Source organism: Diabrotica undecimpunctata, chromosome 4, assembly GCF_040954645.1.
Source record: "Diabrotica undecimpunctata isolate CICGRU chromosome 4, icDiaUnde3, whole genome shotgun sequence".
Taxonomy (NCBI): domain Eukaryota; kingdom Metazoa; phylum Arthropoda; class Insecta; order Coleoptera; family Chrysomelidae; genus Diabrotica; species Diabrotica undecimpunctata.
This window is the reverse complement of record NC_092806.1, coordinates 76761837-76971983: the sequence shown is the minus strand read 5'-3', so window position 1 is coordinate 76971983 and position 210147 is coordinate 76761837. Positions and strand designations below refer to the sequence as shown.

The following is a 210147-nucleotide window of genomic DNA, read 5'->3' as shown; positions in this document are numbered from 1 at the left end:
TAAGATTTTTATGCGAATAATTTATAACCGAATTCAAAATAAGTCTGAAGAATACCTGAGTCGTTCTCAATATGGCTTTAGATAGGATACAGGCACTAGAGAAGCAATTATGGGATTGACACTGATGGCAGAAAGCTATATTGAGGTTCAAAAACGGCTATATGTGTGCTTTGTCGATTATAGAAAGGCATTTGACCGCATAAAACACGGAAAATTGATCGAGGTGCTAAAAGAAGTAAGGTTGGACGAACACGACATAGCTATCATAAGATAAACATACTGGAACCACACAGGATGCGTTCAAACAGAGAACGGAAACACCAAGTACATCAACATAGAACGAGGAGTGCGTCAAGAGTGCATTTTATCCTCCCTATTATTTAATGTATATGCCGAACATTTAATTAGAGCTTCTCTTGAAGATCGCCCCGAAGGTGCCAGAGCCAATGGAATCATCATTACCAATATAAGATACGCCGATGACACCGTAGTATTAGCAGAAACAGAAGACCAACTAAAAATATTGATAAACATATTATCAGAAGAAAGTCACAGGCTGGGCTTGGATATTAACTTTTCCAAAACCAAAATTCTGGTATTCCACAAAAACCCCCATGAACAAGTTACACCTAACATACAAATAAATGGTATCACTCTTAAGAGTTCCCAAAGCTTCATATACCTGGGCAGAGAAGTAAATAGTCAACTAGATTAATCAAAAGAAATTAGAGGACGCATTGAAATAGCAAGATTTGATTTCATGAATATGCGTAAAATGCTCTGTAACCCCAAGCTATCAGTCTCAATAAGATTGAGAACACTAAAGTGTTATGTGTGGTCTTTATTACTATATGAGTGTGAGACCTGAACATTAAAACAGTATGACGTCAACAAATTAAATTCATTTGAAATGTGGATGTACCGCCGAATGCTAAGAATAAGCTGGACCAGCAGAACTACGAATGAAGAAGTACTGAGAGCAATGAACACATTCCCTCATCTGGTCAATACTATCAAAATTAGAAAAGCGTCATATCTAGGACACATAATGCGCCATAGGGAATTTGAGCAGCTCCAAGTAATATTAAAAGGCAAGATTGAAGGTAAAAGGGGCACAGGATGAAAGAAAAAATCTTGGCTACGAAACATCAGAGATTGGACCTACACAAAAGGAAATGAATTAATTCATCAAGCCCAGAATAGAGATAAATTTGCCATATTGATCGCCAACCTCAACGGAGAATTAAAAGGATATATATATTATATATATATATATATATATATATATATATATATATATATATATATACATATATATATATATATATATATATATATATATATATATATATATATATATATATATATATATATATATATATATATATATATATATATAAGTTCACCTTGTGTACGTAGACTTACAAAAAGCATATGACAGTGTACCCCTCAGTAAACTATGGTTAACCCTACAGCAAACCAACATTAAGCATGGTCTTATCAAAGCAGTCCAAAGTCTGTATAATGGAACGACTGCAAAAATTAAAACTGGATTAAGGATATCTGAGGGATTTAAGGTCACGAAAGGACTAAAGCAGGGTTGCTGTATTTCGCCTACCCTTTTCAAAATTTATCTGGAACTTTATATCCATTAATAAAACATGAAAAACACTTAATGACATTTTAATCATACTATTTTTGTTTTTTCTGTCTGTTCTCTTAGGATAAGTTAAAACACACCACTAAAACATGTTACAAACGGAGTTTTACTATCATTAACTAAATTTTAACATGTATTTTGTTCATTATTTTATATGGTATATTTTATATGTGTGTTATTAATGTTGAGTGTCATAGCTTTATATAAATAATCTCAACGACTATGTCTTGAAGAAGGAATAAAACAATTCCGAAAGCTAGACCAAAAGTCAAAAGAGTGTTTCTGTAACATCCCGGCCAAACTTTCTGACTGCAGACCTAATAAACTGTGTTGTTTGTTTATATCGACAGTCAATAATATCCAGTATTTCTTGTATATATATATATATATATATATATATATATATATATATATATATATATATATATATATATATATATATATATATATATATATATATATATATATATATATATATATATATATATATATATATATTTATATATATATATATATATTATATATATATATATATATATATATATATATATATATATATATATATATATATATATATATATATATATATATGTATATATATATATACCTATGTGTGCGAAGACAAGTGATATAGATGATCTGCCGTTAACAGTCTCGGAGGCATTACAACGTCCTGATGGAGCAAAGTGGAGAGAAGCCATGAGGGATAAAATCCAATATTTTCCTGACAACAATGCATGTGATGTGATAGATGTACCGGAAAATGGTAGTGTAATTGATAAAAAGTGGGTGTTTAAGTTAAAGTGTAATAGCGAAAATAAAGTTACATATCGCGCAAGATTAGTGGCTAGGGGTTTTAATCAACGAGAATATTATAGACTATACAGAAACTTTTGCTCCAGTGATAAGGCATTCTTTAAGGTTGCTTTTTTCACTTTTTGTAAAATTAGGTTTGGATATTACTCATTTAGATATTAAAACAGTATTTCTAAATTTTAATTTAAAAGAGAAAATATACATGCAATCACAAAAGAGTTTTGATTTGACAGATAACAAATGTGTAAAATCAAATAAGGCTATTTATTGGCTTAAACAGTCTTATAGGGCCTATAATGATGAAGTAAATAATGTTTTGGAAAATATTAATTATAAGAAATCAAAACATGAACCATGTATCTATATAAAAAGAGAAAATAATAAAATTACAGTTGTAGCAATATATGTCGATGTTTTTTTGTGTTCTCAAAAGATGTGTGACGTCCTCTCGTGGGAGTCACTATCCGGGTAGCTTTTAGACAGTCAGAGACAGAGTTCAAAATAAAAATAAAACTTTATTGTCTTCCTTAAATTAAATTGACAAAAATCTTACGTACATATTTACAATTTGGTTTAGTCTTCTCAGTACCTGGCCTATTTATTTAAATTAAGTTTGACCTTGTCATATAGAACTAGTCTTATCGGCAAGTGAGTGTGTATTTGAAATTTTACGGTAACGTTGTATCGATTTAATAACAGCGGACGATAGGTACAAAGAAAGGAAAGGAACTCAACACGTCCCTTAAGTGATTCGGGTTAATAGGACACTCCTCGACAGTCTCAACACGACTGCTTCAGAGTACGGGTAGTGAAGAGCTCAACACGCTCTTCGGGTAACGACGGTATGGGGGACGGAAACAACTTGTGAACTCAACACGTCCACAAGCCGGGGTAGGGAAGAAGAGAACCTTCAGTCAACACCTGTCGATTCTGTCTCTATGAGGAAATGTTGCGGTTTATATAGCGGAGCTGTGTAATTAGTTTTGCCTTTTCTACTGTCGATACACTCCTACTTCATGGGTTGGTTCGCGCGCACGCTGGTTTAACGGTGATGGCTTGGACTCATCGTTACACCCCCTCGTCCTGGGAAAAAAAATTTTGGAACAAAATTTTTTTATTTTTATTCCTTGCCAGGTACTTGGTTACCCTAAAAAAAAATTACAATACATCGAAATAAAAAATGTCCGCCCTAAAAAAAAAATATCGTCTTCTTAAAAAAAAAATCGTCTTCCTCTCTCTTAAAAAAAAACGTCTTCCTTCGTGGGGCTTCAATTATTGGTTTTTATCCTCAGCACCTGGTTTGGGAGTCTCAGTCTGTATTTTTTTCCTTTATGCTGCGGCGGAATTAGTGAGAGCAGCGGGATTGACACTGGAATTGACTGAACTTTCTGAATTTTTGTGATGCCCATGGTTGGTTCATCGAAAAGGTTTTTAAATTTGGAAATAGCCTTTATCAGGGGCTCGCAGCCTTTGCCCGGGGTGTTAGGTTTTGGTGTGTTCTCCAATGGTGATATTAATTCTGGAACGGTGTATGGTGGCGGCGTAACTGTGCCGTCCATTTCTATGTCACTGTAATATATTTCTAACGTGTCTGACATTATGTTTGAAGGTTACTGGTAAACTGTATTAAAATATACTGTCACTACTTGGTGTTGACTGTAAGTGCTTGGACTGATTAAGGAGTAGGGAAATCGGTAAATGCGGGTTTTAGGTCTTTGATATGAGCTGTTATTGTACGCTTTTTATCGTCGTATTTTAATTTGAATATTACATTAGAACACACTTTTGTTATAGTATATGGGCCTGAAAATTTCGGTGCTAATTTGGCGTTAAAATTTTTGGCAGCATTTGAGAGTTGGTATTCCCTTTTCATGACTTTGTCGTTTATTGTGGGTTTCCACTCTCTTCGTCGTAAGTTGTAGTAATGGCTTTGAGTTGTAAAAGCTTTTGCCAGGTTTGTACGTACTAGTTCGAATGTTTCTCGTAGTTTATGCCATTTTATGTTTTGATCGGTGTGTTGTGTGTCGTTTGGGGTTTTTACGACTTTACTTGGAATTTCTAGTTCGTGTCTAAAGTTCAGGAAGGCTGGGGAGAAACCCGTTGAATCGTGTTTAGCTGTATTATATGCGAATAGTAGTTCTGGAAGGCTCGTGTCCCATTTCTTATGGTTATTATCGCAGAACTGAGCTATCATTGTTTTGATTACTCTGTTTGTTCTTTCTACTGGATTATTCTGGGGTGAATATGGCGGAATGTTTCTTTTAGAAATCTGGAATTCGTCTAGCAACTTTCGTACTTCCCTGTTATCGTATGTTCTTGCGTTGTCTGATATTAGCTCTTTGGGTGATCCGAATCTCATAATGATTTTATCTTTTAAGTTCTGACAGACTGATTTTGCCGTTGCTGTTCTGATCGGTATGGCTTCGACCCATTTTGAAAAGGTGTCCTGGAATGTCATTATATATTTGTTTCCTTTGCTGGATGTTGGAAGGGGTCCTATGATGTCGGTTGAAACGGTGTGCCATGGATGTGGCGGAATTTGTGTAGATTGCATGCGGCCTGGAGTTAAGCTTTGTTGCGGCTTAAATTGCTGACAGTTCTTGCAGTTCCTGACGAACTTTGCGGCGTCTTTAAACATCCGTGGCCAGTAGTATTTTCTAGCTAGGCGGGTTATTGTTTTGGCTATTCCTGGATGTCCTGCGGTCGGTTGCTCGTGGTTTTCTGCCAGGAGTTGTCTCTTGTGGTTTGGGATGCATAGTTTCCAGGGGTTGGATACCTCTGTCTCTTTTAAATCGTATTTGTCCCAGAAGTGTCGATAGAGATGTCCATCTTTGATAGAGTAGTCTGGAAATAGTTGCGGATTTGTCTGGATTTTATTTAAAGCTTTATTGTACCATTCGTCGGGTTCTACATCTTCTACGTTTATTATGCAAACCAGATCTACTGGTTCTCTAGAGAGCGCGTCGGCCAGGACGTTCTGGGAGCCCTTTCTGTAAATGACATCGAAGTCAAATTGTTGCGGCAGCATTGCCCATCTAGCTATTCTACCTGTAGGGTTTTCCATTGTTTGTAAGTATCGTAGACTTTGATGATCTGTGATAATTGAAAATGGGTATCCTTCGATGTAGGGTTTCATCTTTTCTATACCGAAGATGATCGCTAGTAGTTCTTTTTCTGTAACGCTGTAATTTTTTTCGGCATTTGTTAGGGTTCGACTTGCGTAAGCGATGACTTGTTCCTGTCCTTCGTCGTTTGTTTGTACTAAAGCTACTCCTAAACCGTGGTTCGAAGCGTCAGATTGTAAAAAAATCTTTTCTGGAAGTCCGGGCAGATCAGTATTGGAGCTTATGTCAGTAGTAATTTTATTTTGTTAAATGCTTCCTCTTGGTCTCTGTCCCAAGTCCAATGTTGTTTTTTCTTTAGTAGCTTTGTTAAAGGGGCTGTAGTTCGTGAAAAATCTTTTATAAATCTCCTATACCATGAGATGATGCCCAAAAATCGGCGTAGTTGTTTAACGGTTTTTGGCGCGGGATATTCGACTATAGCTTTTGTTTTGTTGTCGTCCACTTTTATTCCCGTTTTGTTTACTACATGGCCTAAATAATTTATCTCTTCTTTGCAGAATTTACATTTGTCTATATTAATTCGTAGTTTGGCCTGCTGTAGTCTGTGAAGTACTTCTTTTAAGTTTTCCATATGTTCTTCGAACGTTTTCCCCAGTATTATTATGTCGTCTAAATAGGCGAATGCATGTGGTTCCATTTCTGGGCCGATTATTGTATCTAGTAATCGTTGAAAAGTAGCGGAGGCGGCGTGTAATCCGAATGGAAGTACTTTGAACTGGAATAGTCCTTTTCCTGGTGCTATGAAAGCGGTCAAGGGTTTGCTTGCTTCGGAAAGTGGTACTTGCCAATATCCATTTTTTAGATCTAACGTGGTAAAATATTTTGCAGAGTTTAACTTTTCTAGGATATGATTGATGTACGGTAATGGGTAGGCATCTTTTTCTGAGATGTCGTTGATTTTCCTAAAATCGATGCAAAATCTGTATCCGTTGTTATCCTTCTTTTTTACTAGGACGATGGGGGAACTGTACGGGCTATTAGATTTTTCTATCACGTTCTCTTCTAGCATCTTATCTATCTCATCGTTTGTGATCTTCTGCATTGCCGGGTTTCGGGGCCTGTATCTTTGTTTGATCGGTGTATTATGTTTGAGTTTTATTGTATGTTCGGTTAGATGTGTTGTTCCTTTAATTTGTTTAAATTTCTCCAATTCTGTTAGTAACAATTCCTGTAATTGTTTTTTTTCGGTATTGTTTAGTGTAGTACTGATGTCGAGCTGCTCTCGTTTCGGACTGTTCGTGAATTCCGGTATGTATGACGGAATATCTTCGGTCTGGTCGTCGGCCGCGGTATCGGTCGGTAGTTCGGTATATCTTCGGTCTGGTTGTCGACCGCGGTATCGGTCGGTAGTCGGTATATTTTCGGTCTGGTCTTCGACCGCGGTATCGGCCGGTAGTCGGTAGGTCGTTTTGTTATATATTTTGCTTCTCTGTTGGAGCGGATATCTTGCGGTTGGTGTTTCGTTGACCCTGGGATCGGTCGGTATTCGGTTATTGTTTGCATTGTACGATCTGGATCCGTGTTCTGTACTGGTTGGGTATTGTTCTCTCCTTCTTACGCGATTTCTATTTAAGATGTTTGATAAATCAAGGCCCCATCTTGTTATTTCATGCATTCCCAGTACTACTTCTGAAGCTAGGTTTGGTAAAAAATGTAGCTTGGCTTTTCTCCAAACGTTGTCTATGGAACATTTTGCTGTAAAACAGATTTCTATGTTGCTGGTTTTTCCATCTGCCAGCGTGATCTTTAAAGCTTTTCTGTCGCTTTTTGTTCCACATTGTTCCAATATTTTTTTACCTTTTTGTCCTATAAACGAATTTTGGGCTGTCTATTGCCCTGTGTCTATTAGTGCTCTTAACTTTTTACCGTTGCTGAACGTTATCGTTGTGTGGGGTCGTTGATCTGTATAGTGTGCGTAGCTGGAGGTTGTTAGGGAGGACTCTAAATGCTGACTGGGTTGCCTCCTTCTTGTCCAGTCCTGTTGGAGTTTTCCGCTGGGGCTTCTACATTGGCAGTTATTGGAAGTTGTTCCTTGGGTTCCGCAATGGCTGCAGAAGAGTACAGCGATAGCTCTGCAGTTTCTTCTATTGTGGCCTCTGCGGCCGCATCTCCAACAACAAGTCTGTCTGTCGAAATTCTGTATTTTGTTATTATGACTATTTGCCTGTATCCAGTCACATCTTGTATTGTTTCTGTTATATATTTCTTTTTGGACCATATCATATTCTTCCGCTAATCTGATTATGTCCTGTGTTGACGATACGTCTTGCCTCTTTATATACAACTTGTATTTCGGGTTCATATTGGTGTATATCCTGTTTAGTTCTTCTTGGTGATTGAATTCACCATGTCTTCTGATCATTGTTTGAATATCAATGATGTAGTCTCTTACACCTTCGTTGTTTCGTTGGAGTCGGTTCCGGATTTGAGCTTCCAGAGATTGCGTGAGAACGGAGGAAACGAAGAAATTGCGGAAATCTTGTTCGAAGTCTTTTAATTCGTTCCAATATTTATTATTGTTTCTGTACCATAGTAATGCTTTCCCGTTTAATGTTCCTGGTAGAGCTTGTAAAACGTGGGTGTCTTGTAGGCCGTAAGCTGTCTGGAGTTCTTTCAACCGTTCTATGAATTCTACTGGGTCTCTTGAACCGTCAAAGTGTGACCCCCATTTGAGTACTATTTCCATCTTTCTTTGTCTGTCTTCCATCTGGTTTTCTTCTATTTCCTCTGCCTTGATGATCGCAACTAATCTCGCTCTTAGCTCGCTGAAATTCCCTTCCGTCGGCTGTTCTCTGTTTGTTAATTCGGCTATAAGTTCGTCTTTGTTTAATAGGTACACCCAACTAATCTTCGACGTTTCCGGAGCGTCTGTCATTTTTGAACTGTGAATCACCCTGTCTTTGATTAAAATTTGAAATGTAGTACTGTCTCATGAAAATAAAATTCGGAATTCGGTCGGTATTATTGTTTAAAACGTATTTTTCTGCTCGGGCGCCATTTGTGACGTCCTCTCGTGGGAGTCACTATCCGGGTAGCTTTTAGACAGTCAGAGACAGAGTTCAAAATAAAAATAAAACTTTATTGTCTTCCTTAAATTAAATTAACAAAAATCTTACGTACATATTTACAATTTGGTTTGATCTTCTCAGTACCTGGCCTATTTATTCAAATTAAGTTTGACCTTGTCATATAGAACTAGTCTTATCGGCAAGTGAGTGTGTATTTGAAATTTTACGGTAACGTTGTATCGATTTAATAACAGCGGACGATAGGTACAAAGAAAGGAAAGGAACTCAACACGTCCCTTAAGTGATTCGGGTTAATAGGACACTCCTCTACAGTCTCAACACGACTGCTTCAGAGTACGGGTAGTGAAGAGCTCAACACGCTCTTCGGGTAACGACGGTATGGGGGACGGAAACAACTTGTGAACTCAACACGTCCACAAGCCGGGGTAGGGAAGAAGAGAACCTTCAGTCAACACCTGTCGATTCTGTCTCTATGAGGAAATGTTGCGGTTTATATAGCGGAGCTGTGTAATTAGTTTTGCCCTTTCTACTGTCGATACACTCCTACTTCATGGGTTGGTTCGCGCGCACGCTGGTTTAACGGTGATGGCTTGGACTCATCGTTACAGATGAAAGTGAAACAAGTAGACAGAAAAATTAGCTGAAATGTAAATTTTTTATTAAAAATTTGGGTAGAATTAAGGAGTGTTTAGGTATCTAGCTGGAAAGCAGAATATATGGCCTTGTCAGAGACTTTTCTCTTAGAGGTTTGCTGTTGACTGGACATGTGCAGTATACTTTTCACTTTCCTCACTCAAAGGAATTTGTAGACGAAGAAAGCTTTGGATAGATCAATTAAAGGAATATATTTGGGATTTTTGAGTTTGCTGAAAATATTATTTATCTGGGAAATAGGATAGGCATTCCGATTAGTAGTGATACTATTCTGTTTTTGACCGTCAAAAAAAAAACTCTAAAAAATCCACCCTTCTTCTTCGTTAGCAACAAAGAACTACAGTAGGATAAAGTAGAAGGTCCAATAATATACAGGTCCAACTAAAGATCTATTTCTTTCTCACAATCTACTTGAATGGGGTACTGATATTGTCTAAATGGTGTTAAATCTCCCACTTCAATAGTGCGAGAAAAGAAAAGTATGAGATTTAGAGATCGTACTCTGTAATTACTATTGTTCTGAGATAGATAAACTATCAAAGTTATGAATAGAACTTAAAATAGATATACTAAAAAAAAATATAGAAACAAAAGAGTCAGGATAATTTATTGTCCTATTAAAATTGTTTAAGAATTCCATATCAAGAATTATGGAATTCTAAAGTGAAGGAATTATATAGAATATAATCTGTTCACTTATATCATCGACTGTAACTTTAGTTTTCAATTTTTTTGTAATAAAGCTAAACAAGATTGTCCTAAAATTTTAGTAGGAAGATAAGATTGATTATTATTGCATTTCTTAAGGAATAAGCATAATAATAGCAATAAGCAGTCATGCAATAAGGAATTTAAATCAAAACAATTATTATCTGATCGCTAAGATTGTCGAACAGATAATAAAATTGGACTATTATCTATATTAATAAAATCAGAAGATAAAGATATAGAAACAAAATCGTCCTTTTGATTTTTAGTAGAACCTGGTATATTTAATGGAACCTATTCACTGTTATTGTTACGTTTATTATTAAATTGTGGAGAAAAATCTATGAACGGTAATCAGTGTTTAATTGAATCAGGCAAATATAACATCGCACGTCTGGAAGTTATTTTTTTACTGATTTTGTGCGGTGAGTTATTTTTTTTATAGAAACGCCCTTCCCTTTTTAACTGGAAGACGTTTTTGGGATTTTGGAAGTTCTTAAACCTCTTTTCCTAACACTTACGGCAATTAGATTTTAACGTATTTTAACAACTGTGACAAAAAATACGAATCCGAAGGATTCTGCATTCAAAGAATCTATGGATAGACTTATGAGAGTTTATAGATAGACTTATGAGAGACTAACCACTGATAAATTAACTAAAGAAACATTATGTTTAGTGCTTTTATGCTGCAAAGAACGACTTACAGAAGAGTTATGGATATTAGAGAAGTCAGAGAACGTTTGCATTTTTCTGTAAGATTATCAATACTATTAATGTCCACTGCGGGAACAAGAAATGTACATAAACTGTCTTTCTACGCAAGAAAAAATGGGTGACATCTCAATGAAGTCAGCCAAGAATATGTCAACAATACAGCGTTGAACTATCATTTGACATCACGGATGTCAAGCCCAAGAAACCATCCAATGACTCAGTAGAAAATATTAAATACCAGGAATTAGCCAACAAACTGGGTCTTCTCCAAACCGACCATCTCACTTATTATTAATACTTTCCTGACATAATGATTGAAAACAACAACCGTAAGTTGTTCGAGACTGCATCGAGACCGCATTTTGCTCACAGACTAACCAGTAGCCCCTAAAAGACCGGATTTAATACTAGTTAATTAATATACTAGGCAAACAACACTGATAGATTTGACGGTACATAACAATATTATTCTGCGTGTTAAATACAACGAAGAGATTACCAAGTATAGAGATCTAGAAATACAAACAAGGAGACAATGGAGAATGGAAAGTACCTAGACTGGTGTTATTCCGAAAACCTCTGAGAAGACGTAAAACAGCTGGGTCTAAGCAAACATCTGTTTAAAATCATGCATACGATAATACCGCTCACTAGAAGCTATTTAGTTCCCCATTTCTCAGGACGCCAGACACAGAGTATATCTAGGGTGCACCGAGGTATACGCTAATTTGCTACTGTTGCCAGAAGTGACCAATCACGACGCAGATTGTCACTCTGGCCGGCCAATCACAGTTTTATTACCTGCGCTGTCATTGGCCTTCTGGCAAAAGATCGCTGCTAAATTGCAAATTCAAAGTGTATCAAAAGGCAATACATCAGGATCTAGTCGACTTACACTACTAGCCCCGCTAGATCTTGTTGACCGAGTGCCATTTGCAAATTCAACGTTTAATATTATTACCCAAGAGTGAACCCTTGAGAGAAGACTTCGTTTTTGAAGAAGGCTATTCGACTACGAAGCATCCACAAGAAGGTGTAGGAACCGGAGTAGCGACTGTTATTCATCACGTGGACATTTTGAAATGTGGGTTATTTATTAAAATTATTTATCTAGAACAGACAAAACTGTGACATGGTAGAATAAGATAGATATCACACTAGTGCTTTCTGTTGTAGATAAACAATTTAAATAAATAACACACATTTTAAAATATACCTCTTCAACAAATATAAATACCTTTTAAATAATATAACATCACATTTAGTTTTCAACAAACAATTTACATAATACCTACATTCCTAGCCTAGTTGTTATTATCTTTCCCCTCAAGAACTATCCCTTTACTCGTTAAATAGTTGCAGTATAACCGATAATCACCTGCCACCAGTTTACCATATCGGATCTTTAAACTATGTTTTCTTCAAAATTTAACAATAATCCTTGTAACGGTATGTACATAATATTTATTTAATTTTGATTTTACTAAATCATTTTTCACTTAATTTTTTATTTAATCAATTTAAATTTATATTTAACAATCGCATACATAACATATTAGTATCTATAATTGTTATATATTCTGTACCACACAGCACCCTAATACGGGTTATTATATTTTCACATTTAGTTTACGATGTATCGTTGACCCAAAGATGCATAGCAAATTGTAGTATGCGCAATCGATCATTGGTGGTAGAATAAATTGATTGAGAGTAAATCTTATTCTTATTTTTCTTTACCTATTTGGAATCTAAGTAATTTATTTATATTTTTAAAATTTAAATTTTCTAAGTGAAAGTTTTGAACGCAGCTTTTATTTTTAGGTCTGCTGTTTTAAACTAAGGACCATAAGGCAGTTTAGAACAGTGCAAAGGCTTATTTAAATCTTATTTCCACACGAACGATACCTTTGATTTATTAGAAAACATTTCCCTCAATCTGTGCAAGAAGATTGCCGGCACAAAGATCTGGTCTTTTGTAGATCTATCTTGAATCCAATCATTTGTTATTCACATGTACATTTGGATGACTGTATAAAGTGTTAAAACTATTTTGCACACATTCAACTTGTTATTCAACTAAGTTACTGAAATTGATATTAAAAAAGTCACAACTGTTTAAGGAAACAATTTAATTTCTATTTGAAAAAGTTTTGTACAAATCAATGTTAATAACAAAAACCAGGGCCATTAGGTGGCTGAGCTGCAATGCCTCGTCTGTTCATTCTACATGTATGTTCCTCCAGTCGCCTTCTTACTTCGTCTTCATCGTATTTGTCTTCCCATTGTGACCAAAGTTTTTCAGCAACGGCTGAAGTTCTTGGCCATACTCTTGAAATTACATTGTATTGGTTTACGACCTCCCCCCACATGCAAGCTTCACCTAAAAACATTTAAATATTTCTAAAGTAGTTACCTGTTAACTAAGCCAAATATTTGTACAAATAGTAATTTAAAATAAAGAGTTTAGAGTAAACTTAAAGAAGAAACACCCAAAAGAAACAATTCTGTATTTTTTCTTAGTCAAACAAATATGCTATCCATAGAAAACAGTCACATAAAAATACAAGGTCACTCGCGTCTGGTCCGGTCTGGCCTTAGCCCATCAAGAGATTTATAACAGGCAAATAATACTAGTTAATACCACATACCAAACGTCTGGCATTATTTTGTTATGGACAAAACTTTTGTTATGGCTCCTAAAAGAAAAGCATTTACTTTAGAAGAAAAAATTAACATCCCTAAAGATGTTGAGAACGGTAAGAAGAAAGCAGAAGTTTGTCGTGAACGAGGAATTTCAAGTTTCACTTTATCTACCATGCTCAAAAATAAACACAAGATTTTGAAGCAGGTTCGTCTTTTCCGGTAAATCGAAAAAACTACGTGCCGCAACTAATAAAGAACTCGATAATGCAATGGTCAAATGATTTACCGTAAATAGAGCTGCGAATGTTCCAGTAAGTGGACCACTGCTTGAAGAAAAAGCAACATAGTTTTCGCAGGCGCTAGGTGGTGATGAGAATTTTAAAGCATCGAGTGGGTGGACGAGCCGTTTTAAGGCCAGGTACGAAATTACATGTGGAATAATTTGCGGTGAAGCGAAGTGTGTTTCCAAAGAAGTTACCGACAACTGGTTAAAGTCATGGACTACAATAAGACAAAATTACAGTGACGATTATGTTTTCAATGTCGACGAGCTGGGACTTTTTTTTTTAAACTTACTCCAGATAAGACCCCCTCAAATTCAAAAATGAACGTTGTATAGGTTGCCAGTTATCAAAAGAAAGGGTAACTGTACTCGCGTGTGCCAACATATCCGGTTCCGAAAAAAGGAAGTTAGTTGTCATTGGGAAATCTCAAAAGCCACGATGTTTCAGAGGTATGAATCGGCTTCCTGTTTCATATAAATTGAATAAAAAATCATGGATGACAGTAGAGATTTTTAGTGGAGAACTTTTAAAGTGAAACAGGGAGTTGGGACATCGAAAGATTCTTTTAATTGTTGACAATTGTACAGCCCATCTGAAAGTTAAGGGTTTAAAAAACATTCATTCATCATTTGTTTTACCCCAAATTGCACATCTGTTCTGCAACCGATGAATCAGGGCATCATAAGGTCCCTGAAAAGGATTTATTAAATTATTAAATAAAAAATTAATTTAACGAATTCCGGATTAGTTAATTATTAAATAGTTTTTTAAACTATTTAAATATAAAAAAATTAAATATTTATATAATTTTATTTTTGTTAAATACAAAATTAATTTAATGAATTCCGGATTTGTTGTTTAAAATTTTTTTCTAGTGGCTAGTATTCAACAAATTTTATTACTTTTTATTTGAAAAAAAGTTTTATTTGAAAGCCTGAATCCTTGTATATACGTAAAGAAATTCAATATTTAAAACTTTTTTTTGTAGGCTCTGCCTAATTTTGAAAATTTATAACATTTTTTCAAAAATTTAGATTGAAAAAATATTTTTCAAAAACTACTTTTGATTGATTGTACCGAAATTTTGTGTAGGGTTTTTTGTATTAAAAAGATTTTCTGCGCAAATGTTGAAGGTTCTATTAATAAATATATAACGAATAGGGTTTACAAATAAATTTCGACAAAACGAAATATTTATGCATTGGGGGACAATTGGTATTAGAAGAAAATGATGAACAAGAAAGAAACAAGAGCTTGCACGGAATATAACTATTGCTAAAGTAAAAACCTCACAGTATACTGAATATAAAGGCCCAATCACAATTATTAAAAGTATTACGGTCTACGACAGTAAAGTGTAGCCTTTAAAATCAAAGATGGAAAAAATTACATGAAACATAAAAAACAAACAGTTGGTGGTATGGACATATACAGAGCATGGATAGAGATATAATCCTAAAGCAAGTACTGAGATGGAAACAAGGAAGACCAAAAAAAGTGGAAAACTTAAAAAACTAAAAAAAAAGAAGACCAGGAAGAACCAGTTTGACTTATCGAGGTGGAAGCTGAAAATCGGTGGACGTTGCAGAAACTTGTAAACCGATACCTATATAATGATAATTTTGCTGACTCGTCAATATTATATCCATTCAACAATTAATATTTTAAAGTTATTTATTTGTCATATTTTAGTCATTAGAGTTTAACTTAATTTCACACTATAATATATAATACAGAAAATGAAAAATTGATTGAAAGTGGCTGCTCTGAAACATATTGACTGATTTTATTAATACCAGACCGATACACCCAGGAACATTTACAAGTTATATTTGCTTACCTCCCTTTACTAAAGACCGCAATATAGGATCGTCTGTAAAAGAGTGAGGATCACAATCATAAAATTTTAACCAATCTCCTCCACTTTTGATATTGTCTAGATACCAACATGAAGAAAGGATACCGTGCCTGTTGGAAGTTGTAACCTGAAATAAAATATCTAGCATTTATTTATTTCACTACGTTACCCATATGATATACAGGTTTGTACCAAGTCAAGAACATCACAATTATTTAAAAGTAAGTAAAAACATATAGAACGTATTTGAACATAAAAACAATAATAAAGTTCACAGATATTTCACAAAATTGTTCATAATACGTAGGTAAGTATTTTAACAGCTACCTATGTTAAAAGATATGAGATTGATGAGTATTTTTAATTCATTTCAATAAAACTTTAAATAGTCAATGTATTTCTCCACTGAATAAAAACAGTATGAACAATTATTACTGATGAAGTTGAACAAATAAAACTTAATACTATGCACTGGTTAAATCAGCTGAAATAAACATGTTTCTTTTATAGATTTTGGAACACTGTCAAAACGGTTTGTAACACTAAGAATATCTTTTAGATTTCCTTTTTAAGTTGTGTTTTCTTTTAGAAGAGTCATGCTGACATTATCACGTGTTTGATGAAAAGGAGAGTATTGCAATCATGGCATACTGGGGGGTTTTCTGATGCTATAAGGTATCCATGTGTTAGATGTGCATGCCTTATTCGTAGTCGGTGAATAACTGATTTTTATTTCCTGTTCATAGAAGATATAATATTAAGGTGAGAAAGTTGGGTTGAACGTGATGCAGCTTAGGACCTCTTTAGTTGGACTTAGTTGGATTTCTTTAAAGGCTGTCAAAAGAACATGCTGTTTTAGCGGCCTGGTCTTCGTTTTCATTTCCCAATATACCAACATAGGATGAAGTCCAGATCATTCTGACTATTATATTAGCAGAATATAGTTGATTACAGAATTATGTATGACCTGGACTAGTGAATTTTCGGAGAATATGCATCTTATGAAATGCATCGAGGAAAGAGAATCAATACAAATGGTTATTGTTTTGCTTTCATTTGAAGTAGGGTAGATTGAAGTCTTTAATGCCTGAAATATTCCATATTATTCTACGGTGTAAATACTAGAACTTCTAGGTAGTCTAACAAAGCTTACTGTCATCGTCATTGTGAACACAGCGCAGCGACAACACTCTTCATTCTTGGACGCACCGGTGTATAAAATTTCATCAAATTATGTTGAGTTGAGGATGTTTTGAAAGGATTATCTGAGAATTGAGTGCTGTTTTTGTTTTATTGAATCTGCATATATCAGTATTGATTATTGGAAGATTGTACATCCATGAAGCTATTTTGGGGGTATAAATAGTAGTAGTATTTGAAAGGTTGATGAAATCTAATAAAAGAGATGATACTTATGGTAATATGAGTGTGTGATTGGATGCATTTGCTAGGGGATTTATTAGATTTATTATGCTCTATGTCATTTATTATATTTACTACTGGGTTGCTTGGGTTTGCTGATATTCTTACAAAGTATGAAAGTAGGAGTTGCCACCTTCTTACATGAAGTGGTGACTCTGAAGATTTAACACTTTCAGCAGAGCTTGATTTAAAAACACCGAGACATAGTCGTAGGCATGTATTTTATATCGTGTTTAAAGACTTTACTAAGGAGCTACTAGATGCCATATAAATAATACTGCCCTAGTCTAGTTAGAGCGGATTAACGCTCTATATATTTTAAGGAAAGATTCTTCGTAAGCTCTTCAAGAGTAGTAGTCAAGAGATTTAAGTAAATTAATTCTTTGGGCACAGTTCCTGACACATTCCTTTAAGTTCCTGAATATGCTTTCTGCAGATAAGCTTTTTATCAAAGGTGACACCAAGAAGTGTCAAATAGTTAACTATTTGTAAACGAAATCTGTCTAGAGTAAAGTATTTTATTTCGTTAGTGACATCATACAAGTTTAAAGGTATAACTTTTGCTTTTTTTTTGGTGTTAGATATTTTTCACTAACTTTTTTATATTTATTCACTATAACAATTTTGATCATTTTCAAATTTGTTTTAAACGTAAAAATCTTTGTTTGCAGTAAAAAAGGAGCTGCCTAATTTTTTATTTTCCAAATTTCGAGAAGGCATTTTAACTTGATACCGCCCTGAATCCGAAATCCGCGTAGTCGTTTGGAAAAGTGTCTCTGCAATTTTTTGTTTATCAATATGAGACTGCGTGAATGTAAGTTCTTCGAATTCCCAAAATTTTTCTAACATTGTGTAGATTTTTGCATTGTTTTCTTCTTCTTTATCTTGTATATAATGCGTATTTTCTATTCATTAGCGTAGGGAGATTAGCCCCTAGTTCGATTATTTAAGTTGAAAATACAAATTCGCGCCAATTAATAAATCAATATTATTAGGTTCCCAGAAGTAGGGATCCGCTAAATCGCCTTTTATCTCTAGTGGAATTTGAAAATACTGCGGATTTAACGGAATTTGTGGCAAATTTCTAGTGAGTTTGTCTATTATTGAACAAGAAACATTAAATATTTTGAAAGGGTGTACTTGGGAATGTATGTTTATATCAATAATTTCACTACTTTTTGTTACAATGTTATTTCTTAGACCAAAAATATTTAATTTTTGAAATCTTGTGTCGTACTGTAATTTTTGGGCCAAATTTTTTGTGACAAAACTTTGCATACCGCCTGAGTCCAACAAAGCCTTAATTATTAAAGGTTGATTGTCTCGCGTGTAAAGTTTATGATGTAGAACTGGTTGGTTCCATCTGAAGATTAATAGGGAAATTTTCATTTGGAGTAATATTATTAGCCACAATATTATGTTTAGTGCTATTAGGATTAGAATTATGACTATGTGAGTTTTCGCTTTGTTGTAAGAACTACGTGGAAAATTAGAAGGAGTGTGGGTTCGGCCTTGCGATTGATATTGCTGCTGACCATTATTGCCTAAATGGAGTAAAGAATTATAATTTTTTGTGCATACTTGACACCTGGACAAAGATTTACAGGAAGATACGATATGCAAACTACTTAAACAATTAAAACATAACGATTTGGCTTTAACAAATTTATGTCTTTCCTGTAGAACTAAATTTAAAAATTGTTGACATTTATATATCTGATGCGTGCCCTCTTTGCAAAAAATACATGATTTACTATAAGAGAGCGTTTCACGTTAAGAAAATAACATTGTGGAGATAGGGCCATGTATTTCTTATGGACGATAGAAACGCGACGATGCCACGATGAACACAAGCAGGAGTCAGGGCTGTATAATTTGTATTTTAGTTTCCACAGACATGAATTAAATTAATGTTTTTTAACGTAATTGGCCAAAAGTGCCCATTCGAAACAAGAGATGAAAAGTAGGGAAAATGATTTTAATTAAATAAATAGTATTTACAAAAGATAATTTTATTTTATCTTATTTTAATTATAGTAACGACAGTTTATTTGTTTTTCGGTAAGAATACCATATACCATGAATCATAGAAATCAGTAGAAAATATTGCTTAGTTAAATCATGCACTTTGTCGGCTATTAAAGATTTTAAAGCAATAAACGAACCGATTGGAACGCATATATCTAATTACTAATTGCAACTTAAAATAATACTGTGTGCGTATGTCAGCGATTTTATGTCGTTCCCTGAGACTAAATAATGATAATAAGGCTTTGTGGTTCTTCAGTTGTTATTCTGACTTTACAGTTAAATGTTACACTTTGTCGGCTATTAAATATTTAAAAGCAAATAAACGGACCGCTTGGAACGCATATATCTAATTACTAATTGCAACTTAAAATAATACGGTGTGCGTATGTCAGCGATTTTATGTCATTCTCTGAGACTAAATAATAATAATAAGGCTTTGTGGTTCTTCAGTTGTTATTCTGACTTTACAGATAAATGTTAATTGAAAATGGAAATTCAAAAATTAAGCCAAGGGAATATCTTGGACATCCGTGCAAAACATATTGTTTTAAATGTATTTAATTATCATCTAAACTTAAGAAGTGGTGAAAGTGTTAGAAGTTTAACCCATAAAGTAAGTGCTATGACAGGAGTAAGTTTTAGTACTATTTTTAAAATCCGCAAAGAAGCTGCGGAATGAGGACTAATGCCCATAAAAAAAAACAAGAAAACGTACCAAAAGTAGAGTGAACAACAGAAAGTTCACTTACGATGCAGTAGTTCATACGCGACTACGTGCCATCGTGCATAGTTTTTTCTTTAAAAATTTACCGCCGACATTGAACAAAGTTTTTGCACTGGTTAAAAAAGACAAAGATTTAGCAAACATGTCACGCACAACAATGTGGAGAATACTCCATGAAATGAACTTTGTTTTTTGCAAACGAGGAGTAAAGTCAAGCATGATTGAAGGGCCCGATATTCTAAAATGGAGGCATCAGTATTTTCGTGAAATAAAAAAATTTCGTTCTCAAGGATACACCGTCGTTTATTTGGACGAAACTTGGGTGAATGTTGGACATAGTGTTTCCAAAGAATGGAAGGACCTCTCAGTGACTTCAACCAGGGATGCGTTTGTTAAGGGGTTGTCAACAGGCCTAAAACAGCCGACACAACGAGGCCCCCGATTTGTTATAGTGCATGCAGGTAGCGAATTGGGCTTTGTAGAAGATGCTGCTTTTTGGTTTTTAGTTAAAAAAAAAACTCAGCGGACTATCATGATGAGATGGATGGTCCTATATTTGAACAATGGTTTAAGGAAAAGCTGCTTCCTAATCTTCCAGAGAAAAGTGTTGTGGTGATGGACAACGCTTCGTACCATTCGAGGAGAGAAGAAGCGATTCCGACACAAGCCTTCAATAAAGATCAAATTAAGACGTGGTTGCTGGAGAAAGATGTCTTTTTTGAAGAAGATTATTTAAAATCAGAGCTCATGGAAGTCGTAAACACATACAAAGAAAAATACATAAAATATAAAATCGACGAGATGTGCAAAGAGAAAAATGTTGCCATTCTGAGACTACCTCCATACCATTGTGAGTTAAATCCAATTGAAATGGTATGGAGTCAAGTCAAAAGACATATTGCCTCACACAACACAGAGTTTAAGGCCGCCGCTATGGAACAATTAATAAGAAATGCATTTGGTGTAGTTACAGTGGAAAACTGGAAAAACTATTGTAAACTGGCTATTAAGGAAGAGCAAAAATTTTGGGTTATTGATGGGTTGATGGACGAGATTGATCCTGTGGTAATAAATGTGACGGTTGACAGTGACAGTAATGAAAGTGATAGCGATGATAGAGAAAATGAGGATGATGTTAATATGCAGTGAGTGAATTATGTGATAGTGTGCAAATCGACGGACACAAAGTGCCAAATCCGAAAAGTCTTATAGTGAAGTGACTAGTGATAAGTGTAGTAGTGTCTGGGGACTCAGGAGACTGAAACCTCGGAAGCCCTAAAGAAGACATCAGAGAGGATGTCGAAAGCTCGGCCCAATGGATATCGACGCGGTTCAACCCGGAAGACTGGTGAGTTTAATATTAATTTTTATCATAGTATTAATCTTAGCTCTAGGTTTAATATATATATATATATATATATATATATATATATATATATATATATATATATATATATATATATATAATTTCGGTATCGCGTCGATTGAAATAAATCAGTGCTTTGTTTATTTTCATTGGAGAACCATCTCTAAATGAAGCCAAACGTTCGTTTAAATTTTTTTTAATCTTCGTATCTATGAATATGAACATCATTTTTTGCAGAGTTTGTGTTTTTTGTTTTTTTTTTTGTTAAGTTAGTTTTAAATAATGAGTAAAGTTTACAGTAGATATATAATAACATCGATAATATACTACATATTAGTTGTAAGTTATGAACTATTAACATCTGTATTTCTTATAAACTCTATGTCATCTGTTTATATTTTAGAGAACTGATGAAGCTTTAGATATATAAAGCGAAACGTTTTCGATAAACTTATGAAGTAGTTGACTTCTTTTTTTATTTGCCAACCTGAATGACCGATTAAACCTCTGAATTCACTAGTTGAATACTTTATTTTAGATTAATTTAATTTAATTAGTAATAATATAATATATATAAATAATAGTAATTTAATTTTTTTACTCTTTCGCTGTAATCTTTCGTTTCATTAGTAATGATTCACCCTGTATACAAGGAAAACATTTTATGTATGCAATTGTTGTTATTACTTACATGAAAATAAAATTAAAGCTGCACTTGTTTTTTTAGTTATATCTTATTTAAAGCGTTAATCAATATGTAATGTTAAACAATAGTAAAATATAACTATTTTTATTAGACCTATAATAAATGCATACCCATATCTGTCTATTAAAGAAACAGGTATTGATAATGCATTATTTTGTATTCAACTATACATATCCTTTTATTAGTGAAATTAATTAACTACAAGTACACAGTGCTGAATACGGCTCTGATTACAATGAATCATAATCGACAATCTAATAAACCGCATGCCTAAGAGTTTTGGCAACACTGATCTCCATAAGCCTAATGTTATTTTCTTAACGTGGAACGCTAATAAAAATTTGTAACATGACGAGATTCCGGAACATTTGTGTGTAATGATACTTTAGATGCGTCCCTTTCAAAATTACTATTATTATTACTTCCAGGTTTAGCGTTAGATTCAAATATGTTTAAATTATTTAATACATTATATCGTTTTTGCAAAAATTCAAAAAACCCATTAGTAGATGGCAGTTCGTTTGGATTGCGTTCGTTTTCAAAAGCGCGTCTAGTCTGATAATCTAGTTTCTTTTTTAAGATTAATACTAACAATGTGTCTAAATTGATTTCAGCCGTTAAGGCTGTTTTATCGGTGCATCAAAACCTAGGGACAGTGTTTTCTCTGTTATTTACTGACAAAATGTCTCGAAATTTGGACACGTTATTCGAAATTATGTTGCCTTTAAACTGATGGTTTTACTTTTTTTATTTTTTTGAAACTTCTGTTGAAAAATTGGAATATACTGTTTAACGTTCTATTATAACCAAACTTTTTACGCCCATCACTCGAAAGAGTTTTTTTTTCTGTAATCGTTGATTTTTGTTTCACCTTTCTGTGTCCAGTAATAATCGAGAAAAGCGTGTTCCAAATTTAAAGAAAATTGCTAAAAAATACTGAAATCTAATAGTGAAACGTGTTACTCATCATTGGGCTTAGTTTCATCGTTATCGCCTTCGTGACGTCAAATCTCATGAACGTACGGTCAGTTAGTTCGTGTTAAAACTAATTTGAATGGAGAATAATGTATTTGTTGTCATTAAACTACCCGTCGGCCGGCGGCACTGAGTAAAGATGGTCTCGCGTAAGCAGTGTGGAAAAGTAAGTGATACGCCCATTTCAAATCGCAGTTGGCTTGAACTGCTAAAACAGCCTTAAGTTTAAATTTTTAACCAAATCTAATGTTTTTTTACATGTGATATGAATCATCCTTAGTTCATGAGAATTATATTTATTCATAGTTTTTTGATCGAATAATGTACAATACCAAGAATTTAAAAGCTTATTTTTGTCTTTGTAATTATTTTTTAAATAAAAACGTTTTTGTGATGTGGGTATTAGTTAAAATAGTTAGGTAATGACTGTGAATATTGATTTACACGATTTTATTAAAAGGAAAACCATGTGTTACAATTTAACCTACATCTTACAACAACAAAACATATATATGTCTCTTGTCACCGTTCACTCTCGGTGGACACTGTTATGGTAACTTCGGTGGTATTCAGCCATGGAGCGGTGTGGCTGTTACATCCTCCCCCTTTGCACCACCCTGGCGACTCGCGGGTGGGGCAACAGAGTCTAAGCAGGAATAGAGCTCTACAGGACAGCAATGACAACGTTTTGGTCGGGGTTGTCTACGTCTGGCAATAGGGTCAGGTTCAGGTTCAGCTTCAATTTGAGCAAGGTCATCTCCAACAGGGGGGCCCATTTCGCTATCGTCTAACCCAAGGATCAAAGACTCTGGGCAGGAGACCAGTGGAGCAGGAGGGTCGGCTTCTGAGGATTTCACTGGACGACCTCTTCTACGGAGAGGTTGAACTGGAGCAGGGCACGGATCTTCTGGATCGGCATGGAAAGGCGTCAAGGCTGAGACATGATATTTTCCAGCAGGGACATCCGGAGTGTCGATGTGTGAAACTTCATAGGTTGTAGGGGACAGCATTTTGGTCACCTTGTAGGGTCCGTCACGACGCGGCGCGAACTTCGAAGTTATGGACTTAGACGCGTCACTTAGTGTATGCGAATCGACTAGCACAATATCACCTACTTCGAACGAAACCGAGCGGCGGTGGCAGTCTTTATACTTCTTACGTCTATCTTGGGATTGTTCATGTGTCTCGCGGGCTTCACTAAGAGCTTTACTCAAAGTTATTAGATAGGGCGTGATTTGTGGCACGAAGTTGTCCTTGGCTATGATGCTTCGAAAATCACGATTTGCATCATCAGGAGTTCGTAACTCGCGACCGAACGTGAGGTACGCGGGAGTGAAACCGGTTGAGTCGCACTTCACAGTGTTCATCGCGAACCGTATAGCGGGTAACTTTTCAGACCAAGACGAATGGTCATTATTTGTTAGAATAGCTAACTGAGTTTTAATGTCTCTATTTTTTCGTTCGACGGGGTTAGCTTCCGGGTGGTATACAGGTATAAGGTTCTGTTGGTACCCAAAACAATGCGCCACTTGCTGCATTACCGCACTCACGAACTGAGTACCGTTGTCACTGACGACTCGACGAGGGATTCCGTATCGTAAGATTATGTTGTCTATGAAACACTTGGCGCAGGCAGCGGCAGTAGCAGATTCTAACGGGAATAATTCTACCCAACGACTAGCAGTGTCTTCCACTACCAGAATCCATGTATAACCTTGAGGAGAGAGGGGCAAAGGCCCAAATAAATCAATAGATAGCACTTCAAACCTCTGGGACTGAACAGGGGTTTGTAGGAGACCAGCGGGTTTGAGGTTAGAGACTTTATAGCGTTGGCACTCAAGACATTTACTTACATGGTCAGAGATAATTTTCTTCATTCCAGGCCAATAGTAGCGTTTTATTATTCTTTGATATGTCTTCTCCACTCCATAATGACCAGCAGTAGCGGAATCATGGTACTCATGCAGTATGTGAGGAATACGTGTACTAGCCGCTACCAATTGGGGCTCTTCTTCATCTACTTCAGGAGTATAACGGTATAATATCCCATTGTTCATGATATATCCTCTTTCTGCCCACCTCTTGAAATCTACGCTTGTGTCAGAAGAGGGATCTTCTAAACATCTAATAATCTTGGCAACATCTGGATCATTAAGCTGCTCTTCTCGAACATCAGTAACACTAAGAGTTGGAAAATCTACTCTTACTAGATGAACTTCAGCTATGATGGGAACTTCTGTCATGGGAGGCCTTGATAGAGTATCTGCGATTACATTTTTTCTTCCTGTGATATATTCTATTTTTAGGTCATATGGCATGAGCTCTAAAGCCCATCGAGCTAACCGTCCAGTAGGGGACTTTAAGGTCATTAGCCATTTTAAGGCTTGGTGATCACTTTGCACTATTGTAGTAGCGCCTTCTAAGTATCCTCGAAATTTCTTCACTGCCCAAACCACAGCGAGAGCTTCTCGTTCTGTAGTGCTATAGTTTTGTTCAGCAGGAGTCAGAAGTCTCGAAGCATACTCTACAGGTCGTTCGTTCTCTTTCTCCCCCTGGAGAAGACATGCCCCCAAAGCATAATTGCTAGCATCTGTACGAAGTATATAAGGTAAATTGCAGTCAGCTTGTCGTAGGATTGGGGCGGAACACAATAATTGTTTCAGACATTCAAAGGCCTCTTGTTGTTCTGCTCCCCAGGTCCATTTCACATTTTTCTTGGTTAAATTCGACAAAGGTTTAGCAACATGGGAGAAATTTTCGATGAATCTACGGAACCATGAGCATGTTTGCAGGAATTTTAGCAGTTGAGTAACATTTAGGGGTGGTGTCATGTTTAATATGGCAGATACTTTATTTTCACTTGGCCGGATACCCAAAGGTGAAAGGATGTGTCCGAGATATAGGACTTCCTCACAGGCGAATGAACATTTTGCTCTATTTAGACATAATTTAAATAGGCGCATCCGGTTGAATACTTGTTTCAAATCGTCTATGTGATCAGAGAAGGATGGGGATAATATTATCAGATCATCTAAATAAGCTAGGATATTCAGATTTTGAAGACCAGCACGAAATTTATCAATCATCCTTTGGAAACTAGCGGGACTGTTACACATACCAAAGGGCATGCGTGTGTAACGAAAGGTGCCAAATGGACACACGAAGGCTGTTTTGTCACGATCAGCTGTTCGTACAGAGATTTGATGATAACCATATTTTAAGTCGAGGGTAGTCATAAATCGGGTTTCCTTTGCTGCATGCAAAATATCTTCAATACGTGGCAGAGGGTACTTATCTGCACGTGTTATTGCGTTTAAGCGTCGATAGTCTACTGTTAATCTGATACCTCCATCTCTCTTAGGCACAAGTACCACGGGTGAAGCATATGGGGACTCACACTCTTCGATTATGCCTTGAGCCAAAAGTTTATCTAACTCTTGACGCAGTAATTGCCTTTTGGGCTCTGACATACGGTAAGGTGGAACAGATATTGGTACATCATCAACCAATACAATGGAGTGTTCAGCATATGGAGTAGGGTCTATATTATATACGAATAAATCAGAATTTTCCTTAACAATGTTGTTAAGATTGGATCTTTCTTCTAAGGATAGAGAAATTCCTTCATCTACTCGTAGTTCTAAATGAGCAAGAGTAACGCTATTGACCTGGCAAGGAGAGCTGACCTGAGCTGGATCTGGAGCAAATGAGTAGGGGATATTAGGGACATCACCATAAAACCATGAGTCATTAGGAATGTCTAGAATGATGTTAGCTTTTCTTAAGAAGTCTGCCCCCAGTAAGGTACGACTATTTGTGTGTGTGGGCACAGAAATTAAGGAAATGCTATGAGAGCGGTTTTGTAAGATAACAACTAAATCAAAGACCAAAACAGTGGTAGAAGTAGTCCTACCATCCGCTAGGGTCATGTCTACACTTTTTGTGGAAAAGGGTACCTCATCCTTCAAGAGGATATCTCTTAGCTGAGAGCCAGCAATACTGCACTGTGCTCCCGAATCAAGATAACAATGACCTACATGACCTTCAATAGTGACCTGAACAATGGGTTTAGTTGATAGGTTTGTAGCAAACTGTTGGTCGACATTAACTGTTTCAGCAAGCATAAATTCAGATACTGCTGAGGATTTACTGGATGATTTGCATTTTGGACAATTACTCTTAATGAATCCAGGAGTCTTACATCCATAACACGAAATCTGATTCGAAGTAGGAAAGGTTGGTTTAGGGCTAGTATGAGAAGTTACTAGAGGAGGATTAGGTTTGGGCTCAACCGAAGATTTTCGAGAATCTGCTTCCCTGGTTCTGACTGCGGCCAATTTTCGACATTCATCCTTCACGTGACCTGGATTTTTGCAAAAGCTACACCGTACCCGTTTTGATTCGTTTTCGTTTTTAATGTTTATTTCCGGATTTTCATACGATTCTTCAGTTTGCCTCGATTCTTTTAAGAGTTCGCTAAATGTATTGATCTTATCACGTGCTACTTTTTCACGTATTCTCCTAGGCAACAAACCGTATACCATATCTAATTGAGTGGCTTCGGTTAATGTATCTGCCGGTAACTGAGCTATTATCGCGCGCGCTTTGCATACAAAAATGTCACACGGAGTTTTAGCATCTTGTTCCGTCGAAAACAGTTCCCGATACACTCTGTAGGCTGGTTTTTGAGGTCCAAAAGTTGATCGTAATAAATTAATGGCGCTGGCCCACGTGTTTACCGTATTTTTAACACCTTGAAACCACGTGGCGGCGAAACCGTCTAGCAGCATAGGTATACCCTTTAATGCGTTCGCGTCAGATACGTGGGTGCACTCTTTATAGATCTCGACCGCATCTATAAAAGCTTTTACATCAGCCCCCTTTGATCCATCGAAGCGAGAAGCGCATTTTGCTAAACTACCTGAGTCCGAAATATGCCTTGCTATTGTATTTAATAAGGCTTGAAACTGTTCGCTTGTTAAATTTACCGAAGACATTTCTGCTGATGTTGATTCGCTTGAACTAAAAACCGTCGTCGACCTAAGCGAATAACTGTGTTTATCGTTTGTTGCCGTGATTGCAAGTTTAACACAAAAATAGTAATAAAAATTAAAGGCTTACAGTTTCTGTTGCTTATTTCTTGTAAATACCCTTGAATGGAAGCTTGATATTCCCACAGGATGTTTCTGAATGGCCTAGTGGAAGATTGATATTCCCACAGGATGTTTTGAATGGTCTGTAGTGGAAGATTGATATTCCCACACGATGTTTTTGGGTGGTCTGTGCGGAGTTTCCACAGCAGTCACATACACAGTAGATTTATTGTTGTGAAGCACTAAACTAAGTGAAAATGTCCACTAATCACCTTACAATGGCGGGAGCAAAAACACTTTTTCCTGTTCACAATGAAACTTTACGATTTTCACAGTACGAACTACACTTTAAACTATTTTGCAAGTTGGGTGCCAGTTGTGATGTGGGTATTAGTTAAAATAGTTAGGTAATGACTGTGAATATTGATTTACACGATTTTATTAAAAGGAAAACCATGTGTTACAATTTAACCTACATCTTACAACAACAAAACATATATATGTCTCTTGTCACCGTTCACTCTCGGTGGACACTGTTATGGTAACTTCGGTGGTATTCAGCCATGGAGCGGTGTGGCTGTTACATTTTTAAATAATAAAATTTTTCGATAGCAAATTATAATTTGGCGTTATTTAACACAAGTGCTGTAAACAAATCAAAGAATGAATGCCATTCGTGAGCGTCGCCAGAAAAAGGTTTAATATTAAAATCTGGGGGTTTTACATTAGACAAATGATTTTGAGAAGTGTTTGAAACTCGTGAATCATCAGTGTGATCCAATAAATTTAATAATTTAGCCAAAACAATCTTAAAACTGCCGATAGTTTCCATTGCTGATGATACAAGTTCTCTTTGTGATGATTCAGTAGCATTAGTCGTTGTACCAACAACACTTAACTCCTTCGCTTGATCTAATAAATCTTGTAATTTTTTACAAGTTCCAAATAAACGATCATATTTTAATTGTATTAGCTGTTTATTATTTAAATCATCTGAATTAGTATTCAAAAAGCTTTCAATATGGGTCAGTTAGATTAATAATGGGTATTTGTGAAACATACTAGTGAAACTAACCTAACATTGACTAATACGTGAGAGTTAAAAACTCTAACCAAGACGCAACCAGCTAAGCTGGGATACAATGTGATACTGACAAATATGCGAGAGTTGTTAACTCTAACCAAGACGCGACCAGCTAAGCTGGCATACAATTTGATACTGACTATGTGACTACTTTCAATTTATCATTACCTCAGCTATCAGAAATCAGGGGAAATTTCTTCGAAATTTCTATTAGGTAGCTAATATTTGTTATTTTCATTTGTTTTAGCGTCCCTATATTTTCCTATGACTTTGTCATTTATTTTTTGCCTGTCTAAGTAATAAAATCTCCCAACAGCACAATTTCTTTGTGGCCATTTATATTTTCAATATATTCTGATGTTTCGTAGAATATTTGTTTCTCTGTTTTTGATGCACTATCTGATGGTGAATATATTCCAATGATCTCGAGATCGTACCCTTTCTACTTAATAGATACTGTTAAAAATTCTCTCATTGATTTGCTTCCAGATTTTCAGGTTTCCTTCCAAGTCTTTCTTAAAGTAAAAAGTAAAAAAACAACTCGTTTAAAATGAGTTGGTTCGCACAGATAGTGCTGTAGAGTTCTTCGATACCCAATTGTATATTTATTATAAATGTTTATTTAATATAACTATGAGTAATTGTTATACTTACATTCAGCAATGTTACGTTCCAGAAATCTTTCCATACTTGAATAACTGTGTTCTTAGGGAGTTCAACGCCATTTGTAAATACTTCTTCCCATACAATAGATTGATATTGTAAACTGTCTATCATATCAATGACTTTTTTAATGTAAAAACTTTCCAAATCTTCAAAATTTGTTATACCTTTTTCTTTCATGAAGTCAACAATTTTGGAAGTATTTCCCCTAAAAATATAAAATTATCTGTACGTATTCTTTGTTATGCTAGAAAACCGATTTATTCTCACGAGAAATAATAGTATTAATGGCTTTCAAACTGGACATAGACAGATAGTATTTTAAACTGGCAAGAGTGCAACTGTATGTCTAGGAGTAGCCTTGTCTATTTTTCTACTCAGTTTGTAATATTCTTAAGTAAATATGTTATTATCTGTATACGAAAAAGAGTTTATTATCAACAAAACTTATTATTCTCATAAGAACATTGGTCACCATAAGAAAAATTTGGTGGTATTGGGTCCTAACTCTAAAAGTTACTTAGACGATAGGTCCTTAAGAGGTGTACCTGAGAACAGAACAGACTATTCCAATTTATGCCAATATTAAAATTAATGAATATTTTTCATTAGGAAAATAGTAAAGACAGTAGGAATTAATTTAAGAGCAGTTCGAAATGTCTTAAAAAACTAATGAATTAATTCCTCAGCAGATAATATCGACTAACAAAGCAATTTGGTGGTTATCTTATTTTACCGTTTTAGTCCTAAATATAAATTTATTGTATATAGATTATATTCCTATTTTGTGCGTAATAAAATACGACACTAAATACATAATATGAGAATCTTAAGATACTATTTTACACGACTGTGCTTTATTCTTCAAATGTTTTTTGTGTCATAATTGTATTGGAAATGGTAAAATCACCTTGAGTTATGTTAATTTCAAATAGATTCAGAAAAAAATTAAGAGACGATTGAAATAATTTTAAGTCTTGAAATCTATTTGGGAATTCAGTCAATATTTCTTCTAGCTTTTTTATATACTCGTTGAGGTTTGCTTGTTTAATATGGGAACTAATTTTTTTAATTACAGGAAAATGCCAAAATATTTTATTTTTAATGTCCTTTTGAAAAAGTTGTAATCAAGTCTGAAAACTTAACACACACTGTGGAGGTCAGATATTATTTTATCTTTTCCCTGCAATTGTAAATTCAGTGTTTGTAAATGTTCCAAATTCGGAAAGCAAAAAGGAATTCATGGAGAGGATTTTGCGATTGGGTTACATATATCCCGGCTTGCTATCAAATGCATAAAATATTCTCAAAGGATGGTGCTATCATTATATAAGTAGGTTTCCTAAATAAAGCTAATGGAGAATTTATGGAGACCGAAGAGAAAAGTCTAAGTGAACTCACAAACATGCACTTTTCGGCCTCAACTATTCTGAATAATGCAGGTAGGCAAATCAACATAGACCAAAGGCCGACTAGGCCAAGTTCCATAGATTGGGAAATAGCCACAGCAATCACAACACCAAGATAATTAGATGAGCTTTAAATCAATTTCAGTTTTCTGAAACAGATGGCAAATATCAGATACTTTTACATATAAGATAAGAGGTGGTTCAGCTTGGTGGGTGGTACCGGATATATGGCAAAAGGATAAAGTTATATACTTGCCTAAGGTAGGTAAAGTCTCAGATCCAACCCAAAGCCATATAGACCAATAGCGTCTTTTCTATTAAAAACGCTGGTAAGGCTTTCTGATAGGTACATAAGAGACGAAGTGCTAAAATAAAATTCCTCTAAGTAATCGTCATTATGCATACTAACCTGGAAAGTATCCTAACCTTATCTGAAAGTATATGAGGACAAATATATAGCAATGGCCGCTTTTTTAGATATTAAAGGGGCATCTAATAATGCTACCATCAACTCTTTGGTTAAAGAATGAGTAGACGAGGCACACCTACGATAATATGCAGATAAGGGTTTCCTTGAAGAATAGAATAGTAATACCGACTCTGGGTAAAGCAACTATCAAAACAAGAACAGGTGGAGGCTGTCCACAAGAAGGAATTCTGTTACCTCTACTTTGGGTAACCTTGGTAGGTGATCTTCTCAAAAATCTATCCACAAAAGACTTTTATTGTGTAGGATACGCTGACGATATTGCAATCGTTGCCAGGGGCAAATTTGCCTAGGTTGTATCTAGCAATCCTAAATATGAGTTGATAACCGGTGCAAACAAGAGAGATTGGTAATCAAAAGAAAGTATTACAAGGCCTAAAACCACCTGGAAGGTTTGCTGGGAGGAATAGAAATTAAATTTGCTAAAGAAACAAAACACCTAGCGGTATATTTTGATCATAGGCTTACATGGAATACTCACACACTGAAAACCACATGTTAAACTGAAACCACAGCTACTTTGTCATTTAGTAGATGTAAAAGAATATGCGGTACGAATTGGGGACTCAACCACAAAATGATACTATCTATGGTTATACACTATAACTATGGTTATTATTATTATTAATGATAACTTATGATACAAAGCTAAGATAGATCTGTGATGCACAGATTAATACATAGTCAGCAACACATGAACCAGACACATAGTGCTGTGCATAGAAAGCTAATCGAGGAGTTCAAAGCAGATATTATTATGGGTCAACCCATCGATCCAACAGATACGAGGTATAGCTTTGACAATAAATTCAAAATTAATATACCAGGCAGAGAAGACTATAAGAAAGGTGTACCCATACAAGTGAAGCTACCTGGTACACTAACGGCTTCGGAGGGTGTCGGAGCCGATATATTAGGGACAAAGCAAGGGATACATTTCCAGGTAAGTCTATCAAAGGATGTTACAATTTTACAGGTGGAAATAATGGCAATCCATTACTACATGGAAGTAATAGAAAGGCAGAAAAGAACTCATCGTTCAATTGTCATCTTCACAGATAGCCAAGCAGCGCTTATGACACTTAGTTCTGTAGAGATTAATACTAAGCTAGTATGAGATTGTGTGAGTGCCCAAAATAAGCGTAGGCACTGTTTCTAAAATCAAAGTATAATTTTTATTTTTGCATAGAATTTTTTATTAAAAAACCCGCAAAAACATAAGGCAAGACCCATGATACAATAAATGTTGGGCATGTGCTAAATAATAACTACAGCCACAGTTGGATAGGATATGGTACTATGGAATGGCCCCTAATATATCCACTACTTACTCCACTGGACCATTTTTTTAGGGTACATCAAGAATATAGTATACAACGATAAACCCACAAGACAGAATAATTTGTATACACAATGGCTTTACAATCATTAGATCTGAAATGAAAAATATTGGATAGTTCTTTATTAATCGCATATAACTGGGTACATAATGGGAAACATATTATTAGCTAAATATTATTTTGGACCACGATGAGCTATAAAATTCAAGTAATTATTACTATAAGTTACTATTTTTACTATAATGTTATAGCATACGTTTTATTTAATCTTTGACATTTTGATTTATGTTTATAAAATTAGATTATAATTTTTGTTTGTTAGATATCAGTAGGCATACAAAATTTATTAATAAAAAATCTACGAGAACCTCTATAGTTCAAGAAATCTATAGTTCTTCTCAAAATATTTACAAAACAAAACATGATGGGTATATACAACCAGGTATCAGAAAAAAGTCTGTAATATTCTCTACAAAATTAAATACCAATATACAGGGTGTTCCGTTTAAAAAATGAGAAAATTTTATATTTAAATATAGTGATTACACTGTATATTGTATAGCTAGATGTAAAATATAATAAATTATATAAAAATTACAGCACACTAGAAAAACTTTGACATATCATTAACATTTTTATTATCTTGGAAACCTAATCCACAGCTCTTTAAATATTACCATTTTTCTTAATAAAAGTATAAATATTTCGGAAAGTATCAACTTAAGACTTTAAGACTTATAAAACCTTATACAAATACTTCATATTAAAAATAAATCAAAAATGCTTTAATATACAGGATGTTCGATTAAAAAAAACACGCAACTTTGGTTCATTCCGTTGTTACGACTGTGTAATCGAGAATAATTTTAAATTATAGGCCTATTAAATACACATAATTTTTGTTTTAAACATTGTTGGTAGATACTCCTTAGTTTAGCCATAGCAAAAGAAAACCAGAGGTTTGGCGCACCCTGTATATATTTATATATATAAAACTTGATAATAGTACGTACCAACATTCAAATCCTACTTCGTCACCACCAATATGAATATATCTGTCAGCAAAAGTTTCATGAATTTCTGTAAATAGATCGTAAAGAAATTCATAAGTCGTATCCGTAGTCGGATCGATGGGCCCATAGTTTCCTGTAAGTTCTCCTCCACACGCAGTTAATATTTCGGGATGAGCTACGCCCCAAGATCTTGTATGTCCTACAATAATAAACTACTATATATTTTTCCTTGAATCTAACACTAAACACTTCTGGGCTTTCAAAGTTATTACTATTTAACATTTTATTTTTGTTATTGCGTGTGCCTACGGGCTTTGGTGGCAGTAGCCATATCAACGGGTTATTGTATGTATGGTGGAAACAGCTCGGGTACGATCCCGGCACATACACAAGAAATTTTTCAAATTTTTAATTTAACTGAACTGCCATCGTGCTTCGAAGAACACGTAAAGCCGTCGGTAGGGTAATATAAGTAATTGTTAATACTATACATTAAACACATAATATTTTTAATAATTTCAGTTTCTCATCAATTCTTAGCAGGCTTATATCACCGATAGTCAATTAGTAACTATACTCACAAGCCAAACGTCTTAGGCAACTAGACTGAATTCTCTGCAATAAACATCAAACCGAAGATTGTTAAATAGGCTATAAACCACATTGCTCTATGTAAATCTCCAGGTGAGGATGCAATACTTCCAGCTATACTACAAAAAGGATTGGACATCTTATTACCCATCCTAACAAAGATCTTTAGGACTGGCATAGCACTGGGTTATATAACAATAATTTGGATAATTTTAAGGGTAGTGTACATACACAAAATAGGGCGATAAGATAACATCTTACCTAAATCATACAGGCCGATCAATCTTACATCATTTCTATTGAAGACAGTAGAAAAAAATCTTGATAGACATATTTAGGAGTGCTATTGAGCGATCCTCCTCTCAATGGGAACCAACATGCAAATTAAGAAGGAAAATCAAAAAACAGCACTGGACGAAGTACTTAGTTCAGAAAATCAGTCACACCATTTATAATGAAGAGATTGCATAAAGCAATGCTGGACAATAAGCGTATTCTGACAGAACTATATAACTGCAAGAAGAGGAGATTTTAGCTAAAAAAGCTAAGTTGCTTTTCCCCTCTTGTTGTCACTTCTGGTAAATTACTTGATCTCGCTCCTTAACGTATACGGGCTAGAAGTACAAGCCCAAGCAGATGATCTAGTAATTATGTTAAGAGGAAAATATGATAATGGCATTTATTAAATATTAAATATCCTTCCTAGGTATTGCGACACGTCTAGTGGTCAAAGAGGCGAATGTCAGACATCTAGGAACAATTCTAGGTAAGCCACATTAATTATTTTGATAGAGTAAGTGACAACGAAATACGATAATTTTTATTAATCGGACATTTGAACATTGAAAAATATGTTTTTTCTTTTCTTATAAAAGTATCAGATAGCTTGTAGTATTTTAGTTTTAGAATTTTGTTTGTGCTATTGCATTTCTTTCTCTTTTAATAAATCATAGTACCTTTGAAAAGCTTTTGAACTCTTAGTGTTTAAGATATTTCTAAATTACAGTATAAAGTGTTTATATTTGTATTTAGCAACCATAAGTTTGTTCACGCTCTTTTAGGACGTTCTTCATGTTTGTCATATTAACTTATTTTACATATGAATGTAAATAGCTTTGGATCCAAGTCACATGTCGAAAGTCATAATGAAATATTTCTAAATCATAAACAGTATTTGAACGAAACCGTAATGTAAAATGTAATGTGCCTCCATTAAGTTGTCGTTTCTATTTCTTACTTAGTACTTGATATTCTCAACCTTACATTAACGTCATATCGCACGCCTAGAACAACACTGCACTAATCCAAATAGCTCATTTTTCAGAATTGACAAAAAACGGGTATGTCATGTTATATCAGAGTAATTGGAAAGGTTCCAAACATTTCATGAGAAGAATGCATTGCGTATATATTATACTATAGTTAGGTAGGTAAAAATAAATAAATAAAAAAAATTAAAACTTTTTTGAGTTAATTCACTATTACGGAATGACTTCACTAAATAAAAAATAATTATTTCGAGTTGCGTGCCTATTACTGATTGATTTTAAAATAATGCACTGTTGTTTTACTGTTGGTTGATAAGGATTTAATTTACAATAACGACGTATTCGTTTATTTCTTACATATTTACAGTAAAATAAAACACCAAAACATACTAAAATAACAACATATTTTTTCCATAGGGTTACATTAAATAAACAAAAAATGTAAGACCAAACAATAAAATAAGAAACACACAAGTCATTTTTTTCAGTTTTAACCAACATAAAAACTATTATCTATTATCTATTGCAAAATATATAATTAGGTATTATTATTATTTACCAGTAATTATTAATTAAGTAAATTTAATCAGTCTTATTAAAGTCTTCTTAGAATCATTTATGTATCAACATCACAAATTTGATTAAACTACTGGTATATTCACTAGCTAAAAGTAAACAATATTTTTTTAAACTACTGGTATATTCACTATCTAAAAGTAAACAATATTGTTTTTATAAAAATAACTATAAAAATGAAAAAAGCTTCTTAGAGGTACAACTAACGCCATAGGAACTTGAGTCTCGGTTTTTAGCTGGTATAAACTATTCTATTGCAGTCTTATAAAAGGAGTTAACATAAGTAGCGATTATTATATTTTTTTTCAATTAGCTCTTTAATATCTTTTTTTTTTATTTTCGCCTAAAGACGACTTTTGAGGATATGCTGTAAACAACATTGGAGAAAAATCTTGGTCTTTGAACCGCCTTTAACGATTTCGTACACAGACTTTATTAAAGTCGGTATATTCATCCGATGTTTTGTAGAAGAAAGCTAGAGGGTGTTGCTTTTCAACGCGTATGTTTAACGTCATGCCATTTGACTTGATTATTACCCTCATCTGTATTGAAATTATTGCTCCAAGATTCTTGAAGAACTTTAAGCTCGTAAAAATCTTCGAATGTTAACTCTTTTACCAGATAAGGCATTCCTGTTTTTTTGGCAGTGCGAATTAATGTAGCATATTGCTGTGGGCAATAAATAGGGTCAGACCCTAAATATCTTTTTATCTGTTTTTCTATGACAATGTGAATATTATCCCCTTCATTTTGTGAGTGTCCACGGATCAAAAATTTATGGGTTATAGATTTAACTCTCAGATTATGGACTGCATAAGCATAGACAGATAATAAGTTTTTATTTTTTTGTTGCATAGAGCAATTATCACTGTTAAATACAATATCTACGTCAGTATTAAAAACACTCTTTTCAAGTACCATTTGAATGTAAATAAGAACGCAACTACCTACCTCAGTGGCACCACGCTTGGCTTCGGTCTCATCCCAAAAATAACATACAAAATTCTTTACGTTTAAATCACTTACTGTAAAGTTAAGACAGTTAATCCTAGATTTATAAATGAAAAGACAAACTTGGCCTTTGGGAACCTGCATGACTGCCTACAGGTCGTATACAGCTACGATGAGGTCATTTCTGTTTTTGTCAGCTTCTTTTTCTAATCTGGACAATTCTTTTTCTTTGAGATGGCTATTATAACTGTCCCACAGTTTTGCCGTACCCTCATCATTGTCATTTCTATAGCTTTCGCATAGGTCGCACTAATCTTTCTTGGGGATGTGAAAGAAAATATTAAACTCCTCATTGCAATTTCTACTCAAAGTTGAAGCTGAAGTAAGGGTTAAACTATTTTCCTCTCGTATGGTTTTGTAATCTTGATACAAATCTACCAAACAATTATCACTTGAGATGTATTCCCTAGTTGTTTGGACTCTTAAATAGTGGGGCTCTATTATAGGAATCGAATTTATAAAATTAATCAGACTATTTTTAATTTCAGTGACAATTTTGCGCTGATTACCATGCTTTCCACGTGCATCAGGTTCCATAAAACCATCACGTGTTTTCTTTGAAAGGGCTGTTTTAATATATCTATCACAAATGCACAGCGTTGTTTTAAAAAACTCTTTACATACTCTAACTTTAACGTTATTTATTTTAAAATAGTAAGCTGAATTCAAAGCCCTTAATTTTTGAGAAGTTATGTATCTATAATTTGGTTTAATGTCTTCTGTATGTCTAACTATGTATTCTCTTTGCCTCTCTAAATTGCCTAGCGCCAAATCTGTTTGAAAATACTCTGTCTTAACGTTTCGTCTATTTTCGTTTTGCAATTTAACTTACACTTGTCGCCGCAAAGTGGACGTATTTGACGCTCAGCGATCATTTTTGTAGGATTTGTTAACGAAACATACGCATTACCTGTATTCCGCAATGTTTTGGCAATCTTGGACATCCAGCCAAAAGGAATTTTTATTTCTCTTCATAATTTGGGTTCGCTAATTGGTGGAGCAGTCTCACTAGCAGATGTTGAAGGTATGGCTGCGTGAGTAAAATGGAAATTATCTTAACTGTTTGCTGAAGAAGGACCTGGTCTAGCAGATGTATTATCGGATGAACTACTTAAGCTACTTGAACTCGACGAAGATGAGCTGGAGTCTGACGACGAACTCGAAGAAGAAGGTGATCTTCTAGGGATTACAAGGAGTCGAGAAATATGCTTGGGCACAACAAAAGTGGGATCTGCATCCGAATCATCTATAAACTCTTCTTCATCGCTAGTTTGTGGTAAATAAGAATAGCCTACCTCTTTGTCTGATGATCCATGAGAGAATACGGCTTCTGTTGTTGTCTTGTCGGTTGACGCTTCAACGTAAAAGTTCCCGGTATCCCCTTGAACGCTGTTTTGTTGAACAGAAGGTTTACTATCTTTTATTTTTGCTTCTCTGGCCTTTTCCAGCAGTAGAAGACCACGGCCTCTCATCATCTGCAAAATAACAATTATTAATTTAATTTATTGAACAATAGTGCATTATCTCAAAAAATAATAATTTATCTGAATGTTAATAGAAATTAATACTAATTCAGACAATATTTCCCTTATTTTACAGAATAAGTAACTATACAGTGTATAAAGATATAATTTATTATAATTTTTGATTGTAATTAGGATGTTATTAAAATTTACCATTAATAGTGCATTATTTCAATTATGTTTACTTTTCGAGAACAATACTGAATTATTTTAAAATAATACAAAAAAAATCTTACCTTTGCCAACAATAGAGCACTATTTCAAAATAGTATCAAACAAGCGTTTTAACACAGTCACCAATACAGAATTATTACTAAATAATTCAACAAACTGTTTGTTTTTTATTCAACAACACTATATTAACTGAAAAAAATTCACTGTTGCATAATCGCTGTACGTCCGGTCTCTAGGTCTAACAAGCTGCAACTCGCAATAATTGTCTATACGTGGTATCAGCCTATTCGTGCCGTCACCAAGAATAGAGACTTAGTGTGCCACCTGTTGGATATGTTATTAGATATAAATACACCGGTATTTGTGGTATATGCGGCATTTTTTTAACTTGGCTATTATAATTCAGTGTTGTTCTCTGTGTGCGATATATCTGTACTAATAAAACTGTCCCATAGTGTCTAACCATAATTTTTCTAAGAGTTTTTGTTTTTAACATTATTTTTGTCCTCTTTTTGCCCGGTTTTATGTCTGCTGTATGTGTCATTATTGGTCTGATGACTGTAAATTCTGCCTTCCTTTTTTTTCCCGATATTTTTTTTCTCCATATTGTTTTATTCAGGCAACCTGAGGCTCCGTTTGCTCTATTAATTTGATCTTTTACTTCTGTTTAGAGCTTTCGGCAGCTAAATAGTGCGAAGCTTAGATATTTAAGCTCCACCACTTGTTCTATTATCTGACCTTTCAGATCCAATTCACATCTTAGGAAATTTGCTGGTATAACCATGCTTTTTTGTCTTTTTTGGGGAAATTAACACGTTAAATTAAATTGATGCAACATACGTTATAAATCATCTTTAGTTCGAGAGAATATAATTACGTTGTCTTCATAGCAGATTATTTAAAGTTGTTTTTCTCCAATTTGATATCATTTTTTTGTTCTTACTTTTTTAATAATTCATCCACAATCAGGTGGAACAATAAAGGACATGAAATCTCCCTCTCTTATCCTATTGCCAGCTTTAAGTGAGCCACCCCGTGTGGAGGCGGACCGTTCTAGTAGAATACATTCACAGTTTCTCCTGCTCATCGTAAAAGGCGACTAATTGGAGCAGCTGTCCGCTGATCTTTAACCCAGTTCTTAACTTGTCCCTGTGTGATAGTAAATACTTCCAACTATCATACGACACTTACCCCTACCCATCATACATGTCCTGATAGCCAACTCTATACCAGAGGAGAAAACCTTCACGAAAATAAAAACCAGTAGAGGTGAAACATAGACTTCACTGAAAACAAACGGATATGCATAGGACAGGCGGCTATACATCATCCTAATATACCGCCACCCTAGCCTCAAGGTGTAACACCATCGTGCCAAAGGGATGCATGGCTCATGGGTAACATAGTGGGCTACAGGCGATGTCCAAGGGAGATGGCGAACCCGAGGGGAAAATATCGTTGGCGGTGTAAGGGCGCACTGCTTCATTGAAGCGATCAGCTCGAACCAACTCATAGGAAATGAAGAAATGAATAAAACAACACGGACTGAAACTCGCGGCAGAGAAAACCATTTATCCTTCTGGAGGGTCAAAGAAACAGACAAAGTATGAAACTACAATGTGCGGGGCATGTCTAACACCCAAGAAACACATAAAGTAAGTAAAGTAAGTGGAAGTAATGTTGCACCAGAATGCAAAGTTAGGGAGCACATGCTGGAGGTGTGCGACTGCGTTGGAGAGGGTAATGCCTAATATTAAGGGACTCAAATCTGAAAGGAGAAGGGAGTTACACGGTGTTGCAGTCGAGCGTCCTCTACGCGCCAACCAGTCTGGAGTGGGTGGTTTTGATGATTCATACGTTTTGATAAGAGGCGAAAAGTGAGGTAGATTGTATGAGTTAGACTGTGTGAGTCAGACTGTCGTAAGAAGGAAACGCCTGACTGAGAGTGATGCCATACTAGGAGCGATGAGAGTCTCTTATCCATTTATAATGCTGTGAATGACGAAAATGAAAACGAAAACATGTTAATGCCAAAGTCAACTAACTCTATGGACATTCAAGTCTGTGGCCGACGTAAAAATAGATAAAATAAAATAGTTGAGACATCTAGGGCATGTCAGACGACGTGCATAAGAGGATAACGACGCCCAACTCAGGACATAGATGATTGGAAGGACTTGTCTCGGGCTCTAAGGAGCTGTAGTGCCATTGGATCATGAAACTGATGAATATGAGATTTTAGACAACGATAGAAAAAGAGATAGCCTAAGAAAAATATAATATTTGTTTTTAGTTTTAAAAACCTAATTTATATAAATATTTTCTTACCTGGAGTATCAAATTCTGGAATGACTCTAATACCTTTTAATCTAGCATGTTCTATTATTGTCTGTATATCTGCATATGAATATACTTGATAAGGGGTATATGCTCCTTTTTCACTGAAAAAAAAAAGATAGTATTAAATTAAAAACTTATAGACTTAGGTAGATTAAATTAAGTTACCTCCAATTTGAACAGTAGAAAGAATGGTTTCTGAATTTAAACGTGACCATACATGTTTTGGACATCTACGTGAAGGATGTTCAAAAAGTGTATCTTAAATACGTAGAAAATCTCAGATTAACCGAGAGAAATTAATTAAAAAAATTATTATATATATATATATATATATATATATATAGGATATATAATATATAAAATATATAATATAATATATATATATATATATATATATATATATATATATATATATATATATATATATATATATATATATATATATATATGCTGTGGCTTGGTTCTTATACGACTAATATTATGTTCAATTTATGGTAATATGGTAATATGGTATAGTGGCAATTAAACATAATTCACAAAAAAATTTTGATTTTTAAGTTTATACATATATAAAATTTGTTATTGCCAACTTTATATGAATTAAGTTCAAAGGAAGTATGAAAAGTTTGATTTTTACTCCAAATAATTATATTATTCTAAATTATACCTATTAACTTACATTCAACTAACCGCTAATTGGTGCACAATATTTTTTTTTAATTTATTTTTGCTAATCCATTGCGGTTTGTCTTTTGTTGGCATCTGATATACAGACCACACTTTGGTCAATCAGCTAAATAGAGTTAATAATTATATTTCTGATTCTTTGTTATCTAAATTCTATAAGGTTCCTATTAAATTATTTAAATATAGAAATGAATCTCAAAGCAAATTTGCAGGTAAAGCCATAAGTTAAACATATATTTTCACTTTGATGTACTTGCCTTAATGGGAAATGGTCAAAGAATTTGTCCATATTTGTAAGCAAGGAATAATATAGTACACAGTGATGAGGCCTTCTAACTACAGCTCTTTCTTTTATTTTTAAGAATTTTAATGTATATGAAAGTGGTCACTTTTGAAATTACAGGTTAGTGACATTATTCATATTGAGTTTCACGTGGAATGAAACCAGGTTGTGTTCTCTTTTTTGTTTTTTTAGAGACATTTTTATCTCTTCTCTGCTTATCTATTTTAATTAAATAGTTACTGTTTGCATAGTTTTTTTATTTCTATATCATACTAAAATTGTTTTACAGTTTTTTAGCTATTGTAACGAGCTTTTAGAAAGCTTTAAGAGCTTTTAGGAAGCTTTTAGAGCTTTTCGGGACCTAACTTTATCAATTCAAGGTTAATTTTAAATTTTTTCCCTTTGTATAAAACTACCTTGTCATTTATAAGTAATTATAATTAATTGTGTACCATATTGATTTTGCTACTTTGTTTTAACAATACAATGTTTTGTTTTTAATTGTATGAATTTATTTAAAACTGAACATATCTTGCATGGTGCCCATTATTAGTCTTATTCCTAAAATTCACTGAGAATAACTAATCCTTGGTCAGACTAATTTAAGCCCTATGCCTTCCTATCCACTATCAGAGAAGACTCTAATTTCTATATAGTCTGATTTTACAATATTTATTATAAATCAAGGCTTTAGAATATAGTTTGTTACAACACGTGAAAGATATACAGAGGAACAGATATATGAGCGTAGAGAGAAATATCCGGATATATAAAGTGTGTAAGACCAGTACTAACTACGCAGTGGACACAAACGTCGCTAATAAAAAGATTGATAAGAACTACAGAAATGATAGTATTAAAAACGAAATGGGCAAAAACACATAAACACAAATCAAAAAGATCACTAGGAAGACTCCCAAAGAGGTGGTATGACAGGTGGACATAAATATCACAAGAGCTAAAATGGTATAATAAATAGGACCATGTCCTGGAAGAAGAAGAAGATAAGATTACTGGATCAAGGGTGTTAAAGCTAGTTTATGTCAAGTATTGATTAATCTAGTTATTTTAAATTGGTTGGTTGTCAAAATTTCTTTGAAGAGTACAGTCTACATTGTTGACTCCGAGAAAATATTGTGAAATTACCAACCAAATAATAGTTTTCCGAAGCTTGAAGTTTCTTACTTAAAGTATAGAGAGTATAAACAAAAAAGGAAGTTAAATAAGAGCCAAATTTAAAGAAAAATTTATAAATATTTTTGATTTGATAGGTTAGGTGACTGCATGCTTTTGTTTTAAACTTTCAAGCATCCTTTGATTCAAATTAAATTCATAAAGCCCCCAGATATCTGAAAGATGTGGAGAAAGATATTAAAGAGTTAAATAAAATAAATATGATAAAGGTTCCAAATAGATACGACATATATGGGGCCATTCGAAATATATATGGAAGCCAGGAAGGATCAGTTAAATGTTGGAAATTATAATTATTTAGCAATTGCAAGAGAAATGTTTGATTTACAACTAAACGATATCTTTAAGACTTACAAGAAGAGGATAAATAGATTTAGTGTGGTATTTAAAAATAGAAATGCAGCAAATATGTTTTTTCAAAATAATTTGCTAAAAGAAAAAGGTTATGATGTATTTATACCCAACAAAAATGTTACATGCAAGGGAATAATCCAATTTATTTACAAAAAATTTAGTGATGATGTCTTGCTAAAATGCTCAGAACCAAATACTTAAAACTGTAAAATTATAAATGTGAAGAGATTTAAAATAAAAGTAAGTGCATAGGCCTCTGCCTTATATTATGCCAGTGATTCAGTGCTACAAATGCTTGAATTATGGGCATACAAAAAATTTATGTAAAACAAAAAATAACAAATGTATTAATTGTGCGGAAATTCACGATTTTAATCCAAGATGCATAATGAAATGTGTACATTGTCATAGTGACAATCACAATAGTACAAGTAGACAATGTCCAGAGTATACCAAACAAAAAAAATAAGGGAGATGATGTCTCTAGAAAATATATCTTTCTTTGAGGCAATAGAGAAGATACCTAAGGTTAAAAATAATAATAAATTCAATGTGCACCCTTTGGATTTTCCCAGCTTGCCAGCTAAGGAAAATTCAGATACAGACATACCCCTAAAGTCACGCAGAACAGCGTATGTAGCCAATCAAGTAAAGACAAATACATATAGTGCTGCAGTCAAAGCAAAGAAAAGACCAGCCCCAGACCAGAGCGCAAAGAAAAGAAATTCAGAACATAATGAATTTTTATTAAATCCTAATGGAAGGGATGACTCTCAGTCTCTCCAGGTTATAATGAATATGGCTACTAAATTAAACAAAACAGATAGAGAACATGTTCTTAATTTTATCACAAAATTAAAAACAGAAAATGTTGATTCATCAGGATGACTCAAGTTAATCAATATAACAAAGCACAAGGATGTTTCACACTCATGCAGTGAAACATCAGAAGTCTTAAAGCAAACTATGATAATTTAAATATATTTATTAATGATATCGAACCAGATATAGTTCTATTAAATGAAACCTGGACAGATAATAGTTTTATCTTTAAAATAAAAAATTATTATTAATATAGAGGTGATAGATATGATGGATATGGTGGCATCATGATTTTAGTTAAGAATTGCTTTGATCCTAATAGTATAGGAATATCCGACTGTAGTAGTGGAGAAATCTTAAAATAATAGGTACAAGACTGACAAAATTTAAATTAAATGTCATTAATATTTATAATCCATCTGGTAAAAAGATCACAAAACCATTATGAAATAATATAGTTCAAAATATTGGTACACCCGTTATAATTATGGGGGATCTAAATACTCATGATCCATTATGGAGCTGTGCTATTAGTGATCATAATGGAAAGATAATAAAGGAATCCTTAGAGGAAGATCAATAAGTAATAATAAATGATGGAACCCCTACTAGAATGGTATTGCCTGGTCAGAATCCATCAGCAGTAGATCTAACCATTGTCAGTCAAAATATTGCAACCAAGTGTCATTGGTGGGTATATTCTGACACTGGACGTAGTGATCATTTTCCAACAGTATGCGAATACAATCAAATTCAGATATCTACAAGTCCACCGCCATGTAGAAAACGTAATTTTAAAAAAGCAAAATGGTCTAGATATGCAGATACTATTGAAAAGAAAATTCATGTTCTACATGATGTAAGATATGATGAATGTTATGAAATAATCAACTCAAGCACACAAGAAAATATTTCATATCATATGTACAAGCCGAACGGTAAGAGTGTACCCTGGTGGGACGATGAATGTAAGCAATTGATATTAAAAAGAAAAAAATCAATTAAGAATTACATTGAAAATCAGACGTTGGAAAACTACATAAATTGTAATAAAGTAAAGGCTTTTGTGAAAAGGCAACTTTACATTAAGAAAAGGATGAGTTTTAGAGTATTTTGTGGGACCCTTAATCGAGATACACCAATTAGGAAAATCTGGAATACAGTTAAGAAATTTAAAACATTTTTTGGCAATAGAAATACAATTTCTCCCAATAAAGAAATTTGTATAAATATTCTAAACAGCTTAACCTCTGTAAATTTCCTTTTGAATGGAAACAAACATTAATATTACCTTTTTTGAAACCTACTAAATGCTCAGATAATACAGAGAGCTATAGACCAATTACCCTAACTTCATGTGTAGGTAAGGTACTGGAAAATATAATTAAGAATAGAATAGAATGGTTTGTAGAACACAACAGCATTTTATCGCAGTATCAAATAGGGTTCCGCAAGGAACTTGGTTGCAATCATGCACATATACTACTATCACATATAGTACTTAATGCATTTACTGATAAGAAGGTGGTATTAACTGTTTTTCTTGATCTAAAAGCTGCATATGATAATGTAGATATATATCTGCTATATAAAAAATGACCGAATTAAATATTCCTAGAGCATATAATAATTTAATATTTGAATTTTTGAATAATAGAATAATCTATGTGAGAGATAAGAAGAATGAAATATTTGGACCCAAATATTTCATTCATTACATTACAAATATTTATTACAGATAAAGGTTTGGCTCAAGAGTCACCTCTGAGCCCACTTTTATTTAATGTGTACACTAAATCATTACATGATATTATACCAAGCGAATTCAAGTTAATACAATACGCTGATGACCTAGCTCTTGTAATAACTGGTAAAAACATAAATAATCTTATTAGAATTGCTAATAATTGCCTTAGAGACATTATTATTTGGCTAGCTGAAAATAAGCTTCCTTTATCAATAGACAAAACATCAGCAATGATATTTAGTAATATGAGAAGCACAATAAATGACATACCTTTAACAATAGATGGACCGACCATTCCTATCAAAAACTCTATTAAATTTTTATTTAATTCTAAACTGGACAGAAAACATTAAAAATATTGAAACGAAAGCTCAAAAAGGAATGAATATAATGAGAGCATTACGTGGCACATGTTGAGGAGCAGAGCCTATTTCACTTCTGTTAATTTATAAAGGTATTATAAGATCACACCTTGATTACTCATGTACAGTACTAAAACCCTGCAGTAAAGCCAACCTCGTAACATTAGACAAAATCCAATTTAAAGCTTTGAGGATTATCACAGGTTGTATGAGATCTACTCCTATTAATGCCTTATTAGCTGAGAGTGGAGAAACATCATTAGAAATCAGACGAAAAATCCTGTCTGCTAAATTTTATCTTAAAATCTCAGCTGATATAGAAAACCCATTGAATGAAATATTGTCTGAGCTAGAGTTCAAAATCAATAATCAGATAGGAATGTGGGAATTAAAAGAGACACCATATCTTCTTTACATTAAAAGTAAATTTGATCAAGATCTTAAACAATTATTTAAAGATAGTATTAAGTCCTGTTACCAGATTGAGCTAAAATATCAAATAAAAAGAATAAAAACAATATTCCAAAACAAAACAAAAACAAAAAAGGAGAAACATATCGTAATCAACAATTTCTTAATGAATTCTCAACCATCTATGAAGAATTCACTTGGATATTTACAGATGGGTCATTTGAACCCAACTCAAGGACAGTAGGGTTTGGAGTTCACATTCCATCAATAAATTATAACTATGCATCTAGACTACATGAGCACATACAAATATGCACTGCTGAAATTCTTGCCATTAATAAGGCAGTAGGAGTTTGCTTAGAAAAAAATATTAAAAAAGCAATAATATTCTCTGATGCAAAAAGTGCAATCCAAAAATTACTAAGTACCTGTTGGGGAACAAATAACCACATTGTAAATTCAACTAAAAGATTAATATTCATAATATCATTAATGACATATAGAATTATTTTAGAATATCCACTATAAATTGTCCAAAATAGTTAAAGGGAATATGGTTATTTCCAGAATGTCTGTGAGGAGAATTCTCTTCTATAATTGAAATGAAAATATATACATGAGCTGGCCACGTACCTAAGAGGTAGAGGCCATAAAACGAAAGAAGAAGAAGAAGTTATTATACTAGAAGTACTACATGTGGTATACATTCATACAATGTATACCACATGTAGTACTTATAAAAACTATGATTCCATAATAAGACCAATTGAATCAAACAAACATAAAGCTCAACATTTATAGATGCACTAGAAGTGTCAAAACCTAAAATTATTTATTCAATATATATATATATATATATATATATATATATATATATATATATATATATATATATATTATACCAACCTTAGTTCTGGAAATTTTTTACTACTGTAAGGAAAGCTGTGATCGTCTACTATATGCCAATGAAACACATTCATTTTGTTGTATGACATTGCGGTAATTGTAAGCAAAATACTTTCCAGTGGGAGGAAGTGCCGTGATGTATCTAAAAGAAGTCCACGATGAGAGAATCTAGGAATGTCTTCCACAAAAGTTCTGTTAATTCTCAGCTAAAAAATAAATTTAATTATTTAATTATCTTTCTCAAAATAGACATTTTTCAAATCTCATGTCTAAACACAAAAAAAGCATTTTTCACTAGAGCGTTCCAGTTTTTACAATTAATTTTTTATTGCTTACTACCGTTTATGCCACACTAGAAATAATTTGCATTAATAAAATTATCTACTCGTTAAAGTATTCCTAACAAATAGCCAGGTTATTGACAAAATCCAGAGAAATATGCAGATATACCAGTATGATTTTAAAATGTGATTACTTTTTGCATTTAAATCACAGTGACAGCAGTATAAGGAACCTATTTACGCGAGGGAAAAAAATGTAAAATGACGTTATAAATAAGAAATTTGCTTCCCAATTTTTTTAAACATCGTCATGGATTTTTTTAAGTTATAAGAATTATTAATTTTAATTTCGACACCCCCATCAAACAAGATTGTCATTTATTTTTAGCGATTTTACAGGAAAGGTAAAAAAACGAAAACATGTATTTTTAAAATTTTTTAGCGAAAGGACTAGACACATTTATGTCAATGCGATATAATATTGAGAACATAATGAACGATTATTGCATTTTGTAATTTTAATAACTACTAAAAATCTTGTGTTTAATTGAAATACCACCTTGAGATTTACAGTGACTCTTCGTAGGAAAAGGTTGTAACTCTCTGTTAATTATCTTTCCCGTTTTTTATTTTTAAGTTATTGATAATGTAAATGGGAGAAAATAAGTTTTTATGGTATTATGTAATAATAAATTTTACAATAACAATAATATTCTACCAATACGAACAAAACATATTGGTAGAAAATATCTCAATTTTTTATTCGGAATCTAATTCTTGAATATTTTTCGTTTCATCCAATTTTAATTGTTTATAGTAACCGTGATATATTTCGTTTATGGCACTTGGCTGTTCAAATCCTTAAATTTTTGTCTCTTAATAGTGCGAGATATTCAGAATAGGCAAGAGGTATATTTATATGTATATCTTGAATGAAACTGAACAATGGCAATCCGCAAGGATCAGTGCTGGCCCCCATAATCTTAAGCCGTTGTATAGCAGACATATGTCCAAAACCACATCAAAGAATTTCGGATATGCAAGGCCGCTTGGTACGAACTATCAATAACTGGAGACTACTGACCGAATGTTAAAAAACGACCTTGGTAAACTCTAAAGGATAATTTCGCCACTGGAGATTGTAGCCCAAAGTCGCCAAGAAGGAAGTATCGTGCTTTCAACAACAGACTGGGCAACTATTAACAATTTAAAATCCTTTTTGAAGACACGCTCAAAACCGACGGTGTGACACTCGATAGAACGCTAAGCTTTAAAGAACATCTTAGAAAACTTAGAACCCAAAATAATATTCTGCAAAAGTCATGCAGCACCAAATGGGGTCCCCAGTGACTGCACTTAGATTGGCAGCATTGCGTCTCACAAAAAAGCTCTTTAATAGTCAGTTTTGCTTAATAGTTAACTTATGAAGTTTTGAAATTTGTGAAAAAAATGGGGATGCGGCTCCCAATTCTACTCAAAGAAATATAAGACAGGGTTTAATGATTTTGAGTGACATTTGAAAATATACAAATTGACTGTTTGTATTAATATTTAATTCGTTTTTTTTTATTCAAACTTGTTTTTAACTACAACAGAATTTCCAACAGAAGTAAAATTAAGGAACTTCGGAACAATTTTGTAATTCATAGAGGTTTTACATAAATATTTATAAATTAATTTATTATTAAAGATATATTTTATTAAAAATAATTACTATTTAATTAAATACTTAAACGAAATAACTTACCGACAATCCCTTATCGCCTATATATACCATTTGCGAAAATGATTCTAGACCTCTGAGAATTCCCCAAATTGAGGATGAGTTAATCAGCTTTTCATGTTCAGACACCCTAATTGTATCTAAAAGACAATACATTTTAAAAAAATACACAAAAAGGTTGAGTTTATTGGAAAATACATTCGTATAGGTCGACATAATTACATTTATTATGAGAATACATAGGCAGTTAAAGAAAGTTTAAATAGGCAGTGTAAGTCCACTTCAAACTTATGCAAAAATTGTGGCAACAATCACGAAGACAATTCCCGATGTAGTCTCAATATTGTCTTCACTGTAATACAAATGATCATAGGTCTCTAATGAAACAATGCCCAGCTTGTCAACACCAATTTAATATAAAAAAATGGCGATTGAGAATACTACATGTAAAGAAGCTGAATATAGCAAAAAATCCATCTTATGCCAAAATCACGACACGTCATAATAAATTATCTGTGACGACCGGTCAGGGCAAAATTTCTGGCTTTCCTGGTATTGTGTCGATCAATTCGTTTTGTATTAATTTGTTTTGATTTTTCAAAGTAATACTGTAATAAGTTATCGCTGCCATAAATAGTTAAATGGTTTTTTGATATATTTGTTGTAAGTTTTTTCTTTTATAAAATTAAACTGTAAACAAATTCAGATAAATCAACATAAAAAATGTGCATGGGAGCAACTTTAAGTACTGATAAATCTGATATTGTAAATTATATTTTGCAAAATGGGTTTTCATCTATTCCATACCAAGAACAAATTGATATTAAAAATAAGGGGCGTCCCTTACCTAAAATGACCCGGCTTATAAATATTAATGTGAGGGGTAAGGGAAGTAATAGATTATTTTCGAATAATTGGTACAATAAGTACTCATGGGTTACCAAGAGTGATATAAAAAACAAACTTTTCTGTTGGCCAAAAAAAAAAAAACATCATGGATCAACTTTGTAAATACTATCAATAACAATACACCGCTCAATAAAATATGGACATTTGTTAATAGCATGGCTAATAAAAACTATCATTCAAAAATACAACCAATTCCAGCGAGTGATTCTGCATAAAAAAATAATTATAGTTTAGTATAAAACATATTATGTCCAAAATAGCTTCCTTTTTCGAGATATAATTTCGAGATAAAATAGTACGAAACTGAGATATTTCTAATTGGAAATCTTTTTAAATTCTTCGTTTAATTTGTGGGAAAAATGTTTCTTGTTGTTTTTTTTATATATGGTGCCGTTTTTATATAAAAAAATAAAATAAAACGTCATAATGCATATTTTCTTGTCTTTATAGCGAAGCAATGAAGCAGTAAAAAGCCCAACACCAACCAAGTTTTTGCAGTTGGATGGATTTTAATGAAACTTATTGCATTCGATTCCTAAGAGTGTCAAGAAATTTTGTAAAAAAAAAATGATAATGTGGAAATGAAAATTACGATGGTGTCCGATGCATCTGTTGTACCTATGTCTCGTTTCAGGGAGTTTTGTGAAAATTCGATATAAAATTACTGCAACCCTGCAGTACCTGGTGGACAGGATCGGCCTTGCCTCCTAGAGTTTTGCGGAAATTCGATACACAATCAATTTCCAATGCACTCAAAGGACTTACTTCATATACAAACTTCATATGCAAACTTCATATGCAAACTCAAGGGACGTGGCTCATCTTGGGGAGCACTCGGATACCATCGCCGACATGATATTAGTGTTCAGCGAACCCAAAATCCTAGTGTAACAAGTTTACACTGATTTTGCATCTAATTTACCCAAAACTTCAGAAACCGAAATCGTCTTAGGTACCATATACCTCGCACACCATTGTCGATATGGAATTAGTGTTCAGCAAGCCCAAAACGCTGAGTAGCGGGTTTCCACTAATTTTGTATCGAATTTTTGCAAAACTATTCAGCGAATCCAAAAACCACCGAGAAACGAGTTTATACTGATTTTGTACCGAATTTCTACAAAACTTCAGTAGACAAGGCCCGTCCTGTGCAGCAGGTACCTGGAACACCATCGCCGATATGATATTAGTGTTCAACGACCCCAAAATCCCCGACTGACGAATTTACACTGATTTTGTATCTAACTTGTACAAAACTCCAGGAGCCGAGGTCGTCTTGTGTTCCAAGTGCCTCGCACACTATCGCCGACATAATATTATTGTTCAGCGACCTCAAACCCCTAAGTAACGAGTTTTCACTGATTTTGTATTGAATTTTCACAAAACTCAAGGAGAGGAGGCCCGGCCGTCCTAGACACCAAGTGCATTGTGCACCATTACCAATATGATAGTGTTCAGTGAACCCAAAAACCACCGATTAACAAGTTTGTACTGATTTTGTATTGAATTTCCATAAAACTTTAGTAGATGAGGCTCGTCCTGGGCACCAGGCGCCTTACACACTGTCGCCGACATATTAGAGTAACGAATTTGTACTGATTTTCTCTAAGATTTTCACAAAACGAGGCCCGTTCTGTGCACCAGGTGCCTCGCATACTATCGCCGACATGATATTAGTGTTAAGCAACACAAAATCACTGAGTAACGAGTTTGCACTAATTTGTATCGAATTTGCACACTTATAGATCATTGTTGTTATGATATTTGTGTTCGGTGACCCCAAAAACTCATAATTAGTAGTATTGAATTGATTTTCGTCAATTGTTTTCGAATTACATATTTATCATTTTTTATCACTTCAAAATGCATTTTGGCAAATACATTTTCCTTGTTTAATATTAAAATTTTTATGTCCATATCATCATTTTTATTCACTAAATTTTCTGACGCTCTTACGAATTAAATGCAACAAGTTTCATTGAGATCCATTCAACTGCAAAAATTTGGTGGATTTATTGCTTTATTGCCTCGCCTATTAATTCATTCTTAATAAGTATCTAATACAATAACATTAAACGAGAACAATAACAGAAAGGACCACTAATAAAATTTTAAATAGGCCCAAAGTTACAAAAAATGTTCAAAATGACTTTCCTAAAACGTGGTACAAAATTCAACTCTTAGAATCATGAAATGTGCTTCTTGGAGCTGATATTTATTTTAATTTAGTAAGTCTAACGTTATCATTATGGGACCTAGTTCCCCCTCGCTGGTTAAAAATTATCTATGCTATTTGATTTTAGGTTCGATACGTAGAAGTCGCTTAAACTTTTCCTCAAACCAAAATACTGTTTCTCATTCTTTTTTACAACTTCTGATGTTTAATTCCAAAGGGAAGATGAGTTGACCTTTGACTGACTTTGATGATTTTCTGGGAATTAGAAATTATTCCATTATCAAAAAATCATTGTTTTAGTGAAGAATTTGCAGAACAAATATTCCAAAATACCACTCGTATTTTACCATCGGACCGTTACCAGGTCAATAAGCCATTTCTTGCAAAAAAACCCACAAAATTGGGTCAGTCTTTTTGCTGACACACCAATGTTTTTCTCTTGAAGGAAAAATTTAATTCTGTCCATATTTTATTTCAGAACTATATTATTTTTTATCTGTAGTATCTCAATTTTTCTTCTACGAAATTTATTTGAATATAAATGACCCCCCAGGTAAAATACTAGGACTAAAATGGAATTCTCTGTTTAACCACTTACACATTCGTACCGCTAATATTCAAGAATCTGTTGTTTTAACTAAACGCAGTATCTTCTCTTTCATTTCTGCTGTGTTTGACCCTCTGGGTGTGATCAATCTAATATAGGGAAAAATTATGAAAACACTATAGCAATCCTGAATATGCTGGAACACGCCCTTTTTCGACACTCCTACCTTAGAAAGTTGGAAAAAATTTCTTTCGTTTTTATCTGAAATTTCCAATATGTCCATATCTAAATATCTCATTTCATTAAAAACGTGTTTTTACTATTCGTGATAATAGTAGGAATACTATTACACTTTCTTTCACCAAAATTACCTCGAAGTTAATTTCTAACAGATTTTGACATTGGGGTAGTCTCTGGGAGGCAGCTGTAAACAGTGCTAAATCTCATTTAACCAAATTGTTCGGTAATACTTGTCTTCATTTTAAAGAACTATCTACTTTCTTAGTGCAAATTAAAACCATTTTAAATTTTCCTCCCTTGTATCCTCTTTCTAATGATTCCAATGATTCTGATTGGAACTTTTCTTACTTCTTACCCAGAAAGGGATCTCTTTACTACCCCTACTAATCGACTTTCTGATTGAAAAGTGTGTTCCAAACACGACGACGTTAATAGTGTCGAGTGAGCCTTGGACATTTTAAATCATTAAAGGCAGTTGGTGATAATTTAAAAAGGAAGGTGGTGTATGATTATCAATAAAATTTCCAGGAGTTTTCCGTGTAGATGGATTGTTGGATAAGCGCGGTTTGTTTTATTTAGAAGATTTGGGATTTGTGAATGGATTTTGAAATAAAAGTGCTGTATCTGTAGAAAAAGAAATGATTCACCAAAACTGCATTTTATGGAGGTACTTGCGTTAGCGGAAGAATTATCAGAGTTTTTACTTAAATTCTGTGGCTTCATTACATTTGAAAGTACTTGAGGAAACTCATAAGTAGTGACAGAAGTCGAGCTTGAAGTTTTATTTGTAAGATTGGCTGAAATAGTTGTTTTATAAAAATGTGGTAATGTACCAACTTTATAAGAGTTTTCTGCAATTTTATCTAATGGAAGAGCAGTTAATAGGTTGTAGGATATTGCTTTCAAAGTTTCTGCAAACAGTGTTGTCGCCGAATGAGGTTAATTGAAAGTTTGAAAGTTTGGATATAACTAGAAATGTCAGTAGTTTCTTGGTTATAGAGATTTATAGGCGAGCTTACAGTTGGAGCATTACTGGGATTCATCGGACACTGGCTAGCGATATGGCCCGAAGCTTTGCATCTGTCCAGTTGCTGATAACAAAGGCATGCACACCTCAATACACCTCGTATCGATACGAAATTTTAAGGTTATTTAAATTATAAATAGAAAATAATTTGATTTGTGGCCAAATAATTATATATAGATGACTTGCAATTTATCAGCTAATTATTACAGTATAACTTAACTAAACACTATTCTTAAATACCACCGTAAATTGCAAATTCTTTAGGACCGAAAAGAAAAACATTGTTTACTACTGCATCGCCAGGGACGGCCTTCTTTATCGGTTTTGAAATCTAGATATACACAACATATCGTGGATACAGGATTTGATAAATTTTCAATACCTCTCAGAATTATGGGTTGATCTTCGTAACATAAGACATAACATAAGTCAGCTTGGATAGAATGAGCATTTCTCGACAACGCCAGTTGATTGTGAGTGCTTTGGTTGTGTAAAGAAAGTGTTTGGACTTCGTTATTCATTACAGATGTATTAGGTGCTTTAGAATTATTAGGAATATTATTATATCTCTGGGAATTGTTATACTGAGGCTTTTTGCATTTTCCTTGGATGTGACCTTTTTTTACAAAATTTGCACAATTTATAAAAAGAGGACAGATTAGAAGATTTTTATTAAAATTTTGAATGAAGTGTTCTTTTTGAATTAAATTTTTATTTTGTCGGCAATTATACGAAAGGTAACCAGGTTTGAGGCATATATTGCATGTTTTTGCGAAAGAAATTGATACTTTTTTACAAATCTCTGCTTGCAATTTAATTTTTAGCTCCTCAGCTAGAGCAAGAAAGGTACAATTGCACTATTACATTAAATACATATTTAGTGTAATTCATGCCACACATTTAGAACTAACGACGTTACTGATTTGTCGTACTTCTACTAAAATTGCACTATTACATTAAATACATATCTTTTGACGGGAAAAAAAAATCTTTGGATAATAGTCAGATGAACGCAGTAGATACCAAATTTTTATCTATAACGCCCTAGTACTATGCTCAGTTTTTACACAAAACTAAAGGGCTATATTAAATTCTTGAAGTCAGTAATAATTATCAGAACAAGCTGAATTTTACTGAAAATGTTAGTTTTGGGACCAAAAAAGATGCCAAAAAGTTTATTACTCCTACCGTCCGGCTACCCTCTATAACTTCTCCTCGTAGGAAGGAAAACAGAAAAAATTGATTTACCAATAATCTGTACGCCCTAGACAAAATGGTTTAAATAAAAAATGTAGCTAAGATAATATTGGGGAAAAATGTTTTTAGCACTTTTCGTGTAAAATAAACTGTTCTCTCTCGATGATAAAGTATTCTATTGATAAAAATTAAAATGTGTTTTATCGATACTAGTAATAGATTTAGGATAGGATTTTGTACGAAACAATGACTAATGAAAAAATGAGCGAAAATTGTAAGATTGGCGAATGGATTTAGTGTCCGCAGTCATATAAACAAAAACAAACAACAACAACAACAAAGGTGAAAAGTGCAACGTACGAGCTTTTTGTTTTTTTTTTGTTAAATAAATAATTGTTGCGCGATTTTTGTCATTTTTTACGATTATTATGAAATTATTTATTACTTATTAAAATTTATTACTTTCATTAAATGCTCCAGTAAAATTTTCATTGCTAGAGCCTAATCTTTAAAACGTATATTATGAAATTTCGATTTTGAGTTTTAGCAACAAATATGAGGCATTTGAAAAATGCCTAATAAACGCTGAATTATTTAAACGTTCACGTTCCAAACTATAGCAGGTCACGGGAAAGGCTTCCACGAAGACGGCATTAGATAGAATTTGTTGCTGAAGTTGTGTAGTATTAAAAAACGTTCTTATGCAATTGAAAATAAGAAGTTTTAAACATTCTAGATTGTTTGTAATTCAATATTAATGATTTAAACATTCTTAGAATGTTTGTGGGGTGTGTGGGGTGTAGAGTTGTGTTATAGAGGTAGCACCTTTTATCGGAACGACCACATCGAGCGTCATAGACGGGAGATGGTTTTTGATAACTGGTCCTCATAAGACAGCTAACTCTCATTTATGGCTCCACGTGCCACACCCCGGGCAACTGAATTGGTCTGCAGGCTAAACTAAGTGAGGGTAGCCAGATATGGCGAAAATTTTACCGAGCGATTGCCGGTATAAGCAATCCCACACTTACTGACCAACGACTTCGGGCGGATGAGTTGGTAAGTGGTAGGGCACCCTTTTGTCCTGGAGTTGAGAAATCGGCTTCGAAGGCGGAGGAACTATCAAGTAGTCAACGGCATAAGGATACGGAAGGGAACGGAAAACCACTGTATTAAAGGTCTCAAATGACATTCCTAGAAAATCATAACGGCGTTTGCAGAAACCCAAAGACACCTTACTGATCATGGCAGTCGGAAACCAAGATCCGGCCAGAGAGGTACACTTGAAGAATATGAGGCCTCTCAGGTCGTTATCAAGCGAAACCCTCATAATCAGAAGGAAACCAAGAAAAGCATTGGTTTAGAGAAAATAGAAAAAGGACGAACCCTAAGACTGGCCACGTGGAACGTGAAGAGTTTATATCAACCAGGTAAGCTGGACAACCTAATAGCTGAAATGGATCGCCTTAAGATAAATATATTCGGTATCAGCGATGTTCAATGGCCCGATTCAGGAAAACTAGCCACAAACAACGGCATGATGTATTACGTTGGTAACAATGATCCAAGACATCGATATGGAGTTGCCATTCTTGTAGACAAAGCGACAAATAAATCAGTAGTTGGTTTGACTTCCTACTCAGAGAGATTGATGATGATTCAATTGCAGACATTCTCTAAAAAGATAAACATTGTACAAATATATGCACCAACTGCCGACAAAGATGAGACCGAGATAGAGAGGTTCTACACGCAATTGAACGAAATCATAAGATCCACAAAAAAAGATGATATCGTCGGTATACTACGAAAACCAGGTAAATGACAAATTTTAAAATATTGAGTTAAGTATACCAAAATTCTCAGCTTTTTCTGCTCTACATACAGGTAAAACCCAATAAATGATACGACTTACCATTCAGCAGATAATTTGTGTAATAAAAAAATAAGTTACACCTAATTAACTTTTCATTTTCAAACAAAACAATATATCGCTACTTACTTCCATAAAATTAAAGTTCTGTTGCATGTAAAACAAAGTAAGCCCACATATATTATTATGCCGGACAACAATATATTTCTACTACTGCAAACCATATTCAGTAAAAAGGTGATAAGTGTCTTTAATACATTTTACGTGTATGATTTATTAAAATTTCTCTTTCATATCGACTAGTGAAAACCTTTAAGTACACTTACCTCATTTTACCTGAAAACGGGTTGAGTTAAAATTTAGAAATGGTTACTAAGCTAAACCCATAAATGATCTTTATAACACATACACAGATAGAATAACTGAAGACAGCAGTTCAATTCTTGATGATTCTGAAAACAATATAGTCTCAATGATGGAATCCATTTTTGATAGTGACTTTTCAGATGTAGACCCCACATATCAGCCAAGTGAAGAGGGATCGCTCTCTCTAGGAAGTCTATATGATTTACACACGTTGATAGCCTAAATGATAAGAAAAAAGATACTGAAATAGGTGCACCCACGAACAATTTAGTATCAACTGAAATAGCTAGTTGGATATTAAATCTACTTTTTGACAAAGTATGGAAAGACGTACGTCCACTAAAACGTTGGAGAAAAGCTAACCCCAAAGATTGGGTAATAAATGTTGCAAAAAGGAGGCGTGCTGAGGGTTTGACTTATAAGATAAAAAAAAGACCTTAGACCAGCAATGCCAAAACCAGTTAATTGTTCAGAGTGCTTTTACAAATGTGCCAGTTATTTCAGCGAAGATTACAGACAAGGACTATGTCGTGTTTATTGACAGTTAGAATATATAGGCCAGAAACATTTTCTTATTGCACGTATTAAAACGGAGCCACCAAAGAGAGTCGTTGCAGTTCGTTGAAGTTTAAAAAACCACGTGCATTTTCCAAAAAGTGTTACTTTTCTTTGAATGGTCAAGACATACAGGTATGTGAGAAATTTCATTGTAAGACACTTTGTATATCAGCGTCGGTAATACAAGATGTACGAAAAACTGATATTTTAGGCTGTTATGCAGATACGGATAAAAGAGGCAAGCATACACCGCCAAATAAAACCCGAAAAATCGTGAAGGCTCATATTGTCTTTTCCAACCATGGGTACACATTATATTCGTTATATTAAGTTCAAAGCGTAGATATTTGGACAAAAATTTAAGTATAAGAAAAATGTACTAACTTTTTATAAATCACTATGAGCAAAAGAAACTGGAAGGTGTTAGTGAAATTACATATCGAAGAATATTTTCTAACGACTATAATTTAAGCTTTTTTGTTACTAAAAAAGATCAATGTTTATTTTGTTATTTTGTAATAAATATGATAGGGCTAATCCAACTGACAAATCGGATTTAGAAGACAGTTACAGAGAACATCAGAAAAGAAAAGAAGATGAACAACGGGATTTTGTTTCAGTTACTTTCGATCTACAGGCCGTACTACAGATTCCAAGTGGATTGACTGAAAACTATATTATTCTCGAAAATTATGTGTCTACAATTTGTGTGTATATGAAGCCGCATTACCAAATGCAGCTTACTGTTTTGACTGGTCAGAAATTAACGGTAGACAAGGAAGTTCTGAAATAGAAAGCATTATACTCAACTACTTATCAAAATGTGTTCCAGCATATGTAAGTGAAATAAGTTTATTTTCTGATACCTGCAGAGGACAGAATCCGTTTAAATATTATTGAACACACATTTTTAGAGTCTGGACATTCCTATACGGAAGTTGACTATATGCAGAGTAGTGACGAAACCGCTAAAAAACACAGATCTATCTATGGGATACCAGATTACTTGTCTGTTTTTCAAAATGCAAGAGGAAATAAAAATATCAAGGTTGATGATAAAAAAGTATGTATACAACCATACAAATGTAAAGAATTTAAATACTACGACTTTTATGATTTAAAAAATTTGTCACACACTTTAATTAAAAACCGGACAAAAGACCAAAACGGCGAAAAAATAATGTGGTTGAAGATAAAAAGAATGAGATTCGTCAAAGGAGAGACAAACAGAATCTATTTTAATTATGACATGTAAACAAGCTTCAATTATTTCCTTACTGATACTGCACGGCAGTCAACAAGAAAAAAGCACGCCAAGTTATCAACTAATTCAAGCAATCTTGAAGAACTTAAGCGACTTTATGATGCACATTTGCCAATTAGCATAGCAAAAAAGAGAGATTTGGTACAGCTATGTGATAAGGAAGTGATACCGGAGGAATATCACGGGTGATATCACCTGCTTGCAGTGACGAATCGGACGAGGAAGCCTCATAATAATAATATTGTTATTATTATATTCGAAATAAATTTGATTTTTTCTATAAAACTGCCTGTCACTCATATAAACAATAACTATAACTACACACAGCTGTTAATAAAATTTTCAGGGAAAACCAGTTAGTCATAAATATCGACTAATACCTTAAAACATTGCTATTACCTAGTAAAAGCCTCATATCTCGATCACAAAAGTGGACAATATTATACTTGGTTTATTATATTTGTGTTAAATATGTTATTTGAAGAGTAATTGATTTATTTAGATTTACAGGTAAAACCAGGTAAGTGATAGAATTTCCAACTTAAATTTAGGATTACTCAGATAGGTGTCTCAACTTTTTCAAACTAATGATAGAATATCATTTCAGATATATGTATCTTTCACTAGAATATCTAATATCAAAAACAAGCTGACTGCTTACTTCACAATATAAAACTAAACTTTAAAAACGTTTTTTCTCGATTTCGGTATTCCGACATTTACCTGGTTTTCGCAGTATACCGACGATATATTGTTGGTGATGGGAGATTTCAACGCCAAGGTTGGAAAAGGAAAAGTGGACGGATGTGTGGGGGAATTTGGCTTGGGAGAAAGAAATGAAAGAGGGGACAGACTTGTCGAATTCTGCCAAAGCGAGGAGATGGTAATAATGAATACAAATTTTAAATTACCTAAAAGAAGACTTTATACTTGGAAATCACCTGCGGATTCAGAAGACAACATTGTTCGAAATCAGATAGATTACATTTTAATAAAATCTAGATATAAAAACGCTATAAAGCCTCTGAGAACATACCCCGGAGCTGACATAAATTCAGACCATAATCCATTAGTAGGCGTAATGCAGATAAAATTGAAGATATAAAAGATATTTGTTCCTGTTTCATCGACTTCGAGAAGGCATTCGACAGGGTCCGACATGAAAAACTAATAGAAGTATTGAGAAACAAAGATATAGACAGACGAGACTTACGAACCATTATCAATATGTATTGGAATCAAAAGGCCAATATAAAGATAGAAGAACAAAAGTCCGAAAATATAGATATAAAGAGAGGAGTAAGACAGGGCTGTGTTCTGTCACCATTACTGTTTAACTTGTACAGTGAAGCCATATTCCAGGAAGCGATAGCAGATCTGGGTGATGGAATCTCTGTAAACGGAAGAATAGTAAATAACATAAGATTCGCTGGTGACACCGTTATAATGGCAGACACCCTGGAATCGCAACAAGAATTGGTAAATAGAATTAACGATTATTGCATTAGATACGGACTAAAAGTAAATACGAGAAAAACTAAATTTATGATTGTCTCAAAAACGCAACATGGAAATGAAAGATTAATGATAGAGCAAACCCAAATAGAAAAAGTAGAGACATATAAATATCTGGGAACCTGGGTTGATGAGAAAAATGACCAAAGCAGAGAAATCAAAGTCCGAATTGAAACTGCAAGGTGGGCATTTGTGAAAATGAAGACAATGCTTACCAACAGAGACCTTCAGTTGCATCTCAGATTGAGGGCTCTAAGATGTTACATATTTTCTATCTTACTATACGGAATGGAAGCTTGGATATTGAAGAAACAACACATAAGAAAAATAGAAGCGTTCGAAATGTGGTGTTACAGAAGAATATTAAAAATTCAGTGGGTTCAAAGGATTACCAATGCTGAGGTACTACGACGTCTAAATAAGTAGTTAGAAATTATGAACAGCATAAAAAGAAGAAAACTAGAATATTTGGGTTACATAACCAGAGGAGAAAAATATGAGCTGCTGAGAATTATTATGCAAGGAAGGATCCAAGGAAGAAGAAGCATAGGAAGAAGACGCATCTCCTGGCTGAAGAACCTTAGAGAATGGTTTAACTGTAGTTCACTACAACTTTTCAGAGCAGCAGCCAACAAAGTGACCATAGCCGTTATGATATCCAACCTCCGAGAGGAGATGGAACTTTAAGAAGAAGAAGAATGTTTGTAATAAACGTTCAGCGTTTTTTATGAATATTTGAAATTAGGCTCCAAAAATGAAAATTTCGTAGAGACCGATCAATGAAGTAATAAATTTTTTCTTCAAACGTCAAATAATGATGACATTACTTATCTAACTTGATTCTGTCAAAGTTTGATGTCTCCGCCGGCAGCAGTTTTTTTTTCCCATTTCTTTACGGCGGAGGGAAAAATGTTGTCATGGCAACAATATGAAACATGTCACAAAGCAATAATACAAATGTCATTAACAACAATTAAACATCATTTTTTTTATAGTAATAATAAAAGTACAATTAGTTAATGAGGCATTTTCAAAATTGAAACCGTGCAAAAATGTTCCCGACTCTTGATACGCATTGGTAATTGTTGATGATACTGATGGTCGAGAACAACTTTCAGCAATCATTTTCGATGTTGGCGAATCATGAGGGTTTAAAATTTTTTGAGCATTATCGTTCTTATCGGACTTGAAGGGCCCCAAACGTGCTACTGCATGATTAGCCGCGGACTCAATTTTGTTTAGGTTTTCCATTTTCGCACTAAATTTGCGCTTGCGGTTGCAACAACAATAAGCTGTCTTTAATAATTGCAAACAACTGTCAAACAACTGTAACCAGGGAGACGCAAATCCCACCGACGACTTAATTATTTTAATTTCTAACATCTAGACGACTTTGATGGTTGTCACAGTTAATTTCGAGTAAAAATAGCGTATTAATTGTACTATTTATAGTTGAAAATTGCTACGTTTGAAGAAAAAATAGTATACTTTATTCGGCAAAGAAGCGACTTTTCTTGACTTGCCCTCTATTACGCGCCTCACTTCGTTCGGCGCGTAATATCGGGCGCGTCAAGAAAAGTCATGCTTATCCGCCTCATAAAGTAATATAACTATTATTGACCTCATGAGAATAGTAGGAAATGGCAAAAATCACGCAACGTTTTTTATTTAACACCTTAAAAAAACTGTCTTCATTTGCGACACAATGCAAAAATTGCATATAAAAGCTGTGCTCTTTACCTTTAAAACACATTTTGATTTTTGTCGATATATGACACTCTGATCAGAAGATACTGAGCTTTTATCGTCAAGTTGATACAAATTTTATTCAAAATTGATTTTTGACATTCAAAATCGCCTATTGCTTCAAGCGTGTTTCTGAGAGAACGGTATAGGTACAGCGTTTAGATTCTTGGTAAATCGGTTTTATTATCAGTGGCGCACCCAGGGGTTTGTGGGTTAAACCCCCCCCCCAGGACCCTATTCCGACACTGTTACTCACAAATTTTAAGGACTCAAAATGGAGTTAACATCATAAAAAAATTCGGTGACCAACCAAACCCCCCCCAGAGGCAAATTGTAGGTGCGCTACTGTTTATTATTATTATATATATTTATTGGGAAGCAAGGGGGTAGAGGTAGTAAACTTTTGTAAATATTTTGGGGTCTCAAAATTGACATTCTTAGCAAAATTCAGGTTGCTCATAATATGATCTTTAAAGGTTTAGTCACATTTTTTTCTATCTCTGACGTGTAGAGTACATATTATCACGAAAATCATACTAGTATAATATAAAAAAGAAAAATATTGATGCTATTTTTCTTAAAGCATAATTGGATGCTTAATTAGATTACATCTTTCCTTGCGATGTTACTACATCTACATCTCCTTGCGATGGAACTACATCTTGTTAGAGAGGAGTACTGGTGAATGTATATTAACAATCTTATAATATGTTTCGTTTAAACGCTACTTATATACATGGAATGGTGGATTGATGACATTATGAATGTTTACGTATCACATTAAAAAACACAACAGAACTGAAATACGAGTACATAATGACTAAACGAATAATATTAATCGACTATGTTTGATCTGAATCGGTCTATGACTGAATGAATGATAATAATCGATAAAATAATAATCGAGTTCTGGTCTGTTTACGATTATATAACATCGAGTTGTGAGGCTTTAATTCTCATTATTTAGCTTACAACAATAATCAGTATTGCTGATCGAGCAAGGTTGAATTTTTTGTGCAACTCAGATATTTTGAAATTAACACACTCTGTTATTAATTACGTGTGCTCCAGTTTTTCAATTCAAAACAATTTTAATTAGAACAATAATATTTATGATAATATTATTTATGAATTTTATTATCTCAATATCTCACTACACTAATGAACTGCAATATAGTGGCTAATTTATATTGATAATATATTTTTTTTTAAATAAATAATTAATGACTAAAAATTTACACTTACAAGCTTCCATCATGTTCTCTGATGGATATTCATTTCCATCACATGGCGTATCAAGTCGTACCTCAAGTTTATCAAAAACTCCCAAATATGCTGAATCTTGCAACCACGTTTTCTCTAGTTTATTCTTATGTACCTTTATTTTATTGCTATCTGACACTCCCCCTTTTGTAATAAGGTATTCATAATTTACGATGGCATCTTTAATCAGTGAACATGTGTATCTTGTTGTCTATAAAACAAAAAAGTGGTACAGAAGGCGTTACAGTAGACTAGCGCAAAAGTTTCATATTATGTTTTCGGTATAAATTATACAGATTATATATATATATATATATATATATATATATATATATATATATATATATATATATATATATATATATATATATATATATATATATATATATAAAAAAAGAAGTATTTGTGACTCGTTTGGAAAAAATATATAAATGTTTTTATGGTAATTGGTAATTGGTAAATGGTAATTGGAAATTATTATTGAAAAAACTAAAATCAAATGAATCTTTAATGTAAAAATTGTTGTTTAAATTATAAGCATTAGTTAAGATGTCAGTGAGGAGCTGTGCTATTGCTAAATTAATATAAACATTAAAGGTTATTAACAATATAAAAATAGCAACAAAGAACATCAAAACTATTTCATCTTTATATTCCAAAACTAAATATCCTATAGACAAATTTGAAAAAACGAATGTAGTATACAGCATTAGTTGTACTCAGTGTGAAGCTGACTATGTTGGTGAGACCGGAAGAAATATTTCAAATCGCATTATTTCTCACAAAAGTGATTGCAGAATTAAAAAACCATCTTGTGCTTTGGCAGAGCATGTAATCGATAAAGACCATATTATGGATTTTGATAACATTAAAATGTTATGTAGTGAAAGTAATAAATTCAAAACGGACTTTTTTGGAAATGGTTTGTATTAGCAAAAGTGATAATAATTTAAACAAAAGATTAGAAATTCAAAATCTAAGCAAAATTTATAATTATATTATTTCTTTATAATTTATATATGAAACTTGAAAAATATCACATTTTTATTTAATTTTCCATATATCTGTTACATTTTTTCAGACATCTATCAATGGTGAATAAATCTTCTTCTTTTTTGTTACTAAACAAAAAAGAATTTTTAAACAAAATTTTATTTTTGGCAATATAATTGTCAAAAGTAAAAATTTTAAGTTGGCATTTATGACATTGAGGCTGATTTGTAATTGGTTGCTACTTTAAACTATTTATAAATCCAATTATTTTTGTTAAGAAAAGTTTTCAAAATTATTAAAATTTCAGGGAAGAATTTATTAGATAAGGGCATTTTAGTATTAATTCTTTTTGAAATGTATTTGCAGCAATTTAATTAACCAAACTAATTTTATTTGGTGAGTTAACAAAAAATTTTTTTCTTTCTAGCTTAACTTTTGTCTTTTTTGATATTTTGTCTTTTTTAGCAGCTCTTGATAATAATTGTAAACACAATTGAAAGCTCGAGATAATAAATAGTTAACCAATAGCCCTTTTAATGACTCCAATCCATCCAAAACATTTATATATACATATATATATATATATATATATATATATATATATATATATATATTTAATAAATTATTGTATTTGCTCCTAACGTCACCTGCTAACGTATTAAAGAAGCATACGTTATTTACTTCTGACAGACCTGTGAAATTCAGATGAAATATTAAATCAATAATAAAATAAAAATAAATATCATTTGATAGTAAATTTAATTATTATATAAACTAAATAAGATGTTTAAAGATAATAACTGCATTTATAAAAAATTATTTTATAACGACTAGTGTCATAAAAATTTAAACAGATGATTCAATATTGTTGTTAATTGGATGCCACTTATGACTTTTAAATTTTAACAATAGATATGAATCGAATCTTTTATTGACATATATTCTTTTAATTTTCATATTTTTCATTTAATGTCTGTATTTTGTTAGTTATTTTTATGCAGTTTTTAATTTAAACCTACTTAGAATGAATATATAATGACTAGAAATGAACTGATCGAGAGTAATAAATGGATACAGCTACCCGTGACGCCTTCTCATGATGCTAGTTCCGTGATCACCATTTCAGTTTCGTGATCAGTTTTCTCGTCAGCATTTTTCTACAGAGAAAAAAGTAAGACAACTCCAGTATAAAAGATTCGCTTCAAAAATGTGCTGTTAAAAAAATTTAATAATAAATTATAAGGGCCCGTCGGGTGCTCCGAATTTACTTTAAAATGTTCGATGAGCCAAGGGAAAAATTTTGTATTATATAAAGTAGAGTACCACATCCTGTTTAGATCCAGACGCACTTCTGTACGAGTAAACTTCATCTGATATTCTCAAATTTCGATATCCGCCCTAAATATGCATGCATAGTAGTGTCATAATATTCTATTAAGAATATAAGTTTTTCAATTAACTTTCTCTTAGTTAGTTGAATTTAGTTCTCTTGTGTAAAGGTGTATTCTACCACGGCCAATTTTTCGCAGTGACCAAGATGACAATTCCACTTATGTTTTATAATTATCAGTTGCATCACACCTCATTATGAGCCAGAGCCTTCTTCGGAACAATTCTCCATTCACCCCTGACTCTAGCAACTCTGTTTCATGCTCTAACTTTGCATAGCCAACTAGCCAACTTCTAGGTTGGCTTGATATCTAAATCTCGATCTTCTTCTGGCTCGTTGTCTGATCGACACTCTTTATTCAAAAACTTTTTTGATTGTTGTATCTTCCTCACCCAATTACTTACATGTCCTATCCATCTAAGGTGTGCTACCTTAATGAATTTTACAATTTCAGGTTTCCCAAAACTTCTATACAACTTAAATGCAACTCTTTTGCCACGCCCCTTGCTCTTTTATTCCTCCATATATTCTTCTTAGGATTTTGCGTTTAAAACATTTAAGTAGTTCCCTATGTGTAGTGACAGCATTTCTGCTCCATATATTAGCATTAATCTACGTATGTTTAGTAAAACAAATATATATACTACATTTTGTTGTTCCAATGACACTGAACCACAATTTAATAAAATAAGGAAATGCGATAAATTTATAAGATGAACAATGATTCTATTGGATCTTTGGCAAATCATAGGCTTTCTTGAATTGTTTCCGTTGGTTGAAAGAGCGCTAACGTACGTTGAGCAGATACTCGAGAGAGATTATTAGTGTATCAGATTATCAGTAGAATAATACGAGGTTATATCTACCCCCTCTATCATACCGCCTTTGAAAAACTCTGTCGCAATTACAGAGAAAACATCAGGAATAAACATCATGCTCTTTGCTTTTATCCCTATGCGGGATTGGCTTCCATTATTATATTTCTTTATAACATTCTATCTTGGGTCATATAATATCAATCTCCTATATTTTCAGGTCTTCTTTAATCTTCTTTTTCTACTTCCCCCAGGAACCTGTAGATCAGCAATTCCTTATATTGGGTAATTAACTTCTCGGCGTTAAATATAGCCAAAACCATCTTCATCTATGCTCTCTCATTTTGACATAAATCGGTGCCACCCTCAGACGTCCCCTAATAGAGTCATTCTTAATTTTACCCTTCTTTATCACTTCACTCATCCACTTAAGCATTATTATTTTTGCCACATGCATTGGTTGTTACTTGTTTTTGTTAACTTCCAAATATTCACTTCCATACATCATAGCTGGTAATTTGGCTGTTTTATAGAATTTGCTTGTTGGATTTATTGGAATTTCTCTATCACACAATATATTACTTGCTTCCTTCTATTTCATCTATTCGACCTTAATTCTACTGCATGCATCTTCATCTATTTCTTTAAGATACATAAAAATATTACTTTTCACAATCCTTGTACCATCCAAAGGAATGATTTTATTTGTACTAACACCATCTCTGCTAAACTATTTACCGCTTTATTACAGACTACTATGAGAAACAATAACTGGAAAAATATTGGACTCGACATAAATGGGAAGCTTTTGAATACCTTTATGTTTGTAAACGACATAGTCCTTATTCCAGACTGGGTAGATCATTCCTACCAACTTCTTTAAGACCTTCAGAGCTCTTTTAAATGAATGACCTTAATATTAACTTTTCCAAAACACAATAAATGGCCAACCTTGTAGTGGCCAAAAAAATTTCAAGTATTGGAACACAAATTGAACAAGTGTATAACAGTAGCTAAATATCCCAACCAACTCAATCTTGAAGCTTTTGGGAGGGATATGTAGAAAGAATGAAAAAAGAAAAATCCCAAAAATGTTAATAAATACGGATATGGGTGACAAAAAAAGAGTACGTCGACCCAGAAAGAGATGGTTAGATGAAGCAGAAAAGTACCTTAAAGAGAAAGGTGTAAGAAATTAGAGAGGAAAAACTAGCAGACTCAAAACGGTTAATAATGATGATGATAATTTCTATTTTTAAATAAAGATTCCAAATACTCCGTTTTTGTCCTATTAAATTTTAAAATTTTTCCCCAAGAGTGTAGGGTAAGGACCTTACCTACATTTTAGTTCTGACACCCAGGCTAATGAACATTTCCAAAAATGTTAATGGCTTAAAAATTACAACTAGGAATGTGACGACAACGGTATCTAGGTTATACACAAAAACAAAGGATCCCTTCACAATACAGGAGTCTTCAAACGTTGTTTATTCTATACCTGTACCAATTGTAACAACGTATAGATCGGAGAATCATCTTGCAGTTTAAACAGTAGGGTGATGTCACATCGTAGTGACATAAAAACCAATAAAATAAATACATGTGTACTTACAGAACATGCATTACCTTTGAAACATGAGTTTAAGTTCGAAGGTTACTGTATTTTGTCAAAACAAAAAAACCATTCAAAACGTGTTTTCTTGGAAATATGTTTCATAAAATCTAGTACGTTTTGCATAAATAAAAAGTCTGACATAGATAAACTAAGCAACATTTATTGTTATTTACTGGAAAAACATCAAAAATAAAATAAATATGTACTTATACATATACACTTCACAATACTGCCCTACTAAAAAAGAACCCTATATCTCCAAAATTTGAAAAATTGGGATATTTGCCCCATAAGAATAAATATGATTTATATAACATATTCACATAGAGAAAAACCCGTATTTTGCATTTATAAATATTTTATGAAAGAAAATATTTTCCCCGTCAACGCCAAAAATGACTATTATGCTTAGTATAAACCTGGCATTTAACACTTCGTAGTAAAAATCTGGTATATGCTCAGCAGATACGGGTTTTTAACGTAGGATAAAACGATATGCGAGGTTTTTTCTAAGGAATAGAGCAACACCGCTAATAGTTTCCACCACCAAGTGGAACTATCATTACAGAAAAAGAACAAAGCTTATGATTATCATGATTTCGTCGAGGCCGTTAAAACGTGTAATTTGAATCGTGTGGTGGTGAAAGAAATGGAGGTTTCCGATTTTCTTATCAGGAAAGACTTATCATCACAGTCAAAATTAAAGAAAACAGAGTCACGTATTTACCTTATCACAAAATGTTAAAGTAATTGTGAAGAGAGAGGGAGTAAGATTTTCCGCGTTAAGATTAACGATAGCGAGGAGTTGATAGAGATGGACATTTTGCAGGCCAGAGTGTTAAAACCTGGGAATAAGGACCCCACACCTGTGACGGAACCTTCTGGGATTGCTAAGAAGAGAAAAGAACAAATATTAAAGAACGTAGGTCAAATTAGACCGGCGAACCGCCATCAATTTTGGGAACAATTGCCAACTTCCGATTAATAATAATTTTCATTTTGTATTTTTAAATAAACGTTTTTTGTAAATACTTATGTTCTATTCAACAAATGTTCATGAAAAATATTATTAACATATTTAAATGTTTTGCCTTTTGAGGCAGTTATATAAATTTTAAATAATTACATAGGTAGTTAAAACCAAGCTTAAGACAAATTTGGATAATACGTGGTTTTAGCTAAGTAAACTTGACATAATTCTTTGCTTTGTTAGCCCGTATGTCTCATAACTAATGTCCATATGGTAATTTTGCAATTTTTTTTTGAAAAAAGTTAACTACGAGGCTTCTCACTCTACCCTAAATTATTTTGTGTTATTATTGTACCAAAAGCACAAGGGATTAAACAAAAATCTTTAATCGCGTTTTTCTCAAAACTCGCTATCGTGGAGATACGGGGTTCTTTCTTAATAGGGCAGAATACACCTGTGTGCATAACATGTTGCATACCAATAAGACAGGTTTAAAAATTAAAAATTACCCAGTATGGGCCTCTTGGTTTTTGAAAAGAAATAGAATATTAAGAACACCTAATTACATTTTAGTCTCATTTTTTTTTCTTTCTGTTCTCTATGTATTTTTTTTATGTTTGTGTTATTAATGTTGAGGGTCAAAGCTTATTATAAATAATCTCAATGACTAGTAAGTTGCACTGACGAATTGTGATATTTTGTAAATATTTACATATTCTTTTTATCTATATTACAGCGTCTTGAAAAAGGAATAAAACAATTTCGAAAGCTAGACAAAAAGTCAAAAGAGCCTTTCTTTAACATCTTGGCCAAGCTTCTGACTGCAGCCGTAATATACTGGTTGTTTGTTTATATCGATAGTCACAAATATCCAGTATTTCTTATATATATATATATATATATATATATATATATATATATATATATATATATATATATATAATAAAAAAATCTTTCTATCATATGATGATGTAAGGTTTAATTTACTTCTTAACAAATTTTTCCATTCTTTGCGGTTTCGTGTCAATATCCTTGCGCCTGTCCATGTAACTCCTCTTCTCTCCAATATTTTCCCGATTACTTCGTCCGATGTCTGTCTTGGTCAGCCTCTTTTTTTGTTTTTTAATAGTTTCAATTCACACACTCTTCTCATTGGTACGGTATCTTTCATCTAGTGTAAATGACCTCACCAAATCAGCTGCACTTTCATTAGTTTATTAAATAAATTGGTTAGTTAACTTTTGCCTCTCCTAATGCTGCCCATCCTCGCCAGGAATATCGTGTGGTCCAACTGCTTTTCCTTTCTTTATTTTTGAAGTTCCTGAACCACTTCTTTGTTTGTTATTTTATAGTTTGAAGATCTGTGTCCGACCTATTTTCTTGCCACTTTTTATATAATTTTTTCTACCCTTTTATTTTTTGAACTTCGTTTGACCACCACCTGGTCTCTTTATTTCCAAACTTCTTTTCTGATGTTTTTCAAGTACCTATATCAATAGAGTATTTTTAATTATACTGGCCACAGTTTCGTTCGGACTTTGGTATAGTACGGACCGGTTTGTGTCTCATATTCAATCCAGTTTATTTAGTTTTTAATCAGGTTTACGTTAATTGTAAGTTATTAGTTTAGCAATTGTACTGTACGTATTAATATTTCCTATATTTTTTTGATAAATACTATCTGGGACATCCCAGGGTAAGAATTGTGTTTGTGGTAAAGACCCACCACTACAGGATCCCGGGGACAAATACACGTTAAATAATTTTCACGTTGAAAATATTGTTTTTTTTCTGAGATTAATGATTGTAATAATCCTCTAAATGTGTTGAATTCTGATGATTCTATTATTAATATTTCCAACATTAAATCTATTGTTATTGATGGCAATAAAAACGTTCCGTCTGGTCATCAACAATATAAACAAATAAGTCAGGTTTTAAATACTTTCAATCGATTTAGCGATACTGATAAGAGACCGTATTTCATTTTTGTTCAACATACTGACTTAAATTTGGGCCGACTTCATCCTATGAAAATAGGAGAAAAATTAAAAAATTTCAAATTGGTTTACTGTGACTCAGAAGAGCAATAGTCCAGTCGAGTAAGACAAAAAAAGATCTAACCTTTCATATCGAGTCCCAAATTTTATTATTCTTACCTTTAGTTTTAAATCCAACCTCTACATGCCTCTACGTTAGCCGCCTTCTTGAATTTGAAAATAAAAAAGAAGAACCATTTTTGCTTAATATCTCTCAACTTTAGAAGAGAGAATTATATTTTATAGAATTTTAATCCCTTTAATTTTTTTACTTTAATTAAAAAAAAATGAAAGAGATCAAATGTGTAAAATATAACAATCATTATATTAAATATAATTCTCTTCATTTTTGCTTATGTACATTCATGTCGTAAAATTATTAATAAACGAGATAATTCGATAGTTGTTCTTCCCCCCTCCCCTTCTACTATTTTTTTCATTAATTCAGAAACGATTGACCGCACAAAAAAATTGTAGAAAATCGCATTTGCAACAATTTTAGTCCCTACCATTTTTGTCAAAATATGGAAAATTGAGGAGATTTTGGGCAAAACGATTCTCCTTTAAAATCAAGAGGGTGGCTGACTCAACGGAGATATTCAGTCGCGATTTCAAATTTACACTACTTATGACCCCCCCCCCTCCCTAAAGGTTAGAATAATAAAATTTGAGGCAGCGTGCCATGCAAGGTCAAATGCTATCACGACTGGACTACAATATTTCTAAATTGTTTGCAAGTAAATACGAAAATAAAAAAAAAATTTACCTTTATTTCAAAAGTTTCAGGATCAAGTAAAAAGAAACTTTCATTTTTTATCTGGTAAGAGGGCTTCGGCCATATTTCTCCTTTAGTTGGAGGATATCTAGGACCAGGTTTTTCTATATAACACTGCACAAAAGTCACATATATCAAAGTTAACAAAAATATAATTAACTTTTCCATTATTAGAAATGTATCTTATGCTTCGGGTAAAACTTAACATATGCTGAAAGATTTGATCAAAAGATTTTATAAGTGTACAACTGATGTAGCTGTCACTTTATTCATAGTTATTGCTTTGTTTGATAAGCCGTTATTAATTATTCTGAGTGTATACTGATAACGTAAAATTAGTTAAACTGAACAAGTTTGTTTTTTTGATATTAAATTTAATAGATATTGAGTATTTTAAAAATATTTTTATTTGGCTAGTTACATCTTTGTTAGTTATCTCAAATAAATAATTGATGGTTAATAACAAAAATTTTACAGTGTATGCAAAAAATAATCATAAATACGTTAATATTACGATTACGAGAATAGGTTTATAAGAAGTATTCATTTAATTTTTTTTTAAATACATCAACTTATTGTTACAGATATGTAATTTGAAATAAAGTCAAGCCCAATATTTTGACTATTAATTTATTAACTAAAAGTAAAATTAATAAATCGGGAAGATAAATTATAAACTATTATTACTTATAGCAAACGCCAATTATGGGAAGTTCGCGGGGAGTTAAATTTTAACACATTTTATTTGCATTTTATAATAAAATGGTGAAAATGCAACAGTCTTGGACTCAAGTATATCTGAATAACAAATATTACTTACTAACACTTAACAGTAGGTAACTAGTATTTCCCAGATACGCCACTGAAAGAATTTTTAACTTCATAGGTGGGAGGAATACGGTATCTAGGGGCAAAAATATGTTATTCCCGGAAACAGCTCTAACCTTGTCATAGATAGCCTTTGCTTTAAATAGTTCCTACAAATCTGTCTGTGTTAGTTGTTAGATAAACTGAGTAGCTCTATGACCGATGCCATCGGTCCCAAGCTTGGAAAAAAGAGGAGATTATAGGAGTAATACCTCTATAACAAACCAGAGTTAAGCTGGCCAGGCTAATGGCCTTCTGTAAAAGTCCCTTGTCTAGGGTTATAGATGAAGCACTTGAATCAATAATAAGAGAGACTATGAGAAATTGCATAAACAAGGTAGATGAAAAAAGAAAAATTCCTTATTGGAGGCTACGAGGGCAAGAGGTAGAGGAGAAGTAACCGAAGCTAGCAGAATGGATATATTATACAATTTGCGAAAGAATAAATTGAACGGGAAGATCCGAGCTGAAAAGAAAAGGCATTGGAGAGAACTGTGTGACAAGTTGGATGAGGACGTTTAGAGTCAGGGGTACAAAATCGTAATGAACCAGGTTCAAACTGTACCCTCTGTATGAGATGCAACTGGACAGGAAGCTGGAGGTTACCCAAGAGCTGTTTCCACCCAGACACTGGCATAAAGTGCAGTGGGACTCCGAAGCTAATTGAGCTGTACCTTTTACCGTAGACGAACTCAACGAAGCGTTGAGTGCCCTAAAGACACGAAAGGCTCCGGGATTCGATGGAATCGTGAGGTTTCAGAAAGAACAGGAGCACGGTGGATACGCTAATGGAAGTCTTCCGGGAGTTACGCGGGGTGGGGGTTAACCAGAGATGGGCAATCCTACTTTTGTTTGACATACGGAATGCTTTTAACACATTAAAATGGAAAGAGGTAATGAAGGCTCTACGAGAGAGAAGGTGCCTGATTGACTGATATCATTGGTTGCGGGCACCGGCGTTTGAATTACTTTCTGACGCAGATACTTACAGGACATGGTTGTTTCAGGACATACCTTAACAAATTTGGAAAGATAGAAAATGACAAACATCTGTATTGTGAAATATCAGACACTGTCTAACAACGTATATTGGAATGCGATAGATGGATAGATGAGAGGAGCTTTCTTGAGAGAGAGCTAGGAAGTAGGGTGCAATCAGTCACGGGACTTTTGGAGGAGATACTTAGGTAGTCAGAGCAATGGAGAGCAGTTCAGAGACATATGATGAGGAGAACAGTAGAGAAAAAGGAACAAGAAGAACGGCGACCCGAAGTGAGGCAGGGTGCCCAGGAGCAAGCAAGAAGATCAGACAGAATTAGAAGGGGTGAGATTGAACATGAACAGGGAGGAACAGAGAGAGAGAGAAGAATTCAGTCATAGTGAAAAAATGCTAGAATGCGTGAAAATTGTGCGTGAATGAGAGATCGGGTGAATAACGTGCTGATGTTGCGTCCCAATCAGGGCGATCTTGCCAGTAATTCTGCAAAGAATATTTCGCGCAGCAGTTTCCAAAACTATTATTGCCATTTGGATCGTCAACCTTCGAAAGAAAACGGCGCCATGAAAAGAAGAATGCTTCCGGTAAATTTGAAAATCTTGTTCAGGACGCCAAACACTTAAAATTGTCACTTATTGGTGTAAGCGAATTATGATGACCTGTTTCAGGAACATGCAGATACAAAGATGGTATACTGTATTTTAGTGGGAATAAAAACGGCGACCCACAGCTTAGAAATGGAGTAGTATTCGAAAAATATGTCATCAACTTTGTCCCAATAAATGAAAGAATAATGATTTTACAGCTTCGCATCACTATATTTAATATTAACGTAACACATTAGATATATGCTCCTACTACAGAAAGAAAATATGACAATAAAGTGGAAATTATGTATGATAAGCTTAGTGTAACATTAAAAAGTTTAACATACGAAGAAATCAAATATTTAATGGGCGATTTTAATGCCAAAATTGGTAAAGGACGTAAATCAGATCTTGTAGCGGAGAATATGGCCTGTGAGACAGCAATAAACTAGGAGATGGATTCTGCTTTTTACCCAGAACATAATATGGTAGTAACAATCACATACTATAAGCAGGTGGTATACTCGAAGAGCCTCTGGAGATAGTCTTGGTCTGATTTGGTTATTTCTTTAAAATAAGCTTATTTAACCTATAATTATAAAAGAGACTTGTGGGAACACATATGTTCCATAAAACAAATTTTTAGGCAACCTGTATCAACATGTATTTCCATTATGGAATCTTTAATACTTTGTTAATCAGAGTCAGTTCCTGAACCTGAAAAGGTTAATGAAATTATAAATGATCTTCTGTCTCACTATCTTAAGGCTCTCACATAGACACAGTTGCTAATCTTGCAACTCTTAAAATACTGAAAGAGATTTGAGTCTGCTCTTTCTATTTCTTCTCGCAGTAAATTTAGTTTTTCTGTAGAGTCTCTTTCTTCATCTATCACATGTTCGAATTGTAACATGAAAAGTCATAAATTTCAAATTTGTTCTAAACCCAAGAGGTAGATTTTTTCATAGTTACGGTATGAATAATATCACTATCTATTTATTTAAATGTTCAAAAATCTTAACTACTACTTCTTCAACTGCTTCATTAATATCTGAAACTGATATATGTACTTTCCCTTGGTACAACCTAAACCCTTACCTTCTTCTAGTACTTCTTTTGCTTCTAGTTGTTCCTTGAACTTAAAAGTACATTTAAATTCTGGTCTATTACTAGATATTCATACAAATGACAATAGACATATATTTCTATTTGTTTGAGTAATTATACAATTTCTGCACATCTTGACAGTGGCAGTAATGTTAGCATTATTGCCTTCTCTTTTTTTTATTTTTGCATAAAAAGCTTAATTTAACTCTTATTTATGATGGTTCAGTTCAAGTAACTACATCTAATGGAAACATTCACAATACTTAAGAATATGTTTGGTTACCTGTTACCTTATTAACTAAAACTTAATCATTTAAAGTTTTAGAAGTTCCTTCTACTTGACATTAAATGATATTAGGATTTTATTAATTTGTTTTAAATTTCTTTAAACTTCTCCAACTTTTTATTTAAGGCTACATATTTATCTGCTGGTGTAGTAAATACCACTATTAATTCCGAATATCATTCTTAAATTCAGCAATCTCAACTCAATTTAATCATTAAATTGTTTAAAGGATACGTCCTACACATCCATTGGTAGAACATACCAATATACACATCATATAGATACTGCTAATGCTAAACCTACATATTAAGCAGAGACAGTACCCACTATCTCATGCTATATAGAAAGTCTTAAATGTTGGAGTTGATGACATGCTTAAACTTAAGGTATAGACCTTAACTACCAGTACTTGTGGTCTTCTCCTTTATGGCTTGTGCCAAAGAAAGATGGTTCACATCAAGTTTGCTTTGATGGTAGGAAACTTATTTCTTTTACAGTTCCTAATAGTTATCCTATGTCTTTAAATAATAGATTATTTCTAAAGTAAGAGGTTCTAAGTTCATATTTTCCATTAATCTTAAAAAGGCTTTTTATCAGATTCCTTTAAATAATGAATCTAAATTGAAAACTGCCTTTTCTGTGCAAAATAGAGGTCTATTTTATAGCAATGATTTATCTTTCGGTCTTAATAATAGCGCTTAAGCTATGTATAAAGTCATGGACTCAGTTATAGATCCTTTTTTAGAACCTAATGTTTTTTTATTGTCTTATTGATATTATTGTTGTTACTTCAGATTTTAATACACATATCAAAACTCTAAAAATGTTATTCAAACGCTTCAAAAACGCAAATATCACTAGTAACTTTAATAAATGAAAGTTTTACAGATTTTTAATTCAATTCCTTGGATTTCTAGCGAATAATTAAGGATTAAGAACTGATGCTGATAAGGTTCAGTTTATTTTGGAATATCATGTACCAACAAATACAACCCAGATCCGTAGGTAGATAGGCTTAATTGGTTACCACCGAATATTCCTAAACAATTTTGTTACTATTTGCAGTCTCATTTCTGACTTATTGATAGGCATAAAGAAAGGTCAACCTAATATTTGGACTCCTAAAGCTGATGAAGCTTTTTATAAAATTAAACAGGTTTTTACAAAAGCTCCTTTTCAAGCAAGTTCTGATTTTTCCAAGAATTTCAATCTTCCTTGTGATGTAAGTGACTCTGCTGTCGGTGGTGTCTTTATTAAGAAATATTAGCAATTTTGCTTTCTATTGGAAAATTTGCATACTATATTGAGGGTAGTGATGATGTAAGTGTTATTATAGATCACTCCTTATTACAGTGGTTATAATAACATGAAGAATCCTTCTCTTAGAATTGCCAGGTGGATATTGAAACTGTCTTGTCACAAATTTACTCTTGTCCATCGTAGTGGTTCTTTAAATGTAGTAGCTGACTCTCTTTCACAATTCTCTCTTCAATTTATTTAATTTAAAAATAGATGCTTGGTATAAAAATATGATAATATGGAGCAACGGTAACAGATAATCCTAATTTATATTCTGCTTTTAAAGTTCAAGATTTTAAACCTTATCGGCTTTCTAAACATATTTTCTCTAGGTCTAAATTCTCGAATTCTACTCCAAAATGAAAATTTTTTGTTCCTTCTCCATATTGGAAGAACATTTTGCAAAAGGATTTCAGAATTTTATTACTGGCCTTAACTTAGATCTTTTGTTGGGAACTATGTTCATAAATGTGAAGTTTGTGGTTCTTGTAATCCTAGTAACTTATCTCCAGCTTGTCTTATTAGACAATATCGTGGTATACATTTTTCTTTTTAGTTTCTATCTGCTGATTTACTGGATCCATATCATAGGTCTAAAAATAAAAATCGTTTTCTTTTGGTTGTTGTTGACTGGTTTACAAAGTTTGTTTTGTTTGTTTGTGCATCCTTTGGCTAATGCTACTTTAAAAGCTATTCTCAAATTTGTTAAAAAATTAAGTTTTCTTTGGTGTACCACAGATCTTTGCAGTTGATAATGGAAAACAACATGTTACAAAAAATTTCAAAACTTTTATGGAGAAATACAAGGTAGAAAAAATTTGGTACAAAGTTAAATACTTCCCACAGATTAATCCTAATAAACGAAAGAAAAAGACGATTGTTGCTACAATCAGATCTTTTATTCAAGATAATCATAAAGATTGGGACAAGAACATTTTTAAAATAGCTCAAACTATTCGTCTAGCTAAACATGAAGGGACACAATTTTTTTCTTTTCCTTAATTTCTACCAGTTGCTAGAAACATTTCTGTTGATGGTTCCTTGTTTGGTGCTATCAAAGAAACATGAACAATATTGTTAATATTAGCAATAAATTTTTTGATACTATTATTTGTATATTTTTATTATATATATATATATATATATATATATATATATATATATATATATATATATATATATATATATATCTAAGAAATACTGGATATTAGTGACTGTCGATATAAACAAACAACACAGTTTATTAGGGTTGTAGTCAGAAAATTGGCCTGGATGTTAATGAAACACTCTTTTGACTTTTTGTCTAGCTTTCGGAATGGTTTTATTCCTTTCTCAAGACACTATTCCTTTTTCAAGACACTGTAATAAGAAAAATATGTAAATATTCATAAAATATCACAATTATTCAGTGCAACTTACTAGTCGTTGAGATTATTTATAAAAGCATTGACACTCAACATTAATAACACCCATATAAAATATAAAATAATCGACAAGCTACATAAAATTTTTAAAATTTAGGTAAAGATAGTAAAACTTAGTTTATGACATCTTTTACTGGTGTGTTTTAACTCTGACACATAGAGAACAGAGAGTAAAAACCCTATGATTAAAAAGTAATGAGGTGTACTTAATAATATATTTCTTTTTAAGAAATACTAGAGGCCCATCTTGGGTGATTTTACTTTTTAATTTTTAAACCTGTCTTAATGGTATGCACCATGTTATGCATACAAGTCTAATTTATGTACAGGTAAATATTTATTATATTTTGGATGTTTTTCCAGTAAGTAACAATAAATGTTGCTCAGTTTATCTATGTCAGACTTTTTATTGATGCAAGATGTACTAGATTTTATGCAACACATTTCCAAGAAAACACGTTTTGTATGGTTCTTTTCCTTTGCCATAAACTAAGTTTTACTATCTTTACCTAAATTTTAAAAATTTTAGAATGTATTTTGTCCATTATTTAATATTTTATATGTGTGTTATTAATGTTGAGTGTCAATGCTTTTATAAATAATCTCAACGTCTAGTAAGTTCCACTGAAGAATTGTGATATTTTATAAATATTTACATATTTTTCTTATTACAGTGTCTTCAAAAAGGAATAAAACCATTCCGAAAGCTAAATATATATATATATATATATATATATATATATATATATATATATATATATATAGTAAACCTTAAATATTGGGGAAATCTGCAAGAAAGACTCTAATGTGTATCAATTGTTTCGCCGAACGTTTTCGCCAAAGAGAATTAATTTGGCTTCTTCAGGGCTGAAAGAGAATAAATTATAATTAGCTACCATATATTATCTATTAAAACATTATTGATCTTACCGTAACTTAGAATTGTAGAGTTAGAATATTAAAAAACTTAGCTAGTAACATAGTGGTGTTTTTTGTTACTATGTGCAAAAAAAGTTTTTTTTTAAGGTTTGAAATGTATGGTAGCTTTGAACTTGACACGTAAACAGGGCCGCCGCTAAGGTATTGGCCGCCCGTGTGCAACTTAATATTTGCTGCCCCCCTTCCAACACTTTAGACATACATACTATTATTTAAAGAAATGTGCAGAAGATGCATAATATAACAATAATAATTTGTAAATAAATAAATATTTACTTGAACATTTAGACTAATCTCCATGATCCAACGTCCATATATTATCCTAATATCCTAATATCCTATCCTAATATCCTAATTTAAACGTCCATTATCCTAATTTAATAACCATGATCCAACGTCCAGAATATGTATATCCTAATATCCTAACTTAAACGTCCATTTAATTAAAATAAACCGTGAATAGAAACATAAACACACAAAAAAACTAAAAACGCACTTTTTCGTCTCGGAAAACTTTTTGACAATATCTTTAATGTCTAATGTCGCACACACTTCATGTTCAATAGATAACATTGCAGAAAGCAGAAACACATCTCACTACAATTGTTATTTGTTCTACGTGCGCCCCAATGTTTTTTCTCCATTTCATATAATTTTTGATGAGCAGAGTCAATTGTTAATCCTTTTTTTAATGTTGTAGATAGTTCAAACAGTTTTTGAGAATATTTTATATGAGCTGCACTAGATTCATGTCTTTTTAAAATAACTGCTAAATGTTGCCAGTCACTTACCCCATTAATTCCACTAAGTAATTGTCGGCTGCTTTCATCACAACAAAATAGTTTACAAGGTGCACAAAAAACACTATTTAGTGATAATGAGTAAAGTAACCACGGGCGATGAATTTGGTCTTCTGAAAATTTCCTATTATTTGTATCTCTGGGGAAGTTAATTTTTGTAATTTGCTGAGGAAAATTTTCAACAACAAATTGAACTTCACTTGGATTCATATTTGCAGGCCATTTTCCAGGATCATCTGAAACCAAGTATATGCTTGAGCTTCCTACACGGCAATCCAGATTAACTGGAACATTAATTGTTCTGTCTTGGTTGGTGGTTTCAGGTTCAGGCGTTTCAGCACTAGTACTCGCACTATCGCTATTATTGTCATTAAATCATCCATCTCTATCCGCAGGAATATTCAATTGTTTGGTACTTTTTTCTGTGGTTTGGACTTTGCTTGAAGTTGAAAGTCCTAAATTTATATCCGAGTCTTCTATATTTTCATGTATGTTTTTCATCAAAAATGATTCCAGTGCACCGCTAAGTTTTTTTTCTCCTCAGTTTTTGCCGCTTTTATTTTTCTATATTAAAAACCTGAAAGGTGTTTTCTTTTTCTTTGAAATCATCAAATCATTTTGAAATTATCACTTAGGAACGAAGCCGGGCGAATTTAACAAAATAAATCCAAAAACACTGCAAATAAGTGGTCCAAATAACGTTTCTCCAAATAATATGTAGCCGTAACGCGTATACGAATAAAATTGCTCTGATCTCGACGTTACTTCGAAATACAGTACCTACTGTGCAAAAAAAACGGGTACAGTACTATATTTTACAAACAAAATCGTCTATCAAAAGCGTGTCTAAATTCATCGAATTCTCAACTAAGACTGAACATAAGACATAATAACCCATCTATTAACATAACCATAGGAACAATATTATAACAGAAACTTTACAACCACTTGCCTAAATTGTTGTAAAGTATCTACGTGTGAAATCTCAAATAACTGAAGTCCGAAAGCCGCCAGCCGCTTTGAATTAAAAAGTATTCCCGAGACTGCTTTATGACTGGACCTACAAAAGGGCGGCAGTTCATACAATAAATAATATTTTCTGACATTTTTTTTAGATTAGGATGAAAAAAAGAAGTAGGTATACATGATAAATGAAACACATTTAAGTATTATCACTAGACTTCGGCAAATATGCAAATAAAAATGTAGAAAATATGCGCATAAATATGCACGTGTTTACCCGAAAATATGCAAATATTTTACAAAATATGCATACAAATAAATAAAAAAATCATAAAATAGTAACAATTTTATTTAAAAAAAAAGTGTACATAACTAAATATTTCCTACTGTTCATTAAGATTTACATTTATTTTAAGTAACTACATCATTTTTAAGTATGAATAAACTTATTTAGAATTATGGTAACAATAAATGACCAAGTGGTGTTCAAAATTTTCTAACAAAAACTTGTGGCTTCTGTCTGAGTACATATATTTATATATGGAAAAACTTCGTTCAACATCAACTGATGTAACGGGAGCATTTTTCAAACTAACCAAAACATTTGGTTCCAAATTAATTGTTTCCGAAATATTTCCAGCTAGAACACTGACTACTTCAGAAAGAATATGGTAACCTTTATTTTTTTCCATAGTAGCTTCAAATTTTTTTAAAATATCTTTTCCAATATTACCTCTAACGTTCCGACAACATGACGCAAATTCTTTTATTAATGCTGTACTTTCGAACAATGACAGTTTTGGTGATTCTAACTGAGTAATTGTTTTTTGAACAAAACTAAAATTTGATTTTATAAATGAAAGTTCTTGTTGAAGCAAGTTACTCTGAAAAGTCTGTTTAGAATCCAAAAGAGATCGGGAACTTTCATCTGTTAACGTATCAATTATGTTCTTTATTTTAACAAAATGATCTGCATAAAAATTAGCTGCTTCTAACCATGTTCCCCATCGCGTTAAAATAGGTTGTGGTGGAAGAGGAATGTTAGGTAGCATTTCTTTATAAAGTTGAATTCTTATAGGAGATTTAAGAAATACTTTTTTGACACTGGATATCATGGTATTTACAAGAGGAAACTTTTTTCGTATTTCCTCTGCAACTCTGTTTAATCCATGCGCTACACAAGTAACATGTATTAAATCTGGGAAAAATATTTTTAAATTTTGTCCTGCTTTCACCATATAAGGAGCAGCATCCGATAAAATAAGCAGTAATTTATTAGAAGGAATAGTTGTCGGAAGAAAAAAAGTTGCTAATGTTTCTTGTATAAAACGCGAAATTGTTAAAGCATTTGTTTTCTCAAGTTGCTGGCATGAAATAAGATGAGATTTTGGTAAGCTATCTTCTTTAAGAACACCAATCAATAAATGAGCAATATACTTTCCTGAAGAATCAGTGGTTTCGTCTACAGATATGTAAAAATAATTATCTGCAATTTTTTCCTTAATATTAATTAACACCGACGAGTATAGCCCGTTCACATTATTTCTTCTTAGAGACCGATCACTTGGAACATTAAGTTTGCAATATTTTTTTAGAAACGAACTAAAATTTACATTTGCTAATTTTGAAAGCGGTATGTTTGCAGACACTAATGCGCGACACAAGTCTTCATTAAAAGTTTCTTGCTCATCTAATTTTTTTGAAGTAGATTGGAAACATTTAGCCATTGAAGTTTGATGTTTTCCTCCTATCTTTCCTTTTTTTGCAATGTGTGAAGCAGTTCTCACATGTTGGTCTATCTGAAATTTCTTCTCACATGCTATTTATAAATAAAAATAAAAACCTTTATTTTAACCCAACCTTTAAAATATAAAAATATACAAGGTGTTTTTGGTTAATCAAATAACTGGTTTGGAAAAAAAACACTCGCTAAGTGTTTTAAATGCAGTATTAATCCACAAATTAGTTTTTGTTACTAACCATTAGTACATCATATAACTTATTTTAAAATTCAACAAAAGTTTTTTTTTGTTAATTCAATTACAATAAAAATAATTGTGTATTAGAATAGCTGACTTCATAAAAAAAAGTAAAGGTGAAAAATTTTTCTAAATACACACCATTGTATTGTACCATGGACAATTTTTCTCACTAAAGGAAGCTATTTTTCATTTAAAAACAACCTACGAGTACTAAATTTCAAGTAAATACGTTTATTGGTTTTAAAGTTATTGTTGTTATTAACTAAAAGAATTTAATTTTTTTTAATTTTAACACCCTGTATCTCGAAAAGTAAATAAGTTTGACCCCTCATTAACTATATCGTTTTGTTTAATTTTTCGAGAAGTATCTACAGTCAAACGTTGTAAGTGTCATTTGGAAACACCCTGTATGTATGAAATATTAGATATTTAATAGAAAATATTAGATACTTACAATTTTGCCACAGACTGAACAGTAGATTTTTCCCATATCCTTAGACAGCTCTTTATAAGGTTTAATCCAAATTGAAGCACTGGTTGTTTTAGGCATTATAAAATCACAATCTTCCTTTTTGTTACGCACAACGAGTGTTTACGCTTTGAATATCAAAACAAAAATAATTTACAAATCTGAGCATCAAATTAGAAATGTTTAGGTACCTAATTCAATAAACTGGGAGATTTTGGAAAATCCCTAAATTAGGAACAAAACTATTAGCCGTTTACCTGCTGTTAAGATACAATAAATTGTAGAAAGTTTTTAGGATTAGATCATAAAATGCAAATGAGCGAACCCTTAGCGATTATCCAATAACTGAATGCCTCAGTGACCGAGACTTTCTAAGAATGTTGAGGGCTACTTAAATTGATCTTCTTTGAAATTGTAAATGTTTTGTACCTGTAGAGATTACGTACTTAGATCATTTCTTGATTAAAATGACTACAAAATTTTATACAAGAATTGAAATAAATTGGTATGTTTAAAAATTTTCAAATACAGTATAAAAATCTGAACTTTTATGCACTTTATGCAAACTTTTATACAAATATGCCAAAATATGAAATATTTGCATAAAATATGCACAATATGCAAAATATGCAATATGCATATTTGCCGAAGTCTAATTATCACGTACTGAATAATTATTATTGTTTGGAATATTAGAGTTCACAAAATTATCTGAATCATCATCATCATCATCATCAATGGCGCTACAACTCTTCGTGAGTCTTTGCCGCGTTTACTATTGCCTTCCATGTTTGTCGGTCCTGTGCCAGTAATTCCCATTGTCGCACTCCCATTTTCTCTAGATCTTCTTTGACTGCATCTTTCCATCTTTTTCTAGGCCGCCCTACAGACCTTCTTCCCTCTGGCCTTTCCCAGAACACATTGTTTATAAGGCGATTGTCGTTACTGCGTATTACATGTCCTGCCCATTATCTTTAGTTAGTTTAATTATCTGAATCATTACTATTTAATTATTTGAATTTATTTTCGTTTTAAAAAAGTATTATCATCAGTGGACTGCTTTTGGCCGCCCCTATTGTTGGCCGCCCGTGTGCGATGCACACTTGGCACACATGGTAGCGGCGGCCCTGCACGTAAAGGCTTACCCAAGGTTAATCGAAAAACCCAATGTAACACATTTAAAAGGAGGTAATTCTTTGAATTGTCGGCAATAACTAAATTTTTGATTTTTAGATAGTTTAAAAGTGAGGTTCTGTTTTAGCCAGAACGCAAGCGCTGACAACTTCATTGTTCTTATGAATCTTTATGTCGTTAAGGTTCATTGGTAAAAAACGAATGAATTTAAATCCCAGTATAGGGAAATATTATTTTGATTTACTTTATTTAATTATATTATATTGTTCATGTATTATTGCAACTTATTGAGATGTATCTAAGAAAAGCAAGGGAATGTTATATATTTTTTTGTGTTAATGAAAATTAATTATAAAGGTATGTTAGTTGTTAATGGATATATCAGTCAAGTTAGTTATCTGTGATATAGTGTTGTTCTTGGTATCTGATTTAAGTAACAAGTGGTATATATCGCTTAGATTCTTGATGTCACTGTTAACATTAATGGAGAAATCGTTAAGGAAAATATAAGACATTTCAATGAACTCTCTTTTAGATTTATTGTTCTCACGGTGGAGAATTGTGGTGTTAGTATAGTCCATGAGATGACCAGTGGAATGGACATGTTTGGCTAATGCACAACGGTCAGGGTGAAGTCGAGAATCACTTTTGTGTAGTGTAATACGTGATTTCAATAATTGAGATGTTTGACCGATGTAGGAATTGTTGCAAGAGAGACATGGAATGTTGTAGACAATATTACTAAGCCTATCTATGGGAGTCTTATCTTTTATCTTAGAATAAAGATTATTAATTGTTAGGGCTGATCTACAAGCCACATTAAGTTTAATGTTGTTATTATTATTGCCAAAGCTATTTTCAACACTTTTCAGAATCCTTGTTAACCCCGGAGTGATATCTCTGAAATATGGTAATGAAAAATATTTGTTTATAGGAGTATCCGAGACTGGGTTCCCACTTAAGACATCAGGATATATATATATATATATATATATATATATATATATATATATATATATATATATATATATATATATATATATATATATATATATATATATATATATATAACGAAGATCAGAAGAGCATGCACCACTCTCTTACACTTAAAACACCAAACACTACAATTTACGTAGACGTGATGTAAGATTTCATGTAGGTGAGAAAGACCGGAAGAAAAACAACATCCTTGTAAAAGATGAAGATTCTTTGATTAATAGAAGATTACTGTATATAGCACTTAGATTCTCAATTCCTTTTGTTTCAAGTATTTTGTGTAGTTTTAATACACATTTCTAGATACAGTCTTTTGTTTTGATTTCTTTCCGTTTTCGATATTTCTAAACAAATCTTAAAAAGTTTCAAATAAAGGCTAGTATTTGACTACAATAAATATACTTTTTTCATTTGTTTAGCTGTTATTTTTTTTAAGTATTTTAAAATAAACTTTGTACTAAAATCTTTCAAATTTACAAGCCTAAAGATGGCCTCGTGCATATACTTAACTAAACAGTTGTCTGACAATCGTTTATTAGAAATAGTATTCGGATGGTAATTACCGAAAATACATCATAACAGTTCTTTAAACCTGTTCGTATTGCCACGGGACAGACCCTTGTGGGAAAACAAAATAAAATGACAAGTACTGACGGACATTTAAACCCCCCATAACATTTCTTCCTCTCCACAAGGAAAATGAATTCCTCTAGCTGGCTGTATACCATGAATCACAAAAATTTGTATTAAAAAATATCCTTTATAAAAGGTATATTAATATAAACACCCTATCGCGCTACATCACAGAACATTTTCGGAATGACTACTCCATCATCATTGCTTTCTAGGTTTACATGTTTGAAGTCACTAAATACATGGGTAAAAACCTTTTAAATATAGTTAAATTAACTTTTAATTACATTTTTGATGATAAACTACTAGGATATTAAGTTATGTAACTTAAACATCCTTAAACGCTTAGAATGGGATGTACCTACATACAATTTTCATTTCCTTTTGTCATTATATTTAATGTACAGTAATGCACAAGCTAGTTATCTTTTGTAATAAAACATGATGACACATTGAAATCTCCCATGCAACTATCAAATGTGTGCTCACCCTACATAACTATATAGTTTAGTTTAAACTGTTTGGTCGTGGATAAATCGATAGTATGCGAGGGCCCTTATATATCTCGTAATAATATAGATGTAAAACTAGCGGACCAACTCGACATCGAGTTTTTTAAATGAAATTTTTATTTTGCGAGAAAAATTAAGTAAAAATATTTTTATCTATAACTCAAAAACTATAAATGATAATTTCGTGAACTTACATTTTTGAACTCTACGTTGAATTCTCTATTGATTTGACTAATAAAAACGAAACCGTAAGTCGACCTCAAAACCGGAATGCAATTTTTAGTTCATCAAATGTCGACATGGATATCATTTAGCAGTTAATTTTGCATGCTGATCACGAATCCGGTGTCAGATTTGCTCTATCTTGACGTTTTATGCGCGTTTCGGGTCACTTCCGGTGTCGGATCGCAACCGGAAGTACATATTTAGATTCGTCTCGACGAGACCTTTCGATCCATATATACATTGTGGGGTCTAAAACTTAAAGTAAATTTTAACTTCCGGTCATCTCAAAACCGGAAGTGAATTTTTGTACCAAAAGTATATCTTGAAAATATCATACGTAGTACTAATAATATTCCGAAAAAATATTTTAATTATCTAATATGGTTTTTGAGTAAAGTGGTGGACAAGAAAAGGGCTTAGCGTTTTAGTATATAAGATATACTATCCAATATATTTAGTTTCTGGCGTTCTTTTGACTAGTCAAAAGCAAAATCTATTTTTATTTGATCAAAATAAAATTGCCTTTTTATTCTATTATTATGTTGCACCAAAATTATAATGTGTTGGTTACATTTAGAGTAGAGAAGTAAAAAAACTAGCTTTATTAACAATATTATTAAAACATTTTCATATACTAACAATAAACGTTAAATATTTTTTGATAAATAAACAATTTTACAAAAATATTTTAAACATTTAACTCAAACAAATGTCAATTTAACTATTAGTTCTTTCCAGAATACTTTTAAAATCAGTACTGACTGAATCTCCATCTGTAGGGTGCGAAATAGTTCTTTCTAAAATTATTCTTCGAGGACTTCTAGAACGGTTTAGTCCAGAAGTCGTTGGGGATCTATAAATTTCTTCAATACTTTCGCTTTCGTCTTCATGACCTAAAACCAAAAAAATGTCAATACAAAAAGAGGTAGAACATCAAACATTAAACATAAACATGTTCCATGTATCTTAAAGGAGCTAGTCCCCATTAATTTTAACTTCATAGGCACCTCAACTTATGATCCTTCAGACGACTTCTAAATAATTTTTCGTTCAATAAATATACCATTTTCTAATATATTAGAATGTCCTCAAGTAATTTTTTTAATTAAATATTAGTTAGTAAGACGAGGAACTGTCACTTTTAATAAAAAACGCAGTAAAACTATATAACCTATGATGTATTGAAGGTGTGCCACTAAGGATAACAGACATAATAAAACTAATAACCGTAGCTAATATTTCATCCCTTTCAAAATTTTTAAGTTTTTCCTTTATAACTTTTTCAGCATTTGTGCTGTTAAAATTTTGCAAACAGCATTTCATTCTTTGTTATACAACCCAAAAATCTATGGTTTGTAGAAGTCTGTACCATTAAAAAAAACTCTAGGTAACACTTTTTCGATACAACCTTATTTGTGATTACTTTTGTTAAGTTACATTTTTTTGAAGTACACTATGCATATCATATGCAACCCTTCCAAACTTGGCGTAATTATTATTATTTGTGTTACACAACAATATCCCGAAAAGCTAAATCGTATACTTAAACGCTGAAAAAATATGATATTAATTCTATTTGTCAAGGTTTTGATTTTTTGCACCTCCTGCATCGTAAACCAAACAACATATGATTTTGTACGTTGAAGTCTATTGATAAACCCATTAGTCTAGCAGTCATATGCATTTGTGTTAATGAATACAATAGAAATAAATCATCATCATCATTCTCAGCATATTCTACCGATTATGGTGCCTTTACATAGTCATACTTCATTTCTTCCCACGATAGTCTAAAATTCGCTTTTTTGTGCGATTTTTTACCGGCTTGTTTCCTTAGCTCATAGTTCCAGGTTAAATTTGGACGTCTTCTTGGTCTCTTGACACCTCTTGGATTCTTCTTCTTGATGTGCCTATCCGTTACGAATATTGGCGATCACCATGGCAATCTTTATCTTATCTGCAGCAGCGCGGAAAAGCTGCACAAATGTTATATTGAACCAGATTCTGAGGTTCTTTAACCAAGATGTTCTTCTTTTTCCTGGACCCCGTTTTCCAAATATTTTTCCTTGCAGGATGGCGTGAAGGAAAGAATATCTGCATTAATTTGGCATAATATATCCGAAGAATTATAACTTTCGAGATTTGATGGTGGTCAGTACCTCTCGGTTCTTATTCATTCTTCTGAGTACCTCCTCATTTGTGACTCGGTCAGTCCACGGGATCTTAAGTATTCTTCAATATAGCCACATCTCGAAATGCTTCCAGTTTTCTGCACATATCTTCGTTCAAGATCCATGATTCAACACCATAAAAAAGGACATAGAAGACCTAGCATCGCAGCATTCTTACTTTTGTATTAAGAAAGTGGTTGTGACTCTTGAAGAAGCCCCCATCCGATTGAAGGTGGACCTAGCTTTTCCGATGCGTGCTCTAATCTCCTGGTTGTTGGTCCATTCTTCATTTATTATGGTGCCGAGGTAGTTGCAGTGCGTCACTCTTTGTACAGGAGATTGATTGACGTAGACCTTCTGTTATCCTTTTCTTGCTTATTATCATAAGCTTTGTCTTTTTAAGTTTATATTAAGTCCATATTGTTGACTATAATATGTGATTTTGTTCATAAGAACGTGTAGGTCTTCTAAGTTTTAAGCAAATACTATGGTGTCATCTGCATATCTGATGTTGTTTAGCCGGTAATCATTTAGTAGAATACCTTTTTCAATTTGGTGCAAAGCTTCGATAAATATTCTTTCAGATAACAGACTGAAGATTAGAGGAGACAAAAATACAGCCTTGCCTGACTCCACGCATGATTTTCACATAGTCAGTGTGCTCACCTTCAATTCTGAGATTTGCTGTCTGATTCCATTAAAGATTTCTAATTATTTTCAGATCTTGGATGTTAATTCCTGCTAGTTTTTTTCTATTAGGTGCTTTTTTCGTAATTTATTTATAAAATAGATGATGAGTTCTGGTCCTCAGAGTTCCACAGCAAACATTTATGTAGCTATCTACTTAATTCGATAGCTACTTTACTATAGACTGTTCAAGTTCCTCATTTTTTCTCTTATTTTTTTTTATTTTTTATTTATTTCTTATATTTTTTTTAATTTATTTTTTTATTTATTATTATTTTTTTAATTTTCTTTTTCTATTATATTCTTTTATATATATATTTTTTATATTCTAATAAATTACAAAGAAATCCTTACTCTATATTTACAATTACAATTTGAGTTTAATATCTAAAACATGTTTATACAATTAATAATCTATATAAAAACTCATTGTTTTCTAATGTTAATAAATAGTTTAAATTGATGGAATGGTGTACATCAGTCAAAGAATATAGCGAATTAAAAAAATTATTAGCCTTATCGTATATAAGAGAACAGTCCAAAATTGACCATTGTTGCAGACCACAAGTACATTGTGAACTATCAGCTAGATTCATTTTAAACATACATGATGGTGTAAGACAGTGGTTAAATCTCATTCTGCATATAGTTCTTGACATATCCTTTATCGACTACATTTTAGAAAACCAAGGTTTATCCTTAATTTGGTTTCTGATTGCTCGGTAATGGTTTGCTGTATTTATATTCTCATTAATATACCTTACTTTCTGTTCCTTCTTAAGCTCTTTGAATATGTCTTATTCTATATTTCTATTGGTTTTTTGCCAATTCATTCACTATTTCATTTCCAGTTAGTCCACAGTGGTTTTTAATCCATGCTAACTTAACAGTTTTGTCTTGTTGCTGAAGTTCTTTAATTTTATTTATTATATATAGCTCAATGTAATTTACTTTTGATTTAGGATTAATGGTACTAATTTTACTTAAAGAACTTTTGCTGTCATTATAAATAATTATAAACTTTGAAAGATTTATATTAGATAAATATTGTAGTGCTTCCATTATCGTTATTAATTCAGCTGTGTACATACTCATGATGGAATTGAGTTTAAATATTGTACTGTTGAACTTTTGGATGGATCTGTATAACGGATATAACAATATTTGAACAATTGTAATAATAATGATAATTTAAATTTAAATTCAGATTGTACAGAGTCTGACACAGATAATCTAAGTCCATCGACGCAGATTTAAATTTAAATTTGAATACTGATAAATTAAATGCTGACATAAACATAAATTCACGTACATCAGACAAAAATACTGTGCATAACTCTGACATTAATGAAATAAATGTTGATAAACACATAAATTTAGGTAATCAGATACAAATTTAGAGTTAAACATGAATAAAGTAGACAATAGTGTGCATGACGTAGACTTAGAAATGACTACCGTAAACAGGGGTAACTTTGCCCCTGCCAGGGTAACTTTGCTCCATTACTAAAAAAAGTTTCATTTTAATTTACCTATGAATTAAAAACCGTCTTCACAAAACATGCGTCGCCGTTTTACTGATTGCCTATTGACAAAGTCTTCCAATGTGCAGCATCGACTTGCTCTTCCATTTACATGCCTACAGCGAGTCGAGAAGGTGGTGGTGTAAAAACTTCGGTAAAAACTACGTATAAAATTTGGTGTGTGTAGAAAGTTGTGCTATTATCTCACAAGTAAGTATTTGTGTATGCGTTAAGTGTATACTGTTTATCAACTTTTTTACTAAATTGTGACTTATAAATGAACAAATGATAAACTTTTCTTTTTCTAACCTAATTTTACAAATTATCAGGTGACTAGGGGTAACTTTGCTCCAAAAAAGTGGCGCAAAGTTACCCCGAAATATATATTATGTTTAATATATATTTTTGTTACAGATATGCATAGAACACCTAAAACAGTACTAGGATCACGGCGCTATGCTGACAGTAGACAAGAAATCCTACAAGAGTGTTTAAATGAAATAAGAAGAGGTGAAATCTCACACAGAAGAGCAGAAGAAAAATATAAGATTCCAAGAAGGACCATTTTAAATAAACTGAAAGGGAAACATTCCAAAACGCCAGGGAGGCAAAACGTATTTACTCCCGGCGAAGAAAACCAATTTGTCAATTGCCCGATTTATATGGGAGAGTATGGGTTCCCTACTAACGCAAGGGAACTGAAAAACATCAAAAATTATTTAAACCGTTGTGGAAGAGATGTCAAAATTTTCAAGGATAACTTCTCTGGAGAGGATTTGATCAAAACAATTATGGTGAGACATCCTGAAATTTCCCTACGTTTTGCAGAAAATATTAAACGTGTACGAGCAGGAGTTGATGAAAACATATTGAGAAGCTTTTTCGAAAATCTGGCAGTCGAGTTAGACGGCGTTGCTCCAACAAATATATGGAATTGTGATGAAACTAATCTCACTGTTGATCCCGGCAAAAAGAAAGTCATTGTCAAGAGAGGTTGCAAGTATCCAGAACTAATTAGAAACACTTCAAAGACCTCTGTGTCCATTATGTTCGGTGGAAACGGCAAAGGTGAACTTTTACCATCCTATGTTAATTACCGGGCTGCTAAAATGTGGACTACTTGGGCTGAGAATGGGCCAAAAGGATGCCGTTACAACGCTAGCAGTTCCGGATGGTTGGATGCAAATATTTTTGCAGATTGGCTTGAATTCCAGTTGGTACCTATGTTTAGGAAGCTGAATGATAAAAAGGTATTACTATACGACAACCTCTCTTCACATATTACAGTACATGCACTTCAACTCTGTCGTGAAAACGACAATCGTTTAATTTGTCTGCCTAGAAACAGTACACATTTGACGCTGGCTTTCTTTCGGCCCCTAAAAATAGCCTGACGAAAAATTTTGTCAGTTTTGAAAAATACTGAAGATGGCATCCGCAACACTAATATACAGAAGCAACACTTTCCTCCATTTTTGTCAAAGGTAATGGACTTGCTTGGTCCACAAATCAAATCTAATTTAGAGGAAGGGTTTCGAAAATGCGGAATATTTCCCCTGAATGTTGAGGAAGTACTCAGCCGAATACGCTGCCTTCTTTTTTAGTTTTTTTTTGCACAAATAATATTTTTGGAGCAAGGTTAATATATGCAACCCATTAGCTTTGCTCCAACTATATGTTACTATACAAAATTTCATGCTTTTATGAGGTGGAGCAAAGTTACCCCACACTATAGGTAACTTTGCTCCACTTTTTATTAAAAAAAAATATGTAATTAATTATTTTTAGAATAAAAAATACCATACAATAATTACATTGTATACCTTCTTCATCAGTTATTAAAAAAAAACATAATACTAGTAGAAAGTTTATACACTTTTCCTCGCAATTCCTTTAATAACTTCTAAAAGTGGAGCAAAGTTACCCCAGTTTACGGTATCAATATTGCTCATAACGATAGTAATAGCGACAGTGATTGCAATACATACGAAACAACAACGAACCGAAAAATATAATTCTGTCCGGGAGGAGACTCGGATAGTAGTTTTAAAGAGACTAATCTTGTTAAAGAACTAAGGAAAATAGAAGAATAAAGATGGAATCGAACCTAGCCCACTCAATGCAAACATTGGTTGTGCAAATGAAGAGAATGGAACAAGCGAACAAATGTCTGATAAATCAAATCCGTCAGATGCAGGAAAAAAATAAAAATATGCAGGAAGAAAATAGAAAACAACTGGCTTGAGAAAAAGATAACCACCAAGGTCTTAGAAATTCAAAAACTTAAACAAGTTATTTGAAACGATGGAAAAAATAATAAATTTTATATAAAATAGATAAATCGACGCAAGCTGAAAAACCCGCACAAAAACCAAAACCAGTGCAACAGTTGAAAGGCAGGGACAAATGCAGGAACAAAAAAGACTCAGCACTAGTACTGGACAAGCAAATATGTCCGAAGAAAATGAAACGAAGTGGACATTCCAATAAAAGAAAAAACAAACAAAAAAGCCATAGAAGAAACAAAAAAATAGTGATGCTGAAAAGCAGACATACTACAAAAGAGAAATGAAGAAAAGAAGCATGCATAACCAAAGGCACGCTAAGAAAACAACAAGATAAAGAGAACAATCACAACACTGTAGTGGAAATGAAAACTGTGACAGTAAAAGAAAAAATAAAGAAACCTGCTCCCAAACCAACGACATAAAAACAAAACGCTGAAAAAACAGCAGAAAAAGAACAACCGAAGAATGCTGCGCCCAAAGCAGCGGCGATCATCCTCAAGACGATGGAAAAAGCCAAGATATTTTTCAAAAAGCATCAGAGAAGGAATAGGCTCGACAAACAAATATGCCAAATCTGGCAGATCGATCGTCATTCAAACAAATGACAGACACGGCTACCTAAACATAATTAAAGTGTTGAAGAAATATAACGAAAACATAAAATAGAGTAAGAGAAAGAGGACTGTCGGAAACGACAGACATCAAATTCATTCAAAAAGAACTGAACAAAAAATGTATTGACACCATTTAGGTATCAAACATGATATTAAAAAAAGAAGACAAAAAGCAACTACCACTTTTCCTAGTCACCATCAACGAGGAAAACAACCAAAAAATAAAAAAAGTCACCGATCTCTGCTACATGAGAATATATGTAAAAGATGAATTAAAAAATAATAAGGACGTAATGCATAAGTGCACCAATAACAGAATCTGTCAGCTACGCACAACCAACCAGGAAAATACAATAGCCGAAAGAACCAAAATCCGTAGTCAATTCTAAAACAGCAATCCTTAAAGCCAGCCTCAACGAACAGTTAAATAACTTCATGGTTATGTTCGAAAAGAATACTAGTCTAGAACGCGCAATGGGCAGTATTGGTGTAATCAGAACTGTCTAACCGATTGGATAATCTACGAATAGGTTCATGGAATTCAAATGGACTGAAAAAAAATAAACACTCTTTACGAGTTTGCCAACAGACTTGAACTAGATATCGTAACTTTACAAGAAACTAAAATAACAGAAAAAAAATTAAATTTCCAGGCTATGATGTCTACAGAAATGACTACAGGGCCACATCAGGAGGCACGGCCATTCTGGTGAAAAAAGGAATCGAACACCAAGTAATTCCTATACCAGATGGTCTCGTCACTATGGAAGCGACCATATTAAGAATCAAAACGGGAAATGATATGCTGAAGAATTTTTCAGCGTATGTTAGACCGAATGATCTAATATTCAATGAAGATCTGAATGTCATTTTGGACACAGATGAGCCCACCATTATCATTGAAGACCTGAACACAAGATCGCCCAACTGATTCGGATAGAACCACAAAGCGTAACAGGAGACTATTGTGTGGCTATCTCGAAGATACTATAGACCATAGTGGTAGGATTCACAGAACCTTCATACTTCCATGATGGAGACAAACTTCCTACATTCATAGATATAACAGTTCTACAAAACGTGGGTCAACAACATGAAATACACTCAATAAACGAGGTTGAATCAAATAACAACCCAATTGTTTTGACCCTGGGAGTAGTAGAAACAAACTGTTTGGAAACTTACAAAAAAAATGGACAAGTTGGCCAAACTACAAAAGAATAGGAAACGAAACTATCGGTGTAATAACAAGAATAAACACAAAACAGCAATTAGAAGAATGTGTCCTGAATCTAAAAAAAAACGATACAAAATACTATCAAGGCCAGCATCACAGAAGAAGAAACACCAACAGTTAATGGAATATTGAGAGAAATCAGCAGCGAGCTGAAAGAACTAATAAAGAAAAAAAAAAGGAAAAGAAGAAGGGCCAACAGACCAAGAAACGAAGAGTACAAAAAATTGCCAATGAGCTAAATAGGAAAGTAAAAAATCAATTAGAAGAACATCAAAACGAAAAATGGAATCATTATATCCAGCAACTAACCTAAATAAATCCGCGTTCTAAAAGCTATAACTAAAAGAAAACTATAAGCTAAAATACCAAGAAAAGATAAAAAACCGATTCCACTCTTACATGGAAAAAATGAAATTGTTTACACAGACAAAGACAAAGCGGAAGTTATAAAAAACACGCTAGAAAGAAGACGTAGGAAAAATTATTATTATCATCATCTCGATGAAGATCTTGACTTTACAGAAGAAGTGAAAAGAAGATCTTCTTCTTCAAGTGCCATCTTCGTTCCGAAGGTTGGCGATCATCAGGGCTATACGTATTTTCGAAACTGCTGACCGAAACAATTCGTTGCTGCTACAGCTATACCATTCCCGTAGATTCTTTAGCCAGGAGTTTCGTCTTCTTCCTATGGACCTTTTTCCTGCTATTTTCCCTTGCATAATTATTCGAAGCAGTTCATATCTTTCGCCTCTTGTAATGTGTCCCAAGTATTGCAGTTTTCGTTTTTTGATCGTAAATATGACTTCCTTTTCTTTATTCATTATTCTCAAGACCTCGACATTTGTGACTCTCTCGGTCCATGATATTCTCAGGATTCTGCGATACATCCACAGTTCAAATGCCTCTAATTTTTTTGGTATCAATCTTTTTCAACGTCCATGACTCCATTCCGTAGAACAGCACAGAAAGTACGTAACATCTCATCAGGCGAAGTTTCATTTCAAGGCTCAAATCTCTTCCGCAGAACACTCTCTTCATTTTAGTAAATATGGATCTGGCTTTTTCTATTCTTATTTTGATTTCTGCTGAGCTATCGTTGTCTTCATTTATAAAAGTGCCTAAATATTTGTATTTGCTAACTCGATCGATAATTTCATTGTGTAAATATAAATTTTGGACATTTTGTGTTGATTTCGATATTACCATAAATTTAGTTTTCTTTATGTTCAAAGATAGTCCATATTCTTCGCTGCAGTCTGCTATCTTATTCACCAATGTCTGTAGCTCTTCAAGTGTTTCTGCGATCAGAACGGTGTCGTCGGCAAATCTCAGATTGTTTAATCTAACACCATTTATTTTAATACCTACGGATTGCTCAGAGAGTGTTCAGAGAGAGGAATAGAGATTAAACAGGGTTGGTGACAGTATACACCCTTGTCTCACACCTCGCTTTATTTCGATTTCTTCAGTGGTATTATTCTCTACTCTCACTACTGCTTTCTGATTGTAGTACATATTTGCTATTAGTCGGATGTCTCGTTTATATAAATTCTTTTTTGTCAGGAGTCTGATTAGGTGATCATGCCGCACTTTATCAAAGGCCTTGTTGTAATCTATGAAACACATGAATACATCTTGATTTATGTCATGAAAAGAAGATACAGGATAATAAAACGAAGAAGGAACAACATAGATATTTTTTTTTTGATCAGATAAAGGCATATATCGAGCACAGTTTAATTTAATCTTGCCCAAGTACTTTCGATCCCTAGATCATCTTCAGGGGCATTTCGTCAATTGTGGCCTATCCGGCAAGAACAAGATGTCATAAACATATAAATGTACATTACACTACACTACAAATGGACAAACAAACACTTTAAAATTATTTAAGAAAGGCTACATTACTTGAAGAAGCCGGAGACAGAATGACAGTAAAGCATTCGACAGAGTCTCGCACGAAGGTCTGCTGTATAAAATGAACCAATACGGTTATAGTGAGGCGATGACATATCTTCTCTCGTCATACCTAGCCGAGAGGAGGTTTAGAGTTCGGATAGGGTCAACTTTCTTCGAAGCTGGAGCCATGAAGAAGCGGTATTGTCGCCGTATTTATACACCATATACACAGCACACACACCAACCGAACCCAGATAGAAAGCTAAGTATATAAGCAGACGATACAGCGATAGCTGTTAGCAGTATGAACCCAAATCTAACAACAAGACACCTACAAAGGGCACTTAACGAACTTCAAGATTGGTGTGTACAGTGAACTATAGCTGTCAACTCTGACAAAACACAGGCCGTATGGACCAAAAAAGAAGAGGCGGACCAAATGGGGTTCTATCCCTATTTGATAAGCAAATCGAATGGTCAAATCAAGTCAAATATATAGGCGTAAAGTTGGAGAAAAAGCTGACCTTCATAGAACAACACGTAAAACAAACGATCCAGAAAGCTAAAATAATTAGAAGTCAACTCTCATCATTAATAGATCGGAAGAGTAAACTGAGATTTAACACAAATATTAGGATGGCAAAGTGTATAATTTTACCAAGAGTAACATACGCCTCGGCCGCATAAGGACACACTTGCAATTCCAACAGAAACAAAATACAAATAGTTCAAAACCATATGATCAGACAGGCTTTCAATATACCTAAGTACGTTCTATTAAGGTACGTATTTAGGGACTCGAACTTAGAACAAAAGAGAATCCTGAGAATAATGGACGAAGAAGTGCAGGTGTTTTGTGATTTTTGACGATCTTAGGAACCATCCTAGTAGAGTATTAAGGGAGTTAACTGTTCTAGACGAAAACCAAAGGACACTACACAAGGGGCCCAGACAGCAGCTAGCTGGATATAGAGAAGACCCAGACGCTCAGCCGATGAGTAGAAGAAAAATTCTTTTGCAAATTCGGTGGCTGAGTGACTGAGCACACACCATCCGGGAGGGGACTTACCGACTTAGGTTGGTGACTCGCTGTCCGGAATACACATTTTGGGACACAAGTCCAAAGTCATATAAAAATTAACTTAAGTCATTCAGTGAAGTGAGAAAAGCTCTTCTACCTACCCCTAAAATCAGGTGGCTTAACCATATAAAGTAAAACAGAGGATGTCCCATTACCTAGGACATCCAAGGAACTTTCAGTACAAAGCCTCCTCATTTATTATGTCCTGTGATGAGGAGGGGTGGTTAGTTGTAGCTTGGAGGCCAGATAGCTACTCCATTACGGAGTGTTACCGGTTTAATCTTCGGACATGTGGGTCCCACTGATCCAGTGAAATACACATGTCAGTCGGAGCTAGGGTTCTACAAAAATTGTTGTGTGCGTGTGTGTGTATGTGTGTAGGTGTGTGTGTGTGTTTGTGTGCGTGTGTTAATTTCCATTTATTTTGTTTTTCCTTAATAGTATTTTAAAAATTGTGTTGGCGCTCCATAGCCAGATGTTGGGTGTCTCTCCGAGAGACCGAATCCCAAACGAAGAAATATGTCGTAGAACAAAAACAACAGACGCCATCGAAATAATCGCGTCGTTAAAATTGATATATATATATATATATATATATATATATATATATATATATATATATATATATATATATATATATTTAATGCCCATTAATTCTTGACCGCTCTTCTCCAATAATTCATTTCTGTTGCTTTCAAAGACTTTATGGCTTTCTCCTTTAGTGGCCGTATTTCACCACCATCCCTTTCTTTGTGACATTCTTTTATATATTTCTATTGGTCCTCTACAGTCTACACTATCAAAGTTTTCGCATATGAGCTTTTCATCTAATCATTTTTTTGTGCAGTATTTTTGAGCTTTCATTTTTAAATTATTATCTAATTATCTGCACAATAGGCCTTTGTTTGTCACTGCTATCCCCAATAATTCGTTATTTTAACGTGTCTTTTAAGTATATTTTAGATAGTACTAGATATGTGGAACATTGCTAGAGATCTTTTGTTGACTTATTCCCTCTGATTATCTTTCTTAGTTTATTGAAAAATCCGTTTTTTTATACAGATTTATTGTAACATCTATTAATTCCTTCTGTGTTTACAAATTTATACATTCCTTCCCAGAGTTTGATTTCGGTTCGAGTCGTAAACTTTTCTCAAAGTAAAATCATTTCTCAAATGTAAAAATTAACCTATTATTTAAAAACTAAAGAAAATATGATAACGAAATAGCATATCTTCGACCTATCCAATGTCAGAATTCTTAGAAGGATGACTCTAGAATAAACGGTCATCGGCGTTAGCCATAGTGGCCCTTGAATACATGTATGTGTTCATTGTACCATGGTTAGCATCGAACAGAAATGGACTAATCGAGAAGGTTCTCTAATAAATACTTTCAGTATATAAACGGAGCTCTCTTATGAGTGAGTTAGTTGATAAAATAATATGGTGCTGTAAGCTTATAGATAAATAGTTTTAAATACATTCGAACCGCTCGTTTTATTTAAACACGCTACAATATGCAATGTAAATAATGTTTAAAAATTATCAGATAGATTTTTGTTTTACTTACAAATAACTTCTTTATGGTTACAAGAGGCTTTTACGGTTGCAGGTTACCGTATATTGTTTAAAGAATTCATCACCCGTTTCGTTCTTTAGAAATCTACTCAAACCATGGGTGAAATTTTAAATTGACAAATTTATAAAAATATTAGTCTATGGATTGGTGCTAATAAGACCAAAACCACACCATTCTATCCAGTTAGATTGGCAATGGGCAAAAGCATTCCAATACTGTATCCGAACAAAAATTTATCGATCATTTACATGTCTATTGATGGACTGTAAATGAAACTACTGGCTAGTCATCCGCTTGTTTGATATTGAGTGTGTGATTCTGAGTTCAACTGTAAACCTTCTGAAGAAAGTGTAGGTGAAGAATACGTCAACCAAATGCAGTTTATTATCAACAACATCTACTAACTAGACCGATAACAGATTTAGATAGACAGTGACCACAACGGCGTCTCCTAAATTTGAAAGATAATGGGAAGGTCTGACTAAAATTAAAAATAAACTAGGTAAATGGTGTGATGTAGCAAGAAACTGTTAAAATAGATCAATGAACTAACGATTTTCTCATGACACTCGTTGATACAAGTATCTAACAACTGCTTTTGATATATTTGGTGATAACAATATGTAACAAACGACATATGTATGAGATTAAACGTAATTTTTAACTTATAAACAATGCTTAATTAATGATTAATACCTTTTCTAAAAATGCAGAATAAACTTTAATTTCGCATGATAATAGGGACAATACATGTACATGTGGCCAACATAATACCGTTATTCCGTTTGTTTTGATATTTTCTCTATGACACATTGTTTATAGTATGATTTAAGTGGCTTTGCAATTCGTAGTAATTCCGTTTTAAGCATAGTCTGATCACACGGTAATATTTTGCGTTGGGGTCAGTCAATTATCTCTACTTTTTTCCATTAGACCGTTGATAACTTCTCCACAAATTATGGGTGATAGCTGGCGTTATCGAAAACAAGGACAGCATTATTTGGTAGAAAATTCAATACACGAGAAAAGTTATCCTCAAAAACATCAGATTTTATTTCTTGGTGATAATCTTTAGTGGATTTTGAAACGAACTTAAATAAACCATTCTCTACAAAACCATATTTGCTACCAATGTACGTGATTATTAATCTTCGACCCTTTCCTGTGGGAGCATTTAAACCATTAGAATATCCTTCTAGAAAGTCTTGTCGAGAACTGGAAATATTTTTACTTGCCCATAATTTGAAACGGTGTGATTTTCGTTTAGCCAGGTTTCATTTAAATAGAAAATGCATTTTCCTTCTAATCTTTTTTTACCGTTCTCAAATATTGCCTTAGCCCACAAAAATCTCTTTGTATAGGTTTTTTCTTTGATTTTCATAGCAAAAACCGATTTTTTTAAGTAATTTTCATAACTTATCTCAGCCAAAGTGAGGATAAATTATTATCTATTGTTGCGTTTAACATTGTATTAAATGTAGGAATCTCCTTGTTTAAATAGAACAAATGAACTTTTCTTCGAAGGACGTTTCTATGAAAGTCATAAATTTCCATTTATTGTTTTCCTTCATGTCATTTTTGCTCAGTAATGTTTCCTTGTTTTTTTTCACTTAAAAATCTGTAAATGGTTCTTTTACTAATATCTGTCATACCGGAGCACATAGTCACTAAAATATTAACCGTTTTTAAAGGTTGATGAACAAGGAAGTCATGAACATTTATAGTTTATTTAAACAAAATAGTTTTTTCTCTCAGAGAATACGCGCCATTTTTAAGTTTAGTAGCAACAAATTGAAATGATGATGTCATTTTAAAGCATGGACTGAACTGCTAATTGATAACACGAACGGTATTCAATTCGTCACAACTTTCTCTTTGTCACAACATGTATAAATATGAACCTTTTAAAACGAGTAAATCGGTACTCACCGGAGGGACCGCAGACGTTTGGATACAATTAGCGTCTCTTTGTAAAGACAATGAAGTCGACATTACTAAAGTAACAAGACATTTACTTAACACAGACCCTACATATTACTCCCCTGAGTTAGTGATAAGCTATAGTCTAAAAAAATCATTATGAAATTAACTGGCCAGTTGGTTGCAAAAACCAGTGCCAATAAAACACAAAACAGACACACAAAACGAGTATAAATAATACATCACATAGATATTATGTCAAATCTGTGTCACTATCACTATAGTCTCGTAAATTGATGATAATGATTTTGTATATTATGTGTAGGAAAATATGAATTCTCAGCTTTCATGATATGTGAGACTGCATTTTTCCAACTATTCGCATCAATGTTGAGTACTCCCCTTTAAATGTGGCGAAGTATTATTTCTTCGAACTCTTGACTTAAGTTGATGCCACATACGTTCGATTGGCTTAAAGACACAGTAATATGGCGGAAGTCTTAAAATTGTATGACCCATATTTTCGGCATAATTATCACAAAAGTATTCTTTTTTTTAATGAGAAACTTTTTAAAGTCACAGTACTTTTGTAAACCGATTTTACAATTTTTAACATGAATTGTTTAATCGTAAAATTAATTAGTTTGATAAAATAAGCCTTTCTCTTCAATTTAGTGGTTTCAGAATTTCTGTAGACCTGTTTACGTCTAATAAATAACGTTGTAGATAAAAACTTTCTGGAATAAACAATTAGTTTTACAATAGCTGCTAAATAAAACTTCTTGAAATTCTTATTGCTGAATACATGTGATATGGTCCCTATTATCACGTTTTTTTCAAATTGTTTGTGCATTTTTGCAAAAATTATTAATAATTAAAAAAAACGACGTTTGAAGCTATTTTTGCAGCAACATATTAAGAAAAATAACTTTACAAACTCTTATTTTAAAGTATTTTCTATGCTTTTTCAGTAAAATTGTGTTACTTTTCCATATAATTTACCGGTCTTCATCTAAAATCCAATAGCAGTCTTACATTATTTATATATTGTTTATAAGTAAAAAATGAGGTTAAATTTTTTGCATATATTTTGTTAATTACATATTGTTACCATCAAATTTATCAAAAGCAGTAGTTAGCTATCTGTCTTAAAGAGTGTTAAGAAAAACGTTTTTATTTGCTAATTTCTTTAGTCTAAAAGAGAAATTAAAAGTTGTTCAAGCGAGACTGAATACTCAGAAGCACTTAAAAAACTTAAAACATGCCAAAATTGCTGACAGAGCTTCAAGAGTTTAAGTAAATATGCAATCAGAAGAAATATCTTAATCTATGTGATCATAGATCGACAAGAAGATCTTTTTACCGTTCTGAAAGATGCCTTCTTCTTGAAAGGAATATCGTCAATATTTACAAAAATGTTTAATTGCTTTGACGACTTGAAAAATCAGCAGACTATTGCTGGTAAAGTAGTGTGTTTAGAAGGTTACAGCAATCAAAATTTGCTGTACTTGTCGACGAAAAGATTCTCTACCTAAAGTGCAAGCTACGAAAATGTATGGTGCATGTTAATTGATTTAAGAACAACTTTGTGCGATTTTTTATAAGAGAATTAGTTTTTATAAAGGTAGGCCATACTGTTTTTGTAAGATTTTACTGTTTTGTTATTTCTTCTTTTAAGAATTGTGTAGAGGTGGAAACCACTTGTCGCTTTCGGTACTAAGAAGTGATTTTGGGAATTTGTGATTGGGACAGTAAGAGCTAAAAAGCCGCAGAGGGATCGCGAAATTTGCAGTGATTCATTAATAAGGCTAGGTGAGTATTGTATCTCTTTCTGAGAAATCTCTAAGTTAACACCTAAATGAGTATTATTTATAATGCGGTTTTTAGGTTTTTATTATATAGAGAGAGGTAGTGTGTATTTTAGAATTTAAAAGCAATTTTCAAAAAAAATGTGTATATAAATCACATCGTGACTTTAGAAAATTCAATACACGAGAAAAGTTATCCTCAAAAACATCAGATTTTATTTCTTGGTGATAATCTTTAGTGGATTTTAAAACGAACTTAAATAAACCATTCTCTACAAAACCATATTTGCTACCAATGTACGTGATTATTAATCTTCGACCCTTTCCTGTGGGAGCATTTAAACCATTAGAATATCCTTCTAGAAAGTCTTGTCGAGAACTGGAAATATTTTTACTTGCCCATAATTTGAAACGGTATGATTTTCGTTTAGCCAGGTTTCATTTAAATAGAAAATGCATTTTCCTTCTAATCTTTTTTTACCGTTCTCAAATATTGCCTTAGCCCACAAAAATCTCTTTGTATAGGTTTTTTCTTTGATTTTCATAGCAAAAACCGATTTTTTTAAGTAATTTTCATAACTTATCTCAGCCAAAGTGAGGATAAATTATTATCTATTGTTGCGTTTAACATTGTATTAAATGTAGGAATCTCCTTGTTTAAATAGAACAAATGAACTTTTCTTCGAAGGACGTTTCTACGAAAGTCATAAATTTCCATTTATTGTTTTCCTTCATGTCATTTTTGCTCAGTAATGTTTCCTTGTTTTTTTTCACTTAAAAATCTGTAAATGGTTCTTTTACTAATATCTGTCATACCGGAGCACATAGTCACTAAAATATTAACCGTTTTTAAAGGTTGATGAACAAGGAAGTCATGAACATTTATAGTTTATTTAAACAAAATAGTTTTTTCTCTCAGAGAATACGCGCCATTTTTAAGTTTAGTAGCAACAAATTGAAATGATAATGTCATTTTAAAGCATGGACTGAACTGCTAATTGATAACACGAACGGTATTCAATTCGTCACAACTTTCTCTTTGTCACAACATGTATAAATATGAACCTTTTAAAACGAGTAAATCGGTACTCACCGGAGGGACCGCAGACGTTCGGATACAATTAGCGTCTCTTTGTAAAGACAATGAAGTCGACATTACTAAAGTAACAAGACATTTACTTAACACAGACCCTACATATTACTCCCCTGAGTTAGTGATAAGCTATAGTCTAAAAAAATCATTATGAAATTAACTAGCTGGCAAGTTGGTTGCAAAAACCAGTGCCAATAAAACACAAAACAGACACACAAAACGAGTATAAATAATACATCACATAGATATTATGTCAAATCTGTGTCACTATCACTATAGTCTCGTAAATTGATGATAATGATTTTGTATATTATGTGTAGGAAAATATGAATTCTCAGCTTTCATGATATGTGAGACTGCATTTTTCCAACTATTCGCATCAATGTTGAGTACTCCCCTTTAAATGTGGCGAAGTATTATTTCTTCGAACTCTTGACTTAAGTTGATGCCACATACGTTCGATTGGCTTAAAGACACAGTAATATGGCGGAAGTCTTAAAATTGTATGACCCATATTTTCGGCATAATTATCACAAAAGTATTCTTTTTTTTAATGAGAAACTTTTTAAAATGTCCAATAAATCCTTCTTAGTATTATTTATGTGAAGATAAATATTTTGTCATATAAGTAATTCTGTATTGTTATTTTCGTATCGCTTGAACTGGGAATTTTATTTAATTGCCTGCTATGATATGTTGCATTTACCATCATAACTATAACACTATTAGGGGGATGTTGGGTATTACCTTATTTTTAAACCAGTCTTCAAATATATCTGAAGTTGTGTTGTTATGGTAATCGAGACATGAATCACTGATGTTTTTAGCTGATAGAGATAAGGCATTTGGAACCCATCCATCGACTGATCCAGCATAGAATATTGTTATTCTTTTTTCTCTATTAGAAGGCGCTTTTGTTGAACAAGATTGACTATTATCTACCCAACCTTTAGATGGCGTATCGTGACTATCAAACCCCGTTTCATCTAAATAAATAATAGGTCGATTCTCTCGACGATATTGTTTAATATTGTTTAAATATTCCGTTCGCCATATCCGTAAACGATAGGATTCCATAAGTACCTGTCTTTTATCTACTTTTTGTATTTAAACCCTATACGTTGCAAACACTTCCAAACAGTTGTTCTACCGCACTTAATTTCAGTATTGTTGACGTGAAGCCTGTCAACTAATATATCTAGTGTGGGTACAATTTGTTCTTCATACAAGGCATACACTTTGCGACGAATAAGATCTTCATCTGCACGATCAAGCTTCAGAGAAATACTGTTATCCCGTCTTGTTAATCTTGGTATAATAGGATTACTTACAATTTTTCCGACTCTGGATAATGGCTTTTTAGTCAAAGTTGCCGTTTCATGTAAGGCTTCGTTACTGTCCATGTTTTTTTCGACAAGAGTTTGAAAAACATTGGTAATCATTTGTTTTGCATCAGTAGATAAATGTATTCGTTGGCGGTGTTCAGGTTCTAATACTTAAATGAGATCACCTCCTTGTCGATTAGGTTCCGGTTCATTAACTGGCGAAATTGCCCTACTATCCTCTGGACTCCAGAAACACCCACATTGTTTCATACAATAAAGGTAAATTTGACTTACGTGGATTCACCAGCAAGTGTACACACTCTAAATTTAAAAATAAACACTTTTATAATAATACTCAACTAATTTTTTGCATTTACTGAACACTTAAACGACTTTACAACCAATTAAATACAAAGCAGACTTTTAAGTGTTAGTTTGTCATCTTACAGCTCTCTTCAAATTTAAAAACAATTAACGATAAATATATAACAGGTAGAAAGTTATATACAGGGATGTGTGCCTTAAGAATCGGCAAAATAACGCAAAAGATAGAAAACATAATACGTTGTGAAATAAAAAGAGATGAAAGTAGTAGAGGTGAGAAATTATCGATATTAACCTATAATTTACTTTACAATGCAGTAGAATTATCGAAAATTTACACCTTTAGACGTTAGCTTATGAGCTGGTTGACTTCAGTCATAGTAATACGTATCACGTAATGTAAGTAAAAACAGTTTAAGTAGGAGTATTTTTTTTATCCAAAATTAAAGTATTGATCAATAATAAACTGTGATTTGAGACGTCGCATACACTCTTCTCAATACAGAATTATCATAGCTTGTTAATCTGTATTCGTCAACACAGAATTAATTATCAAATTACTACTAATTAAACTGTTTACCTACATTTGCTTTATTGCCTTCAATCAGTTTTTACTTTATGCGAAATTTAAAAAATGTAAATATTCGACGTCATACTTGTAATATTATGACTGAAGTCAACTAGCTCATAAGCTAACGTCTAAAGGTGGGAAACTATCGATAGTCCTAATGTAATTTAATGTAAATTAGAGGTTTCTATCGATAATTTCCCACCTCTACTACTTTCATCTCTTTTTATTTCACAACGTGTTATTTTTTCTATCTTTTGCGTTATTTTGCCGGTTCTTAAGGCACTCATCACTGTATATACAGTGATGAGTGTCTTACCACCCGGCAAAATAGCGGAAAGGATAGAAGACAGATTAAGTTGTAAGATAGTACGAGATAAGGCTAGTTATTAGACGTGTCTATTTGACTTCAGTCATAATTATACGGATGACCTCGAAAATATTTTATTTTAATAATTTCTGATGGTTTTATCGGTCAATAATTGGCAAATAAAAGTCGTCAACTACTTTATTGATTTATTCGAATACGTTTCGCTTTTATTTTTAAAAGCATCATCAGTTCACTACAAATAAACATCATTTTATACATCTATAAAAAAAACCCTACAAATTGTTTTTGTAAGTATGAACCCTGTTGGTTTGTTTACTTATATTCTAAAATCTTTTTTATTAGTAGTGAACTGATGATGCTTTTAAAAATAAAAGCGAAACGTATTCGAATAAATCAATAAAGTAGTTGACGATTTTTATTTGCCAATTATTGACCGATAAAACCTCTGCTATTCAACAATTGAATATTTTCCAAATTTAATCAATGGTCGTATTTTTTACTATATATATATATATATATAGTAAACTCTTAAATATTGGGGAAATCTGCAAGAAATACTCTAATGTGTATCAATTGTTTCGCCGAACGTTATATATATATATATATAGATTGATATGATTGGTGTTTATAGAAATTAATTTATAAGTTACACATTAGATAATATTAGATATTAAATTTGGTTATTTTAATAAGTTATATACTAGAGAATTTTATAAAAATATATTTATGTGAGGACATTTTTAAGAAATTAGCATATAATGATTGTAAAAAGTTGTATTTTAGTAATTATAATGTGGTAGATATATTTAAGTGAGCCATGTGACTAGGCAACCAACTATACATGTGAGTGACAGACAGATATCCATACTCTCCAAGTAACATTTTAAATAATTAGGAATATAAAGTGGGGTTATAATAATAATGTTAGTTTAAAATGTTTAATTTATATATATTTACTGATTTAAGTGTTTATTCTGATCTGAAAAGCCTAAATGTCAACAAAATTATCAATAGAAAATTAACGAATTCTCCAGAATGCAGAATTTGACCTTTGTTTACGGTCGAACATTCGGGAATAATGGTTATGTCTGTGGATCGAACATATACTGTTTCCAGAAAGTTCAGACATGTGTTTAATGGAATAAATCGAACATGATTTCTTACCAGATGGTTCTGGAAGATTGAAAAGATATAAATACCCGTGATTTGGATTCAAGATGGCAGTTTAGTAAGATTCCATTCAGTTAGTCAATCAGTTTTGAGTTACAGTTACTATGATGGCCAGTTTTAGTATGAAAAATAGTTAGAGGCAGTCAATCAGTTACAATTGTTCAATATAGTGAGTTAAATCAAGATTAAGAAACAGTATAAAGAAAATATTATTGAAGATTAAAAATTATGTTATGTATAAATGATGATAATGGAAGAAGTATTAATTGAATATTAAAATTAAATAATATTTTTGGTGATTGGATATTGATATATTGAAAAGAAGAATAAAAATAAATGCTGTTTGCTGGTTTGCTTGGTGGTTTATAAATGCTGTGAAGAAAAATATCTTAAATTGGTGGAAGCTGATAATTGGAAAAAGTAATTTCACAAAAACAAGGATAACCGAAGCTGAGAAGAAGACATTTGAGTGGTGATTATAATCTATATAGTGGAAAATAGTTCATTTAGGCATTCAGTGACAGAAAGGTACAAAATTTTGTTAATATAATTTAGTTAGTGTCATAACTATTTCAATTTTGAAGATAGTTTGTTTAAATTTTACATTGTCTATAGAATTTAATTAGTTTCATAAGAATTTCAATTTAAAGATAGTTTATTTTAAATTTACATTGGCTAGGTTAGATATATATGTGTTTCATAATAGATATAATAAAAATAATTTAAAAAAGTACTTACAAACTAATTCTTTGAGAACCGCGATAAAAACCCTATATATTATTATTAAAAATACTCATTGCTTATCATTCAACAAACAATACATCATAACAATATATATATATATATACATATATATGTATATATATATATATATATATATACATATATATATATATATATATATATATATATATATATATATATATATATATATATATATATATATATATAATAAGAAAAGAAAAAGTCAAATTACCTAATCGAATTTTTATATTGCATGCAACGAGAAACCATATTTGCTACCAATGTACGTGATTATTAATCTTCGACCCTTTCCTGTGGGAGCATTTAAACCATTAGAATATCCTTCTAGAAAGTCTTGTCGAGAACTGGAAATATTTTTACTTGCCCATAATTTGAAACGGTGTGATTTTCGTTTAGCCAGGTTTCATTTAAATAGAAAATGCATTTTCCTTCTAATCTTTTTTTACCGTTCTCAAATATTGCCTTAGCCCACAAAAATCTCTTTGTATAGGTTTTTTCTTTGATTTTCATAGCAAAAACCGATTTTTTTAAGTAATTTTCATAACTTATCTCAGCCAAAGTGAGGATAAATTATTATCTATTGTTGCGTTTAACATTGTATTAAATGTAGGAATCTCCTTGTTTAAATAGAACAAATGAACTTTTCTTCGAAGGACGTTTCTATGAAAGTCATAAATTTCCATTTATTGTTTTCCTTCATGTCATTTTTGCTCAGTAATGTTTCCTTGTTTTTTTTCACTTAAAAATCTGTAAATGGTTCTTTTACTAATATCTGTCATACCGGAGCACATAGTCACTAAAATATTAACCGTTTTTAAAGGTTGATGAACAAGGAAGTCATGAACATTTATAGTTTATTTAAACAAAATAGTTTTTTCTCTCAGAGAATACGCGCCATTTTTAAGTTTAGTAGCAACAAATTGAAATGATGATGTCATTTTAAAGCATGGACTGAACTGCTAATTGATAACACGAACGGTATTCAATTCGTCACAACTTTCTCTTTGTCACAACATGTATAAATATGAACCTTTTAAAACGAGTAAATCGGTACTCACCGGAGGGACCGCAGACGTTTGGATACAATTAGCGTCTCTTTGTAAAGACAATGAAGTCGACATTACTAAAGTAACAAGACATTTACTTAACACAGACCCTACATATTACTCCCCTGAGTTAGTGATAAGCTATAGTCTAAAAAAATCATTATGAAATTAACTGGCCAGTTGGTTGCAAAAACCAGTGCCAATAAAACACAAAACAGACACACAAAACGAGTATAAATAATACATCACATAGATATTATGTCAAATCTGTGTCACTATCACTATAGTCTCGTAAATTGATGATAATGATTTTGTATATTATGTGTAGGAAAATATGAATTCTCAGCTTTCATGATATGTGAGACTGCATTTTTCCAACTATTCGCATCAATGTTGAGTACTCCCCTTTAAATGTGGCGAAGTATTATTTCTTCGAACTCTTGACTTAAGTTGATGCCACATACGTTCGATTGGCTTAAAGACACAGTAATATGGCGGAAGTCTTAAAATTGTATGACCCATATTTTCGGCATAATTATCACAAAAGTATTCTTTTTTTTAATGAGAAACTTTTTAAAGTCACAGTACTTTTGTAAACCGATTTTACAATTTTTAACATGAATTGTTTAATCGTAAAATTAATTAGTTTGATAAAATAAGCCTTTCTCTTCAATTTAGTGGTTTCAGAATTTCTGTAGACCTGTTTACGTCTAATAAATAACGTTGTAGATAAAAACTTTCTGGAATAAACAATTAGTTTTACAATAGCTGCTAAATAAAACTTCTTGAAATTCTTATTGCTGAATACATGTGATATGGTCCCTATTATCACGTTTTTTTCAAATTGTTTGTGCATTTTTGCAAAAATTATTAATAATTAAAAAAAACGACGTTTGAAGCTATTTTTGCAGCAACATATTAAGAAAAATAACTTTACAAACTCTTATTTTAAAGTATTTTCTATGCTTTTTCAGTAAAATTGTGTTACTTTTCCATATAATTTACCGGTCTTCATCTAAAATCCAATAGCAGTCTTACATTATTTATATATTGTTTATAAGTAAAAAATGAGGTTAAATTTTTTGCATATATTTTGTTAATTACATATTGTTACCATCAAATTTATCAAAAGCAGTAGTTAGCTATCTGTCTTAAAGAGTGTTAAGAAAAACGTTTTTATTTGCTAATTTCTTTAGTCTAAAAGAGAAATTAAAAGTTGTTCAAGCGAGACTGAATACTCAGAAGCACTTAAAAAACTTAAAACATGCCAAAATTGCTGACAGAGCTTCAAGAGTTTAAGTAAATATGCAATCAGAAGAAATATCTTAATCTATGTGATCATAGATCGACAAGAAGATCTTTTTACCGTTCTGAAAGATGCCTTCTTCTTGAAAGGAATATCGTCAATATTTACAAAAATGTTTAATTGCTTTGACGACTTGAAAAATCAGCAGACTATTGCTGGTAAAGTAGTGTGTTTAGAAGGTTACAGCAATCAAAATTTGCTGTACTTGTCGACGAAAAGATTCTCTACCTAAAGTGCAAGCTACGAAAATGTATGGTGCATGTTAATTGATTTAAGAACAACTTTGTGCGATTTTTTATAAGAGAATTGGTTTTTATAAAGGTAGGCCATACTGTTTTTGTAAGATTTTACTGTTTTGTTATTTCTTCTTTTAAGAATTGTGTAGAGGTGGAAACCACTTGTCGCTTTCGGTACTAAGAAGTGATTTTGGGAATTTGTGATTGGGACAGTAAGAGCTAAAAAGCCGCAGAGGGATCGCGAAATTTGCAGTGATTCATTAATAAGGCTAGGTGAGTATTGTATCTCTTTCTGAGAAATCTCTAAGTTAACACCTAAATGAGTATTATTTATAATGCGGTTTTTAGGTTTTTATTATATAGAGAGAGGTAGTGTGTATTTTAGAATTTAAAAGCAATTTTCAAAAAAAATGTGTATATAAATCACATCGTGACTTTTTAGTTAAATTTTTTTTATTTATTACCTATATGCTAGAACCTTTTACTAAAAAGACGTTATACTGACTAGTTACTGACGTTACACAATTTAGTTTCGTCAATTACTCCCTGCTCTCTACAATCACAGAAATATGAGTTATCAAAATGGTTTTGTGTTTCTTCCCAAATCAATCGAAAATTGTCTGCTTACTTTGGACCACACCCAAAATTTTTCATACAATATCGTGTAACATAGTATTTTTATGAAACACTGAGTGTCAAAGGGCTTCGATATGAGTTATTTTGAGGGTGTATGATGGTTCATTTATTGGTATTCTAACTCTTCATAAAGGTACTTACCTAAATAACTTGGATAATAATACCGTTCTCTCCACATCCTAAAAATAACATAGCCTCCAATAGCAACAAGGACTAATGTAGCAACTATGATTAACACTCTTATTAGATTTATCTAAAAAAAATATTTTAAGTACATCATATAATATATTAGTTGAAAGTTAGTTATTATAAGCAATATATATATATATATATATATATATATATATATATATATATATATATTATATATCTATATTATATATTATATATATAACGTATAATATATATATATATATATATATATATATATATATATATATATATATATATATATATATATATATATATATATATATATATATATCTATATATCAAGTAAAAAAATTCACGCTTTACAAAAATTATATAACGTGAAATTGTTCACCTTTTAGGAATTTTACTAAATGGCATACTTTTTGAATGATGTGAATGAGGGAGAACGTAAACTAGTCCTAAGGGTGTACTTGAAAATATTTTTACTTAATAATAGTATTTATAGATATTAGACTATGAGTTAACGTAGTTCTGTTTATTGCCATACCACTTAATGTTTATTGACATCACTTACGTTTGAATCATGTTCATATACATCTTCCCAGTCTTGGTCTACAATTACTTTGATTCTTTCCACTTTAATTTCACCTGTTGTAGTATTTCTGGAAATACATGCATATAGTCCTTCTTGTTCCTTTGATATAGTCTAAAATAACAATTAAAAAATTAAAAGAATGGAATTTTTTATATATATATATATATATATATATATATATTTATATATATATATATATATATATATATATATATATATATATATATTTATATATATATATATATATATATATATATATAAGAATAAGAAAAAAGAAGTACTTGTGACTCGTTTGGAACAAATATATAACTGTTTTGGATGGGTTGGAGTCAATAATAGGGTTATTGGTTAACTATTTTTTTAATCTCGAGCTTTCAATTGTGTTTACAATTATTATCAAGAGCTAAAAAAGACAAAATACTTACAAGGTTGAACTAAAAAGAAAAAACAATTTTTGTTAACTTACCAAATAAAAATTAGTTTGGTAAGTAAAAAATCACTGCTTACATGTTCAAAATATTTTATATAAAAATGTTTTGATCTAACAAATGTTTCTCCGAAAATTTCTATAATTTTGAAAACATTTTTTTAATATAAAAATAATTGAATTTATAAATAAGTTCAAATAGCAACCAATTACAAATAGCCTCAATGTCATAAATGCCAACATAAAATTTTTATTTTTGACAATTATATTGCCAAAAGTAAAACTTCGTTTAAACATTCTTTTTTGTTTAGTAACAAAAAGAAGAAGATTTATTCACCCTTGACAGATGTCTGAAAGAATGTGATAGATATATGGAGAATTGAATATGACATTTTACAATTTTTATATATAAATCATAAAGAAAGAATATAATTATATATTTTACTTAAATTTTGAATCTCAGATCTTTTGTTTAAACTCTTATCATTTTTGCTAATACAAACCATTTCCAAAAAAGTCCTTTTAAATTTATTACTTTCACTACATAAAATTTTAATGTTATCAAAATCCATAATATGGTCTTTATCCATCTTGTGCTTTGGCAGAACATGTAATCGATAAAGACCATATTATGGATTTTGATAACATTAAAATTTTATGTAGTGAAAGTAATAAATTTAAAAGGACTTTTTTGGAAATGGTTTGTATTAGCAAAAATGATAAGAGTTTAAACAAAAGATCTGAGATTCAAAATTTAAGTAAAATATATAATTATATTCTTTCTTTATGATTTATATATAAAAATTGTAAAATGTCATATTCAATTCTCCATATATCTATCACATTCTTTCAGACATCTGTCAAGGGTGAATAAATCTTCTTCTTTTTGTTACTAAACAAAAAAGAATGTTTAAACGAAGTTTTACTTTTGGCAATATAATTGTCAAAAATAAAAATTTTATGTTGGCATTTATGACATTGAGGCTATTTGTAATTGGTTGCTATTTGAACTTATTTATAAATTCAATTATTTTTATATTAAAAAAATGTTTTCAAAATTATAAAAATTTTCGGAGAAACATTTGTTAGATCAAAACATTTTTATATAAAATATTTTGAACATGTAAGCAGTGATTTTTTACTTACCAAACTAATTTTTATTTGGTAAGTTAACAAAAATTGTTTTTTCTTTTTAGTTCAACCTTGTAAGTATTTTGTCTTTTTAGCTCTTGATAATAATTGTAAACACAATTGAAAGCTCGAGATTAAAAAAATAGTTAACCAATAGCCCTATTATTGACTCCAACCCATCCAAAACAGTTATATATATATATATATATAAATATATATATATATATATTTATATGGTTTCAGTTGTTTTCCGGGTTTGACTCCGCGTTAAATATCGCCTGGTTCGCCTGGAACATCAAGACGAAGCAGAACGAATCTGACTTGACAATGGCAAGTGTGACCTTGCCGAAATGTCGTCAAAACAATGGTTTTTCTAAAAACCAAAAATATTTAACGCGGAGTCAAACCCGGAAAACAACTGAAACCACATATAGCTCCCGCGGAAATTTCAAATTCAATATATATATATATATATATATATATATATATATATATATATATATATATATATATATATATATATATATATATACATCCTACTATCATTTTCGCATCGATACATTATGCTTTTACCATCAATTTAGCATCGTCTTGCAAAGTAGCATCTGTATATCGACGCTACTTTACAAGACCTTAATAACTGTTTTCCCGTACTTGTTACAAGAATTTTAACCATCTCATTGATTAGAGTCTTGATACCGTGTTGGTATTTTAAAATATCCGCTTTCTCTTTTTATCCCTTACTGAGTTATATAAGTTTATTCCAGAAAATATTTGAGTCTAAAATGATGGTACAGTGAAAATATTATATATATTTAGTTCAGGGTTTTACCGTTTACTCGCTGCCATTATATACATGAAAATGTATATCCCACTTTCATTATCAATCATTTTAGCATCAGAAATTTGGCATCGTTGTTGAATATAATATTACCCACGACGAAATAGTAAATTTAAGAATATATATATATTTTTTTCATCTACAAAAATCATTCTGGCATCATGTTTGGTTAAAGTAACGGGTTATGATATATTGCAACTACCTATTGTATCTTCGCTCCAATTCGTCCAGTCGCGACGTACAGCACCTCAAATGATAGGATTTAACCAATAAAATACAATAAGACAGAAAAATCAAATATAGCAGCATGTCAAAAAGGCCTTAATTATATATCTTTGTTTCTATAAGTCCAATCGTGACGTACAGTATCTCAAATGACAGGATTTAACCAATTAAAAACAATGAAATAAAAAAATTAAATACAGCAACATGTCCAAAGGGCCGTAGTCACGTATCTTCGGTCCTATTAGTCCAATCGTGACGTATAGTACCTCTAATGATAGGATTTAACATAAATAATACAATGGGATAGAAAAATCAAATGCAGAACAATGTCAAAAGGGCCTTAGTTGTGTATCTTTAGTTCTATTAGTCCAATCATGACGTGCAGTACCTCAAATGAAAGGATTTGACAAATAAAATACAATGAGGTATAAAAATTTAATGGAGTAGCATGTCAAAATGGCCTTAGTTATGTATCTTCGGTCCTATTAGTCCAATCGTGACGTACGATACCTCAAATGATAGCACTTAACCAATAGAATACAATGACATAGAAATCAAATACAGCATCACGTCAAAAGGGCCTTAGTTACGTATCTTTGTTTTTAGTGGCCCAATCGTGACGTACAGTACCTCAAATGATAGGATTTAACCAATCGAATACAATAAGATAGAAAAATAAAATACATCAGCTTGTCAAAAGGGCCTTAGTTATGTATCTGCGGTCCTATTAGTCCAATCATGACGTTTCGTACCTTAAATGATAGAATTTAACTAATATAATACAATGAGATATAAAATTAAATAGAGTAGCTTGGCAAAAGGGCCTTAGTTATGTATCTTCGATCCTATTAGTCCAATCGTGACGTAAAGTACCTCAAATGGTACCATTTAACTAATAGAATACTACGACGTACAAATCAAATACATCAACACTAAAAGGACTATAGGTATATATCTTTGCTCCTATATATGTTATGTCAAAAGAGGCTTAGTTGCGTAAACGAATTAACGCACAGAAGTGTGTGGCATATTACGTGACAGGATTATTAGCGAATACCATACGATTACGTCATACATCTCTTTGCATACGTCCACTTTAGTTAACTACTTAGTATGTATTTCAGTACTTTGCTTTACGGTTGTTGAGGCATTAACTCTTAAACAGAAGAATGTTAAAAATCTTGAAAGCTTTGAGATGTGGTGCTACCGCCGGATACTAAAAATAAGTCGGGTGGATAAAATTACAAATGAAGAGGTAATACGCAGAATAAATAACGATCCAGAAGTTATACTGAATATAAAAAAGAGAAAACTTGAATAGTTTGGCCACCTGATGAGAGGACAAAAGTACACATTCCTACAAAATATAATGCATGGAAAAATCCAAGGACGCAGAAATCCAGGCCGTAGAAGAATGTCCTGGATGAGAAATTTAAGAGAGTGGTTTGGCTGTACCACTAACAAATTATTCAAAACAGCAGTAAATAAAATTAGAATCGCCCTAATGATATCCAATCTGCGATAGCAGAGGCACTCAAAGAAGAAGTTATGATAAACTCGAAAAATCTCCAACGTTCACTGTTAGACATATGCCTCCGTTCAGTATACACATTTACTGCTCCTTGACGCTGTGACGAGAATGAGATAGGATTTAACAAATAGAATGACAGAAAACTAAAAAAGACAATGTGTCAAACGTGGAATGCGTCGCAGAACGTGAAATATTAGCGTAAAATTATATGATGCCATAGACGGTTCTTTAATACCCAGCAAACTCGCTTTGTAAAGTTACATAGCAGGGATCTGTGCGAGAAAAAGTCGATCATTCGTTTTATAACCCAAAGGGGACCATAAAATATTCAACGTTAAAATTTGACATAATGTAACGGTATGACAAATCTTTTTCTCCCGCATGTGCTTCCCTGTGTACCTATACAAGGGGAGTCGTGCATAACCTTTAAGTTGATCGTAATACATGCAATAAAACATAAATGCACATAAAACTGCAACAACAAGTATGTTGACGACTTGGGTTAGTATATACAGTGCATTCCGTACGTTTTTTAAACATGGTTAGGAGATTGTTGACTGGAGGCTATTGTCCTCGACGCATCAAGGAATTTGGATATCGGTTAAAATACTTGGGAATTCCAAGGTTGGCCAAATCCAAATTTCTAATTGATTCGATGCAGGGAAATTCCACTTTCGCTACGTAAAACAAAGGATTTGTTTTACATAAAAGCAGGTAGATTTTCCCTCATCGATCAGTCGAGCTTGCCTCTTCTACTGTAGACCTAGTCGGTGCTATTATTGTTCCAACTAAGTTATTGTTTTATTTCTGATTTTCTGTATACCTTTTTATTTAGCATTATTGTATATTCAGACCTTTTCAGGTTAGAATAATACATTGATCTATATTTGTTCATGTACTGATTGTTTGATATTTTATTTGATTATTTTGATTGTTTATTTTTCTTGTATTTTGTGTCTAAGTTGTTCTTCCGTAAGTTAAGAACACTTAGAAATATTTATCTTGCTTTTTCTATTTTATATTTTGATTTGTACTTTGTCTAAGTAGTTCTTTCCGGTAAGTCAAAGAACTCTTAGAAATATTTCTCTGAATATTTGACTTGTTATTTTAATTGTGCGTCTAAGCCATTCTTTTCCGGCAAGTCAAAAGAACACTTAGAAATATTTTCATAATCATTGTTGCATTATTATTTCCGATATTTTATTTAAGGTATTTTCTTCCTTAAGTTAAGAAAATACTTAATACATTTGTCTCTTTCATTTTCTATTTTATGCTAAGTTGTTTCTTCCGTAAGTCAAGAAACACTTAGCAATATTTCCACATCTTTTCTGTATTTGATTTTTCGTATTTGTAAGTCGTTTCTTCCGTAAGTCAAGAAACACTTATAAGTATTTGTATTCTTATTTTTCCATATTTGATTCTCTTGTTTATTTTCACTCTAAGTTGTTTCTTCCGTAAGTCAAGAAACACTTAGAAATATTTCCATACTGTTTCATATTTACATATTTCATTTATCTGTATTTCTGTCCTAAGTTGTTTCTTCCGTAAGACAAGAAACACTTAGGAATATTTCTGCATTTTTCTATTCTTTTATCTTGTGTATTTTACTTTTCATTCTAAGTTGTTTCTTCCGTAAGTCAAGAAACACTTAGAAACATTTTCTTTGCATTGTACTTTTATACATTTTATTTTTCTTGTTTACTAAGTTATTCCTTCCGTAAGTCAAGGAATACTTAGACTATTTTACCTGTTCTGTTTTCTATTTTTGATCTGTTATTTTGTAACTGCTCCTTGGAACTGTTACCTATAACAGATACTTGTCACGGTAACCGATATTTTATACCAGTAGAAGTATTAAACCATTTTATCAGTGACAAGCAAAGATGGTCAACACCCGGTCTAATTCCGAGGACAGGAAGAAGTCCGCAGAGCCGGCGATGGGTCCTACAGGCCCAAACGCCCCCTCTCGGCAACACTATTAAAGAAGTTCTTAAAATAATTGCGGGTCACCGCCTTTTCTGTAAATGGAGTGAATATTGTTATCGATTTAATTTTTTCTTCAGTTGAATAATTCCTGCTGGTATTTGTCTAAGCTTACTTCTTTTTCTCATTCAAACTGTTTCATAGCTAATTTTACTTCCTCTTTATAGTGCCCTGTTCACCTGTTTTGGTATTTTCGGACTATTTCATCTCTTATAACATAAAACAGTTGTTTCAGATATCTTTATCGCGTTTCCTTTTTTTTATGGATGAATATGCTGCCGTTTTCATCTCCTACTATTTCATATGGAGCTACACGATTAACAATTCCAAATCAAGAAAAGACAAATAACACTCCGAATTATATTATACAATAGTCGAAAAATAAAGAGCAAGAGGTAGATAATCAGACAATTAAGATGAGCGCTACATGATGTACGCAATGCCACATTTTAACACTACATTAGTACATTGTCTAAAGAAGATCATTCACTATGGATAGCAACAAAACACTTAAAGAGACCTGATCATACAACCCACCAATTAAGAAAGATGACGTTAGTTGAAAGAGATCAGACCAGGAAAAAATGTCAACATTTTCAGAATACCAGATAATAATAATCAAGCAATAGAACACTGAAAACTTTTGTTTTTAACTGTACGCCCGTGAATGACTTATTATTTTTTAAATAACACTTAATATTGCACTTTTTTATTGTATTTTTTTCATCTTTCAAGATGAACAAGAGTTGCAGTAAAAGATTTTTCTAAATATAGAATGTAAACCATATTTCTAATATATTTGTGAAAAAGAACCAGTTTATAATATTCCGGACGACGTAATAAAACCTTATTTTAGACTATTGGTCGATGAATTGAAATCATTGTTCAAGAAACGAATTATTCATGTGCAGATGTTTTACTATAAAAACATGTACAACCAAAATCTCGATTAAAAAAATTGCAACCAGTTACTCACGATGAAACTTAACCCCATTATTGATTTTACAAGTAATAAAATGGGTCGACAAAAAACCAGTTTTAATCCTTACAACATTTAAACATAATAGTTATATCTTGGTTTAATCAGATGAAAAGAAAAATTATACACAAGTACTAAAACCACAAACTATTCTCGATTATAACTTGGTGAAAAAGAGTGTTGATTTAGTGATTAAGTGGCTTCTTACCAAAGCCCAATACGCAAAATTCTGAAGTGGTACCGGAAAGTGGCAGTGGAATTAATATTTAATACCGCAGTAGTAAATGCTTAGTTGCTAAATAATAGAAAACGTAAAAAAGCGACAACCTATCCTTGAGTTCAGACTGGAGTTCGCGAAGGCATTTGCAAATAAAGAAATGTTGTAACCCTCACGAACAGTTACACCCAAAAATACCATCTCAGGCAAAGCGATGTAGATAATACAAGAGAAGAAAGTGTACAAGATGTAACAAAATTTTAAGAAGAAGCATGACTAGTAGAAAGGACGATAGAAAAGTTAAAAAAGTTAAAACATACTCTGAAGAATGTGATGGCAAAACTGGAATATGTCTAGTGTGCTTCAATGGAGCACATTAAAAAACAATTTTACTTATACAGGAACTATTATTGAGTAAAAACGTATTATACCTCAAGTGGCCTTATAGTATTGGAAGTCGTAAATTGATAGTTTTAGTAGAACATTTTAATTGTTAATTACCTCCGTAAAAGTGAGTTATAGTATTTATAAAAAGATGGATGTAAATAATATGCCTTCGACATCTAAAAAAGCTAAATGTGAAGTAGATTGACCACTGCTGAATTACAATCATTGTTAGAAGCATCTGGCGAGGACGATGTAGATTAAATGAATGGTGGAAGTGACTCTGATTGACTCTGACGAAATATTTGCACAAAGTCGGTCAGAAAAATCGAGGATCGCTTTTTTCAAAGAAACAACACAAACAGAATTTAAGACTTTTCTCGGACTTATGTTCCATATGGGGACAATTAAGATGAACCGTCTGAATGACTACTAAAAAAGTATGGGTAACTTCTATAATAGTGTTGACTTGACTAGATAATTGCTCATAGCCCATATTAAGAAATAAGCGAATAGATAATACTCACTTGTCAAAGAAACTGAAAAAACGTGAAGTGGTCTAAAAACTAAAAAGTTCCCTATTCAAACTGGTTTTTAATAAAAAATTTAATAATATGTTAAAGTTTTTTTAATATACCCTAAAACTAAAAGCGAAAAGAATCGATTGCAAGTTACAAAATACTTGTAGAGTCATACTGTTTGGACAAGTACAGTTGTTTAAATAATCGCTTTCTGTCATAAACAAATTGAATAAATTGTAAAATATTTTTTGATCTGCTTGATATTTAGCACACTTTAATAACTCATCAATTGCCATAATTGCCTGTCGTTAGGCCAAAAATAAAGTTATTAACATTATTTATAAATTACTACAAACATAATATCATAGAGTTTACGGTTTTTTGGAATTATATCAATTATTTATGTATTTAAATTTGGTATTTCTCTACATAAAAAACTTTTTATGGTCTACAACTATTATTTGAATTATTTTTCTTTAGAATGTATACAAAACGTTTTATAAGCAAAAAATTATTTTTTTTTTGCCTTTTAAGATTGTTTAAAAAAACAAAGCAAAATCAACTGTACGTCTTTACGAATTTTTCGTCAGCTACCCCTCATACTATTTAGAATTTAAATTTCTGTATAAGATTTTTTTAAATTATTTAGTCAAATATTATTTTTTTATGTGGTTAAGCCACAATTATTGGTCGTTATTGAGATGAAAATTACATTTTTAATTAACTAATATTTAACGTTTTGATTTCCACTATTATTTTACAATAGCTTTGTTTATTGTACTAATTATGCAAACATGTGTATACACATTTTGTACAGAAAAACGTTGTTTGAGAACAATTTCCGGAATGGAAATCAAAATTTCAAACATTATCACAATCACAACCAATAATAAAGGCCTTAATCCCATAAAACCATAATATTTATCTCAAACTATTCATCGATAGCTTCGACTAAACAGGTTGTAAATTAAAATTTATGTAAAATATTCCCCTACACGATTCTCTGGGCAAAAATATCTAGGTTAAATAAATATAACATCTAAACGAAGAAAAAAACCTGTTGAGACTGCAACTTGTGAGCAGGTAGTTTCAATGTCGTCATTCGAACTTGACCCAAACAACCGATCGATATTTAGGTATCTAAAATATTATTTTAAGGATTAATACCGGCAACATCTACTGGCTCTAAAATGATGCCAAATACAGTGATTTTACCGCTCGATGTTAAAACGTAGGTTTGATGTAAAAATTAAATATATAAAAAAAATCGGAATATTAAAAAACCGACAACAGTGCCAAGCCTACAAAGGTACCCTAAACGAACATACACAATTTATAAATAGAAAATGATAGCAATTCTTGGTGATGCTAAATTACTGCAACGTGAAAAGAGTTCTAAAGGATAGCGGGATGTATATATATATATATATATATATATATATATATATATATATATATATATATATATATATATATATATATATTATATATATATATATACATATATATACATATATATATATATATATATATATATATATATATATATATATATATATATATATATATATATATCTATATCTCCGGATTGAACCGAGTCGATTATCATTGTGCCGAGCTTTCGACATCCTCTTCGATGTCTTCTTCAGGGCTTCCCAGACTCCCGAGCCCCCAGACACTACTATACTGACTAATAAAAGTATTACTGTAATGAAAAATAAAAGCACGTCTGTAATGCTTTGATTAATGATGAGTGTAGTGTCTGGAGGCTCGGGAGACTGAGACCTCGGAAGCCCTGAAGAATATAACTTATATATTGAAGAGGAAAGCTCGGCGCAATGATCGACGCGGTTCAACTCGGAAGACTGATGAGTTTAATATTAATTCCTGTAATAGTATTAATCTTAGCTCTAGGTTTAAAAGATATATATATATATATATATATATATATATATATATATATATATATATATATAGAAAACTTTTTTACTTTTAAAATTTACTTTTATATATATATATATATATATATATATATAAATATATATATATATATATATATATATATATATATATATATATATATCAACAAAGAATACGTTGTTTACTTCTGACAGGGTACCATCAAAGTCAAAGTAAATATTAAATTATTAATAAAATATAAATTTGATATTTGATCATTAATTAGATAATAAAGAGTAGTAAATCGCTGTGAAGACTGTTATTTAGCTACGAGTGATGCCATCTCGTGGCGCTTCTTCAGTGACGCTCGCCTTAGCATTTTATTATAGGAAAAAAGTAATACAACGCCAGTATAGAAACTTATAGAAGCGATAAGAAAATGTTTCAGAAAATTGTAAACATAATGACGACCAACCTCTGAATACGGACACGCCACCTAAGAAGAAGATAGAAGCTTTAGCTTTAGCAAAATTTTAATCTTCAAAAATCTTCTTTTGTGCAAAATAAAGCATTTCTTGATGTAACGTTCTCATCTTTGAGTTGTTTTTATAAGAATAAACTAATAATTATGCTTATCCATAAGTATTCAGTGCTTTACCGCATAAATATCACAACTAAGAATTATTATGCAGCTGATTTATAAAATGCGATTATCTCGAAAACTGTTGAGTTTTAAAGTTATTAACAAGTATACTTTTTTTTGGTAGAATAATGTATCTTAAATTTTTTTTACAAAAATTGCGGACTTAAAGGATAAAAAAGTTAACCGCAAATTTATGCCACATGTGTGGCGCCCTCTATCAGTTAGATCAAAGTGTGCATCAAATTATAATTTTTCATGCTCAAGAGCATCCAGTTGTAAATTTTTATACATAAATGTTCAAAAACATGAAAATCATAGCAAAAAAGAAAATTTTATATATATATATATATATATATATATATATATATATATATATATATATATATATATATATAAATATATATAAATATATATATATATATATATATATATATATATATATATATATATATATATATAGAAACGTGGAAAAGGATAATGCGAGTGAATAATAAAAGTAAAAAGTAATAGCATGTCTCGCAAAACAGAAAACCAAAAATGGTTTTTTGGTCTTAGTTGTTGCCCTGGAAACTATCAGGGTCTTCTAACTCTAATGCCACAAATTGGTTTGCTCCTGTAGTGATCCTTTCTCAAGTTAATATGCTCCTTTTCTAACTTGGCTGCACCGTACTGAAGACGACCAATAGTCAGAAATACGTATATACGGTTGCCTTCCATCAATATACCATTTTTGGTTTTCTGTTTTGCGAGACATACCATTACTTTTTACTTTTATTATTCACTCGCATTATCCTTTTCCATTTGTTTTAAACGTTTCAACGTTTGGCATTCCTTTCTCCAGGTAGCTGTAGCTTCCTCCGTGGTTGGTGTTAGTTGTTGCCCTGGAAACCATCAGGGTCTTCTAACTCTAATGCCACAAATTGGTTGCATTGCTCCTGTAGTGGTCCTTTCCCAACTTAATATGCTTCTTTTCTAACTTGGCTGCACCGTACTGAAGACGACCAATAGTCAGCCAGTACTTTTTACTATATATATATATATATATATATATATATATATATATATATATATATATATATAATATAATATAATAATTTGAAATATATATATATTTCAAATTATTTTTCGACCGTACTGTTTTTAAATATTGATTTATAGCATCAGCAATCGGTCTGTAGGAAATAAAACTCTATTTGTTCTGTCCCAATATTTCGTCACGATTTTGTGACTTTTTTAGGAGAAAACTGTAAATTTATTAGAATAATTAATTATTATATGTAAACAAAGTGAATATTTCAATAGTTACAACTATAAGAATAAAAATTTAAATTTTTTTAACATATCTAAATAAATGACATTTTTGTTTAATTTTTATTTAAGAGTTATGGTAACCTCAATATTTTATAGAGTGAATTCCCATTGTACAATTTTCAGTGAATAAGTTAAAATACACAATTATTATGACAGTATTATCCATATTATAAAGTGAAACATGGTAACTTGATCTATAAAATGTAATTGATGGTATGTAGTCAGTTATTGTAATACTGATATTTAGGAATGGAATAAAATTATAGGAACAGTTACTAGGACGTTGACGGTTGAGAACTCTGCTGTAGTTGAATTATCTGCTGCTGCTCTTCATAGTGCATTACTTCTTGCTGTGCAATTATTTGGGCAATTTGTAATTTGGTTTTAGCCTGATGTTTTCCAGAAAATCGTTTTATCAAGCCTGCATATGATAGGAACAATACATATGTTGAGCCTTTTTCTGTTTTTTTTTCTGCTTTCAAAATAACTAAAAATAGAGTCAACTGAAGTTGTTGGTTTTGTATTTTGTACATTTCTCACTTTTCGTTTTTTTGGTTCTGCTTTTACAATCGAGGTGGTGACATCAGTACAAGTAGCAGACTCTTTATTTTTTGTAGGTAGTGGTACTTCAGATAGATTACCAAGTTCACTCTGTTTGTTACCTGAAACATCTACACCATCATCTTTTTCAGTTACAGACTCTACTTGAGTCGCAACTTCTGGCACATCTTAAGAGGATTTAGCACAACAAAAAACAAGAAAGGTTGGAATATTTTCCTACTTTCAGCCCATTGCCATATTTTATTTTGTGCAGCTTGTCCAGTTCTTGTTTTGATTATTCTTAAGTATCGCACATAAGAATCACGTAAACTTCTCCACCTTTTCTTCAGTTCGTCATCTAAAAATATACTGATTTAGGTTTTTAGCAACAGGTGACAGCTTCAGTACAATAGGGCACAGTTATCGTGTTGGATTTTCAACAGTTGCTACAATTATAAATGGAGTTTGTGAAGCTATACGTAAAAGATTACAGCCTATTTATCTTCCTGAACCGACAACAGAAATATGGCAAAAATCAGCTGAAGATTTTCTAAACATGTGACAATTTTTATACTGCATCAGTAGTTTGAAAGGAAAACATGTGGAAAAATCGGGTCAAACCATTTTTGTTATTTGAAAAAATTTTCAATAGTACTGATGGCTATTTATTGATGCCACTTACACATCTATATGCATTGATGTAGGAGGTTACGGGAAAAATAGCGATGGAGGCATATTTGAAAATTAAAACATGGGCCAGAGATTTAAGGCAGGTTTAATGAATGTTTCTGAAGATAAAAATCTTCCTGGCAAGTACAACCTTGTCCACACATTTTGATTTGAGATAAGGCCTTTGCTATAAAATCTTTTTTAATGAGACCTTTTTCCTTACAAACGATCTAGAAACGACAGACGAAAAGAAAATTATAATGATTGTTTGTGTGGTCGAAAATGAGTTTGGCATTTTAGCTCAAAAATGGAGAGTATTTTTTAGGCCAATTGAGACAAAAGTTAAAACGACAATGTGATTGTTGAAACTTTGCATTTTGCATAATTTTTCATGGAGTTTCCAGAAACTGAAGAAAACTTAGACATAGCTTTTATTAATATAGAAAGAAATTAATATAGAGTGCAACTAATTTAGCATTTTCGACTAGAGAATAATTTGTTAACTAACTTAATACTTGAAATGTCAATAGAAATTCTAAATACTAAAAATTAAAGCAAATATATAAAAATAATTATTTAATAAAATAATTAAAGTGAAAAAAAACTTTTTAGTTAAAATACTTACGGAATTCTTTCATCTCTCGACCAATTTCATCCCATACACTATCCTTCTTTCTGATGTTTTTATTTTATTTATTGGATTTTTTTTACCAATTCTATTAATTTCTCTAATGAAACCAATTTAAATTCGTAACGATAACGAGAGAAAACGCAGCCGACTGCGTTAACAAAATATAACACAGTACTATCGTTGTCGCTGCGAGATATCATCGCACCAATGCATTGGTGCAGAAGAACGGCCACGGCGATTAACGAGAACCAACACATTGCAATGTGTTGGTTCTCGTTAATCGCCGTGGCCGTTCTTCTCGCGAAAATTTCGCATTGCGATGTTGTCGTCGACGCACCGATTAATCGCAGCAGTCTGTTCATATCTTAAATCCTCGTGCGGCTGACGATAACGGATGCTCTCATTGCATTACTTTATCTCCTATTTGCGGTGTCATTGACGTTAACTTAAGTGATTTGATTGATTAAGTGACTTAATAATGACTTTGTGATAAAAGAGTTTTAACCAAGTTAACTCTTACAAGTCAATAAATTTCGGAAAGCTTTTATAGTTTTGTCACGTGATTATCTAAAATAATATTTTCTTCGCCTTCTGTGTAACTCTTAGTACTTTCTCAAAAATTGCCCAGTTCAGAATACCTACTGGGAAATACCAAAATTCAGCATGGCTGAAGAAAATCCTATTTGGATGAGTTAACAGCTAGAACAAATTCTGGAGGTAGTGATCTAATTTTTTATAGTCGTTTTCGGCTTATTGAGCAATTACAGTTTTTATAACTTGGTTCTGTCTTTTAACTGCATTACATTGTGGGGAATATAACGGCGTAAAACGGTATTTTATTCCATATTAAGAAAAGAGTTTTATAAATTCTTTACTTTCAAACTCTTTCCCATTAGTTATTACTGTAGTGAGAGATCCAAAATGGGAGATGATATTTTCGGTGAATGCCGTACGAACGTTTCTGGCTGTTGCTTTTTTTGTTTCTGTCTATCTATTTAGAAAATAGCTAATATATATATATATATATATATATATATATATATATATATATATATATATATATATATATATATATATATATTGATATGATTGGTGTTTATAGAAAATAATTTATAAGTTACTATACTAGATAATATTAGATATAAAAAGTATTTGGTTATTTTAATATTTTAATAAGTTATATATGTACTAGAGAATTTTATAAAAATATATTTATGTGAGGGCATTTTTAAGAAATTAGCATATAATAATTGTAAAAAGTTGTATTTTAGTAATTATAATGTGGTAGATATATTTAAGTGAGCCATGTGACTAGGCAACCAACTATACATTTGAGTGACAGACAGAGATATTCTGAAAGTGACATTTTAAATAATTATTACGAATATAAAGTGGGGTTATAATAATAGGTTGTTTAAAATGTGTATTTTATTAAATTAAAATGTTAAGTTACTGATTTAAGTGTATATTCTGATCTGAAAAGCCTAAATGTCAACAAAATTATCGATAGAAAAGTAAGGAATTCTCTAGATCACCGGAGATGGATTTGTTTGCAAAATGGTTTGTTCCAGAAAATTCAGACATGTATTTAATAGAACAAATGGAACATGATTTCTTGCTAGATGATTCTGGAACATGAAAAAAGATATAAATACCCGGTGATTTGGATTCAAGATGTCAATTCAGTTAGTCAATCAGTTTTGAGTTACAGTTACTATGAAGTCCAGTTTAATATGAAAGTTAATTAGAGTTAGCATGAAATAGAAGTCAGATCAATTATAGTCAGACAGAAGGTCCAATTGTTCAATATAGTGAGTTAAAGGAAGATTAAGAAACAGTATAAAGAAAATATTATTGAAGATTAAAATTATATAATATATTTGGTGATTGGATAATGGAAGAAGTATTAATTGAATATTAAAATTAAATGATATATTTATTTGGTTGCCTATGCACATGGCTCACTTAAATATATTTACAGTATTACAATTATTAAAAAAAACTTTTTACACTTATTATATGCTAATTTCTTAAAAATACCCTCATATAAATAATTTTTATAGTATATAACTTATTAAAATATCCAAATACTTTTTATATATAACATTATCTAGTGTGTAACTTATAAATTATTTTTAATCACTATTTTTCTTTCTCCTATATTCTATATCATTTCAATATATATATATATATATATATATATATATATATATATATATATATATATATATATATATATATATATATATAGTAAACTCTTAAATATTGGGGAAATCTGCAAGAAAGACTCTAATGAGTATCAATTGTTTCGCCGAACGTTTTCGCCAAAGAGAATTAATTTGGCTTCTTCAAGGCTGAAAGAGAATAAATTATAATTAGCTACCATATATTATCTATTAAAACAATATTGATCTTACCGTAACTTAGAATTGTAGAGTTAGAATATTAAAAAACTTTGCTAGTAACATAGTGGTGTTTTTTGTTACTATGTGCAAAAAAAAAGTTTTTTTAAGGTTTGAAATATATGGTAGCTTTGAACTTAACACGCAAAGGTTTACCCAAGGTTAATCGAAAAACCCAATGTAACTACATTTAAAAGGAGGTAATTCAATATTATGAAAACTTATTATTTCAGTAGTAGTGGGTAGCAAGGTTTCATCCTACTATAGTAATTCTAGTAATACTTTCAGTAGTTGTGCTTTCGTAAATGTATATTCTTCTCATAATTCTTAAATTCTTTCCAAAAATGAAATTCGCTCTTTTTTTCGTTGAAATTTGTTTTCCATTTTTTGACTTGGTCTAACGAATTGACAAAAAGATCAGTTTTAATTTTGTTTGCAATTCTTGGTATCTTGAAGCATTTTTAACAAAATTTTTTAACCTGTTGACGAAAGTCGAAAGTCCATCGACTGTACCAGATGAAGTGAAGGAGTGTGTACTAAACTAATTTTATAGATATTACCTCATCAGTTTAAAAATCCAAAAAACACTGACAGCAGTGATTTTCAAATCAAACCAACTTGTTCCCCGTCTGTTTTTTATTGGTTTAAATATTTAAAACAGTCTGACTTAAAGTATTTTATTAATCCCATACAATAAACTAAGAATTTCAAACAGGTAATTTTGAAAATTTCACTTTTTGAAAAGATAACCTTATTTTAAATATATTTTGGAATTCAATGAACCTGTGTTTTTCTCAGCAAAGAAGAAACTTTTGATCTACGTATATAAAATGTATCGCTGCTTCCCAGAATTCAATTTTTTTAATATTAACTAATGCATTTTAAACAACCACAGTTTCACCTGATTATGTACATATTATAAGCAAAGAGGGATAAATATTTGAATATAGTGTATCTTTATTAGCCAGATAATTACTCAATATATTCACATTAAACCATTTTAACAATCAAAATACCACAATTAATATAAAGCAAAGCAAATCATAACATATAATAAACAAAGCGATTTGTAGCAATAAAATCAATAAAGTTATATTTGTGCTATTAGCAGCCAAGGATAGATAGATAGAATTTATCTCTAGAAATTTATACAATGTATATAACATTAGACAAATTTATCAGACTAGTCAAAAAAAAATATTTATATGTTATACAAATGTATACACACATTAAAAGTTTAGTACATTAAAATTTACATTAAAAAAATACATTACAAGACATACATTAAAAATTTAAAAATTCTTCAATACTGTAAAAAGCACGGCTAAATAGAAATGTTTTTAGATTGTGTTCAAAGCATTTAATAGTGCCAAGACGCATCTTATGTGTCACCGACATGTTACTGATATTATTAAAACATTAATTTGATCCCGATGTAGCTAGGAGCATGCTGTGCGACTCACAGGCGCGAAAAAGGCTTATGTATATTATCCTTTAGGCGTGTGTTATGTGGATGTAGATCAGCGTTCCTAAGGAATGTTTGCACATGTTTTTTTATATACATTATTAGCTGTAAAATATATGCTAAGAGTTAAGATATTAGCTTTTATAAATAGTGACTTAGATAGTGATATTTTAAACATAGTTCGTAGTATTTTTTTTTGAGATATGAAAGCTCTATTCATATATGGACATGAGTCCCAAAATATTAAGAAGTACTGAAGGACTGACTTATCTTACTAATAAGTATCTAAGTATCCCTCATATGTCTAATTACATAACAACGACTAGTTAGTGTTAAAGTGTTAAAGTTATTACTATTTAAATGGAAATATGCCACAATTAAAGGTTAAATTACGTTTATTGACGTTTCAATTTCCACTTCGGAAATCGTTTTCAAAATACAAACATTAGTAAATTAAACAAATTTTGTTTTTTTTTGTTACTTGGTGAAAAATTCTTCTAATAATTTAATTTTATCTGACTTATTTATATTGACAATTCAGACATACATTATACATTTTAACGTAGACGACTTTAAAATGATATTGCCAATATTGTTGAGTTACGTTTCTGGGACGACTTTACTTGTAAGATAGTTCATTCGATTACATAAAATCAACTTTAAGTTGAGAATATCCGTCAGAAAAAATCATAGCATGTAATTCGTCTTTAAAAAGACAAACACATGCCATGATGACAGTAAAAATCTACTGTTAGTGATTCCATAGTAAATTATGAGTTAAAAACCAGGAAAAAAAACTCATAATACTATACCGACATGGTAAGTATTTGGTCGTGCATTTAGTTTACTTTCAATAAAAACCAAATTCTGATTTTATATTTGTTATTTAAAAAACATAAATGATGTATCCTCTATATGTTACCGACTTACTAATACTGGTATTTTCTTTTTAATAACTTCCTCTTTTAATATGGGCAACCAGATCCTACTACATTCTGCCGAGGAATTTGCGACACAATTGTTCTCATTTAGCATAATTAGAGCCGCTTCTTTGATTTTTCTCTTTTTACCATCCGTTTCTTTTAGGACTATATTTGAATCATTCCATTGAACTCTATGTTTATTATCCCATGCGTGTTTACATATTTCAGATCTATCAAATTTTCTATTTTTAATATAAGATTGATGTTCACTTATTCCTACATTTAATGGCCTTGATAATATTCACCTAAATAAAACTGATCGCATTCACACGGTATTTTATAAATGCAATTCTTTGTCCTTTCTTGTTCATTATTAGGTTTGGTTTTAGACAAAATAGATCTCAATTTGTTTGTTGTTTTAAATGTTGTTGAAATGTTGAATTTATTTCCTATCCTTTTAAGTTTTTCTGATAATCCTTTAATGTTTGGTATTGTTATTTTCCTCGTATTATTCCTTGTGTATGCTGTAGGATCTCGTTCTAAGTTTTTCTATTCTATTCGGTCGATTGTTGAAAATTCTTTATTTATAAAGGATAAAGGATAATCATTTTTTAATAAAACATATGTTAACAGACTGTTAAACAGATGTTTTTCCTCCAAGAACGAATTTTCGTTAGAACAAGTAACTTTGGCTCTATCGTATAAGGATTTAATGACTCACTTTTTAATATTAATATTGTGATGTGATTTGAAATTTAAATATCTGTTGGTGTGTGTTGGTTTTTTATATACCTGAGTCTCATACCCAGTATCGTCCTTGGAGATTAAAACATCCAGGAAAGGTAGTGTGTTATTATATTTCTTTTCCATGGTAAATGTTATTGTCTCTTATTTATCGTTTATATCATTCAGGAATGTGTCCAACAACTCTGATCCATGAGACCATATTGAGAATACATCGTCTACATATTTTCACCATACTGGGGTTTTTAAATTTTGCTTAGAAATAATATTTGTTTCAAAATCTTCCTTAAATATATCGGCTAATAATGGAGATAAACTAGACCCCATTGCTAGACCAAAATTTTGTTTATAGAATTCATTATTTAGTTAAAAATATGTATTATCAGTACATAATGTTAATAGCTCCATTATAGCTGATATGTTTAGTCTTGTTCTAGTTGACAATGTATCATCACTCTCTAATTTTGTCTTGACTATATTTCGGTACCTCGGAGGTAAAGGACACTATGTCCATTTTCTTACTTTTCAGGAGAGCAGTTTTAAAAATTTTTAAATTTGTAATCAGTAAATACTCAAATGTTTCTTATATTTAACTAAGATTAATATATTATTATTGTGGTGTGTATAATCGTTTTTCATTCCATGAAGTGTTATATATCTGATGTTTACCGTTCATTATTTAAATTTTTTTTAAAAATGTGTAGTTGGACATAGTGTTGTTTACCTCTAACAACTGTTTTAAATAATGTGGCATTGCATGTTAAGGTCTTTACGAAATAAACAATACAAACACATTAAACAGCCGTTACTATTATTTTATTATAGGTAAATATTATAATGTTATAATAATTTAATAAAATTATAGATGACAAGTTTCAAAATTGTTAAAGATGCTCCATATCATCTTCATCTTCTTGTGGGTAATCGTTTGCGGCTACATCGCTATGTGTTAAATTTTGATAAAACGCATGACACACTGACGGAACAAAAGGCAGTAGTGCAATTAAGTCATTGTACTTTTGTTTTGTGATTGGTAATGGGATTACTGAGACTTGATTTAATTGGGCTGGAAACGTTACTTGCTGTCTTCGATACCTCATGAAGTCCACTTCATACATATTTTGATTATTGAAATCGGTCTTATAAAAGAACTTTCCAATGTGTTCTTGTTGGACTTGTAGGAAAACACATGTTGACAGTAGAACAGGGTTTTTATTAACATTTTTTTTCTACTTACAAAACTAGGATTAGATGACAATTTCTTATCGAACAGTGTTTTGAAGTTTTTGAAATCTGCAAGTTCCATATTTTGCACTGTGTATTTACATGATGTTTACCTAACTAGTTGTTGCCAGTCCCATGGTGTTAAAATTGCCAAATTGGAGAGTTTCTTTCTTTTTCTTTCGATTAAAGAATGAACAGTGTCTGCTTCCATATGTGTGTGCCCTTTCATAAAAACTTTTGAATGATCGTCTTTATTTGCAGTATCCCAAAATAGCACATTATAATACTTATATTTTTATTTTGTCCATAACAGTTATCGGTCCAAAGAGTGATGTCCTTTACTTGACTACCTGGAATTGTATTGTCAGCCCATTTCAAAATTGATAAGGCAATTTCATTTGCACCTCGGGCCTCTTTCGATTCGTTCCACATTATACATTGTACAGAAGAATCACTGGCATCATGTAATGTAAAATTTAATGTCCAAAGCTTCCTTTTGTAGAAACTAATACAATTGTTTGTTAGTGGTGAAGGCAAACATTTTTGCAAATCACCAGATAGTACTTTGTATTTTGGTGACTCTTTAGCTATTATAAAGTCTAATTGTTTTAAGTTATACCGAGTTTTAGATTCAATTAGGTGAGCATCATGATCAGCCTGCACACTGGTTAGTTCATCTGCAGTAATATTATTTTTTAATTGAGCGGCGAATGTACTGCATGTATCGCAAATGTCTCTTTCGGGCGTTTAAACGACAACTTGAAGTCTTTATTAAAAATATCTGCGTACAACCACTTTTTTGCTCTGAGCTTTGGATCTACATGTCTTTCATTGCATTCATCAATGTACAGTTGATATAACTTTTCTATTGTAAGTTATGTGCCCAGATAATCTCTCTTACTTCTTTCTCTGGAATAATGACTCTCGTATTTTGGGAATGAATTAATATGTTGATGTATACCATTAATGGTTCGGTAGGAGTTTTATTGGTTGGCGTGTGTCTATCTCTTTGATCAGCTTTTATTAAACCTCCTGGCTCAATTTTTTTCAACATATTTACTACTACTAAATTAGATATACAAAGTGTGTTTAAAAACATAATCTTGCACACCTTCAATAGCTGATTGTTCACTGTAAAATGGTAGTGTAGTGTATTAATGTTAGATTTGGTAGAATTTAGATATTTTTTTCTTGATCGAAGAGTAGGTTGAATGTCGATACATGAGAAGATAAATTGCTTTTTAAGATCTGAAAAGTTTGTCTCAGTCCAGTATGAGTTGAAAATTTTTTGTCTTTCGTATTCCGGCAATCTTTCAGAGCATTTCATGCGACCCATACAAGGGGGCTTTAACATTTTTGCAGACATGTCTTTGCCTCTTTTACTGAGATACTTTTTCCCACCAGCTATTTTTCGTTTGCGAACATTACAGGCCCAATTTTGTTCATTTACTACACGTTTTTTACCTTTTTGTTAGCACTTAGTTATATTTTGTACCTTTCTTTTAACACTTTTCTCTTCTTCTAAAATATCTTCATTATGTTCATTGAAATTGCCTGCATCACTGCTTAGGGATAAATCGTCCTGAAGAAGATTTTTTTTATTGCCCCACTAATCTTAGGAGTAATAATAGCTTTCTCTTTTACCTTTATTTTCGCTGGTTTACTTATACGTCTCATATCATTGTCGTCCGATTCTGAGCTTTCACCACTTAGAGGCTCATAGATTTTATCAATATGCGAATTTTCATCTCCAAACAAATTATCATTTACGTCCACTTCTTTCTTATAACGAATATATTATATCAAACCAGCTAAAAGAAGGACTTGAATCGTGTTTTATTATAATTTATGAAAATATTTTAATTCAAAAATAATGTAAAAAAATAAAAAATTTAAAAATGACTTTAAATTATTATGTTTAATTTCAAATCGAGAGCTGTCATTCGTTTCTCGTAAAGTGTAGCACAAAACTGTATTGAGTTGTGGCATACTAGAATAAATGAAACACACTGGAAAAATTAAAAATTTAATTTAAAATTAATACAAAATGAATAACTTTTACAGTGAAGAAGTGTGGAATTTAAATATATGTATTATAATTTGAAACTGCTGAAATAATAGTATTTTGTCATATCTCCATTATTAAAAAATTCTTCAAACATTTTGGACATTAACTCAACCGTCTCTCTGGTTATTAAATTTATTTAGATTTAGTGCAATTCCGTTATCTGTGCATGGCAACAATGAATTGTTTCACGAACCATTGTCTCCAGTCTGAACCAGAAATATGTAAGAGAGGCTCTCTTATATATCTCTGGTCTGAACACTGGTTTACATTGGAAAAAAAAGTGTACCATTTTTATATGACGGGAAGTGTACAAGGGTACATAACACTATATCCGGATGGTAAATGACGGTGCACACATATAGTAGAGGTAAACAACACCAAGTCCACATGGTGTTGTTTACCTCTGACTGGAAGTGGACTTGGTATTTATTAAAAAGTCGGTAACTTGCCGTAAAATTGTCTCTGGACATAGTATGGTTTACCTATGTGTAGAGCCAGAAAAGTTATATTCAAAAGTGCAATAATCTAAATTTCGATAAAAATGGACATAGTGTCCTTTACCTCCTGGGTACACATTTAGTCTTATCTAATGGCACATTCGTAAATAAACTATTCATGTCAAAACTTACTTATGTAAATTAAGTATTATTTGAATTAAATTCAATATTGGATAATTTATTTAAAAAATATTGTGTATTTTTTATAAATGTGTCATTTTTATTTGCAAATGGTTGTATAATATTTAATAAAAATTTTGATAGTTCACTACAAGCAGAATTCATGGTAAAGTTATTATTATTATTCTCAAGTTAAAGTTGATTTCATGTAATCGAAGTAAAGTCGTCCCAGGAACGCAACTCAACAATATTGGCAATATCATTTTAAAGTAGTCTACTTTAAAATGTATAATGTATGTCTGAATTGTTAATATAAATGAGTCAGATAAAATTAAATTATTAGAAGAATTTTTCACCAAGTAACAAAAAAACAAAATTTGTTTAATTTACTAATGTTTGTATTTTGAGAACCATTTCCAAAGTGGAAATTGAAACTTCAATAAACGTACTTTAACCTTTAATGGTGGCTTATTCCCATTTAAATAGTAATGACCAATCAACTCCAATTGGCGTATCTGTCATGGAGGAGACTGCCGTTTATATCGTTGCTGAAAAGCATATGTTAAATGCTTGTGGTCAGTATAGATGGAAAACTGCATGCTCCCTAAGCTAATTACGAAAATGATATATACCACAAGAAATGCAAGTATGGTTTACCTATGTGTAGAGCCAGAAAAGTTATATTCAAAAGTGCAATAATCTAAATTTCGATAAAAATGGACATAGTGTCCTTTACCTCCTGGGTACATTGGAAGCATCAAGTGATATATTCAATTGGGCATTTGGGGCCAAAAAAATCAATTTAGTGGAGGCAGTCAAGAGTTCTTTAACTATGGTAAAAGCTTCTACTACTATTGGAGTACATGTCAGTTTTTCCTGCTTTTTTTTCGTTGGTACAGTTCAATTAGTGGCAGTAGCACATCTGCAGTATTTGATAATTAACGTCTATAGGAATTGAGCATGTCTATAAAATGTCGTAGCTACTTAAAGGATGTAGGCTGTGGAACGTTTTAGATTGCACTGATCTTAGCTGGTAAGGGACGGACACCTGTTGAGGAGACTGTGGCACCAAGGAAGTTAAGTTTATGTTCTCGAAATATTTCCTTGTTCCTGTTGATTTAAAGTCCACTAGTTTATTTAACAATTACAACCTGTTTATCCTATTTAATTTTTACAATTTTGTGATTTGGTGACGAATGTTCGGTATCAATCATTATGTCCTCGTCGAGCCTTAGTACATGTTTTAATACGATATACTTGCAGAGGCACTAAATACTTGTTGCACAGGTACCTAGGTAACTTCGTTATGGCTATTTAAATGATTACGTCGGAGTCACCAATTTGGCCTTATTGGCACAGGCAACTAAATAAGGCACACTTTAAACTTAAGTAAAAGTTTTATTTTTTTTATACTACATTTTAAAAACTAGTAAAGAAAGTAAAAATCTCCCACACGTGCTAGCGATCTCAGTGACCTCAGGTTAGTATCCTTGGCTGTGAGCTCTCTTGCTGTCAAACCTTTAAATGCTTTGCTCAAACCTTTTGAGGAGAGTAAATATGATAAATAAAAGGTTCGATTGGTAGTTAGAGGATTTGCACTATTAAGGCGATATTGGCTATTGGAAACCAATTTTCATTCTATTTCAGAAAACTAGATGTTAAGTCAGCATTCTTGAATCGAACTTTGGGAAAAAAGTCTATGTATATTCGCCAGCAGGAGTAAAATGTAAAAATAAAATATTTAATTTAAATAAAGCATTGTATGTATGGGTTAAAACAATTGTCAAAATGTTGAACATAAAAATTAATTTATATTTACTTGAGAAAAGAGTTATAAACTCTGAAAATGATTTTTATTTATATATCACAAGAGGTGATAATTTTGCAACTTATCTCTCAATTTAGGTATTCGATATTATAATATGTCGTCCTGATAATGGTTTTATAAACTATATTGTAAAGCAATGTATGAAACGGGTTGAATTAAAGGATAAGGGTAAACTTAAATATTTTCTTGGTTTAGAAATAAACTATGATAGAGATAAAGGTATTTTACATATTAATCAGATAAGATACATTAATAAAATCTTATGAAAGTTTGGTATGGATTCGTGCAATCCTACTTCTATACTAATAGATTCAAAATTGAATTTAATATGCGGTGATAATAATACGAATAAACCTGTGAGGCAATTAATAAGTTGCTTAATGTATCTCATGTTAGGTAGTCGACCTGACATATGTTTCGCTCTTAATTATTTCTATAGATACCAAAACAAGTCATTAGATGACATATGAGTTAATTTAATAAGAGTATTGCGATATTTAAAGGGGTCTAGTCATGTGACATGTGGGTTTGGAATATTGTAGGAAAAATGACCAGCAAATAGTAAGTTTTGTAGAATCTGGTTGGGGAAGTGACCAAATTTATCAAAAATTAGTTACTGGGTATATAATAAAATAATTCAAAAATGTAGTAACATAGGTATTTTGAAAACAAAACTGTATAACTTTGTCAACAATGGAAACTAAACTAGTAACTTTATGTGCTTGTGTTACAGAAAATTGATTTATAAGAAAATAATATTAAAGTTAAGCAAATAATAATTTTTTAAGATACCCAAGAGTGTTTAGCACTTGTTAAAAACCGGGGAAATAACAATAGAGTGAAGCATACGAATTTAAAGTATAGATTAGTTACTGAATATGTAGAAAAGAAAATTTTCGATTTATGTTATAAGTATAAATTCTAAAGTACAACGAGGTTATGGACCTTACAAAAGTGTTACCTGTAATAGGTTTTTCTATATTTAGGAATTTTTTGTGCCTGCAAATTGTTTAACGAGGGAGGGTGTTGTAAATCGTTATACACCTCCTTGTTGTTTCCCGTCCTTTTTCTTTTACAAGTAAAAGAAGAAGGGACTGCAACATTGAGAAGTTTTTTCACAAAATTTTCAAAATCGTCTCGGTTAGATTAAACTCAGTCTCCGTTAATTCTTTGGCCATTTCTAAAATACATTTCGAGCATAGGTCGCTTTTGTTCATCCGTGAAAATCATTTTTAATAATAATTTTGTTTACTAAAACTTGAAAAGTCAAAGTTGACATAAACTGACAAGTATATCTGAAATAATGATAGACATGTGCTGTATAGCTATCCTTGTCCTTCAGAGCCCACTATGATGATAATAATTTTGGATTAGTGGATATGTTTATTACATATACAGGGTGGTCCTTAAGTAATTGTACAAACGGAAACCGTAGATTCTGCACTTTAAAATATTACGATTTAAGTCAACTTGCTTTAATAAAATGTTGATACTAAGAAAGATACAGGGTGTTAAAGCGAAAATTTAAAATTTTATTGTTTGCTGTAACTTTCACGTTTGTAAATATTTATGGACCAAAATTTACAATTGGATGCTTTTGAGTAGGATAAATTATAATTTTATACATATTTTAGTGTAACTGATTTATGCCATACATATCCTACATGTGTGGCATAAATTTGCGCTTAATTTTTTTGCTCCTAAAGTTATACTTTCCCGGGTATACTTGTTAATAACTTTAAAACTCAACCATTTTCAAAATAATCGCATTTTATAAGTCAGCTGCATAATAATTCTCAGTTGTGTTATTTGTGCGGTAAAGCACTGAATACTTATGAATAAGCATAATTAATAGTTTATTCATATTAAAACAACTTAAAGATGATAATGTAACATCACAAAATGCTTTGTTATGGCTGCTAAATGTCTTATTGGAGAAAAGCTTTCACCTTCTTCTTTAGGTGTCGTGTCCGTATTCAGACGTTGGCCGTCATCATGTTTACAATTTCCCTTTTTTATCACTTCTTAAATTTCTATACTGGCGTTGTATTACTTTTTCTTGATTGTTGACTGCTGACAACCCAATATATGTGATTGATGCAATATGGTACACCACCACATTCTAGAGAGTGGGCAGTGAGAACATACTTAAATACAACTTTTTTGAACGTTGGATTGGTCGTGGTAGTCATATTCCTTGTCAATGTGGTGGGATATTGATATAATTATTTAATACATAAAAAATCTCAAAAGAATACTTATTATTCATTACGTAAATTGTTTACGAATTTTTATTAGGACAATTAGAAACTAGAGCACAGATATTCAATAACAAATATGTGTCTTGTTTCATAATACTTTTGCTACAAATCTAACCTTAAAGACTCAGCATTTTTACAATAACATCACAGTTGGCCTAATAACCGATATTATTATAAATATAGTAAATACACCGGCAATTTAGTTCAGCATAATATTAGCTCGTTAGTAAATCATAATAGTCCATTTGTTCGAGATGTAATTATAGTTACTCGTAAGCTGTAACGTAATAATATACATAAGTAATGTCATCGATACCTTATTCCGTGTGTATATAAGTAACCAATAAACGAGATACATCACAGTTTAATACATTAATCAACCTCTACGACAAATAAGATGTAATTCCATAATATACCATAAGATTTGGATATGTATCCAAAAGAATATATTCATCCATTATACATTATAGCCACCACGTAGCCCAGAATTTAATCCGTTTGATTTTGGTGTATGAAGCACATTGAAACAACGTGTCTATAAGAATCCCATAAACATTCGCAACCACCTATGGAAAGAAATAAATACTGCAGCAGTTTCTTTAAAACCAACGATGCTATTTAATATGAGACGAGCTTTTATGGGATATATTGACAAATGAATTAAATGAACTGAATGAAAAATTAACACGGATGGATTTATTAATCAAATAAAAAATTAATTTTTTGGTAAAACATATAATTTATAATCATTGTAAACAAATTATTAAGTTGCTTATCATTTTAAAATCTTTTCTACTAATAATAATAATAAGAAAAAAGTAAAATTTTGCAAAGTGAATATAATATTATACACTAAAAAGCCCTTTTCTTGTCCACCACTTTACTCAAAAACCATATTAGATAATTAAAATATTTTTTCGGAATATTATTAGTATCACGTATGAGATTGTCAAGATATACTTTTGGTACAAAAATTCACTTCCGGTTTTGAGATGACCGGAAGTTAAAATTTACTTTAAGTTTTAGACCCCACAATGTATATATGGATCGAAAGGTCTCGTCGAGACGAATCTACATATGTACTTCCGGTTGCGATCCGACACCGGAAGTGACCCGAAACGCGCATAAAACGTCAAGATAGAGCAAATTTGACACCGGATTCAGATAAAGTTATTAATGTTTATAAACAAAACCTTGTTGAATTTTGGAAAAAAGAGATACCTCGGGTTCTAAGGGTCACATTACAATGTATTATTATTATCATATATTTATCATTTATAATATCATTTCGAATTAATAGAAATATTTTAACTTCCTATATGTTGATGAGTCTAAGTTATGTTAAATGTTTATAAGTTTAAAATAACAGTACTTGTGTAAATCTATTTTACAATATTTAACATAAGCTTTTTATTCGTTAAATTATTTCATTTAATAGTAGCAGCCTTTCTCTTCAATATGGTCCCTTCAGAATGTATGTAGACCTAATAGTTTACGCATGATATTGTTGTAAATAAAAACTTTCTGGGATAAAAAATTTCAATTTTGCAATAACTGTTGAGTGAAATTTCTTGAAATTTTTGTAACTAAATACTTAACTAAATACGTAATATTATCTCTACTTTTACGTGAAATTAAAGTTTTTGCGTATTCTTATCGACTTTTTAGCTGATCAAGAAGATTTTGAAGAAATTAATAAAAATAACTTGTTCTATGTTGTTTCAGTAAAATTGTGTCACTTTTCCATATAATTTACCGGTCTACATCCTTAGTATTTAATCTGAATTTTTTATAAATTTAGAAGGAAAAAAGTTGACCTAGGACACTTTGGGACAAAGTTAGTGCCTTTTTGTTTATAAATTGATAGCAGCTTTGTTTATAACAATTAAGAGATCTTATTAGGGTTATCTGAAAGAACATATGTTAAGGTTTTAAAGTGAAAAATTCGAAAAAGATTGAATTTTAATGTAATCGTTCACAAAGCTTCAAAATTGTCGTCCTCAAAATTGGTAGGCTTTGAAACTAGTGAGAGCGCAGGAAGCGGAAGGAGCTGTTAACTGTATCTGTGTTTCTTCTTTATAGATTTCGATGTTTCTTTTTTAATTTGTATGAACTTGTTGCGTACAGTTTTTATTTTTTTTTAGGAATATTTGATGTAATTTTTATTGTAAAAAATAAATATTTATGACTAATATATAATATACTTCTTTAATAATTTTCGTAAATATTTTAATTATAATAGATTTTATGAAAAAAAAAAAACAAATGATCATATTCAATTATTTTGTTATTAAATAAAAAAAGAAAAGAAACTTCGAAATCTATAACCAAAAAACAGAGATACAGTTAACAGCTACTTCTCCCTCCTGCGCTCTCACTAGTTTCAAAGCCGACCAATTTTGAGGACCACAATTTTGAAGCTTTGTGAACGATTCCATTAAAATGCAATCTTTTTCGAATTTTTCACGTTAAGACTTTAAAGTATGTTCTTTCAGATGACCCTAATAAGATCTCTTTATTGTTATAAACAAAGCTGCTATCAATTTATATAAAAAAAGCCACTTACTTCGTCCCAAAGTGTCCTTGGTTAACTTTTTTTTCTTTTTGATTTGTAAAAATATTCAGGCTGTCAAAATATAAAAAAATCGGTTTTTTTGAAAATAATGGTTAAAAAGTTATTCTAATTGTTTATAAGCAAAAAATTGATATGTTTTGCCTAATTATTTTGCAATATTTAAAATTATTTTTCCTCATGTTTTTTAGATAATATTAATTAAATAAATCTTCTTCTTTTAGAATCTATCCGTATATTTAATATACCTTAATTAATTTCCTGACTTATATTGTTGCAAAAAAATTTAATTTGGAATAAACAAATTAAATAACTTTTAAACTCTTTGACCGATCGACTTGAAAAATTTTGATCTTATTTTAAGCACCACAAGACACAACATTGTGTGTAATATAAAGGTTATAAGTTTATTTTAAAAAAAGTTAATAACATTTTTAAAAAACCAAAATTTTTGACTTATTTTGCAACTTTCTAAGCAATATATAAGGAAAAGAACGTTTAGAAAACGCCATTTTGAATGTTTTTATATGACTTTAAGTTTTTTTTTCTCAAATTTGTTTCAAATGCTGTACTTTTTGCTGATAGACGAAAAAATCGAAAGGTTACCATTTTTTGACATTAATTTGTTAATAATTAATTAAGTCCAAAAAATTTACTGCACGAAACATATAGGTTCTTGTTATAGAGGTCCATAATACTCAAAACAACTGTCAATTGCCTAGCCGGCCGAGTGTCACAATAAGGGTACTTTTTTTTGCTTATTTCCCTGGTCTAACTCCGTAGTCGGCAAAGAGGTTGTAAACTTGTAAGCTGTGAAATCTAATTCATTTTCAGCGATATCGAGCAAAATTTTATAAAAGTCTAACTAATGAAAACTTGATGCAGATGCAATAAAAAATGAAAAGAATGAGTTCTGGGACAGATTCTCCAAAATTATTACATAATTGTACAGCAAATATAGTTGTCACAGGAGATATGAAGGCTAGTGTGGGAAAAGAAGTAAAAAAATAAAACGATGTTTTCGTACCATATGAAGAGGATACATTCAACAATAATGGAAAAATATTACATGAATTTTGTTTAAACATTGCCATGATCATCATGAATACACATTTTCAACATAAAAAGGTACATAAGATTATAAGTGAAGTCTTATCAAGAAACGAACAATCAATTATTGACTATAATATAGTGCAAAAAACAGAGAAGAACTGGATAAAAGACGTAAGTGTGAGAAGAAGCTATGAAATAGGCAGTGACCACTACTTACGGGAAACTACATTTAACAGCAAAGAAATAGATATAAAAGCGCACAAAATACAAGAATAAAAAAATCAAGAAAATTTAAAATACATAAAGTAAAGTAAAATATATTAATGCTATGATAAATACAAGCAGAACTAGTAGGTGGGACCACACGAAATAATACGAAAGAGAAACGGACACCATGGTGGAATAAGTAGGTAAAAACCGAAATAAAAGAAAAGAATACATACAAGCAAAACGCAACAAAAATATGAAAGATACAACATACAGAAAAAAAGGTAAACAATTTTAAACAAAAGACACCAGAGTAGAATAAAAGCAGCAGAGATAAAATACTCCAGAAGAACTATGAGGGTAAGACGTACAGACAGACTCAAAAATACGAAACAGACTTAAAATTAAACCGTTACTTTACACAATAAAGATTAAAAGATGGTTCGGTTTATAACATGAATGGACAATAACAAGCAAATGAAAAGAGTGTGAGAAGCTACACTGAAAAAAAAAACAGAAGTGGCAGACCAGTCAAAGAGTGGAACAGCGATATAACAAAGATATTTCAAAATAAAGGCAAATCTTGCCAAGAAGCAACACAAATGACCAAGAACAGAAAATAATGAAGAAACTTCATTAAAAACTAGACGCACCTTTCTCGCCAAAAACGGTAGAGGATAAACGATTATGTTAAAAAAAAGAAAATTTTTTTATTTTATTTTATAACAAAAATCTGATATTTGATTTCTGAGAGTTAAATATGTCTATAATGCCCACTTACCCGAATAGTTAAGTCTCCTGTAACGCTTTCCAAAGAAAACGTTTTATTATCAAATCCTTGGTTAGCTATACCAATTATCGCATTATTATCCAACATCCAAAAGTCAAAGCTATAATTATGATTTCTACTTTTACATGTTAATATTGCAGTTTCCCCAACAGAAACTTCCTGGAAAAAATATTCAGATCTATTGACGCTTCCAATACATTTACGTAACAGGACACACACAAAAAGTATTAGAGATATTTTCAACATCTTATATTTTTATCACTAACATTAACGCACAGAGAATATACGATTTTCCTGATTTTCCTAACATAAAATATAAGCAAATGAAAAACGTTTCAAGGGTGACGCTGCAACTGATCAAAGTCAAAGTGTGTCCTGATTTCAGAAACGCGTGCTACCACGTCATGATTTTCAATTGTAAAATTAGTATCGATACGTCACTGGACGCAACTCTCAGATTTTATGAGATCAAGGTATTGGATACGCAATGCCAAATGTATTTACAATATGCATAGACGTCCGAAAAAACAAGTACATTAATGCATTTTAATTAATTCTGATAGAACAAAATTATTCTTTAATATATGTGTTAAAATGTAAACTAGGTTCTTTTTATGTTATTTTTATCTCTAACACACGATACACAAATACCGGTATGCTACTCAAGGAATAGAAATGTGTACGCTGACGTGCATGAGGTCACCTGAGAAGCAACAATACAGGGACTACAGGGTACTACGGTGTTCGAGATATAGGATTCCTTCTCCCGGTAGATGTATTTGTGCATCGTGCGTGGTAGCTGAATTGTTTTTACAAAGCCTCTCATTTCGATCTCTTTTGCTAGTGTTTAGTCTGATTAGTTCAATTTTGTGTATTATCGACACACGTGCCGGGTTGTGCCGTAGCTAATTGTAAAAATTATAATATCCCCACAAATAAGATCACCAGTTACATGGGTATTGGAAATACTGCCCTTTTGTCTTAGCTGAGTGTTGGATATGACAAAAATTATTTTATTAATTGCCCCTGTGATTAGTTTTTAAAAGGTATTTTTGTTTTTGAAGATCCTCCACATTTCATTTAACTTGTCCGAAATCATGTAATTGATCATGGTTTTGTTATTGACAATAAAAGAATCAACAATAATTACTTCAAAGCGCTACTAAATATATAGACTTCAAATTGACAATTGCGCATAAATTGACACTATATAATCTCGTTTAAAAAGCTCTATGAGACAAAGTCTGAGACCTCAATTATTATCAAATTCTGTAGCAAAACCTATCAGTTATGCAGGAGAAAATAGACTTATGCCAAAAGATGGTTACTGGAAAACGAAATTCATATGATAGTTTGTTTAGATCAGCAGGTACGTCTATTGGATGAAATGTCAGAAATGGTCAATTCAATGCGGGTTGGTAAACATAAAAGACTTATTCCATTCAAAAAGAAATATTGTCTACTAATAGATCTCTGAAAGAGTTCTACCTACAAGCAAAATACAACGTTAACTATATTTTAACTTCGAGGTTGAATCAAGACGTACTAGAGAACATTTTTTCTTATATTTGAAGAATGGGTGGTGCAAATGATCATCATTCGTCAATAGATTTTAAATATAGATTAAGTTGGTATATTTTAGAAAAACATTCGGCGGCGATCTTTACATAATGTCGCAATACTATTGTAACTAGTGAATATGGCATAAATAACAGCTTAATAGAAAGTCCTCAATTACCAAGCGATATTTCGGCGTCAGAAGATATTTGCTTGACACAAAAAATGCTGTCTAATTTGGTAGAAAAAACTGAAGGTTCGAAAGAATCTTAGTCTGAAGAGGACAAAATACTTTGAAATACATTTATAGAAGCTCACTACCTGGAGGAGAATCATATAATTGACGATGACATTTTGAAAGTCGCAAACAATTATGAGGTGAAAGATAAAATTCATCGGGACTCTTTGAAGTATGTTGCTGGTTTTGTTGTATACAAATTCAAGCATAAATATGGTTTAGGAAACCCTACAAAATTATGAGAACCAGACATATATATGGAACTATATATATGGAACCAGACAGTGTCTAGAGAATCTCTTTTGTACCCAAATGAAAAAGTTTTTTAACTTCAAGAAATAAATTTTAATAAAGTATTATAAAATATCGAGAAGCCCTCGCAATAGTGATCGCCAACGTCGGATAATTCTCAATCGGCACGCGAAGAAGAAGAAGTATAAAATATTCAATAAATCATAATGACGGCATTAGATTTTTGTTTCGATACAGGGCAGCGACAAGCCGCTTATACGTATTTCGACCTCTTTAGGTCTCCTCAGAACGGTATAGCCACCGCTCTGAACCAAAACAAAAATCTTTCCCGTCCTAGACAATAGTTATCAAAATAACTATATACGGACGCAACTACGCTATCTAAAAACAAAAAGAGAAATCAAACGATTTCTACCTGGCGATTGATTTCTCTTTTTGTTTTTAAACAGTTCTACCCTTGTATTAATTTTTTTAAGGTCTTTGGATTTAAGGCGTTGGGGCTAACTCAGATGAGGTATAATTACCGAAGGAGTTTCGCCTAGCTCATGAAAGGAGACGTGAAGCATATTTATATCAGTCCTCTCTGTAATTGATTGGACTTAATTGTTATCGAAATTTTAAACTGTTTATAGTGCATTCTTTAACTTAGGGTAGCTCGTGGTGCCACACCTGTGCGGTGCATCGAAAGAATACATCTAGCTCTCGACTTACACGATGAAGATTCGTATGTCCTTTCATCGCAGTTGAAACAGGACCCACTCCTGTCCGGCCCCTCACAGTTATGATGGGTGTAGTCAAAAGACCAACACCTGAGACATCTAGGTACCGTCAGCCGTTTTTCTAATTCGCTGCGTATCATGCCTACGGGCAAAGGAGAATCTACGCGGTTGTCAGACAAAATCATTAAAGCCAGCTGAAAATTTGCCTTTAAAAGGTCTTATTTCTAAGAATCCCATAAACCAGACTGCAACGTAGTAGCTTCTCTTAACTGGTCTTCTTAAATTCAGCCTGAAAGTTTCAGTATCAATAAGCATCCTTTCTCCCACTTCGAATCTATAGTTTTCAGACCACTTTCTAATAGACTCTCTTTTAAAGGTTGCTACATTCCTCTTTAGTCTTGGGGCAACATATTTTATTTAATTAGTAGTATTAGGCGCCTCGACAATTAATGTAAAGAGGCCCTTGGTCACTTTCTCTTGAATCTCTACACTTTCGATTAGGCATAGGTATTTCGAAATGTCTTCTTTTTTGTATAGTTGGGAATCTAGGTTCAGCGAGCTAAGTTTCCACTTAGCCCTCAAAGTCTTATGTACATTCAGACTGTCAGGAAGAGAGTTCGTCTTGCCACCTCTTTCTCTATTGAATCTTCTCGTTATATCGGACGGGTCGCCACCGGTTTTTTATATTAAATAATTTTTTTAGACTATTTCTACCAGTAATTAGGAAAAGGACCTTTCCGCTGTCGCAAAGCACCGCTTGTGATAGTAAGGCTATTTACAATGGAGGCTAGTCAGATACCCCAAGGGAACCGTTCTCGACTACGTGTCGTGTGGCCATGCATCTTTCAGCTGGTTTTTTCCATCGATTTTTTTTCTGCGTCAGGTTGTCTCCTAAGGTTGGTTTAAAAGGTTGTTATCATTGATTTTTGTTTCTGATTCGACTTTGTATTTAACAATTTTTTAAAATACTTTGTCCATACTTTGTCCGTGCTCCGGGGGAGCGCAAAGATTAGGCAGGATGTGGTACAGCCCAAATATGCTTTGCGAAACCCCGGGGGTGGGGCAAGTCCTCCCCGACACGGCGCGTCCCAATGGCTCATAGGGTGTCTCCATGAAGCGCTGTCGCGCGTCCCAGGCCCTCTACGGGATGTAAGGGTTGCGCGACCGACCAGGGCATCATGGATAAGCAATCGATAAGGATCGGAAACCCGTTCCAAAAAATTGCTCGCGGACCAAAAGGACCGACCCTACCCAAACTCCCACGACTACGCCAGGCCCACATCTTCTTAAATTTTTTCTTCAAAACCACTCGGTTTTCTCCTTCCCCATAATCCTATTTTTTTCCCGCGCAGCAGGGGAGGCAGCTACTGCGCAATATTTCCAGGTAGAATAGTGTTAATAACACTGTCTGCCACTGCATCCGGAGGACACCGTGAAAAAAAGCCTAGAGGAGTAAACCTCGAGAACAAATCCCCAATATTACGGTGGGAAGCATCGTGCCAAGAATATGTGAGGTGCGAGGGTTAGACCACCACAAACGGTCCCTCCGGGATACCTGGCGACCTCCCGGAGAAAAAAAAGCCTTGACGTGGTAAGGGCGCACTGCCACGTTGGATGTATAGGACATCCCAACTCGTGGGATTCAGATGAAACAAATAAAACGAAACAAGAAGCAAAACTCAAAACAAAACGAAACGCAACGGAATAAAGACGAAGAGAAAGGTAACTATAGTACGAACATAGAAGATAAACGAGAGATTTGGGAAGAACAGCTGCTGGACAGCTTTGAAGAAAAAATTAGGGAAGAGGAGGAAAGAAAGAATTTCGAATTGGAGCTTTTGGAGCGACAAAACAACAAGCCGAAGATGAATAGATCTACACACATCGTTAGACAGTCGATGCTGGTAGGGGAAGAACTTTTGGAAATTATTGGGGGAGAATTATAGATACGAAGACAAAGAAATAAAAAAGAGAAAGAGAGATAGTCCTGAGATTAAAAGACAACAAAAAAAGAAAAGAAAAGAGGACAGCATAAAATATAAAGAGGAAACCCCAAAAGAAGGAATAAACAGGAAGCTCACAGAGCTGCTAAGTATCTTAGGAACAAAAGGGGAAATAGAGATACAAATTAAAAAACTAGTAGGCGAAATCAAGTCTCTAAACAACAAGACCAGAGACAAAACCAGAGACCTAAACAAAACGGAGGAGAATAAATGCGAACAATATAAAACAAAAATAGAGCACGAAAAACAAAAAAAAAGAAACGCAGAGGATAAAAATCATTATAAACAAAGGAGGAAATCAGGATACTTTTAAGAGTATATTCAAAGAAAAGTGGGAAGAAGAAGTATACCAAAAAACAAAATGGAAACAAGCAGGTCTACAGGAAACTGTTGAAAAAACCGACTGATTAATAATAACAAAAAAAGAAGACAACGCAGGGGGAGTTGAACATGTTATAAAAAAAGTCAGGGAAGAACTGGCAGAAATAATGGAGGGATGTGAAGAGGGAGAGGTTGAATTTATCGAAAATAGAATAAGAACCTCCAAAGTAGAGAAAAAATGGTACATCTTTGTCACCAAATTGGGAGAAAATAACGAAGGGTATGGTGTGGAAAAATATAATCTGGCAGACAAGATTATAAAAATTGTCAGACAAGGGGAAAAAAAATTAAACAAGTGCAAGTGGTCTTGAGCAACAATGTAGAAAAGGATAGAATGAGAAAGGCTCTAGAATTTGTAGGTAGAAGAGAAGAGATCACGTCGGTGATTCTGGTTAGGTGGATGAAAGCGTGCAAAGTAAAGGAAGCGGAAGATAGCCCTCTTAATACGTACTGGTGGTATGTCATACACAGACGTCATTAAAAAAATGAATGTCAAGGTGGACGTGACTAAAATTGGACTAAAAGTAGATCAGTTAAAAAAACCAACGGGGGAGATATACTGGTAAAATTAACAGGGAAAGGGGCGGCTGCGAAACTCAAGCAGGAGCTAAATGACATACTTGGCGGCATAAACATGACCGTGAGGAGAAAAAAAACCTCTACACGGTCACCAACATTGACCCATCTGTAAATGAAAATATCCTAAAGAGAGCCATCCAAAAATGGACAGGCATTCCCGAAGACGACGTAGAGGTTAGAGCCCTCAGAGAAAATAAATGGGGCCAACAGGTGGCAACAATCGCAGTGAGATCAGCCAGAGCCGAAAAAATGCGAAGACACCGATCAATAAAAATAGGGTGTGTAGGGTGCCCAATTATGGAGCGATACACCCCAACACGTTGTTTTAAATGCTTAGAATTCGGACAAAATACGTTCGAATGTAAGGGTATAGATAGAGCAACATTATGATACAATTGTTTAAAAGATGGGCATAGAGTGGAAAGTTGTCTCAACCACGCATACTGTATGGTGTGTAAAGAGGAAGGCCATAGGATGGACATGATCGCCTGTCCAGCCTACAGAGCCCTGGTATGCGGAGGGGAGAAGAAAGGGCAAGTGTAGTAAATATAGATATACAAATAATATTAGATAGATATCCATGTATAATTGATGGGCCCCTCTACAGCTCACCAAGGTGCACAAACTCTTGCCCTTTATCTTCCAATCATCGTTTCTATACATGTTGCATAAGTTTAAAGGTCTCGCGCGTCTTACCATTTGTTTTTATTTATTCTCCATGTTGTCTGTCCCAATTTTACCCTGGTGTTTTTATCTTTTCTGTACATATATTTTATTCTTTTAACCTTTTATATTGTATGCCGTCCATATTAATTATATAGTCACCTTTTTATCTACACGTTTATTTCTTTACTTATTTATTTATTTATTTATTTATTTATTTATTTATTTATTTATTTATTTATTTATTTATTTATTTATTTATTTATTTATTTATTTATTTATTTATTTATTTATTTATTTATTTATTTATTTATTTATTTATTTATTTATTTATTTATTTATTTATTTATTTATTTATTTATTTATTTATTTATTTATTTATTTATTTATTTATTTATTTATTTATTTATTTATTTATTTATTTATTTATTTATTTATTTATTTATTTATTTATTTATTTATTTATTTATTTATTTATTTATTTATTTATTTATTTATTTATTTATTTATTTATTTATTTATTTATTTATTTATTTACTCATATTTATTTGTTTATTTTAGCTAAGTTAGGATCATATAAACAGAAACACCGATGTAAGGTCGAATCTCTAGGGAATTGAACCTAAAATGAACCTCAAAGATCAACCTGGTATAAGGATATTGCAGGTGAACGTGGGCAGAGCGAAAAGGGCTCAAGATCTTGTCCATGCAAAAGCCTGCATGTTTGAAACAGACCTGCTCATCGTCCCCGAACCGAACAAAAAAATTACATCGGACGGTGGCTGGGTGCCAAGACACTAATAAAAAGGTGGCGGTGTTGTTTCGAAACAAAGATCTTGGAGTGCGTGGTATTGTCAGGGGTGGGAATCACATACTTATAAAAATGAGGGATTTTAGCCTACTGGCATCCTATATATCTCCAAATATTAGGATTAGAGAATATAAGAATATAGTTGATGAAATAATGAACACCGCCATTAGGGAAAAACAAATTATGATCGCCGGGGATATAAATGTCAAATCTCTACAATGGGGCTCTCCCGCAAACGACGAAAAAGGGGAGATATGGAACAAATGGATAGCCCAGGCTGGCCTCCAGGTACTCAATAATAATAAACCAACTTTTATAAGAGGGGCCAGTCAAACACAAATTGACGTAACTTTTGCAAGTGAAGGGCTATCCAGACGAATACAAAACTGGCACGTCGTCGACGATCAATTATTCACCTACTACCGATACATTACATATGAAATTAAGGTAAAGGGGCGGAACATAAGACGGCCGATAGGATATACTGGGAAAACATTTATTAAGCACGTGTATCTATCGGAGATCAGAAAAATAAACGAAGAGGAAATACCTGACCTTGACCAACTCAGAAAGGCACTAGAGAACGCTGTTGAGTTGGCCACCGTAAAGAAAAGGAACAAAGAAAGAGCCCCCTACTGGTGGACGGATGAGATTGAAGGCCTACGGGAGGAGTGTCTCAGAGCTCGCAGGAATTTTACGTGAAGCCAGGGCGCCTACGAGCTCAAAGAAGTATACAAATAAGTAAAAAAGAAACTCAATAAAACAATAAAAAAAATAAAAAAAGAAAGATGGCAGAACCTAATAAATGCTTTAGAAGACGACATATGGGGCGACGCATATAAGATAACAAGGAAGTCACTAAAGATGATTGCTCCATACAATTTAGACGATGAGCAGCGGCGAGAAATGGCGAAGTTCCTCTTTCCCACCAAGGAGGAACAAACCTTCTTGAAGGTCTCCCCTGTGGCGGCGGAGGAATTCACAGAAGAAGAAATGAAGGCTGCTGGCCAAGAAATCAAGACGGGGAAAGCTCCCGGCCCCGATGGACTGCCACCGGAGGCACTGAAGATACCAACAACAGAGAAACCAGGTTTGATCAGAAAAATATATAACGGTCTACTGCGGAAGCAAGAGTTTCCCAGGGAACTAAAGGAAGCAAATCTGATTTTACTCTTAAAGCCTGGGAAACCCCCTGATTTAGCATCCTCTTATAGGCCAATATGCCTTCTGGACTGCCTTGGCAAGTTCTATGAGAATCTTGTCAGGAAGAGGCTAGAGGGCGTGTTGACAGATAAGAGAGCTCTATCCAACCAACAATATGGATTCAGAAAAGGTCGATCAGCAGTCGACGCCGCGATCTGGATAAGAAACACGGTGAAAACAAGCAAAAAGAAATGGGTGGTACTTGTTTTACTACTACTACTACTATCGGTTTACAGCGTTCTCCGACGCCTTCCGACTCCTAACCGCCATTCTTCTCTATTCAGCCATAGGCCTGGAGGGATTTCTCTTTCCTCTAGTTCTTTTTCAATTCCCTCTCTCCAGCTATTTCTCGGCCTTCCTCTTTTCCTTCTCCCTTGTGGTGTCCACGTCAAAATCTGTTTTGGAATCCTGTCATCTGGCATTCTCTGTACATGGCCGTACCATATTAACTGTTTTGTTTTTATGTCAGCAACTATTGTATGCTTGACTCCCATCATTTCACGTATTCTCTCATTTGGTATCCGATCTCTTCTTGATTTTCCTGCTGCTCTTCTCCAGAAGTCCATTTCTGTTGCTAGTAACAGTTTCTCTGTTCTTTGTTTCATTTGCCAAACTTCGCTGCCATATGTGATTACACTTTTAAGTATGGTGTTGTATATGAGTTGTTTGTTCGCTTTAGATATTGTTTGGTCCCACAGAATTCCGTTCATCATAGATATGGCTTTTCTACCCTGTATGTTTCTGTCTTTTATAGCAGCATCGAGTGTTCCATCTTGAGTTATCTTCATACCCAGGTACTTGTATTCATCACAGTTTCTAATTTCTACCCCATCGTCTAATATAATGGACTGTTTTGTCCCTCCAATACACATGGCTTCAGTTTTCTTAATGTTGACTTCGAGACCCCATTTGTTATATTCTTCTATTAGCTTCCGAGTGATGTAACTCAAGTCGTCATGATCCTGAGCAATCAGTATTTGTTCATCAGCGAAACATAAGGTGTACAGTGTAGTCTCGTCATTGAGAGGAATTCCCATGCCATTACATTTTCTTTTCCACAGCTTGAGTGCTTGTTCCAGATAAATTTTGAAAAGGGTAGGCGAAATACAGCAACCCTGCTTTAGTCCTTTCGTGACCTTAAATCCTTCAGATATCCTTGATCCAGTTTTAATTTTTGCAGTCGTTCCATTATACAGACTTTGGACTGCTTTGATAAGACCATGCTTAATGTTGGTTTGCTGTAGGGTTGACCATAGTTTACTTAGGGGTACACTGTCATATGCTTTTTGTAAGTCTACGTACATCAGGTGAACTTCTTTATTGACGGCTGTTTTTTTTTTCAATAACTTGCGTAATAGAGTACAGGTGGTCTACTGTGGATCGCCCAGCTCTAAAACCAGCTTGTTCCTCTGCTTCGTAATCTCTATAGTCATTTTCTATTTGGTTCTTAATAAATTTCCCATACATCCTACTTATTGTGCTGTTTACCGCAATTCCTCTGTAATTTTTAACACTGATCCTTGCTGCCCTTTTTGTGGATAGTTGACATGATAGATAATTTCCACTCTTTTGGTAATTCGGCTCCATTCAAGCAGTCTTAAAAGAGTTTTCTTAACTGTTCCTGGAGTTTGTCTGTACCGGCTTTCACTAATTCTGCAGGGATGTCACCAGGACCAGGGGATTTTCCATTTTTCAGGGATTTGGTTATTTCTTCCATCTCTGATTTACTTATTTGTAATGGTGATGAATTTATACGTATACCTATCGTGTTGTCTTCCATGTTAGCAAATTCTGGTCTTTGTTCTGTTAGTAATTTTTTGAAATATTCTTCCCATTTTTCTGTTGTTATTGGTGATATAACGTCTTTTTTCTTATTATTTCTCATACTTTTAATCAATCTCCAACTCTCTGTGCTTCTTCTACCTCCTATGTAGGTGTTGATCTTTTGGCAGTTCTGTTCCCATGATTCGTTCTTTTTTTGAGTGATCTTTTTTCTTACTTTGGCTTGTGCTTCTTTGTAAATTGTTTTATCGTTTTCTGTTTTTGTTGTTAAGAATGTTTGGTATTTCCGACGTTTATCTTTAATTTCCTTCTCTATTTCTTCATCCCACCAGTATGGTTTTATTCCTTTATGATTTTCGTCACATTTCCCCAGTGCTTCTTCTGCTGCTAAATGAATCGCCCTTTTGATGTGTTCGTAGTGTTCTTCGGTATTTTCGAAATTACCCATTTCTAATTTCTGGTCTAATCGTTTTTTATACAGTAGCTTTACACTCTCATGGTTTAAACTGTCTAGGTTGTAGCGTACTTGTTTTATTAACTGATTTGACTCGATGTGCTCTTTTTCTTTTTCGTACCTGTTTGGAAGTATCGTTTTAACTTTTAGCAAATGATGATCGGTGCCACATGAGGGCCCTCTGGCTACTCGAACATCTTGTATTTTAATTTTAGTTCTCTGTCTTACAATGCTATAATCTATTATAGATTTCAGATTTCTGGTCTGTTGTATCCACGTGTATTTGTGTATATCGCGATGTGGATAAAATCCATTTAATATTTTTAAGTTATTTTGGGTGCATGTTGTTTGGGTACTTGTTTTATTGGACATTAAAAACGCCTTCAATTCAGCAAACTGGGGTCTCATCGTAGACAAGATTGTCGACCTTAGGACCTCGGAATATGTGTCCAATATAATAAAGGACTAGCTATCGCAAAGAAGCGTATGCATATCGAAGAAAAATAAGATGAAAATGACTGCTGGAGTACCCCAAGGGTCAGTCCTGGGACCCACACTATGGAATATTTTATACAACGGGGTATTAGAAGTAAACAAAACACAAGGAGTAAGGGCTATTGCATACGCAGATGACCTAGCCCTACTTATAGAAGATATGCATTGGGGTATTATAAACAAAGTAAATAAAGCAATAGAAAAAACTGCGAGGTAGATAGAGAGAAATGACCTAAACATTGCAGTAGAAGAGACAGGGGTAATCATCTTGAGGGGACCACGGGATAAAAAAAACGTAAATTTTCGGTTCAGAGGCTCCGACCTAAGACCCCAGAAGACCGTAAAATGTCGGAAGGCGGAAGAGAGGATCTCGACCCTTAATAAGATAATGCCGAATATAGGAGGCCCCGGGTCACACAAAAGATTAGTTATACTACAGTCAATCATGTCCATCTTACTGTATGGAGCTCCAGTGTGGCATGAGATCCTAAACAAAGCAAAATATAAAGACATGCTTCTTAGGACATAGAGAAAACCATTGATCAGGGTATGCAGCACGTACAAGACCATATCAACCATTGCCTTACAAGTAGCGGCCGGTGCTGTGCCGGTGCATATCCTGGCTAATGAAAGGGTTCGGATGAACCAAAGGGGCAATGGAGCTTTAGGTTCAGGAACACAAGAAAGAAAAAGGAGTTTGGAGATCTGGCAGGACCATTGGTCAAGGGAAACAGACAAGGCTGCCTGGACGAGGGCCCTTATCCCAGATGTAGTAAGGTGGTATGAGTGTAAACACAGACGTGTCAACTACTACTTCACCCAATTTATGACGGAACATGGATCTTTCCGGTCTTAAACATATAGAATAAAGAAGACCGAGGACGATCTGTGTCCCGAGTGTGAAGTGGTGGATGACGCGCATCATGTGGTATTCGTATGCCCTGCATGCAATGAGGGGCGAACCTTAATGCCGCTGGGCCTGGGGTCACCTCTAGGTGAGCCACATGACCTAATGAATAAAGCAATTGAAAACAAAAGAATCTTTGACTTGATCATTGGTTTTGTGACAGAAACCATAAAACACAAGGAAGAGAAAGAGAGGAGACGGCAACAAAGGTTATTTTAATGTGTCGTATCTGTCGGCGCCAGTGGGGTGAGCCACTATTCAGCTTCCACTACTGATGCCGAAATCTTAAATGAATTTACACAATTTACATACGTGTTGTTTCGTTTTGTTTTGTCTTTCCTTGTATCTAGTGTACGCTGTGTGTCTACTTTTGGAGCAGCCTATTACTAAGTAATGGGCTAGTGTAGATGGAGAAATGAATGTACCACCCCCCGGGGGTGGAATATAAATGTCTGGAGTTGCTTGCACCTGTTCTCTGACCTTTCTCGTTAAGTTCAAGATGGTTGAAATAGCGGCGCGTTCGCTCCTTCCTGCCTATCGCTCTGCACAAAGATGGTTACCTTACAGACCAAGTCCGGTGCAGACGTGAGTAGGGTGGCGCATATATATATATATATATATATATATATATATATATATATATATATATATATATATATATATATATATATATATATATATATATATATATATATATATATATTAGCATAATATGGTGTCCCTCCTATTTATCAATTTAAATTGTATATTTAGCTTCCAGGCTACCAGTTTCCATTTCTTCTTTTTATTTTTTATTATCATATTTATTTATTTTTAATTTAGATAAAATCAAACTTTTCGTTTTTTACTTCTTTTCTTTAGTTGTTGTATTCTTTATATAATAGTATTGTTTACACAAGTGGCAGTTCTTCTATCAGTAAGGAAAATTAAAATATCCTTGTCAATATTTACCCTTTTGCTTTCTTTTCCATAATCACCAGATTGATTTTAGGTGGTTTTACGTATCATAATATTCGTGAAATTTCCGTGAGGATTTCACCTGACATATCTTATGTATCATTGTAGCTATCATCTATTTTATACTAGTCACTCTAGCTAGGCTAAGCAGTTTCCTAAAATATTGTTCAATAGAATGTATATTGTATGCCTGGTCTAATTGTCATCCGGCTTGATGGAAGCAATAAAGAACGTTATAAATCCTATAATCCTATTATATGCCGGAATAGATGGATTAAACGATAAAAAGGCTAACATTTTTACTGAAAAATATGTGAAAAATTGACAGGTATATGGTTAGAATAAAAGGAAAAATTGCGGATGAAAATGAAGACAGCAAAACGCAAAAAGGAGTGAACCTAGTAAAGGTGCTGCAATTGGAAAATAAGCAAACAGTGGAATACTTGTTTAGAAATAAAGAAAAATTTAAAGTATTTGAATATAATAAAAAAATAAACAAAAGAAGTAGAAGTGGTAATTAATTTAAAGAAGGTCGAACAGGAGAATTGGGAAGAAAGAGAGAAATTTAAAAGCGAATATGTAAGTGAAGATATAGAAGAAGTGGCTATTTTCGATGAAATAAAAAAAGATAATTACTCTAAAATAATTGTGTGTGATGAGTATGATAAAAAAGAGTCAAAAATAACATGCGGTGAAGCAATGGACAAGGAAATAAAAAAAAACAAATGTCAAATTGTCGAGAATTAATTAATAAAGAGAAATCGGGTCGCCAGTAAAATGTGTCTAACTTTCGTGCTAGGAATTATCCTTTTCCATACAAGTATCGACAAAGTGTATATAAAGAAAGTAATAAAATGGTAAACAATAAGATAATAGAAAGGTGCGATTCTCAAAATATATTTCCAATTGTTATTGTAAAAAAAAGTAATGGTAATTAGCGATTGTGTTTAGATGCGCGAAATATTAATTAATATTTAATCTATCAATATAAGACACCTTTGAATATAGAATAAATTTTTGGGAAAATAATGGGATCACATAATATCTTCTCCAAAATAGATTTAAATCATAGTTTCTGGTTGATTCCACTGGCGAAAAATTGCAAAGATTACACCGGTTTTTACATTAACAGGGTAGTGTATCGATTTAGAGTAGTACCTTTCGGTTTATAGAGTGCATGTGCAGCTTTAGTTCGTGGATTACTAACTTACTGACCGACAAAGAGTGCTAAGGAGTTTTATTAAAATGATAAATTATTTCGAGAAACTCATTACTTCTCAGCAAAAAACATTAGCATTGATCAATATATTAAAGAAAAATATAAAATGGAAATAGGGACAAGAACTAGAACATCTTTTATTTGTTTAAAAGAGGAATTGGCAAGTCGAGTCAAAGTATACTATCCCATCTACACATTGATATTTATATTAAGAATCGATACATTAATTTTAGGGGGTTTTGTCACAAGTTTTTTTGTTTTTACAGGGGGACAAAGAGGTACCGGTACGTTTTGTTTCCAGACTAATACAAACTCATAAAAGGAAATCCAACGTTAATGAATTATAATTTACAATTGTGCTTTTCTATGCCAACAAATTAAGATTTTACTTCATATGTTCGAAATTTACGATCGAAACAGATCATGCTGATTTAATCCACATAATGAAAAATAGAACGGCGCAACAGAATCTATCGAGGCCTATTATTGTCGCAAGAATATGATTTCGAATTCAAATATATTAAGGGAAAAGATAAAAAAATTATCGCGGACGCTCTGACTACGGATGAGCATTTTATGAAGGAAGACCAAAGACTATTACAAGTAGGAATGAATCGATTTATCGATGAGGAACGTATTTATTCTATGAGAAAAGTCATGAGAGATGAACAAAATTTGGATGAAACAGAAGGAAGAAGAGCAGAAAGATATCTATCTTAAGGGATTGGAAGGAAAAAAAATATATGTTATAACCAATGAATTGGCAGGAAAAAGAATAAAAAACATTCACCAATAGAACCGACAAATCGGAAGCAGGATAGTTTGGTGTGTTTTTAGGGAAAATTACATTAGTAAAAATTACATTAGAAAATATCCAAAGATATCACGAGAAAATCCGGTGTATGTCGCATAAATATAAAAGTAGGACCTTTAAAAATGAAATCATTCCACAAAACATAATATCCAGACGGTAACTCGATATAGTTGCAATCGATATGCTAAGTGACCTAATCCAAAACACACAAAGAAATAAACATATTTTGGTAATGGTTGACCTATTTTTAAAATACTTAAAATTACGTAACTCGATATAGTTGCAATCGATATGCTAAGTGACCTAATGCAAAACACACAAAGAAATAAACATATTTTGGTAATGGTTGACCTATTTTTAAAATACTTAAAATTATATTGCTTTCGAATAACAAAAGGTACTAAAATAGTTAGAAAGATTGATCAATTCATAGAAGAAGTCGGAACACCCAAAAACATACTATTATACAATGCCACGTATTTTCGAAATGATATGTTTAAAGGATAATTGAGACAAAGAGGGATCGATACAAAATTTGTGAGTATACGTTATTCACAGAGCAGGTCTACAAGAGATTTATACAAAAGGTCACAAAATTTTTACCCATCGCATCGGATGGCCAACACAGACATTGGGATAGAAAGGAAAGTGGAAGGAAATTGTGTTTAAACTTCATCACCCACACGAACACAAAAGAGGAACCTGTATTCATGATAAAAGTGACAGCACCACCCAGACCCTGGAAAGAACTAGTACAAAGAGAATACCAACAAGTGACAGAAATGGTAAAAAGTAGAAAAATAAGAAGTGGAAAAAAATATCTCCAAAGGCACGGCAGACAAAGAAAAAGAAGACTAGTTACCTTTGAAGCAGAAGAAAAGGTAATGGTAAAAGAGTTAAGGCTGTCAAAATTAAATAATGGTATATGTGCAAACTGTTAGCAGTTTTGAAGGCCTAGGTATATAGGGTGCAAAATGAAAATGGGATCAATAGTTACGTTCAACAAGCTCAACAAAACGCGCCAAAATAGATACGAACAAACAAAAACAGTTACTACTACAACATCCAATTGATGGCTAAAGATGAAAAGGTCTACCAATTAGAAGAAGAACTATCCAAGATAAAGTGTGATATTGTAGGACTGTCAGAAGAGAAAAGAAGAGGCGAACAATGCATGCATCTAAACTCTGGAAATCGCACATACTATAATGTTCTACGAAGATTTAATAACAGCATTCGAAGAAAATCATACAAAGTATACCATTATTATGGCAGATTTCAATGCAAAATTATGTCAAAAAAAGAAAATACTGAAACTAAAATAGGGATGCATGGTTATGGCACACGAAATGAAAGAGGAGAAAAATTATATAATTTCTTAGAACAACAAAATTTATATGCCATGAAAACACACTTCAAGAAACCAGCAAACCGAAAATGGACGTGGATATCTCTTGATAAAAAGACAAAAACAAGATCGATTACTTCCTTTGTGGGAACAAAGACGTTTTTGAAGATATAACTGCTCTCAATCGATTCACAACTGGCAGCGATCATTGCCTATTAAGAGCAAGAATTCTCGTTAAACAGACGAAAACCAGTAAAAACTGGCCACATAATTATTGTAATCAGATAGATCAAACCAGAATGCGACAGAAGGGAGATAAGTGCAGAAAAGTTTTAAGAAAAGAATTTGTAGAACACTATCAACAAGAATATTTCAACATGAACGCAATTAATAAAGAAATGCAACGTAAGCTCTTGAAAGCAGGACTGACTGTTGCAAAGGAAACGGAAAATAAAAAAGACAGAATAAGTGATAGACCAAAACGGTTGATGGAAAAAAACGTACATTTCTAAGCGAAATAAAGCGAAACACCGATGGTTTCAAAGAATTTAATAAAAAAATAAAGAAGGGAGTAAAGGAAGATTTAAGGATCTACAATAAAAACAAGGTAGAACAAATAATACAAAAGAACCGAGGCCTGAAATACTTAAGATCAAACTTAGGAAAGCCTATAATAATCTCATTGAAGGATAAAGATGGAAAATAAATAAGAGAAAAAAGCTAAATCATAAAAGTTACTCAAATTTTACCGTGATTTATATTCCTTAAACAAGAACCCAGATAACACCGCAAAGGAAGATCTTAAGAGAAAGATAACGAATGTTAATTCAGAAATACTCCCTAACAAAGAATCCTTCAAAATAAAACAAGCTATGGAACAATTAAAGAACAATAAGGCTCCGGGCCCAGATGGAATACTTGTAGAAATGTTGAAGGAGGGAAGTGAAACTATTCTCGAAGAGGTAAAAGAAAAAAGGACTTTACAACTATTTGCCACATATTGCAACATAACTTTTTTAAAGAAATTTGATAATAACAAGCTGATATAATTGCACACCCACACAATTTGTACATCTATTCTTATTCATTGTCTCACAACTGTCACCTTCCAAAACAAAAATAAAAATCTCAATAAATAACACACATTTCATAAATATATCTCCAGAATAAATATAAATAACTTAAAGAACTTAATGGTATAGAACATTACTTTCATCAAACAAACAATTACATTTACTATCTCTACTTCATTGGATAAAATCTGTCTCCTCAAGAACTTCCCCGTTTACTGTTAAATAATTACAATAGTTGACTTGAGTTCTCCAATCAACAATACAAGATAGTTTGAACCATGTTCTTTCAACCATCAATTAATAGAGAACCGGCATCATTTATTTAACTTTGTATCGTGACCTGAAGATGCTTTGCATATTGTAGAAAGCGAAACCGGTCGTCTGATTAGTTAAATTAAATTGATTGTGAGTAAGAATTTATTATTTCTTTTACTTTTTGAAATGGACTCACACAAGCAACACATTCATGATTATTCTCGAAGAATTAAAAAAATTTTTCAACGAATGTCTTCAGAGAGGAGAAGTCCCAGATGATTGGAGAAGGATCTCAAGAACTATGGGCCAATCTCCCTGCTGTCCAAATGTGCAAACTATTTATAGGAGTAATAACTAACAGGTTAACGTCGAAGCTCGATAGCTATCAACCGGTAACGCAGGCAGGATTCCGAAAGAGTTACAGTACGGCGGATCATCTTCTTACAGTCAGAACACTAATAGACAAAGAGAAATAGAGATGAATGTCACTTGAACTTATACATTGGCTTCGTTGATTATGAAAAAGCATTCGACTCCATAGAACTTTGGACAATAGAGAGAGCTAGAACAACCGCAGGATAGACTTTCGATATAGAATGCTCATAGATAATATTTACAAGAAAACTGCAATGAAAATACAAATAGATGCGAAAACTAAAGCTATACCAATCGATAGAGGAGTTCGCCAGGGAGATGTTATCTCCCCAAATCTATTTACACTCCGACTGGAAGACGTGTTAAAAGACATTAACTTAGCAGATAAAGGAATAAATGTTAATGGAAGAAAACTGAGTCCTGAGTCATTTGAGATACCCTGATGACATTGTAATATTCGCTACAAGTTTTTCGGTAAAAATCATCTTATGGTAACGCAATAGTTTCTTTCTGGTTTCGACTTTGATAAAGTAAGCGATGTCTTTCTTATGCCCATCTTGGTTTTGGGCATGGGATTTCTCATGCTCCTATTGCAATGTTGCTGGTATCGGTGCCCAACACAAATTTGCTGCCTGTCTCGGGTAGTATAAAATTGGTGCATTAATTACAGCCATTTGTAGTTGTTCGAAAGTTTTTTGAAACTCTTCACTCCGTGTTTATTTTTGCTTTCTTCTATCAACTGTGTTAATGGCTTGAAGATGTTGGCAAATCCTTTGACAAAACATCGGTAATATGACATGTACATAGACCAAGGAAACTTCTAATTTTGTATTTATCTCTTGGTACTGGCTAATTCTTAATTGCTGCAAGTTTTTCAGGATCAGCTGTTACACCATTACTTGCTACAATATATACCAATTACTTCACTTCTCGTCGAAACATTTGACATTTCTTGACTTTTATCTGACTTTAAATTCGCAGAGCCCAATCATTCAAAGAATTCTGTCAAAATTACATCATCCAAATAAACCAGGCGAGCTTTCCATGTTAGACCTCTTAAAACAGCCTTCATTAATCTTTTAAATGTGGCAGAGGTATTGCAGAAATCAAAGGTCATAACCGTAAACTGATAAAGCCCCAATTCTATCGAGAATACGGTTTTCTCCCGATTAGCTGGCTCCATGTCTCCTTGCTAATATCAACTTTTTAGATTGAGTTTGGAGAACCAACGAGAACCGAAGAGATTCTCCAATGTATCTTCTCTTCTGAGCAAACGATAACTATATTTCTTAATTGCCGCATTGAGCTAGCAGTAGTCAATATCAAAGCACGTTGAGCCATCTTTATTCTTTACTAGACGTACTGGTGATATCCATGGACTGTTTGATGGTTCAATTACCCCTTAAATTTGATGATGTCTTCAGCTTTATCTCTTTTCGCAAACGGAAGTCGGCTATGTTGTTATCTGATTGGCTAAGCGTCTCCGGTATTAATTGTATATTGTATACGCTACTATGCTTGTTTAGCCCTTATTCTTCTTATTAATGACAAAAAATCTTAAAATTCTATCAGCATGGCGTTCGATGATTTTTCATTAGTATTTATAAAACAAATCAAAGCCACGGGAACACATTGTCCGATTAAAGTTCTACTCAACTTAATAGAAGTTTCCTTTAAATTTATAACTCTTACAGGAACGACATCTCGAACTCTCACCAAAGGTTTTACCGTTAGAGTAAACTTCTCTCTCGGCAGTAACCATCAAGTCTGGTCATCAGAAATTTCTTACTATTACAGGATATTATTACGTCACCGGTAGTAAGTAAGCTGATAACATCTTTGTCTTCATTAAACGGCAACTCTTCACCATTGATCTCAAGAACTCCATTTTTGACATTCAATACCGCACCAACTTTTCTTAGTAAATCCATCAACAATATAAATTCGTTGGAGATCTCTGTAATTAACCCTCCAGCGATGAAGTGCGGTCCACAGTTCCGACTATAAAGTGAATCATCTTTTACTGCGCTAAATTTTAATAAAGCGCTTGGTGTATAAAACTAACTACATATACCGAGTAAAATCCGTCGCTTCGCTGACCCGTGACGGTTTTATACGAAGTTCCTTAGTATTAGTAACCAAGTATTGGTGTCTCAGATCGTATGTCACTGAAATCGTATATCAAGAATTTGACTAACCACGTTTTGTTTATTAAACAGATGAGATTTTTATTTGTTTTGTGCACTACCAATGTAATATTTGTTCACCACAGGATATAAAACTAGTGCATTAACTAGTGGTAGCACTTTTTTTTGGTTCTCATGGTCTCTAATTGTTTGATCTTCTCTTCTACGTCGTTTACAATTTTTTGTATCTTATCGAATGTTTTAGAAACTTTTTTAAATTTCTCATTGTTCTAAGTACTATTTCTTTAATTATTTGAGAAGTTTTGTCAAATCTTCTAGAAACGTTTTTCAATTTCTCGTCGTTTTGTTAGCTGGTCTTTAATAATTTGAGTCGTTTAATCGAATCTTTTGGAAACATTTTCGAATTTTCCAAATTTTCGAAATTATTTTCTTTAAAACTGCTTATTCTGCTCACTGAAACTGGAATGTCTCTGGATCATCATCTTTTTTCAAACAATACTCACAGAATTCACTGCTGAATTTAGTTTTTAATTAATGAATTACCTCAAACCGCAACACCTCTGCAACGTGTTTAATAATAAAACACGCGGTTCTAATTTATGTAAATATATTTATTTATAAACTTACCCTACGATAATATCTTATCAACTAAACAAAACCAATTTTAGCGCTGCTTTTATATATATACAAACACAGGATTCCAGAATTTTTAAGATTAGTCCATCTCTATCGTCGCTATTATGATCTTTTATCCTGCAGATCCTCGTCTCGAAAGGTACGTATTCACTTAGTAACATAACATGTTACCAACAATGTTATTCAACATGTTACCGAAATTTTACTAAAAATCAACATACTGCGTGTTATTTCAACAAATTATTTGTTACCTGTCGGTGAGCGGCAAAGATGAAATGATATTGGCAACATGTTGATACTGTGTTCTCACTTAATGTTTTTCAGTCTATTCTTCAGTTGCATTATAGGCAGAAAGCGAGTGAATATGGGACATATTTTTTGTAATTTCTTTTGGTATTTTGTGACTTTTGTGGAAAAAATGGTGTTTGGATTTGATCCAAACTAGCAACAGCGCTCCCGCGTCCTACCAATAACCACTCTTTGGTACAGACCAAAATTCGACGATACGAAAGATTGCATAGACTTTTCTCTTTTACGTTTAACTGTCCGAGAAGATACATCGTTCTTAAGTTCAACTGCCGCATGGTGAATCATCCGATCACGTGTTAACAATAACAACTGTAAGTGATAATATTTATTATACAACCAACGAACAAATAAATAGTAATTATTATATTGTCTATCAACCAATTAAGGGTATACTATTTATAAATGAAATACGTTTGATGTTTTTAAAAGATAAGAACAAGCCGCGTGCCACTCTTGAAGGTTCCAATTATGGGAAGAACTTACAAAATTTAATTTAATTATAGGTATGTAGTTGTTTTTTTTTTCTGGGTCATAAAAATGTTACTGCTTGCAATCCTAATGAGGACGTTCAACGTTTAACACAAAAGTTATCAACATGTTATTAGAAACATGTTGCCAACAAGTTACCTAACAAGTTACTAAGTGAGGACGGGCCTGAGGATTCTGGTCTACGTCATCATTCTAAGAAAAGCAACCGTTGTATGGTACGTCGAAATATCTTTCTTCTTGAAATAAATAAATATATATATATATATATATATATATATATATATATATATATATATATATATATATATATATATATATATATATACAAACAACACAGTTTATTAGGGTTGCAGTCAGAAAATTGGCCGGGATATTAATGAAACACTCTTTTGACTTTTTGTCTAGCTTTCGGAATGGTTTTATTCCTTTTTCAAGACAGTGTTATAAGAAAAATATGTAAATATTTCTTTCTAAATATTCTTCAGGTACTTACTAGTCGTTGAGATTATTTCTAAAAGCATTGACACTCAACATTAATAACACACATATAAAATATAAAATAATGGACAAAATACATTCTAAAATTTTTAAAATTTAGGTACAGATAGTAAAACTTAGTTTGTCATCTTTTACTGGTGTGTTTTAACTCTGACACATAGAGAACAAAAAGAAAAATCCCTATGATTAAAAAGTAATTAGGTGTACTTAATATTATTTTTCTTTTTAAGAAATATTAGAGGTCCATCTTAGCTGATTTTAATTTTTTAACCTGTCTTAATGGTATGCAACATGTTATGCATATAAGTGTAATTTATGTAGGTACAGGTAGATATTAATTTTATTTTTGATGTTTTTCCAGTAAGTAACAATAAATGTTGCTCAGTTTATCTGTCTGACTTTTTATTGATGCAAGATGTAACTAGATTTTATGGAACACATTTCCAAGAAAACACGTTTTGAATGGTTTACCACAAAGGTTTACGATAAACCTTGTTTTAGTAACCGTTTTATAAACTTTCATTCTCATCATCCATCTAAGATGAAAACAATATTGGTTTTGGCCCTGAAAACTAGGGTTATCAACTTCTGTCACACATCGAGTTCAGAGACAAGGGACTACAAAAGCTGAGATCTATATTACAACAGAACTGCTATCCTATAGGGCTGTTAAATAAACTCATTTTCGATTCTCCTTTTCCTTCGCATTTTTCTGACAACCAAAATTTTCATAACAATGAGGTCCGACAATTGACATTGACACACAACACATCAGTGATACCATCTAAAATAACTTATGGTTGCCTACCCTACATTCCAGTTCCGACACCGAAGCTAATGAACATCTTCAAAAATGTTAGTGGTTTAAAAATTATAACCAAAAAAGTGAAAACGGTATCGAAGTTATACACAAAAACAAAAAAAACTAAATTCAAAAACCAAAAAAAATAAATGCATGTGCATTGACAGAAAATGCATTAACGTTGAAACATGAATTTAATTTCGAGGATTCCTGTATCTTGGCAAAGGAAAAGAACCATTCAAAACGTGTTTTCTTGGAAATGTGTTCCATAAAATCTAGTACATCTTGCATCAATAAAAAGTTAGAAATAGATAAACTGGGCATTTATTATAAACATTTATTGTTACTTACTGGAAAAACATCCAAAATAAAATTAATATCTACCTGTACCTACATAAATTACACTTATATGTAACTTCGTACGCAGTGAAAGCGCTTCTGAATAAAAACTCGTTTGTGACTTACGACATTTAACATAATCCACACTTGTTTATTTACTATTCAACATTGTTTACATGAGAAAAAAATATCTGCAAAGTAATTATTTCTTGCTTTAATAATGTGATATTTACTATTATCTAAATTAAGGTTTTGGATTAAAGCTCGAAGTTTTAAATCAATTATTATTTTTATTTAAGTAAGTACTATGGTTTAATTTCTAAGAAGTAATTATTGAACTAAGAAAAATTATTTGTAATGTTTTTCTGAAATGTATTGAAATATGGTATAATTTTAAATAAATTTTTAAAATGCCAATTAGTTAGAATAAAAAACACTTGTTCTTTTAACCGAACTAGTATTATTTATTATTAAGTTTTAATTGTGTTTAATGCCGAGGGCTTAAACTAAATTACATAATTTACAGTGGAAATTAAATACAACTGACAACTTTAATAATTATAATTTATTTTTTTATACTATGCTCAGACTATCAGTAATTTGATTACTGGTGAACTAAAATTAAATTAGATACTTCCACTTACTTGACAATAAGTATATAATCAACGTTCAAAGTGAACTCCACTTTTGCGAACACATGCATTGATATGACGAATCCAATTATTAGTAATGCCATCGTTACAACTACATTATGTCAGATAGTTTCTGGAGCATCAACAATTTGTTTCCGTAATTCAGCTTATGTTTCGATTTCATCTCGTTTGTCATAAAATAACTATTTCAGATGTCCTCAAAAATAAAAATCCAGTACATTGCATTTGAAGAACATACAGAAGATAAATACCATTATGTAGTTATTACCAACTTAACTCCAATTTATACCCCTATACAAGTTGTTCACTTAATTAAAGAGAATCTGGGTATCAAGGAATATATTAGATGTTATGCCTTTCTTCAAGATGCAGACACAGCCAGTGGTTCCTCATTCAAAATGGGCATAAAATCTAAAACCTTCATTGACTTATTATTTAATAAGGAAATTTGGCCACCTGGTGTAAACATTAAATGGTCTACAGAATCTTTATATTTCGAACCAACGCCTTCATCTAAGTCAAATATGAGTCCGAAGAACATCAGAAGTCCCGTTAGCTTAAGAAATCCAATTACCATTTAAGCAAGAACAAAAGTGAAGTGGAAAATACAAAAATAATCACAGACAAGCAGGCCATCGAAATTTACAAATCTAAGAGTGCTTTCCATTCTCATAATAACTTTATTAAGAAGGATAATTTGGAACCATCGATAAATTTGGATTCTTTGACCTCACCAAGAGTTAGATTAACCAATAAGTCTCAAACAGTCGATATCTTCTAGCAAGATTAAGGGAATCGGATATCTTGAAAGCCATTAAACTACATCTTGCTTTTCTACACGACCAACCTGCTTCAATACGTTACGAAGGAGTCACCAACACAAGGTAAACTCTTTTTGACTTCCGAAAGACTTCCCACTAAGACTGAAGATCTACGAAAAATCCTTCTAGAATTTAACGATGCCTATGGAATTTATCCAACTGAGGTGGAAGCTGATCTTGCTGCTTTTAGGTCCTTTCTCACTTCGGAAAGAATTATTCGCGTACAAAAATCAAGGAAAAGTCACCGAAACTACTATTCTGTTGCCTCTTCAAAACGAAATTTTTAAATAATATGACGTGTTCTGTGGAACTAGAAACCTCCAATTATTATAGTGATGACAACTTTAGCATGGTTCTGATTAATATTCGTTCTATAAGATATAAAACAGATGAATCATTTTTGTTTCCAGAGGAATTAGGATTTCCCCCGATAGTTGCAAGTACCGAGCACTAGCTTAAAGTTAATGAGCCTTTTTTATACAAAAGTATACCACAATTGCTAGGTACGATCGTCCAAGTTCAGCTCATGGTGGCACTCTAATTCTTTCTACAAATAATAATTTCTCTCCTATAACAAAATATGACTTTCTGTTGAATGAATCCTTTTTTGAGTTTTGATTGGTTTATAACAAAAATCTTAATCTATACAATTTTTGCATTTATAGATCACCTGAGTCTTCTACTATTTTTTCAGAACCTGTTAAATTTGTTAGACGATATGCCCAATAAAAGCAGAAAGATTCTATGCGGTGATTTGTGCTACTTAATTATGATCAATATATTCGAATCGTATGGTTTCACAATGCACAATCCTCCTACAACATGAATTACTATAACAACATATACCATAATTGATTATGTTGTCTCAAAGTTTTCACCCCTTGATGTACATTCTACAATTATTAATGCAGGACTCCCTGACCAGGAAGCAGTATATACCAAGTTTAACACTCTTAACAAACAATCCTCGAAAATCCAATGTTTAGGTAGGATTTTTTCGCTTAGAACTTTCGTAAATTCCAAAATTTGTGCTTGACTTCTGGGTGGCACTTTCCCTCTACAGACGTGGACTATAATTTCAATGATTTTTTAGATAAGCTTGTCTGTATTTTCAATAAGGCATTTCCTTTAATTACAATTAAGTCAAAACATTTCAAACCCTAGACTATCAAAGATATCCGCATATCAGCCAAGAATATGCGTTCACTACTGTACATCAAGAAATTTACTACCAATGGCAGTGATGTTTATAAACAGATGGAAATGAGATTTAGTGTTTAAAAATTAATTGAAATTGAAGAGCAGTGGATTAGTTGTAATGGAACTTCTAACAAAAGAAAATCAAGCTATTTATAAATACACGTGTAATAAGTTTCGTTACAAGTGCTGCTGGTCGTGGAAAGGCCAAATTTTTGCAAGTCTAGGTGGTGCGAAGAAACATATTACCAGCTTGGATATGGGAGATTAAAATGTAGACCAATCAACCTGTGAGTAAAAAATATATTTGTTGCTTTGTGGCCATTAACAAAATGTTGAGTTGTGGGGCCAACTGAGTACTATTTTTGACAAACAAAAACACGAACTGTACGTAGAGTTCTAGTATTCATTTTTTATAATAGTGAAATAAAAAGACGTATCGAAATTGCCAGGGCCACCTTCATAAAGATGAGGAAATTCTTCTTCAACAGAGATATAAGCATACCTCTACAATTAAGAATGCTAAAAGGCTACGTATTTAACACGCTACTATACGGTGTAGAGGCCTGGACTCTCAAACAGAACAACATAAAAAATATTGAAAATTTCAAGATGTGGTGCTACCGTCGAATACTGAAGATAAGTTGGGTTGAAAGAGTCACAAACTTTGAAGTAATGCGAAGGATAGGAAAAGACCCAGAAATTTTGTCAACGATTAAACGAAGAAAACTCGAATATTTGGGTCACCTGATGAGAGGACAAAAATACGCATTACTTCAAAATATAATGCAATTAAAAATAGAAGGAAAACGGAATCCAGGCCGTAGAAGAATGTCATTATTGCGTAATTTGAGAGAGTGGTTTGGCTGTACCACTAATGAACTCTTTAGGTAGGCTGTAAACAAGATCAGGAGATTAATTTCCAGAATTGTTGTGTATTTAGTTTAGTTAGAATAGGTTAATTTAAGTGAACGTTATTACACATTTGTTGCTGGCTGGATGGGCACTTAGCCCGATTGCCAAAAAAAAGGTCAGGATAACCTTGATGATTTACAATCTCCGACAGGAGTGGCACAAGAAGAAGAAGAAGATTATTTTTATTTTGTATTCTCACTAATTAATTGTATTTTGCTATTATTATTGTAAAAATAAACGTACAGTTCTACGAATTTAAATTTTATGCCTCTATCTATGATTACGATATAATTATTATTATATTATATTCATAAATAATTTGTTCTTCGTCTTATATATTATGATTACTTTTGGTCATATTAATATAACATCACTAACTGCACATTTTCTTGAATTCAAAAACTGTGTCCTTATAAAAAATTTTGATATCTTAGCAATTAGTGAAACTTGGCTTACAAACTTCATTACCGATAAGGATATAAGTATAGATGGGAATAATGTGATAAGAAGAGATAGGAATGGAACTGGGGTAGGTATGGTATTTAATATTAAATCTCAAATTAAGTATAAAAACTATACAAACAAATAGTAATAATATTGAACACCTTTCCTTGGAATTATTCTTAGGTAATAAATCATATGGATTGTGTGTTGCATACAAACCACCTAAATTTAATGGTAAACCACCGAATTTCCATTTTCAATTAACATTTAACTGTAAAGTCAGAATAACATCTAAAGAACCACAAAGCCTTATTATCATTATGTAGTCTCAGAGAACGACATAAAATCGCTGACATACGTACACCGTATTATTTTAAGTTGCAATTAGTAATTAGATATATGCATTCCAAGCGGTCCGTTTATTTGTTTTTAAATCTTTATTAGCCGGCAAAGTGCATGATTTAACTAAGCAATATTTTCTACTGATTTCTATGATTCATGATATATGATATTCTTACCGAAAAACAAATAAACTGTCGTTACTATAATTAAAATAAGATAAAATAAAATTATCTTTTGTAAATACTATTTATTTAATTAAAATCATTTTCCCTACTTTTCATCTCTTGTTTCGAAGGGCACTTTTGGTCAATTACGTTAAAAAACGTTAATTTAATTCATGTCTGTGAAAACAAAAATACAAATTATACAACCCTGAATCGTGCTTGCGTTCATCCTGGCATCGCTGTGCTTCTATCGTCGATAAGAAATACATGGCCCTATCTCCGCAATGTTATTTTCTTAACGTGGAACGCTGTATAGAAATTTCAAATTCAGTCAGTTGGCAGTACTTAGCTTCTGTGCTTATTTGATGTTGAAAGATGTGACGCGACCTTATACCGGTCACTTTTGGTGGGATCTTTCACGCGAGGAGTCACCGGAGGATACCAAATGATGTAAAATATTTAGGATTTAGTTTAGTTTTTTTTTAAGAATTTTAGTTCAGTCGGATTACATAATTTTTGGGAGTTTTGTTTGTAATTATGGTTTTGGTTTGGTTATTTTGAATAATATCTTAAGTGAGCCCCGTAAGTGGATTTAAAATAAGTAGTTACAGCTTAAAAGCATACCTTAAAAATGGGTCATTTTTGATGTCTCGTATCTCCTAAACCTGTTGTCATAATGTAATAATGTTGCTAATCGGGTAAATTTTCATTGTATACCGGGTGTACCAATCAAAGTATGTTTTTTTCTCAAAGTTCGCATCACCCTGTGAAATTTTCTAGCATTGAACATTTTCTGGCATATAGAATACTGAAATTAAAAAAAACTATAGCTTCATGTTTTCTCAACGTTTTGTTTTTTGATTCATTCGCTTACATTAGACTATAAAAAAGTTATATTACCACATCAGCCGTTATATTATCCGTATGCGCGTTAATGGTGAATATTAAATTTCTACTTGTATGTCAAAGAATGTGCAATAACTACGTCTTAAAACCCACCAAATTTCATTTGCATATCTCAACCGGTTTTAAAGCAATAAATAAATCGTTGGTTTTTAAGAAAAATTTCAACACCCTCTATCTCAGAAATGATGCATTTGTGGACATATGTTTATAAAGCAAACTGGCATTATTTTTTCATCTTGAATTTACCCTTGAAGTTTGCCATACTTATTAAAAAACACCCTGTATTGGTGAAAAACATGGTTAATTGTTCCTAAAAGTACCTAACTTTGTTATGGTCCAACATAAACGAATGAATCAAAAAACAGAATGTTGAGAAAACAGGAGGCTGTAGTTGGGTTTTAATTTGAGTATTATATAAATGCTAGACAATTAATTAATCAATTAATTATTTCGTTAATTAAACAAATGAAAACATAAATAAAATATAAATCTCAGGGCTGAAATGATTCCATCAATATTTACTTTTGTGACTTCAAATATTTCTCAGTGGTTTCCTTATAGGGATAGACAAAAGATAATCAAAATAATACATTATATGTGTAGCTCAGCTTTTAAAACCTCTCAGCAACTTACTAAAAACTTGCCAGATGTCCATGCTCTTGGTACAAGGCTACAATGTACAAGAAATTGACAGAAATTTATGATTACTAACCATTTCCGATCCATTACCAGTAACAATCAAATGTGCAATAAAAGACGTCACTACACAAATAATCAAAACAAATTCAATCTTAAGATTAATTCCCGAATATATTGCATTCATCGGCAGCACCAGAATTCATGACAGAGACCAAATTAAGAAATAGACAAATATCACGTATAGAAGTCACCCAGTTAACGTACCCTACAGATGCTGTGACTATTTTGAGACAAAGAGTCACCTATCAAAATTGAAACCACTAAAACTCAGTAATATTAACTTAGATGACTTAAATATTGCACCACACAAATTGGACCAATATTCAGAAGAACTGAACGATATTATGAACCAATCATTCATTGAGGAGCATCTACCCGTATTGACTATATCAACCTCATCCCTAATTATTATCCTAGTTATCTTATACCTTTTCTGCAAATACCGAACCAAAATATTTCCAAAAATTTCAATCTCCTTGTCCCAGGATCAGCCTCCAACTTCACTACCATGCAGAAATTCCATTAAACAGAAACCTCAAAGCTCAACCACCTTCAGAAGAAGACCCAATGTCCAACAAGAAAGCGAAGAAGAAACAGACACACCAATTACTTTATAAAACTGAAAGCAATGGCATTGACTTTTCACTAATAAGGGGAGCTGTTATATGAGAAATTATTTACCTTGAACTAGCTTAAGTTCACCGACTTCAGATTTCATCATCCCATTCCCATAGAAACCACTGAGCACGCAGTAGAAGAACTTTGTACGAACCGTTGGCCAATGTTCATGGGAACAGCGATTCAGCACTTCATACCAAACCTATAAATTACCATGTAACAAATAAGTGTTGAAAGTTCTTATAACTGAACTGGTAACAGATATTTGATTTTTTAATAGATTTTCAATTTGAGTTTCACCGGAATTTATCTTATTTATACATTTATTAAAGTATTCGCCGTCAAAGGCGTCTAAATTTCCAGATTGTTCCAATACCATTTACTAAACCGCGATTTAGGCGTTTATTATAAGGTACTATGTCAGAGGTTATTTCTTTAAATTTTAAGTTAACGGAGTTAATGAGATTTGTTTTAGCAGACTAACATGTGTCTGTACTTCGGCTTGAAAGGCAAGTTTTCTCGGTGTATCCACGTTCATAAATTTTTCTAATAGGTTTTCCAAAATTCTGTCATTGTTGGATATTGTAGTTTTGATAGGGAATAATTCTTTGTAAACAAGTAAAGTCCATTTGTCGTTAGATATTCGTATACTTCCTTTTTCATGAAAAAATATTCCAATTGTGTTATTAATAGGAGTGAGGAGAATTCGGAATTGGACGATAGAAAGGAGTCTATAGAATCTGTAAAGGAAAATTATTCAAAATAAGGTTTTAGTCTGTCAAAATTTACTTTAGAGGTTTGGTTAGTTTTGGGGTTAAGGATAATTGCGTAATTTCTAAAAAGTTTTTGAATTTCGAAAGGTCCATTAAAAAGATTATCTGATTTCGATTTAATTTGGGATTCTTTTACGTAAACTTTGTCACCAATTTTAAAATCAGGTCTTTGTTCTGAAATATTCTCGTCAAATCTTACTTTCGCCTTTTCTTTCTGTCTTTATGTTTTTGCTCTGGCTACTTTGTAAAAATATTTTATGCGATTATTCAGATCTCGAATATATTTTTACTCATTAATGTTTTTTGATTGTATAGAGTTTCTGGTGGCCGGCCTGCAATGTGCCCAAATATAAATTCATATGGTGTAAAACCGTGGGTATTATTTTTTGTGTTTTTTTTTTTTATGGCCTTGGCATAGCCAATTGACCAGACTATTTTGTAATTTGTATTCACAGAACAACAATCAGAGTTCGAGTTAGTACTAAATGTAAGTTTTAATTTTTCTTTTTATTTTTCTTTTTTTTTTTTTTATTTTTATTTATTTTTTTTTTATCTTTTTTTTATTTTGTTATATTACTTTTTGATATTGTATGTAACATGTATATATATTTTTTATTTTTTTTTTTTTGGTCATCTTTTGTAATAATTTTGTTTTACATTTTTTTTTGTTTTTTTTTATATATATATTTTTTTTTTTTTTTTCGTATTAAAAGGTTTATTACATGATTGGTATGTTCGCAATTTGCTTACAAGTTTCATCTTAATTATATTGTTTAAAGTTTATATTTACAATTCCTTATTAACTGATAAATACAATTATAGATTTCTACGTTTCCAGAGAAAATTAATTTTTTTATGTGAAATGGGAAACAGACATTTAATTTTCGTAAGTTTTCATATAAACACGTAATGTTTCCTTGTTGGTGTACACATTCTAATAGAATATGTGTTAAATCTCCATATTTACCACAAGTACAGTTTGGAGTGTCTACTAAATTCATTTTGCACATTCTTGAAGGTGTTAGAGCATGATTTGACCTTAGCCTATTAATAGTTTTAATAAAACTTCTGTTGGACTCTGAATGAAACCACCTTTTTTTAAGAAGTGTGGGTTGCCAATATTTAAAGGATGACTGACTTTCTGATTCCGTATAATTGGCTTGCCATTTTAATTTGAGTTGATGTTTATTATATACATCTATATCTGACACCGGTAAAATATTGTTGTCTATGGTTTCTCCGCTTGATAATGCTTCTTTTGCCAGAGCATCTGCTATTATATTACCCATTATCCCAGAATGGCCTTTGATCCATGCTATAACAACTTCTCTTCCGAGCTTTGAAACCTCGTAGTACAATTTTAAAATCTCTGTATCAAGATGAGTCAATTGCTTGGATTTATTTGTTACACATAGTCTTTCTACTGCACTTTTACTGTCTGTAAATATTACACAGTTCTTCATTTCCTTTGTCAAAGCGTGAGAAAGAGCAAACTTTAAACCCAGCATTTCGGATGTGTAGATGGTGGCTTCATCAGGTAACTTATATTTATGCTGTAGTCCAGAATTCTGTTGGTATACTGCGCAAGCAGTGTTATTTCCTTTTTTTGAACCATCAGTAAATATATAATAATAATTAGGCCATTTCTTCTGAATTTCTGCGTTGAACATGGGGCCTTGGACATCATTGAGAAATTCTGTCTTGATTTTTATTGAAAACAGTACATGAGGCTTTTCAGTATAAACTGGTGGAAGATGACCCTTATAAAGTACCTCTTTGAATTTAGACAGATTTCTATAGCTTACCGCCACGAGTGGAGATTTTTTCTTAAACCAATACCTTTTTGTCAAATCTAAAACAGCCAGATTGTGTATATTTTTAAGAAATACTTGGTCTCTGCTAATGGTACGAGCTATATATTTGTCAGTAAGATACTGCCTCCGTAAATTCAATGGCGGTTCAACAGCTTCAATTTCCATTACATTAATTGGTGTAGATTTCAGATACCCAAGGCACAAGCGTAGGCACTTATTTTTCTGTACCTCGATTTTTGTTAAATGGGTGTTCGATGCGTTTCCATACAAGTGACAGCTATAATCGAAAACTGGACGTATCATAGATCGATAAAACATTAAACTAATGTTGGGATCTGCACCCCAGTTTGTTTTACAGAAAGCTCTTAGGATATTCATAGCTTTTTCGGTTTTTTTAATGATATGTTGAGTATGGTCTTTCCACAAAAGTTTTCTGTCTAAATAAGTTCCCAGGTATTTGATACAGTTTTTAATTGGAAATTTGAATTGACCACAACTTATATACCCTTCTGGAATTCTATGTTTTCTGGAAAAGAAGCAGATTTCTGTTTTGGATTCTGATAATGTTAATCCATTTGATTCATAATATGCATGTATTGTTGAAATAGCTGTTGTTAAATTATTTTTAGAAACATCGATTGATTTGTCTGATGAATAGAGTACCACATCATCTGCAAATTGTAGTATTTTTGTGTTAATAGGAACAATATTTTTTGTGTTGTTATATCATATTATTGCATAAGGAAGTATAGTGAAGGGATGATCGTTTGAGTTCTCGGCTTGATTTGCTCTAATCATTTTTGAGAGTGTGGCATGAAATATGTTATTCATTATTTTCTCGTTGAGTTCTTCAAGTTTATTTTGATAAAAAAATGTAACAATATTTTTGTTGGATTTGTTTAATAAGTCCGTATTCGATGTTTCAATTTTAGAATAATCGATTATTGACTTAGTTCTATACAGTTCGATAAACTTGTCAAGTTCTTCGGACATTTTGTCTATATTTTCTTCATCGTCGCCTTCGTTTTCTTGAGTTTCCGTGTCATCTTCATTCGATGCATGTAATGAGATTTTTGATTGAAAGTTTGCACAATCTATGAAATGGTTAATCTTTATTCGTGAGGGGACATCTGCATTTCTGTTTATTTTTCCTGTACGATGTTCTATTTTATAATTGTATTCTTCGAGTTTTAGGCGCCAACCCGCTAATCGGCTTCTGGGATCTTTTATCTCGATCTTTTATTACGATGATCGGTAATAAGGGTGAATTTTCGGCATAAAAGATATGTTCTAAAATGTTTTTTTTTTATTTATTTACGCTGCAACCACAAGGGTTATTAGCGACCTAAAAAATATAATACAGGTAAAGGTAGAAAAAATTACAATAATTGATACAGTTCTGAGTCTTTAAGATAACTTATTGTGTTTTTTAATATTCATGTTTCTTCCTAAGACTTGTGATGGAACAGACATGAAGTCAACAGTGATATTATTATTCTTTAGAGGAATTATTTACCGATGAGTCGGAATCTTCTTCCGATAATGAAGTTTTCACTGTAGAGGGTAAACCTATGTGTCCAATATCAAATCTTTAGAATTCATATCCAAAATTGGACAGTATAATTTTATCACCCAGTAGACCGAATGAATCTATTTGTTATTAAATACACACACGTAGTTAATTAGGTTACATACACATTTGGTCAATTATCAATAATATAATTTGGACATCAGTCAAAAGTGCTGACAAAGTTAAACAATTTACATAAATTAAATACACATGTCACGCGAGGTCCGCGAAAATATTGACCCAATTAAAGTTTATATAAAACTAATATCTCTTGCCTAGAGAAGCATTCGATCAATATTCACTCAACGAACTTGATAGTCTTCAACGATCAACTTCATCAGTCTCTACTCAAAGTAATCCCGGGTCAACACCCATAGTGTACGTCTCTACAATAAACTCTGCTACTATTATTTGGTGTTTCCATTACAACTGAACGAACATCTTCACTGAGCCAACGAAGGAGATTTGTTCATGGTCCTATCGAGAAACAGAATACTTCAAGGAAGTTTGAGAGAGCCTATACAGTCCACGCCAGCAACACCCTCAGTAGCAGAGAGAGACCACTAGACCCGGGAGAACGAGAGCAGTACCAAAGCCGAGAGCCATACTAGAGCCGAGAGCAGTACCAAAGCCGAGAGCCACACTAGAGCCGAGAGCAGTACCAAAGCCGAGAGCCATACTAGAGCCGAGAGCAGTACCAAAGCCGAGAGCCACACTAGAGCCGAGAGCAGTACCAAAGCCGAGAGCCATACTAGAGCCGAGAGCAGTACCAAAGCCGAGAGCCATACTAGAGCCGCAGAGCAGCCAAAGGACAGGACCGATTGCAGAACCCACCAGAAGCGAGGGATCCTCAACGTCTAAGAACACAAAAAACCGTAAGTTTTTGAATAATTACAAAATCTTCCAACTTTTACAATCTTACAATTTAACAAGTTTTTTTTTATTACAATTTAACAATTTAGAACAACAATCTCCACTCTATCAATCGTATAATAATGTACTTTAGAATGTATACCATTTAAATAATACAGAGAATTGATAAAACAAAAAATAAACGTCATTCACAACTATAATTTACTAAACAGTAATTTTGTATGATAATTTGAAAAAAGAAACGTTCATACATATAGCTTGCTTTTAATTTCAATTAAATACTTTATTTCGAAAAATTAAAATAATTACGTAGCAAATAATTTCATTTATTTTGATATATATCATTGTGAGAGTGTGTCGTTTACATCTTGACCTACCTCAGTACAAAGAATAGCACAGCAGGCAAGGTCAAACTCATATTTCGCTAAATTGCACATTCCGATAGAAAAGAAAGTGTTATAGTACAGGTATACTTATTTAATAAATAACGTACATTTCGTATTGTCTAATATATTTACCGCTGAATGTAAAAATTTATAAAAATAATCATGGAAAGTATATACGTTAAGCAAGCGGAGATAGGAACAGAAATAACGAAACTCGTTTCAAATACAAAAAAGGATTCCCAATCTCGGAAAAATCAACAATACATTCGGGATAGACAGGAAAAATTAGAAGAATATTGGGCAAAATTTTTAAATAACCACGAAAAGCTGCTAGAAGGGGGTATAACCAAAGAAAAATATTTTGAAACAAAATACTATGATCAGGTATTTAGGATATACATTGAGGGGAAAACCCTGTTGGAAGAATATGGAAGGGTGCTGAAAAGAGGAAAAGCACCGAAAGTAAAGGAGATACAGATAAGAAAACAAAGAATCGAGTAATTAATACGACTGAAAGAAGAGAAACAGGAAAAGCCGAAGAAGGCAGCAGCACTAAGATGGAAGAAAATACTAGTAGCTATAATGTTTTTAACGATGTTAAAACCCATAAAGGCAGAACCGTATAAAATATATAATCCGGTACCAGGATTTTTCACAGAAGACCTTGGAGAGGTCGTCATAGACCGGGGAACATTTCGAATAAAGGTGTTACTCGAAAAAGGAAGAATTCGAACAGAGCACCAACTAATAGGAAATATGATACAAGGCGTACGAGAACTGTGTCATGAGATAAAAATCGTGAATTTTAAGGATATAATAGAGAAGTTAGAGGAAGGACAAAGAAAGGCGGAGTCAGTAAGCGAGGGGTTGACAGTAGAAATAAAAGGAAGGGAAAGAAGAGGAATATTAGGAACAATATTAACCTCAGTATTTGGAGTCAATGACGAAGCCTACAGTAACATTGAAGCATTAGATAATAACCAAAAGGAGCTAATAAAGGGATCACAGCACCAGGCGAAGATAATGTTAGAAACAATAACATCAATCAATCACACAGAGAACAGGATAAACAAGCAAATGAACAAGTTTAACAAAGCACTAATCACAGGTCTACAAGAAATATCTAAAGGACTTAACGAAGTAGAAGACAAAGCACAAAAACTAGAAACCGAATATAGCACGTTACGAATACAAACGATAGCATTACAAGTTATGGACTTCATAAACGAATATACTCAATTTTACGAGGGAATATTAAACCTTCACTATAACCACGGACACTTCATTGATATAGTGAAACCGGGTGAAATAACCAAATTAATAGGGAAAGCAGGGCAGATACTGCCTCAAGGGGTCGAAATACGACGACAACCCATTATAGAAACAGAAGTCAGTCATGACGACAGATATATAACAGTCATCGGCTACTTCATAGTGACAGGGAAAAATAAGTACAGCATGCTCAAAGTCACGGCCATACCACTTAACGTTGAGGGGTCGGTGTTGCGCACATTTGTCGCCCCAAGGAATCTACTGGTCGTAGATTATAACACACTGCACTACTTCGAATTGACCGCGGAAGATAGAGAAAGATGCTTACTGTTGACAAGCGCAGATAGCGTGCTCACCAACGGCTATAAGAAACATGGATACCCAACCAAACTGCATACTTGAAGAAATTTATGAGCGATCTAAGAATAGCACATGTCCAGTGGTAGCCAGGACAATACAGACAGCTCAATGGAGTAAGATGGGTACTCCAAACCTCTGGCTAGTTATCACGCCAGTCACGATACACATATCCATTATTTGCGATGGAAATCGGAGCGAAAGAGTACTGGAACGAGTCACATTCCTGAAGCTTTCACCCAAATGTATCGCCCAAACGAAAAATATTACATTACTCCCCACTAGCAGTGGGGTGGACAGAGCAGTGACGAGTTACCTGAAGTCGCCAATCACTCCCGTGGCCCAACTGGTGGCGAGGACACCCCGCAAGTTTAACACGCCTCTAAACACCTACCTTGACATACCAGGAGGAGAGCTACGGCATGTGTTACTTGAGGAGGAGAGTCTGGAACAAGAAATGACGCATACGCAGTGGCGATCGATTCACGAATCTAATTGGCATTATTTTGTGGCCACCGGGATCATTACTATAATGGTAATAATTGGGATACTCACGTTATGGAAGTACCGTCCTGTTGCACGACTATGTCGTTCAGGGAATCCACAAACTCAGACTAACGAACAGGAAGTGCCTGTATTAGTTAGTAATCGGCACAACAATGTACCGTCGACTTCCCAAGTTGATATCCCACTTTCCACATTTTCATCCAATTGCCCTAATTTTAATCTAGAGATAGAGTCGGACATTGATAGCTAGGGTACGGTTGGAAGATTATTGATTATTCTTAAACTATTTATAATTTATCATGTTTGAATTTTACTATGTTATGTAATACTTATATGTAAACTTTGAGTATTGACACTTGGGCCAGATTGCCCGATTCCGCAGTATGTCCAATATCAAATCTTTAGAATTCATATCCGAAATTGGACAGTATAATTTTATCACCCAGTAGACCGAATGAATCTATTTGTTATTAAATACACACACGTAGTTAATTAGGTTACATACACATTTGGTCAATTATCAATAATATAATTTGGACATCAGTCAAAAGTGCTGACAAAGTTAAACAATTTACATAAATTAAATACACATGTCACGCGAGGTCCGCGAAAATATTGACCCAATTAAAGTTTATATAAAACTAATATCTCTTGCCTAGAGAAGCATTCAATCAATATTCACTCAACGAACTTGATAGTCTTCGTCTCAACAATAAACTCTGCTACTATAATTGGTGTTTCCATTACAACTGAACGAACATCTTCACTGAGCCAACGAAGGGGATTTGTTCACTATGTGTTTGCCAAGTTTTCGTATTAATTTGGTGCTTATGGTTTTCATTCTTTTGTCGATGTAGTATGAATGTAATTCCGTTAGAAACTTTATAAGTACATAAGAGTCTTCTGAGCACAATTTTGTTACGCTGATTATGTCTTTTGATCCTTTTTATATTTTCGAATAGATCCACTACTTGATCGAAGCTTAACAATTGCTTTTCCCTTTCTACATATTCTCTAACTGGTTCCAATAATGTTTGGAGATTTGGTATATCATTTCTTAAGTTTTTGTTATCAGTTTTGGTTATTTCTTTAATTGAACCTTAGGTTTTTCAAAGTTTTCTTCGGAGGGTGGCGTGATTGCATCTTCTAGGGTTCTTTTTCCGGTTGCTTTGTTCGAAGTTACTTGGGGTTCGTAAGAATTCAAATGTGTATTTTTATTTGGAGGTAAGTGTTGACTTGTTTCGGGTAAGGTTGATTTATGTTTTTGGGTATTAGAGGATGACTCAGACGATGTAGGTGTTGCGATTGTAGTGTTAACTGAAGAAGTGGTCAAATGTATGGATGTATTTTGTAGTGAGCACTGTTGGGTTTGGTTTATTGATAAATTTGGGATTGCTACTCTTTGTAATGTGGTTTGAGAAGACGTAGTAAGTGTGGAGGGAGTGGTATTTGAGATTGCGGGAGTATTTTGTAGATTATCTTGTTGAGTATGATTTATTGATGAATTTTGTCTTATTTCTGTTTGCATTGCACTATCATTGTGAGGATGGTTAGAAGGTGAAATATTTGGACAATTAGCTGCCTGGTGTCCAGTTAATTTGCATTTGAAACAATTTTCGTTTTGGGCTATAAATATGCGGTATGATGTTTGTTCCAACTCGATAATAAAAGATTCAGGTAGTACAAAGTTGTCTAGAAAAGGTGAAACGAAAATTTGTCTTCGGAAGCTTAGAATATGACTAAAGGCAGGATTGGTTGCTTCTATCCGTAGATATGATATGTCTGAGAGAGGATTTAAACCTAGTTTTATTAATTCGTCCATTATTATGTTAAAAGGTATGCTTGGACATACATTGGACAGAATTAAGCGGACTGATGGAGTTATTAATCTTCTCGCTTCTAGTATATTTCCATTTACTATTATTTTCTTTGTTTCTGCTATGAATTTATCTACTAGGTTTTTGGATGATATATATATATATATATATATATATATATATATATATATATATATATATATATATATATATATATATATATATATGCATATTCACCGTTTGATATACGGGATGCGAAAATTATATTTTTCGGTTCTATATGCTGACTCAATCCTTCAAGATAGTCATTAATTGTACAATTCTCTAGAGTGTTAAACAAAATAGCTTGATCTCTGCTTGGGATTAATATACTACGTGGTTGACTAACTGCTTTTGAGTATGATGCATTTTGTGGTATCTGATTGGAAGATGACATCTTTTAAATGGATTTTAAAATCCGACTAAAACCGATGCTTTTTTACAGCTTTCGTTGTGATACCAGTTCATGTAAATTGGATAATACTTATAACTGATTGCAGTTGTTTACTTAAATATATAAATCCAAATAGATGAAAAAAGTATATTTTATCTACTCACGATTCCAATATTCAGTATACAAATCACTTTCACTTTTATACTTAATTACTTTTCTTAGTTATTAAACCACTATAAAATTAACTTCTTTGCGAGCTATTTTAGATTAGACTCGAACATGATTTTGATTTTAATATAATTCACTATTTACATGTTCAGAACTGAAGAAATAATCGTTTAAATATTTAAATTTTTAAGAGAAACTTTGAAATGCGTCTAAACACTTTGACAGTTTTTTGACGTTCCTCTAAAATGTTTGACTGCCCATACGTTAGCTAACAATTCTCTCTCTATAGTCGAATATTTTGTTTCGGCACCGCATAATGTTCTGGAGGCATAAGCTATGGGTAAAGCTTTTCCAATAGGGCCCTTCCAATCGCGAATGCACTAGTAAAAATGGTTCCTCAAAATTGGGATATATAAGTATTGGATCTGTTGTTAAAATATTTTTAAGTTCGTTAAAGGCTTTTTTGTATTCAGAATTAAAAAATAAAAGGTACGTCTTTCTGAAGTAGTTTCGTAAGTGGTTTAGAAATTTTGGCAAAATTTGGAATAAATCTTCTGTAGTAACCTGCTAAGCCTAAGAATGATTTTATTTCTTTGGTGTTCTTTGGTTCTGGGAAGTTTTTGATGCAAGATATTTTAGCTGTATTTATTTTTACACCATTTTCTGTTACAAGGTGGCTTAAATATGCCACTTCTTTTCTTAAAAATTAGCACTTGTCTGACTGTATTTTTAAATTTGCTTTTCGTAACCTTTTAAAAACTTCTGTTAGTCGTGACAAGTGATCATGAATAGTGGGTGAGTAGATAATTATGTCATCCATATACACTAAGCATCTTTCGTTTTGTATTTCTAAGAGGATGTTGTCCATTACTCTTTGGAAAGTAGATGGAACATTCATTAGTCCGAATGGCATCTTCCTAGTTGGTCCAATAGTTCTAATATTTGTGGTAGAGGATAACGGTCTTGTACTGTGAGTTCGTTAAATTTTCGATACTCAATAACAACTCGCCATTTTTGTTTTCCTGACGCACCTAATTTCTTCGGTACGACCCAGACTGGACTCGACCAGGGCGAGACGCTTTTCTGGATTATTCCTTCTTCTAACATTTTATTAATTTGCGTCTTTACCTCTTCCTTATGTATTTGAGGATATCTATAGGATTTAGAGAAGATAGGTTTAGCGTTGTTTGTTTTGATTTTGTGCTTGATTTCGTTTGTGAAGGCCAGTTTGTCGCCTTCGACATAAAATATATCTGCATATCCAGTACATATATCTAGAATTAGTTCTTGTTCTTCGCAATTTAGATGATCAATTAGTAGTTGTTCTTTAATTATTCGTGTTATATCTACTACGGGTTCTTCAAAATCATTTCCGTTGTAGGATAGGATTGTCTCAGAATTTTTGAAAGGTGCGATTGAAATGTTTGAAAATTCGATTGTCTTCGGCATAGCATTAGCATTTAGGACGGAAGTTAAGAATTCTCCATTTTCGTCTACATGGACTAATGCATGAGGTAATCTAACTTTTTCTATTTCTTTGCTGATAATATGGCATCTGTATTTGATAAGTTGCATTTTAGTCTGCATATTTGTTGGGTCCGGCTGTCAATGGTAATTCTGTTTTTTCCTTTTATTCGTTTTTTCTCCGGTCTTTCAAGATTTTTGTCTTGATCTCGGTTTTTTACAAAAGTGTATTTTTCATTCATAGGGTTTTGGTATTTTAAATTTGATTTCAGTTTAGATTCTAATTTAATTTTTATTTTTGGTTCGTTTTCTCTTGTTTCTGTAGGGTGTGTCGGTGATTTGTCTTTAGGAGGTGTGTTTGTCTCATGTCCTACTTTGTGAAGGGTGAGAGTTTTAAAATTTGTATGCAACTGTCAGGATTTGAGATCTATTATGCATTCATAATAATCTAGAAAGTCTAGGCCTATTATGCCATCCAAATCAATGTATAAATTAAAAATAAAGACTTTGTGAGGATTATCGTTAATGAAGGGAATCAGGACAGATTCTGTTATTAACAATTTTTGATTGTTTATACCTTGAATAGCAACGTTTTCAGAAAATCTATTATGATAATTACGTGCGGTGTTTTATTTGAAAACAGTGATTCCAGCACCTATGTCGATTAAAGGTTTAAAAGTGTTGGTAGCATCGTTAATGAAATATAAATTTTTTTAACTCATTGTAAGAAATGGGGTTACAGGAATGTCTGTTCGGAAAAATTGAGATCCGGATGAAAGTTGTCCAAGTTGAGTGCTTGGATTTGTTCTTGGATATTTGTAATATCCGTCGAGTGGTTCGTATGATTGGGAGGATGATTTTGATTCTGAAGTGAAAGAAAATTATGATAATTTTGTGTGTTATTGGTTTCGTAAAAATTTTCAGTTTGTGGATTATTTTTTGTATAATAATCTGTTTCATAATTTTCATAGTTATCGGTATTATAATAATTATCTGTATAGTAATCGTCTGTATAATAGTTAGTCGTCATTTCATCAGGGTACTCGTTTAAAACATGTGTCCTTTGGAAGTTTGGGTTTCTTTGAATAACTGATGGACGATTTTGATTTTGATTTTGATTTTGAGATAAAAAGGAAGGTCCCTGTTGGTTGAAATTTGGATTGTTGGAGAAATATTGATTCCTATTAGGGTTCTGATTGTTTTGATAGTTGTTAGGTTCATGGTAACCGTGTTACCATGGACCTAACAACAGTTTTGGTAACCGTGTGGCCTAGAAAAAGTATGGTTTGGCTGTACGAAACGTGAAGAGCGGCATTCAGTATTTAGATAACCAATGTAGCCACAATTTGTACATTTTGTGAACTGAGATGAGGGTCTTCTCATTGGTTAAGAGGGTTTAGAAATAGTTGATTTAGAATTGGATTTTTGTTTTTCAAAATATGACAATGAAGTTCAACAAGTTCAACAAGCAATCGAATACGATTGCTTGCTTCAATGAGATCTTTTGGATTACTAGCCCTAATAATTTGTCCTAGACAGGGTTCTAAACTGTGCAGCTTTACCTTTGAGTTTATTTTTTATGTGAATCGTTAATAGAACGCGCTGATCGCCTGTGCCCATCTTAAAAGCACAGTCGCACTCATCTAGAAATGTAGAAAGAGAAATCGGATCGCCTTCAAATTCTGGGATAAGGCAAAATATTTCCGAAAGCTTATATTGTTCGATTTCTTGTTAAGTATGGGAACGTGTCTCGGGCATTTTTCGAGATATTTTTAAACAAAAATGAAAAATAAAAGTATGGAGAAACATAAAATGTATCAGTATATAAGGGAGAAAAAAAATGTGGAGGTATATAAAGGACAAAAATGTATCAATATAAAATATCAAATAATATATCAATAAAAATGTATTAAATATATTAAATAAAAATCAAGAGAAAATATACCAAAAAAGTATCAGTATCAGGCATTTTTGACAAAGAAATTGTTAATTAAGTCATGTGTTGTTTTAACTGTCACCTATCGAAACAGCACCTGTCTTAATCACTTCTTCTTTTTGTTGGCAATATGGGCCACATGGTTATAATAAAGTATCTTTAAATAATTAATAAAGCCCTTATTTACTACTTTTCCTCTGGTTGGGAGATGCGTTTGGTTTGTTTTTAAAAATATGTGTATGTCCATGTCAATTTTATTATACACTAAGAGATAGTGTCGACATGAAGGTAAGATTAAAATAACATCTCTAATTATGATATTCTAAAGAATGTTTTTCCATTGCAGCAAGTTCTGATGAAGTCAAAATTATGTGGCGAAAGCTTGACTCCTAATAAAAGACACTCACTTAGAAGCACCCGTTTTTTATTGCTTCCTTAGTATTGAGTCGTCCCCGGTTATCTTCAACCGTCAGTGTTTACCAGTAACCCGTTACTGTCTTTGACTTTATATATATATATATATATATATATATATATATATATATATATATATATATATATATATTGTTATGATGTATTATTTGTGAATGATGAGCAATGAGTATTTTTAATAATATAATATATAGGGTTTTTATCGCGGTTCTCAAAGAATTAGTTTGTAAGTACTTTTTTAAATTATCTTTATTATATCTATTATGAAACACACATATATATCTAACCTAGCCAATGTAAATTTAAAATAAACTATCTTTAAATTGAAATTCTTATGAAACTAATTAAATTCTATAGACAATGTAAAATTTAAACAAACTATCTTCAAAATTGAAATTGTTCTGACACTAACTAAACTATATTAACAAAATTTTGTACCTTTCTGTCACTGAATGCCTAAATGAACTGTTTTCCACTATATAGATTCTAATCACCACTCAATGTCTTCGTGCTTCGGTTATCCTTGTTTTTGTGAAATTACTTTTTCCAATTATCAGCTTCCACCAATTTAAAATATATTTCTTCTTAAGCATTTATAAACCACCAAGCAAACCAGCAAACAGCATTTATATTTATTCTTCTTTTCAATATACCAATATCCAATCACCAAATATATTATATATTTATATTTATTCTTCTTTTCAATATACCAATATCCAATCACCAAATACCTATATTATATAATTTTAATATTCAATTAATACTTCTTCCATTATCCAATCACCATTTATACATAACATAATTTTTAATCTTCAATAATATTTTCTTTATACTGTTTCTTAATCTTCATTTAACTCACTATATTGAACACTTGGACCTTCTGACTATCTTGAACTTACTGAACTGTAACTGATTGACTGACTCTAACTAACTTTCATACTAAAACTGGCCATCTTGAATCCAAATCACCGAGTATTTATACCTTTTCAATCTTCCAGAACCATCTGGTAAGAAATCCTGTTCGATTTGTTCTATTCCCTACCTATATGAATATTCTGGAAAAAGTATATGTTCGATCCACAGACATAATCATATTCGAGAAAGTTCTTCCGTAAACAAAGGTTAAATTCTGTATTCTAGAGAATTCCTTTCTTTTCTATCGAGAATTTTGTTGACATTTAGGCTTTTTAGATCAGAATATACACTTAAATCAGTAACTTAACACTCTAATTTAATAAACTACATATTTTAAACAACATATTATTATAACCTCACTTTATATTCGTAATTATTATTTAAACGTCACTTTAAAGAGTATTTTTGGTTGCCTAGTCACATGGCTCACTTAAGTATATCTACAACATTATAATTACTAAAATAAAACTTTTTTTACACTTATTACATGCTAATTTCTTAAAAATGCCCTCACATAAATAATTTTTATAAAATTTTCTAGTATATTACATGTAAATTAATTTTTTAAACACTATTTTTCCTCCTCCTACGTCCAATATCATTTCAATATATATATATATATTGATACGATTAGGGTTTATAGAAAATAATTTATAAGTTATATACTACATAATATTAGATATTTGGTTGTTTTAAATAAGTTATATACTAGAGAATTTTATAAAAATATATTTATGTGAGGGCATTTTAAGAAATTGGCATATAATAATTGTAAAAAGTTGTATTTTAATGTTGTAAATAGATTTAAGTGAGCCATGTGCCTAGGCAACCAACTATACAGTAAGTAATTGACAGATAGAAATTAATCATAATACGAATATAAGTGGGGTTATAATAATATATTGTTTGAAATGTGTATTTTATTAAATTACAGTGTTAGTTACTAATTTGAATGTTTATTCTGATCTGAAAAGCCTAAATGTCAACAAAATTATCAATGGAACATTAACGAATTCTCCAGAGTGCAGAGTGTGACCATTGTTTACGGTCGAACATTCTGGAATAATGATTATGTCGGTGGATAGAACAGATATTTTTTTTCGAGAACATCGATATAGAAGTTAATAGAACGAATGGAACATGATCTCTTACCAGATGGTTCTGGAATATCCAAAAGGATATAAATACCCGTGATTTGGATTCAAGATGGCAGTTTTTGGTCAGAAGTCAAGCAGTTTATTATGAAAGTTAGTAGATTAGTTAGTGAAGTCAATTGTTCACAGTTTTAGTAAGTCAGTCAAGCAGTTTAATAAGAAATATGAAAGTTAGTTAGGGATAGTCCAATTGTTTAATATAGTGAGTTAAATGAAGATTAAAAATTATGCATATATTTAATGCACATTTATAATTATACACAAATAATTATTGAAGATTATAAAAGTATATTAGAAGAATATTGGATGGACATTGGAAGGAATTAAAATTATATTATGATTGGAGATTAGTATAAATCAACTTATAATAATTGGATATTGGTATATTGAAAAGAAGAATAAATATAAATGGTGTTTGCTGGTTTGATTGGTGGTGTATAAATGCTGGTGAAGAAAACTATATCTTAAATTGGTAGAAGCTGATAATTGGAAAAAGTAATTTCACAAAAACAAGGATAACCGAAGTACGAAGACATTCAGTGGTGATTAGAATCTATATAGTGGAAAACAGTTCATTTAGGTATTCAGTGAAAGAAAGGTACAAAATTTTGTTAATATAATTTAGTTAATGTCATAACAATTTCAATTTTGAAGATAGTTTGTTTAAATTTTACATTGTCTATAGAATTTAATTAGTTTTATAAGAGTATCAATTTAAAGATAGTTTATTTTAAATTTACATTGGCTAGGTTAGATATATATGTGTGTTCCATAATAGTTATAATAAAGATAATTTAAAAAAGTACTTACAAACTAATTCTTTGAGAACCGCGATAAAAACCCTATATATTATTAAAATTACTCATTGCTCATCATTCAAACAAAAAACACATCATATAACAATTTGGCGCCCAACGTGGGGCTCTCTATTTAAAAGAATTAGTTTGGGAAGATAAGTGCTCTCATATAATTAAATTAATTATCAGTAGAAAGGAAAAATTATAGATTTTATTTTTAATTATATTTGAACAAGTAAAGTCTCAAAATGTCTCAAGGAAAGAAAGGTACAAGAAGCAAAAAGAATGAAGAAGATGTGGAAGTAGAAACACAACCTATACAAGAGGAGAGTTTAGTTCAAGTTCCACAAGATACTGCAGAAATGAATCCAGAAAGAGAGGAAAATGTCAATATGGCAGCTTTGATGTCATTAATGATGCAGATGAACAAGACAATGGAAGAGAATACAAAAAAAATGGAAGAGAATTCAAAAGAAGTCAAAGAAGACATGAAAAAAATGGAACAGAAATTAGAAGAGAATTATAGAAAATTAGAAAAGAAAATAGAAGATAATAATAATAAAATTGTAAAACAAATGGAAAAACAAATGGATAAAAAACTTGAAGCTGCAGAGAAGAAAGTAGCAAATGAAATAAAAAATATACACCATGACTACAAGAAAAGGATAAAAAATGAGAGGACAGAAGTAAAGAGGATTATTCAAGATAATAAGATAGATATAGAACAGAAAATAGAGTTACAGAAATGTAACTTAGAAGTAAAAATTAACGAAGACAGAAGAAACACAGAAGAAAAATTAGACGATATACAACAAAATATCCAAATAAATAATAATCAAATAAGAAATGTGGAACAGAGAATAGATGATATTTCACAAATGAGAGACATAGGAAGACCTTACTTAAATTTAACAAATGAGACTGGGATTAAATTCTCTGGTAATATAAAAAATTTGCATCCTAGAGTATACATAAATAGTTTAAAACATAAATTAAGATTTGTGAATAATATTAATGATATTAAAGATTATATTAGAATGACATTAAATGACAATGCAGCAACTTGGTTTGCTAGTATTGAAAATGATTTAGATAACTTTCAAACATTTGAAAATAAATTTTTAAATTATTATTGGGGTGAATTAGAGCAAGCAAAGTTTAGAGAAATTCTATATTTTGGAAAGTATAATCAAAATTTAAAATCAAATATGGTAGATTATGCATTGAAATTGATAACAGTTGCAAAATATTTAGAACCACCACTTAGAGAGGATGAAACAGTCTTAAATGTATCTAGACATTTTGATGCTGATGTTGTGCAAACCGTAACTGTACAAAATATTCAAACAATAGATAGTTTTATTAATTTTATTCAAAGAATACAAAGAGGCAATATGACAAGTAATAATAACAACAGAAAAAACAATAATAACTTTCAATATAATAAAAATGATAATCAACAATATAGACAATCATATAACAATAATTATAGATATGGTAATAATTTACAAAATTTTAATAATAATAACAGTAATTATAATAAACAACATTTTAATAACAGTACTAATAATAATAGACAAGATTTTAACAATAGAAGAAATACAGAGCGACCTAACTATAACAGACAGGTAAATTGTGTTCGAAGGAATAGAAGCTGCGAAGACAGGGAACGAAATAGTACAAGGCAAGAAAATGTGAGTAGAAGTCATAGTAGGGAAAGACATAGGACATCAGATCCAAGTGGTCAGATACAATCTGACAATTCTAATAATCAAAATTTTGTGCAGTAAACTTTCTGAATCACAAGTTAGGCCATTGCTATTATGAAAAACCTTCTGAATTTATTTCTTTAGATGAAGAGAAAATTATTGAATCTATTAATTTAATTTATATAAATGCTTTGGCCAAAAATAAAATGATTAAGATTATGATAGATACTGGTTCAGAAAGTACTTTAGTCTCGGAGAATTTTATTTTTAATACATTAAAATTATCAGATATAATAAAGATTCCAAAAATTAAAATTGTTGGTGCAAATAATAAGAAGTTGGGTGAAACTGATAAACTAGCCAATTTTAAAATTAATATTCTTAATAAAGAAATTAATATGCAAGGATTTATTGTTAAGGATTTATGTGTTGATATATTAATGGGAAATGATGAATTGGAAAAGAAGAAAGTAAAGATAGATTTTGAAGAAAAAATGGTAACTTTGGAAGGGCAAATAATTAAATTTATGCAGAAAGATGAGGTAGAAGAAGGAATAAGAGTTGATAGGATATTATTAAAAGAAAATAATGATGTTTATGAAGAAGAAATGTATTTTGATGATAGGGAAATGTCCCAGAAGAATGTAAAGAATAATTATTGTAGTGAATATTTAAGGAATGGAAATTTTAAGCAGATGGATGCCTACGAGGCGGAGTGCGTAAAATTGGAAGCAAGGAATAATGAGTACATAATGAAGAATAATTTTATTTGTAAAGAAGAAGATATAATGAAAGTTTTAAATTGCCCTGAAGAATATAAATCAATAGTCATTTCCATATTGCAGCAACACAAGGGACTTGTCAATAAAGAAAATAGAATTGCACAAAATTATATCCATAGTATAAAAGTTAAAGAAGAAAAAGATTTTAAAACAAAATCATACCCAATACCATATAAATACAGAGAAGAAGTAAACAAAACAATTAATAATATGTTAGAAGATGGGATCATTGAGAAGGCAGACACACGTTTTATTAACCCCATAGTAGTAGTACGAAAAAGATCAGGTGAAATCAGGTTATGTTTGGATGCAAGGAATATTAACAAGATTACTGAAAAGCAATTTGAAGCACCAATGAGTATAGATGGAATATTAGGAAGAATTACAGGAATGTCATTTTTCACTAAAATTGATTTACAGCATAGCTTTTGGTTAATACCTCTAGAAAGAAAAAGTAGACAGTATACAGGATTTCAGATAGAAGGAGTAGTATATCAATTCAAAGTAGTACCATTTGGACTTCAATCATCTTGCAGTGCTCTATGTAGATGTCTTCATGATATTTTGGATCAATATGAACATTTTGTAATTCACTACATTGATGATATATTAATTTTTTCTAAAACGGCTGAAGATCATGAGAAACACCTAAAAATTATAATAAATAGATTAGACAAAGTTGGACTAAAAATAAATCAAGAAAAATGTACATTTTTTCAAAAAGAAATCATATATCTAGGTTATAAACTTAACACTAAGGGAATCGAAATGGATCCAGAACGGACACAAGTCATTCAGGAATATAAAACACCACACAATTTAAGAACTTTAAGAGGATTTATTGGAATAATTAATTATTATAAAAGGATGATACCAGATCTAAGTATGAAAGAAATTCCATTACTTGAACTACTGAGAAAAGGTGTAAAATGGAGATGGGATCAGAGAAGAGAACTAGCATTCCAAGAAATTAAAAACATTTTTCTGTCAAATTTGAAAATATACTATCCTGACTACACACAGCCATTCATATTAAGAACAGATGCATCAATAGAGAGATTATCAGGGGTATTATTACAAATACATGATGGGGTCGAATACCCAATACAATTCATTTCAAGAATTACAAAGCCACATGAAAAGGGTTACTCAGTTTCAGAATTAGAACTAGCAAGTATAATACACTGTGTCACAAAATTAAGATTTTATTTGTTGGGTAATGAATTTACAATAGAAACAGATCACCAAGCTTTAACGTCTATATTAAATAACAAATATGGAAACAGTAGAATACATCGGTGGAGTCTAATACTTAGTGAATACTGCTTTGAAATCAAATACATTTCTGGAAAATCCAATATAGTGGCAGATGCTTTATCAAGGTTAGAAAATACATCACAAAAAGGGCAGCGAACAATAAAAATTGGATTAAATCAATTAGTAGACAGTACTGGATTATATTCTAGAGAAGAAATTATAAGAGATCAGATCAATTTGAGTGAAAAACAAAAAGTCCTTAAGAAAGATGGAGTTTATTATAAAATAATAAATGGCATAGAAGTATATGTAATAACTAGAACTTTAGCAAAGAAAATATTGAAAAATATACATAACAATTATATGCATATTGGTTCAAGAAAGCTGTGGATGCTATTTAGGGACAATTATTTTGCAAATAATGACATAAGTATAGCAAAAGTAATTACTACCCAATGCCCAATATGTCAACTAAACAAAGAAAAGAATTTCAAAAACCAGAACACATATAAATCTAATGTTGTATATGAAAAACTAAATACAGTTTCCATGGATTTTATTTCAAATTTAGTTCTCAGTCCAACAGGAAAAAAGCATATACTAGTGATAGTTGATTTATATACAAAATTTATTAAACTATATCCCTGCTCCAGAACAAATGTTAAAACATTAAAATTATATATTAATCAATTTTTCGAAGAAATAGGACCATTTAGAAATTGCATAATAGATAATGCTACATATTTTAACAACCAAAAATTTCGGACATTTTGTGAGAAAAAGGGAATCAACATTCATTTTACAAGTATCAGACATCCTCAGGCAAATCCTGCAAAAAGATATATTAAAGAAGTTATAAAATATTTAAGGATACTGTGCCAAAATCAACACGAAACTTGGCAGCAACATATACCACAAGTAGAGTATTTTTTAAATAATACACATAATTTGAATACAGAGGAAGTACCAGAATATTTAATGTTTGGCCATATAGGAAACAGAAAGTGGATTAGTGAATATAATCAGGATATGTTAGAACAAGTAATGCAGAAAGTGAATAACCGAATTAGGAGGAAAGCTGAAAAATATATCAGAAGACAAAATCGAAATATAAAAAAACCAATCACATTTCAAAAAGGAGACCTAGTGTTAATTCGTTCACTTAGAAAAAGTAATGTTAAAGAAAACCGTTGTAAGAAATTACAACCAATGTTTGAAGGTCCATATACAATTGAAAATCAGAATGGACTAAATAGTTATGTGTTAATAGATGCAGAGAACAGACTAAGAGGCATATTTCATATCAACGACATTTTTCAATATCATGAAGAGATTGAATAATGATTTCTATACCTTTAACACAAATATAATAACACTAATAACTTACTGATATATCCATTTTATTCAATAGACTTGATTTGTTAAATGGTAGATGGTAGATTTCATTATTTTGAATCAATTTGACATCATACTTGTTGAATTTTGTATATATGGAAATTAATTTGTACCCTAAAAATCATAATTTGGGGTTAGACACAAAATTGATACTATAATTGCTATAAAAATGTCTTTCTAATATAATAAAGTGAAAAAAAAACTTACCAATTTATATTGATGAAAGTTATTTTGAATGGAAATAATTCCTAGATTTTGTCTATAAACAAACAGAACACCATATCGATTATATTTTTAATTAAGGTTATATTTTATTCTCTGATATCGCATCCATTGCCCCATTTGACATGACAGTTTGACCATAGAATAGCCGAACTGTGCTCCGTTGTTCTCTGCTTTGACATAGACAGCGAACAGGGATGTATTTAACATATTTTAAATAATAAAAAAAAAATTGAATTATTAATTTATTAAATTTAATAAGGTATGAGAAAATTAATATTTAAAAAAATAATAAGTAAATTATTTATTTTAAATATTATTTTGGGGTATTGATACGATTAGGGTTTATAGAAAATAATTTATAAGTTATATACTACATAATATTAGATATTTGGTTGTTTTAAATAAGTTATATACTGAAGAATTTTATAAAAATATATTTATGTGAGGCATTTTAAGAAATTAGCATATAATAATTGTAAAAAGTTGTATTTTAATGTTGTAAATAGATTTAAGTGAGCCATGTGCCTAGGCAACCAACTATACAGTAAGTAATTGACAGATAGAAATTAATCATAATACGAATATAAGTGGGGTTATAATAATATATTGTTTGAAATGTGTATTTTATTAAATTACAGTGTTAGTTACTAATTTGAATGTTTATTCTGATCTGAAAAGCCTAAATGTCAACAAAATTATCAATGGAACATTAACGAATTCTCCAGAGTGCAGAGTGTGACCATTGTTTACGGTCGAACATTCTGGAATAATGATTATGTCGGTGGATAGAACAGATATTTTTTTTCGAGAACATCGATATAGAAGTTAATAGAACGAATGGAACATGATCTCTTACCAGATGGTTCTGGAATATCCAAAAGGATATAAATACCCGTGATTTGGATTCAAGATGGCAGTTTTTAGTCAGAAGTCAAGCAGTTTATTATGAAAGTTAGTAGATTAGTTAGTGAAGTCAATTGTTCACAGTTTTAGTAAGTCAGTCAAGCAGTTTAATAAGAAATATGAAAGTTAGTTGGAGATAGTCCAATTGTTTAATATAGTGAGTTAAATGAAGATTAAAAATTATGCATATATTTAATGCACATTTATAATTATACACAAATAATTATTGAAGATTATAAAAGTATATTAGAAGAATATTGGATGGACATTGGAAGGAATTAAAATTATATTATGATTGGAGATTAGTATAAATCAACTTATAATAATTGGATATTGGTATATTGAAAAGAAGAATAAATATAAATGGTGTTTGCTGGTTTGATTGGTGGTGTATAAATGCTGGTGAAGAAAACTATATCTTAAATTGGTAGAAGCTGATAATTGGAAAAAGTAATTTCACAAAAACAAGGATAACCGAAGTACGAAGACATTCAGTGGTGATTAGAATCTATATAGTGGAAAACAGTTCATTTAGGCATTCAGTGAAAGAAAGGTACAAAATTTTGTTAATATAATTTAGTTAATGTCATAACAATTTCAATTTTGAAGATAGTTTGTTTAAATTTTACATTGTCTATAGAATTTAATTAGTTTTATAAGAGTATCAATTTAAAGATAGTTTATTTTAAATTTACATTGGCTAGGTTAGATATATATGTGTGTTCCATAATAGTTATAATAAAGATAATTTAAAAAAGTACTTACAAACTAATTCTTTGAGAACCGCGATAAAAACCCTATATATTATTAAAATTACTCATTGCTCATCATTCAAACAAAAAACACATCATATAACAATATATATATATATATATATATATATATATATATATATATATATATATATATAAATACGTTCAAATTATCGGGTATAGTGGTCTATAATAAAAATCTTTCTTTTTTCTAAATTACTCAATATTTCGCTATTTATTTAAAAGCTTCTTCAGGAGTAAACTAAAAACAATTTGAAATAATCACTTCTAATATATATATATATATATATATATATATTGTTATGATGTATTGTTTGTGAATGATGAGCAATGAGTATTTTTAATAATAATATATAGGGTTTTTATCGCGGTTCTCAAAGAATTAGTTTGTAAGTACTTTTTTAAATTATCTTTATTATAAGTATTATGAAACACACATATATATCTAACCTAGCCAATGTAAATTTAAAATAAACTATCTTTAAATTGAAATTCTTATGAAACTAATTAAATTCTATAGACAATGTAAAATTTAAACAAACTATCTTCAAAATTGAAATTGTTATGACACTAACTAAATTATATTAACAAAATTTTGTACCTTTCTGTCACTGAATGCCTAAATGAACTGTTTTCCACTGTATAGATTCTAATCACCACTCAATGTCTTCGTGCTTCGGATATCCTTGTTTTTGTGAAATTACTTTTTCCAATTATCAGCTTCTACCAATTTAAAATATATTTCTTCTTAAGCATTTATAAACCACCAAGCAAACCAGCAAACAGCATTTATATTTATTCTTCTTTTCAGTATACCAATATCCAATCACCAAATATATTATATAATTTTAATTTTCAATTAATACTTCTTACATTATCCAATCACCATTTATACATTACATAATTTTTAATCTTCAATAATAATTTCTCTATACTGTTTCTTAATCTTCATTTAACTCATTATATTGAACAATTGGACCTTCTGTCTGACTATAATTGATCTGACTTCTATTTCATGCTAACTCTAATTAACTTTCATACTAAACTGGACTCATAGTAACTGTAACTCATAACTGATGCCTTGAATCCAAATCACCGGATCACCGGGTATTTATATCTTTTTCCATGTTCCAGAATCATCTGACAATTAATCATATTCGATTTTGTTCTATATATGAATGTTTGAATTTTCTGGAACAATCCATTTCGCAACAAGGCCATCTGTGGTGATCTAGAGAATTCCTTACTTTTTTATCGAGAATTTTGTCGACATTTAGGCTTTTCAGATCAGAATATACACTTAAATCAGTAACTTAACATTCTAATTTAATAAACTACACATTTTAAACAACATATTATTATAACCCCACTTTATATTCGTAATTATTACTTAAACGTCACTTCAGAGTATGTACATCTGGTTGCCTAGTCACATGGCTCACTTAAATATATCTACAACATCATAATTACTAAAACAAAACTTTTTTACACTTATTACATGCTAATTTCTTAAAAATGCCCTCACATAAATAATTTTTATTAAATTCTCTAGTATATAACTTCTAAAAATAACCAAATACTTTTTATATATAATATTATCTAGTATATAAATTATTTTCTTTAAACAGCAATCATCTCAATATATATATATATATATATATATATATATATATATATATATATATATTTATATATATATATATATATATATATATTAAATGGCCAAATATATGGCCTAGGAGGACAAATTCGTTAAACTTCCCGTGCTCGAATCGGTATCAATAAACTGTTATGATCATTTCGGCCTATCCCAGCCTCATCAGACACTTGAGCTGATACAAATTCAAACTTGGAAAGTCCAACGAATGTCTCCCAAAACTTCGCCACAACAGTAGTTAGCTTACAAAGGCGCCACCTTCTTTGGCGGCCGTGAACGAAAACGATATGATAATATCGTTTTCTGTATCCTTTGCGCTATGCGAAATGTGTAAAAGATAAAATCTTTTAGCGAAAGCCGCTATCGCTTTATTAAATTAAATGGCCAAATTCGTTAAACTAAAACGTAAAAAGTTAGCGAAACTTTCGCTAAAAGATTTTATCTTTTACACATTTCGCATAGCGCAAAGGATATAGAAAACGATGTTATCATATCGTTTTCGTTCACGGCCGCCAAAGCAGGTGGCGCCTTTGTAAGCTAACTACTGTTGCAGTGAAGTTTTGGGAGACATTCGTTGGACTTTCCGAGTTTGAATTTGTATCAGCCCAAGTGTCTGATGAGGCTGGGATAGGCCGAAATGATCATAACACTTTATTGATACCGATTCGAGCACGGGAAGTTTAACGAATTTGTCCTCCTAGGCCATATATTTGGCCATTTAATTTAATAAAGCGATAGCGGCTTTCGCTAAAAGATTTTATCTTTTACATACATATATATATATATATATTTATATATATATATATATATATATATATATATATATATATATATATATATATATATATATATATATATATATATATATATATATATATAGACCTTAAAGTATATTGTCCAACATTTTTTATGGTTTCCTTGTTATTGATTGATATATTAAAATTATTGACTGTACAGAAATGTATGTTTAACCTTGTCCCCTTTTAAAAATTAATTCTCGTGATGTCAACTGAAGGTTTAAAAGGCATTAATCACACCACTATGAACGAAAAATTACATCGTTTAAATATTTTATACGCTATTGACAGTTTAATCGTTTTAATATTTCAGTTTATGTTCGGGATAGTTTTTTTATACTTTTAGTAAAATTTAAGTGAAGCTTATATAAAATGCGATTATTTTAAGGTTTTAGTTTCTTCTACTTTAGTTTTAAGTTACTTCTTTAGTTTTAATTTAGTTTTTATATTTTTATATAATGTATATATATATATCATCAATCAGCCAATCCCGTCCACTGCTGGACATAGGCCTACCTCAGTTCTTTCCAATGTTCTCTACACTGGGCCGCTTGTAGCCAGTTTCCCGCTACTCTTTTTATGTCGTCGGTCCATCTAGTCGGTGGTCGTCCTCGGCTTCTTTTATAATTTCTGGGCCTCCATTCCATAATTCGTCTTGTCCATCGTCCATCTTGTGTTCTGGCTAAGTGTCCTGCCCAGTTCCACTTAAGTCTCGTGGTTCTTTTGATGACGTCTTGAACTCCTGATCTTTGCCTGATTTGTCGGTTTGTTATGTGGTCTCGGAGGCTCACATTCAGCATTGCACGTTCCATGGCTCGTTGTGTAACTCTTAGTTTATTCGCAGATTTCTGCGTGAGTGTTAAAGTCTCTGCTCCATAAGTTTGTACAGGCAAAACACATTTGTTATAAACTTTTCGCTTGAGACACATGAGAATTGAACTTTTTAGAATATGGCTTAGTTTGCCAAATTCTGCCCATGTCAGGCCTATTCGCCTCTGTATTTCATTTATACATATATATTATATATTATATATATATATATATATATATATATATATATATATATATATATATATATATATATATATATATATATATATATATATATATATATATATATATATATATTGAAAAAGTTGTATTTTATTAATTTTATTTTTATTTATAATAAATGTTGTAATTTTTAAAATCTGTGGTTCGTTGTTTAATTTAATATATACCTCAGCTAGCTCAATTATGTGTTCTAAGCAATCTGTCACTGTGTGACGTCGACTCTGTAGTCTCCTGGTAGAGTTCAAAAAGAAATTAAACCAAAATTTACTTTAGACCTTTGATAAATTAACCCAAATGAAGCACGTTATTTATTAATATTGAACAAATTTAATATAAACAATAAAATTCGTCTGCAACTTAAGTTGCCTTTAAAAATTTACAAAAATAGGAATCGTATAAATCTTAATGTGGTTTAGGGTCGTGACAATAAAAATTTATTACAAAATGTGGAGACTCTATACAAGTACCTAAAAACTAAATAAATATTGCAACTTTATAAAGTGTTTAAATGAACTATAAAGAAAAGAAAATGAACACTTTATTCCGCTGACTTTTAACTTGCATTCAAATATAATCAAAATTTCAAATGATCCCCAAAATTATTATTCAACCTTACTTTAAAACAGTTCTGATTTATTTAAAGAAAACTAACTACTCGCAAAATAATTGGTGAAACTGGAATATCAATCCTCTCTTCGGAAGTTAAGGTACGTACTATTCTATTTTTAATTTAATGATCATTAATATTTTCAATTTTTTTAAGGCCTATCGCAATTATGTTAATTCATGAATTTTAATTTTCTCAATTTAAATGACATTTCTGTACTCCAATAATAATTTATAAGTTAAATTGTTTCTCTTACTCTCTGGAACAAATTCTGGATATCTCTGCTGTGGAAACTGTGGAAAAACTAAAATTCTCTTTAGACGAGTTAAAAAAACACTCCCGACCTATTCCACAATTTCAGGACTCTCCTTTCAAATTTTCTTTTCGGCCTCTCCCAAAATCTATCATTCGTTGCTAACAGCAACCAACGTTCTTTTTTCTTTTCGTCTTCTATTTTTTTTTTTAAACCATAAAACTGTCCTGTTCTGACACATTTGTCAATCCACATTAATTTCTCATAATCACTTTAATCACATCTAATTTGGGAATTTATAAAAAAAAATGTTCAGATATAAAACTTATTCTATTACAATGCTAATACAATTTATTCTTTTCATCTCCACATCATTGTAATTTCTTATTTAACAAAACCCCTATTAATTTAGCTCCCATAGACTTGCTTGACAGTTTATTTTCTGACGTTTTCAAAATTTCTATGTTTAAATATTTTTTAAGAATTCTTCTTTTTTTGTTCTTTTTAAGGTTTAGACGATTCACCTATACACTAGGCAACTATACTATTCAGAAATTATTAACACTATACCAGGTAAGTCAAAATTAATTTATTTAACAATTTACCAATCTTTTTCTCTCTTTTATTTCAGAGTCGAACCCACATTGTGATGGCTTCATGAAATTCATGAACAACAAACTCATATAAAAATCCATTTAAGTTGTATCCTTTTTAACATATTGAAATCATTTCAACTTCCCCCCAATTTGGATTTTGTTCAGTGCTAACTATCAGCACTTACTAAATCTAAATTCTTACCGGTAAACTTAAATATTTTATTAATATTAACATAACAATAAACTGACTTTTATTAATAAGCATATCTCTTGAATATTTTTTTTTATAATTTACTCTATGACAAATACAGAATTCTCCAAACAAAATCTACAAATCTTTCACTAATTATATCAACTTCAGAATCAAATTTCCAAGTACTTTCCCAATTTCTTTACTTCTTTTCCTGTACTATTTATTTCTTGTACTATTTTCGTAGAAATTCTTATAATTGTTCTCCTATATACTATTTCATATACTATTTCAGTATCTTCATTCATTGCCGCATTATTATTTATTCTTTTTATATCCGCATATAATATTCATTTCATCATCTCTACATATAACTCTCTATATTTCATATTTCAATATTTCTTATAATTTTATTTTTCATCTTATTTCCGCATATACTATTTATCACTATAATATTCCCTATTTCCCAATTTCTACAAAATATCGATTTGTCCATAGTACTTTGCTCATTTATTTATACTTGTAACTCCTATAAATCTACTTGAAAATAAATCAACCTTTTATGTTTATATAAATTCATCATTATTCTGTACATCTGTTCCTAATAAATTATTTAATTATCAAATTTATCTCAAGATATGCTTATTTATTAATTATCCTTCTATTTACAAAACTTATATCTTATAATACCAAATTCGTGTCATAATATTGCCTACCCTTGTATGTTTATTCATAATACTTATAAATTCCCTCTATATTAAATATCCCTCTAATTTTATTAGTTTCTGGATGTCTTAGTTCATAACTGTTTACCCCATGTTCAGTACTAATGACATAAGGTCCTTCAAATGGCAAAAGTAATTTTCCACAGAGATTTTCATCCCTTTTAGGCACCTGTAGTGACCTGATAAGTACCTTCTCCCCTTTTTCAAAAGTAACTCTTTTCTTTCTCTTCTTATTGATTCTATTTACATAACGATTAGCATTTCTTATTAAATTTTGGTTCACCTTCTTCATTACTTCTTGAATGTCCCCTGTATTACTGATTTCCCAGGGTCTTTCTGGATACTTTCCAGACATTAGGAAATATGGGCATTGTTTGGTGATTCCATGTGGTGTCTCATTTAAAAATCTTTCAACTTGTGGCAAATTTTCCTGCCATAAATAATGTTGTCTAGCACACAAAATTCTTAAGAATTTTACCACCTCTTTGACGTATCTTTCTGCAGGATTAGATGCGGGTCTTCTGATACTAATGAAATTTAATTGGATTTTCTTTTCTTCACAAACTCTTTTTAATCTTGAACTTTCAAAATATGTGGCATGATCTAAGATAATTGTTTCTGGAGTACCTACTTCCTCTATGTATTTTTCTAGATAGTATTTTACGGTTTTTACATTTGTCCTTTCGCTGGGATATAACTTTACAAATTTTGTATGTATGTCAATTATTATAAAAATATTTTTGCAACCCTGTTCACTTATGGCTAAATTAGTGACAAAATCGATAGCAACTAATTTTAAAGGTCTCTCTGCAACTATGGATTTTGCTACATTAACATTGTGGAAATTCTTCTCCTTTGCTAACTGACAAATGGTACAACTTTTAGTGATGTTTTTAGCCATGGATATATCTTTTCTTGTAAAATAATTTTCCCTAAACAACATCCATAATTTTCTGCTCCCTATATGACCATATTCGGCATGTAGATCTCTCATGATTTCTTCTGCTAATTCTTTGGTTACGACATAAACTTCTATGGTTTCCAACTTCTTACACCATACTCCATTGATATTGATTGCTCTCTTCTTTTCTGCTTCTTCCAATCTTCTCTGATCTTCCAAGATTCTTTCTAACGAATACAGCCCTTCTTCATTCTTCATTCTGTTGATTCCAATTTGATATTTTCTTCCTTCACTTCTTTGTTGTGCTTCTCTGCTTAGTACATCTGCTACAATGTTTAACTTGCCTGGAATATGTCTAATTTCGAAGTCATATTCTTGTAACAAAAGGCTCCATCTATGAATTCTGTTGTTGGCAAACCTGTTTTTAAACAAAGTTGTCAGAGCAGAATGATCCGTTTCCAATACAAAATGTGCTCCTAACAAAAAAAATCTTAATTTGGTAACACAGTAGATCACACTTGCCATTTCTAGTTCCGTTGCTGAATATCTTTTTTCAAAATCTTTGGTTACCCTAGATACGAAATTTATAGCAACTTCCTTTTCTTCTTGTTGTTGTAACAACACTCCAGCTAATCTCTCACATGATGCATCCGTTCTTAGTATAAACTCCTTATCATACTGCGGATGATACACTTGAAAATTAGTTGTAAAAATTTGTTTTAATTGTAAAAAAGCTGTATTTCTTTCTGGAGTCCATTCCCATTTCTGGTTCTTTTTTAACAGTTCTATTAGTGGCACTTCCATCCTACTTAGGTCTGGAATTAATCGTGTAAAATAATTCAATATTCCTAAGAAACCTCTGAGTGTTTTGAGATTATGTGGTGTGGCAAATTCTTGAATCGTTTGTATCCTTTCTGGATCCATACTGACTCCTTGTGTATTGAGCACATATCCTAGATATTTGACTTCTTTTTGGTAAAAAGAGCATTTTTCCAAATTTAATTTTAAACCTGCTGTTTCTAACTCCTCCATTAATGTTTTTAGATGATCCTGATGTGACAACTCATCTTCAGAAAATACCAAGATGTCGTCTATGTAGTGGAGAATGAACCTTTCATATTTGTTCAGAATGGAATGCAAAGTTCTGACCAGTGCTGCACATGAACTCTGGAGTCCAAATGGTACCACACAGAATTGGTACACAATACCATCCACCATGAATGCTGTATAACATCTGATTTCTTTGGCTAATGGAATAAGCCAAAAGCTATGCCGAAGGTCCAACTTTGAAAAAACTTTAGCTTTAGTGATTCTTCCAAAAATACCCTCAACATTCATTGGACTCTCATATTGTTTTCTCGTATAGCTGTTGATATTACGAGCATCCAGGCATATCCTGATTTCTCCTGATTTTTTTCTTACACATGTGATGGCACTAATATAAGGAGAATTACTTCTTTTTATTATTCCATCCCTCAGCATTTTATCCAGCTCTCGGTACACCTCATTCTTTAATTTGTACGGAATGGGATATGTCTTCATTTTATAATTCTTGATTTCTTTGTTCATTTCCAATTTATGTACATATTGTTTTGCCACACACACCTCTTGATTGAATAACCTCTGATGTTCCTTTAACAAACTTCTTATCTCCATTTCATGTTCCTTTGGCACTAAAATAATTTCTTCTGAACTGTTTACTTGACAAATCTGAAATTCTTCTTTATTCAAAATCTCTTCTTTATTTAATTTACAAAATTTAATAGATTCTTGATCAATTTGTAAAGTTTAATTGACATAGTTAATAATCATTTTATGTTTTTCCATTTCATCATTTCCCAATACTATTTCAAAATTTAAGTGATCTACCACTAACATTTGTATTTCATACATTTTATTTCCCAATTTTACATTACAGATTATAGAACTATTAGTATCATATAATTTTTTATTATTCGCCCCTATTAATGATAATTTATTTGTTTTTATCACCATAATATTGTCCTTATTTAAATTATTTACAATGTTTTTGTTGATTAGAGTTACTTCTGAACCTGTATCTAATAATAACTTGTATACTGAATCTTGTATGTACCCTTCAATAAACTTTAAAGTATTAGTGTTATTATTTTTATTTAATTCCCCAGTATCTCTAATAAACTCCCTTGGATGTTCATACTTTGATAAGTAGACAATATTATGCACATAGGAGCGGTCTAAACAAAATTTCTCCCTTCTGCATCAACACTTGCTTCCCCCCTATTCTCCTCTGTTCTAACTACATTCACCTGTCTTCTCTCCTCATTTTCCCCCCTATTATATCTTGGATTCCCTTCTCTGTAAGCTTCCCTATTTCTCGTCTCCTGTGGATAATTTCCCTGGTTCTGTCTCCAATTATTGCCTCTGTCATTTCCTTGTCTCCAGTTATTCCCTCTATCATTGTTTGGATTCCCTTGTCTACGTTCCCAGTTATATCTTCCGATATCTCTCCTGGCATTGTTCATATTCTCTCCCCTATTTGTAAAATCCCTGCTTCTATTTTGTCTCTCAAATTCTCTTTCCCTATAATTATTCCCTCGATTCACATA

The 210147-nt window shown here is 32.1% G+C and overlaps 2 protein-coding genes across 3 annotated transcripts; both read right to left on the bottom strand.

The window, feature by feature from the left end:
- Window positions 1–12822: 12822 nt before the first annotated feature.
- LOC140439706 (beta-hexosaminidase subunit alpha-like) lies at window positions 12823–73637 on the bottom strand. Its single transcript, XM_072529796.1, has 9 exons — window positions 73333–73637; window positions 64727–64955; window positions 50088–50203; window positions 48060–48265; window positions 41282–41394; window positions 33811–34009; window positions 29553–29769; window positions 15480–15624; window positions 12823–13092 (listed from the first exon to the last, which is right to left on the bottom strand). The coding sequence occupies exons 1-9, from the start codon at window positions 73507–73509 to the stop codon at window positions 12878–12880; spliced, it is 1617 nt and encodes a 538-aa protein (XP_072385897.1). The 5' UTR covers window positions 73510–73637; the 3' UTR covers window positions 12823–12877.
- Window positions 73638–89149: 15512 nt separating this feature from the next.
- On the bottom strand, window positions 89150–147386 carry LOC140438280 (uncharacterized). Of its 2 annotated transcripts, none has more exons than XM_072527976.1 (4): window positions 146996–147386; window positions 114898–115029; window positions 114312–114349; window positions 89150–89454 (listed from the first exon to the last, which is right to left on the bottom strand). In XM_072527976.1, exons 1-4 carry the CDS (start codon window positions 147248–147250, stop codon window positions 89448–89450), a joined length of 432 nt encoding a protein of 143 aa, XP_072384077.1. In that variant the 5' UTR covers window positions 147251–147386; the 3' UTR covers window positions 89150–89447. The 2 variants fall into 2 exon arrangements, with proteins under 2 accessions (XP_072384077.1, XP_072384076.1); XM_072527975.1 differs by having other exon boundaries at window positions 114312–114423; window positions 146996–147385.
- Window positions 147387–210147: the final 62761 nt, after the last annotated feature.

What these genes read in the sequence shown, in the direction of transcription:
- LOC140438280 (XM_072527975.1), bottom strand. Translation starts at nt 147,250, where the DNA reads ATGTTGAAAATATCTCTAATACTTTTTGTGTGTGTCCTGTTACGTAAA. An exon ending in CAGGAGACTTAACTATTCGG is followed by an intron (nt 115,030 to 146,995) that starts GTAAGTGGGCAT and finishes TTGTTATTTTAG; the next exon opens with ACTATATCAAAGGAACAAGA. An exon ending in TATATGAACATGATTCAAAC is followed by an intron (nt 114,424 to 114,897) that starts GTAAGTGATGTC and finishes TATTTTTTTTAG; the next exon opens with ATAAATCTAATAAGAGTGTT.
- LOC140439706 (XM_072529796.1), bottom strand. Translation starts at nt 73,509, where the DNA reads ATGGAAAAGTTAATTATATTTTTGTTAACTTTGATATATGTGACTTTT. An exon ending in AGAGAACATGATGGAAGCTT is followed by an intron (nt 50,204 to 64,726) that starts GTAAGTGTAAAT and finishes ATTGTCTTTTAG; the next exon opens with ATACAATTAGGGTGTCTGAA. An exon ending in TAGGCGATAAGGGATTGTCG is followed by an intron (nt 48,266 to 50,087) that starts GTAAGTTATTTC and finishes TTTATTTTTTAG; the next exon opens with CTGAGAATTAACAGAACTTT.